Raw genomic sequence first — 288,358 nt, forward strand, 5'->3', positions numbered from 1 at the left:
AGCTTTTGTGTTTAAAGACTAAAATTGTGCCCTGCAGGATGGGCCTGACAGGGTGTGGTGTCAATCCTTGGGCTGGGGAGGCAGGCCAGAGCACTACTGTAGGAGAGCCTGGGCACAAGTGGGGTGGGGGGTTTTATTGGGCTTCTACAGCAGCAAGGGTAGTGGTTCTTGGGTCATACAAGATGCAGTATCCTGAAAAACCTGGCCCTGGGTCTCCTCTGCTGAGCAGTTCTAATTGTCCGATTTCTGTAATGTGTGTTGGCAGGCACGTTGAATCAGCTACTCCGTGTGGTTTTGACAATATAGTCCAGTCCTGCTCTGTGCCTTGTTTGGAGTAACTGCATTCAGAGATGCTGAAAAACACCTGGGACTCCCCTTACATAGAGGATCAAATAACTTGCTTGCTGCTAAGAATCAAATTCTAGCTAGGTTTCAGAGTAGCAGCCATGTTAGTCTGTATTTGCAAAAAGTAAAAGGAGTACTTGTGGCACCTTAGAGACTAACAAATTTATTTGAGCATAAGCTTTCGTGAGCTACAGCTCACTTCAAGTGAGCTGTAGCTCACGAAAGCTTATGCTCAAATAAATTTGTTAGTCTCTAAGGTGCCACAAGTACTCCTTTTACTTTTTGCAAATTCTAGCTAGAGGCAGTTGTTGCTGGTGAGGAGCCGGGTCTATCTGTGGCAGGCAGTTAGGAAGGCAGTGTAATCTAGTGCACAGGGCAACAGAGTGGGAGTCAAGTGGCCTGGGTTCTGTTCCTTGCTCTGCTACTGGTCTGCTGTGTAACCTTCCACTCTCTGTTCCCCCCCCCCCCCGCCATGCCCTTTGGTCTGTCTTGTCTAGTCTAGCTACATTGTAAGCTCGTTGAGCCGGGAATTGTTTGCACAGCTCCTAGCTCAGTAGGATCATGATCTTGGCTGGGGCCTCAATGTGCTACTAATTAATGAAGTGTTGCCAACTCCCATGATTTTATTGAGTCTCCAACTATTCAGTGCTTTCCTGGAACCCCCAGCTCTGGGAGTCATATGATCATGTGACAATTGTCTGAGACCTTACTTTAAAAATCTAAGTTTCTAGCCCTTGTGGTTTCTAGAAAGAAAACAAAAAGAACTAGAGCTGTCAAGCAATTAAAAAAAATAATTGTGTGATTGATTGCTCAATTAAACAATAGAATACCCTTTATTCAAATATTTTTGGATGTTTTCTACATTTTCAAACTGATTTCAGTTACAACACTGAACAAAAGTGAAGAGTGCTTACTTTATATTTTTGATTTCACATATTTGCACTGTGAAAAATGAGAGGTGAATTTAAAAATACCAATACAAGTACTGTAGTGCAATCTCTTTATCATGAAAGTTCAACTTACAAATGTAGAATTATGTACAAAAAACTGCACTCAAAAACACAACGTCACCTGAAAGTGAGAACAGTTGTTTGTATGGCATTGTTGTAGCTGGTGGTGCAAGATATTTGTGCCAGATATGCTAAAGATTCATATGTCCTTTGTTCTTCAACCACCATTCCAGAGGACATGCGTCCATGCTGATGACAGGTTCTGTTTGATATCGATCCAAAGCAGGGCTGATTGACGCATGTTCATTTTCATCATCTGAATCAGATGCCACCTGCAGAAGGCTGATTTTTCTTTTTTGGTGGTTCGGGTTCTGTAGTTTCCGCATCGGAGTGTTGCTCTTTTAAGACTTCTGAAAGAATGCGCCACACCTCATCCCTTTCAGATTTTGGGAGGCACTTCAGATTCTTAAACCTGGGGTCAGGTGCTGTAGCTATCTTTAGAAATCTCGCATTAGTATCTTCTTTGCATTTTGTCAAATCTGCAGTAAACATGTTCTTAAAATGAACAATGTGCTGGCTCATCATCCAAGACTGCTATAACATGAAATGTATGGGTAAAACAGAATAGGAGACATACAATTCTCCCCCAAGGAGTTCAGTCACTAAGTAATTATTTATTAACAAGCATCATCAGCATGGAAGAAGGTCCTCTAGAATGGTGGCCAAAGCATAAAGGGGCATATTAATGTTTAGCATATCTGGCATGTAAATACCTTCCAATGCTGGCTACAAAAGTGCCATGTGAATACCTGTTCACTTTCAGGTGACATTGTAAATAAGAAGAGGGCAGCATTATCTCCTGTAAATGTAAACAAACTTGTTTTTCTGAGTGATTGGCTGAACAAGAAATAGGACTGAGCGGATTTGTAGGCTCTAAATTTTAGTTTTGTTTTTGAGTGCACTTATGTAACAATATAGTCTATATTTGTAAGTTGCACTCTCACAATAAAGAGATTGCACTACGGTTCTTGTATGAGGTGAATTGAAATACTATTTTGTTTATCATTTTTACAGTGCAAATATTTGTAATAAAATAATATAAAGTGAGCACTGTACACTTTTTTGTATTGTGTTGCAATAGAAATCAATATATTTTAAAATTTAGAAAAACATCCAGAATACTTAATAAATTTCAATTGAGATTCTATTGTTAACAATGGGATTTAAAACTGCGATTATTGTGATTAACTCAAAAATCATATGAGTTAGCTGTGATTAATTGCCAGCCCTAGTTAATTTCCATCAACAACACTTTCAGGTTTTTGCTGAATCATCTAATTTTGGGGTTATTTTATAATGAAAAATACTATTGTTGGGGGGGGGGGGAATGTTTCTATGGAAAACTTTTAATTGTCTCTGATCTGAGCTATCCTGTGTCTGTTTGCAATGCTGCTTACAGTGCCTGTATATCCATGGTACTCTGACTTTAGTAGAGTTACTCCTGCTTTACGCTGCATGAACAGGAGCAGAATAGATGCTCTGGGTCTTTATGGAAATAGGCATTGCAATGTCACGACCATCATAACATGGCATTTTACCTTGATCCACCTAATGGGGAAAACGTGGGGTACTTGTGTAAGTGCAGGACGTCTGCAATTAGTTTATAAAAAAGTGGGTGTTCTTCTTATTGCAGTGACTGTCCTATTAATAAAGCAGCACCAGAAAAGCATTTGATAAGCCATTTTGAGGAAGGGAAAAAGTTTTCAAATTTTTTTTGGAGGGGGTGTGTGAGGGGGAAAAAAGCAAAGCAGGTGAATGGGGAAGGTAGGATGAAGAGGAGGAAGGAGACATGCGTTCATAGAAGGAAGCACGTCCACTACAGAAAACTCACGTCCCCTGGTTGTTACTATTAGCTGTACTAAGAGGCACCACTGTGGGATCAGGTGTTATTGTGCTAGCTGGTATACACACACATGGTGCAAAAGAGAAGGTCCCAAAGAGCTTGCTGCTTCAATATGTCAGACTCTGCACCCAGCTGTGCCCAGGCTCATACCCTGAGTCATTGTAAATTGGGCACAACTTGCCCCTCTTTGTTTAATTTGAGTTAGTGAAACTTGTCTCTGATTCCACCTCCTGGGATGCTTCACACTCATACAGGAAATGCTCAATAGTGGGCTAGTTGGGTATGCAGAAGCAGAGCTGGTACCATCAGGCCAATGAAAATTACATCCAACTGTACATAATGAGGCTGTAGGTTCCTTATGCTGCAATCCAAATGACACACAAAGCAACCATTCAAAGACATAATTCCAGCGGGGACTTTGGGTGGCCCCATAAACCACTGGAGCAGAATTCCCTCGGGGTTGCGTGGCTGCCTTTTTTAGTGCTGCACACCTAGCCATTCCACCAGCTCCACTCTAATCCAGTACCTGCACGTGCTCGGTGAGCTATGGCGCTATCAGCACTCAGTGCTGCTCTCAGAGGCACCCAGGAGAGTGTTGGCCCAAGCTTGTGTGTGCTAGTGTAACCCACACGTTTCCCAAGTATGGTGCTCTGTCCCCTCTAGTGGCACCGAGACCACTTAGAGATTAATGAGTCTGCTACAGCCTTAGCTAACAGCCATGTGGCTTTTAATTCATGCAGTAGAGGCTTATGCATTTCGCTCCAGAGATCCCAGGTTTGATCCCGCCTGCTGACAACCGGGATCTGTCTGTGTTACACTGGCACCAGCTGTCTACAGCTGTATGTGTGGAAAATCACCCCTCCACCAATTCAAGCTCTTCTCTGACTACCACGCCATCCAACAATTTCCCTTGAGAGGAGGCTTCTATAGCACTAGTAGGGCCTTCCTTCTACTGGATCTGAGAGGGAGGGGCAGGGCTCCACTACCTGTAGTGAGAGCAAGTCTTATCTGCATTGGTGGGAGTAAAATAGCATTTTATTTATTGAGAGAGAGCTCTTAAATTCCATGGCAGAGGGCTCACGCCTCCTTCTCCCTCCTCCCCCCCCAATCTCTGGGCACCCTTGGTTTACAAGAGCATGGGTCATCCACAATTAGGGTGACCAGACAGCAAATGTGAAAAATCGGGAGAGGTAATAGAAGCCTATATAAGAAAAAGACCCAAAAATCAGGACATCTGGTCACCCTATCTGCAATAAACTTTGAGCAAAGCAGCAGCTGCTTCATTTCTTCCCAACACACCATACATCCGCTGATCTCCAGGTCTGTGACTAGTATGGCTCCAAACCCCTCATGATCCTTCCCCACTAGAAAGATTCCACCCTCTGCCTCCTGCCAGGGTCTGGCCCAAGAGATAAGCTGTACAGTATGTTCAGAAGGTCAACAAATTCAGGCTGTTTGTAGCTCTCAGTGCTGCGATCATTCCCTTCCTGGGGGTCTAGTCCCTTCCGTGAGAGTAGGAGGTTCTTACTAAAAGTATTTCCCATTTACATGCCGATTCCCAGACAAGGTCCTACAACAGCTCATCTATAATGATGGGACTAGTTATCACATGGTGCTAATATGACTTTTATCACAGAAATGTAGAACTGGAAGAAACCTCAGTAGGTCCTCAAATGCAATCCCCGGCACTGAGGCAGGACTAATGGTGGCTGCGACTCGTGGGGAGGTTGAGAACCTATGTATGTGTAACCCACACACCTCCTGGGTGTGGTGTTCTGTCCCATCTAGTGGCACTGAGAGAGAGAGAAAATGAGTCTGCTCTACAGCCTTAGCTAAGAGCAAGGTGGCTTTTAGTTCACGCAATAGAGGCTCATGCACTAAACTCCAGAGTCCCCAGGTTTGATCCTGCCCGCCGACAACTGGGGTCCATCAGTGTTACATATGTGCTTGTCAGGCTAAATTCTGCCCCAAGGTACCCTGGTGTAAATCTGCAATAACTCCCTTTCAAGTGCTTTTGCTACACGTGTTTGATAGCTGGTTAGTGAGACATGACCAGTATGGCTGCACTGCCTCTCTGATCAATCTTGCTCTTGCTATACAGCAAAGGGCCATGCTCTTATTAACAGTGCAGAAGATCAGCAGGTCTATCGCATTGCCCCAGACGCAATGAGCCCTGTGCATCAGCAGCTGAGGGCCTCTGTGGAGGAAATTTGAATAGACCAGGAGATGGATTCTGATTTCACTTACAGCAGTATAAAAACAGGAGCAGTCCCATTAACTAACCTCACTGATGTGAGGGAGGCAGAGTTAGACCCAAGGCCCTTCCTGCTCCAAGCTTTAAATATCCCCAGGCACTTTTCATCAAAGTAGGGGTTTGCCCTGCCATCTATTGTGCTCCCTGATGGTTTTTGGGTCGACTGCTGTCTTTCACCCCAGAAGTGGCTGCATTTTAGAGGTGCTTGCTGTTGATAATTTGTGAAACAGTTCAGGATAAAGGGTACTCTATTAATGTGAGATTTACTGTTGCTATTAAAATTTAGGAATTCTCTGATAGGGATGGGGGCTCGGTTATCTTGGTAAAAGATGATAAGGGGTGAGATTTCAAAATATAGGTCTGCAGCTGAGGAAACATTGAAATCTCTGGAGTGAAGAAGTTCATAGGTGCTGGATCAGCCCTACCAACATAATCACTCCTTAACAGAAGGCAGCTGATGCCATCCCATGGCTTCCACTAGATGGTGCCCAATCCACAATTTAACAGGAAGGTTTTCTCCAATCCCAGCTGGAGCAGTGCAGCCTTCTCTGGTGGAAACAATGCAGTACCTACTCAGATTAAAGCAAGGGGCTGGATACCTAGCATTGTGCAAGGGAGCTCCCAGGATGGGATGGAGCTGGCTCTGATACCACATCTGTGGACACAGAGGGTTGGGAACACCACTGGAATCCCAGAACAGTGCAGACTTTTGACTTGGGAAGCCTTCCCAGAGGACAGCAACTAGCTGGAAGTGCTGAATGCTGGTTTGTGTGTGTGTGTGTGTGTATGGTCAGGGGGGAGGGGGAGGGATGTCCGGCATTTGACTCCAATTAAGGTGAAATCTGGAGAGAACAGGAAGGAGACCAAAAAGTGGATGTGATGAAGGAGTCAAGGTGCCTCCCAGCTGCTCCATCTTCTGTGGGGAGAGATGGATGGACAGAAGTGCTGCCGTTTGCGACAACCTGCCTCCAAAATGTAAATAAGAAAATCCCGCAAGAGAACCTGGTTCAGTCGTGCTCGCTCTGTTAAGATCTATTTCATCCAGAGCAGACAAACGCTCGCCACGGCTGCTCTATTGGAAGAAAAGTAGATTACCTGGAGCAGAAGAGCTAAAACCCTTCTCGGTGAAGTTGGATTGGTTTGGGGTGCTTCCCCCACCTCTCTATACAAATCATCCTAACCATGGGCACTGTGTAACGGCAGCATATGGCTGTCTAAAGTGTCTCATTGCTTCCTTTTTATTTCTTACATAAGTTTGAACAATGATCACAGTCAATTCGGATGGAAAAATAATGATCAGAAGATGTCTTGTCACCTTGAGACCTTTTAGGTAAAGTTCTTTTTATTGCTCTATTTACCATTCTCCCTCCCCACCCCCAGCCTTTGCACCCCATCTTGCTGTTCAGCTTCAGGGAGCTGAAACTGAGTAATTCATCTAAACAAATTTCCTAGCACTCACGGTCTTCCAGGGGAATCGATCCCAGATTAAAATGTCAAGAATCAAAGCAAGTTAGCCTTTAAGTCATCTTGATGGGAGCTGATGTGTGGCTCTTGCATACTGTGCCTTGCCTGCTAATTCATTTGCTATGCTAATATCAGTTGGGTATTAGTTACAGGTTTTTAATACTTTTCTTGGTGATATTTGCACCCACTGGGGAATTGATGCATACAAATTAAAAGCCAGCTTTGGCTGTCAGTAACACTGGTTTGAATCCAATGATAATGCGGTTGCTCCGGATTCACACGGATAACCAAGAGCAGAATCTTGTCCAAAGTCAGACCTTCCAAGCTCCCCTCCCCACCTGAATTTATGCATTTCTACTTACTTATCTCCTCCCCCCACCTCAACAACTACAAAGTTTTTATGATTGCATTACTATTGATTTGCATAAACTACTTGCTGTAAGTGTCCTTCTTTTTTTTTTTTTTGTGGGGGTGTGTGTGTGGACTGTCCATTAACATGCAAACTCTTCTCTACTGCTTGTGTGCTTTCTTTAAAGCTGATTTGAGGAGTCGCGCTTTATGCACTTCCAGCCTCCAAGGGGCATTGTTTGTTTGTGTCTTATGGGCGAGGAATTATAAAAGTTAAGTCTGAATCAAAACAAACCCATCACGGTGCTTTCTGATGGTCCAAGTAACACAAAAGCGTTCAAAGTGGATTTTGCAAACGAGGATACTGGCCTTTTAACTTGGCCAAAGGAAATGGGGTTTTGGGGAATGGAAGGGAGGGTCGGGTTATATTTTTCTCATGTGGGACAGCTTTTGAGAATTATTGCTGCTGAAATTTCATCTGTCTGAAGAATTTATGTGCACACCACCATTGTATCTGAGCACTTCACAATCTTTTACTGAAGTTATCCTCCAAACACCTCTCAGAGATACGGGAGTATGATTATTCCCATTGTTCAGATGGGGAACTGAGACACAAAGGAGGCTAAGTGCCTTGCTCAAGGCCATACAGGGAGTCTGTGACAGAGCTGAGAACTGAACATAGGTTGCCCAACTCCTAGGTTAGTGCCCCAATCACTCGACTGCCCACCTTCTTGGACCAGCCAGGCAAACAGGTGGGGCAGGTAGTTCTGCTAGGTGAATAGACTTAGGTCAACAAGGGGATGGTACCTCCTGGTTGGTTTGGCAGGGATTTTGTCTCCAATCTAATGGCAGGCAGGTTGGGGGGGGGATATCAAATGGGGAGAAGGAGCACACTGGTGAGGCTGTGCTGTAGGGCTGTGTAGCTTTTGGGTAGCAGAGCTTGCCTTGTGGAAGGAGGATAGAAGAGAAGGGAGAGGTGCCTAGCCACAGTTTGGCCACATGTTGAAGAGGGAGTGGGAGCAATTCCCACATCGCTCGTCCTCATTCTGCTGCTGTGGGCCAATCCTGCCCTCAGTGATGTCCAGGGCAAAACTCTGATTGATTGACTTAACAGATATAACACAGAACTTCATGGATGGAGCAGAGATGGATTGGGGCACACCATGAACTAGCTGTGAGAGGGATAAAGGGGGGCAGTTACTCTGTAGTAATTCACCAGCTGTGCCAGTTGTGTCAAACACTATACACAGCCGTCATCTAGAGCTGTCACTTTCTCTGCTGTTGAATGACACTCTGCTTAATAGAACAGCGGCGCCCAAGATGCTGTGCTGGGCTCGGCAGCTGCCTTCAGCGAGGACGGGGCCAGTGCTGCTTTGAGAGGGGCTGTTCGTTCACGTCCATAGATATGTTTGTTAAACCCCAAGATGAAGTTAGTGAAAGGGTCTCCTGCTCCGGGAGCAGGGGAATCTGCTTTCTAGCAGTGTCCTGGGAATAAGGCTTGAAAGCAGGAGTAAGAGTAATGAGTCCTAGCACGCTGGCCAGGTGTGATTGAAAAAAGACCAGAGACTGGAACAGGAGGGGAAATGTATGTGGGGAATCAGGGATGGGGCCAGGTGACTAGTTTGGGGGCTTGGGTCTTGCTAAGAGAATCCGGTACCTTGGCAGTGTTCTCAATACACTAGGGCCTGATTCTGCTCTTGCGCTGGTTTAAATTGGGAGCAACTTTATTGAAATCAATAGGGTTAAGTGGCTGTTAAACCAGTGTGAGACTTGACTAGGGCTTTTCTAAGAGATGTGTTTTCCTTGGGAGTTTATAGCACAGGAAAATAGACATGACTGACTGTGTCTAAAGCACCTCGAGGGGTGTTCTCCCCCCCCCCCCCAATCATTTAGACAAACTGGTGGCAAGGATTCTCCCTGGTTTAACTCATCGGTAATGGTGCTTGGTGGGAATATTTTTGAAGCATTGGAACCGAAAGGCTAATAACACCAGTGTGGTGGGCTTCCCTCACCACCTCAGTCCTGACCTGCAATACCCACTTATTTTCTAGGCCTAAGCCCTGCTCCCCAGTTTTGCTGATGCTCTTTACCCCCTCTAGACTAGTCCTTGAGCACCCCACAGATCAGCTAAAGGTGTCATGACCTGCACGTTTTCTCCTATTCTAGTCCTACTTCTCCCTACCTCCACTAATTTACCAGCGCTCTTCAGTCCTCACCTGTGGCACACCCTGTTTGAACTCTGCCCTTGCAGATCCTGAGCCACCATTTTATGTGGTGACTGTGTGGTGAGACTAGCGTATGCTCTTAGGCCTTGCCTTCACTGCAGCTTTAGCTCGAGGTATGATTCAAGTGCTCCCTTAATCCTACTCCTGTCCACACACAAGTCTCTAGCTCAAGTTAAGTGGTGCTTTAACCTCAAGCTACTGGGGGTGTGGGTTGGCACTTGAGAGCTCTTGATGCTCACACTAGTAATGCAGTGGGGACGTAGATACCGTGCTGCTAATCCAAACATCGGTGTGGATGCTCTCACTTGAGCTAGACTAACTCAAGAGCAGCTGGCTGCTCTTATCCACACTTAAGTTAGTGCTGCAGTGAAGGCAAACCCTTGGAATCTAGACACCCCCCAGCTTTGTGTAGTAATATGCGTGGTTTGCAGTCCATAGTGGTCTCCTAAATCTATGGAGACCACATGTCAGCTGGTGTTTAAGCATCTTATCTCCACTGAAGTCAGTGAGCTGGATCCACAGGGATGCAAATAAGCATAGCATCAGTGAAGTTGCCAGGCACTGACTGGAGATTTGGCCCATTGAAATCAAAGTGGCGCTCAGCTGAATTCATTAATCATCCTCTGGATAAGTACAGTATGGTGAGGGAAAAGTCCCAAATCTGTGAGAGCACCCTGGGAATGGAGGAGAGTTGCTGATTGCTAGCACTCTGTAAACATGGCAGGAGGAGATAAAATAATGGAGAGGAGGATTTATTTACAGAAACTTGTGTGAATGGCTCACTTCTAATGTGTCTGACTTCAAAATCAAAGGCACCTCAGTGAGCGATTCTACCCAGCAGTACCCGAGAGAGCCAAAAGTTCATCACAAGTCAACTATAGTGCCTTACCCCAGCCATCTCTATGCTTCTCTTTGGGGAACTAAAGAGGAGTGCTGTGAAAGCTTGAAAGTAGAAAAGCCATTTCTTTCCTCAAACCTTAGAATGCATTGTTCCCAGGGAGGATTAATGCTGATGCTTAGAATTTTGCTGTCTGGTGACCCAGTCTGAGAGGCCTCTGGTGTCTCAGGAACATGGAAAGCTCATGGGTTCAAAGGATGCTGCAGCCTTCTCCTGCACGCATTTCCAGGATACCCAAATGATATATAGCACATCAGAATACAAATCCTCAGGGCCAGATTTTGCTCTCTTACAACTGTGTGAATCTTTGATAACTCTATTAAAGACTATGCTTTTATTCCAAACTTACAGTAAATGGGGCAGAATTTGGCACTCTCCTCCTGGACATAGTCCTAAAGCAGGAGATTGTGAATACTTCAGTCCCAGGGTAGAATTCTAGGTAGAATTGTCACCAGAATTTTGTAAAATTAAAGCACCCTGAATTAAATTAATATGTGGTGACAGTCCACGTGATTAACAGCCGGCTCAGGATGTAGATGCTATATGGTTTTCAAAGCTCTATGTTCAACAACAGGTACAGTTAACGGACTAGTTTTGGAAACGGGGTCTGATGCAGCTCTCAGGAAAGTACATTGATTTCAATGGAGTTAATTCTGACTTACACCAGTGTGAGGTTCAGTCAGGCCCCTGGTACCTTTTGGCCATTTCCCTAATACTAGGCGCCAGCACAAAGAACAGCAGTCCAAACTTCCATGGAGATGAGAGATTGAACGGAGAGCCTTCCCCTTCCCCTTCCCCTCCCCCTCCCCGCTCCTCCCCATCAGAAAGGGAGAAAATCAGAACAAAATAAGAGTCTGCAAACTAAAGGTGAAACCCTCAACTCTCCTTACTCCTAGGAGAAATCCCACTGAGCTAAATGCTATTTCTCTCCCAAGTAACCTATTTAGGATTTGGCCCTGGTATATCTTTTTAAGTACCTAAAATCTTGAGTCTCCTCCCCTTCCTCTGCAATCCATTTGAAATTGTGAATTTTTTTCCTTCTAATGAGATGCTAGAATGCATGGCCCCTTTGAAATTTTTTCTTCAGCAATTGTGGAGGGTTTTTCCTTTCTTTCTTTCTTTCTTTCTTTCTTTCTTTCTCCCATGATCTAAATTGTTAATTAAATGCGGAGTTTAACTATCGCTCCTTGCCAGATCATAATTATGAAAATTAAAATGCATAAACAAGGCCTTGCATAATGATGAAGACATCAATAGAAAGGATTTGAAAGATGAGCAAGATCAGCTCTGATCATTTAAACACCAATCCGCCAGGTACTGTGTCATTAAATTATGCCTGGCGGGGTGGAGAGGAGGAAAGGGGGTGGCTGCACTGGATGAAAAGGATAGATGATTAGAACCGCCCTCCACCTGCAGCAGGGCATTCCTATTATTTGTTACTATCATGCCTAGAGACCCGTAGAACAGACATGTAGTAAGAGGGACTCCTTACCCTCACAAGCTTACACACTCCATAGATGAGTCTGCTATAAGAGAGGGAATAGGGAAAGTATTATTACCATAGCTTACAAACAGGGAAACGATGCCCAGAGACCCGCCCAGATTCTCAGAGGTATTTAGGCTCCTCACTCCTGTGGATTTTAAGGCAATGTAGGAGCCTAAATGTCTTTGAGGATCTGGGCCTAAGTGACTTGTCAAGGGTCATGCAGGAAGTCAATGGCAGAGTCCAGGACTGAACCCAAATCTCCTGAGGCCCATGGCAGTGTCCTAACCACCAGGCCTCTCTTAGGGGAGCTATTGGTATGGCACCCTTCCATGTCCCTAACACCCTGAGGGCACACTCTCCCCTATCATAAGCAGGCACCATTCCCATTGCTTTCAAAGGAATTTACACCAAGGCTTAGCTTGGTTCCAAGAGGATAGCAAATCAATTTACACGCCCCTGAGTGCTGAATCTGCAGGAGTTATGCTCCTTTTTTGCATAACGTACATGCTTGATCAGATCAGCTCTCAGCCAGGGTATAACTTGTCTCATCGCACACCATGCAGCTAAGTTTGGCCCTGGTAGTCCGGAGTACAGCTCTCCTCAGGCGCAGACAAAGAGGATACGGAAATGGTTCAGATTGCCACAGAGCTCTGCCAATGCACTTCAGTCCTGGTGCTTGCTTTTCCCCCTTCGGAACAAAGGCAGGCAGTCTAGAGGTGGTTGACACAACCCAGGAACTGAAAGAGGGAAGACTGCCCAGGAGATGTGCCAGATTAGTGCATCACATGGGCAGTCTTCACCATCTCGTCCTAACCATCAAGGCCCTTCCCTCTCTTCCTTGACTGCATTGCTTTCCTTGCTCCCACTCTGCCAAGACGCCAGCCTTGGCCACCTGCTGCCGCCTACAAGTGTCTTTGCATTTTCTTCCTCACCTCTTGTGCATGGAGCTCCCTTTCTGAGCTGACCTGATAGGCCACTACCCTCTTTGCATAGAAATCCCTTCTAGAAGTCCGCTTCTACTGCAGGGCTGGGTTGAGAGGCAGGAAATCAGCTGGGTTGAGAGGCAGCTGGGGAAAGTCAGTGGTTATAGAGCTAGAGCACATGTATGTATGGGGGTATTTATCCATACAGGGTGGCCTTGTGATTGGAGCCCTGGGCTGGGACTCAAGATATGGGTTCAAGTTTGAGTTGTGGGACAGTGGGCAAGTCATATAGGCTGTGGTTTTCAAACAGGCCTCTGGGAGCTGGGCACCTAACACCTTTACTTTCCTTTAGGAATCCCGGTCTTAATCTGCCCTCTGCCTCAACTGCCCATCTGCAAAATGGGGATAATAAATACCACTTCCCTACCACATAGGGCTTTGTGAGGATAAAAGTCATTGATAATGGAGAGGTGCTATCATTATGGTGATAAGGGGCATATAAATTCCTAGGTAGAGATTTATAGTCTGAATTCATCTCATCAGTTCCCTCTTCCTTTCATTATGTTAGTCATCAGCTTAGGTTGTAAGCTTGCCTGCATTTGTATAGCACTTAACATGATGGGGCCCTCATCTAGGGAGGCCATTTGTCTGGCTTTATAACAGAGAGTCCTGCTTTTCTGAGGTTTGTCCCTCATCCAAGACTGAGACAGAACAGGGCATGAGTTTGTCCAATAGAAGAGGAACATCACTTTGAAGAGTGCACTGCTCCGTCCCTGCTAGCATGATCTTGCATGTGGGTGGTCCAATATTGTGTTGGTGCGGGGTGGGGTGGCATGCTCTTTGAAATGGCATCCTCTATGTGCCATGCAGGCCAGGTCACACCAGCATTGGGCACATGCCATTACCAGAAGTACCAGAATATCTAGTAATCTGGGAATGCGTGAGCGACCACCCTACCCTTTCCTCCTTCAGCTCTTCAGACACTCGTAGTACTCCTAATGATGAATAGCTGCTCAAATCATATCCATTGACTCGGCCTCCTCTGAGATCAAAAGCCAATTTTTTTTTCTCTTTGGAACCCCAAACATCATGGGATCTCCAAAGCTCTTCCTGTAGGCCTCATTCCTCGATGCTCAGTCAAGATGGTTAAAAGTGACTAGAGGTGCCTCAAAGTTAATGGGAGCGGTGTCTCTAACTGAGCTTTGTGCCTTCAAAAATTCCCTGCTCACTATTTTAGCATCCAATTTGAGACACCATAAAGGGGCCTGATTCTTAAACAGGACTGAACACAGGCCCTCTGAAAATGAGACCCATTTAGGAGGTTGTTGGTTGTGCACCCCAATCACTAGTCACTTCTGAAAATCTCAGCCACCATTGATCATATTCATGATGAGTCTCTCTAGTTTTCATGTATTTACTCCCATCCTTGGGTCTCACTACAGAGGATCAATTTTCTTTTTGTTGAAGCTTTTATTTAAACAAAAGATGGCTTTTTGACTACATGGAAATTGGGATCATAGTCAATGAAAACCAAAAACCCAAAATGTTCAATTTTCAACAACGGAAAGACTAAAAAATAAGCTTTTGTTTTTTTGGGAGTTTTAAATGAAAATTTCCCATTTAAAAGTTTCAATGAAAACATTTGCTTTGCAATCTTTGGTGGAAAATAAAATACATTTCCCAGCCAATTCTAGGTGTCTCGTTCTTCATGTCCCCACCCAATCTTGCTGCTTGAGTAGGGGTGCTGTCTATTGAGGAAAATCTTTAACTCAAAGGAACTTGGAAGACCCTCAGACCTTGCTTTTTCCTTTATAACAATGCAGCTGTCACCCAAATAGATTCTGTGTTTTGACCTCTCATCTCTTGAAGAGTATAAGTCTGGCTGCTGGAACTGGAATAATAAAGGAGAGATTTCACATCTCTGAAAATATAGAGTTGGCTTGAGAAAATGCTTTTTTATTTTTCTGTGCCACATACAACTTTTTAGTCCCACTGAGTATGTTCCATTTATCTAGTGGAGACAAGGACCTAGTTCCTTGCCAGTTAGAATAATGTCCACTTCAGCTCCCAGCCTACTCAGTGGAATGAATCAGGCAAAAGAGGAAACAAGGCAGTTGTGATGCCTGAGGTGTTTTGTTTCAAATTTAGTTCAGCAGCTAGATTGTTGTGAATGGGGATGTCCCCCTGTAAGCCCCATGTCTTGCCTGTCCCCCAGACTGCAAAGCTGAGCACAATAGGTAATTCATGCAACTGATGGCAGCCTAGTTCCAAATAAAAATAGTATTCTACAATCATTGTGCATAGCTGTGAATGGCTAAGGAAAGGTGCAAAGTCTCCTTTTTTGGAGTTTTTCTCAATATGAAAATCTGAGTATCTAAGAATTTATATTCTGGTAGCTGCTGAGATCAGGGCCTATTGTGTTAGGCACTGAACAAATATATCCTAAGCAGAATTATTTGAATAACCATTTTTGCTAACAATTCTCAATAATAATAAAAACATTATTTCAGGTCCAATCAAAAAAGAAATGTTGGGCAAATCAAAAGGTTAAAAACATTGTTTCAGTTGAGCAAAAATTCTTTGTTTAGTTTTTGTACGCTTTTTGTTAATGTTGTTTTTAAAAACAAATAAAGGAAATTTCAGAACAACTTAGTTTTGAATAAGAAAACCATAACATTTCATTTTGATGATAATGAAACAATCTTTCTGAATTTTTAAAAATTTGTCTTAGTTAAAAAAAATGTGAAATTAATACAAGTTCATAAAATGTTCAGGTGTCACCCAATCTGCATTTTTACCAGAAAAAGGTTTTGGGGGGAAACTTTTGTCCAGTTTTGATAAGCAACAATCCTTGCACCAAAAAGCTGACCTCTCACTAGCTAGGACGCTCAAAGGTAGGAGGGGAATCAGAGGCACAGAGAGGCAATACTGCTCTATAGCAGAGCCAAGATTAGAACTTTGGTCTCTTAAGTTAGTGCTCTTGTTACCTGTCAGCTCTGTGTTCTTGGGGAACCAGGGCACAGTATCCAGCCTCTCTGATTCACAAAGGACCCCCTGCCCCCCAGCCTCTGCTTGAACCAAAACCAGTCAGAAGAAAGACTTGTGAAAAGGCAGCAGGGGACACACTTAAACCCTTCTGGACAAGAGTGACAGGATTAAGGCAACTCCCCTAGCCTCATTTGCATCAAAGACGGGATAGGGAGGCATCTCTATTAGCATACAGAATGGAGAATAGAGATTCCAAGGCAAGAACCTCACTGAACTCTGGGACCAGGGCAGCACTGCATGATGGGGGAATCTCTGCTCCAGATGTTAATGAACCTACCCCTGCACACACCCAGCGCAGTAGTTATCAGACCAATTCTACCAATAAATCCTTTATTGGTATCCAAAATACTGAAGCTACCTAATTGCATCGTGAACTCCTGTGAAGGAACACCACCCATAGCCAGGAATGATCAGTTCCTATTGTCTAGCCTGAACAAAACAACTTTGGTACACTCCCTTGAGTCACCAGTTTACCCATTAACAAATCTCCCTTGAACCATTGTTGTTTCCCTACAAAAAACCCCTACCCATGCTCAAGTAAGTGTTCTGATGCCTGGATCCAAAATCTGCATCAGTTCTACTGGGACTTCATCTTCTCCTGACTGATCATGCTGGGGGCTCTGCCAGCACTCCAGACCTTTAGCTACCACCAGCACCTGGGAACCCCGACCGGTTCAAGGTTAACGGAGTGGTGAGAATCCAGCTCGCTTGTGCGCTTTCTCTCTTTTGCTACTCTAGGTATAGGTTTCTGACCCTGACTTGTGTGATCAGTTATAGTTTTCTAAACCTGACTTTTGTAATCAAATTTAAGCTAGATTTAATATTGTAACTGGTTTGTTTGTTTGGGTCTCCTTGTATGATTATTACCTGGCAATAATTAACTTTTATGGTTAAGCTGGTTGCTTCCCTCCCTCTCCTCTTGTGTTTTTGGTTTCCCCATTTGCTCTGCCGCAATGCTCCTCTTACCTAAGCTAAAGATTTCTGCAGTGCCCAAAAATCCTGTAGGGTTTGCTTATCAAGTGCGTTACTACCAGAACAACTTACGTGAAAGTGGGGAGAGGGACGCACTGAACCTGTGTCATATAAGGGTGGCAGCTTGAAGGTGTGGCTCGACCCCAACCTACTCAGGTGTACTCGATTCCAGTGTGGTGCCTGTGGCATATGAGGGTGGCAGTTTGGAAATGCTGTTCGACCCAGCCTGCTGAATCCAAGGACATACAAGGATGACAGCTTGGAAGTACTACTCAACCCAGCGTGCTGAGTCTAGGGACATATAAGGGGTCAGCTTGGGCGTGTTGATTGACCCAGTCTGCTCAGATGTGCTCTGTTAATGTGTGTGTTCATCTGATTCTGGGGCTGGAGGAACCAAGTCCTGGGGAACCTAGGTCCTGCAGGATAGCGCTATTGGGAGGGAACTTGCAGAAGGGAGAAGCATAGCTCTGTATGAGAACACAAGTGACACAAGCAGTACATTGAGAGAATTACAGACCCACCCCAGAAGAGTACCCCTAATAAATGAGCATACTCCAATGTAATGGGCAAATCTGGTAACACCCTATCCTGAGGACCATGCTGCCTCTCACTAATATATCATGTAAGCATTTGTACAGTGCTCATCAACCCTTAGCGGGGTGCTGGATGATTAAGGCATTGGGAATAGAATGTGAAGCCTTTCACCTTTAGTTTATTAGCTCAGATTGTATTGGCTGGACAGATTCCCCTAGGGAGCAGAGAGAAAGGGAATAACAGTGGACAACTATGCAAAATGGGACAAAGGAACAGCTAATGAAATTACAACGCAATACATTTAAGAGTGATCAAACATAACACCTAATCACCCTGTAGAACTCACTGCTACAAGATATCACTGAGACCACGCACTAGGATTCAATAGAGGATGGATAATAATGAGAGTGCCCACAGGGTCATTAGAGGCAAAATATCTACAAGGGGTATCAGCCCTCATGCTTCAAGGCATCAGCCAACCACAAATTGCTCGATCAACAGAGATTTAAATTCCTCACTGCCACTTTAGCTTCTTAGGTCCAAAATTTAGATCCTCAGAACCCCCACTTGGCTACTAGCTAGCCCAGTAGGCACCTAAATTCTGTTGGTGCCTTTGTTTCTGCCAGTAAAGTCCCCTAGGCATCAAAATTTCTGCTGGATGGCATACACAAAGCCACCTAAGTCTTGACAGCAATGAGCTGCTCAGTGCCTAGTGCACCTCTAAGCCTGGCCGGACTAGATGGACCATTGGTCTGATCTGGCTTGGTATTTCCTATATTGCTAAAACAGATCAACACTGGTGACTTGGCCAACTCTCTTTGAATGGCCAAGAGGACCAGGATTAAGAATCAATTGCTGAGGGTTAGAGTTCAGGTACATGGCATGATTGCCCATTCCACCTCTCAAATGTCCCTCCCCCCATTTTTTTCTCATACAGAATTTTCAGTAAGAAAAGTCAGTGCAAGTGAGCTCTTGAGGGGGCTTTGTGTGGCGGTGGTTTTGCTGAGAATCCGACCACAGGACTTGTGGGCCTATCAGTGAAGAGACCCATAACTTACTAATAATTGGTGGGATAACCTGTATTGTGTCTCACCTTATCTTTTCTTTTTCTCCTCCCTCAGGATATTTGTGCTGGGCATTGGATTTTTCACCCTGTGCTTCTTAATGACATCTTTGGGAGGCCAATTTTCAGCCAAAAGGCTGGGAGACTCTCCCTTCACCATCAGAACCGAAGGTAACTGAGATTTTAACTGTTTTGAAAACTATTTTAAAAGAGGGGAACTTGTGCTGGTTTTGGCTCCTTGTGACTAATATGGGAATAAATGCCTCTTCTGGGATAATGAGTACAGGGATGTGGTAGTGCACTAGTCAATGTCTGTCTGTTGCTGCTTCCTGCTGGAGTATGACAGACTTACCCATGTCTAATAGCTCCCTCTACCGGCTCACTGGGTAGAGGCCTGGGTTTCTGGAGCCGCAGATCTTGAATTGGTTGAAATGCCAAGTGTATGGGCTGCTTGACCTTTTCCATTCAGCTCTTTGTCATTACAAGCTCCATAAACAAGGAGGGCGGAGAGGGAGGAAATCAGATGGAGACTGACATTTTTGCAAAGCCTCCTTGAGAACATCACAAAGTGTATGGAGGGGGATGTAAACCATGAAGCTCTAGCAATGTTTGGTGCAAGGCATTGTGATGACACCTGGTGTATAGAGAACCTCGGTGATCTGAATGCAAGGGGCTAGATCGGAGGTGGGTGAACTATGGCCCTCGGGCCACATCCGGCCCACGGGACCGTCCTGCCCGGCCCTTGAGCTCCCGGCCGGGGAGGCTAGTCACCAGCCCCTCCCCAGCAGCCTCATCTTGCTGTGCCACTAGCAGTCTGGGTTGCTAGGCTGCAAGCACGTGTCAGGCAGTGCGGCTGTGAGAGCTACCAGATGTAGTATATTAAATTGCTCCCTGTAGCAATGTGCTACATATGGAGCACCAGGACTGGCAGCCGTAAGTAGTACACCGTAAGTACCACATTCCTATGGGGAGCAATTTAATACACTATACCGGCCCTCCATACAGTTTAGGAACCCTGATGTGGCCCTCAGGCCAAAAAGTTTGCTCACCCCTGGGCTAGATCCTCAGTTCATATATGCTGTTGTAGCTCCATTGACTGTGCCAGCTTACAGCACCGGAGGCTCTGGCTCAGGACTGTGGAAGGCTTTGTGGTTGTAGGCAGGTTTGGTCTTCAGGGAGTGCAAGTGTGGAAAGTGATGTTTTTGCCATTTTATTTTTTTTTTGTCTCAAAAGGAGATACTATGATGGGTAACTAGTGGATCAACTCTGTGTGTGTGTGTGTGTGTGTGTGTGTGTGTGTGTGTGTGTGTTAAATTTTAATACCCATAAAAGTACTCTATAGAGGATGGAGAGGGAATAGGTGAAGTGTGCTGATTCTAATGGAGAAGCTCATTGGGAGAAATATTGCACAAGGGCAGCTCCTAGGATTGAAGGGATGTAACCCATTCCCTTCTTTTCCTCAGCCCTGTGTATTCCTGACACATCCAATCTCTGGTTGCCTCCTGCCCTGATCCACACTCCACACCCCTACCCAGGCCATGTAGGGATCCTGCTCATCTGTTTGTGGGGTGAGTTCTTGTTGCCCCTGCTCACCTCCTATAATGGACTGGAATGTGGGAGGATGGAGAGAGAATTGGGTGCTGGATGGCACAGCTGATGGGGAGTTGAGGATGGTGCATGTCGTTAGTGCTGTGGCGTGTTGCTGGTGCTGCAGAGTTGTTAGTGCTGCTGTTCTTGGAGCTCCAGTGTTAGCTGCACCAGCAAAGCACGCAGTGTGTTGATTCAGCAGACCTTGGTGCTGTTCAGAAAGAAAGACCACAGGCTCGGATCGGTGACGAAGGTGCTCGGCCAGGTTTACTGTCCGCAAAAGCACAGTACTGGAGCCCTGTCCAGTAGCTCACAGGAACACTAACATGTGTATGCCCGTGACAAGGTAAAGGATCAGTCAGCAAACGGAATGCTGTCCCCTCAGCCGATGTATGCCCCTCCCGTGACTTCTCCTTTTATACATGGATACAAATAAATGACATATTATGCTCCATATGTTGTTTGTTATAACCTTGGTATCTTGTACCTGCTAGTTCAAACAAAACCTCCTCATCCATTATCCTGTCATCCCATCCCTATCTTATAAGGGGTTGGTGTGTTCCTGTATAATCTCATGGGAATTGGTTTATGTGGTTACTTGAGCACTCTGGGTGTTCTTGTACCATCCTCTCTGGTTAGATGCACTTACTTGGTTAGCCAATACCTGGTGTTACTCTACTGACAAGGCCTACTTTGCTTCATACTCTTAGTTTATGCCTAGTTCTCCAGCAAGGCCCAATGCATTAACTAGTGGGATGAGCATGTGGCAGGGGTACTATGTAGCCACACTCCAAAAGCTGCCACACTCCAGTAGCCTTGATCCACTAAAATCTATTGGTGACATCAGTGAGGGTTTTGCTACAGTAAAGAGTGTAGCAGTAGCTTCAGACAAGGGGACAGGTGGGCGGATAGTGCTACCCTATATGGTACATGTCGTCCTCCCCGTGAAAGGGCCAATCGGCATTTCCTAAGTAGAAATACCCCGCCCTCATGACCACTGATCAACTAATGGGAGTTTGTTCTGACAGTGTGCATGGAGTTGCCAGGTGTCCGGTTTTCGACCGGAATGCCTGGTCAAAAAGAGACCCTGGCAGCTCCAGTCGGCACTGCCAACCGGGCCGTTAAAAGTCCGGTCGCTGGTGCAGCGGGGGCCCGGGGCTAAGGCAGGCTCCCTACCTGGTGCTGGCTCTGTGCCGCCTCCTGAAGCCGCCGCCAGGTCCCTGGGGCCCGTAGGCATTGGGGTGGCCAGGGAGGCTCCACACACTGCCCCTGCCCCCAGCGCCAACTCTGCAGCTCTCTTTGGTGGGGCAGGGGGTGTTTGGTTTTGTGTGATTAGAAAGTTGGCAACCCTATGTGTGCGTTATATTTGAGTGTTGTCACTCAGTACTACTTGCTGAATGGAGTTTCTGCTGGACCTTTTTGAAGTCCATCACAGAGAATGCTCCAGCTTGCTCATTGAATTTAGCTCTGGATAAAAAAACAGATGCTTGTTTGTTTTTGTTCCAATTTACCTCTGGACTGTTAAGAAGTCACTGAGTCCAGTCCCCTGTGCTGAGTAAACCTCAGGACCAAGTAAATCTAGACCATCCCCGACAGACATTTTTGTCCAATCTGCTCTCAAAAACCTCCAACGATGGGGATTCCACAACCTCCCTTGGAAGCCTATTAAGTGCTTAGCTACCCTTATTGTAAGAGGTTTTCCTAATAGCCAACCTAAATCTCCCTTGCTGCAGATTAAGCCCATTACTACTACTTCATGTCCACTGATGGTAGGACAGCAATTGATCTCCGTCCTCTTTATAACATCCCTTAACATATTTGAAGACTGTTATCTGCTCCCCTTTGTCTCTTCTGAGTGACCCATTACTCATTAACAGCAATAACTACTCCTCGAGTAAGGTGACAATCATTTGAGTACCCACCTGATAGTAATTTTGAGAGAACTGAAATGGAGTTTTTTGGCTTGCCAGCTGCTCACCTGGAAGACTTTTGAACTCATTAGGAGCCTTTCAGGTGTGCTGCTAGGGAGCCATCATTTTGATTTCCCCCGATGGAAAAGTCATTCCTACACCCAATTCCTGACTAGTTGTATTGATTATTGCTGGTCCTTGCATAGTGCAGTTCCTGTCCTTCTAACAACATTGGATTTATCTATTAATTCATCTAAGCCAGGATTCAGTAAAATGCTCAAGCACATGTTGAAGTGCTATGTTGAACCAGGCCCCTAGCATCTGATCCGGAGAAGTGCTGAGTACCACTAATTCCCATTGACTTCAATGGGATTTTTGCCTGAGTGAGGAGTGCAGAGTAAGGTACCTGGTGATCCATGTTTGTTCATTAAAGTTCCTGATTTAATGGGCCCTTCAGAGATGCTCATTATTGATTTATAACTATTGTATTTCAATTGAGCAGCATCCCCAGCTCCAAATATGCTGGGGTCTGTGTTGCTTTATAAATAAAATGACTGTTGTGTGTGTTCAGGTTTGCCCATTACATGTCTGTTCAATAACAAGGGCTTGATCCTACAATCCTTAATCACATAAGTAATCCTTATTCACATATTCATTCGCTTGGGCCCCATCCTACAGACACATATGCATGTACATAACTCTTACTTTGTGGTCAAGGAGTAAATTTATGGATGTGCTTAGGCATTTGCAGTATTAGGACCACTGTAATTATCCATGTGAGTAAGGGGTGCAGGATCAGACCTCATGTTGGGGTGAAATTGTTGGGGTGAAATCCTGGCCCCATTGAAGTATGAGAGAAATCCCATTGACATTACTGAGGTCAGGATTTAACCCCAGGATTTAATTAAAATACAATACTTGCCATGGAAATCTAGGCTGAGATTTTTAAAAGCCTCCTAAGAGATTTGCATACCCAATTCCAGCAGGGTATCCATTTCCCCAAAGCAACTTTGAAAATCACAGCACTAAATTAAATCCTGGAGCATTATAGTAGGGCTTGAGACTGGACGCTTCCCCCTGGTAAAGATTGCTATTCCAGTCATGCACTGTGATCTGAGAGTCTGTGTGGGAGCTGCTGAAGGCAAAGGGGGTGCAAAGGGTGAAATGAAGTAGCTGGAGGAAGTGTCAGAAAATGCTTCAGACACACCTCAAAGCCTCCTCAGCTTCAGAGCCATCTGAACAGCAAATCAAACCTTAAACGAAGAGAGACATGAGGCAGAAGAAGGGAAGCAGAAAAATAGACCGTCGCAGTCCTCCAGTTAATTCTGTTCATCTTCTATAATGTCATCTTCTAGGCGGTTCTCGCCAAGAACCATGAGCTTGTTCCATGTGCCAATAATCAGTCTTCAGAGGGATTCTACTCTTGATGATCTGAAGCAGCAGCGACTTTGTTGCTTTTTTCTAGAAACACCTTCTGAAATGCAAGTTATTTTATCCTAATCCTCAGCTGTGGAATAAACATTGGGAGCATCCTTTTGTTTTGAAATCGTCACTGAGAGAATTGGTTCTGCAAACCAAAATCAGGATTAAAAAAAGAAAACAATCCACATTTTGCATATAGATGACACTTTGGGAACGATCCTAGACATGAGAGTCTTAATTTTTTCCCCTTGTAACTTAAAATGTTTGGGGTTTTTGTCCCTCCCACCCCCCGAGTCTATTTTTGTCTTTTGTTGTTCTACCATTGGGAAAAGCTGTCTCAGGGCAGAGTTTTTGACTTAAAACAAAAAATATCATTTAATGATCTGAGATAATTGCAAGAGCTCAAACTGTTGTTGATCGGGGTAGTCATTAGAATTCCATCTGCCTTCTCTGGCATCAGGACTTTGCCCCTTGCAGGTGCTGTCTCTTGTTTTCAATTGCAATGTATGATTAGCTAGTGGAACTCGCTGCTACAGGATGTTATCGGAGTTAAATAGTAAGTTTTAAAAAGTGATTAGATATGGATCAGAATATCATCTGTGTGACAGGGTCCCTGGGGTGCAACCGGGAACTGGTGTACTGCTGAGCCCTCTGTCCCACCGGCCTGGGCTCCCTCTCACCCTGTGATGCTGTGACAAGCTGCAAACCTCTGGCAGGTACTGCACTTATACAGACATCCAAAGGCAGGGACACATCCAACTGAGTTACATGGGTAAATGCTTCTCCCAGCGACTCATGAACTAACAATAGAGAGGCACCAGCCAATCCCCCTCCCCCACCCCTCAGCTTTGTACCCCTGGAGTATACCATCTTGCGCTGGTCAGAAGCCTGACCAGGGTAAATTTATTACCCAGTCCGCCCCGTCTCAATGTGGAGAGGACATGCACCAGCCTTTGTACCTGAGCTGAGATTTCCCAAGTACATCAGCCTAACTACACTGTTTTAAGTAAAGTATAAAACAGATTTATTAACTACAGAAAGATAGATTTTAAGTGATTATAAGTGGTAGGCATAAAAGATCAGAGAAAGTTACCAAAGAAAATAAAAGAAAAACACACAATCTAAATCTTATTATGTTAGGCAGTATTCAGATCAGCAGTTTTCTCAGCTCACTGGATGTTATAGTTCATAATGTACAGACTTCTTCCCTGAAGCCTTGAGCAGTCTCCTCAGATGAAATCTTCATCTTCTCAGCATTCTTGATGCTGCCAACATAGATGGGAGAGGAGAAAAGCCAAGACCTGCTACAACTCTTCCTTATTTTATACCCTCCATCCATGTGACTGGAAGACACTTGCTCAGATGCATCCTGGTGGGCTTTGCTGAGTCATAGTGATTGAGTAAATCCCTATTGTGTGGACTTGAGCATCTGTCATTGAATTGTAAATCCCTTGATTACAACTCCCCTGCTGATTTAATGGTTGTGGAGCATCCTCCTGGGCAGGGGTCCTTTGTATGTCACTAGCAAACTTACAGCATATTTCAGTAACAGCCATACAGCAAAACCTCATAACATTATACACACTAATGATACATATATTTGGACAGAACAGCAGGTTTCAGCAGATCATGACTTTTCATGTGATACTTTACATGGCATGCTTTGTATGAAATATCACAACCATATATGAACGATGAATATGGGGGTTACAGGGTGCCATTTTGAGGCACGGTGTGTCACAACCTTCAATTGCTCTAGCTAGGTTATAATTAAAAAGGCTTTTGATTCTCATACATCAGAGCATAAACTAATGACCGTCAACCGAGATCTCCCTAGAATTTAATACACACATCCCCCCACATTGCACATGGCTGTATGTCATTGCCTGAAGCAATAAGCATTGGCCAATGCCAGAGACACACTATTGCAATAGATTGATCAGAGGTAAGGCTACGATTTAGTCATGGGTATTTTTAATAAAAGTCATGGACAGGTCACGGACAATAAACAAAAATTCATGCTCTTGACCTGTCCATGACTTGTACTATAAATACCCCCTGACTAATCTTAGCTTGGGGGGGAGCACTGCTCTGGGGGGCCCCTGGGGGAGTCACTGCTGGGGGGCACTGCTGGGAGAGTCACTGCTGGGTGGGCCCCCGGGGGCCACTGGCGGGGTGGAGGGTGCTGCTGGAGGGGACATGGGGGGAGGCAGTGCTCTGGGGCTGTCCTCCCCTCCCCCCACCACCGCTGCTGCTGCTGCTCCTCCTCCTCCAGCCACCTCTGGGACTGCTGCTGGGGGCCGCTGAGCTGTGGCTGCTCCCGCCACCTCCAGAACCGCTGCTCAGGCAGTCCCTGGGGCTGCCCAAGCAGTGGCTGGCTGTGGGGCTGCCTGAGCAGCTGGCTGCAGAGCCAGTGTGACTGTCCCTGGAGCGGCCCTGGGTTCAGCCACGCTGGCCGCTACAGAAGTCACGGAGGTCGCGGAAAGTCATGGAGTCCATGCCTCTGTGACAGACATGGAGCCCTAATCATAGGACTGCTCTAATACGGTAGTTTTAGGGCATAGGCCCTCCTGGATCATCATCAACTCGAAGCCAGTAACCATGTCATATAATCCCATCCATAAATTTTATCAAGATCCATCTTAAAACTAGTTAGGTTGTATGCTCCTGTTCTAATAATATAGATGGAATAAATGGGCCTAAAGAATCAAAGGTGTTAATGTGTCTGTGTCGCTGTCCAACTTTAAACAGTTTTATACAAAGTTTGGACTACAGAAATGTATTAATTGAAATACACAAAAACCGAAGAGTTAAAACACGGCAAAAAATATTAAAACCAAACTTGAGTGAGTATGCAAACAAACTTAATCTAAACCTATCAGTCTCTTTCTTATTAAAGAGGGTGAATATTGGTTAACGTCTCTTCTTCTGTCAAACAGCCTTTCTTGGTGGAGAGGAAAGGATTAGTTCTATTTAAGTTTGAGTTGAGAATGAAACTTCCCTGCTTTTGACAAAACAGACACAGAAGGGAGAGAAGAAAGAGGATAGTAAAGATGGGGGAAATATGTCTTGATGTTCTGAGGATACAGGGCAGCTTGTCAGTCACAGATGGATGCTTGGGGCTGGCAGGTTGGTCACTAGAACTGTGCTCTGGACCCTGTCTTACCTCCCCAGGCAGGGACATCATCTGGTTAGTCAGGTCACTTTCCTTCACTGGTCCTACTCAGCCAAGCAGAGCTGGCTGGGCCATCTCATCTTGTTGTGCTGGTGCTGTGTAGTACAGTTGATTTCAGGACAGGGTGAAAAGCAGAGAGAGAGGGAGAGGACAAGAGGAAGTTAATGGGAAATGGAAGCAGACACACAAGTGAAGGGAAGTAAGACTGGGGTCCTTGTGTGGCAATGCTAATTAAGCATCCCCACTGGAGTATCAAGGTCTGGGTGTCCCAGTAAAAATCCTTCTGCTGCAGCTATGATGGTGGCAGAAGTTCACCCTTTCTCCCCCCAAGCCTTTCTTCAAGGGCCCCAAAAAGGGCAAGGTGGAATGGTCCATCCTCTCATTTTGCCCACAAATTAAGGCTAATTTCAGAAGCACCAATTCTACTCCATTGATTTCCAGTCCTCCTCTCCTCTTGTTTATCAGTCATAATCTTAACATAGTCTTGGAGTGATACCAGTAGAACCTCTGTTTTAAATCTTTGTCTCTCTCAAATTTTTTTATGACAGTAATCATAACCACTTGTGAATCTTCACCCACCTTCCACCAGTTAGGCTTACAATTAAAGTAGGCCTGATCAATTATTACAGAGCCTCCACTCCTGCGGGTAGGCTGCTCCAGAACATCACTCTTCTGATGATTTAAAAACCTTCTAATTTCCAGCCTTCACTTATTCATGGCCAGATCAAACCCATTTGTTCTTGTGCCAAAACTGTCCTTAACTGAAATGCTCTTCTTTCCACTGTTGGCCATCCTGATGTATTTATAGAGAGCAATCGCATCCGCTTTCATGTCTCTTTCTTATAGCCAAATTCAGGACAGCATCTTTATTGAGGAAAGCTCTTTCACACATGCTGAAGTCAATGGGATTTAAGCACATGCTTAAAGTTAATCATTGGCTTAAGTGCTTTCTTGAACTGGGGCCTTGAGCAGCAGCTTTCAAGCTGTGGTTCTTGGAGCACTTCTTGGGCTGCAGGGGGGAAGAGCAGGGTGGTGTCCTGTTGAGAGCCAGCCTGTCCGATAGTGCTGGCTCCTTCTCTTTGTGTCCAGCTGCTAAATTTCCTTAATTAAACTGCCTTCCATTTTCAAAAGTGTTCACTGGTTAGGGGTGACTCAGTATTTTGGTGCCCAGCCTGAGCCACCCAATGCCTGATTTTCTGACATGCTGAGCACCTGCGATTCCAAATCACTTCAGTTTGTGACTGCAAATATGTCCATCAATGGACTGCAGCCAGTGTTATGCATTCCCAGGTATTTGAAAATTAGAGACTGGGTGTCTCAAATTGGGGCTCCAAAAAACCAGAGGCACTCAACCTCAGGAGTTACTTTTGGAACTGTAGGCCACTAAGGGTGAGATTTTTCAAAAGCTCTTGGCATTGGCCAAACGCTAACCTCACTGAGGCCAAATGTAAAACTCTCACTGACTTCAGTGGAAGCAGAATTAGGCCATCTATGAATGCTTTTGAAAATCCCATCCTGAAAATTCATTGAGAGCCAATTTTTCAAAAATGCCCAGAAGCCACAACTGGGGAGGGGATTTCAAAAGAGCTCTGCCAGACTTTTGGCCAGACTTTCAGAACAGCTTAATACCCAGCACTTCCCATGGAGAAGAATGACAGCTGGTGGGTGCAGGACTCTTGAAAATCTGGCTCTACATATTTTCTGTAATCACGTTATAATCACTATAATCACAGTAGAAGCAGTTACTGTAGTTATGTCAGAAGTTGAGATGGTGGATCGGAAAAGAGATGATCTGCATGATGGCAAAAGGAGGGCTGGTATCCAGGAGATATGGTTCCCAGTAGGCAAATGTTTGAGTAACCTGCACTTTCTCTCCAAGGTGCTTGCTCCCCCTGCCTATATAAGAACCTCCCTGAAGACCACAGCATGGTCTTCATTAATGGGAACATGATGACATGCTGGATCTGCCAGATGAGTCTTTAGGTTTGGCACAGTTGTTGCTGTCTGTGGAGCAAACATGCCATTCAGCAGAAATTGGATACACAAAAGGAGTGCATCCCCACGGGACTGTCCCCAGATCTCTTCTCTCTTATTGAGACAGCTGTCTAAATTCACAGCATGGGGCCAGGTCTGGGGATGTCAGTATATGACGGGCTATTCAAACACTGTGTCCCTTTCCAGGCATCAGGAGGGGGAGGGATGCTACCTAAGCTTATAGTAAAATGCTCAGGTACATTGTGTCCTCAGCGGTTATTTAAGATTAGGGGTGTTGGTACTGATGTCTTGGCCAAATTCCAGCACAGGAAATTAGTCTGCATCTCTGAAATTCCCCATGCAGTTAGAATTTGGATACAGTGTCCTTATCACTTGCTGTCTTAATCTATTGTGTAGTTTTGCTGGGCACTGTTTAACAGTTGACATACTGCAGAACTAGTTGCGCTTCTGCGGTAGGTGAAGTGACTTCTACATAATAGATATCGTTTTTACAGCCAGTTAATAAAGTGTTTTAAGATCCATTAGGATGAGAGGCTAGCTATAAATATAAGATCCACATTAAGGATTATTAGCTCTTTTCAACACGCAGCTATTATAATTACTGTACAGCCGTTGATGTGGAGAGGTAATTAACCCTTTCATGCCTACAGCTGGGCTTCCTAACGCGCAAGGCATGAGTGCTGACAGGGCTCTCCTGAGCCACAGGGCATGAAGGGGTTAAATTTCTTTGAAGTTCAGCAAGATGAAAATGTGCTCATTCCACACTGCGATGTGAGAGTCCCCCTCCGAGAGACCTCTTGTCTATAACCTCCATCAGCCATATGCAGCACTGTCTTTGAAATGTATAAAAGAAGCTCCGAAGGGAGTTTGGCTCATTTCAGTGCTGGGTTGTGGCCAAGAGACAGAGTCACAGATTGCTGACACAGAAGGGCATCGGTTGGCTGGTAAAAGACTAATTTTTCTCTGCCTCTGACCTCACTGACTTAGATGGAAAGCTTCTTTATTTTCATTCCTTCCCCCAGTCACGTCCGGGAGCCTGGAACGTCAGCCCTGCTTGTCCAATTTTGAAACCAGAAGGAATCTGTCATCTTGGAGCTCAGAGAGCCCACCGAGGCTGGTCCCCGAGGCTTTCCTTTCAGACCACAAGGCTTCTTCTGACAGCTTGCTTGCCTCTGACTGATGGCTGCACTGGCGCTCCTGGGACGCGGCACTGGGGCTTCTATTTGAGGACTCCTTAGGACATAGGGCTGGATAGCAAAAGCCGTTCAGTGGATCCATTCTCTTTGTGAGCTCAGGACAGGTTGTAATGGCCCTGCAGGCAGAAGCCTTCTACCCACAGAACTGGGCAGCCAGCTTCCCTGTCCCTGCCTCAAGCTGCCCCCTGAAGGGACCAGCACTAGGGATGTGACAGAAGTTCACTCTCCATCACCAAGTAAATCTTTGGTCTCTCTATGGAGACTGCCCCGGAGGAAGCCATGTTCAGTGATGTCCATCTCTGTCCAGTGCCCAGTCAGATACCACCAGCCTGACTTCACACAGGGTGTGGAGCGACCAACCGATGGTAGCAATGTTCAGTCACCGCTGTTTGGGGCTGGCTTCCACCTTGTACCCTAATGGCAAAGTGCTCCTTTCTCTGCTCCTATGTTCCTTTCTCTGATCATGTGAGCTCTCCCATTTCCCTGCCCCCAGCAGATCCTAAGCCCTGTAATTGTTAGCTCCCAGGGGCTGAAATTTACAATAGGGTTGTTGCCGCTGCTGCTGTCAGCCCCTACAGCTGCTCTTTCAGCTCCCATAGAAGCCGATGTCAGTGTGGTGGAAACAGGCTCCATGTAGTCGCGGCTCAAACTCTTGTGAATTTCAATGTCCCATGTCTTTCTCAACAGCACTTAGAGTGCAAGATCCTACCCTTACTGTTTGGGGACCATACTGCTGGGCTGTACCACCCACCCTGTGTGTGTTAAAGCCACCCTATTGGCTGGCACCAGGCGAGATAGCTTAAGGTAGTTGGGGGAGGTAAAGGGGGGCACTGTGAGGTGCTGACTGTGGATCGTTTAAGAGGGAGAAAAGCGTGTGCTCTTGAATGACAGCATAGTGTCAAGATCCTTGGGGTGGGTGGTCGGTGTGTCTGGGGGGTCTGACCACACCCCTTACCTGGCAGGCCCATGTCCCACCAGGCTGTTACATGATGTAGGGCTGGTAGCAGCCAGGAACCTGTCCTAGAGAAGCAGCTCTTGTCACTGCCTCTTTCTAGGGACACCCGAATGATCTCACGGCAAAGCTGACTTTCACACTCAGCAGTTGTGCTGCAGCTCACAGCTTCCCTGTGTTTTTCACCTAGGAACTCTTCATCTGAGGCTTCATGACCTTCCTGTTAACCCTCCCTCTCTTCCCTGCTCTGGGGCTTTTTCAACACAAAGGAGCTTGGCAGTTTTCAGTGCGTGGCAGTGATGGCCGAGGTACAGTGAATTAACCCACTCGGCCTCTCAAACTACTTCCCTGCTGCAGTTATGTGGCATCTTAACTTTTCCTAGGGCCAGTTTTGTGGTAGGTGAGTTAATCAGTAACACCTAATGGCTACCCATCATAGAGAACAATACATCTAAAGTAACCCCTGGCTTTCAAAGGTGTGACTCAGAGTTTGCATTGATGTAAATGAATTCAGGATCTGGACAGTTAGGATAAATGAGAGTCCTTATGAAATACATATGTGCCTTTCCATTGACATGTGCCCTGACCTTCAACTCCTAATTATGTAAGAGGAGCTTGTATCCAATTCATCCATAGACTCCAAGGTTCAGCATCCCCCCAGGGAATTAGAAAATCTTATCTGGAAGGGAAGGAAATGGAATGGAATTAAAAGCTTATTTCCTTCTCTCTCACCAGCATTTCCCCACCTCTCTTGAATAGGTGCAGGAAAAGTAAGCAGAGGTTGACCACAGGCTTTTGGTGCATAGTGGTGCAATGACATTGCTCAAGATGTGAGAGAGGGGAAAGCTCAAGGGCTGATGTCTGACAGAGGGCCAGACACAGTTACAATTCCATTTTGGGAAAACTTTTGAGGCTTTTAAATCAGGTTTCATTCTGCATTGGAACGATAACAAGAAAACCTTTTGAGGGTTTTCATGAAACACAATTGTGTCGAAATGCCTTTTGTGGGGGGGTTGGATCAAAATGTCATGTTCCGTGAGAAACCGTTCCGTGGACATCTTTGGTGCAATGTATATATTTCACAAAACATTTTGGTTTAGAGTCAGGCCTCTTTCCACAAAAAATGTTTCATCTCCACGTTTTCAACCACGCTAGTCTGACATATTGGGACACAGAAGAGCTGTGAAAGGGTTAATGACAGACAATAGGCCTGCATACTTGTGCACTGCAACAGTTCCTTGTATTCTTCAGCAGAAAGTGTGTCCTCTCATCTCTTTGAAGAGTCTAAAACCTCTACCATTTCTCTGCTGTACTAGCCATCTGCCCCGCAGCTACACTCAGCAGCAATGTCATTGTTTTTCTACTGCTTGGATTCTCACCTTAAAACTAAATATCTTCCAACAAATGAACATATATATATATACAGAGAGAGAGAGTGTGTCTATGGCTGTGCAATAAAGTTGTATACTGCTGCATTTGTACTTCTATTTCTCTTGGGATTTTCATACCTCAGGAAGCCATAAATGGAGTAGCAATAACATGAGATCTCTTCGCCATATGATGGGTTGAATCCTGAAAAGGGCTCGGGATTTTGCTAGGCATTTCCACCACTCAGGAATTACAGCACTATGGAATGATGGGCTCTCATGTTATTCTAACTCCATAAAGGGCTCCCTGAAGTCTCAACAACAAGTGACAAACAACCACAAATAGAAATACTGAACCCATGTCCTCTCATTAAAGACACACTAATCTCCATCTCCACACATGCTTCTCTCCCCTATAAGGTCCCCAACCCCCCTCCCCACCACGGTGCATGAGTAGAGATCCTATCACCACGACTTTGCTCTGTGTGGTTTAACACCTGGTTTGTTTTTCTTTAATGAAACTTGCAGAAAGATAAAGCTAAGGAGGCACCAGAGGTCAAAAACTGAGCTGCACTGCTTTGTCAATGTCCCTTTAAATTAAGTGTACAGCTGGGGACCTTCATTGAAAGGGTCGCCGACCTGTCTGAGCTTTCCTATGGTCCAGTCAAGATAGCGTAATAAATAACACACAGTGACTGCCCTTAAATAAAGGGATTGCCATTTGTCATGCACTAGGGCAACATGTGCTATTGCTTGGATGGGCCCAGTTAATGATAAAGATAACTAGATAAAGGACATTTTGCTCGGCTGGGTGAGTTTGTGGCAACCTGTCCTGATACCACACCTGGCTGGTGGGAGAATGGGCCAGCTGTGTTATTTCTTCTTCCTTGCTAGAGCAAATGCATAGCCCTATTACAGCAGCAGCCAGCTAGTGCTGGGAAGGTAGAACAGACAGGACACAGAGCCCCATGTTGTGAAAACCTGCTCCGAGCATCCAGCTCTCTCTGCACTCGTCCTTACACTGTAGCTACCACTGGCATAGCCGCACTGACTATGAATGTGGCTCCTCTTCTCATATTGACTTCTCTAGTGTAGACAGGACCACACTTTTTTGTTTGGGCCATGTGCTATGAAAGGGGCAATAAAATACCAAGGCCCTGAGAGATGAAGGTGAGAGGCACCTTAGGAATACCTAACATCTACCAAGAGTGTGAAATCAGGATGGCATCTTGCTCCCTCAGTTTAAGCCAGACTGTGCTTCTATGTCAACAGCAGCTTCTTAAAGGGCAACTGGAATGGAGTGTACCTCGGAACCAATGATCTGCACCAGAGGATAGTGTTTGCCAGCTGCTATTCCAGACTGATTGAGTTAAAAGACAGGATAGAGGCAACATGGTGCTGCTTTAATGTGGCTTCCCTTAGGAGTGTCTGCGTTGCCCCCTGACGATGGGGGGGACTCCATGCTGTCTGAGGATGTGTCTAACTCCATTATGATACTAAGGACCAAACCAGCCCTTGTAAATAAGAAGCACAAAGCTGTAGACATGAGTCAATAATTGACGAGGGAGGATTTGATGTGCAGGCGCTGCACACAAACAAGCTGCCCGTTAAACAAACATCTGCTGCCTGAAAGGAAACCGTCTGCAGATACTGCAGTGTCTTTTTAATTCGGCTGCGATTATTAGGGTGATTGACGCAAGCAATCTTTAGCGATCCCCAACCTGCCCTTCCTTCGCTTGATTGCTTGATGGGGGCAAAAAATGACTTCTCCTCACCAGCACAACCCCTTTCTTGAGTGCATCTCAGGCAGATACAGGAGGGTATTTGCAAAAAGAAAAGGAGTACTTGTGGCACCTTGGAGACTAATAAATTTATCTGAGCATAAGCTTTCATGAGTTACAGCTCACTTCAGGGTATTTGTAGCTGATTGGCAGCCTGAACTGCTGCTTTAATCAGGCTCTGTGCTAATGCTTGGAACCACCTGTCTCTTTTCACACTCCACTTCCATGAAGGAATGTGGATTTCTTTTGGAAGGACCTTGGGTTGGGGCCAGCAGAAGCCTAAGACGTTGCTTTGTGGGTTAAGTGGGTTCCAGGGTCTCCTTCCTCACAGTCTAACCAGTTTTGGGTCCTCACAAAACATCATGGGGAAGAGAATGAGGAAGGATTTAGGCAGCAAAAATGAGCTCAGTATTAGCACATCTACATGCCAGTTCCCAGTCTCTGAAGACAAACATGATTCCTTACTTTTCAATGAGTTACTTGAGTTGTAAGGCTGCAATTAAAATCCATGGAAATTCAGAGCCACAGGAAAGGAACAATGTTGCAAAACCCTCTATAACCAGGTGTCCAGATCCAATAGTGTTGAGGACAATACATGTAAATAAATGGACAGAGCTGGGCAAATAATTAGCTTGATGTTTTTCTCCTCTTTCTCTGTTCTCAATTTATCCATGACCAGTTTATTATTTCTCCAAAGTAATTTTGTTGTTTGAAATTAGTTGCCTAATAGCTTTGGTGAATAATTCTCAGTCTGTAGTTGGGTCAAAAGCAGCTTGTTGTCAGTATCCAACTTCAAAACCTAAGTTGTTTTAATTCAAATTGTATAGTAGGTCATATACTATGTATATGGATCAGTCTTCCGACAAAAAATACTCATGTCTTGAATTAAGAATTTTTCTCAATTTTTGGGTGTTGATTGTTTAATGGAGAGTTGAAATTCTTAATGGAAAGAAGACCCTTTTCACAAAAAAAAAAATCAAAAATTGTTTTGCCTAACCCCCCCACATTTTAATTTGGAATCTCATGGTGCTTCACAAGAGTTGTAGTTTGGATGCCTCGTGTCCCCATTCTCCTCTATGGGCTGTGCTGGGCTTCCCAGCCAGACTACATCTCCCATGATGCACTGTGGCAACTCGTGAAGAGAAGAGTCATAAAGCACTGGGACTACACTTCCCACGATGCTCTAGGGTGGCTCTGAAGGACTCAGTTTAATGTCAAACTGAGCCAAAACAAAATTTTTGGATTTGGTACCACAAATGGAAACAAAGGGTTTTGAATGATTGATTGAAAATTTCTGAATCAAAAGGTTTTGGTTTTTCAATGAAGAGCTGAAATTTTCTGCAGTGGGGAAAGAATTCTGGCCAGCTCTAGCCATTACAGCTGTGTTAATCCTGAAATCTATTCATGTAACATCTTTAATAGCCCAAATGAATAGAATTTCAGAGGAACGGGGGAGCCATCTGATGCATTAGTGGAGGAACCCATGCTTCATCTCGCTGGGAGCATCTGGGTGCTGATAAGAGACTGACCTATATGTGGTGGATGGAGAGAAGCAAACTAACCACCGAAGATGGACAAGGGCAGTTGTACTATGTCTCTGTTAGTTCTGGGAGCAAAGTACAAAACATTAGCAGACACAGTTCAAGTTGGATGCTGTAGATGCAAGGTCAGGGGGAAGACACAGTTTACTGGTGGAGTACAGTGATGCTCCTGGTTTCCCAAGCTAATGGCAGAGATTTCTCAACCGTGCTGTGACGTTGGAGTTGTGTTCTGATCTGCTATAAACATGCACCACTCCAGGGAGAGGCTTTAAAGAAGATATTTATGCAGCATCACATGTAGGCTTAGGCATAAACACACTTCAGCCCTTTGTCTGGCTTCTTGAGAACTCGGAAAAATGCCTGAATCTAGACAGCCAAAGAGAAGGACAAGGGTGGAGAGGGATTCCTGGTTTTAAAATGCTGAATAACTCTGGGCCCTGCTCCATCTCTGCTTCTGGCAGATGCTAAATCACTCCAGGGGCTCGATCTTAAAGGGATAATGCCACATACAACAGCAATAATGGCTTATTCCATTGTTCCTGTGGATTGCTGGGAGGCTTCTTTAATGATTGTTAAAGTATGATTTTCTTTGAAAAATGTCTGTAAAAATAGCACCATGAGGCTCCATAGTGATTGACTCCCGTTCAAATCTGCTTAGTTCACAATTAAAAAGATGTTTTTCTACTAGCTAGCAGCCCTGCATATTCACCCTGGGATCTGAGAGTCAAGCTGGCTTCTTTCTAGCTCATGCATTTCCAACAAAACAGATTTGGCAATTTGATATGAAGTTAACAGTTTTGATGATATGCATGAGCCAGAAAAAATTCCAGCTCCTTCTCCTGCAGCTGTGTTGAGTCTGCATGGCTAAGAGGAGTTAAAAGCAGTAAAAACATATTTCAGTCCCTGAAGTTTGCAGATGTTACTGATTACATCTAGGATACAGATTGGCAAAGTAGGACAGGCTTATTTTTCCACATTCACTTTTCAGAGCAGAATCACACTTTAAATTTAGCGGGTGGGTGTTTAATTGAAAAATTCAAAACATCTGTGGTTGTTCATGAATGTACCAGTGCTTCTCTTGCACCTGCATTTCCCAATTCTTGGTCTGAGGAGATGGAACAGCCGATCTCTGTGCTCATGTGACTTCAGTTTAATGTGAAAATCAGCACTGCTGGGGACATGTCCCAATGCTCCAGTGATTCGAGGGCTCTTCTGTTATTTAGCTTTTGTATCACAATGCCTTTGCTAGCTCCCAGCATCCCTCTGACACACCGGTGCTTTTGCAAGTCCTGCATCCATCATCTCTTCCCCCCACCCCAGTGTGAAAAATGTGTGCAGTTAGAGTGGGTTTAGGACACAGCTTTTAAAATGGATTTGTAAATGTAAAAGTTTACTGTTAAAATGCTGTTCTGTTTTGGAAAATTAACATGGTAAAAACAGCATCATTCGAGTTTATATTGTCTTTCAGGTTTCAGAGTAGCAGCCGTGTTAGTCTGTATTCGCAAAAAGAAAAGGAGTACTTGTGGCACCTTAGAGACTAACAAATTTATTAGAGCATAAGCTTTCGTGAGCTACAGCTCACTTCATCGGATGCATGGGCTCTCTTTACAAATAACACAATGCCTTCCTCTAACTGCTAGCCCTGCAATCTCAGCTTGGGCTTCCAGAGTCAAACTGGACTTTTTCCATCTCCTGCATCGTCACCTTTATAAAGGGTCTGCAGCCAAGTACAGCTCCATTGTCTTCAGGTTAGGGACTTGTGCAAACATATTGGGCCAGATCCTAAGACGCTGTAAATTTGCATAGCTCAATTGACTTCAGTGGGGCAATTTATACCAACGGAGGGTCTGGCCCATTTCTGATGTAAATGATTGGAGCGTAATGCACAATTCTGTTAAGGCTGCACAAGAGCTAACAGGCAGCTCAGTCTCTCTGCCCTGGCTCTGAAGAGCTAACAGGAGTAAAAAGCAGTAAAAAACTTATCTCTATCACTAAAATAGCATTTAAGACTGAACATGCTCAGAGAGCAGGCTACTAAGTACAGAGGTGCCCTTCTGGGCAGTCACTTTTCAGAGTTTAAAAATCCCACTGCCCTTATTAAAAGAGTAGAAGTGTTAATGCAAGTGTCCTAAACTGCTGTCAGCAAATTGAGATTGGGAAAAAAAAATCTCACTTACAGCTATTTCTAGCATCGTAGCCAAAACTTCAGTTCAGATAATTGCATATTACACACACGCTAGGAAATCTTTTGGGGAAGCTCTATGGCCTGTGTTATACGGGAGGTCAGACTAGATGATCACAGTGGTTCCTTCTGCCCTCAGAATCTATGAATTCAGCCTCCCTGGATTCCCCTTGCAGTTCCAATGGATATGACCTGCATCTTTACTTGCGGGGCTAAGCTGTGGCGGCGTGGTGCAGTAAGCTCTAAAACAGCTGCTGCGTCACACGAGAGGTGGGTTCATTTATGTGGGGAAATGGTTGATCTGTGGGGCCAAAGCAGGAGATCCAAACCCAGGCCCAGTTTGTGGCTTTAACCCACTGAGTTTGTTAAGTCTGTGCATGTGTTTGTTTGAAGAGGGGCCATGCTGCACTGGGAGCCCCTGGATCAAGTCTACCTGACTTGGCGAGAACTGTTCTGGAGAGCAAAAGGAGCAGGTCTTCAATGTAATAGGTTGTTATCATTTCAAAGGGTGCAACATGTTCTTTCCCCAGTCCCATTCAGCTTCCCTGGCTGGTGCAGAGGGACAAGGTGGCTTGCGGCCATCCTCTTACCATCTCCTTTGTGATGGCTGGCAGTGCAAATGTATGAGGCTGGAATACTTCTTACAATGGTGACAGGCCCCTGCAGAGGTGCACAAGGGGAGGGCAAATTTCCGGTGCCCTTTCCCCACTTCTAAACCTACGCAGAACAAGCAGTGCTCTGCCTTTCTGTGTTTACTCCGTCCTTATTCACTGACTTCCATGACAGCAAGGACTTCAGCCCTGGGCCTATGCCTTGGAAAGTGCTTGGAGATGAAAGATGCTATTTAAAGGCCTGGTGCTATTAGTATTATCTGAGGTGGGCTGTGGGAGAGGGCCAGCTCTTAGAGGCATGGTGGACAGTTTCTACAGCTCTGAATCACACCCTTTGCTCTGTCCCTGGTGTATCAGTCACGCACATCCCCCACCTACTGCATAGCTCCTTTGGCATTTCTAGCTGCAACCCTTCCCCCCAGAAACATCTGAATAGGAAAGCACTTTCTGCCAGTGCCAAGGAGGGAAGAGGAATCTTCGTCAGCTGGCCTGGGGCAGTTCATTATTTTCATAAGCAACAATTCCGTGGGAATGATTAAATCAATTAATTGATTTTCTATAGCTAGTAAAAAGCTCAAATGGTATTTCCATCAGCTTGCTATCAGCAACCAAGGCCAGGAGGGCCGTTAATGGACTTTCTGCTTTTATTACCCCTTTTGCTCTGAAATCAAAATTCCTACAGAGACCCGGAGACTGACAGGTGCTCTCAGAAATAAAACTACCACGCTGGGAACCGCAGCTGCCTTTGTCAAAGCAGGAGTCCCAGGGTTGGGTTTGTTTTTTTTTAATGCTAGTCAAAACAAGTGACTGGGCATGTGGAGTGTGGACAGGAATTGGGCAAGCTCCCTTTGAACAGCTCTGCTATTACACATCTGTGCTCCTGCTAGCCCTGGTTCTGTACCCCCTGTGCTTTTGTTACTGTATCTCAGCACTTCTACTGCTCCAGTTCTGAGTCCCCGCTGGAGCACTGCTAATTTGCAACTCTATCTTGACCTGCACTGTAGTTCTCCTGATAACTTGGATATCTCTGGACTGTTAATGCACCTTGACACCAGCTATGAGAATTTCTTCTCTTCCAGTCTTAAATCCCCACCACCACCCCAATGCACCTCAGTACAGACTGACCAAACCTCTTGTGGTCTTGTTCTGAGCCCTCCCCAACCCCGTTCTGCTAGTGCCTCTCCACCCTGACCTATACCATCCCCCAGCTGTTCACCTTGTTCGGCTAGTGCTCCTGACCTTCAGCGTCCCAAGCCAGATTCTGCCTTCAGTCATACTGGTATGAATTCATTGACTTCAGTAGCATTACTCTGGATTTTCACTGGTATTGTGGAGAGCAGAATCCGGCCTCCAGGTTGCTTGATTTGGACAGCTCCATAGGGACTGGCCACGGGAGGAATGGAGACTCGATCTTGTATTGCTTCCCTCAGTGCCCTTGGGATGAGTTCATTTTTATTGCTAGACACTGTGTGGTGCTAGCAAGGAATCCCTGGCACAGGGTAGTCATGTTGGCCTCGTGCTTTCTTGTACAGGGCCCAAGTTCTTACACAATGCTCCTTCCCTCCCCAAAATAAATGCAGACCGTAGCTCTCCAGGGGACTGTCTTGCTGAGACCCCCCCCCCAAGTCAGCACTTTACCTATGAACTTCTCATGAGCACAGTCTGTCAAAAGTGATGGATAATATTCTGGTTTTAAGCTGTGGACAAATGGGAGCAGGCTAAGATCTGAGCAACCTCAGCTCACTTGTGACCTCATTGCGTTATAAACTCCATTTACTAGTAGCACAAGGCCCAGTGCATTTTATCTCCTTACTTCCAGGCTTTTTGCATCCCTATTGATTCTCTGCACAATACTACACAGGGCCAGGTTTTCTAAATGGGTGCTGCTGTGTGCTGATAGTTCTGACTTTAGTAATGCCAAAACAATGGGGTATTAGCAATATCCCTGCCTATAACACAAATACCTACCTGTGTAACACGTACCTGTCAGGTGTCTGCCAGGGATAGGGCCAGTACTCTGGAAACTGAACCGCACCTCAGGGGGAGATTCTGGATAGAAAGGAGGTGGGATAAGAGGCTGCCTGTGTTGTGAGCCAGTTAGACCAATGCACCCCTTTCTCTCCAAGGCCACGGTGCTCTCTCTGATGAAAGGCTACTGTTCCTTGACTCCCAGCCTCATTAGACACCATTATAATTAATTGCCCTTGATATATCAGCTCCTAAGAACAATAATAAAACCCAACCTAGGTCAGTAGTATCTGAAAATCATTATGATCTGATAGCTGTTTGGTGGGATGAATTGCTGGGCTCGGTCCAACTTCTCTTGGATAGATGCCCATGTTGTGAAAAATGCCGTCACAGTTGGCACTCATTGACTCCCACACTGGCTGTCTCTGCAGAGAAGCCAAGGATTGAATGGGCCATGGGGACAGCACTATCCCCTCTTCTGGAGTTAGTCCCTGTGGATCAAGGCCCATGCATATTGGTGGGATGTGGTGGGGTGGGGAAGCTGATGCTGCCCTTGTCTGCGCAGGTATAAGCTATTCAGTGAACACCTGTCGCGGGAGGTTAACCTGGTGCATTGCACCAGCACAATAGTCACTTTAAGAAATGATTATGCACAGATTGTGCTAGTGTAACCCACATACCTCCTGGGTTTAGTGTTCTGTCCCATCTAGTGGCACAGAGACCACTTAGTGAAAGATTTCAGAGTAGCAGCCATGTTAGTCTGTATCCCCAAAAAGAAAAGGAGGACTTGTGGCACCTTAGAGACTAAAAAATTTATTTGAGCATAAGCTTTCGTGAGCTACAGCTCACTTCTCCCTCCTCAGGCCCTATGCTACCAGCACTCCTAGCTATCTTCGAGACACCACTGACTTCCTGAGGAAACTACAATCCTGAAAGCACCATCCTAGTCACTGTGGATGTAGAAGCTCTCTACACCAATATTCCACACAAAGATGGACTACAGACCTTCAGGAACAGTATCCCCGATAATGTCACGGCAAACCTCGTGGCTGAACTTTGTGACTTTGTCCTCACCCATAACTATTTCACATTTGGGGACAATGTATACCTTCAAATCAGCAGCACTGCTATGGGTACCCGCCTGGACCCACAGTATACTAACATTTTTATGACTGACTTAGAACAACGCTTCCTCAGCTCTCGTCCCCTAATGCCCCTACTCTACTTGCACTACATTGATGACATCTTCATCATCTGGACCCTTGGAAAAGAAGCCCTTGAGGAATTCCACCATGATTTCAACAATTTCCATCCCACCATCAACCTTAGCCTGGACCAGTCCACACAAGAGATCCACTTCCTGGACACTACAGTGCTAATAAGCGATGGTTACATAAACACCACCCTATACCAGAAACCTACTGACCGCTATACTTACCTACATGCCTCCAGCTTTCATCCAGATCATACCACACGATCCACTGTCTACAGCCAAGCTCTACAATATAACCACATTTGCTCCAACCCCTCAGACAGAGACAAACACCTACAAGATCTCTATCAAGCATTGTTACAACTACAATACCCACCTGCTGAAGAGAAGAAACAGATTGACAGAGCCAGAAGAGTACCCAGAAGTTACCTACTACAGGACAGGCCCAACAAAGAAAATAACAGAACGCCACTAGCCATCACCTTCAACCCCCAACTAGAACCTCTCCAGCACATCATCAAGGATCTACAACCTATCCTGAAGGACAACCCATCACTCTCACAGATCTTGGGAGACAGGCCAGTCCTTGCTTACAGACAGCCCCCCCAACCTGAAGCAAATACTCACCAGCAACCACACACCACACAACAAAAACAGTAACCCAGGAACCTATCCTTGCAACAAAGCCCGTTGCCAACTGTGTCCACATATCTATTCAGGGGACACCATCATAGGGCCTAATCACATCAGCCACACTATCAGAGGCTCATTCACCTGCACATCTACCAATGTGATATATGCCATCATATGCCAGCAATGCCCCTCTGCCATGTACATTGGCCAAACCAGACAGTCTCTATGTAAAAGAATAAATGGACACAAATCAGACGTCAAGAATTATAACATTCAAAAACCAGTCGGAGAACACTTCAATCTCTCTGGTCACTCGATTACAGACCTAAAAGTCACAATATTGCAACAAAAAAAACCTTCAAAAACAGACTCCAATGAGAGACTGCTGAATTGGAGTTAATTTGCAAACTGGACACCATTAAATTAGGCTTGAATAAAGACTGGGAGTGTATATGTCATTACACAAAGTAAAACTATTTCCCCATGTTTATTTCCCCCCCTACTGTTCGTCAGATGTTCTTGTCAACTGCTGGAAATGGCCCACCTTGATTATCACTACAAAAGGTTTTTTTTTCTCTCCTGCTGGTAATAGCTCACCTTACCTGATCACTCTCGTTACAGTGTGTAGGGTAACACTCATTGTTTCATGTTCTCTGTGTATATAAAATCTCCCTACTAGATTTTCCACTGTATGCATCCAATGAAGTGAGCTGTAGCTCACGGAAGCTTATGCTCAAATAAATGTGTTAGTCATAAGTGCCACAAGTACTCCTTTTCACTTAGTGAGAGCGAGCGAGAGAGAGAAAATGTATCTGCTCTACAGCATTAGCTAACAGCCAGGTGGCTTTTATCTCATGCTGTAGATGACCGAGGTCTGTTCGTGTTACACTAGATTGTGTCTGGATCTGCCACACAAGGTGCATGTAGAATGGCCACCATCTTGGCTGGTGCACCAGGGATTGAGCTGGGGCCCCTCGGAGTTGAAAGCACGACTCTGAAGCTTGAGGCATGCTGTGTAATGGGGGCTGTAACAAGCCATTATCCTCTGTGGATCAGGTACTGAGGGAGATACAGAGCGCCTTAAGGTAGGACTTCTCCAGCTGAGACTAGTAGCGGGGTTTTCAGTTGGTAGGAGGTCATTGATGAGACTGGAACTGGGGCCAGACAGTAGCGCTTTCATCTCTGCCTTGGTGGAAAAAAGTGCCATGGAATTTTATAATGACCCCAAGCAGTGTGGGGCCCAAGGGCTTTCCAACTCAGGCTGGAAAGACTCTGGGGCCAGATTCCCAGCTGGTGTTAATGTGCATAACTCCATTGATGCCAGCAGAGTTGTATCAATTTACATCCACAGAGGATCTGGCCCAGGGATTGCTGTGCTTTTTGCTAAGAGCAGAAATGGCTGGAAAACTCAGCAAAGACGGGCTTGGTTGCATTTCAAGCCCTGATGTACAGGCCTCAGGGGCAGCATTCCTGGAACCACTGCCACTGCCCGAGTGCACCATAGAGGGAACATTTCTGATGTCCATGGTGCTGCATTTAAGCATCTCAGGAGCCTCTGCAACCTGCCTCCTCTCTGTTTAACCACAAGCAAAACTAAGAAGGTTGGAGTGAATTCACTGCGGTCTGATGGAGGAAGTGTCCAAGCTGGCCCAGCGGCTGGTGATTGCCTCTCGTGAGAGTACGAGGGTCAGGGATTGTTGGGGCCACCCTGAGCCATGTGCGTGGCTGGCAGGCAGAATGTCCAAATGGGCAGCAGCAGCGAGCTGGGGAAGACCTTGCAGGAGACAGCTCCCCAGTCTTACAGGGCTGCCGATTGCTTTGTGCCTGTGCCGTGGGGGTCTTTCTGAAAGGGAGGCAGCGAAGCATGCTCTCCATGCAGCGCTGTCTGTGTCCATAGGTACATCCGTTACACAGGTAATGAATGTGAGTGGCTGAGGAGAGGACTAGGGAGTGAAGGGTACCTGCAGGAGATGAAGGTTGGCCTCCTGGGTGGATGAGGGGAGGAGACACGAAGCGAAGAGCGACAGTGGGAAGGGGACACCTAGCTGGGACATGCAGCCTGCCTTCAAGAGGCTGAGTGAATAGCTTGGTTTCTGATATCAGCCTGAATGGATGGATGCTCCATCCCAACTCTGACCAGAGGTGGCTCAGGACAGGTATGTAACTGCAGGAGAGCTCACCCTCCACCCAGGTGACAGCAAGAGCACACACTGCACACGCCAGCCCCAGGACTGAGATTGCTGAGTGAAGAGGCGGCCCCAGAGGTCCCATACTAGGGAAACGGGGGCCTAGAATGCAAGGGATGAAGGGGTGGTGATGGATGAAAACCCTCTGCTCATCCCCCCCAACCCTTTCATGGCTATCATTTCCTTTTGCCTGCTAATGGCTGAGTAGCAGGTTGGAGGGGGAGAACACAGGAGCTGAGACTTGGAGCTGCTCATTGCTACAGCACATTGGGGACATGGGGAGCATCTTCCATCCCTACTAGGCTCCTCCAGAGGTAGTTCTTTGCTGGCTGGAGGAGGGAGGGGAAATTCCAGATCACTGAAGTCAAGGGGTGTTTTGCCCCTGTCTTCACTGTGGCCAGGATTTCACTTTTTGCACATGTGAAGTAGCAGTAACACCATTGGGGAGGAGAAAATAATATATGTTCTCTGCAATACCTCATCCTCTCTAACAAGCAGCCTTCCCCTCCCCCCTTGCTGGCCTCCTGGAGCTGATATGAAAAGGGGAGACAATTGAGCTGATTTTCCCCCGCCAACAAGCCAAGCAACAGCTCCTCTCAGGAATGACAAGGCTGCCTCAGTTACCTGCAGTGATTGGAGCTCATTCAATTTCCAGTCTCTAATTGTGTGTGTGTGTGTGTGTGTGCGTGTGTGTGTGTTGGGGGTGGGGGTCTAGGAGAGAGAAGAAGGGGGGAAAAAGCAAAATAATAAAGGAGAAGAAAAGCCAACCAGCTCTCCCTCCAGAGTGGTAATGAAAACATCCCTCTCTATAAACATAAGAGTCCATTTGTATTGCTCAGCTTTCTGGCTTTTCTTATTTATATGGAAATATGGAGCGAACATGTGTTAGCATGGAGATACATAGCTATAGTCTAATATTAAGTACATTTCAATTTAGCCAGCACCGAAAGAGGTGAAATTATTCTCCAGGAAAACAATGTCAGGAGCTTTTTCTGTAGCTTCCCCAATTACAGCGGCAGATTTGTGAGCCAGGTGGATGCGTCCACTGGAGAAGCAGCGATGGTGGGGAGCCGAAAGGTTTGAATATGGGGATACTTTTCTGCTGTCGACCATCACTTGTGCACGGGTAGGTCTTGTGATGAAAGCACTAGTGATGAGGCTTCAAGGCCAGGCTGTGGCTCAGACTCCCCCAGTGGCAAGGTCAGGCAGGGTATGTCTACACCGTAATCAGAAACTGCGGCATGTGTAGACATACCCGAGTTAGCGCTGATCTAGCTTGCTCGAATCACGATAGCAGCGAAGCTGCAGCCACACGGGTAAGCAGAACCACTCAAGTACCTCCCCAGGGTCCCTGGTGGGTTTCTTCACCCCATGCTGCAGCGGCTTCACTGTTACTGTTATTCGAGTTAGCTGGATTAAAGCTAGCACAGGTTTGTCTACAGGTGCCAGAAACTGCGGCATGTGTAGACATACCCGAGTTAGCGCTGATCTAGCTTGCTCGAATCACGATAGCAGCGAAGCTGCAGCCACACGGGTAAGCAGAACCACTCAAGTACCTCCCCAGGGTCCCTGGTGGGTTTCTTCACCCCATGCTGCAGCGGCTTCACTGTTACTGTTATTCGAGTTAGCTGGATTAAAGCTAGCACAGGTTTGTCTACAGGTGCCAAAGTCACATCTCTGATTGCAATGTAGACATCCCCTTCATCTCTTTCTGCCTTGGATCCCCTCTGTAAATCAGGAGTAATAAACCTTTCTTTGTCCCCAATGTCTATTCACTATGTAAATTGTTTGGGGGCAGGGACTGTCTCTTACAATGTGTCTGTCAGTGTCCGGCCCAATGAGGGCCCGATGCTGACTGGCATGTCTTACTGATACAGTAATACAAATAAAATAATAATACCACTGCCAGCTGGTATTGTCTAGAGAGTGTCCTCTCTTCTCACTGCACTGCCACTTTAACTACTCTCCTGATCATCTTCCTTTCACATTCCCTGCCCCGATGGACTCCAGCTGCTTTCCATGCTGGTATTAATTATCCATTCTTTATTGAATGCCTCTATAAAGGCTTGGTACCTGCCCCCAAAGATTTAACTCTCAGTGGATAATATACTCTTTTAACTCAATGGAATTTTTATCCAGGTGTTCAAATGAAGAGCTGGGGAAAGTGGTGATACTCTTTGAAGTTCTACCTGTAACTCAGGTTCCACCCATCACAGAACAGAAATTGATAATATAATTTTCTCTCTTCTTAGCTGTATGCTTTGATCAGCCCTGAAATAGTTAAGTGTTGACTGATGTGGCATCATTAGTTTTCAGAATAAACACCCTATTGAGATAAACAGGGTCACCTCACACCTCTTTGAGCTATTGTTTCAGGCTGCATGCATACTAAGGCAGATACCACTTCATTAGTAACACTGGGTCACATTTGAACATTAGGAATTTCCTGTTGGAATCAGACCAGCCTCCATCTAATCCAGTATTCTGTCTCTGACAATGGGCTAATAGCAGATGCTTTAATTGGAAGAGGCAAAAAGCCTTGTCTTTGCATTCATTAGAACTAGAGACTTCTTTTAAGAATGAAAGATTATATTCTGGAGCACAACATACAGCTACTGGGGGAAGTACTGGCTCATGGAGCCATTGCAAACTGATCTAGTATGACCCCTGGGTTTTGCCATTGATTTCAGTGGCAGCACAATTTGGCCCATAACAGCCCAAATATCCCAGTACAAATATAAAGGGCAAGGTCTTTAATTGGCTGGGTTCGTCCTTCCAGGTGTGGAGCACTGCTGGCTCCCGAGGGAGCAGAATATAGCACTTGGCTGAATGAAGGCCCATGCTAAAGATGGTGCCAGTTTGTTCTACTCTGGAAATTTGGGGTGGGATTTTCAACAACACTCAGTATGAGTCTAGCTCAGCTCCCGGCAAATCCTATGAGGTTTTTAATCACTGAGCTCAATGTGAGCAGAATCAGGCCAACACTGAGTGTTTTTGAAAGGCCTTCCCTTCGTGTCTGTGGTGAGTTATTGCCAGAAAAATTCCGAGGGGCCAGCCATAGTATTTCCCCAGTGATGTATCTGCACAAGGACAAGACAGCAGGTGCATTGTGCACAGCATACCTGGAGTACAAGGCAGTAATAGCAGCAGAGCCGTCAATAGTCACACAAAAGGGAGCAAGAATGATCCAATGAAGTTATCTGTTTCAATTGGTTGTACTGGAGGGTAGGGCAATGGTGATGGATGGATAGATAGATAGCATGGACAGGCAGAAAGAGAATATTTCACTTACTCAACACTACTTATAGCCAGTTTAAGTCTGCTTAATTTGGCCAATTGCAAGGGAACAGATTCCTTGCCAATGCATTTCAGTGACTCTCAGCAATAGATTAATGGCACATCCATAGCTGATGTGAAAAGTCAATTTAAATAGCAGATCCGCAAGCTTATTCACAGGAGTTTAAGGCGCGAATCAATGTTGCTAGTATGCAGGCCCTGCCGTGCAGTACTTTGTTCAGTTTATGCCATGCCTTCCTGCTTTATTGTGGCTGCTAAACAGATCAGTCTTTTCTCAGCATAGTTATATATAAATACTGATGGCAAATCTCAAAAGGCTTAGGTTATATAAGCCCTCCCTCTGCACCCCTTCTCTTAAGTTTGGATGCTTATATCCAAAGCAGATGCAGTGTTGTCTAGTGGCTAAAATGGGGCATGGAGTTAGGGGATTTCTACTGCTAACTCTGTCACTGACAGTTACTTCCCTTCTCTGGGCCTCAGTTTCCCCCTCTGTTACATGGGTTAATGAGGTTCACTGTACTCTGAGATCTTCAGAGGAAAGGCTGTGTTTGCAGTGTCCCCTCTGTATGACTTTTGTCCCACCCAAAGGCTGTGGCCAAAGATCTCTCTCAGCGAGGCTGGGGCACGGATGAAAGTCAGTTGGTTAAAGCTCAGTCTGCATGAGACAGAAGTGGAGGAAGCAAATAGAGAACATGGTGAGATGATCTATATCAGCCCCCCAATGAGAGTGCCCATTTACCATTGGTCCCTGGAGTTGGCAGTTTGAGTCTCTTTAGCTTCCAGTTGTCTGTGGATAACCTAATTAGGAGTGGTGAGCAGGACTGTTTGTTCCCATCTGGGTCTAGTCTGGAGGTTGTGTCCTCTAGTGCAGACCTTGTTACAGTAACACATGCCTTTGTCCCCTCCAGTTCAGGCTAGTGTGATGCACCTTGAATTGGGCTACACTTGACATCCATTTGGAGACTCAGGCTGGTGCAGCATGTGGCCGGTGGCTATCATCTGGCACCAATGCTCCATTTCTTGCCTGGGCTTTTGGTGGATTTCTGAGTGGAGCTTCAGGGGTTGGTGTTTGACCTACAAAACCCTAAATGGCCCAGAACATGCCTGCTTGAATGACCCACCCTCTCCCCATTCCATCCAGCCTTAGCTGTGATCAGCAAGAGGCAGAATTCAAATAGGAGCCCTCTTGGTTTATGAGAGAAAGAACTGCAGGCAGGGCTCTCAGCACTGGAACTGAATCCCATCCTCCGTCCAGAACAGCCGCAATGGGCTGACTCCTCGAGGGGACACTGCAAAGCTCACCTGTTGGATGGGCGCTGGAGGATGGCTGAGATCCAAGAGGGGAGGTTTTGTTTGTTATGTCCTCACTGCCAGGTGCTTTTATTGTTGCTGGGGGTAGGGAGAGAGAATGGCAACAGCCCTGGGTTTGCTGTGGCTGTTTATGGGCTGTGGCTTTAATGGATTATCTGTCAGGATGGCTAGAGCCTTTGGCTAGGTGACTTTTTTTGGTCTTGCTAATCTGTTCAAATCAAAATCAATGCAGAAAATAAACAAAGAAGTGCCAATGTTAGGGGGAAAGCACAAAGTAATATTGGATAGCAAGAAACTCCAAGCAAAGCAGAGATGGAGAAAAAAGGGGAATGATGGGTAAGGGCTCAGCTACCTCTGTAAGATGGCCAGGTCCCTCTGAAGCCTTGGCGCTCTATGAAGGATGGCCCAGTGGTTAGGGCACCAGTCTACGACTTGGAAGACCTGGGTTCAAGTTTATGCTCCACCCCAGGTTTCCTGTGTGATCTTGAGCAAGTCACTGTCTCTGTGTACCTCAGTTCTCCATCTGTAAAATGAGGTTAATGGCACTGCCCTGCCTCCCAGGCGAGTGGGAAGAATAACTGTATTAAAGATTTTGAGGGGTTCAATACTACAGCAATGGGGCCTGCATAGCTACTGAAGATATGAGCATAACCAGGTAGCAGAGCAGCATTAGGACTATGGAGTGATTGAAGTAGGAGCAGAAAAGTCCCTTTCTATCTGTGGATCAGGAAGGGTCTGCCCCAGCACCGCCTTGCTCTTGGTACCTGTCCCTGCCTGGAGCAATGTCCCAGACAGCTGAAGGCCGGGGTTGGGAGTCAGCAGAGCTCGCAGCAGCTGCGGACAGCGCATCACCTCCGTCTGCTGTGATGGGAATGATCCTGATAGAGGAGAGGATTCAGGTGCCTGTTGTTAGTATCTCCAACACCGCAGAGGCCTGTGCTTCATGGGCCCATCTCTGCAGCTGACAGCAGGCAAGAGACCAGCAATCAAGGGTGAGTGATGGGAGTTCTCATGGTGGAGATTAAAGAGCGAGGCCACTGTTGTCTCTGCATCCAGCCTGCTACAGTCCAGGGTGTTCTCCATTTCCCTTTAAACACAGCACTTGCTGGGGCTGCGACAGCGCGCGTCACTCAGGCAGCATGGATTTCTCTGACTGCCTGTCAAACCGATGTTCAGTCACAGATGTCGCTTTGGGAGGGTTGTCACACCCGGCTCCATGGCTCCCCATGTGGAGATTTCGCCAGTCAGTATCAATGTCAAACTCCCCCGCCCACCTCTGTACCCATCCCCCTCCACCTAGGGGATGGCATCTCCCCACATCTCTATCCGCCCCCCTCCCTTGCAGACTTGTGGGACAGCATCCCCCACATCTCTGTCCTCCCCACACACACTTAGGGGACAACATACCCCATCTCCATCCCCCCCCACAGACTCGGGGGATGACATCCCCCCCCCTACAAACTCAGGGGACTGCCTCCCCCACTTCATCTCTGTTCCCCACACACACACACTTGGTGGACAGCATCCCCCCACATCTCTATATCTCTTCCCCCATGCACCCTGCACACACTTGGGAGATGGTGTCTCCCCACCATCATGATATGGGATAGATGTCCCAGTATCAGTGTGGCGGTGGGTTGAAGTTGGTTCTGGTGCGTAAACCTGGGCACTCTTCTCCTTTCCCAAGACTTGAGGGAGCTGCTGGGAGACAGGAGTTGGAAAGGAACTACACATCTGGCACCAAAGGGGATTGAATGGGAAAGCACTTAGGCATATCAGCCTGCTATGCCAGAGGCCTGAACCCTGGCAGGGTCTCTGAAGAGGCAGGCCAAGCTTTCTGTGTTGAAGAGCCGAGTTACTGGCTCTGAGCTGGCTGTGACTGAGATGGGAGTCATCAGGGAGGGGACCGCCAGCTGGTGGAACTGGAGCAGCGTGCTGACAGAGCATAGCAGTTGGAGAGCCTGGAGAGCATTCTTCCTCCAAGCTGACCTGCCTCGTCCCTCAGCCAGAGTTACTGCAGCGAGCTATGAAATTCATGGGCAGGGCCTGAATGGGACAAAGGGACCGTATCTTAGCTGTGGTGACGGGGCACTGACAAACAGTTCCCAAACCAAGAGCCTGACTCATATATTTCTGGGTAAACCTAGTATGTAAAGAATTGGGGGATTGGGAGCACTGGTTCGAGTGAGACAGAGTTCAGGCACGTGCCATGCGGGCCACCCACACAGCTCTGCTGATGTCCCTCACTCCTGAGCTGCATTTCTCCAGCTCTGGGCTTCCCCTCACGCCCCACAGCTCTGCTGCTGCCCCTCACTTGTGATCTGCTCACCCTGAGTTATTCCAGTGCTATTTGTATTCACTGTTGTGATGACTTTCCCCCTCAGCAGTCTTCCCCTCATTAGTAAATCCTACATTTGGGGGTTAAAAATAGGATGGCAGTGCCCTTTAAGAAAAAAAAACCCAGGCAATATTTTTGGACTGGAATTAATGCAGTTGATATTTTCAGCAAACATAAGTAATGTTGCGACATCTCGAAACAAATTCTCTCCATGTATTGGAGCATTCAGCTGTTACAGGACAGCTAGACTGGAATATGACTTGTGTCTGTAAGAGAGTCAACAACCAATCAGCCATGTTATGCGCACCGGAGAAGTATTGTGTAGCCATGTTTGAAATGTCACGGGATGTTTTAGACCCTTTGAACTGTGCTGGGAAGATAAGGGGTGTAGGTGCCACTCACCGCCCAACTCCCTCTCAGCGGCGGCTCAGCTCTGAGCAGCCAGTGTCGACAAAATGGATTTTCACATAGCTACTAGTCAACAAGACTTCTTCCAACCAGACTCCATGGGCTGCCTCGCCCAAATGGCTGCAGCCCCACCCCATCCGCATTTATCTGGGGAGGGGTCACAGGCCAAAAAGAAAATATGCCCCAGCCTTGTAACCTCACGTGAGGGAGTAACTGAAATCACAGCAGAGCAGGGCCTCTCCCTCTGCCCCTCTCTGGAGTTAGCAACGGCTTAGTAGTGAAGCAACACAGGATTTAGGGCCTGATTTTCAGGGGTGCTAATCCTCCACAGCTCTCATTGGTTCCGCCACTGAGTCAGCAGGGATCCTGCTGACATATGCCGACTCGTGCTCTGACAGCAAAACCGGACTAAAGTCTGGTTTCCCTGGGCTACTTCGGGGATAGGGCTCAGTAGTTCAAGGGTCCTCCGGCTCCTCGGGGTATGCGGCAGACGGTGGTTCCTCCTCCGGGGGCAGCTCAGTCCCTGGTCCAGGGGCCAACAGCAAGGCAGAGGCATCTGACTCCTTCCCTGGCTCTGGCCCAACTGAGCTGGAGGCCTCTTATACTTCCTGCTCTGCCTCTCTGCTTCTGGCACAAGGGTCAGGCCCGGCCTGGCTCCACCCTCCCAAGGAGGCAGAGAGTGGTCTCTCTCTCTCAGGCTCCAAGGGAGGCCACTCCACCTCACTACTGTCCTCTTTAGCAGTCAGGTCTCTGTATTTGACTCAATGGCATCCTGCACGAGGGAGTTCCATAGGTTTTTAAAAAAAAAACCCTCAGTGTCTACAGTTACCACTGTGGAGCCCACTGCTGCATCCATGGTCACTGTGGCACAGCGCAGGGGCAGAACATGTCCTGCAATGCAGTGCAGTGTGAGTGCTTGATTGATGAACTGAGAAAGCTGATGGCAATCTTAAATAGCACACAGGGCTCACTCTGCCACCCTCTTCCACTTCTCGACCAACTGAGAGACTGCGACCTGCTGTTGGAAACATAACAGAAACTGAAGAACCTACCAATGTTATGTGGGAGGCATGAGTGTGATGACACCTGTACCGGTCTGATTGGGGTCAGTCTGAGTGCCTAACAGTAGGCCAGAAAACCTGAGAGTGACTTGATGGCGGCGGGAAAAAGATGGGAGGGGAGTGGCTTAGTCACTGAGACTGAAGAGAAGTGAGCAGACAGCAATTGTTCCTCTGTGACAATTGTGGGAATCCTTTCCTGTCCCGTCCCCCCCCTGCCCTGGCACCCTAAAATTGACCACAGCTTTGGATTCAAATCAAATGCTTGTGGCCCTGCTGTATATCTGGTGCCTTTGGCAGCACGGGGAGATCTGCGAGGAAGAAGGAGCGGGGAATCTATTAGACAAAAGTCCATAATGTAATTAGGAAATGTCAACTTCCCTATTACTATCTCCCTTCGCTCACAGGCTCCTGGTCCATGCATTCTCCCTGGGTCCCTGGCCATGGTGCTGAATGCTGATCAGCCAACGCTTGGCCTAGCCTCAGTGCAGAGTGAGGAGACTGGCCCTGCAATGGGTGGGCAGTGCAGGTGTGGGTGACTCTGAGAATTCAAGGCTGGGATTTTCAAAGATGCCGAAGGGAGTTACACGCCCGGATAATACTGAATTTTTGAATGGAATTTGGACTCTTTTGGGCTCTTTTGAAAGCCCATCTTAAACCCATATGTAATCTTGAAAGAACCACTCTGTATTAACACAGGTTACACAGAACAGAAGAGCGTCTGACCTCTGAACCCCATTCCTCCACTATTCTACAACAGAAGTGATTGCGGTAGAACATGATGCAACTGGGAGTGGAGGGACAGAGAGATACTCTGCTGCTCAGTTAATCAATCACATCTGGCTCTGGCAAACCACCCAGTCTCCTCATCAGTGTGCTGTAGGCATTGCCATCCTGTCTTCTGAGTTTTCTCAGCTACTCTCTGCTTCTCCATGGTCTCAGTCATGCTGACCTTACCTTGCTGTTCTGTTTCTAGGTGTTACATAAACTTCCCCACCTTTTCCAGGGCAGTCCAAGGAAGACAAGGGGCTGGCCACTTCTCTGTTATGTCTCAGAGTAGCAGCCGTGTTAGTCTGTATTCGCAAAAAAGAAAAGGAGTACTTGTGGCACCTTAGAGACTAACAAATTTATTTGAGCATAAGCTTTCGTGAGCTACAGCTCACTTCATCGGATGCATTCGGTGGAAAATACAGTGGGGAGAGTGCCTCTGCTGTAGAAGGGAGTGAATTCTCCCTTGTGCAGAGAGCCAGCGGTGTCCTACCTAACCCCCATTTCAGAGGTTTAATTGGGACATGAGTAGGCTTTAGTGCAGGAGTGAGCAAACTTTTTGGCCAAAGGGCCACATCTGGGTATGGAAATTGTATGGTGGACCATGAATGCTCACGAAATTGGGGGTTGGGGTGCAGGAGGGCAGGATGGCTCCGACTGGGGGTGTGGGCTCTGGGGTGGGGGCTGGGGATGAGGAGTTGGGGGTGCAGGAGGGTGCTCCAGGCTGGGACTGAGGGGTTCAGAGGGCAAGAAGGGGGTCAGGGCTGGGGCAGAGGGTTGAGGCATGGGAGGAGGTCGGGAGCACACTCCAGGTGGTGCTTACCTCAAGCAGTTCCCAGAAACAGCAGCATGTCTCCCTTTGGCTCCTATGTGGAGGTGCGGCCAGGCGGCTCTGCGTGCTGGTCTGTGTTCAGGCGCCGCCCCTGCAGCTCCCATCGGCTGCAGTTCCCGGTGGGAACTCAATGTCTGGAGGGCTGGATGTGGCTCCCGGGCCATAGTTTGCCCACCTCTGATCTAAGGGAAATTAATTTTCCAGTAACATATGGCTTGATCTTCAAATCTTACTGGGCTAGGAGGTGTTCCCAGCCAATGGGAGCTGCAGGAGTGGCGCTTGGGGTGGGGACAGCTTGTGGAGCCCCCTGGCTGTCCCTCCACATAGGAGCCAGAGTGGGGACATGGCACTGCTTCCGGGAGCTGTGCAGAGTGGGGCAAGATCCTGACCCTGCTCCCCGGCTGGAGCACTGGAGCCAGGCAAGCCCCAGACCCTGCTTCCCAGTGGGAGCTTGAGGGCTGGATTAAAATGTCTGGAGGGCCAGATGTTGTCCCCGGGCCGTAGTTTGCCCACCTCTGCCTTAATGAGACATCTGCATAGGGGTGCATGTCATAGAGGCCATTTCAGCACCAGCACATTTCCTCCACAAGATTGTTCTCTTTGATATATTATCCAGTGCTTTGGCCAGTCCAAATTTCAACAACTCTGTTGAGATGCCAACACTTTGCTAGGGAAACTATTGTATGTTTCAATACACATGGCACTTAGGACATGGTTGCTTTTTCCCCAGTTCCATCCAATTACTTAGGTATTCACCCCTTTGAAGCACCGTAAACAACTCCCCTCCCTTCATTGTGGTGACTAGTATGTTGCATGAGATACAGTAAAATGTGATTGATTGCAATCATTATTTCATAGCACTGCTATGAAAAACCCTGTTGATTCAGTGATTGCCTTTGAAGAGTGTCTGCCACTTGGGGGAACTGTCAAAAAACTGTCAGACTTTTGCAAACTCCAATTAATCCATTGTGCAGTTCTATATGTGTTTTCTTTGCCATTGTTGTTGATTAGAACAGAACAGAAGAGTTCTAATTAATTAGAACTAATTAGGAGCTTTTTCCTTTGTATTTAGCGGTGCTGTTTGAATAGTAACAAACCCCCAAACCCTGATCAACTAACATTTGGGTTAAGTTGGGGTTGGATTCCTATTAGATATTATTTGTGAAGATTCAGTAACTACTGATGAATTTTCACCATTCACAGTGATTTTCACCATCGGTGAAAATGTCTGCAAACCCCCATGCTTTCACACATTTCAACACAAATAATTTTTTGCCCAAAAATGTGTAACAGGAAGTGCAGTTTATTTTTGTGATTCCTTGATTGCTATTTGATTGTTTAAAACATTGCATCCTTCTAGATAGAAAACGGAAGAAATACCATGTGACTAAGATGACCCATCACTGCACAAATGATTGATTGTTCACAGTGAATTGTTCACCCACCCCCAATAGGCTGAGGATGGCCATCCAAACTGTATTCAATGAGAGTGAATTTAATTCACCTCACTGCAGAGGATCAGCACAAAGTCTATATAAAAGGTTCATTTTGCACCTATTCTAGTTGTGCATAGACCTTGAGCTGGCTCATCTTCCTAGGATGAATTTCATCCTAACTGCAAAAGGAGCTAATTTCGCAATGAACATTGTTTTATTGACAAGTATGACCTGCTCTAATCATTAGGCCATTCCTCCTGCTTTTTTCAGACTGTGATGCTACAGTTCAGTGTGATAGTGGGAAAGAAAATGCAGGAAAATTGCAGGTTATCTTTCGGGAAAATTTGTACAACACCATTGGCTAAACTGTGAGCTGTGGTATGCACCTATGGCAGGGAACTTGTAAGGTTCTCCCATACTGTGTGCTCTGCCAGCATCATGGGTCACAGAGTGTAGGGGTGAGAAGCCTCTATGTGGGGGCTGGGAATGCAAGGGTCAGGAGGAAGGAAGCAAAGCATTGACTCCCTCTCTTACCAGGCACCAGGAAAGATCTCATGCAGCTTACTTTCCTCCTTGGAACAAAGAGGAAACCAGGCACCAAACTGCGACACAATAGTGTATGAGGCAATTCATTCCCTGCTCTGATTCTGGGGTTGCACAATTCTATGCTGCCCTTTGCACAGGACTTGTGGGTGACTCCACAGTGGATCCGTGTATAAAGAGATGCAAAGCATTTGCCTGAGGGTGTCTCTTTGGGTATGTCTACACTGCAGCAGGGAGGGTGCTTCCCAGTGCTGGTACAGAGACATGCTAGCTCAGCTTGTGCAAGTATGCTAAATATAGCAGCATGGCCATGCCATAATGGACAGCAGCTCTTGCTAGCCACCAGGTACGGTCTTGCCCAACCCCCTGGGTCCATGTAATTGGGCCACTAACCAGAGCCACCAGCTCTGCTGCCATGGCTGCACTGCTATTTTTAGCACACTAGCTTGAGTAGAGCCTGCACATGTCTATCTCCCCGAGTTGGGAAGCAGGCCCCTAGCTGCAGTCCAGACGTATCTTTTATGAGTTACATTCCTAGCTGGTAAACGAGTTCTGCCTGCTCCAGTTGCGTTGCAGAAATGCCTTTTGTGTTACTTGATTTGCTCTTCCCTTGTCAGCCCAGCTGAGCATCAGTTCTGCGGGTGGCCAGAACTGTGCTTCAGGTTTAGAGCAAATTAATCCTGGCTCTTGCATTTTAAGAGAGCGGTTTCAGCATTTTTTCCCTGTTTTTTTTTTTAAGGAGACACACTTTCCAAGCTCCATAATAACCATTGCCAAGAAACATCCAATATTTCTTGGTATCCTTCTTAAACTGCTGGTACAAGCCCCAAAGAATCAGAGAGCCCTCAGCAAGGGGGAGCTTCAAACTTTGCCTGTTAGAGACTCCGAGTAGCGGGATGTGTCCCACCTCGATCCCACGCTTTCTGGCAGGGAAAGTGCTGCATGATAAGACTATCCAAGGAAGGGTTTTTTGTTTTTGTTTTTAATATCCTCCCCCCCACCCCCGCCTTTTTTTTGAAAAGGAGCAAATCTCCCCTCAATTTCTGACAGTGCAGCCTGGGGAGCTTTGCTCTTGAAAGGTGTCTTGAAATCTCTCAAAAATGTCTGTGAAAGTGGAGCATTATAATCACACTAGGTTAATATATCTGCTAAATCAGTACTCCAGATCACAGGAGAATGGGTGGTGGCGAAGACACTAGACAGAGTTTAGAAGGGATAGGTTCAGTCCTCTTCTCTGCCACAAACTTCCTGTGTGACCTTGGGCAAGTCACTTAATTGTTCTGGCCATCAGGTTCTTGTCCGTATATTGGAGATGATAACCTTTGCCATTTAGAGTGGAAGCAGTTTGGGTAATGGGCTGCCTTTTAGTTAGCACAGTGGGGCCAGGGTCTCTAAGTGCTCCTATAATAACAATAAATACAGATTTACTTCTTCCTGCTGGAATTGGTAGCCACGGGTTGGATTCAGGCTAACAGTGGTATAGAAATGGAAAGCACTCTCATTCCTCTCCTGTATAAAGCGCAGCCACCCTACGCATCCAAGCAGAGGTAGAAAGTGTGTAGCAAGGTGTCCTACACCACCCTGTCCACACAGCCTGCTCTGGCCCAGTTCAAAGGGGCTGATCTGGAACTCACTTTATCCCTCTCACTAAGCAGCTGTTGCCCACCTGGAAAATTCTGGCAGACTGCAGAGCCCAATGAAATCAAGTGTGTGAGGGGAGAGAGGAGGCTAAAACTTAGCTGCAAGTTGATTTGATTTTCATAGGCGTTCTCATCAAATATTCTGCCTGCCAGAGGGTATTATTCTCACTGCCCAGGACCTGGGAACTCATTCAGGTTTTGGTTTATACAATTATAATCCATACAAAGAGAAGGCATCTGCAAACAGTGGCTGCCCTTGGCCCTGCAATCTTGCCACCCCCTTGCAGTGGGAGATGTGTGTGTGTCATGCAGGGAAATGCCTGTTGCTCACTTGCCCTCTTTAATCCATTGCTCATGCCAATGCCATTCCCAGAAACACTTTCTAAAGCCAGTGGAGCTTCCTGAACTGATGTTTCAATCCTAGTGGTTAAGCCCCTCGACATCTCTCCTGAAGATGCCGGTCAGCTGGGAGCTGCGCTTGCAGAAATGGCCAGCCACACCCCAACACGGGGACAGTGACTGTGTCCCTGATGGTGGAAGAGATGGGTCGGGGAGCAAGACAGCTGCTTTCCTTACAGATGGTTTATACAGTATGTCAGATGCATGACCCAGTGGCCTAATGGATAAAGCATCAGTCTCTGGAGCTGGGGATTGTAGGGTCAAGTCCCATCTGGGTTGTGCTGATCGCATATTTGGGGGTTGGACTAGATGACCTCCTGAGGTCCCATCCAACCCTGATATTCTATGATTAATCATGCAGGGTGCTGTACAATAGAAAGGGAGACTCACTTGCCCTGAAGAATTTATTGTCTAGACAGCATGGATGATTCATTTGTCACACAGGAGAGTTACATCAGCTGGCACAAGCTTTGGGTGAGTCCTGTGAAGACAGATTCTCTAAAGAGTTCAGCTCTAGCGTGCACCCAACCATGCCAAGCACATTGGGAAACCTGGCCACTTATTTTGGAACCTAAATGTAAGTGCAGCTCATTAAAAAATCCAGTCCCATAATGGCTCCATGACTCAGTTTCCCATCTGCAAAACAGGTCTAATACTGACCCACCTCAGTGCAGTGGGGGGGGGGGAAGAGGAATGAAGAGAAGAAAATCTTTAATGTTCCCAAGGCTTTCAGACTAAGGTGATGGGTTAGAGGTGTAGAAAAACCCATCAATAAATGTAATAAGCAAATAGATGCAGCAGTGGTCAGATCTCCAGACTGGGCAGCTATATGTACTTATCTAATGGCATTTTCTCTCCTGTCCTGTCCTCTTCACTCTGCCTTATCAGGGCTGACTTTTAGTGTAGTTTTCCTTCAAAGTTGCCCACCAGGAAGAGCAAAGGGACCAGCTGGGTTTGTTCTTCCTTTGGGAACAAGGTAGCACTACATCCCTTTCCTTTAACGTACTTAAAAATACCTCTGTCCTCCACCCATCACAGCTTCATCTCCTTTTTTAAGGACCGCCTCTGTGGGTGACAGATTCTCTTTGTGTCTCTTTGTCTCTGCAGGGGGACAGCTCTGCCTAGGCCTTGCAAGCAGCCATTTAGATTTCAAATGAACTGCAATGCTAACTGAGCCTCTCTAATTAAACAAATGCAATCCAGTCATAAAACAGGGTGACAGCCAGCCCTGAGTGGCAGCCGCAGCAGCAGCTGTGAATCATCCGGGCTGTCTCGCTATTGCATTTTCAAGCTGTATTCCCCTCTGAGAAATCCCTCTCAGCTGAGGTTTTACACACACACCCCGGAGACACGTAAAAGCACGGTGGCTGCAATCCATCTTTGTCTCCACTCGCTGCTATTAGGAGTGACCATCCCCGTTTTTATGTCTACATTTACTTCTGTCTCCCACCCTGAGCTAGTCCACTGTGTCCTAAATTCCTGCCCTCAGCCGCATGGTCACGAAACAGAGCTTCTCCCAAATGCTTTATATGGTAAAGGAAATGAACCTTCCTCACTCCAGCCTGTGTCCTCTCCTTTGTGATTTGTGCCCGTGACCTTGGGCCTGTGCAGCGTGTGTGGGACGAAGCAATCAGGGCTAGTTCCTCTCTGATGTGAAGAGCTGGCTGTTGGAAGCCTGACAGGTCACTGTTCTTTAAGGCATCGCAAAGCACCCAGCTGGAATGCCCTTCACCAAAATGCAGTCCAATTATTAAGGCTCACATTTTGCAAAAGTGCCCCTTAATGTTGAGTGCCCAGCTTGAGACATGTAGAGCGCCTGCTTTTTAGAAGGGCCGAGAGTCTGCAGCTGTAACTGAAGTCATTGGGTGTGGTGGGCGCTAAGTAGCTCTGCAAACTGGACCCTGGCAGCCTAGGAAGCTCTTCAAAGCTCTGACCCTGCTCCCAACTCCACCTGGGCAGACTCCAGCCCCCACATGGAGATCGCTGCAAAATCAGGACTCCAGGTGGTATTCAGGCATTTAATTAGTGCTATGCATTTTGTCTCTAGGCAATTCTAGGTAGTTAATAATTCATGGCTTGTGATGAACCCAATACCTCAGCATTGACTAGCCATTGTGAAAATAAGCATGCAATACAACTGCATATAAGTGTATGCATATGCATGACACGTCACATGAATCCATGTGATTCTGAACTTGCAGTTCACAGATTCTAAGGCAAGAAGGGAGCACGGTGATTATCTAGTCTGACCTCCTGCAGAGTACAGACCATAGGATTTCCATGAATTAATTCCTGTTTGAACTAGACCGAAAGCATCTGATCTTTATTTTAAAATTGCCAGTGAGAGAGAATCCTCCACAGCCCTTGGAAATTATTCCGGTGGTTAATTATCCTCACTGCAAAAAATTTGTGCCTTATTTCTTGTCTGGTGATCCATTTTGCTTTAACCAAAATGTGTCTTTTGTGCAATCACATTTTTGCACATGCAAATATTTTGCAGATGCAACTTAGGTTCTGCTGTTTGCAGACGTAGCCATGTGGGTATACTTTCAGAGTTGCAGGAAGCCTGAGACTTGTCACACGCACTGATTTCAACAGAAGAAGTACAGCTGCAGAAGAGGTACCTCACATAATTAATGCATTGAACATTTCGGGTGAGGAGGCTGGGTTGAATCCACATGAGATAGGAATTATTTTTCCGAGTTACTTGTTTGCTTTTTCTGGGTCTGATTTTTTTTTAAATGCTATCATAAAATGGTGTGTAAATGCACAAAATCTCAGTCAAAGGTACATGACATGTCTCAGGGTGAGTGTCAGGGCTCAGTAACAACTTTAAAATGGCTGGTAAGGGTTATCTTGTAAATCCCCTTTAAGGACTTTTTACAGCGTCATGTACTCATTGGGCTGTTTTGGAGCAAACATTTTATCAAGTGGATCTGTCGAGGTTTCATACAGTGCAGATTACTGTCTACAGCCTGCTGACGGTGATGGCTCTTTCACTGTTATTATCTGTTGTATCAATATGACTCTCTAAAGAGTGTTGATGTTCAGAAAAATGACTTATGAACGCCCTCTTCTTAGTCCTGATCATTGACTTCCAAATCCGTCAGCATCATGTGACACGCCATCCCAGGAGGAATGGGGAGAGGGCAAAACTATGTCAGCAAATAGAACATTATATGGGATCATATTATTATGTCCTGCAAAGTTGGTGGCAGGGGAGAAGCGGAGCGTATAAACCAATGAAAGGTCTGGGGGGGGGCAAACCAAGATCTGGGGGAGCAACTGCCCCCTTCCCCATAGCAAATGACGCCCTTGCAACATCCTAGTGTGTATGATCATGTCTGTCTACTAATTAGCCCCAGTAAGCCTACTGCTTACTCACTGCTAGAAAAGTTCTCCTTAACCTCAGGTGGTAGAAGCGGGTGATCTTGTGGCTGATGCATGAGTCAGAAGAAAGCGTGGGGAAGGTCTTTGCAACACTGGAGTCGCTATGGCAAGGTCCCAGCTTCCCTAACATCCATATACATCTACATGCCTATCATTTGACAATAAAATTGAGCACATGGGTGCAGGCTGGGCTTTGTCCCCCCTTGATGAACGGATTTTGTTTGTTGCTTGACCTTACCAGCAATAAAGGCTGCCTTGATTAGTGATGTCCTCTCCCTGCGGTTAAAGAGAGCAAGCTGCTGCAGGACATATCCTGACCCTTGGCCTGCACATTGGTCACCCCTCCTGTAGGCAGCCTGACATCATTGCTCTTCCTGACCTGGACAGGCTCCGCAGGGCTGGTAGCACCAACATGCTATTGCCAGTAATATGAGTGCATGTGAGACGTGACAAGCATAAGGCATGTGCAGTAGACACCAAGGGGTGATTTTTGTAGATGATGGGGCGGGGAGAGAAGTCTGAACAATGCTGAAGCCCAGACACCAACCAAAATCCCAGCTCAAAAGATCCCCCTCCCCCACAGCCTGGAGCTCTGGGTTGTTCAAAATCCAGATCCCAGGTTTGCATCTCAAAGGGACAAGATGTGCATAACTTAAATATCCATCCATGATGCCCAGTGTACTACTTATGTACCCAGCATCCTCGGTTAGCCTCCTGCTGCTCGGTTAATGAAATGTGTGGTACCTTTTAAAGTGTGCACAGGTGTGGAATAGAGGAGATAAACTGAACAAGATTAGTCTCAGAGTAGCAGCAATGAAGTGAGCTGTAGCTCACGAAAGCTTATGCTCAAATAAATTTGTTAGTCTCTAAGGTGCCACAAGTCCTCCTTTTCTTTGAACAAGATTAGTTAGGGTTTGAGTGGGTTTTTTTAACCAGCCTAGAGTGAACTGAAGTTATAAGGGATAAAAGGAAATGCCTAAGAAATCAGTGGAACTCGCTCATTGCTGCAGGATACTAGGGAGGAAATAACATGGTGATATATTTTTTAAAAAGCTAGACATTTATATATATTTTATATGCATAAGAATAGACTCTGCAATTACAAGGGCTGCCAATCTCATCAGCTGAACTCCAGCTGGGGTTAGGAAGAAATTCTCCCTTATACAATAACATAGCATTGCTCACTGAGGTGATGTTCAGAAGGGGCTGGTTTTGGAGGGAAGGGTTATGACTTCCCTTAGAGCTTCCAAGACACATTTCTGTTGGGCTGGATGGACAACTGGGGCAAAATTTTCAAAAACACCTATGTGACTTAGAACCCTAAGTTCCACACCTTGAATACTTGTGCAGATGTGGTCACCCCACCTCAAAAAAGATATATTGGACTTGGAAAAGGTTCAGAAAAGGGCAACAAAAATGGTTAGGGTATGGAATGGCTGCTGTATGAGGAGAGATTAATAAGACTGGAGCTTTTCAGCTTGGAAAAGCAACAACTAAGGGGGGATATGATAGAGGTCTATAAAATCATGTGGTGTGGAGAAAGTAAATAAGGAAGGGTTATTTACTCCTTGTCATAACACAAGAACTAGGGGCCACCAAATGAAATTAATAGTCAGCAGGTTTAAAACAAACAAAAGGAAGTATTTTTTCACACAACGCACAGTCAACCTGTGGAACTCCTTGCCAGAGAATGTTGTGAAGGCCAAGACTATAACAGGGTTCAAAAAATAACTAGATAAATTCATGGAGGAGAGGTCTATCAATGGCTATTAGCCAGGATGGGCAGGGATGGTGTCCCTAGTCTCTGTTTGCCAGAAGCTGGGAATAGACCACAGGGGATGGATCACTTGATGATTATCTGTTCTGTTCATTCCCTCTGGGGCACCTGGCATTGACCACTGTTGGAAGACAGGATACTGGGGTAGATGGACCTTTGGTCTGACCCAGTATGGGTGTTCTAATGTTCCTGTTCAAAAGTGACTTAGGAGCCTAAGTCCATTGGATTTGATTTGGACATCGGCTCCTAAGGGCCAGATGTTTAAAGGTACCTAGGTGCTTAAAGATGCAGATAGGAACCTAGCAGGATGCTCAAAAATGCCTAGGCAAGGTAGGCCCTTAACTCCCATTGGATCCACTGGGAGACTTCCCTTGGAAGGTAGGTACTTAACCTGCTTAGGCATTTTTGAAAATCCTACTAGGTGCCTGCATGCCTCTTCGGGTGCCTAAATCCCTTTGTGAATCTGGCCATAAGTCACTTTTGAAAATGTCATTTAGGTCCCTAAGTCACTTAGGTCCATGGGAAAATTTTACCCTTGGGCTGTTTTTGTTTGACAAAATATACTTCAAACCATTCCAGAGTAGGAGCAATAGATATCAATGATAAACTTTCCCACAGAACTTGCCTCCATGAGACACCAGCTGACTGTCCCAGGTGCGCCTGATTTTATGAGGCGCTGACACTTCCTGGAACTCTCTGATGTCAATACTGTATTAAGCCAAGCACAAGGAGCAATCTCTAGGTGTTTGCCAAGGGCTGTATGGTAGAATGCTCCATCTAAGGTGACCCATCTGGACCTGTCTGCCTGTGTTCTGAGTGGGGTTTTGCCAAGTCAAAATTCCAAATGGCTACATGGAAGAGGCAGATGCATTTCTGTATAGAGACTGGTGCACCTGAGCAAAGCAGAACCTGAGTTCCAGCCCCCTCCATCCCTGCCCTCCACACGTCTGCTTGATTATTCTAAGAAGCAGCATCTCTTGGTGCACATGAGCAAAGACAGCCCATTAGGTCAAGCTGTGTCCTGGCTTTGCAAGATGAATACACGTCATCTAAACTGAGACCACCAAACTCATTGTACTTGTGACCAAATTACATTTGAATCCAGGTTTATATCTATAAAACCCCATAGCTTTTCAGTGCACACTAGTCAAATAGCAGTGGGATGGTACAGATCTGGAGACCTGATATCTGACTGCTGAGGTGCGTTTCTAGTGTTGTAACCCAGGGCTGCAATAGCCAGGGATGCTGTGAACCAGGATTCAGGTACACTGACAGGGCTGTGGGTGGAGAGCCTAGGTATGGAAGAGAAGAGGGTAGGGGGATGCAGCCATGACTGGCAGAGCTGTGGGTCCCAGACTAGGAATAGCCGGGGTTGCTGTGGGCCAGAACTGAGATGCATGGGCAGGGATGTTTAGGGAAGCTTTTATGTTGTCATCTCACCCGCTCCCTGGCCCAGGCAAGTGCTGACAATCCATCACTTTCACTGTCGCTGACCTGCTTCTTCCCGTCTTGACAAAGCAAATGACTATGTCCCCCTGAGTGCCAAGCCCTGCTCTAGCCTCTCTTTTGCTCTTTGTGTGACTGCAGTGATGGGCGCGCTGGAGTCCAGAGGGGTGCTGCGGAAGATGAGCGACATGCTGGAGATGATGGTGAAGAGGATGGACGTACTAGCCAGGCTGGAGAATAGCACTGACTCCCGGAAAGGGGAGGAGGCACGTTTTCCTCCGGACAGGTCAGTGGCAGCGGGACTGGTGCCGGCTGGGATCAAGGTACCCCTTCCTCCAAACCCACCCGGCTCCGTTTACAGGAGAGGATTCCACACTGAAAGGTCTGATCCCTGCAAGATACTGGGTGCCCTCCAATGCCATTGCTGTCCGTGAGAGCTGGGTGTGCTCAGTACTTTGCAGGATCCAGACAATGAGAGCTTAGGGGATGCTGCTGCTACTAGCCGTGCTGTTGTTCTTTTGTGGAGGCTCAGCACATCCCCAGTAAAAGCGTGTTCCCTGCCTGAGTCTCTCGAACTGGAATCATTTTTCAGGTGTAGAGCTACTGCTTCCAGGATGTAACCAAGTGAATGAGACATTACCACTACCTGGTGCTGGATGAATGTAGCCTCCTGATTCAATGGGTTCACTATACTAAAGCACTGACCTCCATATCAGCACCCTCTCCCCTGGCTCTGCAGCCCTAATCCCAGCCTGGTGTGGAGGGGCGTTCCCGGAGGGTTCTGGGCTGCAAAGCAAGCCCACCTCACACTCTCCCCTCAGGGCTACTCCTGTCTCATGAGGCTGCATTCAACTCCCCACACCAGGCATTGTGACCTGGTGTATGGGCTTGCAGCACCACCCAAGTTTGGCCCAGCCATCTCTCTGTCACGATGGAGGAGCAGCCAGGCCAAATCTGAGTGGCGTGGTGCACTCATGTGCCAGCTTGCAATGCCTGGAGCGGGAAGCCAGGCCCAGCCCTGTGGGACAGGAACTGCCACAGCGGGATGAGTGCAGGGTGGGCTCGATTTCAAACCCCTTCTCCTAGGGCCTCCCCTCCACACTGGGCCAGGAGAAGTGTATGTGTGCCTGTTTTTTCACCCTTGATTTCATGCTTTCTGTGCGTGCCATTGAATCACGTGAAAGCCATCCCTGCATGGTGTCAGGAACAGCAGGCAGGGCTGCTGTGAGCAGCAATGACAGAGCCAATGTGGTCTGGGATTCTGTGAAACTGTTAGAACTCTGTCCTTGTCTCTGTCTGTCTGTCTGTCAGTCAGTCAGTTTGGGATTCCATTAAACTGTTGTGAATACATTTCCCCTTCCCCCTCCCCCCCCCCCCCGCTGCCTTTATTTAAACTAGAGCTAAACCCAAAACAGACTCCCTGTCTATGATACTTATATGGCCCTTGTCACTGTAGTAGTGGAGTGCATTTAATGCCTTCATCCTCACAACACTCCTATTAAGTAGGGCAATAGGAAGGATGGCCCAGAGTTAGGGGGCTAGTTTAGGACTTGAGAGACCTGGATTCAATTCTGTGCTCTGCCACAGACTTCCTGTGTGACCGTGGCGACATCACTAAGCCTCCCTGTGCCTCAGTTCCCCACCTGTACCATGGGGATAATAGCAAGGCTGTGTCTTACAGGAGTGCTGTGAGGATAAGTCCATTAAAGGTGGAGATGAGGACCATATAAATTAGGTACTGTTAGCCCCTGTTACAACCGAGATGCAAAGAGGCTACGTGACTTGGCCAAGGTCAGCTAGGAAACCTGTGGCAAAGTAAGGAATTGAACCCAGTTCTCCCAAGTCCTAAACTAGCACCCTGTCCACAGGGCCATTATTCCCTCTCCTAGAAGGGAACACCTCCGGATCCCAGCTTTGTGGATCAGGCTCCCCCCATCTAATTTAAACTAACATTTTAAAAGAAAGAACGAAACATTCTTAAATAGGTTACCCTTGATATTAAACTTTCATTTAAGAAAGATTAATAGATATTACAAGCAACCTCCAGACGTGAGTAGCATGTGTTACAGAACATTATAAGCATGTTGACAGAAGACATTATAAATAGATATGTCAGGATTATAAACCACCTGTCAATCGTTTGGACTGTGTAACAACGTCTAATTGTTGAATAGTCATTTCTTAAAACATCTATTCATTATTTACTAACCTCTTTTAAAAGTGGGAGCTCTCCAGGGCAGAGACTGCCTCTTACGATGTGTTTGTACAGTGCCTCGCACATTTGAATCCCTGCCTGTAATACAGCTCCCCATAGGCCACCTTAGGGAGCTAAGCCTCTGATTATCACCAGCTACATGGAGTTTAAAACCATGGTGCCCACTCACCCTCCCTCACTATTATCTTATTTTTCCTACCTACAAAGTGGAAACACTGAGCTCTCTCTCCTCACTCTTTCCTGGCCTTTCCCCTCCCAGGGAGATACACACACAGAGCTCACAACACAATGGTTAAAAGTTTATTAAGATTAGGAAGAGTAAGGAGGCCCATAAGATCCTGGTGCTTGGCTCCATTTCAGTTCCCCAATCCAGCCCTGCTCTTAAATAAAACTGAGGCCTTGTTCCCACTGAATGTGGCTGCTGACTTCTTTGAAGTTAAGCTTTGATTAAATTAGCAGCAACTAATTGAGTAGCAGAGTATTATAAAGATTGCAGGTTTGCTCAGTTTTTTTCCCCCTTCTTCCTTCTCTGCTTTGCCTGGATGCTATTGCCTCTGGGTTAAAAGTCTCTCTGGCTTTTCCTCTCTCTCCCCTCCTGCCGCCTTCTGGCTTTCAAGGAAGAGAGGCAGGAAGTAACCCTTTGAGAAATGACAGCAATCAGCCATGACCAATGGCGCCCATCAAATCCCAATGACAGACTGATACCTTTCAACTGTTCTTTTTATTACAATCCCACTAGCTTAAATGTTACTAAAAGGAGATCTTTCTGGATCTGCGGATATAGATAGATAGATGAGCATGTATGAGGATATTGATGGAGAAAGAGAGAAAATATACACACGTTTACAACATGTCTATATAACACATTTATTTCTGCCACTCTGGAATCAACCACTGTACTATTAAATAAAACCTGGCACTATGGAATCAATTGCATTTTTTTTTTTGCACCTTTGACTAGTTCACCAAAACTGCCTTCTAACCTCTCCCCTCTAGGAATACACCTATAATTCAAATGAGAAAATTAGTAATAGTGGCAGCAGTATTACAGTAATTTCCAAGAGGTCTCAACCAAGATAGAAACACAGTTGTATTGGCACTGTACAAACCCATAGTTACAGACAGTCCCTGCCCTGAAGAAATTACAATCTAAATAGGCATTAGAGATACTGTATTATTATTGCTGTTTTACAGAGAGTTGAAGGACTCAGGGCCACACAGGAGTCTGTTGTAGAGTCAGATATTGAACCCAGATCACGTGAGTCCCTACCTAGAGTCTTGTCCACAAGACCATCCTTCAGTAGTTTCAGACTCTATCTCCCCACCCAAAGAAGGATAAAAAAAATGTAGAGACTGACATTTATTCTAGTCTGAGGTCTGCGGATGGTACCATTCACCCTTGGAACAGAAATGGGGTTTAAATTAAATATACGCACACTGCCAGGACTAGCAACACTTGCTACATCCCATTGCAGAGCTGGCATTCCCTGCTCCCCAGTGATACAGATTCTGCATCCATTTTCACACTGACAACTCGAGAGATGCCATCAGACCTTCAAATCGTGACATGATGATTTACTCAAAAGAATTTCACATCATTTTGAAAGGCTTTCAACATTTATTAATACTAATTTTTTCTGTCACTCGAAGGTCTGCAGAAATGGTGACTAAAGCAACCTGAACATACACATTTAAGAAAGAGCAGTCATAAAAATGTTAAACGTCTAAAGAGATGTCCGAGGCTACATCTACATTACACCCCATTTGTGGTGGTGTGCGGGGTATGTGTAGCTACATGCCGCAGTGAAAAGCAGGCTGCGTCCGCTGCTCCACGGGTCAGTGAAAGGCTCTGGCAGGGAGGAGGCCGTGGGGAAAGGCTTCAGCAGCTCCCTCTCCCAGAGCCTTTCACTGCAGCAAGAACAAGCCCTGGCAGGGGGAAGGCAGTGGGCAAAGGCTCAGCTGGAGCCTTTGCCCACTGCTGTTCCTGCCAGAGCCTTTCCCCACTGCTGGAATCTTTCTCTGTGCAGGGGGAAGGTTCCAGAAGCAGGGAGGCAGTGGGACACGACTCTGCTAAAAGTAACAGCATAGCGGGAAGGTACGGTTTGGACAAGCAGAGAGCTGTGGAGGGTATGTACTCGGTACATACCCGCACCCTTCAAGCATATCTGTACTCTACTCGCCTGAGCCATTCCTCACTGTCTACACTGCTACTTAACTCCGTGGTAGGGGGGCTACCCGAGTACATACCAATACACCGCCGAAAGAAGCGTGCAGTGTAGACATAGCCGTAAGTAACTTTTCTCTAAATTGTGTAGCAAATAAAATACATGGCGATGTGCTGTGGCCTGGGAGGGATGACCTCCAACAGTCTGTTATGACTTTGCTACCTGCGAACAATGCAGATATCCCAAATTGTGTGTCGGTTAAACCTTCAGAGCAGTCTCATAATCATGCAATTTCTTATGACACAGCTAGATACACACCTATCCCTGTATTTATATTTACATGTCTATATGCAGATTTGTGAGGAAAGATGGTCTGGTGGTTAGGGCCCTAGGATGGGAAGACTTGAGTTCAAGTCCCTGCTCTGCTACAGAGTTCCTATGTGACCTTGGGTAAGTTGCTTAGCCTTTCTCTGCCTCAGTTTCCCATCTGTAAAATGGGAGGTGGCTGGCAGTCTAAGTACCTAAGACAAGAAACCAATAGAAGGCAGCCCTACCCAACCTTGATGTTGGAAACAGGAGATGAAGATAATACACACATCTGTGTTATAGAGGGCATAGAAGTACTATGTTAAGGTTGCTTAATATTTCCTGTTATAAAAACTTTTATGACCATTATTTTGGAGGAAAAAAGTAGTCAATGATCATGTAATTAAAGACTGTATCATAATGCATGCACACAAGGGAGATCTAATGAAAGTTGCATGGACAACCTTAAGTCTGGCATTTCCTGACTTTTTAGCTCTTGGCTTAAGCAACCTAAGTAATGTTGTTTTAATGTTTTAAAAAAATGTAGTTTATATCTATATATAATGGAAAGTGTTGTGTAACCACCTGTACTACCTGTCATTTATACACGTGTCAACAGTAATCCACTCGAAGGGTAGACATGAGTATTCATGACAGCACATGTGGTAGGCTCGCTCACCTTTGATGATTTTCTTGGCTAATAGCTGGTGAATAGAACCAGTAACTTCAGATGACTTTCATGTCTCCATCTCAGCGGCTTCACAACCAGGAGAAAAAATTAATAGCATTTTGGCAAACTGTTAGCCCTGATGATGTAGGATAGTAATATTACATTTCAACTCAGGGATATTTCTTGTATTTAGAGCCCCTTGGGAAAGAGCATGCAAAACGTTAAGAGGATCACTTCAAATGGCTTTTGAACAATCACAGTCCCCTTAGAAAGACTGGTGGCCTTTTGTTGACCTATGATGGTCATATTTAAGACACATAATGCATAGGTATCAGATTTCAAGATTTTAAGTTTAAAAGGGCAATTGAGTGATTGAAATCTGATGACCTTTTGGTGACCTCTGTTGGAAAGTTCCTAATGGATGGATGCTCATATATACAACGATAACATTTCAAGATGGCCACTGATGCTTTGTGTTGGTGTCAGAGAAAGATTGGAATGCCCGCACAGTTCACACTTGAGAATCAGGTTTCTGTCTTGCATTTTGATAAGGTCTAAATGGAACGTTTTGATTTTTTTGTTTTGAAATTTATTTTTCATTATATAAAAAGTGTAAAAATGTTTAAAAATTCTAAATAGAAATGAAACACTTTGATTTTATTGAAGTGGAATGTCTTGATTGACCTTAAATGAGACATTTTCAAAAATGTCATTGTGTGTGAAATTTTGGATTTTTTAAAACTTTCATTCTGATTTGAATGTCAGAGTTTCCTGCAGAATGGAAATTCTGAGTTTCGACCAGCTCTTTAAGTATGTTTAGAATATATGCTTCCCTAAGGTCACCCACCCAGCCAGTCATACTCTTTACCGGTCTGATGTTTTTTACCCATCATCATTTTCCTTTGCACCTCTTGACAGGGCTACTCTCTAATGTCCATGAGCAATGCATCCTCAGGCTATGCGCACAGGGCATGTCTAGTTGTGTTCCCTTGGGTGTGTATTTGTTGTTGTATTATAAACCTTTGCCTTTATGTTTTCCCGAGGGCATTTCACTGCCTCAGAGAACCATTTATGAGACTGGAATAATGGAAGATCTGACCTTCTCCTACTGTTTGGGTTCCTGGATGGTGGAAAATCAGAGCCTGTATTGTAACGGCACAATGAATGTGTCCATGGGGGTTTCAAATGGGCCAGGAAAACAAATCCAAATACAAATAGATACAAGGAGCCGAAGCATTACAGCAAATCTGAATGCAAACACAGAAATATAATCTAGAAATACAAGTATGGAACCATCACAATTAAAACATTTAACTGAAGCACAAATACTTAATCCCACGGGCACCCCTAACACACTATGAGGCCTTGTGATAACATATCACACTCCACTATCACACACAATAGCCTGCATGGGGAAGCAGGCCAGCTAGAATGACTCAGTGCAATCACATCCCAGTATACTTGGGGCCCACATAGTTCCACCATTTCTATTATTGTCTGTTCTTTGAATCCAGATTGTTGACTTCAGGCTGAGCACGTGGGAAAAACTGTCCTTATGGAAATGAATCCTGCATCACTGTCAGCTTACTGCCTTAGGGGTTTTTTTAAAGCTCTCTCTTTGTTTTGACAGGTTTCAGAGTAGCAGCCGTGTTAGTCTGTATTCGCAAAAAGAAAAGGAGTACTTGTGGCACCTTAGAGACTAACAAATTTATTTGAGCATAAGCTTTCATGAGCTACAGCATCCAATGAAGTGAGCTGTAGCTCACGAAAGCTTATGCTCAAATAAATTTGTTAGTCTCTAATGTGCCACAAGTACTCCTTTTCTCTTTGTTTTGAGTCTCTGTGTTTCTCCTGGGAAGAGTCTCTGAGAGGTCCATCCCTAGTAAGTCCTGCTGGTCTGAAGCAGCTGCACAGTCTGCCAGCAGCACAGGGTTAAATACAATAAAAATTACAAAACATTGTGCAGTTCTCAGCTCTGCAGCTCCTTCAGGTCCCCTGACTTGGTTGCCCTGAGCGGACCTGATGATCCAGAGAAACGGGAAAGTCCTTCTCCTCCCACCCTCCACATTCTAGTCAAATGTATTTCCTACTGGTTAGGGAAGGGAATCAGGAGCCAGGACTCCTGGGTTCTATTAATGGGTCTGCTTCAGCTTTAAAAAATCCTCCGTATTTCTGAGACCACCTGTAGTCTTTTTACTGAAGTCGTGTATTTCTGAATAGTTCCCTCACTCTCAGAGGTCTTGTGGAGTTTGATATTTGTGCAGAAATCTGAGAAGGTTCAAGAGAAGCAAAAAGTATTATTCTCGTTACAAGGCACAGTGGTTTTGGGCAGTTGTCTGCTATACATTTTTCTCACTGATGAGTATCTTGTGACCTGTCAGTGGAGCCCTGTGCGGGACTAATATAGATCCTGCTGTGGGACTGGGATCCCGCAGGACCCACTGCCAAAATAGGAGGAGCAGCTGTGAGCAAGATTAAAAATAGTCCCATGCAGACTCCTCTCTCTGGCTTTCTCTCAGTTGTCTCCTTTCTCTGCTGAATCAGTCAGTGTTATCGCGGTGGGCAAGGGAGACCAGCTTGCCTGAGTCCTTTTTCAGTCTGAGATTCCCAGCTCTGCTCTCTTCAGAGATGGCCAGTTCCTCCTGACTACACTTCTCCATTCCGTTCAGGCCTCTGCCAACTTTCTCCAAGCATCGGTGGCCACATTAGTACTTGTCTTTTAAATGCTTGAGGATGGCTGTGAAAGGGGAATATGGACCTGCTATACATGCCAGGATTTTTAATTCCCTTCCTTTATCCTTCCCAACACATCATCCACGGAAAGAGTAGGCGGTTCATCTGGGATTAGCTGGGATTAGTTTAGCCAGTGAGCGAGGAAGTTCTCTGCAGCCCTATCACTTCTATAGGCATGTTCTGATGGGCAAGTTTTCTTTGTTCAAACACAGCCCATCTCAGGACCCTGCAAACTTCCTGGTGCACTTAATCTATCTTTCAGTACTTACAAAGTAACAAAGCACCTCACAAGCTTTAATTTATTTACCCTCACAATACTCCTGTGATGCAGGGGCGTGCTAGTAGTCCCATTTTACAGATAGTTTCCCTGTGCCTCAGTTTCCCTAAATGACTTGTACAGGAAGTCTGTGGCAGAGCTGGGACTTGAACCCTGTCTCCCAATCCATGGCTAGTGCTGTAACCACTAGGCAATCTTTCCTCTCTAGCCTGCTGCTTGTCCCTGTGAGTGCCACTGACTGATCTTTCAGGTATCAGTTAAAGATTATACAATTAAATTGTATTAAATTCAAAGGTCTTTTTTTTTTTTAGCATTTCTGGTTAACGATACTGACACATCAATTTCTCAGCCAGTGCTATAAAACTGGGAACAGCAATACACAATTCCACTGTATCAACATTGCTTTTTACAATGCTCTCAGCTACTTGAAACCGGATCCCAATTCAGATAACAAAGCCTCAGATTTATAGAGCACCTTCATGGAGAAGAATGAGAATGTGACCTCCAGATGCTTTATGGATTATCTGTATAACCAATCACTTCACAGACACCCCCCACTGAAATGCAGCTACCTCTAAAGTGGCTACATGCCAGCAGTCCTCATCTAGTAATACTGCACAACCAGGGTTTCTTGGGTGGGAAGACTTGCTTTTCCAGAAGAAACTGCAAGGGGAATTTAAGTGAACAGAATGTAATTAATTACCTGCACCAGAATTCTACTAGGACATCAAGGCGAACAGCTCTACTCTGTTGAAAAGTACCATAGGATCTTTTATGGGAAAAGTTTTTAATGGCTATCACAGCTACAGGGCTAGCTGCATCTCTGTCCCCTTTCTGGTCTCTCTGAGTGCACCACCTCAGGAGTTTGGCTTCTATCCTGTACCTTGTGAAACTCTGTGTCCATCTAAGTCTCCTTCCATCTTTTATGGCTGTCTTTATTTTCCTTTGCCAAAAAAAAAAAAGTGTGTGTCTGTGTGTGTCGGAGAAAGAGAGATAAAAGGTAAGCAATGCATTTCATAATGAAACAACAACTCCAAGTCAGCGTGCTGGCCAACTGCAGAAAAATCAATACCCTTGTTAATTGAATGCAACCCTTGTAAATCACCAGAGGGAAGCAAAATTAAATCTACTTATGGAAGCATCCTGGAGAGTTTATTTACTGGGCGAGGGAAATATTAGCTTGTATTGGAAATTATATTCAGCCTTGTGAGCCACACAGAGGATGGGGACTCATTGGAAGTGACAGAGATGAGGTCAAGAAGGCTGATTGCCTGGTATTGCTGTACCATCACCTCTGGATGTGGCACATATGGGGACATCACTGTTTGGTACCACTCCTGCCCAATGGATGGCCCATGCAAGATACTATTTGCTAATGACGATTCATCTTGAGGCTTAATTACTGACAGAGTTCAGTTAATTTCCTCATGCTTTAAGCATTCGTTTCTGTAATAGTTACATGACTCCAAATTCCCCTTGTAATTAAAGTCCTACAAAATGATACTGAGTGGGTGTCCAGTTGCCTGCCAGCTTGGCTCTATTAATTTCTAAATTGTTGCCATTGATAGTCTGGCTTAGAGACAATGCTGCCAGATGCTACATCTCCCCTGATATATGGCTAAGCCTTGATCATCATTTCCAGCTACCTCAGGGTCTTGTTTCTGCACCAGGGGTGAAGCAGTGTGAAAAAGCATTTTAAAGCAGGACTCAAGAATGGGTTCTATTCAGGGCTCTGGCCCTAAATTGGAGTGTGACCTTGGGCATATCCCTCTATATCTTGGCTACACCCAAGTTTACCTCCCTATGGTGTTATGTGGATTCTTTGATGGTTGCAAAGTGCTTTGTTATCCTCAGATGATGGGGCTGGTGAGTCAGAGCTGCTATATTCTACTCCTGGTTCTGACAATAACTTGATATGTGACTGGGATGGGCCAATCCCTGCCTCAGTTTTCCCATCTGTAATTCACATGGGGTCATTTGATGGTTTCATGTGGTTCATTTAATGGCTGTAATGTGCATAGTGATTCCCAAATGAAAAAGGGCTGTGTAAAGTACCACGTTAAGTGAAGCTTGTCTTATGTGACTGTTGGAGGGTCTGACAAACATTGCTTGAAAATAAAGGTGGAGAAGAATTGTACTCAACGTCTTCCAATGGAGGTGCAGCAGAACGGTGCTCAGTTGGTGGCGAAAATCCTTTAGCTGCTGTCTTAAGACATGAGGTTGGCTAATAAGTGTGGGCTGTGGCCCATGTTTCATGGTGGTGTTATTTTGGTAACCTTCTCTTTGGTTTTAACGCACACAGTCTGGGGCCTGCATTAGCGTAACAGCAAAAATAAATACATGTATCAATAAATAAATCGCTTGATGTCCAAAGCCAGACACTAGAAAATGCAACAGTGAGTGTTCTCCCCCCATCTCTTTCCTGCCTTGTTCCCCCAGGTCTATAAGGCTTATTCTGTCAAGAGGAAGAAAGAAAACACTAATGTGGCTCAGGTTACATGGGAGCCAGTCATTTCCCTTCAGCTCCCACTGTCATTTCCATTTTATATCACTTCTTCTCCAGCAGAAACACTGCCCGGAGTTAGCTAGACAGTGCTTGAGACAACCTAGTAAGGAGAAATACTGTATCAGAATTCTAGCATCTGGAATTCCACTTACTCTCCCAGGGGTGGGGATGGAAAAAAGGAGACAAAGCTGAGGACATCCCTGGCCTCTGGGCTGGGAGATTTCCCCTAGGTATGGTTGGTAAATCACTCTCTCATTCAAGGAGGGAAAGGAAAGGTGATTCCCCATGTTTCAGCCTCTTTGTTCCCTCTGACTACTGGGTACTAAGGGTTGAATCACACTGGGGCCCTGGGGGAGGCACAATTAGTTATTTCATTCCCATTTTACCTAGAGAGACTGAAGGGCTGTGACTGGCACAGGTATTTATATGATCACTAATAATTTGTGTTACAGTAGCACTGACAGGCCCCCAACCCAAATCAGAACCTCCCTGTGCTGGGCATTGCCCATACTCATCATAAGAGACGGTCCTACCCTGAGGAGCTCAGAGTCTAAATAGACAAGACAGGCAAAGGCTGGAAGGAGAAACAGGCACCGAGAGGGGAAAGGAGCAATCCAAGGTCACGTAGCAAGTTAATAGCAGAGTCAGGAACAGAATTCAGGTCTCTCAAGTCCCAATCTAATGCCCTAGACATTAGACCAGGCTGCTTTGCGCTAAGGTACCTGTCATTCTGGTATCTGGGCTTTACTTGCTCTCATCTTGTTGAATTAGTATCATTTGTCCACCCATGCCTGGGCTCCCCTTATTCCCATCATTGCTGCAGTACCCAGCCTTCCCCGTCATCCCCTCCAATTCAGTTTGCTCAGGCTAATTCCTTAATAGTCCTCCCTTGCTGGTTATTTTTTTGTTTGCTTTCAACCCTATGTGTCAGTGCACCGGGAGCCCATTTATCACAAGGCTGCATGAATTAGGTCTCTCTACACATTAGCATTTCATGGCAAAGCATCGGCTCTGGCCCTTTGGAGCCAGGGCTTGTCACATTTTCCCAGATAATTTACAAATGAACACCTCCAAGCTGCCTTCCAGTGAAGAACTGTTGTTTGCAAACTAAGCTGGGCAAGGAATTCTCCTCCTCTGGCTCTGGCCCGGAGCAGAAACCCTATTGGGCTCAGGAGGTTTGAACTGCAGGCAGTGGGTCAGGAGAACACCAGGGAAATGTGGGGAGAAGTCAGATAAGGGGAATAGAAAGCCTTGGGGTGATGGGATACCGGTGTCCTGAGTATCTTCTCTCACTATAACTCCTTTGAGTGCAGTAGTTTCACTTCTGATTTACACCAGTGTCAGAGGAGACTCAGGCACCAACGAACCTTCAGTCAGCTCTAAGATACCTCTGATTTCAGACCACTTTAGAGTGACAGCCCCACCTGGATGTCTGAGCATCATCACCCAGCTAACAAACTGGAGACCAGTGCTGGACTCCTATTTGTGAAATGTCCAGCATGGAGTGGAGGCAGAAGAAAGCCACAGAAATGTCTCAAAGCTGCCGGCGGAGGCAGAGATAATGCCTTGTAGTGCAGTTAGCAAATAATCATGCAAGCCACACTAAAATGTACTGTGTGGAAGACAGAGAGCAGGGCATCCCCAGGCTGGGGAGCTATTGATCATAGCAACCCAGGAGATAGTTTAGGGAGGGGATAATTCTCAGCCTTCCTCCCGTATGTATAAACCAGTGCTGTTTCCAACTGGAATCCCTTCCCTCTGCCCCGAATCCCCCCCTCCCCCGGTGTGTCACATGGGTCAGATCTGGTCTCATGGGTTCCAGCCTCTGGATTCCACATGTATATAAAATATGTAACTGGCAAAGTAAGCCAAAGGCCGAATGAAGTAGAAGCAAATGAATGGAGGCTGGAGAGATTCTCCTAGCCAAGGGTCACTGCACAAACTGAACAGTGCACTGGGCTTAATCATGGGATCCTGCAGACTGCTCTCTTTCCATAGGGAAGACTTGCTCCCAGGTCTGCTCCAAAGCCAGGAGCTCTCAGGACCCCACTCTTACAGTCTCAGGGGACAGAGTAATTTGCTCTGACTGATTCTCCACCTCCTGACTGGGGCCCCTGGCGTAAGATCAGGCATTTGTGCTGTGGCCATTAACTTTCCTGCTTCCCGCCAAAGAGCAAGTTCCTTACAGCTCAGTCACAGCAATTTATACAAAGAGCAGCCCAGTTTCTTCTTTGAAGACCAGTATCAAAGAACACGCATTTAGCGCTGATGGTGATTAGCCACATACAAAGCACAGAATCTACAGACATATATATAGTGTAACGTATGCAGTGTAGGTAGGAAATATTGAGATGTTAACTCCTGCAGTATTGAAGCTAAGCAAATAGAGGATTGGGCCAAAAGAAATCTGATGAGGTTTAACAAGGACAAGTGCAGGACGGAAGAATCCCATGCACCACTACAGACTAGGGACCGAGCGGCTAGGCAGCAGTTCTGCAGGACCTAGGGGTCACAGTGGATGAGAAGCTGGATATGAGTCAACAGTGTGCCCTTGTTGCCAAGAAGGCTAACAGCATTTTGGGCTGTATAAGTAGGAGCATTGTCAGCAGATCGAGGGACGTGATCATTCCCCTCTATTCGACATTGGTAAGGCCTCATCTGGAGTACTGTGTCCAGTTTTGGGCCTCACACTACAAGAAGGATGTGGAAAAAGTGGAAAGAGTCCAGCAGAGGGCAACAAAAATGATTAGGGGGCTGGAACACATGATTTTTGAGGAGAGGCTGAGGGAACTGGGATTATTTAGTCTGCAGAAGAGAAGAATGAGGGGGGATTCGATAGCTCCTTTCAACTACCTGAAAGGGGGTTCCAAAGAGGATGGATTTAGACTGTTCTCAGTGGTAGCAGATGACAGAACAAGGAGTAATGGTCTCAAGTTGCAGTGGGGGAGGTTTAGGTGAGATATTAGGAAAAACTTTTTCACTAGGAGGGTGGTGAAGCACCGGAATGGGTTACCTAGGGAGCTGGTGGAATCTCCTTCTTTAGAGGTTTTTAAGGTCAGGCTTAACAAAGCCCTGGCTGGGATGATTTAATTGGGGATTGGTCCTGCTTTGAGCAGGGGGTTGGATTAGATGACCTCCTGAGGTCTCTTCCAACCCTGATATTCTATGATTCTATGAACTCGTAGCAATTCATTTTGGCCTTCATTTGATCCTGCAACTGATTCTATATAGAGCCCCGAGGCTGCATGGAGCCCCTCTGGGGGTCAAAGGATTGACACACGTATCCAAGGCCCCAATCTCGTAGAGACTAATACGCATGCTTAACTTCATGTACTGTGAGTACCCCACGCGAGTGACTGATCTTGACACACATACATGTGTGTGTAATTGCTCATGGGAGTAAATCCCACTGAAGTAAGTGGAGCACTGCCTCAGACTCGGGGGGTCTGTCCCCACAGTCCACTGCAGGATCAGGGCATTAGTCTATGAATTTAGCCTCAGCCTGGTCATGAATTATCTTACGATTTTCTTAAATTGATTTGAAAATAGTTGAGTGTGGATTGTAAGTAAATTCCTTTTGCTGTGTGGAGTGTTCTTTGCAGCTGTTTGATATTAGTGATGGTCCAAAAATGAGTCAAAATTTTTATGGGCATTTCCCTTTTTTCCCCCATCAAAATTTCAAAATGTTTTGACCAGCTGGATGAAAAACTCTAAGTTTTAACTGTGCTGGGCCTCAGTCCTGCAAACGCACTCACATGAGTAACGTTACTCAGAGGAGTCATCTCATTAAAGTAAACAGGACTATGTCTGTGAGTAAAGTGACTCATGGAAGTATATACAGTAGCAGCCCCTTGATTAGTACTGATTGGATATACACATCACATGACATTGTTTTTTTCCCCTGTTTGGCTGAGCATAACTCTTAGTTTCAAATGAGTTCAAAAATGACTCAGTGCCTGTCATCTAATATTTGCTTAAAACGAGCTGTTTCAATGAACGTTTCTGTCATGGAGCACATTTGCTACACTGTTTGCAGAAAGTGAGTACGGAAGGAGCGAAAACACAGCCAGACCTAATTTAGTTCTTTATTCAAGCAGATGTTCATGGAGACAAGATTGAGCTGTTCACCTCAATAGGATAGGATGAAGCTTATTGCAGAATACAGAGCTACTGAAACATGTATTTGAAACATACTTTGCTGTATAATATTTTTGTGTGAAATTGATTTGATGAAGCCTGTGGGAGTAATTGTACTGACTTCCTCGGTAAAAGGCTTTGAGATCTAAAGATGAAAGGCATAATGTAAGAGTTGGGTATTATTATTATTATTATTTATTATTATTTCTATGGAACATAATAATGCTTATAACTTATATAGCCTTTTTCATCTATGGTTCTTAAAGTACTTGGCAAAGATGAGTGAGCATCATTATCCTTGTTTTATGGTGGGAAGGAAACCGAGTCAAGGAGAGGCACGGTGACTTGGGAACACTCACAATGCAAAAAAGGGGCAAAGTGGAGAATGAAATGCAGGTCTCCTGACTCCCAGTCTGGTGCCCCATGTACAGGTTCACACTACTTGTGCTATGAGGTGGTAGTGTAGTGTACTAGCTAGAGCAGAGGACTAGGGGTCAAGACTTCTTGGTTCTAGTCCCAGCTCTGCTACTTTGAGTTGCCATATGACTTTGTACCTGTAACATAACTGCTCTGTGCCTCGGTTTCCCCATCTTTGAAAAAGAAGATAATAACACACACCTTTATGAACAGAGATTTGAGATCCTTTGGTGAATGGTGCTACACAACTGTTAATGTAATCAGATACCTTCTATAGACAAAGTCCTATCTTGCAAATACCAACATTACTTCTATGTGTGTTGATCTCACTATAATCATTGCTTACGATAGTTAATAGCTAAACATACAAGATGAGGGACCAAGTATATTTATGGTTTGTATTATCAAGACAACACACAAATAGAAACAGATTCATCTTTTCATAATGCTCATTTTATAAGAAGCAATAAATATACAGTACTTTGTAAACGGATAAACGAGCTATAACTAAACTGGTGCTGCAAAGTCAGAGACATGAGACAAAGCAAGGGAACCAAATTAATGCCTTCAAAAAGTAAAGGAACAATCAACCTCAAGCTACATTATCCCAAAAATGATCTGCCAGTGGGGAAAGATATATCTTCATAGGAGTTTTTGAAACAAGATAAATACTGTATATGGTGTTTTATAAACTACATTGTGATCTGAATCTTAATCAAACACAAGGAAATATAAATCTAAACATGATAAAGGTAAAATCAATGTGGATAGTTAGAAGTAAAAGTACTATATTTGTAGTAGTAAACATTTTTAAGGTCCCAGGGAAAAATTCATTCTCGAAAACCTACAGTAATTTACTCTAGTTTCACTCACTGGCAGATCTCCAGCACAGTTTGGTAGGATTTATATCTTCACTACAGAAGCATTTTTTTTAAAGAGCTCATTCCTACTCCCTGCCAATTGATGTTCTGGGAAGCAGGTTACCCCTTTAGCTGTGCTTGTGTAGGAAATATTGATAATCTAGCTATGCCATTATAATTAGAGGTAAGTAATTCTTTTTCGGCCAATAGCAAATTCTCTGAAAAATGCAGTTTCATTTTTTAAAAAGTCAGAATAGGTCATTTTAACATTTTCTAAATGAACTGTTTTGATATTTTGTTAAGAAATAAACCATTTTATTTTGAAACGTTGAATTGACCTAAACAATTTTTTTTCAGTTTTTTGTTTTGGCAAGAAAAACCGAACAAATTCAGTTTGAAACAAAACAAAACACATTTTTTTCTTGGTTTCTTTTTTTTTTGTTTCATCATTGAACCAGAAAATCAATTATTTGCTCAGTTCTAATAATAATAGTAGAGTTATGGAACTGTAGCACCCAGAGCGCTCAGCTGAGATCAAGGCTCCATTGTTCTAGGCCCTCAACATACAAAGATTAGAGTAGAGTCCTGATTGTCACTTGCACTGGTGGTCTACCTGCATAAATGGCTTCTCTTAGTATAAATGAGAATTAAAGACAACCCTCCCTGCTCCAAAGAGCTTCTAGTCTAAGGCCCCAATCCTGGAAAATCTGGGCCAATTAATACCAGTCATGAAATTATACAGCCTTTTAAAAATTCTAGCCACAGTTTTTGATGTAGGTTCTGATCCTTAATAAGAAGCATTCAGCCTGACCCCTGAACCTGTATGGAGTCTAACAGATGTCAATGACCTCCTGCAGTAGTCAGTTCCATAGATTAATGACATTACATAATAGGTGAAAGCGCTTAAAACGGAGTTTAAGTGAGATCTAAGTAGTGTGTAAGCTTGGTGCTGACCCTCTGCACTGGGTGAATTTCACTCTTGGTAAATAGTTCTTAAACTCCTTCACTTCTTTGGTAGTGAATAATAGTGTTTAAATATTCCCTATCTTACTCTGCTATCACTAACCAGGGTAGACCATTTACATTTTTCTTCTCATTGTCTTCTGTCACTATCAGTAAAGCATAATGTTCCAGCAAGCTACGGCAGAACCCTTTTATCTCTATGAGGTTCCCACTTTAAATATTTTATTTTCTAGCCCTCTTGCCCAAGTTGTAAATCATTTTAATGATGGGTTTAGTAATTTATGTTTAACCTTTCTTGCCATCTGTTTAATAGCTTAAATCAAAAGTGCATGCTGGATGCAAATTCAGGAATTAGGATGAAATATCTTGATGTAATAAATGTTTTTGTATCGACTTGTGTCTGAACCAGTGTGGCAAAATAGCAAATATAACTGGTACAAGATTTTGGTTTATTTGGTTTAAAGTAACATTTTCAACCGTTGTTCATTGCTTTAATATATGACAAAACTCCAAGAATCATGATGGGCATTCTTCAACTCCAAAATAGCTAAAGTGAGGAGAATATTTCTTTGCCTTCTTGATCCTAGTCACTTCAGTTTACATTTCCTCATAAATTTCCTTAGCATCTTTCATGGAAAGCTTTGCAGTACAACTAAAGAGAAATGTTTAAAGAGAAATGCAAGCATTGTTTGAGGGCGATAATCAAACATACATTTTACATCCAAGATCTCTGACTTCAGTTCTTTTTGTTAAAGGAACAGCTGCGGGTTAGTAGGGTTAGTCAAACTATTGGGCATGAATACTGGCCCAGCTCCTCAGCTGGTATAAACCACAGCACCACTAACTCCTGTGGGGTTATGGGATTTATACCTGCTGGGAATCTGACTCATTATTATAGTACTTTCCTGGTTAGCGATTCATTTGGGAGCTGATCCTGATTTCATTTGAAGTATTTGTTGACCCCATATCTCAGGTCTGGCTGAGCTGTGCTCATCACAAGAGATGAGATGGAGAACAAAGGTGACTTTAATCCTTTGGGTATGTCCACAGTGCACACTAAGCCCTGGTCTTATAGACTTGGTGTTTCCAAGTCCATGTTTGAGCATCCACGCTGAATTATAAACCTGGGTTTACAATTGCCAGACCTAGGTATCATAGTCATGCTAATGTGTCTATACTGCACCATGCAGACTTTCTGTCTGAGGTCTGTGACTTGAGCTGCATTCACACTGAAAAATGAAAGGGCTTGGATCCAAGTCCCAGCTAGATTCAGGCTATGACCCATCCTCCTAGCAGGGTCCTAGGACCCAGGTCCTGAGTACTTGCTGATCAGAGTCAGACTGATTTGTGTGGACTAGGGTTGCCAGATGACCAGGAACATCTGATTAAAAAGGGACCCTGGCGGCTTCAATCAGCACCGCTGACCAGGCTGTTAAAAGTCTGGGTGGTGGGACTGACAGGCTCCCTACCTGGCTCCATGTGGTTCCCAAGAAGGGTGACATATCCCTGGCTCCTAGGCCTAGGGGTGGCCAGGGGGGTTCCTCATGCTGCCCCTGCCGGGAGTGCCAGCATCGCAGTTCCCATTGGCCAGGAACCGCAGCTAATGAGATCTGCAGAGGTAGTGCCTGCGGATGAAGGCAGCATGCAGAGCTGCCTAGCTGCGCCTCTGTCTAGGAGCCAAGGGATATGTTGCCCTTCCCGGGAGCTGCCTGAGGTAAGCAGCGCCCAGAGCCTGAACCCTGCACCCACTCAAGCACCCCAAACCCCTGACCCAGCCCCGAGCCCCCTCCTGCACCTCAAACCCCTCATTCCATGCCCCACCTCAGAGCCCACACCCACAGCCAGAGCCCACACCCCCACTCCCTGCCCCAATTGGGCCACCTGGAGCCTGCACCCCAAGCCCCCTCCTGTGCCCCAACCCCCTGCCCCAGCCCTGAGCCCCCTCCTGCACCCAAACTCCCTCCCATAGCCTACACCCCACACTCCCTCTCACACTCTGAACCCCTCATCCCCAGCCTGGAGCCCCCTCTTGCACCTCAAACCCCTCATCCCAGGTTCCACACCAGAGCCCTGACCCCCCCTGCACCCAACCCCTTGTCCCAGACTGGAGCCCCCTCCCACACCCTGAAACCCTCATTTGTGGCTGCACCCTAGAGCTCTCACCTCCAGCCCAGAACCCATATCCCCTCCCACACTCTAACCCCCTCCCTCAGCCCAGAGCCCCCTCCCATACTCTAAACCCCTCAGACCCAGCCCAGAGCCCCCTCCCGCACCTCAAATCTCTCATCCCCAGCTCCACCCCAGAGCCCGGATCCCTCACCCCCTCCCACACTCCAACCCCTGCCCCACCCCAGAACCCCCTTCTATACCCTGAACCCCTCATTTCTGGCCCCACCCTGGAGCCTGAATCCCCAGCCAGAGCCCTCACCCCCTCCCACCCTGAGTGAAAATGAGCGAGTGAGTGAGGGTGGGGGAGAGAGAATGACAGAGGGGGGATGGAGTGAGCAGGCCTCAGAGAAGGGGCAGGGCAGGGGTGGGGCCTCTTGCCTGAGACTGTGAAGGGTTTACATGAGAGGAGTTCTCATGTGGATTGATCCACGAGGTTCATATGGGCCTTAGCACACCTGAGAATTGGGCCCATGATTTGTAAGTAACTGCTGAATTCTTGGAGTGATCTACTGTTTGTTTGCAAGCTGTTACTTTCAGCTCTTCACCACCAGTGGTGTGTAGTTGGTTGCCTAGATCACATGGCAAAAATGATGAAAGGTCTAGAAAACATGACCTCCCGAGGAAAGCTTGGGAAAAAATGAGTTTGTTTAATATGGAGAAGAGAAGACTGAGGGTGGACATGGTAACTGTCATCAAGTATGTAAAAGATTGTTCTAAAGAGGAACGTGATACATTGTTCACCTTAACCAGTGAGGATAGGGCAAGAAACAATGGGCTTAAATGGCAACAAGGGATATTTAGCTTAGACATTAGGAAAACTTTCCTAACGGTCAAGGTAGATAAGCACTGAACAAATTGCCTAGGGAGGCTGTGGAATCTCTGTCTTTGGAGATTTTTAAGAGCAGGTCAAACAAACACCTGTCAGGGATGGTCTGGATAATACTTAATCCTGCCGCAGTGCAGAGGACTGGACTAGATGACCTATCAAGGTTCCTTCCAGGCTACATTTCTGTGATTCCATGGCATGATTCCTGTTCCATGGCTGGATAATAGTTGCAATTTAAGTGTGGACTATTCAGAAGCCCTCCGAGCTTGTCTAACTAAACCCTTGTCAAGGTCAAGGGGAATTTTACGTCAATGGACCCTCGGTGATGCACACCAGCTGAGGCTCTGGCTCCGTGTTCTTTTGGCAGGCAGACACGTTGCCAAAACCACAGGAAGAATCTCTTGATTTTAGCATTTTAAACAGCTGGCAGGTATAATTTAGACCCTTGGGTTATCCCTTCACAGGTTTGTGACCACATTGGGGAGTGACAGCCTCTGGATTTTAAATAGGGTTTTTTTTTTTTTTTTTTTACATGTCAGGATATGTGGTTTTCCCTATGGAAGTGTGACAGCCCAATATCGATGGTCATAAACCATCCTGGAAGGAAAAATGTGAGTCATTTGCTGCTAGAGAACAGCCTTTAAATCAACAACTGAAGTAGTGTGGGTTCATAAAACTAGTGGGGTTTTTTAGCCTTGATGAAGAGGCACTTTAAATCCTAGCCTTCTGGTTCACTGATCTGCTAGAGAACAAATGTAAAAATTTAGTGAGAAGGACCCAAAATCAGGGCATATTTTCGTTCTGTGATAATTCAAGGTTGCCCTTTTGGTTTTACTCACAAGTTATGACATTTTCTTTTTTTTTTAACGATCTGCATAGCAGGAGAAAAATCTTATCACCTTAACATTGTGGAAGGAGAAATGATTTACTGTGGCATTCAAGCTCATCAAGATATTATCGTCTGCTGTGGAAACAGAGAGCAGAATGTTTGAAATGGAAAGATTGGCCCATTTCAAATATGTCACAAGAGCGACACTTCACAGATGATCAGATTCTGTCCTTCTCGGGCATGTTGCACAAGGTTAATGCACTGCTCTGTTGTTTCCATCCATTTAAGGTGCCTTTACATTGCCAAAGCAATGCATTGGGGCCTTAGTGTAAATGAGAATAAGGCCCATTGATTTCAATGGCAGCATTGGTGGATCATGCATGGTACAGGTTGCCGGTCCTGATTCAGCAAACCTCTTAAACACATGGTTAAGTTCCATTCAGATCAATGGAATTTAAACGTGGGTTTAAACTGGAGGACATGCTTATGTGCTTTTCTGAAGGAGGCCTATTGCAAGTTGGGGTGTCAGAATCCGACCAGGAGGAGCAAGAAATGAGCCTTCCCACTGATCACTGGGGTTGTTATAGATTATCCCTCCATTCCCTGGGGCCCGGACACCCAGGTCTGCTGCTCCTCATCAGTTGCTTGAAGGATGAATGCTCCCTGGGGGACTTGCTGTAATTCCTCATTAAGGGGCGGGCACTTTGGCAGGACTGACCTTTTCCCGCACCTCTCCTCAAAATAGCTTAATCCCAAATTGCTAGCACCTGCCCAATGATTACATGGCTAATTCCACTCGCTGAATGATAATCAGAACTTCTTCTTCTTCTCATAGATTGCTAGGTCACTACACCTGGGGCCAGTAATTATTTGTTCAAAGATTAAACATATTCTGGCAACCACTTAACTCCACAGCAAAAATGTCATGTCCCTGTTCTTTAGTGACACAAGCACTTCCCAGGGAATGACTTGTGATGGCACCCAGGTGGGAATGTATCTTCATTCAGGTTGCCAGCTGAGCTATTGGGGGAGGGATGAGTCTTGTGGTGGCTAAGGTTTTTGTAAAGCTGGTTTTAACACTCACAAAGCCAATTTGATCCAAGCAGTTGCCCTGTGTATGGTCTATATACTGTAGCCATTTCTTCTCTCTTGCCCTTCTCCGCTCCTTCACCTCTTTCTCACACTCTCTCTCTCTCTCTCTCTGGTTGTGCTCTCCTTCATTTTCCCCCTTTTTCCTCTCCATTTTGGCCTGTCTACATCCTTTTTTACAGCGTTCCCTAAGCAGACCACAAGCCCAGTGACCTTCAGGAAGGAATTTTGGACACAGGCTGTTTGAGAAAGTTTGAAATTAGGCAAAACAAGTTTCCCCAGCAGACATGAGTATTTGCATTTTGTGTGTGAGCACATGCACGGGCAGGCGGGAAATAATGATGGGCCAAATGCCGCAGTCCTCCCTTAGTCAAAGCTCTTATGGAAGCGAATGGAATTTGTGAGTCAGCAAGTAATGGAAGGTTTAGTCCATCATTATATCCATCATCAGTGCTGTTCCCCTCGGTGACCTATTTTGCCACCTAAGAACGACTGCTATTTGGGCAGAAAGCCCTCCTGGCTCTTTCTAGCAAGCTTGGACACCTTACAGGAAGGAATTGTGTTCTCAGGGTTTATTTATTTACTTTGCAGGTTCCAGACAGCGGCAGGTTTGATGGAGAGGATCCAAGCTATTGCTCAGAATGTCTCTGACATTGCAGTGAAAGTAGATCAGATTCTTCGGAACAGCCTCATGAATGGGAAAGGTAAGAGTGCCCTGATGTTTCTGCACATACACTGATTCTATATGCTGGGCAGGTTCACACCCTCAGGAATTCTTAAGTGCTGTACAGATGTTGTAGGGAAAAAGTAGAAACAAGACAACCACAATAGGTTTGGATACGGATCCAGGAATTTGGATGCTGAGCTGAAGTTACCCAAATCACTTGTGCTTGCAAAATTAGGTTGAATATCTGAAGAAAATGGGCTGTTTGACAAGATTCCTGCTACTACTTATGTCTGGCTCAGTGTGAATTTAGAGCTAGTGAAATGCGGGGATTTCCAGAATAGGAGCAGCACTGGCCAGAGCAGTGCTGAATGCACCTATTGCATCATCAATGTGCCTCAACCCTCACCTGGCGAGACCGGAGTTAGGTCTGGAAGAGGCATTCAGTCTGCATAGTTCAGTCAAGATGTGGGCTATGGTTTTCCAATGGGAATTGAAAATCAGAGTGACTTTGGGTCTCTCATTTTTTGGAGGTCCTGCTTGAAATAACTTTTAAAGAGGCCAGATTTTCAGAAAGCAGATGCTTTAACGTCTCAAAAACTGAGGCACTTCTGAAAATCTTGGCCTTATCTTCTATGCTAGAGGGCAGTAATTGGTGTAGTGGATACCAGCCCGGGGGGACTGGACCAAGACCCCCAACTCATTTCTTATTTTCTAAACAGCAGCTAGATAGCTCTGTCAGGAGTATTTCTAAGATGCCTATCACAGTTACATGGTGTCAACTGAGCATTGGTTGCTTTCAAATACTAGTGAGCTGGTCCAGAATTAAACTACTGTCTCTCCTAATACTGATCCTCTCAGCTATCATCTCCTGACCCCAAGGTGAACCCTCTGTCTTGTGGGATTTGGGCATAGCTCTGTCTGGATCTGGGCCTGGCCAAAAGCCGGAAATGCAGAGGCACAAAAAAATGAAAAACATGGAGGAAACACATCAGAATATTTCAAATCTCCCAAATTATTTACTTTGGTTCAATTCACATTTTGGACCAAAGATCAGTGGTGGGAGGGGTTTTATTTGATCTGAGATGGTTAGCTCGCATCTATCAAAAAATCAGCAAAAAACCCATCATTTACTGGGTGCTACAGATGTGGGTGTGATATCACTCCTCTGACAGCCAGTTGGACTCATTGGGTGGCCTTAGACAAGTTATTTAGTTAAGTCTCTGTTTCAGTTTTTCTACCTGTACAATGGGAATAATAGACTAGGATAGAGCCTAAGCGACTTTGGAGATTAATGAGTAAAGCACTATGTGCTAAAGCTGATGTAAACCGCTGGTGAGCGTGTTATAGGTTCCCCTCTACGCCTGTTTTTCAGAGGAAACGAGTCTGTTACAGTCCCCGTTAGCAAGCCTTGACATGTTAGCCCAAGATGTAGCAGTTTATGCTTTCAGCTTCGGAGGTTCCTGATTCAATCTCCGGGGTGTTGACCAAGATGGTGGCTTGTCACACTGGTGTTCGGAATTGCAAAGCCGTTTTCTAAGTAAGCACTAACACATGGCATGGTGCATGTTCATAAGGCCATTTACATGCATTCTGGGTGTGCTAAGGTACTCGGCTGCAATTTATACCACAGCACACTCCTTGAGTGTGTACATTGGCTGGCAAATGCACATCCTGGCGTGCATTATTGTGCTTCCAATGCCGTTTATTGACATTTTTAATCAGGCAGCTATAATGCATTTATTTAATATTAATCTACCTAAGACAATAATTCCCAGAAGACACAATACAAAAGCCTTGTCTTGTATCTGAGGGTGAGCACTTACATTCCTGTTTTTAAGCCTTGCCCATTCATTCCTTTTTTCCCCTTCTTCCTTTCTTTAGCTCTCTCCCTCCTTCCTGCCATAGTGCAAATTCCAGTTGGTACCCCTAGATTTCCCCAGTTGGTCTTGGTTTCTTCTGGAGAACTGATATCATCAGGAAGCAGTAGCCAAAGAGACCTGGCCTGTACTTCTGTTCCAAACCCTAGTTGGCCAAGTGGAGCCAGCTGAGGATTTCAGCTAGAACATCCAGTGGGTCTTTCATCTGCAGCTGGTGTGAGCAGCATTCTGAATGAATGGAAGCAGCTGAAGCCCAGCTGGCTGAGCTGTTTGGTGGTAGTAGGGCTTGCAAGAGAGGCTGCACAGCCCTGCTCCCCCACACTGCTCAGCTCCAAGGGGTGGAGCTCAAAAGAGCTTCCCTGAGCAGGAAGGAGCAGAGAGAGAGGATGAGGCAAGAGCTTTCCCTAGAAGGGTGATGATCTGCCTGGGTTTTGCAGTGACCTTCTCAATAAATACCTTTTAACAAAGCAAGCCAGGATCACTGCATGTCACACTGTCACCCCTTTGTCTTCCCTTGAAGCTGGAGCCGTTGCCTTGCTGAATAGAAGCCATATCTTTAGAAATTGCAAATGTGCTTGATTAAAAAAACCCCAAGATTAATGTGCTGGGCACAAGAGAATATCAGTGCTGGCTTTCTTGGCCTGCAGTCAGCCCGTCCCCGGAATATGAAATATTTATCATCCTGCTAATATATCTGCCTCCAGCCATGGAAGCTCAATACTCTGAACAGCCCCGGCTGGCCCCCTGACACCAGGAGAGGTGTAGATGAGGCAGTAAAATATTGTCCGTTCATGTCCTAATATCAATGTTTAATGCCCATCTGTATTATGGAGCCAGGATTCCTAATGAACAGGGGTAGTAGAGACCTTATTTAACATTAACAGCGTGAGTAATTGCCTGGGTGTTGGCAGCATGTTAAGCAAAACAATCGGAGCACGTTTTATATATATATCTTATTGCACACCCGCCTTGTTTCTTCTCTTTACTCTTCAGCTTATAAATAATTGATGGCAGTCCAAATTTGATCCAGGTCAGTAGTGACTGAAACTTGTTACCATCTGATAGCTGCTCAGTGAAAAATGAGTTGGCCATCTTTGACGACTTCTTAATTAACAGGCGCTCACAACACCAAAATCATCTATCTAGCAGTATATCTACAGTCAGAGCTAGAGGGATGTGACTCCCAGCTCATTTACATATATGTGCACCAGCTCTCATCGAGTTAGCACACTAAAAATAGTAGTGCAGCTGTGGTGCCACGGGCTGCAGCAACAATGGCTCAAGTTAGTCACCCCAACTACAAACAAACATGAACTCTGCAGGTACCAATTTGGGGCGTAGGCCATGCTGCTGCTGCCTGAGCTACTGCTAGCTCAGATGAGAGCTAGTGTGAGCATGTGTGTGCGAGCTGGGCATCACAGCCCTAGCTCATAGTGTAGATATACCCAAAAAGTTAGATGGTCCTTTTAGAAGGGGTTCAGGTCCAACTCTGCCCTCTTTCTGGATTAGGCCCTGGTTTGAGGAATTCTGGGAGTTGTAGTTCCCAGGGCTGATGAGACTTGTAGGTTTTACAGGTTTACTGCAAGGAATTCTGAGAAGAGAAACTGTGTATAAGAGGCCCTGGTCTCTCACAACAATGACAGTCTACTGAATCACCCAAGAGAGGGAGACTTGAGCATGCAGGAAACAGAACTTCAGAGGAGCAAAACCTAGTCTGTGAAACTCAGTTCCACAAGGGGTAGGAATGACCATGGATCTAATCACACTCAGAATTAAATACCAAACTCAGTTTCCGTCTAACCTTCACATTATAAGTACCCCCAATTCCCCCCTTAAACATTTTATTCCTACCTACCAGGGAAGAAAAAACTGAGATTACTGTTGTGTATTTTTAATACTTGGAAAGTCCTCAGTGACCTGCAGTGAGGAGTGTCAGTATAAAGACCTTGATAGATAGATTGTTGTATCCAAAACCAGAAGGGGCCAAATTTTGCTTCAGATAATGCTGAAATATGAGAACAGCTTGTCTCATGAGACTTCTATAATTCAAGATGTCAGAAATTCCTCAAGATCAGTTCTTGCAGGAATTCTACCATTTGGGGCTTAAATCTTGCAAGAATAGCTTGGAAAATTTTGGCAGCATAAGCTACAAACCCAGAAGTCAGCCCCGACTGTGCCATGAACCCAAACCCTGAGCCCAAAGCCTAAAGAGAGTGCACATTGATTCTTTGGACCCACCTATAGTTAAAATATATCCTGGACTAATAACACCATTAGTTAGTTGGGTGGCCTCTCTCTAGGCAGGTTGCTAGAGTGTATGTGTCCCACTGGAGGTCTGGTGATTTACACCCACTCTGCGTTGTTTGTCAGTGCCTGCTTCAGAACTCCTGCTCTGTGTATGTGTAAGCTATTCTGAGAGCACAAATTGACCTGGATGTGTTGGCAGCACTAGCCCCAGGGGCGAGCTCTATATTTGACAGTTCAGTGGGACTGTTTGTTGCAGTTTTACAGTTTGTGCCTGGAAGGCTGTCGAGTAGGGCCTTAGATACAGAAGCCTATTTACAGATTATTAAAAGAATGTACAGGGAGTGATCAGAGGTTGGATCTGGAACTGGAGTCGCTCTCCCTCTAGAAAATGCCCTGGAATTTGGGCTGAAAGAACAGCAGAAATACAAGCCAACAGAAGCATCAACCCAAACAAATGAAAAAAGCCAATATAAGGGAAATGTGATCTAGCATTTAGAGCAGGAACTGAAAATCAGGACTCCTGGCTCCTACTACACTTCCTGTGTGACCTGGAGCAAGTCGCTTTACCACTCTGTGCCTCAGTTTCTCTCTCTGGAAAATAGGTATTATAATGCACCTCCACCAACAGGTGGTGCTGTATCTTTATCTCAATGTTAAGTTTTTGTCTTCTATTTTTTTATGTTGTTGTATCTGATCTGGGGGTTTTAGCAGGACGTTCAGTTATGTCTCTGTGCTGGAGCTGGTACTTGCAGTGTTCCAATGAATGCCAGTAATTCTATAAATGGGTATAACTGCATGTGAATATTTCCCTACTCCACAAGTTTCACTCAGGCTCATTTAAGCTGGCAGGGTGTTTTAGAGGAGGCTTGTTCCTTTGTCACATGCACCACTAACAGCTGCTCAATTGCATCAAGTTGGAAGGATTGATTTTTGGTGAAAACTGAATGACAAACCTTGACCACAGATCAGTGTCCTGCCCCCAAGTTCTAGAGTTTCCACGATTCTAAAAGCTTTCTACTTCTCCCTGTATCTGAATTCTCTTTCCACAGTGATAGAAGGCAGACGGGACCAGTGTGAGGTGCCCAGAGACCCCAGATACCCTGACTGCCCTGGAAAAGTGGAGGTGAGTCATCTCACAGCAGACACACCGAAGCTGATTTTGAGGTGGTTTCCTATGGTCACAAGAAAGCTAAGGACTGCGAGAGGTGCCATTTCCATCCTAACAACCCTCTTACTCAACGCCAGCCAGGAAGGGATAGAGATCTTCTTTCCCATTAGGTGCAGACTGGGTTAATCTCCATTTTTATGAATAAAATTGTGAACCCTCTTCCTGGGATCAGCTCACCAGCTACCAATGGGCATGGTACCTCTTTCCCCTTCTAAGTAGAAATTTTAATAATGCTATGGACAACAGTGTCTTCTACTGTACTTCAGGGCCTGGTGAGTTAATTTTTTGCCCCCACTTTCCTCCTCTAAAAGTAGGTCTTAATGGTTGGGGCAAAAATTAAAACCTGGATGGAAGCCATTGCCAATGGTAACAAAGCAACAGACATGCCAAACCCACAAAAAAAAATGCAGAAATTGGGCTTGTTTTTGGCTTAATTGGCTTGTGAGTTTCTTGTTGGCTAGTTTTTGGCTTTTGCTTGTTGTAGCTTGTTGCTTCTTTTTTTTGATCAGCTCCTGGCAAGCAGGGGCAAGGGGGGGCAAGCGAGGCAAGGGGGGGAGAGAGTCAGGGGTACACAGCAGGCCCACCACAGTCCCAAACTGCACGCTGGGAGAATCTAGTCACATAGAGTGTTGGTGTTCTTAGGGATTGGCTTGTTTTGGCTTTGTTTTGAAATGGGATTAGCTTGATTTTTAGCTTATTGTGAAAGTCGGGGTGCTTATTTGCTGTGTGAAAGTTGGCAACTGTGCAAAGCAATTGCCAGGGTAAAACTGGAGAAACAGCAATCCAAAGGGTGGATGATTTAGGAAATGGCTGCTGATCCCTTTAAAACCAAGTAGAATTCACTCTCTCATTGTGTAAACTTATATCTGGCTCAGTTACCTTTCACCCAGGAGAGAACATAATGCTCCCATTCACTAGAGGATCAGGCAGCAGAGCACATGGTCCGTATGTTGTGGGGGGAGAGCACAGAACAAAGCAACTCATTGAGAGTGGACAAAGAGATGGACATCCTTTGTCTACAGCCCACTGGGTTTCCATGATTAATAAGGCCCTGCCTTTATTTCTTGGTGAATTATTTAAGCATGAAGCCATGTAGGGGAAAGAACCATCATATGTATTTTTTTAAAAATTTGGAGCATTATCGAGTGTCTGGGAAATAATTTAGGCATCACAAAGGACATTCTATCTCATTAAGGTAATGTGACACTGGTCTCAACTCTTAACACAACTTGCTCTCTGCACATGAGCATAGCTTTGGCATTTGGCCGGGGCAAGATGCTGCTTTGGCAGACAGTAACTTTACACAAACTAATTAAAAGCTTGTCCAGCCTCCTACTTCAGGCTTCACTTAAAATTATGCCTTGCTGAGTCCACGTGAAAAAATATTAAAGAGCTTATTAATAGGACAGCACAGTTACATTATCCATTCTCCCAGTGCTAACCATCGTTTTCTTCCATCTTCTTCCATGCCTTGGTTAAATTTTGAGTGTAATTGAATCACCAAAAGCAGTAATGCGATCTCCTGTCTGGATGATTGGTGAGTTTTAAATATTGGGCATGGAGACCTGTCTCCTGAGTGGATTCGTTTTTGTAGCTAAATTTAGAAAGAGGCTGGCACAAGCAAATTCTAGAAGATGAGAGATATGCGCTGAGGTCCTGCGTGTATTCTCTTGCATGCAAAATCACTCTCTGGGAAGTCTAGAAGATCTCTGTCTTCTCGGCTCCCCATTCTCCCAGAGTTTATGAAACCTGGAGATCAGTTCACTGGTCAGGAAGAAGGAGGCACCATGGTATATCATTATTTTGAATTTCCCCACCCCTTGTTCCAGGCATTGGTGGTTGCATCACTGGAGACCTCACATATTCCTGACTAAGCTGAGTGTAACCTCAAATCAAGAAGGCATTGTCAGTTCAAATTCTCTATGTTCGACCTTTCGTTTCCCAGTGTGATGGCTGAAGAGGTCCTGACCAAACACTGTGTAAAGACCACGGACCAGATCCTCAGCTGGCGTAACTCAGCATAGATTCATTGATTTTAAGTAGGTGGCTTTGTCCATGGATCTACACTGATTTGCACCAGCTAAGGCTCTGGGCTATGATGTCAGTAATGCCACTGGAAAGACAATGTTTTATACTTATGCATAACAGTAATGTTAAATGCCTTCAATGGTATGCATCACTGATGATGAGTTAATAAGAGCTGGATGGGAATTTTTTGACAAAACTTTTTTTTTGTCAAAACTGAAACTTTCATGGAAGCGTATTGTTTTCATTGCAACTTTTGTTGGGAAGGTTTCTCAGATTCAGGATGAAATTTCTGGTTAAAAGTAGAGACAGACAGACCAGGGACTTAAATTTGGGCTTCCCACCTCCCAGCTGAGTGCCCTAAACACTGGGGTATTGGCTATTCAGATCTAGGTCTCTTGTGGGTTTTTATGAAATGTTTTGAAAGGTCTCATTTTTCATTCCGATGTGGAATGATAACAAATGTCAAAACCTTGACATTTTTCACAAAACAGAATTCTTGTTTTCCAGCCAGTCCTAGTACTAGAAGGGTGGGCCTATACATTACCCCTGCGGGTAGGACAAAGTATTACACTCTTATAGTTAAATAAATTTACATTTTAAGGAATGATTTATTCAGTCCTTAACAAGCCACATGTTCCTGGAAACTTACACTGTAGGGATTAACCAGGCTGCCAGCTGCATAAGTTATGGCCCAGGAAATATGGCCAAGGATAGTGTGACAAACTCCTACTTATATGGGAAAGTGCCGTGGGATCTTGTTGCTGTGTAGATAGAAGAAAGCAGATGGAACAGAAATAGAACCTGAGGCCTCTATGCCAACACTCCTTTCCCGCTTATATTTTTATGGCAAAGTTGATTACAAAGCAGTTGTGTTTGTGTGAACCTAGTTTTACTGTGGAAGCTAATAATCCTAGGTCAAATGTGTATCCTTCTGTGGTGCCCATGTTTGGAAGTGAGCCATTAGTGCTGTTTGATGTGAGAAGTATAAGTCTTTGTGGGTCTCCTTTCATTTTATTCCCCCTACCCCCAAGGTTCAATGTAGAAAGGTCTGGAAGGTTGCATGTGATAGGGTTCACAGTGGCCGCTTAGTGTTATCTCCGTGGAGTAAGAGCATCCTTAGATTTCTGCACAAAATACTTGAAGCACAGTTCTCCAGTAGTGGGATTTGCAGAGCTCTCCCCTCTAATCTGTGTTTTTGCCCTGCTAATCTTTGTCTTCCAGTGGATGAGGGCCAGGTGGACGTCCGACCCCTGCTATGCATTTTTCGGCGTGGATGGCACAGAATGCTCATTCCTCATCTACCTCAGTGAAGTTGAGTGGTTTTGTCCTCCGCTGCCTTGGAGAAATCAGACGGCAGCCATGCCTTCCTCAAAGCTACCGCCAAGAGTGCAGGTAAGGGCAGTGAGGGTCTGTGGGCCAACCCAGCGCCCTCCTTTAGGTGTATTCTTCTGTAGGCTGCTGGATTCAACGTCTCCAGGCAAGAGATAGAGAAAGGTCACGAGCTACAAATGGTGCCAGAAGAAAATCTGTACTGGGGGGGGGTCTATCAGCGCAAAGAGCCTTATATTACGCATGGTGTCTACATCCATTCCAGGCTGGAGATCGATTAGCATTTGTTTGGGTGAGACTATGGCACTGTAAACCCCACGCACATGCATTTCTCTCTAACCTTAACACTAAATATTCTTCCAGCATTATAGTTGGGCCGTAGCACCACTACAGTAAAAGCGGAGACTAGTTTTCTAGCATAGCCCTCTTACATTGAACTGTGTTTTCTTGAGTGCACTTGATCAATGGGGCCAGTGATCAACTGTTGCCCACTTAGAGATGTTTCCATGCATGGATGTAAGTTTCTGCAGCCTGCAGTGTCAGGGAAAGATTTTATATATCCTTGGGGGAGTCAGCAGATAGTCAGGAGACCCCAGTCAGTTAGTGGGGTGGGGGACACTGAGGTTTTGCTCTGGCGTAATCTCTATGGGAGATTTTAAATGCTTCATCTGCCAACTCTTTCACCCGAAGATATTGGAGCTCTCAGCCGTCACCATGGCTCTGCCTGTAATTTCAGCAATGGAGTGTCCATTTACTTCCAGGGTCCCATGGACACTTCTGAAGGAGATTATGGCCCAGCAAGAAGAAGTCCCACTTAGCCATAGGCTGGGCGGCCTAGGCTTCCACCTAAAGCAGGACTGTCCTGAAGTCGAGATTTTTCTCTTGCTCTCCTGCTGGTCTCCTCTAATATCACCTCGCTCCTTGCAGGGCCCAAGACCTATGCCCGCTCCACAAGTCTGTCCTTCTCCCTGACTCTCTCCTGACACAGCCAAAGTGGGGAGCTGATGCCAATCAAGGGTGCAGTTCCTTCTGTGTAACACATAAGGGCTGACCTTCCCTTACTGCTCAGATCACCTTGCCCATGTGTTTCGGACAGATCAGCGAGAGGATGACTGCACTTGCTCCAGGAAAGGAGCCAGCCAGGCCATTTTCAGGTGGGGTTGTACTCAGCATGGCTCAGCTCTGCCTTCACCACTGCTATCCGTGCTGCTGTGGCTACACTGCTATTTCTCTTAGCGCCAGCATGATGAGAGGTTGGATGAATACACAAGCAGGGGACTCACACCCCTGCTCATTGTGTAGACATATCCTAAAAAGCAGGCTCTTTTTTTTTACCTAGGCAGCTTTTCGGAGCAACCTCTCTTACCTCCTTGAGCTGATCGGGAGTGGCAAGGAATCCTTGATCTTTATGAAGAAGAGAGTCCGGCACTTGGCCTCACAGTGGCTTCTGGCGACCCGTAGCCTGGCGCAGAAACTGAAGGGCAGACAGAGGGATCAAAAACAGGTGAAAGATGAATTTAGGGAGAATTAGTCTTGGGCTGATGAGTCCTTTGCATTTGCATCCAGAACCAGTTGCACTAACTGTACAGCAGTAAACTGGAGGCTGTGCGGGATGAGCTGGGAAAGAGTACTTTAATGTACGGAAATCCCCTTCATATCTAGCCTGTGTCCATCGGGGAAATGAATTTGGTCGGCCTTAGCGGATCTTGTGCAAGTCTCCTAACTACCTTCAGAATACCTCAGCCCCCAGCTTCTGCTGAGCTGAAAGTCAGATTGAGTGGCTGGTATGGACTCAGTAGCCACATACTGCTTGTGCCTTCGGAGATTGCTGGGGAGACGGCTATAGGTGTCATTCATGGGCTAGTGCAGACCAGGTCAGCATTCCAGCCACCTGCACTAGGCTGAGCATAGAGACAGACAATTCCAAGTCTTCTCGTTCCTTGTGTAAGTCAGTCACCGATCCTAAAGTCCATGGGCCAAATGCTGAAGCACATTCTCATTCATCACCCAGGCAAAACTCCCACTGCAATCAATGGTCCTGACCCCGACCGGTGCTGAGCACCCACAATGCCCATTGAAGTCCATGCAGGCGGCAGAAGCTGGCCACCTCTGAAGAGCAGGCTTCTTGTTTTGATGCCCAAACATGGATTTAGTTGTGCACCCACATTTGGAAGAATCAGCATGAGAGTTTTGCCTGGGTGAAGACTGAGTAAAACCCAAGTGAGGACCTTAGAGTTTGGCTCCCTGTGTAGTTTCTGTTGCACACCATCCTCATGTCTGAGTGCTTCCTAGACAGCCACATTCCATGCTGCCTGGGTCACAAGAGCATCAGCCTCTCTCCTTCTCTCTCTAGATCTTGATTCACATCGGCTTCCTGACGGAGGAGTCAGGGGATGTTTTCAGCCCCAGGGTGCTGAAGGGGGGACCTCTGGGTGAGATGGTCCAATGGGCAGATATCTTAGCTGCCCTCTTCCTTCTGGGACACAGTCTGAAAGTCACGGTTTCTTTGAAAGAGCTGCAAAGGTAAGTGCCATGTTGATACCCAAAGAAATGATCCCAGCCAGTAGAGTGGGAACCTTTCTGGGAGCAGGCTGGCGTTGTCTGAGGGGCTGTTATTTGTGTGTAAGAATCCGTGCTGCCTTGGCACTTTGCACAGGAAGGCTGTACCTCCAGGCATCCAAGGGTTACTTCGAACCATTAGGCTGTGGCTGTTGGGATTGCTGTATGAGAGCCCATAGAAATGTCTGTAGCAGCCAGACGCTTCACTTTGTTTTCGGTGTAGTCTGGAGGATGAGGAGTCAGGGCCCCGGGGTTCTATTCTCAGTTATCACAGACATATTGTATTATCTTGGTCCATTTGCTTCCAGCTCTTTGTGCCTCTGTTTCCCCATATGTAAAATGGCTATAGTACTCTCTACCTCCCTCACATGGGCATCGTGAGGCTTAGTGAAGACTTGTGAGATTGTCGGATGAAAGACTCTGTAAAGCATGACACTACGTGTGCTGACTTAGGCCTTGCTTAGGAGTTCGCCCTGATTTCAGCTCTGTAAACCCTTAGTACAGACAAGCAAAGCCATGGTTTGCACTAGTGCAGTTCATCCTGGCTTCCAGCAGGGGTGAGCAGCTGCATTGCAAACCCCGGCTTATAGTAGTTTATACTAGGGCTTTCCACTGATATAATTGCACCGAGGCTGGTCTAGGGTTGCCAACTGTGGTTGGACATATTCCTGGAGGTTTCGTCACATGACAGAGTTTTTAATTAAAGATTAATTGTTAATTTCTAGAGAGTCCAGGACAATCCTGGAGAGCTGACAACCCTACACTGGGCACCAGTGGTTGATATCCCCAATGCAGACAAGGCTGGAGACATTCAGAGGCAGATCCTCAATTGATGTAAACTGTAATAGCTCCAGTGGAATAAACCAAAGGGGCACTTTCCTGTACACTCCTGGGTCAGACTCTTGGTGAGCTTTACCTCCCATTGCTCCATGACAGTTTATACCAGCTGAGGATCTGCCCCCTGTATTATCCTAGCACTAATCATCGGTCCCAGTGGTTCTTGGTGAGCAGCTCCCTGCCATGCCAGCATCTCCCCTTCTCTCACTTTCCCCTGCCCTTCACCTGCACTGGGCAGAGGAGCCAGCCTCTGTCCAAGGGTCACTCTTGTGAGTCTGGTTATCTACAAGGCCCAGGCTTGCGCCAGGTTCATCCCCAGGAGCTAGCCACTCCTCCTTCAAGCACCAACCCTGCATCATGTCCTTCAGACAGCGGGAGAGGACAGCGGTGGTTAGTGCACAGAGGTGTGTAGAGCAGAGAGACTATGGTCCAAGTCTAAATCAGGAGTAAACCATACTCATGTAAATCAGGAGTAACTCCACTGAAGCTGGTTGAGTTACATCGGTGTAAAATTAGTGTAAAGGAGAGACGAATGAGGCCTTTTATGGTTTCTGAATTAACCTTGCGCTAGGGAAAGATTCTGGCCAGACCCCTTAGGAGGCCCTGGGAGGTGAAGCTTACTGGGGGTCTGGCCCAGGAGAACATAGGAAAGTCCCCCTTTGGTTGTTTCAGACTCAGATTTCATTCGCATTTAGAATCTTTCTGAAAAAAGACCCCCAGAATAGCCGATATTAGAGTGGCTGCAGGATGCAGGGGTGCTGCAGGCCAGCTTGCTCCTCCCACTATGCCATGGCCAGTACAGTTCCAGTTTGCATCTCCAGTGACTTTACTGGCTCCATGCTCATTAAGCCCATTCCTTCCTTCCTTCCTTCCTTCCCCTTCTTCCTGCTGAAGGAGGAGAGCACGGCAGCTGGTGTGAGCTGTCAAAAATAGAACAAGAAGCTCAAGGGCAAAGCAAGGTGAACAGCTGCAAAAGAATGTTTGAAAAGAATTTTTAAGTACATGAGAAGCAGGAAGCCTGCCAAACAGTCAGTGGGGCCACTGGACGATCGAGGTGCTAAAGAAGTACGCAAGGAAGAGAAGGCTGTTGCAGAGAAGCTAAATGAATTCTTTGCATCAGTCTTCATTGCAGAAGTTATGGGGGAGATCCCCGCATCTGAGCTATTCTTTTTAGGTGACAAATCTGAGGAACTGTCCGAGATTGAGATGTCAGTAGAGGAGGTTTTGTAACAAATTGATTAATTAAACAGTAATAAGTCACCAGGAGCAGATGGTTTTCATGAAACTGAAGAACTACTAACCGTGGTATGTAACCCATTGCTTAAATCTGTACCAGATGACTGGTGAATAGCTAATGTAATGCTAATTTTTAAAAAACGCTCCAGAGCAGATCCTGGCAATTACAGGCCAGTAGGCCTAACTTCAGTACCAGGCTTATTCGTTGAAACTATAGTAAAGAACAGGATTATCAGACACATAGATGAACATGATAAATTGGGGAAGTGTTAACAGGCTTTTGTAAAGGGAAATCATGCCTCTCCAATCTATTAAAATTCTTTGAGTGTGGGTCAACAAACGTGGACAGAGGTGATCTAGTGGATATAGTTTACTTGGACTTTCAGAAAATCTTTGACAAGATCCCTCACCAAAGGCTCGTAAGCAAAGTAGACGGTCCTCGGATAAGAGGACCTCTCATGGACCAGCAACTGATTAAACGATAAGAAACAAAGGGTAGGAATAAATGGTCAGTTTTCACAGTGGAAAGAAGTAAATAGGGGGTCCCCCAAGGATCTGTACTGGGACCAGTGCTGTTCAACATAGTCATAAATGATCTGGGAAAAGGGGTAAACAGTGAGGTGGCAAAGTTTGCGGACAATAAAAAATTACTCAAGCTAATTAAGTCTAAAGCTGATTGCAAAGTGTTACAAAGGACCTCACAAAACGGGGTAACTTGGCAAGAAAAATGGCAGATGAAATTCAATGTTGATAAAAGCAGAGTAATGTACATTGGAAAATGTAATTCCAACTACATATACAAAATGAAGGATCTAAATTAACTGTTGCAGTCATTGGGGATAGTTCCCTGAAAACATCCGCTCAATGTGCAGCGGCAGTCAAAGAAGCTAACAGAATGTTAGGAGCCATTAGGAAAGGGATAAATAATAAGACAGAAAATATCATAATGCCACTATATAAAGCCATGGTAGGCCCATATCTTATGCATGCAATTCTGGTTGCCTCAACTCTAAAAAAGGTGAATTAGAATTGGAAAAGGTACAGAAAAGGGAAATAAAATGATTAGGGGTATGAAACAGCTTCCATATGAGGAGAGATGTAAAAGGACTGTTCAGCTTAGAAAAGAGATGACTAAAGGGGGATATGTTAGAGGTCTATAAAATCATGACTGGTGTGGAGAAAGTGAATAGAGAAGTGTTATTTACCCATTCACATAATACAAGAACCAGGGGTCACCCAATGCAATTAATAGGCACAGGTTTAACACAAACATAAGGAAGTACTTCTTCACACAATGCACAGTCAACCTGTGGAACTCATTGCCAGGGGATGTTGTGTAGGTCAAAAGTATAACTGGGTTCAAAAAAGAATTAGACAAGTTCAGGGAGGATAGGTCCATCAATGGCTATTAGCCAAGATGATCAGGTATGAAACTATATGTTCTGTATGTCCCTAAATCTCTGCCTGCCAGACACTGGGACTAGATGACAGGGGATGAATCACTTGATAATTAATCTGTTCTGTTCATTCCCTCTGAAGCATCTGGTACTGGCCGCTGTCAGAAGACAGGATACTGGTCTAGATGGAGCATTGGTCTGACCCAGTATGGCCGTTCTTATGAATCAACCCCTCATTGGTCAGCCTCTCAGCTGCGACTTCAAGTTGAATCCTGTTCCCATGGAAGCCCCTGTGTTATTTGCCATGGCCATTGATGGGTACAGGATTGTGTCCTTTCTGCAGAGTGACACAATGGGTCAGAGCGGGAACTCTGGGGGTGTGGAGAAGACTCCTGTAGCTGTGTGGGTGGGATTTTCAAAAGCCTTATTACACTCTCCCATTGGAGACCACTGTAAGGCTCCCGCTGTCTTGGATGGGAGCAGAGTTAGACCAGTACAGAGCAGTTTTGAAATCTCACCTCTGGAAGTTTTCCACCATTACTGCACTATTCAGATTTCATAACCCAGATGTTGGGTGAGTCAGTTCCATGTCTGGGCAATAACATCAGCCTTTCGCCCCCAGCTTCCATGTAGAAAGGCCCCAAAGAGTTTTCATTCACTTCTGTAGCCCCATTTGGTATTAGAATTGCCAGCAGCCTAAGAGGCCTCCCCTTCTGGACTCGTCATGAGTCGGCAAGAGGCATGTTTGACATGGAGAGGGGTGTGGAATACCAGCATGGTGAAGAGATGGCAAACCGAAGACAGAGTAGGCTGCAAATTTCACAAGCCCACCACACAACACTGCCAGGTCAGAGTTACTGCTTCAAAGCACTGGACGATCTTTTTGGATAGGCCTTGGATTGGGGTGATGGGAACGAAGACCTGTGACAGCACCAGGAATGTTTTCTGAGCATGCCAGGCCTCCTTCTCTTTTAAGGGGCCTTTAAAAGCAAATGCCATTTATGCCAGTGTGGCATAAAGAGGCCATAGTGTATACAAGAATCGGGTCCACCAGATTTCACTCAGTGGGTCTTCTGGATTGTCAGAGGCACCAAGTGACTGAAGTGTCTTCTAAAATCAGGCCAGTGGACATTAGAGATGGAAAAGGGCCAGAAAATCACCGAGCTCTAATCACCACTGATGCAGCTGCGTCATCAGCTGGCCCTTTGGAGAACCGCTCCATAGAACATCTCAGTGTTCCCCCCCACAAAGTGGCCTGGCCTCATAGGGTGAATGACAGTGAATATATGATGAAGCAAGGGGTGATGCAAAGAAAAGAGGCAAAAACAAGCAACCCCCAAAGTCACGCCATTGACCAATTAGTGTGTGGGCAGCGCTAAGCCAGCATCCAGTGCAGAACAATCCATGGTGAAAAGTTCATTGGGGCGGGGGGGATGGGGGAAGGGGTGGAAATAATGTAGCATTCCGAATTAATGAACAGAATTAGCTTCCAACTAATTATCTTAAAAAAATAATAATCCTGCAGAGCCCAGCAGCTTTTCAAAGAAGCATGCACAGATCACAAAATCTTCAGGTTATCAGGCACACTCTGTGCTGTGCTAAATCATCCTCCTAAAGAATATCTGTGAACTCAAGAATGATTGAAGTTAATGCCAATTTTTTTTTGTAATGAAGAGTTTGCTCTTATGGGAAATTACAAGAAACAGTGAGCTGAGTCCTGGTGGGGTTTACAAGAAGTTTGTTTTCATCAGCAGGAGACTCAGACAGAGCAATGGGCACCGTAATCCATCGTTTTTTGCCATTCTACAGAGCCCAGTGGCTTAGACATCCATTAGCACTGACAAAGTCCCCTGTTCTAAACTGACTCTAATACCTTCCCCGAGACCCCTCTGTGAAGAACAGCTACCAGTCAGCCAGGATGTGGTTCCCCATCTCAGCTGGGTTTGGGAGGACAGAGCTCCTGGATTCTGGCTGCAGAAGTGTGTGCCCTTGTTCTCTGCGGTAGAATACAGTTTGTAAATGGGACTGCTGTCTCTGAATGGATTTTATTGTGGGGTGGCCAAGTCAAAAAGGAACTTCATCTTGACCTGCATGCCTTATCTTCCTCCTGAGGCTGATTTGTTGCCCAAGCTTGTCACCTTTCAGTCTCCCATTTCCAGTATTGGAAGCCAGCACAGCTTCTCTCCTCTGGCCTGGACATTCAGGGCATATATTCCAAGGCAAGTGTAAATGCCACTGGATGGCTTCTCTAGTAGAGGGTGCTCTAAGAATGGCACCACAGGCAGGATCGCTGTCAGTTCAAGTCTGTCGCTTCACAGGGATGTGCACATGCAGGGGACTGCACACGCGGGCGCCAGCAGCGTTCCAGACATTGGCCCCTGAAGAGTGCTGTTTGCCCAGGACATTGTGCGCAAGCCCGGAGGACATTTCAGACAATTCCTTACTCATGTCCGATGGGCCGAAAGGACGGAGATAATTGCTGTCCTTGGGAATGGATTATTCATGTAAAATCTAGAGAGGTCTAGAGAGGTAGTTTCATGCTGTTAGTTAGAAGCCAAAGTGCAAGCTGAGTCTTCTCAGGAAGCAGTGTATTAATTAGCATTACAATGAATGATTTCTGCTTGTGTCAGTTAATTAAACTGCTGGTTCTTTGACTAGTGCCCACACTGCGCTAAGTGCATTGCAGACAGGTATGAAGGTGGGATCATGACAAGGCCTCTACCCAGAAATGCTTCAAGCTGAGGGCTGCGTTGTGCACAGTGTGTCTTGTGCATAGGGTGTGCATGTGCAATCACTAGGAGCCTTTCCTCCCTGCATACTCTTCACAATACCCAAGGGCTGTCAATGCACAGGGGCTGCTCCAGGCATGTGCACTGTGGGTGCAGATTGCCTCAACCGAGCTGAGGAGGAGCAGGGAGAAAGCCAGGGAAGGGATCGGTGGAAGGGCAGGACAGGGCCCAAGCAGCAAGCAAAGCAGATGGTTTTCTCAGCAGCATTTCGAAAGTGGAGCGGGAGGGATGTCTGGGAGACAGAGAGGAGAAGGCTGCAGTTGTCGAGGCGAGGGGTGATTGGAGCTTGGCCAGGGGCATTGGCACTGGGGGGTGGGAGGGATGGACATTGGAGACGTTACAGAGAAAAAACCTTTGAGATTTGGCAACAGCATCAGAGCGAGGGAAGGAGAGATCAGAGTCAGGAGCTGCCCCAGGGCCATGGGTGGGATATAACACTTACTCAGCAGAGAGACAGCAGGCAGATCCCCATGTCGGGGAAAGGAGCATGGGCAGTAGAGCTCCCTGCAGCGCAGCAGGGCTACAAAGAGACTGATGTTTAGTGCTTGCTGCCCTTCACCTGACCGGGGTCAGGGATCTCCAAGCTCCATACCTCTGTGTGGCAGGGGACAGTGGCCACTGGAACGCTCCCCCGCACCACAAAAACTTTGACAGGCAAAGAGAGGAGGACTAAGGTGTGTTGCAGACCCCTTCCCTCTTGCAGGGCACAGCATCAGCCCACAGCGTGCTGGCTCAGCTAGGGTAACTCCTGTGAGTGTCACTGGTGGGAGAACAACGTACCCTCTCCTAGTCTGGAGCAATGGCCGAGAGAATCCTGTGTCTGTCTGCATGTTATAATTTATCTCCTGCCCATGCAGAGCAGTTAGCTCTCCTCGTCATCATCCCCGCCAGGAGGAGGAACCTCTCCCCTTTGGCAGTTGTTTTCTCTGCCAGGACTTAATTTTCTGGCACCACTGAGTCCACTCGAGATGACGCTGGACTCCGCTGTTGCAAGCAGCTTCTCTGAGCAGCGGCTCTGAAAAGAATAATTTTTCCTGCCCCTCTCTTAGTTTGCTGTAGGGCTGGCATTGTGTAGCAGGGAGTTTGAGAAATCTTCCCTCTTGTCAAATGTAAAAGCCAAGAGCAAACCACTGGATTGAGTGGAGCCAGCGAGCCATTTCTGTGTTTTCTAGCTCTTTCTAGAAACTTCCCTGCTGTCACTTCTGTTCTGGGCTGTGCAGAGGATCTGAGGAATGCTTAGAAAAGCCTTTGCTGATACAGGCAATGGGAAACTGAATAGAATACGTAGGGTTAATAATACATGATACTAATAAATAATTATGAATAATTAATTCGTATGTTGGGGCTCTGTTGGGCCTTTAGGCACAGCTATGGGTTATGGGGCTGTACAGACTGTACTGTCTCAGGAGTAGCCCCAGGGCCACGCTGGGACTGAGAGCCACCCCTCTGAGGCACAAATTCCCTCCCTTGCTCCAAGGGTTAGTATTTTGCTCCTGGCCTGTGTCAGCAATGACAATGCTCCCTGTACCAGCTGAGCTGTTCTGATTGGTTCTCGGGGTGTGTGTGCAAAGCTAAGTTACCACCCGCTCCATGCCCACCTGCTCTGGCTGCAAAGAAAGCACAACACTATTTGCTCCTGCCTGCCCAGACTGAATGCTGGGGCAGGGGTGTAAGGGGATTCTCGCTCCCCCTTGCGTTCCTGTAGGGGTGTTCAGGTCAAGTCACAATCCAGCCCTTAGTACCTTCCATTTCTTTAGCATCCCAAAGTATCACCAACACTGCAATCAACAAACTGAAATACACATTAGACGCAGTATGGTCTTCAGCCAGGCACTGAAATGAGCTGAGTGGCTGGCGATTCGGGAGCTGGGACACAGAACAGCTAGGGCAGGAGCCAGAATCTGAGGCAGAGTTTGGAAAGTGCTTTGGGATTGTTGGCAATGCAAGTTGCTATAGAAATGCAAAGTATTAGGATTATTCTCTTTGTTAGTTGCCATCTTCAGCATTCCTCCCTTCCTTCGATGGCTCTAGATCATAATTCCTCCAGCCTGTTCTCCACAGGAACAGGAATTGTGCCCACAAACGAGCCCCTTTTCTTCTCTTTCTGCATCATTCAAGCACTGATCCTGCTGTCTGTTGCTGTGTGGTTACTGGTAAATATTTGCCAAGTGGTTTATGCAAATATATGTCAGCCTGTGGTTATCCAGGGGCCATTCATGATTATTATTGATGTTGCAGTTGTTCCCAATCCAGAGAGGGGTCCCATTGTGCTAGGAGCTGTATAGGCAAATACTAAAAGGCAGTCTCTGACCCAAAAAGCTTGTGCAATCTATGGCCCTGGCCCTGCAATCAGATCCATGTCGGAGGATCATAGCACCCATGTGGAATCCCACTGAAGTCAGTGAACAGATACCAGAGTCTACATACATGGATCAGATCACAGAATCAGGACTTTAACGGGGTGTGATTGATCAACTTAGTGATGGGGTATTGCGGCTTCTTCCTGACTGGGTAACACTCTGAACAGGAGAATAATGGATGGTGACTAGCGAATGGTGACTAACCTGGAAAAATGCCCTGCCCCATGAATTTTGGGACAAATATTAATTTGTGCTAAAAACTATATAACTCCTGTGATTCTCAGACATTTTCACAACTCAACTGGTGTTCTTCGAAATACCTGTGAACCCGCCAGCTCCAGGAGCCCGTCAGTGAGAGACTTTCTGTTGACCTCCGTGGAAATGGGATCGGGTCCTAGATGATGCAATCAGCCATCTCATAAGAGAGATGGCATAATCTAATGGAAAGGGCACTCAGCTAGGTGCCAAGAGATGTGGTGCTATTCCTGGCTTTGCTATTGGCCTGCTATGTGACCACAGGCAAGTCACTTCATCTATCTGTGCCTCTGTCTCCCTTCACACCCTTTGTTTGCTTTCCTAGATTAAAAGGCCAGAAAGGACCATTGTGATCTAGTCTGACTTCCTGTTACAACACAGGCACTAAGACTTTCCTGAATTAATTCCTGCTGAAGCTAGAGCGTATCTTTTAGATATGCCTTGTTTCTTTAAGCCGATAAGCAACTTGGGATAGGGACTGTTTCTTACTGTGTGTTTGTACAGCACCTAGCACTGTGGGGCCCTGATCTTGGCTGAGGACTATAGGTGCTACTGAAATACGAATAAAAAATACTGGGCTCATCTTTTTCACATATAGCTCCTCCAGATCCTTGAGTCATGCTGCTCCCTCTTCACAGAGGCTATTTTTCCTCCTGTACTGGAATTATATGCAGGTGTTTCTCTTTTCCCCTCCTTTGCATTTCTCATTGAATTTCCTAGCTTACGTCTTATGCATCCTGACAGGCAGGAGGTGAAACATGCATAATTATCTGGTGGCTTATAGGGGGTTGTTAGACGTATTATAACATCAGTTGCAGTTTGCAGCTCCCAGTAACGAAAGCGAAAGCATCAAATCAAATCAATTGTCACAATTGGGGGGAGGGATAGCTCAGTGGTTTGAGCATTAGCTCGCTAAACCCAGGGTTGTGAGTTCAATCCCTGAGGGGGCCATTTGGGGCAAAAATTGGGGATTGGTCCTGCTTTGAGCAGGGGGTTGGACTAGATGATCTCCTGAGGTCCCTTCCAACCCTGATATTCTATGATTCTATGATTCTAAGTCTCCTTCCCCGTAACTTGCATATTGTGTATGTAGAGCAGTCAGAAGGGGACCCGGGCGCTTCTGGTAACGTCTTCAGATGGAGCCGAGACAGAAACAAACTGGGCCATGCAGAAGAGCGTAAGAGCGAAGAGTGGGCCTGATTCTCCTTGTCACTGAAGCTCCTTTACATTGCTCTGGAGACTTCATGGAGATAAGAATCAGGCCTATTGTGTGTGTGACTGCTTGATGGGGGTGGGGAGAAGAGTGATTCATTCTGAAAAACCCAGTTTCCTTGTTAATGAGGCGGGCTGTGAGTGCATGTTGGTAAATCGCAAGTAATGTTTTTAAAGCCTAGCTCTCATGCTGTGCACCTTCCAGCCAATCTCTGAAATAATTGCTGGATGTGCGTAGCATGCCGTTCTCCTCCTCCTCCAGACTCACTCGCTACATTCCATGCAGCACCCATGAATCCTTGATATCCTGTGCTAGCAGGAAAGGATTCACACCGGCACTGACTTCATTTGCTTTCCTTTCCGGCATGGCTGGTGAGTTTTATGGGTCTCATCCTCAAGGGAAGAGTGGTACAATGGGAAAGCCAAGTGCTACAGGGAATGGGGACCATAGAATTAAGATGGCTATTTCCACAATGAAAAAAAAAAAGCGGATGGTTGGAATTGCAGCTTTTAACCTAAAAAAGTTTGGAGTTGTCTGGAGCATAGAATATCAGAGTTGGAAGGGACCTCAAGAGGTTATAGAGTCCAACCCCCTATTTTTGCTCTAGATTCCTAAATGGCCCCCTTAAGGATTGAACTCAAAACCCTGGGTTTAGCAGGCCAATGCTCAAACCACTGAGCTATCCCTCTCCTCATGTAGGTGAGATTTCCAAAAGCGCCTAAATGACTCAAGAAGAGTGGCTGGCCCTTTAAGGGAAGGAGGGCCCAGCCTCACCTGTGACTGCTCAATACCCCCCAATGGAGACTGATCAGGTGATTATAAAATCCTGCAAGTAGCCTGGATGGGGAGAGAGCTTCCAGGACAGGGAAACTCTGGCAGGAAGGGGATCAAAGGGGAAGAGGATAGGGAGGAAGAGGCGATATAGATATAGAAAGAAGGTTGGCTCCAAGGGAAAGCCCTCAAGCAGGGTGACTCTCAGCCAAGTGCAGAGTAGAATGGGACCCTGTAGGGAGTATGCTGGCCCTTGCAGAAGACCCCGGGTCAGGCGGAAGGATTGCATTTCAGTGCTTTGCGCTACAGAGCAGATCAATATTTAAGTGGTTAACTGCAGTGAAGTCAAAATGTTTCGAGCATGTGAGCAGTGTCTATGACTCAGTTCCAGGGAAGTGTCCCAGTGAGTCAGAGGGTGCAGTATATCCCAATGCTGCCACTAGCTGGGGTAGCCAGAACATGTGCGTATTCTTCTTTGAAAGGATCTCCATTGTCTGTCTGACTTCCAGATGTTTCGGTTACTTGCCCTGGAAGTGCATAGGGCTACAGAGCTTGCTCCCAGCATGATTGGAGTTTGGGGGTATAATAGAAGGGGGAGTTGTATGCTAACCATAAAAGAGTAGCACAAAGGTATGGGAGAAATCCACCTGTGTGACTCACTGTGCAGGGCTGCATTTCACCCTAAGGCTCAGCTCTTCAGCAGGTGTAAATCAGCATAGCTCCATTGACTCCTAAATTACACCCGTGAGAGTCCAGCCCTAAATTCATTCGCAGAACTATCCACTTGCCAGAGCTGAATTGCAATAGCTGTATTATTCAGAGATAATCTTATCACACAATGGCACATTGTGATAACCTGTGTGGCTCCTTCAGAGATATCGCTGCTCCCTTTCTTGACCAGATACAACTGTTTTCATTGTGTAGGCCACATGTCAACAAAGCCACAGTGACATATTTCCAAAATGAAGAGGGTATACATCAAAATGAAAGTCCTGCAGACTAGGATAGTTGCAAAAGCTGTTTCCTATAATTCGAGAGGCCTCTCTGTTTCTGTGACTAGGTAGCTAGGTAGATTTATTGACAGCTCCCACCCAAGGAATGCAGATAAACAGTCTTGCCATTGTAAATAATAAAAAGGAGTTATTCCTTCCACCTTTGCAGTTTCATTCCATAAGAGAAGGAGGTGCCTGAATTAGCAGGAATCATTGAGCTGTTAAATTGCACTTCTTCATGAAATATGTTTATTTTGTACCGAATGATAGCCCACTAACTGTGATCTTGGCAGTTGCAAAAGCCTCTGCCTATAAAAGTGATATGAGTCTTATTATATAATTATTGTGTCGTTTATATAGTAATTGCATGGGGGGCACATCTTCTACACAAAGAGCAGTCTTGATGTTCATCAAACACCATTCAGCATCTAAGCACAGGTTCTCTTCTCTCCCACACAGCAGCCTTTGCTAAATGGGCATATACCAGTGGAAATGGAAGCATGCCAATGAGGTGACTATTTCTGGGATCAAAGACTTAGAGAAATCAGGTGTGTTAGAGGCACCTGGCGTGGGAGCCCCTTGTTAAAAATTCTGCTGCCAAAATGAAAGGAGGGTTGGGGTTTCCTTAATGCTTGTGGTGTTTACCCCACTCCCAGAATGCTGCTAAATTATCCATGTCTGCCAGACACAGCTTATCCCTGCAGCTCAGAAAAACATGGCCAAAGAGCAATTTATTGGGCTTTGCAATGCTCCAGTTTGCACCAAGTATCAGTCTTCTCATAACACTCTCCTGGGGAAGTGATTCTCCTACAGAAGCTGCAGCCCCCTTTTCAAAGGACACAAGATGAACTGGAGACTGGGCTATCCACGTACTTGGTAGGCCTCTCATTACTCAGGTGAGTAATCCCAGCTCAAGCCTTACTTTGGCTCGATATTTTCTAGAACAAAGTCTAACTGCTTCCAGCAGGAGGCACCGGATATCAGTTTGTTTGTCCAGGGACCATTCTTCCATCATTGGCTCTAGCTTTGAGAGAACAGTTTTTTTGTTAAACCAGGGAAACGAATGAATCAATTACTCCCTCACTCTGTCTCTTTGCTAGTGTGTGGGGGACAGGATTTGTCACAGGCTAAGAAGGAGTTAAAACACTGGTGGTGCATCACTGATGGGAATATATTGTGCAACTGGAGATGCTTTTGTTATGTGGATTGCTTTAAAAATAAGCAAGGTAACAGGCATTAAAAAAAACCCCTCAAGTTCGTAATGAGCTTTTTAGCAGCAATCATAGAGCAGGGATCAAAAGACCACACAGTGAGGACATTTATGCTGGCAAACTTCAGTTAAAATGGATTGTGACTAGTTTTGCAGAAAACACCAGATGTGCCATTTAAGTTAACCCGGCATGTCTTTTATCCATTAGTTAGAGTCAATGTGATGTGCTGCACTCACTGTTCTCTAGTGCAGTGGTTCTGAAACTTTTCAGACTACTGTACCCATTTCAGGAGTCTGATTTGTCTTGCATGTCCCCAAGTCTCACCTCACTTAAAAATATTTGCTTACAAAATCAGACATAAAAATACAAACGTGTCACAGCCCACTATTACTGAAAAATTGCTTACTTTCTCAGTTTTACTATATAATTATAAAATAAATCAAAGGGAATATAAATATTGTACTTGCATTTCAGTGTATAGTCTGTAGAGCAGTATAAACAAGTCGTATGACATTTTAGTTTGTACTTGACTTTGCTAATGCTGTTGTAAAACTAGGCAAATATCTAGATGAGTTGATGGACTCCCTGGAAGACCTCTGCATACCCCCAAGGGGATATGTACCCGAGATTGAGAACCACTGCTCTAGTGATCACCCCATGGCCTACACAATGAGGATAGCTGGGAGGATGTTTCTGAATTTCGTACCTTCCTAAAGGTCTTGAACCAAAGAGAATTGGGGTGGTGGGGTGGGGAAATGCAGATGAAGTTTTTCAGACACAGGCAAACATTAAAAAACAGGAAATGAATCTTTGGTGTGGATTCCCCTCTCACTCGCAGCAATTTTCCATCTGTGTACCTCCGTTGACGTCAGTGGAATCACTTCTGATTTACACTGGTGTGAGTAGAGATTCCAGCAGCTAGATGGTAATATTATACCCCATGATGCCCTCTGGTAAGACGCCAATTTCAGTCTCTCTGGACCTGTTGAAATCTGTTGCATTCCTTATCAAGCCAATGGGATAGAAACCCCCTTGCTCACATCTGCAGTTCAGTGACCATGCTTCCCCAGGAACTGCCCCTTCATGTTGGCAAAGGCCAAGATGAAACTGACATGCTTCTCCTGAACTCTGAGGAGAGAAATATGTGCTCCTTCAGCTCTGGCAGGAGAGGATGGGGGCAAAGCCGTATAACAGGTTCAGGGGCTTTGCTTGGAAATAAACTCAAAATCTGTAGCTCATTTTATGTTGGAGATTGAGGCTGAGATTTTAAAAGTCATGCAGGGGATTTGCATGCCCAATTCCTATTCATATTTGTGGGACCTGAACATCCAGATTCCTTAGGTGGCTTTAAAAATCTCAGCCTACAGACTACAAACAATGGGCCAGTGTCTCAGCTGATGCAAATCAGTGCAGCTCCAGTGATTTTCTTAGAGCTGTGGACACCAGCTGAGGATGCGGCCCCAGCTATTTTCCACCAAAGGCAAATTTGTAGATCACAGGGGGTGACATTCACACTACAAGGCCTGTGTCCCTCTTAAGTCCCACTTAAGTTGTAATGGGACTTCAATGAGGCATAAGCCTCATACTAGCCCCTTTTACAGGGGCGAGTTTCACCCAGTCTGACTAACTGGAGTGTATCCTGGAGAGCTCTGTAGGGGCCAGAGCAGGGATGCAGAGACATCACTGCAGCCCCAGGACATCAGTATGGCTCTTTGCCATCATGGCCACTGGATGCATTTAGTCCTGGATCCCCCAACCCTGCCCCTCCCAATCCTCCTCCCAAATGCTCCTGCATGCTGGAGCAGAGGCCTTCCTGTGTGTGGTCTCTCTGCACACCCTCATGCGCACACCAGTGCCGCTTTAATCAGGGTTTCAGCAGAGGGAAGGGAACTGGCTTTATCCATGCCTAAGGGGGAAGCTTTTTGTTGGACTTGATGGCACACAGAGCCCTTTCTCCACCTCCCCTCCTGCACGCCCACTTGCTGCTGAGAACAGAGGCCAGCAGTAGCCATGAAATTAAATGTGATCTAGAATATTGGTCTGGCTTGCAGAAGGGTCCACCAGGATCAATTTGATTCTGAGTGTGGGGAGCAATAACTTGGAAGCAAAGCGTGCGTTAATTTGAAAATAGATCAATGAGATGTGAAGATAACCTGTGGTAATCTGAATTCTGAGGGCCTCTGGCAAAGGACTGAATCCCTTGGCTGATTATATTACCTATAAGGGGAAAATAGCAGGACAAGAACCTGCTGTAGATTTATTCTGGAGTATGCACAGCTGTTAGAGGCAGATGTCTAAGAGCAGCTAGAAAGGAATAGATCTATAGGTGAATATAATTCTTTTAACTGGCTTAATTAAAGGGGAAACAACCTCAGTGTTTGTCTGCATTATCCTTTATTTAATCAACAAAACCAGAGCTGAACTTGGCCGTCGCTAATTTGCTAATCTCTGAAGTTGGGGCAATACAAATGTGCTTGCCAGAGAAATCATAACCACATCATCCTCAGAGCTTGGTAGCTGCCAAGGGGGTTTACAAAGAGCTCAATCAAAAGCAGATTCTGTCAGGCAATTGTTTATTTGTGAGATTCAGTTTCTCAGATGTGGTTCTGAATGTGGGGCTCAACAGGTTTTTTCAAAACCAATCTCTCGGCTAAACTGTCTGAGGAAAAAAGTATTTGTGTTCATCAGTTTTATTTGCATAATTTCAAGCACCGTCAATAGTACACGGCATGAGGAAAAATTATGGAGATTTTACTCCAACCATGAGTGAAATTGGGTTTAGTAGAAAATTAGTTGACTTAACTGGCAAATGATGGAAGCTTGAATAGAGAATGTTTAAATAAGGAGGGATAAAAAAAAATAACTTGAAGGTGCAGACCGAAGTTGCCTGATTGGAATGTTAAACTCACTGGTTATAACCCATTTAGCAAGGATGGAGAGGGTAGAGAATGGGTAGGGGTGGATAAAACACTGGACTGTGATTCAGGAGACCTGCAGCCTATTTCTGGTTCTGCCATTAGCCTTCTGGGTGATCTTGGGTCAGTCATTTTCTCTCTCTGTGCCTCAGTTTTCCCCTCTGTAAAACAGAGATAATGTTACTGGCCTTCTTTGTAAAGCCCTTTGGGATCTACTCATGAAAAATGCAAAGTCAGAGAGAGGGATTATTTATTATTATATACCCCATGACCTTTTTAGAGTCATTGATAAGTCAGAACTACAGGCTCTTTAATGCACATGGATCAATGTGTTAACTAGCAAAGCCCAAAGGGAGGGTACTGGTAAGGGTCTACTACAGACTGCCGAATCAAACTTGAAAACAGGATGTTACTCCTTATGCACCTGTTTATAATGTGTGTGCGTGTATGGGGGATTATTAAATTACAGATGATAATTTTCTAACACAAAAGGTATTGCTCCCAACACAGGATAACACCGTTTGGGATCTCATGATGATGGATAAAGATGAATTAATCACTGGGCTGGAAGTTGGTGGTTGCCTAGGGACCAGTGATCATTGGCTTTATTGCATTCAATATGACCTGCTGATGTTAACTTTTAATAAATCTTGGAATAATGAGTAAATTCCATAGAGTGCTAGTGGGGTGCCAATATTCAAAAGGAGTAAGCGGTATGACCTGAGTAACTAGAGGCCAGTTAGTCTGTCATCAATCCCAGGCATGCTAATGGAAAAACTGATACAGGATTCAATTAAGAAAGGAAAGGAATATATTTAATGCAAGTAAACATAGTTTTATAGAAAACGGGTCTTGTCAAACCTTTTATTCTTTGATGAGAGTACAAATTGATGAGATTACAAGTTTGGATGGTAAAGGTAGACTTTTATATTCTCTAATATTAAATTCTTACACTTTTATAAGTGTTTGATTTAGCACTGCACAACATTCTGATTAGAAAATTAGCACTATACAGTATCAATAAAGCACCCATTAAATGGGCTAAGAACTGGTCAATGGACAAACCTCAAAAGGTAGCCACCATCACGAGGGAATCATCATTGAAGGGGCATGTCTCTAGCGGGGTTCCGTGGGGCCCAACCCTATTCAACAGTTTCACTAATCAGCTGGAAGTAAATGTAAAATTAGTGCTCATAAAACTTGTGGATAAACACACACATTGGCGAAGTCTTAAATAATGATGAGGAGTGGGAGTCATCCAGAGCAAGCTGCAGCACTTAGTAAGCTGGGCCCATTCAAACAAAATGTGTTTTAAATACAGCCAAATGCAAGTTTATACATTTAGGAACAAGAAATGCTGGCCATGCCTATGGACTGGGGGACTGTATCCTGGAAAGCAGTGACTCTGGCAGGATTTAGGAACTACAGTGGAGAAGTAAATCATCCTGAGCTCCCAGTGTGATGCTGGTGCAAAAAGGGCGAAGGTGATTCTTGGATGTATAAACAGGGGAGTAATGAGTAGGAGCAGGGAAGTGAGTTTACCTGTGTGTATGGCATTGGTGAGACCAACACTGGAATATTGTGCGGGGTCCACATTTTAAAAAGGAGGTTGAAAAATTGGAGAGGGTGCAGAAAAGAGCCACAAAACTGATCACAAGCTGGAGGGAATTTAAGAATCTCAATCTGTTTAGTTTATCAGAAAGAAGTTTGAGAGGCAGTTTAATTACAGTGTAAGTACCTCCATGGGAAGAAGATCCTGGGTACTAGAAGGCTCTTTACTCTAGCTGAGAAAGGCAGAACAACGGAGGCAGAAGCCAGACAAAATCAGGTTAGAAATAAGGCACCAATGTTTACCAAGGAGTGTGATTAACCATTGGAATAAACGACCAAGGGAAGTGATGTTCAGATCAAGACTGGAAGAGCCGCTTTAGCCAAACACAAATTATGCTTTAGTCCAAGCCAAGTTATTGGGCTCAATGCCAGGGTAATTGGGTGGAATTTAATGTCCTGTGAAATACAGGAGGTCAGAGGAGATGATCTAATGGTCCCTTCTGGCTTTAAAGTCCATGGATTTATGAACTGAGCTATCTCCTAAACTTTGGGGATATCTGCTCCAGTGAGAGACAAATGGGCACAGACGTCTAATGAAAGCTTTTATCTTAAGCAGAATCACTGGACCAGACCCTCAGCTGAAGTAAATCAGCATAGCTCCATTGAAGTCAGTGGAGCTATGCTCATTTACACTAGCTGAGGATCTGGCCCACTGTGTGTCATGCAAAGACATGCTTATCAAGGAGGCAGCTAATGATTCAGCAGCGTTTGGAGCCATGGTGTCTGGACATCGTCTTGAGGACAGTATTTAAGAACAGAGCCTTGTGCAGAGGATGTTGTACTTGTCAAGCAGTCATGGAGGCTGGTTAGTGCCTGATCTTCCTTCACCTCATCTCACATGTATTGTGATGAGAGCTTCATTGTGGTGTCATGTCCAAAGGGAAATCAGCTGCACTGAGGAAAATATCCCACCTTTTTACCAGATTGATGTGCTTAAAAATTCACTCCTGAGCAGAGGGCCACTGTGAGGACTAGAGCTGGGCAGTTATTTTTAGACAAACAGTTAATTAAAATCCATTGGGGGGGCACCAAAACAATTCATGAGCTCAGGCTGAATTTAGCAAATAGTTTCAGCTGCACTAACCCCCCCCCATGAAACCAACAGTTTGCAAATGTCAAAACAGCGTGTGGAGAAACGTCAAAATGATCCGTTTCAAATGGACGCTTCTAATGGAAGTGGCATTTTGAATGGGTTTGAATGTTTAACCCAAACAAAGTCTTCAGGGCGGGGGGGGGGTTCTTTTCATCAACAAAAAAATGAACAAATTCAGTTTAAGTTAGATTTTTTGATCAACTCTAATGAGGACTAAACAGCAGTTAAATCCCACTCAAGCCCTGGAAGCCAGGCTAGATGATCTAATAGTCTCTTCTGGTTGTAAAAACCTATGAATCTATTTTGAGGGCTTAAGTGGTGCATAGCTTTTGTTTTGGCTCTCTGCACAAGGGTGCGTTTCACCATGGATGAGAGAAAAGGGCCTGATTTTGACTTCACACACACCAATGTCAATCAGAAATATCTCCACCAAAGTTAGTGCATAAGATAAAGGTCAAAGCAGAACCAAGCCCCAAAAGAGGAAGGTGCTGCCTTTTAGAAGAACAACCATTGGACAACATGACAGCTAAAAATTGGTATAGAGCTAGAGTTGCAACCCTTACCCATGTGGGGGACCAAGTGGTGACTTCAGTGCGACAGTGTCTGCCAGTATGTGCTCACCTGTTTGACTAAGTGTAGCACAATATGCCCCGTAACGTGTATTTTTCTTTTCAAATATTGATTTAGAAATGTGAATCTTTTTCTATTACCAGAGAGCTGCATGATTTTGTGTTATTTACACTTAATTATCAATTGTGGTTTATGTAATCCTCAGTGATGCAGCGCCCATATATTGTAGGTCATGGAGCTGTCTGTTGAAGCCAGTGCTGAATTATAGTCACAATTCTGGAAACAGGGAGATTAAATGTTACCTTGCTGCTCTTTGATACCGATAACCTTTATGTCTTTCCTCCACGATAGCTCTGATATTTCCATTTGTCACAGGCCAATTGGTTTTTAATGTAGAATGATAGAGACGTAGAGCAGTTGCAATATAATAATTCTTTGCACTTATATAGCAGTAATGCTCATTCTAATAATCATACTTAGCGTTTACTGTGCTTTTCATCTGAGGATCTTCCTTTAAATTCAGCTCAGCTCTAGAGAACACTTATCATCCAAGGATCTCAAAGAACTTTATGGACTTTAATTACTCCTCACCACACCCTTCAGAGCGATAGTTCATATTATACCCTTTTTTAAGGTAGGGGTAATGGAGACACAAAAGGTTAAAAGACTGAAGAAGCCAGTGACAGAGCTGAGAATGGAAGCCAGGAGTCCTAACTTTCAGTCTCCTGTGGTAAGGCCAGATTGTACTACCCAGGTGTTAAACAGTGTTTTATTCCGTAAGTAGTTCCCTTATCTCCAGTGGGATGTTGGCTGGGGCAAGTTTCTAGTATTGCAGTGGAGGGAAGGGCCCCATTGTACCAGGCACATGGGAGACAGTCCCTGCGGCAAATTGCATACAGTTTAATTAGACAAGACAGAGAGAGGTGAAGTGACTTGCCCCAAATCATCCATCAGGTCAGTGGCAGAGCTAAGATAGAACCCAGGTCTCCTTAAGCCCTAGTCCAGGGGGCTACCCTCCGAACAACATAAGTGAGAGCAGTCTGTTACCCAGCAGACAGTGCCTCCTTTTCAGTGTTATCGGAATGTAACTAATCTGAATAATCATTTCAGTTCCCATCACACAGGTTAGATAAGTGGAGAGATCAAGTGTGTATACATATCTGAAACATCTGACATCCCTTATAGATTAGCCCCAAACTTTTCATTTATCTTAGTGCCTTTGAATGGAGTAGCAGGATTTGCGGGTTGGCTCTCCCTCACCAGTTTAATTTTGAGCCTATGGACCAATAGGTGCCGACTTCTTCTGGCATCGGTGGGTGCTCGACCTGCCCTGCCCCCGGCCCCACCCCGACTCTACCTCTGCCCCATCACTCCCGCCCCCATTCCAACTCCTTCCCAAAGTCCCTGCCCTGAGTCTGCACCTCCCTTCCCCTATTGGACTCCTTCCCCAATCCCTGCCCCGCCACCGCCTCTTCCCCCACCTCCTCCCTGAGTGCGCCACGTTCCCGCTCCTCCCCACTGCCTCCTAGCACTTGCTACAGCTGTTTGGTGCCGGCAAACGCTGGGAGGGAGGGAGGAGCGGAGACATGGTGTGCTCAGGGGAGGAGGCAGAGGAGGAGGTGAGGCCGGGCGGGGCAGGGAGCTTGGCTGCCGATAGGTGCAGAGCACCCACTGATTTTTCCCCATGGGTGCTCCAGCCCTGGAGCACCCACGGAATCGGTGTCTATGCTATAGACTGTGATGCTAGATTGGCAGGCATGTACTGGAGTGTTGAGAAAGCTCTTGCAGGCCAATATAATGCTCCAAATTTGGTGTCTGAGCCTCTTCTTCTTGCTTTATTTATGTATCTTTTTGGGATGGCTCTCAGAGACGAGAGTCTTTCTATTCCTGTCATCTCCCCGATCAGCCACTTAGCAGAAAATTGCCCATAGAAGTGAACCTAAATTACAAGTGATAAAACTAGAGCCTATTCTATCCGCAGATGACCCTTTCTGTTCTACAGCGAGCTAACACTTATATCCTTTGTGACAAGAGCAATGAAGCCGTTGCAAGCATTTATGTGCAGCTAAGTCACCTTAAATTGAAAAACCTTATTTTTGCTGGCTTTGGAGTGGTCCTTCATTAATTCATTCTACATTTCAGGTCTACACTTAAAAGTTAGCTTGACATAGCTGCAGTGTTCAGGGGTGTGACAAATTCACACCCGTGAAGAGCATAATTATGCCAACCTAACCTCTGGTATAGACGTGGCTAGGTCAATGGAAGAATGTTTCCGTTGACCCAGATACCACCATCTGGGGATTAGCTATAGCAATTGAAAAAACCCTTCCTTCACTGTTTACACTATGGCACTACACTAGCATGGATATGGTAGACATGGCCTAAGTATTGCACAGTCAGAGCCAGTGCTCCAGGATGATACCTGACCAACTTACTTCTTTGATTGGTTTATATAAGCAAGCCAGATCATGTTTGGGATTCTTGCACCAAAGATCCTTCTCCCTACAGGGGCCAGGCACAAACCCTGGGGTAGCAGAAGCACCAATGCCCCCAGCATAAAAGCCATACCAAAAGAAGAGGAGAGGAGGGAGAAGAGATGGCTGATACTCCAGCCCCCCTCCATGTTGGCCTACAAAGGTCACCCTCCTATGGCTGTTCAGAACTGGTCAGAAAATTTTTGTCTTGAGTTCTCCAGCAGAATATGCTGGTTTGACAAAACTGAATATTTTTCAAAAATCTTTATTGATTTAGATGAAATTTTGTTTAGAAAAAAAATGGTTGAGTTTTTTAAGAGTGAAATGTCCTAATTTGTCATTTTTGGAACAAAAAGTTTTGATTTTTCAGTTTGAAACAACTTTTCCTTTATGTTATTCTATAGTTTTAAAAAATTAAAAAGGTACAAAATTTAAACAAAATGTTTTGATTGACCCAAAACAAACAAACAAACAAAAATGGGAATTTCATTTCAAGAAAAGATTCAAAATGTTGGCTTTTTGTCCCAATTTGGGATGAATTTTTCATCCCCCCCGTCCAATCTCTCAATTTTGCACCAGATGGACCAGCTCTAGTTACTGAATGGCAGGGTGATATTGCACCAACGTAAGGCCTTCTTAAGCCCCCAAACTAGAGTTAAAGTGGGACTGAAATTGGGCATCGGCCCCTGGACAGGGGGCAGTTTCACCCCCTGGAATGATTTCAGGAACACAGATCAGACTTCTCTTTGCTTTCCCTTTCCCTGCCCGAGGAATGAGATTTGTCAGATGTATAAGCAGGCACTAACTTATTCCCCCGCCCACACCCCCCAGTGCTTACCAGACTCCCTGCCCTGCTTCTCTGGACATCTGAAACAGTGTCATTGTTGCACAGTAAATGCAAATCCAAGGCTTCTGCTTCCCAGAAGACATCCTAAGAGGCACCTCTGCCCATGCAACAACTTGAGGAGATGGACTAGTAGGAATCATGGGGGAGAGGCCACGTGACAACATATTATTAAAGCGGAGTTCAAGACTTCCAGGAAGGAGCCAGTTGATGGTGCCTTTAAATCCAGGGGAAATGGGGCTATGGCTGGTGAAAGGGCTTATATTGTATGGCTGATCAATCCTTCCTGGTTCTCTTCAGTAATTTAGGTGTGCCTCCGGGACGGGGCAATTGTCCCTTGACTGTCCCTTTGCCCTTTGACCTCATTTACACTGATTACCATGGTCTCCAGCAAATGAAGCAACACATGGGGCTCTCCTTTAAGAAATACAGGTAAGAAAAAAATCACTCTCTTCCTCTTTGCTTCTACTTTTAAATAGCAAGTGACACCAGCGCTAATGAAAATGAGGGGCAAATAGCTCTGGCTAGAGGGAGGCATGCTGTGGTCTGGGATTTTACAAACTTCATCATACAGTTTTGCCAATGCACCTCACCCTGCACTGCTCCAGCCCTTCCCGTCCCATGCTGCTCCAGTCCAACTCTGCCAGTGCACCTCAGTCCTGATTTGCAGCACCCCAGGCTATTCCAGTCCTAATCTCTTCCAGTCCTTCAACCTAATGAGGCTGTCCTATGCCTAAATTGGTGGTAGTTTTACACAGGACATAGATACAGACTAGGATGAGACACCTTTTAAGATAAATCTGACCCCATCCGGGATTTGAACCCAAATTCCCAGAGGGGGAATGTTTGCAGCACTGAGCAATTGTCTCACTTAGCTCCCTTCTCTCTCTCCCTCCCTCTTTGCTCTGTCTGTTCTTTATGGCAGCAAGACCAGCCGAAACTCCCCTGACCTTGCAGCCTTTCCCTTCCCCTACCAATGAGCCCCCCATAAATCTCCAGCACATAAGGAGGAGGAGTTCAGCCTTTTGTTTCCAGCCTTGTTTATGTGCATGGCTCTGACAGCTGGTAAATTGCCCAGAGACCTTCCCAGCAGCTGTCAGAACATGCCTGGGAAGGAGGGAGCTCAACCTCACCTGCTACTGTCTTGAGATCAGAGCTCATTTTAAGGATCTGCAATGGGGAAGCAAACACCCTTGAGGAGGAGTATGTGTGTGTGTGTAAATAGTATATTTGCATGCTGCATGTGGAATCTGCCACCATCACAACAGGACCGAGAGATCTCTTTGTATTTAGAACAACCTCCCCACCCCCAGCCTGTTTCCTCCCTTCCTCTTTGCCATTGAGAGAGACAAATGTCACCATCCCCGTGGTACATCAGCAGCCTGCAAAGTATGTGATTTAATTTAACACTGATAGTTCTGCTATTTATTACATTTTCACCCATCTCTTCCACTATCCTACACAATTTTATTAGAGGGGAAGATGACAGGCAGTGTTATTGTTTTCATTATAAATGCATTTGCTTTCTGCGCGCCACTTGCTTTTTCTCCTCTCTCTTTCCACAGTCTCTTTTCTTCCTCCCTCTTGCCATGGTAATGCCTAACTCCGCATTCCCGGGATATTCGGAAAAGCATTAAAATGTCTCCTGGAGATAGATAACACTTTCCCAAACATTGGGTGGGTGAAAAGCCTGCGCAACAGGGAGCAGTGAATCTCTTCCTTTCCAGAGGTGACATTTAGGATACTTCCCCCCGCCCCCTTCTGCTGAATATTGGACCAGTGCTTTGCTTCCAGTTTCCCCTTTTGACCTAAGGCTGATGCCCAATGCCAGTTCTCTGTGGCCTATCAGTAACGTTATGCATTGCTAATGGCAAGACCTGGGTTCGAAACCCAGATTTGCTGAGACAAAGGAACTGCCAGGCCAGGACAGACTGAGCATCGATCTAATCTGCTATCCTTTGCAGACAAAAGGTAACGCCAGAGGTTCCTAAGCACGTTTAGAGCTATAGTTACTGAGTTATACACCTAGGAAATACAAGAGCGGACCAGACCCATAGTCATCTAGTCTGGTATTCAGTCTCTGACAATGGCCAACACCAGAGACTGCAGGTGGTGTAAAACCCTCTGGGTAGACAGTTGTTCAATACCATTCCTATAGTGACATTTCTTCCTGCCTCAGGCTATTAATGGTTAGTTTATGTCCTGAAGCATGTTTCTACCCATTATGCATTTTTGTCCCAAGTGCAAATATTCTTATTATTCATATAAATACTGAATCTTCTTTAAAAATGTTCTTAATCTCTTTGCCGCATTACTATCTGGTGGCAATGAGTTCCACAGGCTATCTCTGGAGTAAATTTGAAGAACAAACAGCTGCTTTAGTGAAGAAGCCTAATCCAGCTCCTTGAGTAAGAGGGATAATGCCCACTTGCTGTTTTTCACAGCACTCTGTCCACATGGCAATATACTCAGACAGCAAAGTCACTCATTCAAGATGGAAACATTACATCATCAGGCCAAATTCTCATTGGCCTATCAGTGATCCTGCCATCCAGATACTTCCAAGTAGTCACTGGCTACTGTGACTTCCCAAAAGGTGACTGAGCAGTAGAGAGAATAAGCTGCACGCTCTGAAGGGGTGCAGTTCCAGGGGTGCTTCGGCTGCCTGCCAGGTGAGGTGCAATGCTTCCTGGTGCTTGCACTGAGACAGTGCAGGTCAGCACTGTCCCTAGCTCAGGGGTATTGCTAAATGCCACAACAGAGCATAGGGGGGTATTGCCAATCAAAGTCTATTGGCAGAAGTGTACCAGGACTGGAGTAGCAGAGGTTGCTGATCATCATTGGCTTGTATTGGTGAAGCTGCTTAGGCAAAACTTATTCGGTGACCATCTGCATCATGCCCAGCTGTAGCCATTGTAATTAATCCACTGGCACTTGCACTAACAGTCCCTACATCTGTCTCAGCTGTCAGCATTGGCGGTGTTGTCATCTTTTCCCAAGCCTCCAGCTTTTAGACAGTAAGGCAGTACATATTCTTTCCACTTCAACAAAGCCTTTGGCCCTTGGTATTCAAACACACAGCACTACTCCAGGGCAGCACTGGCTTGGCCTCTCAATCATCCCATGGGGCATGCATTTGAGCACATAATGCTACTTATTGCAAGGATGCTCAAACCAGTAATTGGGCACTGATGTGAGGGACTGTCCCTGCACAGGCTGGATTCTAGGACTCCCAGATCTCTCTCAAAGCAGTCATTCCACTAAATGAGCATCTGCTGAAGCCCTCAGCAGCACAAACACTCCCCTTGGCCTGCTGATGCTAGAGGGCGAACCTATAGCTTGTGGCTTGATGCTCTTTATTTGCAGAATGGGAGCAGAATATAACTATTGCCCTTTGCTCTCTTGCCTGGGCAGGTGTCGCGTTCGTGTCATTGATACCTTTGGGACAGAGCCAGCCTACAACCTTGAGGAGTATGCCACTCTGCATGGCTACCGGACAAACTGGGGGTACTGGAACCTGAATCCCAAGCAGTTCATGACTATGTTTCGTAAGTGATCCCTTGTTTGGTAATTTTTTCTAATGGGGTTTTATTTTATTGGTTTTGTAATTGCAGACTGGGTGATAGAGCTGAGCAAATAATTGATTCGGTGGTTCAGAGGTCAAACCGGGGAAAATGTGCTTCTTTTCATAGATTCATAGATACTAAGGTCAGAAGGGACCATTCTGATCATCTAGTCCGACCTTCTGCACAGCACAGGCCACAGAATCTCACCCACCCACTCCTATGAAAAACCTTACCCATGTCAGAGCTATTGAAGTCCTTAAATCATGGTTCAAAGACTTCAAGGAGCAGAGAAGCCTCCCTCAAGTCAACCATGCCCCATGCTACAGAGGAAGGCGAAAAACCTCCAGGGCCTCTCCAATCTGCCCTGGAGGAAAATTCCTTCCCGACCCCAAATATAGCAATCAGCTAACCCTGAGCATATGGCAAGATTCACCAGCCAGATACCCAGGAAAGAATTTTCTATAGTAACTCAGATCCCATCCATCTAATATCCATCTCAGGGGATTTGGCCTATTTACCCTGAATATTTAAGGATCAATTACTTACCAAAATCCCATTATCCCATCATACCATCTCCTCCATAAACTTATCGAGTAGAATCTTAAAACCAGATAGATCTTTTGCCCCCACTGCTTCCCTTGGAAGGTTATTCCAAAACTTCACTCCTCTGATGGTTAAAAACCTTTGTTTGATTTCAAGTCTAAACTTCCTGGTGGCCAGTTTATACCCATTTGTTCTTGTGTCCACATTGGTGCTGAGCTGAAATAATTCCACTCCCTCTCCTGTATTTATCCCTCTGATATATTTATAGAGAGCAATCATATCTCCCCTCAACGTTCTTTTAGTTAGGCTAAACAAGCCAAGCTCCTTAAGTCTCCTTTCATAAGACAAGTTTTCCATTCCTCGGATCATCCTAGTAGCCCTTCTCTGTACCTGCTCCAGTTTGAATTCATCCTTTTTAAAAATGGGAGACCAGAACTGCACACAGTATTCTAGGTGAGGTCTCACCAGTGCAAATCGAAGCTGATTGTTTTTCACCACAATGAAAACCAAAGAAAAAAACATGTGGCCAGTCAGATTAAATGCTTTGAATTTTGATTCCAAACATTTTCAAAATGAAACATTTTGATGTTTTCAAAATTTTTGTTTTCAGGGGGTTTTTGGGCCAAAAGTATTTGACAACTGCAACCTGAATTTGCATAGCGTTCCGTTGCCACCAAAACTGTATTCTTTGGTAATTTTACTATTTGCCTGTTTTTTTTATTTTTATTTTTTTGTCCTGGCTCTATTTCTTGATCCCTAGGTTATCATTGCAGGCCAAGGCCAGTGCGTGAAAGGTACAAATAAGTTCTCGGATGTATTTGAATTACTCTGCCCGTCCACTGCCGCCCCAAAGCTACCGCAGTGGAAGGAAAACAGACTTTGATTTGCTCAGAGCCCACAAACTCAGATTTGCTGCTGTTCCTTCTACCTGTTGCCACAAGCTGGAGGCAGACATGTGTCCAGTTCACTTGAAAAGAGTGCATTTTCACACACAATGGGCACCATATACCTGCTGGGATGGGCCTTCTATTTCCATTTGTAAGCAGCTATTCAGGAGCAGTCAATACTGGGATTTGCATCTCAGTCCCCTGGCCTATGGCTTCCCCCCACCCCCTGTGCCAGTGGGGGCTGGGAAATGTTGTGCAAGCAGGGGAGATGAGCATCTCACATGGCCCACCAGTGTGCCCTCTGGCCATCTGAGCTGTGGATTGATAAGATCTTAAGGGAGTCCCATCTAGTCCTTCTCATCTAAAGCTATGGAGGCTGCAATATCAAGTGCCCTTGAGGCTGGTAGGATTAAAGTAGGGGGAGCTGTTTGAGAGACCTCTGAGCCCTACAAGAGATATACAGAACTCCTAATGTGGGATGTAGCCAGAAAATAACACTCCCTTCCCACTATACCAAGCCTGGGACACAAAAGAGATGCTAGGCTTATTACCATGTTGCTCCATAGCCCAAAGCTGTTTTCCCAAGCGTGCTGGATGGGATGCATGCTGCTTCCATCTGACCCTAACCTTGACAATGTGCTCCAAGGAAATTCCTGCTTAATGGGCTCTGTTACTTTAATGAGCTTTAATACTTTACTGTCCCACTCCCACTGTTTTGCTAATTATGTTCTCAATCTGCCCCAGCAATTCCCCTCCCCTCGTAGGTTTTTGGGAGTGAACGACTTTGCTCGGCCATGGCCATTTTTCAGTCCCAGGGATTCTGCAGGGAGCTTTCTGAGCAAACCAATCATTCGTCCTGCAGCAGCGGGGGATTTTATGGCTAGAAAACAAAAGCAAGGGGAGAGAATGCTGGAAAGAAGGAATTTGCTATTATGGCAAACAGAGAAGCATGCTGAAGCATCTGCTGTACCTGGGCCATGTTTGGGTGACCCATGCTAATGTGAAAGGGGAGTTGTAGCAGCCCAGCAGCAGGGACATGGACTCCTTTCTCTGCCCAGTAATTTGTACCTAGCTCTTTTCCAGTGCTTTTCATCTATAGATCTTAAAGTGTTTGACAAACGAGGTCAGTTGCATTATCCCCCATTTAATAGATGGGGAAACTGAGGCACAAGAAAGGAGTTGCCCAAGGTCACCCAGCAGCAAAATTGGGAATAGAACTAACATCTCCTGAATCCCAGTCCAGTCCTCAGTCCACTAGGCTGCACACCTGGAGGCTTCTACTGAGATCAGGGCCCTGTTGTGTTAGGCACTGTACACACACATAGTGTGGACAATTCTTACCCTGAAGGCCTCACACTTTTATTAAACAAAGGGAGGATTATTATCCCCGTTTTACAGAGAGGGAACTGAGGTACCGAGATATGAAGTATCAGAGGGGTAGCCATGTTAGTCTGGATCTGTAAAAGTGGCAAAGAGTCCTGTGGCACCTTATAGACTAACAGACGTATTGGAGCATAAGCTTTTGTGGGTGAATACCCACTTCGTCGGATGAATGTAGTGGAAATTTCCAGAGGCAGGTATAAATATGCAAGCAAGAATCAGGCTAGGGATAACTAGGTTAGTTCAATCAGGGAGGATGAGGCCCTCTTCTAGAAGTTGAGGTGTGAACACCAAGGGAGGAGAAACTACTTTTGCAGTTGGCGAGCCATTCACAGTCTTTGTTTAATCCTGAGCTGATGGTGTCATATTTGCAAATGAACTGAAGCTCAGCAGTTTCTCTTTGAAGTCTGGTCCTGAAGTTTTTTGCTGCATGATGGCTACCTTTAAATCTGCTATTGTGTGTCCAGCGAAGCAACTCACCCCAGGAACCAGCGGCAGAGCCAGGAGTGGAACCCAAATCTCTAGATCCCTAGGCTAGGGCTTTAACCCCAAGAACATCCTGCCCTCATATTAGGTGGGCTTCAGACCTCACTCTTGAAGGGAGGTGCAAAAAGGCTCCATGCTTAGCCCCATACTGAACCCACCATGCCAGCAAGGCCCATCAAGCCACAGGTGGGATTTACCAGGGTTATGCCAGGGGAAAGGAAGATTTGAAATCAGCTGCCCAGTTGTGCCCCTTGCATGCAGGAGAGCTCAGCCTTGATCCAAGTAGGTGAAGAGAGTGGAAAAAAAAGCCTTTGGAGACAAGGAGCAAAGAGAGTTGGGTGGGGAGGTGAAACGCAAGGGGTATTTTTTTCAAACACAGAATTTATTTTCAGAGGGAGAGTCACCTCTCTGGAGAAGGCCAGGTGGGATTTTAGAGAAGGGCCTGAGGCTGGTGCTTCAGATTTATCCTATAATCTGCCAAGTGGAAGGGAGCCTTACTTGTTGGCAGTAAGCCTGGTGGCCGATCACACACTTTGTGACGCAAATATTTTTTCCCCCTGGCTGGATATAATCTATCTGGCAGCCTAAGAAGCAACTTATATTTTAAAGAGACCTGCAGGCGGTTCACAGCTCATATACTTTAATAGCTCCTATTTGGTTTTTTCCCCCTTTCTTCTTTTTTTTTAATGCAAGGAACCTTTCTGACTCTCTTTCCTTGATTCAGAATGCATGAGTGCCACAGAATAATCCAAGCCTCATGGCCTGCACCTTCGACTGGTTCCAAACACCTCCAAATACTTCCTTGCACTAATTAGCCCTGACCCACATTCCCCTGTGGAGCACAGCTGAAGGCAGCTCCTCCACCCCCGCTCCCTGTTTCTCCACAGAGAGGGAAGCACTGAGGGCTTAGTGCACAGTTAAGGTGCTCAGCTGAGAAGTGGGGATTGGGGACACAGATGCAGCTGGACAGTTACTAGATAGGAAGGTGAAGGAGGCAAAGGGGAATCCTGGATCCAGGCTAGGATTTACCTGTGACAGTCATGGAGAAACAGTATGAATTTCAGCCCAGTGATCCCCAGTGCCCCCAGGACACCAGAGCTCAACTCAATAGTTAAACTCCCAACTACGTGGGTAGGGCCCGGAAATGTTTTCATCTCATCGGTGGACTCTGGTAACCGTCCCATTCTTCAGTATAAATTACCTCAAAGGGGAAAGGCTTTGGGAGGACAGATAGCGGCCTATGGAAGACCCCCCTCAGTGCACTGGCAAGAGCCAAACCCGTGTATCTTTTCCCCTTGGTTTCTATAGCTCACACTCCTGACAACTCCTTCATGGGCTTTGTGTCCGAGGAGCTCAACGAGACCGAGCGGCAGTTCATTAAGTCCAACAAAGCAAGCAACATGGCCGTGGTGTACGGGAAGGAAGCCAGCATCTGGAAGGTGGGTGTCTGTACTGGCACAATCAGTCCACAGTAACAAACAAATAGCCAAAGGATAATCCCTGGAGTCAATGGAAGATTTGCCACTGGCTTCAAAAGGATCAGAATCTGGGCTAATGTGCATAGACTCCTAGAAATCAGTGCTTAGAAAAGACCTAATTGGCCATTTAATTAATCCCTCCCACTGGCTCGTGTAGGATTATTTCCTGGATTATATTCCCTAGTGATTTGTCCAGTCCACTTTCAAGTGTCCCAGCAATGGAGCTTCCACCACTTCCCTTGGGAGAGCACCCTATTGCCTGAAACTTCCTGTGTGGGCAGCTTATCCCCTGGCCACCTACACTGCGGGGTTTCTTGCACCTTCTTTTGAGGCAGCTGACACTTTTGAGGCACTGATGGACCCACTGGTCTGATCCAGTATAACACTATGGAAGTGAGTGAGCCAAATCGAAACTGAATGGGTATCCCAGGCATCTTATGAAGCAACTCAGCTTCCAACCACAGGACCAGTTAAGGTCTGGACACTCGCTGTTTAGGAGCTGAACTGACAGCAGCTAGTGGTGACATATCTTTCTTGTTAGTATTTGTATTGTAGTCACGCACAGAGGGCCCAAGCAAGGCACAGAGTCAGAGCCAGTCCCTGCCCCAAAGAGCTTGCAATCTAAATGGACAAGACAGACGGAGGAGAAAAGAGAGAGGGGAAGTTACTTGTGCAAAATCACATAACAGGTCGGGCTCAGGCAGGAACAGAATTAAGGTTTCTTAAGCACTAGTCCAGGACACTAGCCACTCAACCATACTGCCTCTTGTCATCAGCTGGAAGCAACTTTTAGTCACCACAGACATGGGTCAGATTTGAGCCTGTGGCCTGTAGGTGCAAAACTCTTTTCCACTACTCCGTCCCTGAGACAGACAACTGACTTCCTGTTCCAACACCACTTCATTACTAGGGAGACAAATAGCGCCGCTATAACCCCACTCATTAGGCACACCTTCTTAAAAGAAAACAGCGCTACCCTCTCTTGTGTGGCCAGCAGTGGCACTGGTTGTTGGGGGTGGCCCGAGCTCCACCTTCTTTTATCTGGAGCATGCTCAATGCTTTTGCTTCCATTATCCATAAGCAGGAGCTAATTATCACCCTCTCTTGATTTTTTTCTTCCATGCACCTCCCTGGGATGTTCCAGTTGCAGGTACTGTATTGCGCTAATCTATTCCTTTATTTAACGGTGCATTTCAGACTAAATATAAATTATCAATAGAAAATGTATGGCTGCGATTGAGCTTTCATCGTCTGTAGGTTAAATGCGCATTGCTAGCAGTGGGTGTTTATGGCCTGTTACTATGTTGGGTTCTCTTCTTCCCCATGCCTACCCTTTCTATTACCAGTCCCACTGAATCTGTTCTCGCAGCCTGTTCTGGATGCTGCAGTCTGCATTCCATAGAGCAGCATATCTCTGCAACAAACCCTCCTTTCAAAACACACAACTGCAGCCCAGGTATAGAAATCCCTGCAACAATGACATGTATTTATAAGTTACCCAGCACACGCTTTCTGTCACACAGTCTTGCAGTAAGGAGACCTTTTGCTGATGGCTAGGCTTCCACCCCACCCACGCTCTCTTTTGCCCCTTTGTAAATGACAGTTCTTTGACTTAATTTTTTTTTGGCACAGAAATATTCATGGCTACTAACGCCCTCCCTCGCAATGAGAGATTCCAACACTTGCCTCGTTCTGTGGGCTACATTGATTTCTCATTGTCTCGCTCCTCCTTGCTTCTTATGGATTTTTAAATAAATGTTATTAAAACTCTTTCGCTGTCGGGAACCAGCTGCTGTAAAAGGTCCATGGAATAGCACCTGCTTCCCAGGAGATAGGGGCCTGGATCTAAACTCTGGATTCCAGAACACCCAGTCTGTGAAGAGGATCAGGACCAGTTGCTTTGTCGACTACCCCTAGTTACCAGTCAGGATTGGGCAGCTGTTTTATCTCATGGTAGAAACTCCTGCCTCCTGATTCTTCACTGTCCTGCACCTTGTGTAGTTCCTGACACCTATGCAAAATGGGTGTAAAGAGCTCCTGTTGTGGTTTGGTAAGCTTTTACACCCACCGCTCTTAGTGACAACATATTGTGCGTCAATGGAGAATCAGACCAGTAGGGCTTGTGTGGTGGGTTTAAGTCAATGGTACCGATTCTCATTTACACTAAGGCTCTGGCAGCGTAAAGGAGATTAATATGGGTGTGTAGGTAAAGTGTGCTCATTTTATGTGGCCAGAGCATGAAGAGAGGCCTTAATGTGAATGAAAATCAGGCCCAGTGGGTTTACTCCTATTAGCAAGTGCTCAGGTAATCCAGGGGTTATGTGTGACAAGTCCCCCTCTGTGCTGATCCACAGAAGATAGGAGTTGTTACAAGCTGCTATCTCTGGCGCTTTAGCAGCAGTTCAAGAGGCCCCTTGTTCAATTCCCAGTGTGTTGGCCAAGATGACAGCTGCCTGTCATACTCACCAGCCTGGGTAAGTGTTGTACAATCTAGCGCTGGGTAGATAGGGTAGAGTTTGTGTGGTCCAAGGAGCTGGAGATGTGAGGGACTCAAGATACCTGGATTTGACATTAAACATTCTGTGTGACTTTGGACAAGCCAGGTCTGTGCCTCGTTCCCCTATCTATAACACACGGTTAATGATGCCCTCCCTTGTAAAGTGCCCCTGAGGCCTAGAGATGAACAATGCAATATAAGAGCAACATATTACTCTTGAGTTGTAGCATTTATGTCCTGCAGACAAGCCAAGTACTGCTGATAAGCCCAGGATCAAATACAATCTCTCAGATAGAATCTTTTTGAAGTTCAGAAACATTTGATTAACTTCCCGCCCTTCCTCATTGTTGTTCCTCTGAACTTCCAGCTTCCATCTAGCACCAGGAGCAGAAGGACTAATAAGGAAAACAGCCCACATACCTCCAATTTCCTGCTCAGTTTTGTCAGCCAAAGCAGTTCAGATAATTTGAATTAAGCTGCAGATAAGCATCTGCATGCTTACTTTATCCAAACCTGAATTCAAAACATTTTGACAGGTTTCAGAGTAGCAGCCGTGTTAGTCTGTGTTCGCAAAAAGAAAAGGAGTACTTGTGGCACCTTAGAGAATAACACATTTATTTGAGCATAAGCTTTCGTGAGTTACAGCTCACTTCATCGGATGCATTCAGTGGAAAATACAGTGGGGAGATTTATATACACACACAGAGAACATGAAACAATGGGTTTTATCATACACACTGTAAGGAGAGTGATCACTTAAGATGAGCTATTACTAGCAGGAAGGCAAGGGGGAAGGAGGAAAACCTTTTATGGTGATAATCAAGGTGGGCCATTTCCAGCAGTTAACAAGAACATCTGAGGAACAGTGGGGGGGGGGGGGGGGGGGGCAGAAATAACATGGAGAAATAGGTTTCAGAGTAGCAGCCGTGTTAGTCTGTATTCGCAAAAAGAAAAGGAGTACTTGTGGCACCTTAGAGACTAACAAATTTATTAGAGCATAAGCTTTCGTGAGCTACAGCTCACTTCATCGGATGCATTTGGTGGAAAAAACAGAGGAGAGATTTATATACACACACACAGAGAACATGAAACAATGGGTTTATCATACACACTGTAAGGAGAGTGATCACTTAAGATAAGCCATCACCAACAGCAGGGGGGGGAAGGAGGAAAACCTTTCATGGTGACAAGCAGGTAGGCTAATTCCAGCAGTTAACAAGAATATCAGAGGAACAGTGGGGGGTGGGGTGGGAGGGAGAAATACCATGGGGAAATAGTTTTACTTTGTGTAATGACTCATCCATTCCCAGTCTCTATTCAAGCCTAAGTTAATTGTATCCAGTTTGCAAATTAATTCCAATTCAGCAGTCTCTCGTTGGAGTCTGTTTTTGAAGCTTTTTTGTTGAAGTATAGCCACTCTTAGGTCTGTGATCGAGTGACCAGAGAGATTGAAGTGTTCTCCAACTGGTTTTTGAATGTTATAATTCTTGACGTCTGATTTGTGTCCATTCATTCTTTACGTAGAGACTGTCCAGTTTGGCCAATGTACATGGCAGAGGGGCATTGCTGGCACATGATGGCATATATCACATTGGTAGATGCACAGGTGAACGAGCCTCTGATGGTGTGGCTGATGTGATTAGGCCCTATGATGGTATCCCCTGAATAGATATGTGGACAGAGTTGGCAACGGGCTTTGTTGCAAGGATAGGTTCCTGGGTTAGTGGTTCTGTTGTGTGGTGTGTGGTTGCTGGTGAGTATTTGCTTCAGATTGGGGGGCTGTCTGTAAGCAAGGACTGGTCTGTCTCCCAAGATCTGAGAGAGCGATGGCTCGTCCTTCAGGATAGGTTGTAGATCCTTGATGATGCGTTGGAGGGGTTTTAGTTGGGGGCTGAAGGTGATGGCTAGTGGCGTTCTGTTGTTTTCTTTGTTGGGCCTGTCCTGTAGTAGGTGACTTCTGGGTACTCTTCTGGCTCTGTCAATCTGTTTCTTCACTTCAGCAGGTGGGTACTATAGTTGTAGGAATGCATGATAGAGATCTTGTAGGTGTTTGTCTCTGTCTGAGGGGTTGGAGCAAATGCGGTTATATCGTAGCGCTTGGCTGTAGACAATGGATCGAGTGGTATGATCTGGATGAAAGCTAGAGGCATGTAGGTAGGAATAGCGGTCAGTAGGTTTCCGATATAGGGTGGTGTTTATGTGACCATCGCTTATTAGCACCGTAGTGTCCAGGAAGTGGATCTCTTGTGTGGACTGGTCCAGGCTGAGGTTGATGGTGGGATGGAAATTGTTGAAATCATGGTGGAATTCCTCAAGAGCTTCTTTTCCATGGGTCCAGATGATGAAGATGTCATCAATGTAGCGCAAGTAGAGTAGGGGCATTAGGGAACGAGAGCTGAGGAAGCGTTGTTCTAAGTCAGCCATAAAAATGTTGGCATACTGTGGGGCCATGCGGGTACCCATCGCAGTGCCGCTGATTTGAAGGTATACATTGTCACCAAATGTGAAATAGTTATGGGTCAGGACAAAGTCACAAAGTTCTGCCACCAGGTTAGCCGTGACAGTATCGGGGATAGTGTTCCTGACGGCTTGTAGTCCATCTTTGTGTGGAATGTTGGTGTAGAGGGCTTCTACATCCATAGTGGCTAGGATGGTGTTTTTACTTTGTGTAATGACCCATCCACTCCCAGTCTGTATTCAAGCCTAAGTTCATTGTATCCAGTTTGCAAATTCCAATTCAGCAGTCTCTCATTGGAGCCTGTTTTTGAAGTTTTTTTTTTTTTTTGAAGGATAGCCACTCTCAGGTCTGTAATTGAGTGACTGGAGAGACTGAAGTGTTCTCTAACTGGTTTTTGAATGTTATAATTCTTGACGTCTGATTTGTGTCCATTTATTCTTTTACGTAGAGACTGTCCAGTTTGACCAATGTACATGGCAGAGGGGCATTGCTGGCACATGATGGCATATATCACATTGGTAGATGTGCAGGTGAACGAGCCTCTGATAGTGTGGCTGATGTGATTAGGCCCTATGATGGTGTCCCCTGAATAGACAAGTAAAATCACGTCAAGAATTATAACATTCAAAAACCAATTGGAGAATACTTCAGTCTCTCCGGTCACTCGATTACAGACCTGAGAGTGGCTATCCTTCAGCAAAAAAACTTCAAAAACAGACTCCAACGAGAGAGTATTTTGTAGAAGCTTTAAAACATACACTAAGAGATTTTTTTAATAACCAAAAATCTTCAGAACAATCTTGTGCTAGCCAGACATGGAGTGGGCTCTCTCCTGTCAAGTAGGACCAAATCCTGTTTACTTTAGTCATAGGAGTATTGCAGACAGTGAGACAGCTAATGGCCCCAGTTCAGCTGTCCCTCCCTTCTCAACAGAGCACTTACACTCATGCCTAATGCTAAGAATATGCTCAAGTGGTTTGCTGAATAGCGAGGGGCTTAGCTACATGCTTGAATGCTTTGCCGAAGTGGGCTCACATAAGGCAAGCAGGAATTGGCTCATAGTTGCTAACTACTAGTTGTCCCTGGATTCTCCAGGGCATCCTGGCTTCTCTCTGTTCAAGTATAAGCTCTGTAGGGCAGGGATGGATGTTGGGCTAGATCCTCAGCTGGTGTCAATGTGTATCTGGCCCATTATTTTATGTATTATAGAAAGCTGAGTGCCTTGTTGGTGCTCTGTAAACAATAACACAATGGAAGAGGCTTTCTGGTGTAATGGTATAGTGCATTAGTCCTTTACTTCAGGCCATGTGCATTCCAGTTCTGATTAGGTCAAAACAAGTTTGATGATCTCAGCAGAGCACCTTGTGTGATTAGCACTCTGCTCCTAGAGACCCCAGCCTGGACAGTGTGTGGTGTTAGAGTCAAGGAACTATTGTAGGGAGAACATGCCCAACAGCTGCCTACACTACAGCTGGCTTTTGCAAATGCTATCAGACTCTCCCTTTCATGAATACTACAGCTACTAATCCTTAGATAACCTTTTCTATTAATCTCAAGGTGCTTTATAAAGGAGGGTGAATATTATCCCCCTTTTACACATGGGAAAACTGAGTCACTCTGAGAGGAACTGACTTGCCCAAAGTCATCAGAGCTGGGATTAGAAACTTGCTCCTCATTCAGTCAGCCTGTCAGCTGAATCGTGCTGTCCCATTTGGCTGCATACAAAAAGACAGTGTCCTTTATAAAACATAGCACTCACAAATACAGCTCCTTCCTTATTAGGCTTCTGTTGTTTATCACACCCTCAGCTCGAGCTATTCCGATGTTAGTAAATATGCTGTTTTGTGTTGCTCATTGTTCACATTGCAAGGATCGTTCACATTGCATGAGGATTCTAAATACCTGAAGTACAATTGATCTGTGCTTTGTGAGAATGATAAACTTGCCAGCAGAGAGCAGGCAGTGTATTGAGCTGGGAATGCAGTTTAGCCCTTACAGCGTGGGAAGAGTTCTGCAATTGGTGGACAGAGAGCCAACACTTTCCCATCTGTCTGCAACACTGAGACCTGCTCCCAAGGAGAGAAGCAGAAGTCCGTAGAATGTGGAGGGTTCCCTTTGGGCCACACTGGCTTACCTGGGGAATAACATGCCCTGACTTCATATCAGAGTTTTGCCTCAGTATCTTTGGAATTGGAACTAAAGGACAATAGCTGCTGAGCTACATGCATCCTTCATGCCACACACAGGGCTAGTGGGGCCAGAATAGAGGATGAAGAATGGGGAAATCTACTGAATGAAAGATGGGGGAAGTATCTAGGATGGAGAGTTGGAGAACGGGTTTACAATGGCGCCAATGGTGCCAGGGAGCCGGGCCCATGCTCAGAAGGGGCCCTGGCCTGTTCCGCTTGCACTGCGCCCCGAGACCCTGCCAGCTCACTCCCCCCCGCCCATCACTTGCTCCTCTCAGCCAACCCTCTGGCTGGCTGAGGGCTCCTCTCTGCCCTGTGGCCCCACCTGCCGGCTCCTCTCTGCCCCTTGGCTAGACCCCAGTGCACCTCTGGCTCCGGGTAGTCTCTGCTTCCCACGGCTGTGGGGCCCCACCTGTCTCCCCGGAGCTGAATTTCCTGATACTGTTGCAGAAGCCTGGCCAGTCTCAGCCAATTGTGGGGATTGTGGGGGGGGCTTGGCTGGGCCCCTCTAGGCAAGTGGGTCCAGAGGGAATCTAGCTGGGGCAGTCCCTGGCCTGACTGATTGCGCCACTCCCAAGGGGCTGGAGCGATTCCCCACCCCGGGACCAGCCCTGTCTATGCTGATGGCTCAGCTCAGCAGATATAGTCGCCTCCCAGCAGGGCCGGTGAGTGTGGTCAGGAGGCACGGCATGGGGGACTGGGTTGAGGGGGGGCAGAGGGGGTGCTGGGCTGTGAGGGGGCAGGGAAGATCTCTGTGTGTTGGGGCACTAGGGAGTGGGGGTTCTGTGTAGGGTGCTGGGCTGTGGGCAGGGGGGTGCTGGGCAGGGATTGTGTTGTGCAGGGTGCTGTGCATTTGTGGGGGGAGTCTGCGGGGGCACTGGGCATAGTGGGTCTGGGGGGGCTCTGGCCATAGGGAGTTGCGGGGGTGTTCCAGAGCTGCCAACGTTCTGAATTCCCCAGGGGTGCTTGACCCCAGTTCTGCCCAAGGCCATGCCCCTACTCCACCCTTTCCCCCAAAGCCCCACCTCTTCCCGCCCCCACTCCACCTCCGTCCCACCTCCTCCTGCCTCATTCCACACCCTCCCCCAAGTGTCCCCACCCTCGCTCCACCTCTTCCTGCCCCTGCTCCTCCCCCTGCCGCCCTCTGCTGAACAGCTGATCAGCGGTGCACAAGAGGCGCTGGGGGTGAAGGGGGAGGAGCTGATAGGTGGGGCCGCCGGTGGGTGCTCAGCACACATTATTTTTTTTCTGTGGTTACTCCAGACCTGGAGAACCCACGGAGTCGGCACCTATTAGGTGTTGGGTGTGGGGGCTGTGTGGCATGGCATGGGCCCGCCCCCGAGGGCAAGGGGCATGCTAGCAGCACAGGGCTGGTTGAGGCACTGTGCAGCTGGAAACTGCCAGTTTGTAAATAGTGCCCTCGCACTGGGCTGGGTGGAGTGGGTAGGCCCCTGCCCTGCCCCATTGCTCCTGGTCGGCCCCTCACTCTGGAGACTGACCTCCCTGTTGCCATGCTCCATTGCCTCCATGGGTGCCCACAAATAAGTTTGGCACTAGGTCCACAAAAGGTTAATCCGGCCCTGGAGAGAAGTCCATAGCCAGAGAGAGAAAGAGATATGCACAGAGAAAGGGAAGCTGCCTCAGGGACCAGTAGGGACAGAAGGAGGAGAGACTGAATCCCACACATCATCTGTCATTCCCTGAGTTACCAGAGGGTTGGCGCTTTGGAGGGGAGGCTGCTGTCAGCTCTCAGACAGGGGTGGAAGTTAGTGGGGTGGTGAGCTGGGCTCTGTTACTTAACAGCACCACTTGCTGGCCATTCTGCAGCAGCATCGTGGAGGAGAATGGGGGTGGTGGGAAACCTGCATCAAGGACAGCAGGGAGGGCACAATAAAGGAAGAAAGGGTTTGGCCTCCCTCCAGCTGCAGGTTCAGTCTGGAGTCCAAACCCCACCAATGAGGGTCCCAACCAGTGTGCCAGATGGCAACAATGGGGGACTGGGAGGGAGAGAGATAGGGCAAAGTGTGGTGTAAAGCAGAGACACGAGTCAGATGGATAGAAAGGGAGATGGGCTTGGGCCCAAGCCCCTAGCCAACCCCTCTTGGGAGATCTGGCATCCAAACTCAGAGGTCCAGGCTCCTCTCTCAGAAAAAGTCCAGGTCTGTGGGATTAGACTGTGACTGGGGAAAGAACACATTCCCGTGCCCCACATAGCTGCCTTTTCAGCTGAATACAACTGACAGCCATGAGGCTGCTTCTGACAGTGTGGGTGAATAAATGGCCTCTTTTCCATTAAATCCCCGAGCCCCCAGGTCAGGTGGGTTAATCAGCAGAGCGTGTCTGGAGTTCTGTGGATTGGAACAGCCGCATTGTGCGGCCTGCTTTCCATATTCGTCAGCCCTTCACAGCCGCCTTCGCCTCTGCCCTCCAATCAGGTAGATTGTGGCTTATTGTCTTCTTTTAATGCAGCTGAGAAGTTGTTTTTCCTCCCAGGGCTTGTAAAGAGCCTGGAGAGGGAAATAAGTAGAGGAGAGAGAGATGACGGCACTGCCGAGTGTAGTGCTGATCACAGCTAAATTCAAAGGGAAAGCTGTTTCTCTTTTGTTGTTGCTAGCAAGGAAGATAATCTCAGTGAAATCCATGCTTGGAATTCTTGAATGGTGCCATATTGATCTGCAGGGCTATTAGTTTGATAAAGCGATAATGAAGTCCTTAACAGCTATATGCAATCCTTAAAGGGTAACATCAAATGAGCTCTAGGATTAATCAGTCTCAGACCATCCCCCCAGTCTTCTAAAAAAAAAAAACATGCTGAAGTTTTGCATTTGTGCCATGAATGTATGTAGATGGAAAACTGACGCCATTCTGCATCTGGAGTGGCTGGTTGCTTGGGTCATAGGGCACAATAGTAACAGAAAGTGCCTGTCTGCTTTGTCTTGCTGAAACAACTTCGGCGAAGGAGAAAAAACTAGTTGAGCTTTCTGATCAATGAAGTATTTCACATGGATAACACCTTTATTTCTACATGACTATCCATCCAATCTATTTATTTCTGTTTGCCATTCTACAGGGGACAAGGAGAGGGTCCTGGGAAGAAAGATGAATAGTTTGTATACAGACACGACTATACTTTTTTTTTTTTAAATAAATACAGTTAACCTGTTTCAGAGTAGCAGCCGTGTTAGTCTGTATTCGCAAAACGGTAAGCAGAATATATATTATAGCCCATGTACTGTTTTTTTTCACTCCCTACATCTGATGAAGTGGTTTTAGCCCACAAAAGCTTATGCCCAAATAAATTTGTTAGTCTCTAAGGTGCCACAAGGACTCCTCGTTGTTTTTGCTGATTCAGAATAACACGGCTACCATTCTGAAAACTGAATAATAATGTGTTCCTGTACATAAAGACTCCCTCGCTGCTAGAGAGGAGGTCATTTAGTGTATGTCTACACTGCAGTGTAAATCCAGGGTAAGTGGAACTCGAGTCAGCAGACCCTGGGTTAGACATTAGAGAGCCCAGGGCTTGAGCGTCGATACTGAGGGTCATCCCTAGGTTAAAAATCTTCTAACCTGGGCCCAAGCTCAGGGCTCCAGCATCCATACTGCAGTACGCAGACGCAAGTCCAACCAGCCATATTCCAGACTTCCTAACGCCCTCCCAAAATGTTGCCGCTCTAGCCCTTTGTTCATGGGTCAGTGTAGGAAAACTTGACTGTCCACCAAACTTGATTGTCCAGAGGACAAAGAAAGTCAGCCCATGGGATTGTGGGATATTTTTGGCAGACTCCCAGAGCACAAATGCAGCAGGGTTGTGTCTGCACTGCAAAGCAATAGGGCTGGAACCCTGGGTTCCGGCTTGACTCAGGCTTGGACCCTCCAGCCCTGTGGATCCTGGGACCTTGGGTCAGCGTGATTTGTGTGAACATGAAAAGAGAGTTAGGCTTGAGACTGAGTTTGAACCCTGGGCTTAAACACTGAAGTGGAGACGTACCCTTAAAGGCGCTAGGATGGTGAGATCAGACTAAGGAAATGCCCCTTCATTTTGGCATTTGAGAATCAAATACATCTCTTTTGGTGCTCACATGCAGCTGATTTCCTTCACTTTCCTCCCCCAGGGCAAAGAAAAGTTCCTGGCCATCCTTAACAAGTACATGGAGATCCACGGCACAGTTTATTATGAAACCCAGCGTCCTCCTGAGGTCCCAGCCTTTGTCAAGAACCATGGTCTTCTGCCACAGCATGAGTTCCAGCAGCTTCTGAGAAAAGCCAAGGTACTCAAAATAGGGGTGTGGCCCTTTCATGTGGATTTCTGACAAAGTCCAACGTTACTCCTCCATAAAATAACCAGCTGCTGGTCAGGCGGATCAGAGTTGCCTTGAGAAATGTAATCTGAGGGGGAATTCATTAGCTGAAGCTCTTTTTGCTGGAGGAGGCTTGAGGCTAGTGCCACTGAAGCCCTTGCTTGCAGGCCACATCAACTGCAGTAATTATCCAGGAGTCAAGATGAGCAAATCGCAACAGCGAATATGTCTGATTAATTTCCCCTTTTTACAAATTGTCAATGGTCAGTTCACAACATTCTCAAGTGTATTTGTTATTCAAAATCATTCACTAATTTCTTCAGCAAATAACTCTTAGTCTGCAGGTTATTTGAACTGTGAATATTACAATTGAATACACAACTTTTACTGTGACATCTAACTCATGTGATTTACATAGCTAGAACTCAGGTAAATGACTTGAGAAACCAGCTTACACAGCCCCAATTTCGAATGGTAAGATTGATTGTTGGATTGGTAGTTTGCCTTCTGTTGATTAATTACATCCAATCAGAAGAGAGAAACAATACCACATGACTATCCAAAGATGGTGCAAATGTTGGATTTTAAATTTTACAATTGAATATACTATTTGGAACTGTCTCTTGGGAAATATTCATACTTTGGGGTTCAAATTTGTTTTTTGCAAGCAGTTGCTCTACTAGAGTTTAAGAGATTGAGCATTTGTGGAAAGTAAATGTGAATTACATCACACCCATTGTCACACCAAAGTTTGCTCTTGGGTTCCACTGAATGTTCATAGAACACCTTGGTCACTATTTGCTCAGCTCTGTCCAGGAGCCTGGGGTCTATGGATTGATTGACTAACAGCATAACTAGGTCCTGAAATGCTCCTTACTGATATCGGAACCTGAGCCCAGCGCCATAGCACTTGCTAGAGTCAGGCAAAGTGCATACTTCCCAGACCACCCCCTGCACTGCCAACCCACTGGCATGCAACCCCCCTATTACATTCCAGCCCTTAGCTTTTCCTGGGTAAGGACTGCCAACTGTGCCTGAATTATGTGATGTGCAAATGCCCACTGGCATACTAAATAACCAAACTCATTTTGTCCTGTTACCAGGACAGAAAACCAGGTCTGTAGACAGGAGAAGCTAGGGCATGTAGCTGCTGTTCCACCTAGGTCTGGTACTGTTTTAGGCATGATTCTGATTTGATATCTAGCAAGCCAACAGCTTTCAGAGTGGAAACAGTAGGACGAATACATGCATGATGTAAGGAGGTGCAACTTCCATTGATATTAATGACAAGGTCTCTGTTATAAACGAAGGGGTAAAGATGTACTGTGTACAGTTTAGCTTTGATAAAGACATCATTTTGGGGAGAACTTTATAACACATTTAAGCTATTGTGAATTGAACTACAAAGAACTTCACTTAGAGTTCAGTTAGATCAGCCTGTGTTTTTGCCGAGCTGAGCACCAGAGAGAGTTCAGATTACTGAACTTGAGAGGCAGAGCTGCTAATGAATTAGATTGCAACGGGTCTGGGCGATGGTGTTCTTCACTCAAACTCACCAGCGTTTGTGATTTTGCTTCCTGCAGCTTTTCATCGGATTTGGATTCCCCTATGAAGGTCCCGCCCCTTTGGAAGCAATAGCCAATGGGTGTGTTTTCCTGCAGTCTCGTTTCAACCCACCGCACAGCTCCCTCAATCACGAATTCTTCAGGGGGAAGCCTACGTCAAGAGAGGCAAGTGATTCTGCAATGTCGTGTGACGAGAATATTGCAGGTTGGCCTGAGCCATGGCATTTGCTCTGGATTCAAACCAAAGGGGTGGACCAGCTAAAAAAATCAGCCTCTGGATGCTCTTCCCCACAGTTCAAAGCTGTGGGTGGGATCAGAACCTTGCCCTCCCAATCTGATTTCTCCCCTCTCGAGACCTGGAGAAGATGGATAAAATGAGACCTGGGTTTGAATTTCAGATCTTGCAAAACAAAACCTGACCAATGAGGCTTTTGCAAAAATGCCACACCATGTCCTAATTGGTTACCCCAGAGACAGACTCCAGCCTGACCCTCCCTTTCCCAAATCTGGAGTTGTAGGCTCCCAAATAAGTTGGGATCTGAACTTAAATTGCTCCTGGTTGTGGTTTTGTAAAACAGGTCTGATTTTTGTGTGTGTGTGCAAATTCCCCTCCTGGGCCTGTCGCTGGCTATGAATTTAATCTGAGTGCAGCAGGAGCTCTTTAAAAGTTAAAGGGTTGAGAAAATTGAGTCTTGTATTATTAATAAAGTGGATAATGCCGTGTAAATTCCCACATCCCCGCTGAGAAAGCCCCTCCGCTGGCCACATCAAGGACCTCTTTCTCAGCTTCTGTTTCCGTCTGAGGCCGTTCCTTACCAAGTGAGTTAGAATCCACCCTAAGGTGTCCTCTATCCTGCCCCACCCTTGATAGCCTCCCTTCCACTGACTCTCAGACTAGATTGCATCTTCTGTAGCCATGCTTCTCCAGGCAGCTGGGTGCTTCCGTTGCCTTGGCAGCCAGCCCGTTTGTCATCATTACAGTGTGGTGGCTGCACGTTCGCTTGCCATTCGTCTTGGCAATAGGCAGAGGCAGAGCAGAGCTGCTGTAATTAGCTCCTGTAGAATTAATTCTCCTTCTGTGTCCTCTTTGTGTTTTGCTGATGTTAGCATAATGCAGGTTGTGTTGCGAGGGCCCCGGTTCGCACTCAGCGACTTGGCAAAGCTGTGAACAGAGCAACCACTACAGAGAGTGTGCATGATGTGTGCGTGTGTTTGTGTGTGAGATGGAAGGTGTTGGAATCATTCTTTCAGTGCAGCCAGCCCTGCTGCTGCTCCTTCTTTTAATTTGTGTCATTAAAATAGCTGAGCCTGCCATCCTTAGCTGCTCTCACTAGGGAGAAGTGTGCTGATGACAGCAAAGAAGCAGAAGAGAGGGATAATTAATTGCCATCATCTCTTTATTTATACGTATCTGAGCCTTCTAGGCAGGGCTGAGATCATGGGAAAGTTGAAGGTCTTTAGAATAGATGGGATATTGGGTTTGGTTTTGTGTTTTAGCCCAGCTGATTGGTCGATATGTTAGGAGAATGGGGATTACCCTGGATTGGGGCCGTTGGTTTGCTCGATGGATGGTCCTGCCCTTTGGTGCAGCTGATGCTGTCTTCTTCTCAATAATTGCCAGGTTTACTTTAGCTCTGCATCTTTGGGGAATGCTGTGACCCAGAGGTTTGCTTTGCATCGCAACCTGCAGTTGGCAAGGGGCAGAGTCTGTAGCTTGCTGTGAAGAAGCCTCCACTGCAGCTTCTTTGCGTTAGTAGCTGGGCTCCAACTCACAGCACAGCTGTGTAAGCCGCGCCATGAGTGGATTAGAAAACCAACCTCCCTCCAGAAAGCAGCTGAAACATGGAAACCCGAAATGTCCAGGATGCAAAAAACCCCCAAAATGGTGAACTCCGCCCCCCCGGGAAGAAGTCCAGCCCAAGGACTAGACACTCCTTAAGCCTATGAGCTCCATGGGACTTCACTGACGCCTCTGCAGAAGGGAAAATTTCACCTAAAGTCATTTGGCAAAACAATAAAAATCAATGTGTGTGCAAGTTCCCCCGCCTCTAATGGATTCTATGTCTCCTCTCCCCTGGCAAAGGGCTGGGGGAGCATGATTATGTCTGGCAAAGCATAATGCTCATTATATAAAATGCTCTTTTTTACATCTTCCTTGCTTTCAAAGTCACTTTGAAACATTGCCAGTTTTCATCCTCCTTTCTGTTCAGAAAATGTCTCTTCTCTACACCAGGATTCTTTCCTCTGACCTGTGCACCCCTTAAAAGTATAGCTTCAACTTCCACCCTTTGCCCTGCTTCCTAAGACGTGACCTGTGCTTGTTGGCTGCAGCAATGTCAATGAGGCTGAATCAACAGATGCCCAAGGCTTAAATAAAGGAGAAATGCATGGAGGGGAAAGAAGATTGCTCTATAGGATGGAAAAGTGACTGCCGATGGGAAGCAATCCCCAGGGGAAGAGTCATCACTGCAAACCAGAGTGCTCAGCTTTAGTTTTGCAAATTCGAGGGTGGTTCGGATTCTAGTTCCAGTTTAGCCCAACACCAAACTTTGTATTTGATCACAGATTTGACATTTGTCTCATCTTTGTAATGAGCATTGTGCTTCTACAAAACCTTGTAGTCAGGTCTTAGTTTTGCAAACCTCACTGATGGGGGAGGTTCCGATCTGGGAAGGAGTTCATCTGAATCTCTGAGGTTGAGATTTGCCCAGACGCCGAGGGGCAAATTTAATTTTATTGGGACTTACGCATTCAAAACCATTAGGTTGTTTTAAAATATCAGCCTAAAGGCTGAGAGCAGGTGGGTTTGGATTAAAGGTTCCACTTTGGATCCATCTCTGCATGCAGTGGTTTTAGTAGCTCTCATCACTGTTCCTGCTGCCATCAGCTCACCTTTCACATTGCCTAGCTGCAGGGAGGTCACTGCATGTGGCCACAGTGCCTTCTGCAGGGAATGCCACACAGTTCCTTTTGTTTCCTTTTTCAGGTGTCCTCCCAACACCCCTATGTGGAGGACTTCATAGGGAAACCTCATGTGTGGACGGTGGACTACAATAACTCAGAGGAGTTTGAAGCTGCTATCAAAACTATCATGAGGACCAAGGTAATTCCTGGCAGAATTCATTGAAACACTGAGATAAACTCATCTGTTGCTGAGACGGAGAGAACGGAGGGCTGGATTTGCAGGAGTCAAGAACAAGCAGTTGTTAGCAGCCCACATGTCCCTCTCTGACTGTCCCAGCATTAGTGGCTAGTCACCTCTCTGAAATTGTTTGCACATGCAAGCCAGAAATCCCAGTGTCTCAGGACAGGAGGCTACTTCTCTTGGCTTTCAATGGGATTTGTGCTCCTGAGTTGCTTAGGCTTTTTTGAAAACTCCACTCAATGGTGTTACCCTAGTTTAACTGAGATCAGAATCAGGCCCAGCAGATATGGATATCTTGGACTCTGTAGTAACTTACCTGGAGCAAACCTCCACACCTCTTGAGTTTCACCCACCAAAGCTTAGCCCTATCTATGGGGCCAGATTTTCCAAGAGCTCAATTCACAGTAGACCTCTAAATAAGTTGATGGAACAACTTCAGCTGCTGGGCTCTAAGCACTTGAAAATCTGTCACGTAGGTTCCTGCATGGAAGCTGAGCACTCTGAAAATCTCTCCAGTAATGTCCCCTGTTCAACTCTCCGTCAGCTTCCCACTCCCCATCAGTTAGGAAGTTAAACCCACTCATTTAACCAGGATGCAGTTTTCCCATCATGCATCCTCCTTCCCAGTGCTGGGATATTCCACAGCAAGCATCTGGGACTGCCAACCCGGTGTCTTGTAAGCAGGTAGTATTTTTTGTCAGCCTTGTATCTCCACATGCAAGTGCTACAAAAGCTACAGGTCACTTCACCTACCGTTCCTCTGCTGTATTTCATTTAATTATTATTATTTACATTAAACAATTCAATATGAAAAGCCTCAAATCCCCCCTATTAAATATGAAGAGCTGAAGAAATGCAGCAAAAAAAAAACAAGCCTTTTGAAAAATGCAGCAACTGCTGTGTGAGCCGACTTCTCAAAGACTTTTAAAAAGTATCCGTCATGAATATTTACCTCCCCAGCGGCAGGAGCCTTTCAAATTGTCCAAATTATTAAAGTCAATTTTCCTGGAGGGGAGAAAAGTGCTGATCTCTGGTTTGCTCACAATTTGTTTTGGGTAGGATGAGGCGTCCCTGTTGTTACAAAGACCATACGCCACGAAATAGCATCTTAATAAAAAATGGCCCTGCGTCTGACTCAGATTAACAGGAATCAGAGAATTTAATAGCTTCTACAAGGGTTTTTGGGGTTTTTTGAGTGAATTTGTAGTGTTCATGTCAGATTGAGAGCAGCCGAGATCCAAGTCCTCCATCCAGAGAGCAAGCTGTGCTGCAGTGTAGAGCTCCCCTGCTAATATTCCTCAACCCAAATCTGTTCAGTTTCTTTGGCTCATTCTGTCCTTGCTTCCTCTGTGAAGCTGCCATCAATGAGGCTGATCTACACCAGCAGGGGGAGTATTGTGAGCCCCCTTCCTCCTGTCACAGCCATCACATGGAAACACTCTTTAATTGTTACTCAGCATGAGCAGCAATTGATCTGGGGGCTCGTTCTGTAGTGCATAGCCGTCTCCATAGCCACATCCATTCCCCCAGGGGAAATCGCTCACTAGAATGTGAATTACCAGATTAAAAAATATCCCTGAATCGCAAACTGTTTAAATTCCTAATTCATTAACACTCTTTGGGTAAAAACAACGAGGAGTCCTTGTGACATCTTAGAGACTAACAAATTTATTTGGGCATAAGCTTTCGTGGGCTAAAACACTTCATCAGATGCATGGAGTGCAAAATGCAGTAGAAAGGTATAAATACACAGCACATGAAAAGATGGGAGTTGCCTTACCAAGTTGGGGGGGATCAGGGCTAATGAGCCAAATCAGTTAAGATGGAAGTGGGCTATTCTCAACAGTTGACAAGAAGGAGTGAATACCAAGGGAGGAAAAATCACTTTTGTAGTGCTAATGAGGCCAGTGCAATCAAGGTGGCCCATTTCAAACAGTTGACAAGAAGGTGGGAGTATCAGCAGGGGGCAGTTAGTTTTTGGAGTGACCCATCCGCTCCCAGTCTTTATTCAGACCTAATTTGATGGTGTCCAGTGGCAAATTAATTCCAGTTTTGTGGTTTCTTGTTGGAGATCCATCAAATTAAGCCTTGCTGCTCTTTCCCTGGATCTCCTACTCTGCTGCCCGCAGGCTTTCTTCTTCCCCCTTCTAGTTAAGTCCATCCTGCAGGGCCAGGGTCCCATGGCTCCTCCTTCTCCTGGGGTTGCTGCTTTTCTTCTCTCTAAGCCTGGGGTGTGACTACCATCTTCCACACTGCAGCCCTTTCTGCTGCAAACTTCCTGGCTCGATATCTTGGGCAGCATCTCCCCCAGCTGGGCTTGATCAGCCATTAGTCATTTTTAATCAAGCAGACTCTCCACCTGTACCGTTAATTGGCCTGATCTGCCCCACCTTAGCCCCTGCAGGGCTGGTGTGGGGTGAACAGCCCACCACACTAGCCAAACCCCGATCCCCGTACCGACTAGCCAATACTGATCAATACTCCGGGCCAGATCCTTAGCTGGTGTCAAGTAGCATAGCTCCACGGAAGTCAATGAAGCTACACTATAAACTTGCACCAACTAAGGATCTGGCCCTCAGTTTCCTATTGTAGAATTAAATTTCTAAATCATTCCGCTGGTGCCTGCCTGGTGATCCTCTGGCAATGGAGTCTTAAGCCCCAGCAGCCTGCAGACACAAGCAGAGGATTCTTCAGCTGCTGAGGTCAACGTAGAAGTAACCCACCAGGAAGGAAACTGTTTCTGTCTGCCTTACGGTGGGTTGGGGCAGCCTTTGCCGGGAGCAACCTGAATGAATTCAGGAGCAGCTGGTGATGGGTTCCTTTACTGGGCTCCATTGGCTGTACACACAGTATGGTATGACCCTCGGCTGATTGGTCAAGGCATGGGGCCGAATGGGAAGGATCCATAGGAAGCAGCTGGACTAAGCTGTGGCCTTTTCTGACCACTGGCAGCACATTTCACCTGGCCTCCCACTCTTGTGAAGATCTCACCAGTGGTCAGCAAAGACAGTGGGAATGCTTGCCTAGCCTCCCCTCCCTCCCGAGCAGTAAGTAGAGCCCTGTGTCTCTCCCACCATGCAGGAGAGACAATGGGAATACTGGCCTGTGCCTTTCCAAGCCAGAAATTGGGCTCTAAAGAAGAGAGCATAGATGAATCAAGAAGGGCCTTTGTGATTTTGCTGCTGCTTGGTGGCGTGGTGTTTTTACAGTATGAGGAAAGACTGAACAAGGGATTACAAGAATGAGGTGGGTATGGAAAGAAAGAGAGAAGATCATGTGCCATCTAAAGTAGCCAGTAGGAAATGCCACTGGGACTTTCCTCTAAGTATTGGGGAAGGTCCTGTGTCTGGCTTCTCTAGGGAATAGAAACAAATCTTTTGTTGTGGCTCTAGATGATAGAACATCTAACAGACTGATGTTCCAGTGCCCATGGGAACTTGATAAACCATCTGCTTTCCAAACAGCAGCACCAGGTGCTGCCATGTATTCAATGCTCTTGAAGGATAGCACTCCCAAGTGGCATTTTTTTTGAAAGGCAGCAGAGCACCAGAGCTGACAATCTGTGACACTATTAGGGCTCGTACCCGGGCTGTCCCCATATGACAGCAGCTTGTTAGGCGTGGGATCTTTGGTGTTGGTTACGGGTTACGGTGTTGGTTACGATCGCGAGCTGTAGTTTGTTTTGATCTCGTCTCATCTCTCCTCCTCCAAAATATTGCAAAGAATGTATCAAACCACCATATACAATTATTTGTCATTAGGTACATCTCAATTAAAATTAAATTTTCAATAATTATGTCCCTGCCACTGGGCTTTCTGTCAGCTGTCGACAAAACTGAAGTGAGCCGCGTTGACCAACCCTGTTCCATCTGCACTGGTGAAATGTTCCCAAAGAGAGAGCTGCCGAGCTGGTGTTTAAAGGGCACTTGTCACATCCTCTGCATGTTACATGATGAATTAATGGAGGCCACGTCTTTCCATCAGCTGTGTAAAAGCAGCAAAAAACTAGGGGTGTAAAAAAAAAGAAAGTTATCAGATCTCCACGCAGCAATGCCAGCAGCTTCATCGCTCTCCAGAAATAAAATGGGACAGTGTCTATTCTCTCCTTTTTGGGCCTACTCAATCAGCTGCCAGAGGGGGTGAGTGCATTAGCCTTTCACATTTTGAAACATGGGTTCTCTGGTGCCCAGTACTGCATGCAGTTATTAACTCCAGTGCCCGGTAAGTGTAAAATGCTGCCACCCTGATTGGGCACCTATTTTGCACTCAGTTTGTACTGGAGTCAATGACGACACAAGCTGCAGGACAACACAGAATCAGGCCCATGGATGCCAATCCCCACTGAAGTCACAACTGGCATTGAGTTTATTAGTCTTTCATCCGCTGCCTGCTCTGGCCCAGTTTCTGCTTGAGAGAAGCTCAGGACCAGGATAGGTCCATGGCTATGGCTCACAATTCACATGGAGTGGCAGAGCTGTGTGGGACCCAAGACTTGGCTAGCAGACGGTGCTGCAGGGCAAGGATTCAGGTACTGGCAGAGAGATATATGGCCTCAGCTTGAAATAGCAGTTGGTGCTGCAGGTCAGGACTTGGGTCCCTTGGCAGAACTGTTTGAAGAAAGCGTAAACTAGTACTTTTCGTAAGTATAAACGGACTCCCAGCTCTGCAAGGGGGAACAAAGAAGAAAGACAAAAGCCTTGTGCTGCTCACACAATACTATCTCTTCAAACAGATGAATAAATTACTTGTCTTAGCTTCAAAGCCTGGCTCACTTCTCCTCTCATTTAGACCGCTGTAAATCTGAAGTAACTTCAGTGAAGTCAGCAGAGTGACTCTGGATTGATTTTGGTGTAAACAAGAATGGGATTTGGTCCTGTAGCAGGTGACTGCGGGAGAAGTTTTGGGTGCACAAAGGTTCCTCATAAAAGGCTTCTACTGGGCTCATTGGAATCCCGACACACATGCACACGCACTCATTTAAGATAAAGATTCTGGGCAACATTTTCAGAAGTACCTAAGAGACTTAGGAGTCTAAGTCCCATTTTCAAATGTGGGTTAGGCACTTAGGAGCCTAAGTCTCACTGGAAGCCAATGGGATTTAGGCTCCTGAATTCCTAAGGATACTTCTACACCGCAAAAATATCCCTGTAGCAGCAAGTCTCACAGCCCAGGTCAACTGACATATGCTTGTGGGGCTTGCATTATGGGGTTACAAATATCAGTGTAGATCAGAGGTAGTCAATTATTTTTTGTTAAGGTCTAAACTTCTTGGTCAAGGTACAGTCAAGATCCAGACTCCAGGGAAAATAATAATAAAAAAAATAATTATAATAATAAGTAAATATAAAGATTTCAGGGTCTGTTCAAAAGCGTCTGCTGATCCAGATTTGCCCACACTCCACCTATTGACTGATGTAGTTGTTCCTGCTCAGGCTGGAGCTTGGGCTCTGAGACCAACCCCCATTGCTGGAGTGAGGCACATTGGCAAGGCACTATGGGTAAGCTTGTCCTGACATGACTTGACAAGAATCTGTTCTGTTGAGAGAGACTTTTGGGGCTATCTGGGTGCTATCAATCTTTCACCAGCATTGAGGGTCTGATCCACAGCTCATTGCAAGACTGTCATTGCCCTCGGTGGGTGTTGAATTGAATGGAATTTGCTTTAAAAGAGTAAAAACTACAGTTCAGCTGTCACAATTTTATTTAAAATGTGTAATGACTCTGGAGGAGACTGGTTAGGTTTTTTCCACTGGGACGTGTCTTCTTGGGCTAATCCCTTACCAGGTTAGAGCTCTTTTTAAAAGATGTATATAACCTCTCTTGGAACAGGGAGAGAATGTAAAGTAACTCGCAGCAACTCCCCCCCCCCCTTTTTAAGGGCTGGTTTATTAGAGATGCTGTCAAGACAATTAGGCCTAAAAATTGACCTAGCATAAAAGCCTTATTATGGGCTTTTGCTGCAAGATTTCCCCTGGTATTTTGTCTTTAAAATAATGTTTTATGCAGCAGGAAGAGAAAACAAAATCCCGTGAGAGGGAAGAGGGAGAGAAGAAAGAGAGAGCGGGTGGCTTAGGGTAGCTGTGTCACAACTCCAAGAGTTTCACTAGAAAGTGTCTAGATGAACTCAAGAAGCCACAGAATGCCCCCATGCCCTATCTCTGGTGTCTCACTGAAGGATTGGCTTAGACCCTGGAATCAGGTTCTCCTGAGATAACAGATGCACCCTGTTGCCAGGACACATATATGGAAGCGTCGTGGGACTTAGCATAAAAGATTCTGGTGTGCACTCAAAGATGGTCTGTTTCTAGGGCCATGAACATGGTGGGATCCTATGGAAAAGGTGAAAACCCCTGACTTAGAGGATCCTGTCTGTCTGAGGGGTTCACAAACATTTGAAGTGTGTACCACATTTTAGTACAGAGTTTTTCTTGTTGGCTCTTCCCTTCCACTCATGATTGCTCAGGCTACCTCCCTTCCCATTCATAGTGGAATAACATCCGTGGAGCAATTACAGCAATTGTTGACATGGAGTGGCAATATTAGGAAAGCGTGGAATGTATTTTTTAGCTGCAAGTCTCTCCATTAGCCAGCTTGTATTCACACACCATTTTTTATCAGGACACACGTGCCAGTTTATTTTCACTGCAAAATCCAAGCAGTTTCTTCCTGACTTGTTTTGGATGTCTCAGCCATCTCAGTCTCTTGGCTTGAGATAGAAATATAGCCATCTCCACTACTGCAACATCATCACTCTGGTGTCACCCTTGCTCTACAGGAGTGTAACATTATTGAAGGCCACCAGATGGCACTATTTCTGATAGTGCTATTAGATCTGTTTAGCTGAATGTACTGGAGCTAAGTCTTGAAGAAATGTTATATGTGATGGAGTTATTTTTAGATACCAAGCATATCACCAGTAAAGTTTGTTCTCATGGTCTGGGTCTCACTATGACCAATCACACTTAAGTATAGCTGCTGCCGACAAGTTCTCGCATGCAAGTTAATAAGGCAATCCATGATGCCAAAATATTACAGGAAGAACATATGCAGCATCATTCTAAAAGGACACCTACTGTGTTGGTCATTTGGTAGCCAAGCCCTAGGATGAAGCCCTGGTGACAGCTGGACTTTCTGTGCATGTGGCTATGCATGTACCCCCCCTCCCCCCGCAAATAAATTATTTGAGATTCAGATGGCAACCTCATTCCAAAGTCATGAAGTTGTTTACATTTGCTGGAAAATGGACCTTTGTTCTCTGGACAGGTGTTTGAATTTTAGCTTGAGCCTTGGCTCGATTTGTGACAAAGCCTCATCTCAGGCAAGTTGTGTGCGTTTCAGGTTTCAGAAGGAAAGTCCCGTCCCCTTCTCCCAGGCTCAGCACTGCAGCATTCAGAAGCATCTGTAACAAGTCATGGATGCACTTTTTGTGTAACATGCTTAGCAATTTCTTGTTTTCCCCAGTGCTTATTGTTACCAAGGATTCCTGACCTATTTATAATAAAAACTCAAATAGCGGTGGCGTCAAACCCCATAAACTCAGGCAAGCAAATCAGTGGGCAGTCACAGGTAGCCAAAAAGAGAGCGAAAAGCAAGGAGACAAATTACGGCCCACCAGGAAATGTGATGCTGGAAAAATTGTCCTGGTGATGAATTACAGCTGTTACATGGAGTTTAGAGGCGAGAGAAGGAAAGAGGTTTTCATTTGAGGTCATTTTCTTGGGCTTCAGCTTTTACATTGTCAAAAATAGTTCCCACATAAGCAATATAATAGAACCAGTATTCTGGTGTAGTGAAGGGAGAAGGCTTCATTATATTAAAGTCAAACATACAGGAATATAATGTAAAATTATATATTTCAGGCTATGCTTGGGAGAGTGGCATATTAAGCATTGCAGTGAAAATAGCTGGTTAAAATCTCCCCAGTCTGCTGTTACACACTGTTAGGCAATTGTGTTATTTTCTATTTATTTGTCTGATGATGTTTGGATTTTTATTATTATTATTTTGAGTGAGAGATTTAATATTCCCTTTGGCGCTGCGATTCCTCTCGGAGACTCAGCCCCCTGCAGAGAAATCCCATCTCTGCATTTATTCCTCAGGTACCTACCTGGGATTCTAAATGCTCCATCTGACAACGGTGGGCTCCATTCACCATTGTTCTGCTGCCCCTTTGCACCTTCAGCGCGAAGGGATTGCACATCCCCCACCCCAGGGATCCTGGGGCTGGTTCCATTGGCTCTGCACTCACTGGCGAGCACCCCCAGCAAAGGGGGCATTCCGAGGTGCATTGGGGAGGCCCATGCCAGGAATGTGGGAATCGTGGCTGGGGAAATTCTAAACCTCAGCTGTTTCCCAGCTGCTGCAAAGCCCACAGTGGCCATATAAGTCAGAGCTGCCCAGCCTGTGCCAGGTGCTGAACTGGCTGCCAGCAGCCCCAGGATCAGGAGGGCAGTGTCCTGGCACTGGGCTCCGCATTTGCACAGGGATGAGTTGGGCTCCTGTCTTCTGTTCCCATGAGCCTGGGCCCACCACTGCATCCTGTGCAGCGATGGGTGAGTGATGGAGGTGTTGTGCTGTTACAGAGTGGGGTGAAACCAGGGCAGTGTGACTGTATGTTGTTGGTGCTGGGGGGTACAGCAAGGGGACATGCACATCTGGCAATTGGTGACTCCTCATTCAGCATGGAGCGCCACCTCTCCCTCCTCTCAGGTCATGCGCTACAGGTAGGGTTGGCTCTGTCGCATCTGTGGCGAGGTTTCCAAGAGTGCCCCATCCATGTGGCTCCGTATGACCCTTTCACACACTCACACCTCACTCTACTGCAGTGAAAATCTTTAAAGGTGGATTTATTATGATGGACTCACCACCTTGGCCATCTAAGCATGGGCTAGATTCATAGACTCATTTCATGGGTTACTTCCATCCATACTGCACCTACCTTTCCCTGCCTTATGATCCATTCACTCCCTTCTCTTGTAATGGGGAAATGGAGAGACTCTTGCCCCCAGACAGCAGGGCAGGTAATGTGTCCAGTCGATGGGATTTGGTTCTAGGATCTCCTCGGTGTTGTCGGTCTGGCTTGCGTGGGAGTTCTCGCCGCGTGCTATCCCAGCTCTACACATGTGGCTGGCTCAGCGGATCTCGATAGAACTGCCCAGAAAAACCACATACTCAGTTCAGTGGCGAAGGTGCTCGGCCGGGTTTATTGTTGACTAAGCACCGTATTAACACCCCTGCTCAGTGGCTATAGATACACTAACACACGTGTGCCCATCACAATGGACCAGTTCAGTCAGCAGCAGGTCTTTCCGCTGCCCCTTAGGCCAGACAAAGAGTTAAGGCGAGGTGACCCAAGATTTATAGATTGAGACAAACAACCTGGGCTAAACAACCGACATGCCAGCTTCCGTGTTTCGTGATATGTTTTCTACCTCCCCTCGTTCCTTTCTCCTGTTGTTTCAGACAAAATATTCCTGTTCACCACTTCTGTCTGGGTACTTTACTCTTGATGTTTCTGACACAATATCTCTGTTCATCACTTCTGTCAAACCATCTTATCTTGTGCTAGGTTGGGGTGTACTTGTGCCAGCCTGCTGGAATGTGTTTACATATTTGGTGTGTTTTAGCAGTGCCAGCAGGACCTGTGCCAAGACGCTGAACTTACATCCCTGACTTTGGTTCACAGTTCAGGCCTCAAGTCTTGCACCAGGCCTAATGCTCTAGGCTCTCTCTGCTACACTCAGGTCTCTGTCTTCTCTCTTCGTCCCCACCCTCCCACTCATCCTTCTTTATAGCTGAGCAGATTTGCATCTCATCCCAAGTAGAGCTAAGAAATCTTATTCCCTCTTTAGCCTCTTGTGCCACCTGTCACAGTAACTCTTGCTGGTGATTTTTGATGCCTCTTCTGTTAACACTTCATCATCTGTTCCCTGCCTGGTAGTGAGAAATGAGGCCTGGACTGGGGTAGAGATGTTCTGTGAGGGCAGTGTTTCCCTGCTCACCTCAATGCCTCCTCTCCTACCGCTGTTCTGATTGTTCACCTTCACCGCTGCTCACGTCCGTCTCCCCCCCCCCGCCACCTCCTTCTCCCATTGCCACCACATCTTCTCTGCTCACCCTTAACTCTGTGATCAAAACACTCGTCCCCTCTGCACCAGCTCTGGTGTCCTGTCTGTTATCAATATTTCTGCAGGCTTGTTTGCACTCGCTTTCTTGTCTTTTTTCCCTTCTGCTTCTAATTCTGATTGTGCGGCTGGGACCACAACAGAGTGCCAATTTCTTGAAGATAATTGTTTAATTAAAATCTGACAGGCCTGGCCTCCTGCTGACAGCCACGCTGTTGGTGATGCTGGTCACAACGGGAACATTGGCTGCCACGAGAGTGACAACTCCGGGAACGTTGGCTGCCACGAGACTGACAGCTCCCTGTGAAGGAGGAGAAGACTCTGGGTACAGCCCTCGTTGGGTCAGATTCTGCCTCAAGTTACACCCTTGTCATCCCATAGCCTTCGACCAGGCTTGCCGAAGTGTGAGCAAGGGCAGGGTTAGCCAACAGGTTCACAATCACGTTAATCGTGACCTCCTGTCCACTTGGGCTGAGTCAGCTTTGGTGTGTCGTTTAACTTCCCTTCCCTGCTGTCTTCCTGGGAAAGCCTCAATATCCACCCACCCCCAACCCCATTTGCCAGGAAAGCCAGGTAGGAGTAGAGACTTAGGGCTAGATTTTGCCCTAGTGGGACATGGAGGGACCATGCAGCATCTGAGATCCCCAGGAGGAAATCAACAAGAATTCCTGCGGCAAGCATACTGTATCAGGGCCAGCTAGCCTGAACATTGTGCCGTAGTTCAGAGGACCCTTTTAAGGACCCAGGCCCTTTTAAGCCTTTGCCTCTCGGTGGGGATTGACACCAAAGGTACCATTTAGTTCCCTTGGTGATTTTTGTGTGTGTGATGTGGACACTTGTCACTGGGATCTGGAATGAAAAACTATCCAACTCATTTAAATCGGCCACCAAACAACTAGCCAGAATTAGCCTGGACAGATTCCAACTATCAACCTACAGTACAAGGAAAAGGTTCTGTATCCCATTAATAATCCCTTACCCTTCTCAATACCTTACTAAGGATACACGAAAAAGGAGTGGGATAATGTGTTACCCACCTTCTCCCTGCCCCTAACCTACCACAGACTTGTTTCATCCACCTATTACAAACTCTCTTTTAGGTTATGAGCTTTTGTAGGCAGGGACTGTCTATACAGTGCCTCACACAATAAGGCCCTGATTTTGTTGGGGGCATCTCTGGTGCTGCTGTAATACAAATAATGAATAGGAATAAACTGAACTTCCTTGGCAATGCCAGGATTAAAAGGGGGGGAAATCTGCCTCCCCTTAAATCTGTGTCAGGCAAAATGGAGGACAATTCACAGTATTCTGCTGGTAAAGAGTGAGACAGGCAATTGCAATTTGCTCTGTGAAAGGAACTACTATTTAAAGAACTCTCAGAAGAGCCCATCAGATCCTTTTATCCAAGTTCCCAAGTCAGGGCGTGCTCAATAATTCATAGGCAGGATCAACGCCTGTCATTATGTCGAAACTGATTACTGCGCACACCTGTAATTAGATATAATGGGTGTAATTTCCAGTCTCGCTGAGATATTTATGGCAGGAAGTTGCTTAGAGATATCTTCTCTCCAGGCTGAGCCTTCTGAGTTTTGGTTTGATAAGTACTTCAAAAGGAGACAAATAATTCTGAGATTTACTGTTGGTGAAATGAAGGAACAGCATTTTCAGAAAAAAATAATGTAGGCGTCTCTTAGTTTGAGACCTATTTATTGAAGGTGTGTCCCACTCTGGAGAGGTGCATCTGGGCCAGGGGAGGAGTACTGCACAAGTACCCTGCTGCATCTCCCCTGCCATCCCATTTTTACCCACTTAGGCAATACCCCTCTGGAAGACTGAGTCAGTGTGATGCTTTGGGGGTTCACCCAGACCAATAAGGGGTTGTATCACTGCCTGCCCTGTAATCTTGGGTGCTTCTGTGATGTGCATTTTGGCTCAGAGCCCTGATACACCAACAGCCCGCTTTGCTGCTCCTTTAAAGAGACTGAGGATTTTACCTTTCAGTTTGAAACTCTACACCGAGATGATTGTGTGATAAAAACAAGACAGAACAGATATTGAAGTGATACCAAGTAGAAGGAATTGGGATAGAAATGGTTACAAACAAACAAACAAAGGTAAAATTATGCTTCTAATACTAAACCTACCTTAACAAACTAGAATCTTTTGTTCAAAGTAGTTTTATCACCCCAGTTGTTTTTCCAGCATGGCTGGCCAGTTCTTAGCCAGGATCTAACACAGAGCTTGAAGCAGTAGGGTTTTTTTTTCTCTTCAGCTGAAGGAGACCAAAATGACTTTTTCTCCCTACTTATATCATCAAAGTTAATCTTTGTTTTCAACATCAAGAAGCCCTCCTGGGGGCTCAGCTTGCTGTGTCCAACAGGGAAATGATGCCATGTTAATTTTTGCAGTCTCTCCCTCCCAGTCCAATTAGTTATCTCCCCCACTCCCTTGTTTGATGGCTTTGTTTACCTTTTATGTACATGTACCTTTATTGTGTTTGTTTATTAGTTCAACCTACATTGGAGGCACATTCAAGCAGGGGGGACCACATTCCTTTGTCTAGGGCGGGGGGGGGTATTAAGTCCTTCCTGCCAACCACATTTTAAGTCCATATTTCCAGTACATATTTAGAATTTTTCATATATCACCCCTACATACGCACCACACCATAATATTAATGGCCAATGCATTACCAGTTCGCATAGGATACTTTACATGACACTGTTTTGATACAGATTATGACAACAGTGAGTTGGGGTGATACTCTAAGCTGGTCAGGCCAGCTGAGACACACTGCTACTTACGAGGCAGCTTCTAGCCCTCTGGAAGTAGGATGCTATTAGGGTCATAGTCAGGAATGGCCTATGAGCGCCAGTGTCCAGGGCTGAAAGTTCCTTCCAGGAAGTACATCCTTCCAGGAATAAGTTTGCAGCACTGTAAGAGTTGCAGTGTTGCTCACAGTGGAGACTTTGTTGCCTGTCCTACAAGGGAGTCAGCAAGCAGCATTGTCCATGTGTGGAGAATGAATCTATCTATCCTCATCACTGTAGTATCTGAGCAACCATTAAAGAAAGGTGATGAGAGAGAGAACTGTGATAAGAGTACCTGTGCACAAAGCAAGAAATACATTAACAGAAAGTGGTGGACAATTATCAATTTCAGGCAGTGGCTGTGATTTTCCAGTGGGTAGTTGTAAATTTCAGGATGTGAGGGTAACTGTTCAAGGAAACAGGGATGGCTTTACATCATTCCTCTGCCAATACTCTACTGATTAAAAGTGAAAGTAGAAAGAATCCTCCATACGAACAGCAGTGTTTCATAATCCATGCTAAATATATGCCATTCATTTAAATGATAGTGCCAATCCAGAGAGAAGAAGCTGAATGCTGTGTATAAATAGCAGACAGAACACGGGGGCGGTGTGTCAGATATCACACTGACTCAGAGCTGCTGAAAATACATTTGCTTTATCCCAGCATCCACACTTTGCCAAAAGCGTCTTCCTGTTTCACAGCCCTGGGTATTAGACTGACTGCAAAGACCCAGAATCTAGGTGGCTGAAAGTTTTCTGCTTATTAGGATTAGGTATGTGGAGTGAGAGGGAATTGACTCATGGAATCTCTTTGTTACACAGCTTTTGAATTACCTGGGCCATCCCTAACTTTTTAATTCCCATCTCCATTAGTCTTACAATCTATCTATCTATATATCTATCTATCTATATATCTATCCCTAATCATAGAATCATAAACTGGAAGGGATCTCGAGAGGTTATCTAGTCCAGTCCCCTGCACTCATGGCAGGACTAAGTATTATCTAGACCTTCCCTGACAGGTGTTTGTCTAACCTGCTCTTAAAAGCCTCCAGTGATGGAGATTCCACAACCTCCCTAGCTAATTTGTTCAAGTGCTTAACTACCCTGAACGTTAGAAAGTTTCTCCTAATGTCTGACCTAAACCACCCTTGCTACAGTTTAAGCCCATTGCTCCTTGTCCTCTCCTCAGAGGTTAAGGAGAATAATTTTTTCTCCCTCCTCCTTGTAACAACCTTTTATGTACTTGAGAACTATTATCATGCCCCCTCTCAGTCTTCTCTTATCCAGACTAAACAAACCCAGTTTTTTCAATCTTCCCTCAAAGGTCATGTTTTTTAGACCTTTAATCATTTTTGTTGCTCTTTTCTGGACTTTCTCCAACTTATCCACATATTTCCTGAAATGTGGTGTCCAGAACTGGACACAATACTCCAGTTGAGGCCTAATCAGCGTGGAATAGAGCAGCAGAATTACTTCTCGAGTCTTGCTTACAGCACTCCTGCTAATACATCCCAGAATGATGTTTGCTTTTTTTGCAATAGTGTTACACTGTTACAATGTGCCTGTCACTGTAGTTTCTAGGCACCATTGCTATTGTGCTGGATGGTGTATGAACAAGACTAAAGCAAAGTTTGCTTCCATTCCATCAGAATCACCAAACAAGGGCACTGGCTTATTCAGAGAATCAGTAATGGGAGAGGAGAGTCTTTTTATTTAAAAAAAAATCTCTGGATCACCCTTTCAAACCTGGCCCCAGATCTGTAATAACTGACCTGTTCAGTGGTCTGGGTGAAAAGAATGTTTGGTGGGTCTCAGCCCAATTCTTATTAGGCACCTGTCTTTGTCACAAAATGTCCACCCCAAAACTGCACTTAAATTGGTCATCTCCCACAGAGAGACAAAGGGCTAAACTGACCATGAAGACCGAACGTCCTTCTTGCTCTTAGAGGAGCTTCCTCTAAGTCAGGGTTGAGGCACCTTGGCAGAGGAGGATATGGGGGAAGCTGACGCTGCCTCCAACTTGACATATATAGACAGAGGCCTGCCCTTTCCTGGGCTGTGGCACCTTTCACCAGCTCTAACCACCATTAAACATTGTAAAGAAAAAATATACTCTGCTACCGCATATACCACTGAATAGCAGCAGAGAGGAAAATGATCTTTCCAGGCCCAGATGAAAGCATCACAAACCAGAGAAAGTAAACAATTGCAGAGGTAGTTTTAAAACACAGGTGGCTTATGGTCTGGGGGGCGGGGGCTTAGGAAGGCGGATCTTGGCCAGAGTGTGGGTGGAGCTCGTTAGGAAATGGTTTCTGACCGTTTTTAAGGAAAATGAAAATGTTTCATTAAAAAATGTTTCAAAAGAAATATTTCCATCAACACGAAGCATGGAGCTTCTCAGCACCACTATGACCTCATTTGAGAGCCAGTGGAAGTCACCTCAGGGACTCCATTCTTCCCATCCCTTCCTCTCCACAAGAGATGGCCATTTCTCTCATCCATTAGTCTGCTCCCAATTAAAATATAAAGCTGTGCTTTATTGCAGTCATTCCTAGGCCCAGTGCCTCTGGGACACCCCTGGGATTGGTGCCACATGACATCATGCTGCGCGTCTCTGACTTCTCCATTGACGTGTTCTGTCATGTGTCATCTGCCGCTTATGATAACTATTAGATGCCGTCCCTTTGGATTTTAGGCAGAGACAGGCCAAGCTGACGTGGGGGCTAGAGGGGTTTAGGGCAATGCTAATCAGGGCCAGAAAACAAATAGGAAGAAGTCAAACTGCAAGCCACAGCAGATGAAGAACGGAGGGATAATGAGAAAAATGACTCAGTGGGACAGAGTGGGATTCAATGCAATATGGGAAGATCAACAAAACAGGTTCAAGTGTCTGTGCTGTTGACTGCATTAATCATGGTGAGGCAGGCAAGGTGCCAGCTGCAGGGCTATCGTTGTTCAGTAATTTCATTGCGCCTGGTCTCATTCCAGAGTTGCACGGCAAACCCTTTATTCCTGTGCACCCTAATGTCTAGAGCCTCCTGCTCTCTCCCACCCGCTATTTCTTTGGTCCTGCTCACTTTTATTGCTAATCATAGCTTCCATTTAAATGCTAATCGGTCTCAGCAGAGGCCCTGTTTTACATATAGCGTGTCTTTTGTGGTGCAATAAAGCTTAAGCTCCAAATGTTAAATATCCATTGAGACTCCATTAGGCATTTTTCTCCACTGGGGCTTGGTGAAGGGGGTGGGGAGGTGGAGCAGAGGGGAAAAGATGTATTGCTTGCAAAACTGGAAACAAGACACAAAGATTATTCACCCTTTGGGATGTTTCACTGGTGCTCCTTTGTGTCTCCCTCTGCGTCCCACCTACCTCCTTATTCCCTTCCTCATCAGCGCTAGTGGGCACACTGGACCCTATAACGAAGCAGGTCTGCAGAGGCCTGGAGAGCAGTGCCAATCAGAGTTCCTGCTGCTAGACTCTGCTCCTGCCCCCAACACCAGCACATCGTCCAAACCTGGACCCATCAAGCTTAGCTCTGCTGCCATCAATGGATTATTACCTTCAGGAGTTCTGTCCCGCTCAGACGTGGTCACTAACTCAGCAGGAAACCCCGTCCCAAAACAGTGCTAGCCTGGCTGCGTTTGCATTGGGAGGTGGCAGGTGATGGGCTCGGAGTCTCTAGGTTAGATTCAATACTTTATTGGCAGAAGGCCTTGTTTCCTTTTGAAATTTCCTGCTGTGGGTTTCTTTGCAGGGCAGTGCTCAGATGCTGCCAGTCTGGAGAGTTGAATACAAAACATTATTTGATAAAGGGTTGGGCCCACTCCCTAGCTGGCAGATCATATCCCCTCGGGCCGTGGTGCTGTGCCTAGCACACTAGCTTGTCGCTAGAGCTGTCTTGAACCCCAGGTGGAGATCCTGCTCTGTGGCCTATGCAGAAGAGCAGAGGTTTTTCAACCTGTGATCTGCGGACTCCTTGGCGTCCGCAAACTATGTCTAAGGAGTCTGTGAATAGTGGTCATTACCATAGAGCAGTGGTTTTGAACCTGTGGTCCGTGGACCCCTGGGGGTCCAAAGACTATCTGAGATTCCCAAAGGGGTCTGCACCTCCATTCAAAATTTTTGAAGGGTCTGTAAATGAAAAAAAGGTTGAAAACCACTGCAGTAGAGAATAGTCTCCCTGTATCCCCAACTCCTCTATGCATCGATGATGGAGAGGGCGGGGTCCTGCCCAGAATCTTTGCCACTAGCAATAAAGAGACTGGGCTAAAAATCCTGAAAGGCCTCAAGGACCCTGAACTGACATTGACGAGGGGGCCTGTTCCATGAGGCCCTGAGCTGACGGACCCTTAAAAAAAGGACAGGGATGTGCCTGAGGGTGTCTCAGGCTGCAACGGGGGTGGATGGCATTTGAATGCATCTGAAATTGTGTGAATGTTTCCATGGATTTCCCCCTACTCCCCAACACTTTGGCTAGGCCACTACAGGGGGTTGTTTTGTTGAGGTGCAGCCCCTATTCAGTGCTAGGGAAATGAGATTTAATTGTTTTTTTGTGAATTTATTGCTGGTGAGAGAGGCAGCATTGGAGCTGGAAGTCCTATGTGGCATGGACATCAGCCATGCAAGTTTCTCCACTCTGATCCATGCCAACATGCCTCACGCGGGACCCGCAGGCAGCCCACCCGTACTGCTGTATGGCTTTAGACTCCAGGCCCAGGGAATCCTTAGTCTCCCTGCTCAGACTGCCCGCAAAGGTGTTGGATTAGTGCTGAGAGCTGTGGTGGTTTTTGTCACATAGACACAGTGCACTAGGAACTGGGTTGAGACCTGCCAAACTCATTTCATGTACAACAGAGATAACTGGCAACATTTCTATGACCCAAACAGGTCCTAGTTCTTGAGCACCTGCCACCCACTTTAAAAAAAACTTGGCCAACAGTGTTTGGATGGGGTGGTGCAACATAACAGAATATGTCAGTTATTGCAAGTCTGGATTAATGTGGAGGTACCTGCCCAGGGAATGCACTTCCCTTTCTAAGCTCACATGTCATTCCCCTGCCCCAAATTTCCTCCCCTTCCCAGCTATCTTCCTGGGAGCAGCGTTGCTGTGCTATGTAATGCTCTGAAGATTTTGGTCTTTCCAGTCACCCTGCTCTTACAATCCTGGGAATATCCCAATCTCCCCAGTACCTCTTCTTTACAATGTTAGCACTCTCCCATATAGGCCAGGCCCTATGCTCTGTAATGCTGGCACCTTGGTCTCTCTCCTGGAACCAGGGCCGGCTCTAGGTTTTTTGCCACCTCAAGCTCCGAGAGTGCAACTGCCCAAGCAAACAAACGAAAAAGGATGGCCGGAATGCCGCCCTGGGAATTGTGCCGCCCCAAGCACGTCACGTGCTTGCTTTGCTGGTGCCTAGAACGGTCCTGGCTGGAGCTATCGCCTAGTGGCTATCTCCTGCCCAGAGTGGGCACCCAGCTCTTGGTGGCTCTTTAAAGATTTCGTCTTCTAGCCAGACTTTTGTGTGCTCTGCAGGTCGTTTGAGAAGCCCGCTGGTACATTTACACCTGAGCAGTGTTTGAGATGAACCAATGTCCCAGGACGTTTTCCATCCCGTGTTTACCCCAAACTATTGAAAACCCGGTTTTCAGTAAGAAAATGCAGGTTTTGATAAACACACACACAATTTTTTTTTGCAAGAAATGGCGCATCTTGATAATGTCAACAGTCTTTGTTTCTTTATCTAGGCCATTTCTGTGACACAAATTTTGAGCAGCTCCAAATATTATAACTGTTGTTGTTGTGGTAGCACCTGGAGCCCCTTCCAGGGAGCAGGGCTCCATCTTCCGAAGTGCTGTATGACAAAAAGTCAGCCTGACCCAAAAATGCTTACTGCCTACGTTACCATAAGAGACAACAGGTGGGTACACCAGACAGACAGTAGGGGCTTTTGCTGAGTGTGGGCAGCACTCCACATACGTGTAATTTCCAGGCTTTGTTTTGATTCTTAATTGCCACATTCTGAGTTCTGATCTCCTAGAATGAGGGGAAAGGAAGGAATGAGGGAGTCTCACAAAGAGCCATTTGTTTTGCTGAGTCCGTCTGTTGTTGGGGCTCCTATCTTTCAAGTTCCTACTCCATCCACATGCCTCCTGGTAGCAGATGGCTGCATGTGTCTGTTGGCATTTCTGACAGGTCCAACATGATGATCGCCAGCATCCCTGAAAGTGCCCAAGAAAACTTTGGCGGGGTAGCAGAGCTGGAGACAAGGCCATGTGTCTCTCCAGACAGCAGATTGCTTCAATGGTGCACCACTCCCCAGGAAAAGATGCTTGGGTGAAAGGGGCTAGAGATGTGCAGAAATTTTCCAGTGGGATGTTTTCCTGCTAGAAACTGCTGATTCGTCTCAATCTAAACTTTCTGCGGAAGCACGTTGATTTCAACTAAATTTCACCACGACTTATTGGAACGGAACATTCTGGGTTTTTATAAGGACTTTCCAAAATTTTATTTTATTTTGTATTAGATAATAATAATTAATAATATAAAACAGTCAGAATTGAAATATTTTGTTTTGATTGACCTAAAACAAAAAATTGTTGAAAATGTTTTGTTTCTCAGGAAATTCTGAAATTCTTTTTGCATTCTGATTCAGAACTAAAACAAATATCGAAATTGTGGAACTTCCCAGGAAACAGAAGTCCTGGGTCCCACACAGCTCTAGCGCAAAGTGTGAGGAATGATTAAGACTGGATTAATTAGTACTGGAGCATAGTAACCCTAGCTACACTGCTGCTGTCCCTTGCTGGGAGCCAAACGCTCTGCTTCTGCAGTCAGCCCAGTAGAGTCTTCAGAGCAGGCAGCAATGCAGCATGCCATGTCTTTGGAGCACTGCTCGGTGTGTTTGTGTGCCCATTTTACACCTGACATTAGCTGCTCCCACCAATGAAGGTGGGCCTGGAAATGGGTTGCAGGAGGTCTTGCTGTGAAAGAAAACATGAAAAGGCATTAGGAAAACTGGTGTGCGAGTATGAGCTCCCAGTAACTTTCCTCCTCCCACAGGCATTGTGAGCTGGATTTGTAAGTGGTGGACAGCTGAGAGCCCTAAGCCAAGGGGAAGGGAGTGGTCTTTCCCTGCTTGAGACTATGTCCTATTGCTTCCTTTCCACAGGTGGACCCTTACGTACCCTATGAATACACCTGCGAGGGGATGCTGGAGCGGATTCACGCCTACATTCAGCACCAGGTCTGTGATCGCTCTCCCACCCCACAGGGCTTCCCACTTCATTTCTTGGGGGAAGCAGCAAGCCAGGCATCATAGCTAGCAGGCTGTATTTAAAGATGTACAACAAACTGCAGGTTCACCGAAGGGGACATGGAGGGTCACAACACTTTTCAGCCAGCCAGGGGCCTGAGGTTTGGAGTGACCTGACTGGGGAGGGAGGGAGTTGTGAGGGACTGGAGTGACCCAGCGGTGGGGCGGTTGTGGTGGGTTGCAGTGAGTCTCCTCAGCCCCTGATTCCAGGGAAGGGCTAGTAGTTTCATTCTAAGCAAGACAAATAGAGCTCAGTGAAACCTGAATCCCAGAGCAAAACACAGGGTGAGAGAGGAAACTCCTGTGAACCCACTCCCCTTTCCTACAGACCTGGGGGAACCCTCTGAGATCCCCTCACTGCCAAGGTTCACAGCCTGTGAGCTCTTGGCAGGGCTGTATGGGAGGTGTTGTGTTGTCGCCATGCAGGTCAAGGCCCAAGGCCTATCTGAGAAGAGCAGTCGCTGCTAAACCACTTTATTCAGAGCATTCCAGGATATCTGTCCCGTCTTAATCCTAAGGTCTGAAAGCACCAGTGATCTCCCCTGGGTGGCTCTGCAGCCAGTGATTATTGTGTGTGCGCTCAGGAAGGTTGCCAACTTTCTGATTGCTGAAAACTGAACACCTTTGCCTCGCGCCCTGCCCTGCCCCTTCCATGAGGCCCCGCCCTTGCCCCACACCTTATCTGAGGTCCCGCCCCTGCTCACTCCATCCCCGCTCCCTCCATCACTCACTCTCCCTCACCCTCGCTCACTTTCACCAGGCTGGGGCAGAGGGTTGGGGTGCAGGAATGGTTGAGAGTTCTGGCTGAGGATGTGGGCTCTAGGATGGGGCCAGAAATGAGAGGTTTGTGTAGGAGGGGGCTCCAGGCTGGGGCAGGGGATTGAAGTGCAGGAGGCAGTTCTGGGTGTGGGCTCCAGGAGGGAGTTTGGATGCAGGAGGGGGCTCAGGGCTGGGGGAGTGGGAGGGGGTTCAGGGTACAGGCTCGGGCAGCACTCACCTCAGGCAGCTCCTGGAAGCAGCAACATGTCCCTCTGGTTCCTAGGTGGAGGTGCAGCCAGGCAGCTCTGCAGGCTGTCTCCATCCACAGGCGCTGTCCCTGCGGCTCCCATCGGCTGTGGTTCCCAGCCAATGGGAACGGTTGAGCCGGCGCTTGGGGCGGGGGCAGTGTGCGGAGCCCCCAGGCTGCCCCGGAGTTGGAGGAACCTGTCGGTGCTTCCAAGAGCCGTGCAAACCCAGGGCCGGCAGGGAGCCTGCCTTAGCCCCACTGCACCGCCAAGCGGACTTTTAGCAACCTGGTCAGCAGTGCTGACCAGAGCCGCCAGGATCCCTTTTCGATTGGGCGTTCCAGTCAAAAACCAGATGGCTGGCAACCCTAGCTGTCAGACATACATCCTCGCCAGTGGCTCAGGACACAGCCAGTTAGCCAGTGGCAGGGCCTACAGCCCTGGGGGTATTAGTGTCTGAATCTGAGAGGGGGTTTAAGACTCATGAAAGTCAAGGGCCAATGCCTCTGGCTGGAGCCTGGCATGGTACTGGCAGGAGCCATGGATGCTTCTCCCTAATTCTCTGGTGGCACCCGCCAATTGCAGCTTTGGGACTTTCTTGAACAGGGGCTGGGTAGCAAGGTGGTGCTTGTAGTTGTGATTCAGGTACCATAGCAGCCCTGCCCACTGCTTGTCTGGGCTGTGCCTGGGTGGAGATGAGTGAGGAGTCGCGCCGTATCTGCAGGGATATGTTCCTTTGCAGTTATCAGTACATCCTGGTGACAAGGAGAGAGATGTCTATATGGAGCCTTGCCACAAAAAACAGGGGAAATAGGGGGCCACTCATCTCTGGGACCCTAGTTTAGCTCCAGATCCTAAGCAGGTCTGTGGGCATCTATCAGAGCAAATCCCTTGGGGCTGGGCTCCCCATGAACGTTCTGCCACATGGGCTCTTTGGGCCCCCTGTAAACTGGCTCCTGGCGAGGGGATGCACTGGAATCTGGGAGAGCCGGAACAGAAACAGCCTCTCATCTGAGATCCTTTGCTCACAAAGCTGGGCAGTGTGGGAAGAGCCCTTTGATCTGTCTGCTGCAGTGAAGGTCCACCAGGTCAGGGCAGGAGTCAGTAACAGAGTCTGAGTCATATATATTCAGCAGCCCTAACTGCTGCCTGGGGAGGCCCTCGGGAGTTACCTTCTAGCTGGTGGAAGGGACCTGAGCTCAAGGCAGCAGAGCGAGCCCCAGCTGCAACCTAGAAAGTGTTTCCCTTCAGACCGGCCTGATGTTTAACTGTTTCCATTCTGTGGGGCACCCTGTGACCTGTCCTTTTCTGTCCCGCTAGGATTTCTGTGCTGGAGCTTCTCCTCCTCTGCCAGCGAAGCCCAATGGCCATGCTATGGCAAGCTCACCAAGCCCGTTCACCCTGTTGTCGAATGCCACTCACCTTGTGTGGTCATACAACGGCAGCAGCGCCCCCCATGTCTGGCCTCCCATGAGCTCCATGCAGGTGTGGGTGTCTGAGGCTGGGCGAGCCTGCACCGAGACCTGTCAGGAGCACGAGCTGGTCTGCGAGCCGACATACTTCAAGTTTCTCAACAAGAAGGACGTGTTTCTCCAGTGAGTATGGCTCTCACACCTTCACCTTGCCCCCCTGCATGGTGGGGTGATAGTAATCCATTGTCCTGCTATAGCACCCCTATGTAAGGGCCCTCAAAGCACTCCTCTATCATAGGGAAACATTATTATCCCTGTATTACAGATGGGTAAACTGAGGCACAGAGCGGTTAAGGGTCTGATTGGCAGAGCTGCACAGGCCAGGGCCAGCTAATGTCAGTGACAGCCATGGGTGCTAAGCATCTCTGAAAATTAGGACCTAAGGCCAGAACGGTGAGAAAAGATCAGCTTCCTCACCCAGGCTTAGCTCCAATTTAAGCGTAATGCTGACCCCTTGGATGGGTTGTTGGCAGCACGAATCAGACCTGGGACCTCGGGATCTTTATACATGAGCCTGTATTGTCTGAGCTAAAAGATGCCCCTTTCTTAGCTGAGACCATCACAGGCTCATCAAGTGCTAGTTGGCCTGGCCAGCACTAGAAGGGGACAGGGTGCCACACTGGGCAGACATGGCTCACGTTAAGTTCTGAGAGTGCTCAGCATATGGTGGGCGTGTTGAGTGCTGAGCTTCTTGGAGAGTCTGGCCCTAGACATCACAATGGGAGCAGCTGGGCACTGAGCTCCTTGGAGAATCTGACCCCACGTAGCTTACCCCAGACTGCACATCAAGCCAGTAGCATAGCCAAAACCAGAACCCCAGTATCCTGTCTCGCAAGTCCTTATTCTAACTGCTAGGCAACGCTCCTTCATTGACCTTTTGAAAGGCAAGGTTGTTCTGTTCTCCCAGTGCTACTTTCTGCAATCTTGCAAACACAGCTCCCCTTGCTGTACCTCCCTGTGGTCTATTGCAGTGCCCTTTGTACACAACCCCACATGCACAGTCTGCTTTGTTTATGTCACTTGTATGCATTGTGCCCAAATGGGCTTCTGCTTCAAAACAAAAGTTGGATTTTTCAGGCACCTTTCCCTCTCCCCACGCCTTTTATATCTTTCTCTATAACACTCCATTTTGAACACACAGGCAGTGAAGTTTTTAATAGGGCATAAATCTGCCTCCCGATTCCATGCTGCACTGTGGACAATTAAAATGCAAGCATTGCCATTTCTGTCACGCCGGTCAGGCAGGCAATTTGAGTCCTAGTGACATTCTTATATGGTAAATTAGAGCACGAGTGCAGATTCCACTCACTCCACTCCTTCTTTCCCCTTCAGAATGAAATCACCTGTTCAGAGTCAGTAGTTCAGCTCGGAGTTTATTAGGTAGAGCCATTGGGCATGCAGAGACCCAGGGGCATTCTGCTGCTGGCCAGAGGAGACCCCAGCATTCTAGCGCCTACAGATTGGAGGAAGCAAGACAATCTCACGTTCCATCCAGTCCATTCCTCCCTCTAGTGCTACTCCAAGAAGTTTCAGAGTAGCAGCCGTGTTAGTCTGTATTCGCAAAAAGAAAAGGAGGACTTGTGGCACCTTCGAGACTAACAAATTTATTTGAGCATAAGCTTTCATGAGCTACAGTTTAGCTCACGAAAACTTATGCTCAAATAAATTTGTTAGTCTCTAAGGTGCCACAAGTCCTCCTTTTCTTTTTTCCAAGGAGTTTGCAGGTGCTGGCTGCAGTCAACCCAGCTCTCAGGGTTTGGCTGTCGTCTCTTTGTGTTTCTTGCCCCTGGGTCCCATCTGGAACTTCCCCTCCTGGTTAGCTCGCGGTTTTCTAGGGGAATTGAGCTCACTCCCAGGGTACTTTTTGAGTCCAGTTATCTCCAGTCCCTGGTGCTGCTCCGTCAGCGTCCTGTAGCTAGACCAGAGAAGAACAGACGTCCAGAGCACCGCACAGGGCTGCAATGTCTGTCTGCCCTAAACAAGGCAGGGAGGAAAGCAAGCCCAAGTCACTGGTCAGGTGCGGCTAATGGGCTCCCTAGCTGTCTCTATCAGCCTCTCCTCTTGGGAAACTCACCCACTCCTCTATGGCCAGCTTCACTTGTAGGTAGGGCATGCTCTGCAGGTGCAGCTATTTGGCACTGTCTGAGTGCAGAGATGCTTGTTAGCTTGTTGTCTGTGGGGTGGGGGCGTAACCCATCACACTGGCCTATCCCTGTCCTGTGGCCAATCTCCTCTCACAGTAACCCACACATGGATCTGATACATGCACCTCACATGTGTCACACAAGTGCCTAGAATCTCTCAGATGCATGGGAGCAGCTCCCATTGGAATCAATAGCTGCCGCACATGGCCGTCTGAAAGTGCAGTGTGGCCCAGAGAGCTTATTATGTGTCCTTGTGCCAGTCACTTGGATTCCATGGGTGGTTTGCTTGGGCCATGCGGATTGCACACATAGGTTGGGATGATCTCACAGGTTTCACATCTGGGCTGCATGGGTCACACAGATCTCAGGTTACTCACATGTAGTTTCCAAGCACTTACTATGCAAATCATACATCACTTAAGCTTAGTGTTATTGTGGGGGAGGGACAGGTCTGCAGTGACATTCGAAGCAGGGAGGTTCTGTAAACAGTAGTGTTAAAATCTCCCCCAGAGATGTAGCAGCCCTCCCTAAAGTCATATTCTGATCCAACGTGAAACCCTCTGAAGAACAGGTGCAGAGATTGACACAGCAAAATTCAATTTGGGGTATTTGTTTCCCAGGCTTCGCATTGCCTGTGACACCACGGAGTCTGAGATGAGCCATCTCTACCCAGCACTGGCTGAAAATGTGCAGGAGTGCTACCTTCAGAAGGAACCGCTGCTGTACAGCTGTGCAGGCTACAGCACCAAGTACCGGCGCCTCTGCCCATGTCGTGATTACCGGAAAGGACAAGTGGCTCTGTGCAGGGACTGCTTATGATTCCACCCCCTGCTCCCAGAGCCTGGAGAGCGTGTATTGTGACCTGCTACACGCAACAAGTAGCTTTTTCTCAAAGCTTCTGCAATACCCAAGAAGGACAGGACAGCTCCCTCTTCTTGGAAACTCATGTTGAGACTTTGGATGTCAGACTCTGTTGGTTGTTTTGTCTGCCAGTCAAACGTCCGTGAATGACCATCTGCTCATGTTGGATTTTTTTTTTCTTGAGACACGTCTCCTTCCACACCAAAGCCCACTTGGACTTCAGAGGAGCCCAGAGCTGCTTCAGTAGGACAAGGCACCAGGAGCCTTTGGGTTTGCGTTTCATCCTCTTTTAACGTCCTTGTTTATTTATTTATATTTTTTATCAAATTAAAGCAGCAAAACAACCACCGGCCCTTCCTGAGGAGTTATTTGGAACAACCTCCTTAGAAATACTTACGCGGGGGTGACAGATCTTGGAAGGCTCCAATACCAGACGCATCTAGAAAGATGCCTTCGATTCTATCAGTCTGATCAGCCGTCCAGCCTTTGGAAGGGGAGGGGGAGGCGTTCTACACATGCTGACGGGAGCATGTCTCTTGTTCCGTTCCCGCCACTAGCACTCGTAAGAGCTTGGGAACCCTGCCCTGCAGAAGTGCAGGGGATTCTGGGCGTGACATCGCAGCATCCCAGTGCGGTAGCTCAGGAGGGTGTTGATGTTTGTGGCATTCACCTGCGAGAACAGAGCATGCAGGGATCGACCCGTTCACAGCTGGGGCCAAAGAGGGACATTCTAAGGAAGGGAGCTGACCCTGCCCCACCAAATGGTTCCCCATCTCTTCTTGCAGCTATACTAGTTTCCCAGATGAAGGCCTTGGCTATAGCAGCCAGTCCTCACCATCCCCAGAATGGGATGCTCTGCCCCTTTAAGGGGCTGGGGGCCTGAGGCCAGCCAGCCCTGTTCCATTATCAGACCCAGCTGGGAAGGGGTCAGGTGTGTTCCAAAAAGGTCTGAAAGAGCTGCTGGAAGAGGAGCTCTAGGAGAGAGGTTGGTGCCTGGTCCTGGAGCAAAGGGGGTAGGAATAGGGGCAAAGACCCCTGCAGCCAGGATTGCTTAAGGGAAGATATTTGTTTTGTGTTACTTTGTGAGTTTTTTGTTTGAATTAAGATCCTGCCCCGAGACAGCCCGTGGGAGAGGTGTTAGTCCTCTGGGAGCTAGGGAGACAGGCCAACAGCCCTACAATCTCCCATTCAGTCGGAGACATTCCGCACCACCAGGGAGTGTGGGCTGCCCCTGTGAGACCAGGATGTGGAACAGCCAGACCCCTGGCAGGTTCGAGCGGGCACAGCTGGTGGGCGGGGGTTAACTGGGCAGCAGGAGCATCACAGCTGAGAGATCCCCACAAAAAGGATGGCCCCTGCCCAAGGAACTTGCTGGTCTCTCACTGCTGGGGGAGGGGGCACACAATGCTCACCCCCTCCACTGGGAGCCACCCCCGGAGTGAGCCTGGCAATTATCCCTACTGCCTATGAGCAGAATCCATTGTGTGGAGGCTGGGGGGCCCTCCCGGCGCCGGCGCGGGGCTGGGGAGGCGTGTGGAGGCTGGGGGGCCCTCCCGGCGCCGGCGCGGGGCTGGGGAGGCGTGTGGGGGGGGGCCCTCCTGGCGCCGGCGCGGGGCTGGGGAGGCGTGTGGGGGGGGGCCCTCCCGGCGCCGGAGCGGGGCTGGGGAGGAGGGCTGCCCTGGAGTTAGTGGGGGAGTTCACCCCATTTGTGAAGAGGTGCTGGGACACCCGCCTTCCAGCTTGTGACGCTGATCAGCTGTCGTTCCCCGCGGCCTCTCTCTTGCTTTCCCAGGGTGACAACTTGGGATCTCTGTGTCTTCCGTACCCTGATTGGGGTCTGTGCAGTGAGATGCACTTCAGAGAGGGGGAGTTTCAGTTCTCACAGCAGCGGATGGGGGCACCTCGCCTGGCTCTCAGGAGATGAAGCTACATGTTCTCTCTGCCGGCCTGCCAGCACCTGCCCAGGCTGTGTGATCCTGCTCTGCTGTGCGAAAGGACGGCAAGACTGCCTGCTGCACCCAGTGGGGGATGAAGGGGCTGTGCTGTAGCTGGAATCCCAGGAGAAATGCTGGCTGAGTCCGCCAGCCCTCCTCTTCGGGGGTCCCAGGGTGTGCACCCCCAGTGTGAGGGCCACTCCCTTTGCAGAGTCCTCCCCTCCCACTGCTCAGCCAGTTCCAGGGGCTGGTCCAAAGGGAGGGGATGTCTCCATCCTCAGCTGGCCCACCCATCAGAGTGCCAGCACCTCTGGAGATGCTAACAGGGAGCCCATGGGTCCTACACCCTGCCCCTCTCACCTCACCTCCAGAGTGAGCACCCTAACACTGGGCTGAAGGGACAAATGAGGCTGTCCCCTGCATTGCTGCCACTGTGTGTGGCATGAAGTGGGCTCTTGGCATGCTAGCTGGATTGAGCCCCGCTCTCTCCACCTGGTTGGAGGATGGTGCTGGGGTTTAGGCATGAGACAGGTGCCTGGAGGCCTGCCTGGGGCAGCAGTGCGCATGCTTGGTGGCAGAAACTTAGGCACCTTGGGGCTTGTACTGAAAAAATTTAGGTGCCGGGTGAGTTGAGGTGCCTTCAGGGCTAGGAGGCAGCTGAGTGGGGGTCTTTTGGATCACAGTGATACCTAAAACTGGGATTTAGGTGTGTAAAGCCCAGATTTAGGCAGCTCAATGACTTTGTGCGTGTAGGTCTCTGTCTCTCTCCGTGCCTCCTAGCCCCCTCTGTAAAATAGGATCATAAGGCTTCCCTCTTGTCTGTCAAGCGGGTGCTCAAATACTGTGGTGATGGAGGCCATAGAAAGACCAGGCTGTATCCTAGTGGAGGATGTACTGCTACCTTTGGGCTGCCCTTGCTGTAAATGGGAAGTGATTTGCAGTGTTCTCACTGTCCATGTGCAGCCAACGGCCCCACCTGGCTGGAAGGAGGAAGATCAGCAGACACCAAATCAATGAAGGAAAGATGACCCACCAAGCAACAGGTGGGATTCTGACATCTTGTCAATTATTGCGGGCGAAAAGAATCAATATATATGTTAAAAGGTCACAGGCTCCCACCAGCACTTCTTTAACCCCATCGAATCAGACCATGAAAAGAAAATGGAGAGTGGCATTGCAGTGGGAAACAAGGGGAAAGCCAAGGGCTGAGCCAGCTGCAGCCCTGAGTACTTACTCGTATTCTCAATGGGAAGGGAAACATCAGTAGGATGAACCAAGGGGAGGAATTACTGCTGGACTCAGGATGCTGAGTTGTGCAAAGAAACAAAAATCTGGGGGACCTTGAATCCTTCCCCGGTCGCTGAGCCACAAGGCCCTTAAGGCCCATGTGTGCGAATTCCAGTGCAATGCCTGTTCCGTCTGCAAAAACCTTCACCTTTGCCCCTTGTGTGCACAAATTACTTGTCTGCATGTGCAATTGTAAGCCATGCTAGTGCAGTGGGAGACTTTGTCCCTGTCTGATGGCAGGTCTGTATAAGAGGATAAATGCCTATTACTGCTGCCGCCTTAAGACATGACTCCTTTGGCTCAAGTGGGCGTGGTTCATGCTCTTTAACACTGACAGGCTCTGGTTCAAATCCAAGTGGAGTAGGAGTCATACAATCGTCTGAATTCTGAGGGAATGGGGAGGGTGCCTTTGGGTTTTTCTGTTGCATGGGGCCCCATGCATTGCCATTGGGTGCAGCCACAATTTGCTAAATGAGATAGCTGCTGGATACAACACATCCTCGCTAGGACAATTAACCTGTGCTTCTAGCCCCTCTATTTGACCTTTGATCCTTCCCAGCAGCACCATGTTTTAGTGCACTGCCGACTTTTCTGAGAGCCTTCAGTCTCTGCTGTGCCAGCCTCTGGCAGCATGACCATCCCAATGGCTACTGCCAGCCCTTCTGATCTCCCTAGGTAGAAATGGTATCTGATACCATTGATGGGCATTTAACTCTTTCTGAATACAATGTAGAGAGGGCTTCTGATTTGGGGCTTTATTCATTTAAATTTGGGGAGGGTATTTTAGTGATTTTTGAATTCTATGTCCATGTCCAAAAATCAGGCCTTTTTGAAGCTTTCTCTGATATGGAAGAGATTTTTGGGGGGTATTTCCCAAAACTTGTCTCTAAATAGGATCCACTTTAATTTGTATGACATGTATAACAATGGCTTACACATGGTTTAAGCTTAGCATGCTCGTTATTGAACCCCTGGTCTGGTGTTTAGTGCATTTGTTCCCTCGTGCACGTTAACAGAGTACTGTGTCAAACAGCACTACATTAAAGTGCACTAGGGAACATTTAGTGTGCATGAGCAGGGTCTACATGGACCAATTTAGTCACACACACCCAGAGTCCACTTTATTGCTTCCTGTAGACAACCTCTTTGATGCAAGCCAGAGAGCAGGAGCATCCCCTGTAGAAACAAACATCACTGGGAAAAGGATGACATCAGCACGAACAGAGTAACCATTTCTGGGTTTTTCTGGCATTTATTGGATAAACCAATTTCATTTTTTTTTTGTTATCTGTGGTGTTGTACTGGTGTTTATCGGTTAAAACCTAAAATCAGAAGCCCTAAATCCACTACACGCAATACGCAGACCAAGCAGCATCACCAGCTCCCTGCTCAGAGAGCTATTTTGAAATGGTGCCACGTGGGGGTAGTGTAGAGATTCACACACATTGTGTATCCTCCTTCTCCCTTGGTAATAAGTGTACAGTTCTCTGCTTTGTCCTTGTCTCTCTTTGTCTCTTGTTTTATATGAAAATAAATATGACCAGCTTATGAAAGGGAAGGCTCATTCTTTGTCTCTTTCTGGATGGATTGGGAACTGTTCTCAGCCTTTAGAGTAGCAGCCGTGTTAGTCTGTATTTGCAAAAAGAAAAGGAGTACTTGTGGCACCTTAGAGACTAACAAATTTATTTGAGCATAAGCTTTTGTGAGCTATAGCTTACTTCAGCCTGGGATCCTACAGAGGGTGGGCGCATTTCTCAGCTATTGTGATAACAAGAAGGAAGGTGATGCCCCCATGTGGCTGGTTGGAGGGACCAATGAGCAGTGTTCTGCAGCAGATCAGGCTTCTGTGCCAAAGAAAACCAGAAATGTGGGGAGCAAAGGCCTCTGGCTGAGGCACGTAAACCTGCCCCTCACCATGCATGCCACTCAATGCTGTCATATTAGGAGATGCTGCTGTAACAAAGCGCCAGCTCCCCGCTGGCCCACCAGCGGATATCTGGCCCCACACGAGGAGTAATTGGGAAAGCTTCTGCGGTGACAGTCACTCTGCACGTATTGGGGGAGGGAGGGATGCAATCGAGCCAACTCAAGAGTTAACAATATTTATTTCTGGTAATAACTGATACATCAGCGAGATGAGGAAAAGGATGTGGTGGATCATTTCTTTTGCTGCTTGCATTTGGTTTTTCATTGTCAGCCTCTCTCATCTCTCCAGGTTGGGTCTCCGAGAGCCCCCATATCAACATCCTTTTGAGTTCTCCATCTAATTATTCCAGGAGATGATGGGCCTAATTCCCATTTACACAGGGGGCCACTCTGCATCACTCTAGCAGTTTGAGGGGCCTTACAGTGGGAGTAGGTGTATTATTATTTGGATAGCACCTCGGAGCCCCACTCAGGACCTAGTGTTTTAGGTGCTGTAAAACACAGATCTATAAGATAGCTCTGCCCCATGAGTTTGCAATCAAAGTAAGTGTAATTTACTCCATTTTAAGTCCCCTTTACACTGCCTGTGGTGTAAAGTAGCCTTAGCATAAATGAGAATTGAGCCCTATGAATTAAAACCAATAATGCACTCTATCAGTGAAATGATAAAACAAAACAAAAATATTTCATCCTTACCTGGAAAGATGGGACCCAAATATTTCATACCATGCATGTTACATTAGCACAAGTCTTCGCATAAAGCAGTGAAAATGTAGTATGAAAAATCATTTTAAGGTACTTGTCATAATTTGTAAAGTATCCATATTAGTCACCATTGTCTAGAGAAACTGCTTGAGTGCTTCACATTTCAATTCTTTTTTCCCATTCCTTTACCAAAATGTGGTGTCTCAGATTGCATATTTGAAGACTGGTTTATTAATGCAGGGTGGCTCATGAGCACGAGGATCCATGTGCTGGTTTGTGATTGTAGAGTTGTACATTTGAGCAGGGATGCAAATACTGGTTTGTTATTGTAGGGTTGCTCACTCAGGCCTGGCCGTGAAAGCTAGTTTGTTATTGGAGGGTTGGCGCTAACATTGTTTTTTCTTTTACTGGAGTTGTATAACCTCTTTTGAATTAAAATAGCTATAAAGTTATATGAAGTGTGGAAACAGGGCTGAAAAATAAAACAGATTGGTCACATGCTGGATCTGTTCTCCCTTTTACTGCCTTACTATCCAATGAGACAGTTGCTGTGTCCAGTTCAAACATTCCAACTGAAGCACTGAAAAGATGTTCTGTCGGCTCAGATCTGGGTAGAGCAGGAAGCCACCTTAACAGAAGTCTTGAATGGGTCTAAAACTATTAGTATTTACATAATAGTAGCACTTAGGGGCCCCAACCAAGATCGGATCCCATTGGGCGAAGCGCTGTACAAACACAGAGTGAGAGGCAGTCCCTACTCTGAAGAGTTTTAAGCCAATAGAGAAGATAAATAAAGGGTGAGTGGGGAAACTAAGGAACAGCACGTGACTTGCTCATAGGTGCATTGCAGGCCAGGGGCAGAGCAAGGAATAGAACCAAGATCTCTTTGTTCCTAAGCCACTAGCCACATTACTTCCCTAAAGGCACTCATTAGCTGTTAGAGGGAAGCTGTGGGCAGGAGTCTTGGCCCAGTGCCTACACAGCACTCCTTGAAGCTGGCTTGGTTCTGCCCCTTTGTTCTACCTTCCAACAGCCTTGGAGCAAACTCACCCTCTAAATCCAGCCTGCCACTTTTAAATCCTGCTGCACGGAGGGCTCATCTTGCCAGGGCCAATAACTCTGAGCAGGTGTAATACCGACAGACCCCAGTCATCGGCGGGCGGGATTGAACTGGGGACCTCTGGAGGTTAGTGCATGAACTAAAAGCCAACTGGCTGTGAGCTAAGTCTCTCTTCCTCAGCCTCCACTACTAGATGGGACAGAACACACCCAGGAGGCGTGTGGGTTACATAGGCTCCATGTGTTAGTCATTCCTAAGGGCTCATTTCCCCCTGCCCTTATTCAATGGATTCTTAACCCAGCGGGGGGGGGGGGGTTGCGTGTATATATGTGGCAGCTCCAGTCATCACTAAAGGTTGCAGCAGCACGGAGCAGCCCCATTTTTGCTCCTGCTTCCAGAGAGCAGCTGCACAGCTGGCCTACCCTTCAGGCTGAAAGTGCAAATCTAGAAGAGCCTCAGTCAGGAGTCGGCTTCCCCTGGCATCCAAGCAGCAGGGTAGGCAGGGGGTAGAGGAGGGGCATTACAGCACTCCTGGGCTAATGCGTGTGTGAAAACACTCGACAATGAGTGAAAGGGCCCCCCCAGGGTGGGGGATGCTGTTTTAGTGACTTTGACGATCTAGGGAATTGGTGTCTGTGTTTTTGGGAGTCTGACTGATGTTCTGAAATTGTAAACTCATGGAAGGGCCACTGGCAAGGGCTGTGTCACATATCTACCAGATGAGGGTCAATGGAGAGTCATTAACTAGAATGACTGTGCTCTGACCAAACAATGGTTAGGCCAAGCAGGTTGCTTGAAACGAGCAACCCATTTGATCAAGTTTCTCTGCAAGGAGGGGGAAGTGAAGAGTAGAACAAAGCAGCAGAACAAAGAAACCAAGGGGTGTTGGTGGGACTTATAAACTCAAGGGACTCCACGAGAGCCCCCAGGAAGCTTGGGCAGCAGAGAGGAGCACGCTTTTGTAAGGGGGGGGGGGGGGGAAGTCCTTTGTAATTGAGGGACCAGCCCAGGAAGAAGGAAGTCAGCTGACCTGGAGAAGAGGGAAGAGACTCCAGGATCCTAAAGAGAAGCCCCAAGCTGCCGGGGAAGCCCCAAGAACACCGCAAAGTATTGAGGAACCTGAGCCAGGGAGATGAGCACAGGTGTGTTTAGATCTATGTATTTCTTATGCAACCAACGTAAATAGTAGTGGTGTGTTAGGATTCTGCACACAGCCTGTGTCTGTCCATCGCGCTATGCTGTGCCCAGCTGTAAACCTGAGTGCACAGGTGGCTGGAGATGTGGGGCATTTAAAAGCTACAGGGAAGTGTGAGGGGTCAGCACTAGGCCCAGGGGCTGGGAAGTTGGACTGCAGCAGATGTCCCCAAACTGTGGAGCGCACCCCTGTAAGGGAGGCATGGAGGAATGTTTGGGGGGATGTGGGGGAGCCAGGCCAGTCCCCCGGTGGGAGCCCCCCCTCAGCCACAGCTATGGCCCTGCTCCCAGCCCCAGCCTTGTCCCAGACCATGGCCTAGCCTTGACTTCCGGCCCCACGCCCAGCCCCAGCCATGGCTCCATTTCCAGCCCTAGACCCATCCCTAGCTGCGGTCCCACTTACCTCTGTCTGCCCCCTCTCAGAGCTATGGCCCAACTCCTGGCCCTCACTCCCGGCCCTACCTCCTGGGCTGGGCGCCATGATTGAAAAGTTTGAGGACCACTGGACTGCAGGGTCTCAGCTCTCAGAAGCAGGTGCCAGAGTATTTGCAGGCCCAGAGTGTGCCTAGAGACCCAGCCAGGGGCAGTGCCTGGACTCCGTTCAACACAGGAGGCTGGGATCCAGCGAGATGAGCCCCATACACAGCAGCCTGGGGGGTGTCCCTCCAGGTGGGAAGCTCTGCCTGGGCCATGTGTTTGATAGTAGGGTCAGAGAAAGCAAAATGATTGCAATGAAATGGATGGGGAGATGGCTCTTAAAAGATTATCTGGCTATAACAGTGGATGGCTCTGTGGGGGTGGGACTTTTTACCTCGGGGTCACTGGTTTGAATCCTGCATGGGGTGGGAGTGACCCCAGACAGCTGTGAGCTGATGTTTGTTTGGTGGCCTATGTGAAATGAGATGCTAGGTCTTAGCCAGGTCCTGTGGGTAGAAGCTTGCATCATACAGCCGCCTTTCCAATCAGGCTCCATGCTGGCAATCTCAGCAGAGACTGAGGATAGAGGGGACCTGGGGCAGTGTTGCAGGAGCTGGCATTGGCTTGCACCGTGGACGAATAAAGGACTTCAGCCTGTGTTAAAGGTGCTATGCTGCCACTCCTGGGGACTGATGTAGAAACAGTGTCTGTTGCAGGCTCAGAGGAGCCTCATCCCATTCCAGAACCGTCAGAGGGTAGGATGTCACTGGGGCTGGCACATCAGCCGGCAACCAGGGCGAGATGAAGGCAGAGAAACCCACCCACTGGGGAGCCAGCCAAAGCCTCTTTGGGAGAACAGGAGCTAAGCCAGGTGTGCATGTCAGCAGGTGAAGCTGGGAACTCTGACACATCCCAGAGAGGTTTGCTTGTATCCAGTGGTGAGCTGGAGCCGGTTCGCTGGAACCGGTTGTTAAAATTAGAAGCCCTTTTAGAACTGGTTGTCCCGTGAGGGACCAGTTCTAAAAGGGGCTTCTAACTTTAACAACTGGCCAAAAGTGGTGCCTTAGGTGCCAACTCCGTGGGTGCTCCGGGGCTGGAGCACCCATGGGGAAAATTTGGTGGGTGCAGAGCCCCTACCGGCAGCTCCCCACTTGGCCCCAGCTCACCTCCGCTCTGCCTCCTCCCCTGAACACACCACCCCGCTCTGCTTCTCTGCGCCCCCCCCGTCTGAACGCACTACCCCGCTCTGCTTCCCCGCCCCCCCCCCCCCCCACCCAGGCTTCCTGTGAATCAGCCGTTCATGCGGGAAGCCGGGGAGGACTGAGAAGCAGGCGGTGGCTTCCCGCTCAGGCCCAGGGAGGCAGAGGTGGAGCAGAGGGGAGCTGGGACGGGGGGGGAGGGCATGAGGAGGGCCGCCTGCGCCGCAGCAGGTAACCCGGGGGGGCACAGGGGAACTAGTCCCCACCCCAGCTCACCTCCGCCTCCCTGGACCTGAGTGCAAAGCCGCCGCTTGCTTCTCAGCCCTCCCAGGCTTCCCGTGCGAACAGTTGATTTGTGGGAAGCTGGGGGGCTGGAGAAGCAGAGCAGGGCCTCGTGTTCAGGGGAGGAGGCGGAGCAGAGGTGAGCTGGGGCCGGGTGCGGAGCTGCTGGTAGGGGCTCTGCACCCACCAAATTTTCCCCGTGGGTGCTCCAGCCCCAGAGCACTCACAGAGTCGGTGCCTAAGGGGCCACTTTTGATGTGATCAGTGGGGGGGAGTGGCCACTCCCCCTGCTCCCCCCCCAGCTATGCTGCCCTGCCCCTAGGAGCCAGAGGGACCTGCTGGATGCTTCCTGGGAGTTGCCCTAGGTAAGAAACGCCAGGACTCCCCACCTTGCCTCCCAGCAGGTTCCTCTGGTTCTTAGGGGCAGGGTGGGCACCCACTACAGTGGCCCACGAGACCCTCCTGCCCGGTTCTGGGGCAGTCAGAGGAAGGGGTTGGATGGGGCAGGAGTCCCGGGGGGCAGGGGTGGGCCACAGCCCCCTCATGGGTGAGGAGGGAACTGGTTGTTAAGATTTTGGCAGCTCATCACTGCTTGTATCCCAGCAGAGACAAGGCAGAAAACCCTTGATATTCCCGCAATTCCTAAGGTGAAAAGCAAAGTAGAAAAACCCTGTCCACCCTTCTTAATCAGTCCCAACATAGCATAAAGGGGAAAAAGCATCTCCATAGTTAGTTAGATGGAAGCAGCTTGCCCATGCTTCTATCCCGGGACATGCAGGCAGATGAGGAGGGGATCCAGCTTACCTGCAGCAGGATATTGGGGCACGGCATTCAAAGACCAGCCCCATGCTTAGCTCTTCCAGCTCTTTAATCTTCCAAAGAATGGGCACGCACTGATGCAGAGAGAATCCAGGGGTTGCGGGAGTCAGGTCAGGGTTTGCCACGGGGGAATGAGCGAGCCTAGCTGGGAACGGAAACGGCTATCATGAATACTGGGCGCTGCCACGGCTGGACAAAGGATACCTGGCGAGTGAGAGTGGGGCTGATCAGGCCCTTCACTCTGAAAGAAGCCCACATATCGATTCACCCTCCTCTGGAACATGGGAGCTGCTCCTGCCATGGACCCAGTTTCCAGGAGTTCCTAAATCAAGGTGCTCAGACCCAACAGTGAGCTACAGCTATAGGCTAGAAGGATCCTGTCTCTACTGCAGAAGCGTCCACTCAGCAGCAACCCCATTCCCAGAGCCCTGCCCCCCCCAGTCTGCAGTAAGAAATTTGGGAGGGATGGATTTTTTTTTGGAGGTTGCTCTCTTAAGGTGGTTCTAAAGCCCTGGCCAGAAAGCGGGAGGTGATGTCCCTGCGATACCACAGCCTCAGGCAACACCCAAAGCTACTCATTTGGGGCTATTTTACGCTGAACCCATCACTGGATGCTGCCAGGAGGAGTGTCCTGTTGGGACATGCCTGGTCTGGGATTTCCTCACCACAAGTGAAACCAAGTCCCCACTCACACCCGTCAAATAAGGGGCTTGGTCTCCTGGTGTGTTGGGATAAATCCAGTAGCTAATGGTATTTGCTCCGCTATATATCACAGGGAAAGTCCGGAGTGGAGATTATGAGCTTCCCAGAAGCAGACTTCATCTGAAAGGCAGCTCGCAGGTCAGCGTCCCAGTGGCAGTCAGCCATCCCCCTACGTTGTTGGGCTACTCCATGTATATCTCACTAGTGGACACACCCGGGCATCAGCCATGCAGCTTGTTCTGAACACCCTTGGTGAGGAGGTGAAGTCAAGATTTCCATTTGGCAGTGGACTATCCTGTGGCTTGTGGGATGGGGTGATGGAGCTGGTAGTCTCTGGGCTTTTGAATGGGCAGCCCCCGGCACTGTCCCAGTGAGGCTTTAATGGAATCTTTTCTCCCCCTCCCACCCACTTAAACAGCATGACCGTGGGGTGATTTCTCTCCCCTTCCTGCTGGCATAAGCCTCCAAAGCCCAATCTCTTAGGCATGTGGAGGAGGATGCAGGATAAATTGCAAGAGATTTCTAATATTAGCATGAGGTTTGTTGGGGTGGGGGCAAAGGGATACTGCTGAATATATCACATCTGTGTTTTATAAGGGCAGAAAATAGAGCTATACTGTTGTAACAAGCATCCGAGTCACCTTTACCCACCTCTTTGACACAGAGATAGGCCTCTAGGTTGTCTTATTTTTCTTTCTTTGCAGCTGTCAAACTACAGCTCATAAGCGGTGGATGGATTCAGAGGCAGCCTGCATACTAAGGAGAAGGCAGCAAGGCATTGTTTAGGAGAGTGAAAAGAGGCACATTACAGTTATGAATCCATGGCTACTTTGGACTTCTTGGTTCATCACAAGGCTGCACACCAGGGCTACTCAGAACTTTCATAGCAACAGAATTCAAATCTTCCTGCTCCAAAAGGATGAGCCCCCAGTGCTTGAGCTAAGGGAGAATCTCCATTAGAGGTTAGCAGTATAGGGCCTGACACATTGTTTAGCAGTTCTGAACCATCCAGTAGAGGGCAGTGGCATGCAACCACACACCCCATCTTAACGCATTTATTACACCAAGCCATTCTCCCTGTAGTAAGGGTATGGAAGGGTTGAATATGGCAAAGAATGGGGGGAAGGTAGTCAGCCATCCCTGTATCACCGTTCTTCTGCCTCAGGTAGTCCTCTCCACAGGGCTGAGGATGATCCATGGCTGGAGCTAGCAGCTATGCATCAGCCTTGGATGGAAATGGCAGTTCAGGCTGAGGTCAATGGAAATTGGGGGCGTTTAGTCATCTTCAGGATTGGGTCCCAATTTAGCATGTCCCAAGTTGGGTGAGACATAGGTTCCCTGTTGTGCAGGGAGTTCTTAGTTTTGTTTCAGTCAGGCCTGCTATCAGCATGGTCCCTGCTTTTATGCCATCGGCATGCTTCAGCGACTCAGATACAACATCTTATCAAGACACACATCCCTTTGATCACAGCGCTGCTGAGAGGTTAATCTTCCCATTCCCAGACGCACTTTCTTGGTCTTCATTCAAGTGAATGAAAGGAGAGGGTGGCTTTTTTTTTTTTTTTTTAAATGGTGCATCTCTAATTCCTCCTGATGGCTATGCTGCTGCTCCTCCAGGCCTGGAACACAGATACCAGACCCATGGGAAAGAGGGCAAAACAACATGGGCTCCTGACAGTCTGTAGTGGTAATAGTGACTACTTCCCTTTGCATTTCATGGCGTGTGTGGGGTCTCTAGCAAAGGAAAACTGGGAGAAAGCTTCATAAATAAGCAGCACCAGGAAACTGGAGAAAGATGGTCCAGCTGTTAGGTGCTAGGCTGAGCTGGGGAGACCTGATTCTATGCTCTGCCACAAACTTCCTTGGCCAAGTCATTTAGGGCCAGATACTCACAGCTGTTTAGTTACCTTACTCCTATTGATTTCAATAGGAGTTAGGCACCTAAATAACTCTGCAGGTCTGGGCTGTAGCCTTTCTGTGTCTCAGGTCTCCATGTACTTTTCTATCTCACAGAAGTATCATGAGGGTAAATACTTTAGAGTGTGAGGTGCTCAGATGGTATGGGAATGGGGCCATACAAGTACTGTGGCAGAGCTCCAACCTCATCCCCATGGGTCCCATGCTTCCAGGCATTTATGCTAGCTTCAGAGGCTCACTGCAACGCTCCACATAGCCCTTCTCTCTCTAGGGCCAGGGATACAGTCTACTAAGCCCTTTTCATCATAAGCCAGCAATCGAGGTTGGTGAGAGAACTTCTACAGTCTCCATTGTTCCTATGGCCTCATGCCAAAACAGTTTTGCCTCCTGTCCTGACAGGAGGCAGCTTTCCCCTCCCAGGAGGGGTTCCTGAAGTGATGGGTTGGGGAGAACCCAGGCCCACCCTCTACTCTGGGTTCTGACCCAGGGACCCTAATGGTAGCAACTGTTGGCAGCCAGCCTTTTACTGCCAGAGTTGCTACATTTCTCTGGACCACTTCCCCACAGCTCTCCAACTTATCCCTTACCTTAGGGCTCCCTTACTAATGACTTGAGGATGTCTTCATTAATCAGCTCTTCTACCACACTTCTGCTCCCCTCTGCCAGGCTGGAGTGAGCCCTTTTATGTGATCAGAGGGGCCTTAATTAGAGTCAGGTGGTCACATTAGCTTAATGGCCTCACCTGACTCTTTGTAGCTTAATTGGAGTCAGGTGTTCTCATTAGCCTGGAGCAGCCCCTGCTCCAATCACTCAGGGAACAGCAACCTGTTCACCCAATGGCCAGTAGACCTACCTTTGGCTCCTCTACTGAACCCAACTGGCCTGGAGAAAGGAGGGAGATTCCTGCTGTTGGCCCTTACTGTTGCTACTGCTACCACCACCGCTCCAGCTACTTCCCTGGCTGGGCTGGGCCAGACGCCCCCCGCCCCCTTTCTCAGCTACCTGGTTGCTGACTAGCTGTTGGACTCCCCCCCCCTTTGGGTGCTGCTGCTCCATCTACAGCCCCTTTGGAGGGGGGGCTGCTGGCCCGTTCCCCGGAGGGGGGAGTGAGGGACCCCTACCCCAGCCGTCGCTACTGCTGCTGTGGACATCACCACCCGTGCGGGGTCCTTTCTGCCGGCCTGGCCACCAGGCTGCTGCTGCCTGGGAGCTGCTGGAGCCCAAAGGAGGTGGGGACGAGGCCGTCTGCTGCTGGGGGAGTGCACGGGGACTCTGCAGACCGCTGGGGAGGGGGCCTAAGGCTGAGTAACTTTTGAATTGTGCTCTTGTGGTGGGGGTCTTGACTGTGTTTGTGGCGACACCAGGGGTGTGGCGTGGAGCTGCCCCCCAGTCCATCTGAGTGTCCCCCCCACCACCCCCATCATCGTCGTCGTCGCTGCCCCCTCCACCACCCCCAGTGGACGCTTCCCATCTGCCTCCGGCTCCTGCCTCTGGGACTCCGCAGCTCGCTGGGCCGGCCGCGCCCTTTCCCACCTTTTTGGCCTGAAGCAGCAGCCAGCCCGCATTGCCTCTTTGAAAGCGCACGTGCCCCCCGCCACCCTGGACTGGACCCCTTCAGCAAGCCCCCAGCTTTGTCCCTTGTTACCTGCCCCATTTTGCCCCTTGCAGCCTTTTTGCCCTCCCCTTTATCCCAGCACCTCGCTGGCTTCAGTTTTGTTTACCCAGCTCCGGCCTCTGGAGCTAGCTCCTCGGTTCCCTGTCCTGCCTCCGGCCTGGTTCTCCCCCCGCCCTATGGGGTACCCCCTCCCGGATTGGCCCCTTACTCAGTGCGCCCATGCCCCCGCCCATGCGCTTTTGCCCTTCCCCTGTTCGAGTTTGCCCCATCTCACTGCATCCCCCCTAACGTTGTTGTGACCTCCCTCCCCTAGTGCAGCTAGAGGAGCCGGATTCCTATCCTGAGTTGGTGACTGTCCCTTACGAGCCCTTGATACCCCCCTGTCCAACCCCCCCCCTTTTGGCACCCTCCTCCCCTGCCTGCAGCCTAGCGGGAGGAGTGGTCGACCTGCATCTCCTTTCCCCTCCTCTCTCTGGTGTTTTCCCCTCCCTCCCTGCTTCTTATGGCGAGGGACACAACGGGTGGGGCCCCTCCAGCAGCCCCAGATGCCCCTTCCCCGCCTGCCCCTCCATCACCCCCCCAAGCCTTTACCTTACCTGCCACTGCCAAACCACCTGCCTCCGCCGGGGCGCCAGCAGCGGCGGGCACCGGGGTGACCTCCGCTGCTGCCATGCCTCTCGCCCCCTTGGATTCCGGGGGAGCCCCCCCAGCCGGCAGGAAGGGCCAGGGGATGAAGAAGGGGAAGGGCTCCGCCAAAAAGACCAGGCCCTCCATGGCAGGGACTGCTCCCGCTGCCGCGGCCCCACCACCGGCTGCAGCGTCCTTACCCCCTGCTCCCTCCACCAGCTCCGCGGGTGTCCCTCCCTCGGCCCCCAGGGCGTACGCCCAGGTGGCGGCGGCGCCCCTGCCTGCCGCTACGTCATCTCTCCCGCCCACCGCCTCCGCTACCATCTATAGCGGCCGGGGCCCCTTTCCCACCATGTCCAGGAAGCGCGGCGTCCGTTGCCTCCTGGTGCCCGCCTCTCCCCACGTGGAGACCTATGTGCGGGCGTTGGCGAGGGTGGTGAGGCCCACGGCCATTATGGTGGCCTCCAAAATGTACGGGAAGGTCGTTGTCTTTTTAGCATCGGAGGCCGCCGCCCAGGAGGCGGTGGAGAAGGGCCTGGCAGTGGGGACCATGTTCGTCCCCCTGGAGCCACTGCACGACTTGGGCGTCTGCCTCGTCCTAACCTCAGTCCCTCCCTTCCTTCCCAATGTCGCCCTATTACCTGCCCTCTCGACCCTGGGGAAGCCCATTTCCGTTCTGAACCCCCTCTCACTGGGCTGCAAGGACCCTGCCCTCCATCACGTCCTCTCCTTCCGCCGGCAAGTGCAGCTTCAACTGCTGCCGGCGGCGCATGACGGAGAGGTGCTTGAGGGGTCCTTTTTGGTCCCTTACCAGGGGGCCCATTACCGGGTGCCCTATTCCACAGGGGAGGCCCGGTGCTACCTCTGCTGGGCGATGGAGCACGTCCAGAGGGACTGCCTCTTGGCCTGGCAAGGAGGGGTATCCGGGACCCCCGAGCCCCGGCGGGACGCAAGCCCCATTATCGCCAGTGCCCCTGGTTGCCCGGCACTCGGAGCCGCCCCTCCTCCCACTCAGTCCACCACTGCTCCCGCTCGGGCCCAAGGGGCGCTCCCCCAGCATGCCCAGATGAGCGGGAGAGCCCCGCCTCTGCTGCCTGCAGTACCGGCGGGGCATCTAGAGAAGGGTGCGGCAGGGATATCACAGAGCATAGGAGAGGGCCCGCCCCAGGGAGATTTTTCCCTCCCTCATGCGCTCCACCGCTGCCCTCCACAGTCCCTGAGCCATCGCCTCTGCCTCCCGACCCCAATCCGACCCCGTTAGCACGCCCCTGATGATTGCCATGGAGGGCTGGGCCCTAGTCCAGGGGAAGCGGGGCAAGTGGAAGGCTCGAGCTCTGCTCCCTTCCACCGATGCCAGGCTGCCCGCCCACTTCCTGGATTCCCAATATGGCTGCTCTGCTGAACCCAACTGGCCCGGAGGAAGGAGGGAGATTGCTGCTGCTGCTGGGCCTTGGGCTCTTGCTGCTGCTACCACCACTCCAGCTACTTCCCTGGTCTGGCCGCCAGCCCCGAGGCTCCACCCCTCTGCGGAGCGTGCCGGGAGAAGCGGGAGGAGCTCCGGGCCCTCGAGCACCACCGGGCCCGGGATGCCTTTGTTCGATTCCCGTATCCGTCTCCTTCGGGAGATGGATCGCGGCTCCCGCTTCTTCTATGCCCTGGAGAAAAAGAGGGGGGCTAAGAAGCATGTCACCTGCCTCCTCGCGGAGGATGGCACCCCCCCTCACGGATCCAGTGGAGATGTGCGGGAGGGTGAGGAGCCTTTCTACGCACGCCTTTTCTCCCCAGATCTGACCGATCCTAACGCTTGCAGAGTGCTCTGGGATGGACTCCCGACGGTCAGCGCGGGCGACCAAGACCGGCTAGAGCTGCCTCTCGCTCTGGCCGAGTTCTCGGAAGCCCTCCGTCGCATGCCCACCAATAAATCTCCGGGCATGGACGGGCTGACCGTGGAGTTCTACCGCGTGTTCTGGGACATCCTCGGCCCAGACCTAGTCACCGTCTGGGCCGAGTCTTTGCAGAGCAGGGTCCTCCCTCTTTCATGCAGGCGAGCCGTGCTCACCTTATTGCCGAAGAAGGGGGACCTCTGCGATTTACGGAATTGGTGTCCCGTCTCGCTCCTCATCATGGACTACAAGGTCGTAGCGAAAGCCATCTCGCTGCGGCTAGGGTCCATGCTGGCGGATGTGATCCACCCAGACCAGACTTACACCGACCCGGGCCGCACCATCTTCAACAACGTATATCTGGTCCAGGACCTTTTGGAATTTGGGTGTAGGGACGGTCTGTTGTTCGCCCTCCTGTCCCTGGATCAGGAGAAGGCATTCAACCGGGTGGATAACTGGTATCTCCTGAGCATTCTGCAAGCATTTGGCTTCGGACCCCAGTTTGTGGGTTTTCTCCAGGTGCTGTACGCCTCCGCAGAGTGTCTGGTCAGGCTCAACTGGACCCTGACCGAACCGGTCAGCTTCGGGCAAGGAGTACGGCAGGGGTGCCCCCTCTCAGGCCAGCTGTACGCTCTGGCGATCGAGCCCTTCCTTTGTCTCCTCCGCAGGAGGTTGGCGCTGTGGGAGCCGGGAGACTTGGCGTGGGTGGAGGCTTGCGGGCCGTTTACTCGGCAGCTTCCTGCCCGGGTCAACTGGGTCAAGAGTTCTGGCTTGGTGGTATGGGACTGGCCACAGGCGAGCTCCCTCCCACCTGTGCTTCAGGCCATCCGGTGGAGCGCGGGTCCGCTGCTCTATCTCAGCATTTACCTTTCTGCCACGCATCTGTCTCCGCCGGAGAACTGGCACGGTTTAGAGGGCAGGGTGGTAGAGTGGCTCCAGAGATGGACAGGACTACTCACCCGGTGTCTCTCCCTTCGAGGGAGGGCACTGGTGCTGAATCAACTAGTCCTGTCCATGCTCTGATACCGGCTCAACACCTGGTCCTGGCCCCGGATTTCCTGCCAACCTCCAGATTTGATTCTGGAGTTCTTCTCGGTCAAGACTGCTTGGGTCTCTGCAGGGGTACTCCATCTACCCTGAGGAGGGAGGGCTGGGCCTGAAGTGTCTTCGCACTCAGGTCCGTGTCTTCCGTCTCCAGCTCTGCAGAGGCTCCTTTAGGGTGCAGGGTAGTCCCAGCGTGGAGCGTATTGGTGCCAGCCTTCCTGCGCTGCCTCCAGTGGGCTCCGATACACCGACAGCTCTTTTTCTCCATCTAAGAGGTCTTCCGCGAGACCTTTCCGAGCTGCCGGTCTTTCTACCAAGACCTCCTCCGGACCTGAAACTGTTCACAGTGACCAGGTCCATGGCAGCCTCCGTGGGGGAAGATCTCCTCGCGGTACACAACCCCAGCTTCATGTTCAGGTGGCGGAGTCCCCCGCGGTGCGCTGGAGGTTGGTCCTGGCAGAAGTCACCAGAGGGAGATCTCCTGGACTACGACCGGGGAGACTGGCTGGATCCCTTGACGCTCGCTCAGTGCATGGGCTCTCCAGACCTCGTACTCCCCTGCGTGTACTTTAGGAGATGAGGGCCGCTTTGCTGCCCTCTGCTCGGGTTTTCCCTCGACCGGGTCCAGGGAGGGCATGCCCCGCCCACCCTCCACACCAGGCCCTCGGGACCTTTCATCGGGCCCCTGCCCCGTGACCCGACCGGCCCCCCCCGCCCCTTCACCGTGAGCCAGCTACACAACTGGCAGCCGGTCCGTTTTCAGACCGCGCCAAGGAAACATCTATATACGCTCGTGCTCACACCCTGCACATCCTCACCTGCGTCCCGCCCTGACACAAAGTGGCGGGACTCCTGTCACCCCTAGAGGGTGAGGAGCCCCGGTGGGCCAGCTTCTATTCCACCTTGGTCCTGAGACCCACCAGGGATATCAGTTGGCAGCTCCTTCATGGGGCCGTGAGCACGGGCATGTACTTGGCGCGGTTCACCCCAATCCCGGACACCTGCCCCTTTTGCGGCCTGAGGGAAACCCTGGCGCACGTCTACCTGGAGTGTGCCAGGCTGCAGCCCCTATTCCGGCTCCTCACAAATATTTGTTAAGATCTTGGTTGCATTTTCCCCACACCTTCTATCTATGCACTCCCTGTCTGTGGCCCCAGCAAGTCACGGGACCTTCTGGTCAACCTCCTCCTACCCCTGGATAAAGTGGCCATCTATAAAACCAGGGGGAGGAGGTTGGCCGATGGAGTCTCCTGTGACTGTGGGGCCTATTTCTGATCCTCCGTCCATTCACGCCTCCGGGCAGAGTTCCTCTTGGTGGCGTCCGCTGACTACCTTGACGCCTTCGAGGAGCGGTAGGTGCTGTCCGGTTCCCTTCATTTGACCCTTTAACCGCACCCCTGTCCCTGTTTGTTCATTGGTTGTCCCTTGTAATTATTTGGCTTTCCAGGTCCTGTGGACTCCCCTCTTAGGCTGGGGGGGCGGGAATCCTTTAGCAGTGGGCAGGCTTTGCCCGCCCACTTCCCGGATCCCAATAGTACTACTCTGCTGAACCCAACTGGCCTGGGTCTATCACAGTACTTAAGACAGACGGACAGCAAGGTCAGAAGGAAGAATGAGATGCCTGCTTGGGGATGTGGGCAGATTACCACACAGATTGCCCAAGTCTCCTGGGGGGTCACAGAATGACTCAATCATTATTAGAGCATAAGCTTTATGCATCCGATGAAGTGAGCTGTAGCTCACGAAAGCTTATGCTCTAATAAATTTGTTAGTCTCTAAGGTGCCACAAGTACTCCTTTTCTTTTTGCGAATACAGACTAACACGGCTGCTACTCTGAAACCTGTTTATCACCTCAGTCACCGAGAACAACAGTAATAGGAATCACAATTATCCTCCATTAGAGCAATTTCCTCAAAGCTAAAACATCAGAGCAGCTGCTTCTACTCACCTTAGTTGGCTACTACCATAAATACTGGTCTGTCTGGGACCCAGGTGACCAATCTGCTCCTTAAATCAAGGTCCTGAGACACCATAGGGAGGGACATAAAATCTGAGCATTATCAATCACATCTGCATGACATGAGTATTCACAAAGTCCTGTCCAAACATGCACAGGGCTCAGCAGAACACCTGGGATGGATGCTTAGCGGGAAAGCCTCTCCTGTGCTTGTTCATAATTCCTCATCAGCCCACATGAAGGGATGGGTTCAAATCCCACTGCTAACACCATGTAATAAGATGTAGCAGACCAGAGTGCTAGTAAGAGATTAAACTTGTATAGACTGTAAACTGTTCAGGACAATGGGACTGCCTGCTACTGTGTGTTTGTACAGTGCCTAGCACAATCATTGTTGGTGCTACTATAAAATAAATAATAATAATGACAGTCAACTGACCTGGGTTGGGTTATTGTGGCTACTTCTTCTGGGGTCAGTATCCATTGGCTCCAGTAATTCATATTACAGCTTTATGTTTTCAGTTGCCATTTTATTACCAGGGCAACTGCTGCATTGCTGCTGAGCCATCACTCAAGGCCATAACGAATCCTGAAAAGGGAGCCCCAGGTTAATTATCACTACAATGGTGGAACCTAGCAGAAGAAGGAGTTAGATGGCTGTGCTGCCTAGTAGGTTCCTAGGTTGGTGTGACTCAGACTGTACAGAAATGCAAGCTGGAACCAGGCTGGTATCAAGCAAACAGAGCCTTCTCAGCATGTAATGCTGGTCTCTGCGTGTGCTCTGTGCAGATCTATTTCCTACAACTCTGCCAACCTGCTGCATTGTTTGCTGCTAATACCACAGGCATGTGACACATCGCAACACAGGGGCAATTGCTTTTGGAATGTCACAGAGGATCTGGGTTAGGATAAGAGAAGTCACATTGACCATTCAGGATCCACTACGTCCAAATTAGTGTTTCAGCAACAGATTTATTTCAGACAAGGGGGAGAATCAGTCTCTTCTGGGGAGAACTAGTCACCGTAATTGTTTTCCTTTATTTAGGAAACATCTTTAACAACTGTTCATAAAGCTGATTTAATCTAGCTAATTTCCTAGCCATTCTAAGAGCTGTAGTTTTTATCTATATATGTCCCACTTCAGGAATGCATTCTTAGTCAAGAAAAGTGCGGAAGCACAGGCTTAACTTTGAACATGTTTCTGTGTCCTACTGACATCAGTGGTATTTAAGCATGTGCTTATGTGTGTTTCTGAATTGAGGCCCTGGATATCAGGCTTAATTTCACACCATATATTTTTTTAAAATCTCATTCTTTAAAACTGCTAAGAATGTGCGACTCATATTTGCGGGATCACATCTTGTAACTCTATTAATGTAAGTCCTGTCTATTTCAGTATCAATGGATTATTATAAAATAGTCTGGCCTTTAATATTTTAAAGCCTAGTTCATAGTGTTTCCAGGCCTGTCTGAGTCCAAGGATTATGCTATGATGTCCAAACTATTGGCCCAAAGTAATGCTCTTGTAAATTTTTCTGTTGACTTCTGTGACTGGTCCTTCAATACATAAAACCAGACAACACTAGCTTATTAGGACTTTGCCTCATCTCTAACTGCTGACCATGTTTCCATGAAGAATAGGATCTACAAGGGTTGCATGAGTTAATTTCACATTTTATTAAGAATTACCATAGAAAATTTAAAGGGAAACTGCAGTATTGCAGATTCTAATGACCCCATCTAATTACAAAGAGTAAATCCCCACAAAAAAAGATAAAGTGTCATAAGTTAAGATTAAAATAGAATCATTAAAAATTAAATGAGAAGCTGTCAGCTACGCCATCTGATCCCTGGTAAATCTGCCAGTTTCTTTAAAAGTAAAAGAATGCCTCTAAGGACTTCTTTTAAGAGTATCTATTTTTCCATGGGTTCAAGTGGGGTTTGCTTTTCCTGTGTCCTAGTCTGCAATATCTGTTTGAACACATGCCTCGGAAGTATCAGTATAGGAGCAGCATCCTCCAAGAGGATATTCATCCTATTTACTGTCATGGAGATTGTGAAACAGGGACAGATATTTCTAAAAAATATTGTTCTGGAAATCCATTATCTATAACTAGAGATATTGTTGTTTAGGGAATATTTATTCAACCATCTGTGTTGTTATATCTAATTGCTGCTTTTTTTCCTCCACTTATTACAATTTGTATTATTATAGCACATAAAAGCCCCAATAATGAGATCAGGGCCTCATTATGCTAGGTGCTGGACAAACAAATAGCATAGTGCCAGTTCCTGAGTCAGAGAGTGACAATCAAAATAGACACAAGCTAGGAGAGGAAATGGCCACATAGCAGATCACTGCGGGTATGTCTACACTGCAATAAAACACTGGCAGTTGGCTTGGGTCAGGCTCATGGGGTTTGGGCTGCAAAAACTGCAGTGTAGATGTTTGGGCTGTGAGACCCCATGAAGGGGGAAGGATCCTAGGGCCTGGGCTCCAGTCCAAGCATCCACACTGCAATTTTATAGCCTCACAGCCCAAGCTCCTGGCTCAGCTGACCCAGGCCAGCCATGTGTGTTTTATTGTAGTGTAGACACAGCACAGTAGAGTTTGGAATAGAACCCTGGTTTCTTACAACCTACACCAGTAGGTCATCCACCAAGCCACACTGCCTCGCTAATGCTGCTGCCCTCTTTCTTAGAGCATGTCTACGCTGCAACCATTGGTGTGGTTCCCAGCTTGTGCAGATGTGCCCACACCAGCTGTAAAGGAGCTTGCGTGTTAAAAATAGCAGTGAGGACAAGACTGCCTGGGCTGTCCAAGCTCGCCTGAGCCCCCGTATACTCGCTTGGGCCGCTGAAACCTTTGCTGCTGCCTCCTTGCTTCTAATTTTAGTGAGGTAGCTAGAGGACAGCTAGCAGGGGGCTGTCGACAGGAGCTCTCCATTGCATCCACTGGTAGCAGGGTAGCTGAACCCTTAGGGGCTAGCAACAGTACTCCGGGGTTGTGACGGCACTATGATGTTTTCAGTAGCCAGGGACCAAATTCTCTGGGCCTTGATCCATTGAAGTCAGTGTAAGTAAGCTCAGCTACCAGCCCCAGAACTTGTCCCCAGAAGTTAACTTCCATCACTGCTGCCTATGCCAAGATATCGCAGAACTCCAGAGCTGGTCAACATTTTTCTGAGGGAAAACTTCAGCTGACCAGCTTCCCACCTGCTGGGTGGATTCGGAGCCTGGTTTGAGAAACAAAATATTGTGGATCTTCGGCAAAAATAGACTTCCTCCTCCCCCCATCTTCCGTCCTGATTCACAATGATTTTTTTCTTTTTCAAAAAACTTGAAATTTTTCCACAGGACTGAAATTCCATTTCCCGGCCTGCTCTGGGTAAAACCCAGCTCTGTGCAGGGCGCCAACTTATGTCTATGTACCACTTAATGGAAGTACAGTCCCCATCCCCGCCACCCATGGAGGCCTGGGGCCCCACACAGCCGGATGGCCCTGTTGATAGCCCAACAGCCTGAGCCCCACAATCTCGTCAGCTAACCTGGGCCAGCCATGGATGTTTTATTGCAGTGTAGACATATCCTCAGAGACATCTCCTAGTGTAACGAGCTTGGTTGTCCTTGGTGTGGGGCCGATTAAATAGGGCAGTTCTTTTTCTCTTTTGCTATCTAAGGTTTCATTATCAGGTTATTTAACAGTCTCTCCCCACAACCCCCACTCCTTTCTTATCCGGCACCTGGTTAAAATGACAAATTGCACCCAGGATGTAGATGCTCCACAGTCTGGCAAGAGAGGCCCATGTATCTCCCCTAACAGGTTTATGAGGGAACCAACGAGCCTCTGAAGATGAGCCCCCTTGTTTATTTCCCCCACTCATGGCTTTGGCTGCCACATACTCTGTGAAAGCAAGATGTCCCTGCCTGACCAGGATGCCTAATGGCCCTTTGATCCACAGGGGAAAGGGGCCCTGGACTCATGCATTTCAAGGGCCTGATTTAATTGAGCCCTGTCTTCTTGGTAATGCAGTTTTCCCCTTTAGAAAGGTTTCCTGAAATAAACCGATGTTAATCCCCTGTCTCTCGGCCCCCACCACCTACTCTCTTTCACGGAGCCAGAGTCATAAAGAAAGTTAACAAATTGAAAATCTGTCTTCAGACTTATGGAGTGAAAAGAGAGAAATCTCTCACCTTTTTTAAGTAGAAAGAAAGCGGGGGAGGGAAAGCTGAGTGTTCCCTTTGTTATCAGATCAAATAATAATCCCCAATGACTCTCATTGTTGCTTGTTAATGGAAAGCCATTAAAATCTCTGGATCAATATTTCCTCAGGAGAGATAGGACCCATTCAATATAATTCCCCCAGCTTGAAAAGAAATACCATCAAAACAGAGCAGCTCTGAAATGCTGAAATGGAGTGTCTGCTGTCGTCGCTGGCACAGCGGCTGAGTGAAAGATTCAGTGCAGAGTTGTGAGGGTCTAGCATGACAGATGCAGGCAACTAACACCCTCTGGCTTTTAGCAAGGCAGGAGGCTAGAGGCGGACCTGATCCAAATACCTGTGAACCCGGGGCATGTTCAGATCAGGATTCATGTTGGCTAACTGAGACACATCTCTTGGGCCAGAATACACTGATAGCCTGACTGTGCAGACTTTCTGAACAAGAGGAGTCGCTAGACAGGAGAGCAGGAGATTAAGGGGATAAAATTCTCCACTGGTGTAAACTGCTGCAGCTCAATGGAGCTGCATCAGTTTACATCAGTGGAGAATTTGGCCCTGAGTGTCTGGACTTCTGGGTTCCCTGCCTGACTCTGCCACTGACTTAGCTTTTCAGGCCTCAGTTTATCTAGCTGCATCTCAGGGGTGTTGAAGAGAAACTGATGACTATTTAGGTAAAGTGCTTTGAGATCCTTGACTAGAAAGTGTTCTGGAGTGCAAAATGTTATCCGTAAATGTGCATATATCTTAGTACTTGCTCTTTGACTGTGGCAAAGCCAAGAGACAGGGGGCCTGATTCACCACTGTTACTCCAGTTTTGCACCATGAACCAGAAGAAGTCACGCAGGCATAAAATTGGAATAAGGCAGTTGGAAATCAGGTCCCCAAAAAATGGTTCCCTGTGACCACAAACTATCTGTGTATTTGTGCTAGTCAAGGGCTTAGGAAACTTTTCATGACATTTGAAAAAGCTTTTGGAGGGGGTTGCACATATTTTCTTGCCTGTATTTTTAAACCCATTTCCCTGCCCCCCTTCCAAGGCTGATTCAATTGTTATAATATCAGGGTCACTGGCAGAGTCTGGAATAGAACGGGTGTTTATTTTTAATAAGAATCCATGATGAGATGCAGGAACCTTTTTATACCTACACACTAGAATAGAGGAAATAACACCGGGCCCTTATTTAGGGGTATGTTTACATGCCAAGCTGGGGGTATGATTCCTAGCTCAAGGAGACATATGCGCGCTAGCTCTCTTTGAGGTAGCCTGGCGATACTCAGACCTCAGTGGTGCAGGAGCCAAATTAGTGATCAACATGACCCAAAAGAGTCACAGCAGTGTGAATTCATTGTTTCATTTAATATAGTACTATTCATATTTAAACAGTGTGAGAGGGGGATTATTTAGTTTTTATATATCTCACAGCAAAATGACTAACCGAGTATTATTATTATTTATCAACTCCAATAGGTTAATAACTTAGTAAAAGCATCCTGATTGGTTAATAACTTAGACTGGTTAATAATTAAATCACAGTGTTTTAATACCACATGCTGCAAAGAGCCGGGGGAGACCCATTATAGAGCCACTTGTGGCTCGCAAGCCTCAGTCCGAGTATTGCTGAGCTAGCACATTGAAAATAGAAAGTAGCCATTGCACCACTAGTAGCAGGAAGAGCTAGCCACCCCATGTGTGTGCCCATCACAGACACTAGGTATGTACTCAGAACAGCTAGCCACTTGCCCTGCCGGAGCTCCATTGTACTTTTAGCAGGTTAGCTCTCATTGAGCTAGTGTGAGTATGTCACCTCAAGCTGGGAACCCGGCGCACTCAAAGTGTAGATGTACCCTTGGTTCCTTGGAGGATGTCAAAACATTTGACAAATGCTAACTAAGTCTCACAACTGCCCTGCAGGGTTGCCAGCCATCCAGGATTGTCTTGGAGTCTCCAGGAATTAAAGATTAATCTTTAATTAAATATTATGTCATGAGATGAAAACTCCAGGAATATGTCCAACCAAAATTGGCAACGCTACCTGGGAGATAGGTAAGGGATTGAAATCATTTCAACCAGCACTGAAATGCAGCTATCTCTGGGATGGAAGTCAACAGCTGCTTAACAGTGCATTATAACACATTACTCTCTGTACATGACTCCTACTGAGTTACCCCAGTTTTATGTCAGCATAATTCTGTTGACATCTATGGAGCTGTACCAGCATAAAACTGGAGTAACGCAGTGGTGAACTGAGCCTACAAAAACAGAACAAAAAGATGGCCTCTGCCCCAAAGATATGAGAAAGTAAACAAGTACCATTCCAGTCATGTAGTTTACCATGGCATTCCCTATGTGTGGAAGGCATATTGCAGGGAAGGTTTTATACTATACATTTATTTAAGGGGAGGGTGAGGGAGCTGTCATGTATGACTCCTTCCTAACAGAGTTTAGCTGGTGGAAAGTAATGTAACCTTCACACTGACTTTGTCTTGCTGATGATTCCCATGCACCATACTGGCTTTCTTAATTTGCTTCTCTTGACAGTGAAGCAAAAATATGCTCAGCAACTGATCTAAAAAGTTCCCCACCTCCTCTACACTGATGTGGTGACACAGAATGCACAGAGGCACGGCTGTTACTGCTCCAGCATTTGGTACAGTAGAATGTCAATGGTCTGGTTTGTACAGGCACTCAGATCTCACAAGGACAAGCAAGAGGGGCAGGGATGCCTAGAAAGGACAGGCAGTGGCAGGGAGGTGAATTGGGAACTGACCAGTCTCGGTGTTATTCAGAGCTGTGAAAATCCTGAAAAAAAATCATCTGGTAAGAGGCCAACTATTGTTTAGGCTTTTTGTTGTTATTAGTTAGTGTGTCTGGTAACTAAAGCTCTGTTTATCCACACAACAGGTGCAGTGCCAGGTTCCCCACTACGATCTAAGGTACTTATTGGGCACCCATTAGCCAAGCAATCATTAATGGATTTATCCTCACAACAGCCCTGTGAGGTAGGGCAGTGCTATTATCCCCATTTTACAAATGGGGGAACTGAGGCCTAGAGAGACTCAGTGACTTACTGACGGTCACAGGGGAAGTCTGTATTGGAGCAGGGGATTGAACCCAGGGCTCCTAAGTGCCACACTAGTACCCTAACCACTGGACCATTCTTCATTCCACCCTTATTGTAGAGGGATACATGGATTCTTTATTCTCCCTGTCTATCCATCCCTTAGTGTCTGTGCTGAGACTGCCAACTAGTGCTAACTGTGAGACTGGCTTTTGTGATGGGGATCACTCCTGTCAGCTACGGAGGTTAGAGAAATGCATCCACTTGTTTGACACAGGCAACTAGAGCAGTAGCAGATGGGGATAACTCTTGGATCCTATAGATCTAAGCCAGATTCAGACTGGTGCTTTAGAGTTGGAAGGCTCTGTATCTCAATTCCTCTCCCGTGAGGCATCCTCTCCCCTCTTAGGTCTGGTATTTTAAGTTCCCCATGTTTATACACCGAGGAATGATCTCAGCCGAGAGTATTAAACTGAGGGGATTCAAACGAGACTCTGAGCAACCATCAGGTTTTTATATCCAAGCCTTCCACTGGAGTGAACTGTTCTCTGCAGCGATGTCACAGCTAGTGTGAAGGAGAGCCCCATGGAGAGGGGGAGAGAGCTGTCCATGGTACCGTTAAAGCAATGTGTTGGTCAGGTGAATGGTGTGAATTCTAGACCAGGGGAATTCCAAGGAATTTCTCTTTGCCGATTGCCCAGTGCTCAGTAACATGGCTCCTCCTTATCTGGTCTCCCGTCCAGGGCTAGTCATACAGCTTTCAGGGCTCCCAGATGCTGGATCAGACCACGAGCAGACTTCCACGCCAGTCCCATAGCTAGTGATTCTAATACCTGAGCAAATAGTGGACAAGAACTGGAAGGACATGGGGTAATTATATGCCATCTTATAGGAGCCAGGAAAGGGAAAATGGGGAGCACTGTAGCAATGTTGCTATAAGCTAACAGACACTAGAGAGAACACAGTGATAGGTAAAAACAGCAAAGAAGAAAGGGGAAAAACACCTTGCAGGGTTTACTTGGAAATCAGACTGTGCAGAGAGGGGAGAGGAAGCTAGTGAGCAAGAGGGAATATAAATGATCTTCTTACCTAAAACTCTGCTGATAAATCACCAGCTGCCTTATGGAGAGCTCTGTCTCTCGCCATAATCAGTCGCAGGATGGCTTTTGTCTAAAAGCCAATCGATGCTGAGCACATCTGTCTGATTTTGTTTGTACACAGTGAGATGGTAAAGGAAAGCGACACCCACCTGGACACCAGTCTCTCCTGCTGCTGCCTCCAACAGCCAGGCCTGAGTGTAAACACCAGCCAGCTGCTCAGCCTTGCGGGGAGCGGGAGCAGCAAGGGGCTGGGGGTCTCAATTAGTGTCCTGCTGTCTTCATCCTACTCTGCTGCTGTTGTCATTTCCATCCCACCCCTAAAGGAAAACACTCGGGCGCTGACAGGCCATGGCCAGCTACAGACTTGTGCGGTGGCTTGATGCAATAAGAGTCATTGCTGCGCAGAAAAGCTCTGCTGGTTGCAGGGCTGATTGCTGAGTAGATTGGACACCCACAGGGTATTTTTCACCAGTTTATATATTCCTTCCCCCTCCTCCTCTCATTGCTGTCTGTAATATAATCTTCGGTAGCTTCAAATGGAAATCCGTTTCCTTACCCACTCCCCCCCCCGCCACTTGCCAGTTTCTTATTGTAGGGCCGTTCTTGAGATCTGGACTGTACACACTGACTTGTTGCCTGGCTGCTTGTGAGCCCTGGAGCCCTGCAAACCGGGTTGCTGTTGTAAAGTTGCATGTGAGTCCTGGGCTGAACACCTTAGAATCATAGAAGATCAGGGCTGGAAGAGACCTCAGGAGGTCATCTAATCCAACCCCCTGCTCCAAGCAGGACCAACTCCAACTAAATCATCCCAGCCAGGGCTTTGTCAAGCTGGGCTTTCAAAACCTCTAAGGATGGATAGTCCCCATCTCCCTAGGTAACCCATTCCAGTGCTTCACCACCCTCCTAGTGAAATAGTGCTTCCTAATATCCAACCCAGATCTCCCGCTCTGCAACTTGAGACCATTGCTCCTTGTTCTGTCATCTGCCACTGAGAACAGCCTAGCTCCATCCTCTTTGAAACCCCTTTTCAGGTAGTTGAAGGCTGCTATCTAATCCCCCCTCACTCGTCTCTTCTGCAGACTAAACAAGCCCAGTTCCTTCAGCCTCTCCTCATAAGTCATGTGCCCCAGCTCCCTGATCATTTTTGTTGCCCTCTGCTGGACTATCTCCAATTTGTCCACATCTTTCTGTAGTGGGGGGCCCAAAATTGGATGCAATACTCCAGATGTGGCCTCACCAGTGCCGAATAGAGGAGAATAATCACTTCCCTCGATCTGCTAGCAATGCTCCTACTAATGCAGCCCAATATGCCGTTAGCCTTCTTGGCAACAAGGGCACACTGTTGACTCATATCCAGCTTCTCATCCACTGTAATCCTCAAGGCCTTTTCTGCAGTCCTGCTGCTTAGTCAGTTGGTCCCCAGCCTGTAGCGGTGCATGGGATTCTTCCTTCCTAAGTGCAGGACTCTGCACTTGTTTTTGTTGAACCTCATCAGATTTTATTGACCCAATCCTCTAATTTGTCTAGGTCACTCTGGACCCTATCCCTACCCTCCAACGTATCTACCTATCCCCCAATCTTAGTGTCATCTGCGAACTTGCTGGGGTGCAGTCCATCATCCAGATCATTAATAAAGATGTTCAACAAAACTGGCCCCAGGACCAACCCCTGGGGTACTCCACTTGATACTGGATGCCAACTAGACATCGAGACGTTGATCATTACCTGTTGAGCCTGACAATCTAGCCAGCTTTCTATCCACCTTATAGTCCAATCATCCAATCCATACTTTCTTAACTTGCTGGCAAGAATACTGTGGAAGACCATATCAAAAGCTTTGCTAAAGTCAAGATATATCATGTCCACTACTTCTCCATAAGCACAGAGCCAGTTATTTCATCACGGAAGGGAATCAGGTTGATCAGGCATGACTTACCCTTGGTGAATCCATGTTGACTGTTTCTGATCACTTTCTTCTCCTCCAAGTGCTTCAAAATGGATTCCTTGAGGACCTGCTCCATGATTTTTCCAGGGACTGAGGTGAGGCTGACTGGTCTGTAGTTCCCCAGGTTCTCCTTCTTCCCTTTTTTAAAGATGGGCACTATACTTGCCTTGCTGTGTTGTGGTAGTGCTGCTCATGACCATTAGGCTGTAGTTGTTATGGCAAGGATGCTGGGAATGCAGACAATGGTAGAATTGCTCCTGAATACAGGAGCATGCTGATGTGTTAGTGTAGGGCTGTTCATGTGTACACGGCTATGTACGGGTAATCTCATTGTTTTCAGGTTGTCCATGAATATGGGGTTTCTGGAATTATTACTGGGTTTTTTTTTTAAAAAAGCATTGGACTATTTATTTGTTTTAATTTTTCCTTATGAAAATCAGCAATTTATCTATGGTGACCTTCAATAGTTTGTAAAGACAGAAAAGTCTAATATGCCTAGTGATAAAAGGGAGTTTTAGAAAGAGTGGGGCCTGATTCTCATTTACACTTAGAGCCTTAACCCCTCTGACAGGTGTAAAGGACCTGGAAGTCTGGGTAAATTACCTTGCATTGATACTCACTGTAAGGTCCCTTTACACAGACAGAGCAGTGTTAAGGTGCTTGAGGGTAGGTGAGAAGCAGGCCCCTTGATTTCTCTCACAGGGCGTCAAAGAGGTTCATTAATAATTATAGAACAACGGGGTGAAATTTTTTAAGGATCAAACACAAGTGTGTGGAAAATTGATGCAGATATAACATGGCTCCATGAAAGCAACATATTGATTTATGTTTGCAGAGTTGTTGTAGCCATGTTGGTCTAGGATATTAGAGAGACAAGGTGCGTGAGGGAATATCTTTTATTGGCCCAACTTCTGTTGGTGAGAGAGACAAGCTTTCAAGATACACAGAGTTCTTCTTGAGGACTGGGAAAGCTACTCAGAGAGTCACAGTGAAATAGAAGGTGGAACATTGTTTAGCATAAGTGGTTAATTTATATTCTTAGAGACCATTCGAGCTGAAGTGTCCTGTTAATGTCTCTGTAGTCATAGGACAAAAAAAGGGGGGTTAGTGGATTACAGATTGTTGGAATTAGCCATAAATTCAGTGTCTTTATTAAGACCATGATTTTTAGTGACTAGCAAAGTTATGAATTTAAGCTCCCAGGCTTGTCTTTTGAAGGTGTTGAGCAAATTTCCTTTAAGGACAAGGACTGAGAAGTCCAATATGGAGCGATCGATTTGTGAAAAGCTCTTTTGTCATTTACAGGTGCATCCCATTGCACAAACTGACAGTGCAGACACCAGACATTTTGGTCATTTCCTTTCCCAGACGCTAACTTCTGTAATTTCAGATCTTTGGTCTTAGCAATGCATTGAGACATCATGCTGAAAGGTAGGAAACGCATGAAGTGTCTTCATTTTTTTATAGCTCTGAACCGAATTGGGGGGTGGCATTCCTACAGTGATGGAAAAACCCCTTCCGCCACCATATTCCACCTTTACACTACAGGGCTACAGCAGCATAGCTACAATGCCATAGCTATGCCACTGTAGTGCCCATAGGGTAGACATGGCCTAAGAACAGGACCAAGTTGTTTAAGTCAGTGGAGAGGCAAACCATGCTTTGCTACGCCAGCAGCCTCTACGGTTAGAACCTACCTGCCAAACCTATGTACCATCATTTAGTGTCTTAGGCCTGTCAGTCAGTGGGCAGGCTGGGGGAAGTAATTTCATAAACAGTCTCTGCAAGGCAAATATATTCACCTTAATTAACTCATTGAATTAATCCCAATTAGAAACTGTAATTGTGATCATAGTGCTTAATCATTATTCTACCCCCCCACAGCATCTAATGGATTAACTTCATTAGCTTGACTTTAAAATCATAGGCTGTTTAATTGTTATTTTTAAGCATCGGAGGACAGAAGGAGATTGGGGATCCTATTACAATCCAGCTACACTAACCCCAGTTAGATCAAAGTAGAGCATGTCATGCTTGTACTGTGAGTAGGACTTTGATTTAATGGTGCTGTATATTCCACCAGAAAGGGACTTCCTCTCTCATTGAATCAAAACCTCATTCTTTGCCTCTTCCTGCATCTTGAGCTGGGCAGGCGCTGCAGGTCAGCAGCAGTGCAGTGAAGATGGCCATGGCTGGCTGGGGAGTAGTCTATCTCATACCTTCCTTTGGGACTGCATCAGGGATGCTTTGATTCCGGGGGTCAAAGTCATCTTAACTGTATGGAAGTCTGGTTTATGCAGCTTATGCACAAAGGGTTTGGGTGAGGTGCTGAAACACTCAGTGTGCCCTGTTAAATTACGCTGTACTAGCACTTGCACCTGTCAGCAATGCTTCAGTGGGAACTCACTCACTGTCGCATATATGATACTCCTACTACTTTGTGTTTATAGAGGTGGAAAGATATTTATTTCCAAAGCCTAAATGGGAGTGTGGTGCTCTGCTGCCGTTGATTTTCACTGGGACTTAGGTGCCTATCTGCCCTTTGTGCCTTTTGAAAATCTCCCTTTCTAGTGTCTTTTCTCTCAAAGCACTTTACAGCAGAGGGAAGATATTATTATTCCCATTTTACAGAAGGGAAATGAAGGTGCAGAAATGGTAAGGTCAGGATGAGCAAAGTCAGTCAGTGCTAGAATTGGAATAAAACCCAAGTCTCCTGACTCCTCTTCTCTTGGACTAACACCTACACATTGGTATCTCCTAGATCTTCATATATACCCTCTGTGTCAGGCTATAAAATGACTATAAGATGTCTGCCTGGGATTAGGAAGGACTACCCTACCATTGGGTGGGTAGTCATCCATTTATGGGTTTCTTGCACCTTGCTCTGATGTCTCTGGTACTGGCCACTGTCAGAGACAGGATAGTGGACTTGACAGATCAAGAATGGCATTGCTATGTTCCCAGTTTCCTTTCGTTTCTAAGGTCTTGAATGTTCCTAGCCTGACTAGTGATGGGCAAATCTCAAGAGCTATATATGGTGGTTTTCACTATGTACCTCTTGTGATTATGTTTAGTTGTACTACATCTTTAAATCTGTAAGGATACTGCTAGTTGCAGAGACTGGTAGCCATTTTGTGTTCATTTCTGTGCAGATTGTTAGAGAGGAGACACACACTATGCTTTCTCATGGAGAATTTTCTTTTGTTCTTTCTCTTGTTGTTCTCTTAATCTAAAACCAAACTCATTCTGACTGAAAACATCTGTTTGCTTTTGTCTATCTGGCAGGGTGGATATGACCAGGTTAATGTATCACTTTTCTCCCCTGTGGTGGTGGTTTAATTTAAGTTTGGATAAGGAAAAGTTCATTCTCCTTTCCCAACAGTTCTATGGTGATTGCACTCTGAATGCTTTACTTAGAGCCACTTGTGTTAGACATGGGCCTGAACCAAAACCCCAGAGCCAAACACCTCTGAACTTTGAAGGCATTTAAAAATGAACCTAGACCCAAGTTTTGCAATTGGCCCCTCTCCAAAGCCTCAGCACAGAAGAGCCCTGAATTTTGCAACATTAGAATCCAGTTGAATTTTACTGCTTGAATCCGTCTGGGTAAAAAGGACACCAAACTTGTTTGCTGTGTGGTTAGAATATTTTGCTTTCTCTCTCTAACCCAAAAAGCTTATGCCCAAATAAATTTGTTAGTCTCTAAGGTGCCACAAGGACTCCTCATTATTTTTGCTGATACAGACTAACACAGTTATCACTCTGAAACCTGCCTCTTTTCCTTCTAATTGCTGACTAGCAAACCACTCTTATTCCTTCCACTCTGTTCCTTTTTCTTCTGCACAGAAGGTTGGCATTTCCAGTTTACAGAAGCTTGGAATTGCTGTCAGCTCTTGGGGTAATATAGCATATCTGAGCAGTTTGTCGGTGGGAGCATTGCAGCTTGATTTTTGGCACTGCATTGCTGAACTGTGCTGGAGCTCTGGGTACATACCCTGCAGCCATAATCTGTTTGCCTTGCTTTCCCCTGCCATGGTGCTTAATTCACAAAATCCAACAGTTCTGTCCTATGCAGAAAGGTCTTCAATTTTAGATGTTTAATAGCTGGTAAGGTTGCAATAATGAAAAGTAACCAAAAGGCAATGGATTAAATGGGGTAGAGGCAGGGGCATAGCTGGGAGTAATTGGATGAAATTCACAAAAGACACATCTTAGGAAACCCTCCTGAATGTATTAGGCTGTGGAATAGACTCCTAAAGGAAATGTACGGTGCCCCATTGCTTGGCACATTTATAATTAGACTGGACAAAATCTTAGTAAATGTAAAAAAGGGAACAATCCTGCACTGGTCCCCAGGATGGAACCTAATAGGTCTTTTCCTTATTTAATTTGTATGAGTTTATGGTCTAAACTGAACAAAAGTTAGAGATTTCAGAGTAGCAGCCGTGTTAGTCTGTATTTGCAAAAAGAAAAGGAGTACTTGTGGCACCTTAGAGACTAACAAATTTATTAGAGCATAAGCTTTCGTGAGCTACAGCTCACTTCATCGGATGCATTTGGTGGAAAAAACAGAGGAGAGATTTATATACACACACCAGAGAACATGAAACAATGGGTTTATCATACACACTGTAAGGAGAGTGATCACTTAAGATAAGCCATCACCAACAGCAGGGGGGGAAGGAGGAAAACCTTTCATGGTGACAAGCAGGTAGGCTAATTCCAGCAGTTAACAAGAATATCAGAGGAACAGTGGGGGGTGGGGTGGGAGGGAGAAAAGTTAGAGAGAATGTAACATATACTGCAGATCTTGTTGATTAACCTAGGTTATTATGTGCTGCAAAGAGCAAGACAATGCCATCATTCTGCAGAGCTCTCTGACTGTCTGTGTCTCTATCTGCACATCTCTGTCAATAAATCTCTTTCTGTAACTGTATACTGGTATTTATCATTTTCTTATTTCTAGGACCCTGTATTGTTGAATGGGTAAGCTGATTTTCTTCCCCCTCTGAGGCTTGTATATATCACCTCACCTCTAATATTGCTTTATTCCAGGAGGGGTTTGATTCTTTTCGTAGACAATATTTTGATGGGTTTCTGATAAGTTCCATTTAATAGGAAGCACAAAAAGTAAATTAAAATAAAAACTTGAGGATCTTAGTGATATGAGTCCCATATCAGTGACTAGCTTAAAATCCTCAGCAGGACTGTAAAATAAATCTGCATCTGCCACGTGTCATTTTTACAAAGCTTGTTTCTTTCCCCTACCAGAGGGACACTTAAAACCCCTGTTTATTTCAGCATGAGAAACAGCCAAATACCTGCTAGGGATCTGCCTCCATAGTAATGACAGACTGTAACAACAGAGAATCAACAGAGATGGGGAGGGGGGTAAGGGATTTGGACTGAGTCCCTTCAGATACAAATAGCCAGTGTTTTAGTGTTGTACAAGGAAATTCTCGATATCAGAGAAACTGGCAAGGCATTCTAGAAACTGCCATGAAAACCAGCAAGGTATTTCGGATGCCATGGGGGAATTCTCACGGCCATAGAAACCAGACAGGTATTCTAGAACAATTTGGGGGGGGGGGGGTTTTCTCCACCAGGAAAATCAGCAAGGCATTCTAGAATGCTGTGAGAAAATTCCCGCTGCCATGGAAACTGGTAAATCAGTTGCAGGATATTTGCATGGTGCAGGAAAACTTTGAGACAGCAAAGCATCCTAGAGCAGTGCAGGAGGATTCTCTTTGATCACAAATTGGCAGAACATTCCAGAACGATGGGGAGAATTCTCACTGCCAGAGTAACAAGTAAATCATTCTAGACCATTGGGGGCAAATTCACTCCATGGGGAAAACGGATAGAGTAATATAGAGCTGTATGACAGGTTTCAAAGTAGCAGCCGTGTTAGTCTGTATTCGCAAAAAGAAAAGGAGTACTTGTGGCACCTTAGAGACTAACAAATTTATTTGAGCATAAGCTTTCGTGAGCTACAGCTCACTTCATCGGATGCATCCGATGAAGTGAGCTGTAGCTCACGAAAGCTTATGCTCAAATAAATTTGTTAGTTTCAAAGGTGCCACAAGTACTCCTTTTCTTTTTATAGAGCTGTATGGGACCCTTCTCTTCAACCGGTTAATGAGCAAAAAACATTCTAGAGCTGTGCAGAAACAGAGTCACTTCTGAAGAAACTGATGGCATCAACTTTCATTTTTCTGGGTTCTCAGAAGCAAAATGATCAATAATCAGGGTTATGAATTGCACAGAAATCTCACCAGTAGTTACAGGGAGATGAGACTTGAACTCTTCCTCCATAATGCAGGAAAAGGTGGAGTGATGCAGACAACTGAAGAGAAGAACAAAGAGCTGGACACTCTGTTCAGTATGATAACAAGGTAGTTGAAGAAGGAAGATGTAGTCTGAGTAGCAGGCTAGGAAGATGATTGTAGCAGCAGTGATCTGTCTTATTACCTGTGCACAGACTTGGTCTGAATAGAATTGGATGGTGCCTCCTCCTTTCCCTGAACCCAAAAGAGAATCCTTTTTGTTTAAAGCTTCCAAAAATAGCCCCAAGATTCATCCAGAAAGAATTTCCATAGACAGCATCAGAATATGGGGGAGATCGCACCATTGACTAGGAGACTTTCCACAGGAGTTTAACTGTGTGACTCCACAAATGGTTCACTCCTACCTTTGGACTGCATTGGATAAGTGCCGTTAGTGTTCTGATAATGCCAGTTGCCTCGACCATCTCCCCACTACCCTGTCTCTCACACACCGCCACCTTGCAACATGGGCAGGTTTTAAACAGAACCCGACTCTGGCAATGCCAGGGACAGCCAAGAGAGATGCCATGACAACAGCATGTGGGAGAGGATGGAACTTGACTTCTCCTGATGAAATCAGACCTCTGCTGCCCCTTTGCTTTGGAGGTAACATCACCTTCTCTACACATCCTGGCACAATCAACACAGGAAAATCAGCTCCCTGCTCTCCATGCCACCCCGTCTTCCCTTGGTGTTTTCCATAGGAAAGCATTTGTCAGTGTCTCATAATAAGCAGTGGTGGCATCCTCAGTGAGCAAATAATTATTACCCCAACCTGCCATCTCATCCTCTTGCCTGCAGGCACAAAAGCACACTCCAAAGTCTCCATCCATTTACACTTCCTAGCACTAACACCCTTTCATGGACACAACCTGCCTGGAGCCGAACACATTCAGATGGCCCAGGCTTTGGTCGTGGAGCCCTGTAATGCCCCTTGGCTGCATTATAATTGAGATAGGGCCTATGCAAGTGTGAGAGTATAATGCCCAGCTTTGCAGGATGCTCCACGTATCAGGGAAGTAACATGTCTTAGCCTATGCCCTCTCCAAAGCCCAAGAGAAGTTGCCTCATGATTTGTGGTGGGGATAAAGCAGCTAGTCAGCACCAGAATGTCGGTGGTGAAGCTTTGGTTGATGCTAGTGGGCAGACAGGCAAGAACAGGAAGAGACAGCAAAAAACAAAAACTAAGGGATAGGAAGGAAGGATGGGTCAGTGATCAGGGTGTCCGCCTTAGCATTCGGAGATTTGAGGTCATTTCCTCCTCTGCCACAGCCTTCCTGTGTGACCTTGGACAAGTCACTCAGGGTCAGATTTTTAAAGGTATTTAGACACCTAACTTCCACTGATCTCAGTAGGAATTAGGTGCTCAAATACCTTTAAAACTCTGGCCTTTAGTCTCTTTACCTCAATTCCTCATGTACCATGTAATAATAGTACTTCCCTTCCCTCACTGGATAAATACATTAAAGATTGTGAAGTGCTCAAATACTATTGTAAAGTGGGCCATAAAAATATCTCAGATAGATAAATATGAGGGTTTCAAATGCTCTAGTCTTCAACTGAGAAACCACGCATGTTCCTGACTCGAGAAGTAACCCATCAGACAGCAGGGCCAGCACTATTACATGTGGCTACTGATTTTAGATACTTCAGTCCAAAACTCGATACATGCAAAATCAGTGGCCACTTCTGAAGTTTTGGCCCTGGTCTTGGAGAAGAGACCAAAGCTCATTGACTTCAGCCTAAGCATAGCTGCAGAGAGCCCACTGTGTGACATATGCCAGGGGACTATAAATAAGAAGCCTCTAAGAGAAGTCATACAGGAAGTTTAGGAACCACACCGTAGTTAAGTCAGTAGCTTCTCACTCTCTGGTTGCCCTATGAGAGACTCAAGGCCAGCATCTAAATTGAAGGTCAGGCTAGTTTCATGGCATGGATCACTAGACTGGGAGAGGGGCATGCTCCCAATTAATGGAAGGTCCTTTGAAAACCACTCCCAGCTGTGGTATTGAGTGACAAGGTGAAAGACCTCCACCCACCCCATCCTAGCTTCTTCCTTCCAGCTCCCCGACTCTCTTGTGGCTCCCAGCAATGAACTTGGCTTGGCCTTTGGCTCCCAGCAATGAACTCTACTCACTCGTAGTCTTGGATTGAATGCAGCGCTTGTGCTAACCGTAAGATGTCCTTTAATTTTTAATGCTTCAATAAAATTGTAATTACAAACACTGCAATTCCAGTTTTAAGTAGAAAGTATTAATTTCCTGGGGTTTAATTATTCAATAGAAATTAATGAAAACAGCCTGGTAACTGGACTCTTCCCAGCTGGACTGGGTGTGTGCGTGTATGTGTGAGGAGGGGAAATAGAAGGAGGTCACCCAGAAAGCAAAGCTCTGATCAGCTGGACTTGAGGAAGGGGCTCTCTGAAAGTATTGAAGACAGCAATCATTTGCCTGGTATATTGACCATCTTGGCAATTGGAGGTCTCTGCTCTCATGACAAGCAAGACACATTGCTCTGGTTAGAGACGAGGACAGTCAGGACTCCTGAGTTCTGTTCCTGGCTCGGCCATGGAGTCTCGTTCAAGTCACTTTCAGCTTGATCCAGAGAGGACACGCCCTGGAACGACAGGTTAGGGCCACACTAGCAAAGATTTTAGGAGGGAGAACAGGAGGCTCAGACCACGTGTGTGCTATGCCTTGACTCATGTCAGTGCTTTCACCAACCGCTCCGGAGCATCCCAGAGTTTGATTAGCAAAACACGCCGCAGGTTCTTGGCTGAGCTGCATGTTGAGTCTTGTACAGCACCTGCCTGCCCAGGGCCAGGCTCTACTAGAGCTGTTAGTGCCTATGATAAGAGAGCGAGGCAGTAGCAGTGGGTGCCTCTGGTGAAGAGTGAAGTGGGTTAGTATTTATGGTGGGGGTGGGAATGGCATAACTGGGGTGGGTGGCAGAGCAGTGTGGAGGAAGCTTACATCATGACTGGGTCAAGCCATTGTGGACAATCCCTCCCCTTTCCTTCTATTCACCTGCGGTAGTCAGTAGGCTGTGTTCACCTGGCAGCACAGCCTCTCCTTTCACACCAGCTGTTCAGCAATCACCTGGTGAGTGCAGCAGAGGAAGTGCTGAGCACAGGACCTTGCCTTGGCTTCTCTCCTGAGGCAAGTTCTGAACAGCGGATTTTCCAGTCAGACATGTTGACATCTTCAGCTCCAGAGGGAAATTCTGTGTGACTTGGGCGCTTAACAGCTTTGAAGGACTAGAAGGGTAGAATGCCTCTGTATATTTGGTAGGCTATTACTTTTAAGAGGGAAAAAAACCCCAAGAACAAAAGAATGCAACATAAATTAGCAAAGAGGCAGCATTGTCTAGTGGCTAGGGCGCAATGAGTCTGGAGATCTGGGTTTTATTCTTAGCTTTGCCACTGACCTGCTGCATAACCAGGGGCAAGAACACTTTGCCTCTCTGTGCCTCTGTTTACCTTGCCACCTTTTTTCTGACTTTTCTATTCAGACAGTAAATGTCAGAGCAGGGACTGTCTCTGATTATGTGTACATACAGCACCTAGTGCAACGAGGCCCCACTCTTAGCTGGGGTCTCCAGGTGCTATTGGAATACAAATAATAATAAATATAGGTTTTTGAACAAAGGCTTTGAAAAGCCAGTGGTAGTAAATGGGGCCACTGTTCCAAAAATATGAGCTATAGTAATAATCCTTAGTAAGTTTATAATGCTTAAGTTTTCACCCATAAACTGCAAAACCTTTTACAAAGTTAATGAAGCATTATTTTACACATGGGGAAACTGAGGCATGGAGCAGTCAAGCAACTTATTTTCTGTTGCACAGCAAGATGAGTACAGTGCCAACAATAGAGCCCCTGACTCCCGGTGTGGTGCTCTATTCACCGCACCACACTGCCTGGTTCGAGACAGTGTGACTTTATATGCTGCAGGGATAGCAGTCCGTGTTCAGGCCTTAGCATAATGTCAGGATCAGGTTACATATGTCAGATGAGTGTAAATTACAACACTGTCTCTGTCCCATGCTCTGTAGCTTAATACCAGCCACTCAATCAAATTTTAGTGCAAGGCAAGCACAGTTTTTAAAAACCCCAGAAACTCTGGCTGCTGGGCAATGACTGAGCCTAAGGTGAATTTGAAGAGATGCCTGAAATACAGGTTTTTATAAATGGAACATTGGCAAGCCCAGAACTGCAATGCACCAGCCCTGCTGGGCACCATGCATATTAGAGAGAGAGGGAAGGGAGTGAGATTTTCCTTAGTGCAATCTTCCTAAGAGCTGATCCCACTGGGGTTAGAACTTTTTAAAGGGAGCAGCAGTCGGGGGGTTGTAGAGTGGTCAGCGAAGGTTGTAATTTGCACCTCAGGTTAAGGAGTGTGCTATGAGAAAATAGGCTGGATCCTTAGCTGGTTTAAATTACCATTGTTCCATCTACCTCAGTGTATTTATTATCTGCTATTATTATTCATTGGTTGAACTAACAGCTGCTCTCCCTCTGGCAATGCAAACTGGTGCAAACTGGCTCTCCAAGTCTCCCACATCCCAAGGCTCCACAGCTCAGTTGTCTTCCTTTGCTGCTCCTAGCCTCCTCATCTCCTGGCTCTTCTCCTGTCTGGCCACACAGGTCACTGTCTCTGTGGTACCTTGTCACAGTTGTGGTGTACTGATGACTCTATTGGAAGCTATCAATTTAAGGGTGGGTGGTGGGAAGTTCCTGGCCATGCTTGTAGCTGTGGGTGCTGTAGGAATGTTTCTGATCAGGGTTAGTCTGGAAGGATCCAGCTTAAAGTAAGGTGAAGTGAGTTGTCTCTCCCTGCCTTAGGGAGCAGCCTGCTTTGTCTCTCTCTCTGTTTTGGGGTTCTTGTGTGTTATTCTGAATTCTAAGGAATAAAGCTACATTGCAACCTTCCTAAAAGAGCATTTTATATTATTATCTAACTAATCTGTGAGTTTGCTGTGAACATAAGTGTGTGCTGGTCCTTTAAGGGAGTTGGGCTCATCCCGCACCTATGCATAGTTATCTGTTTTCCAGGTGATGGGTTTGGGCTTGGGCTGGTGGTTGTGTCAGGTGACCAGGATGGGGTGGGCTTTATATAAGAGTGAGCCTGCTGCATTAAAAAGAGATAGCTAAGGGTCTTGTAGGAGGTGTAGGCTCCGGGAGGGACCTTCCGGAAGGCTCTCTGATAGGGGAACTAGGTAGTGCTCTCTGCATGCTGTGGACCTGGGGAAGAAGGAGAGAGAAAAGCCTTGAGGTAGACTGAGGAAGGACATGGTGCAGGGAAGGGAAGCAAGGGCTCTGAGGAGAGACTTTTTTGCTTACTGCAGGGTCCCTGGATGGGAACTTGGAGTAGAAGCCTGGTTTCCCCTTCAGACCCACTGAGGAAGGGTGTGTGAAAACCCTCCTGACATAAGGGGTGGAAGGACTCTTGAGCTTGGAGCTGAGCTGAAGGCCCATTGTGAAGCTGTGGGAAGATCTTAGTTTTGTTGGACTCCTGATTCATTGAGAAAGGATGGATGGGTTCTTGTGATTCAGCTGGAGGACTAAGCCACCTCTGTGATCTAACAGTGCTAGGGGAAGATAGTGAGTTGACCAGAGTGGGGAAACTGAGGCAGATACATGACTAGACGGTAAGATTTTCTTGTTGCAGTATTTCTGTACACTTCCCTTCCAATCAGTTTTCCCTACTAGAGGTGCTGCCTGACCATCCCCTCCACCCCAGGCCCTATTAATATGAGGGGCAGAGTTAAAGTAGCTTGCCTGCCCTACTTTGAGCTTCCAAATGTTGGCATTTCTTATAGAGTTCCCCTAAATCTGAATTTTCATTCTGTGCCTTCCCAGATTGTCATATATTTGTCTTTAATTGTTACTGTAAATCTGAATTTCCTGGGTTTCTAAGGCTTGTTTTTAATTACTTTGCCATTGTTTGTAAGATTTTTAACCTTGTCTTACTAAAATCACAACCTGATCTCTAGTTTAACAGCACTTTTGTCTGGGAATTGTTACTGTTTATCTGTTGAGTATAGGCAATATGCTCAAGGCCTTAGAGGCCAGTTCCTCAGTTGTCTAGCTCCATTGGGTTTGCTGACTTCCACCGACTGAGGGTTTGGCTCCTGGTCTTCCCCCAGATAGCTTCCCATTTAAAAGATGAAGATCAACAAAAGCGAAAACGGCAGAAAGCAATTCCGGAAGATGGTGAGAATTCTCCCGTTTGTTTATATGCACTGAAATCCCTGTGGCAATACATTGACCTAAGTTAGCCTTTGCGGCCTGCAGAAGGAATGTTTTCCAAAGAGAGTTTAATGGAGTGGATTGGGGATCAGGGGCAGTGGAATGAAGAAACTAGCAAAGGTGTAGAGGAAAGCAGGGAAGAAGCTGCGGACATGAGAAGAAGGAAGCAAATGGAGCAGTGAGGTTGTCACGGCAAAGGGGGAAAGGTGGATGTGAGACCCAATACAAGCAGAGATGTGCGCAGCCTTGGAGAATCTTAAACTGCATTCAGCAGGCAGAGAGGAGCCAGTGAGGGGTTAGAGACTGATAATTTATGTATCTCATGGGTTCTCACCCCATTCAGAATCCTGCCTTTGCCTAAGTGTGTCGTTACTCTTTATGAGCAATCGAATGTCCTGGCACCAGCAAACTAAAAAGCTCTCAATTAAAACAAGTATACCTTAGAGCAGTGGTTCTCAAAGTCGGTCCGCTGCTTGTTCAGGGAAAGCCCCTGGCGGGCCGGACCGGTTTGTTTACCTGCCGCGTCAGCAGGTTCTGCCAATTGCGGCTTCCACTGGCCACGGTTTGCTGCTCCAGGCCAATGGGGGCTGTGGGAAGGGCAGCCACGTCTGAATAGGGACCTATAGGTCTGGGGGTGTTTGTTTGTTTTTTAAATACAAGAATAACAATACATCCCAGTACCCTTCTAGAAAACACTCTTCATATCCAGAAATTACAAATTAAATGGTCTCAATGCTAATAAATGACATAGCTACTATTTAATGAGGGTGAGCAGGAGGGAAGGGGTTACTATCTTAAGACACAGGTTATGTGAATTTTGAATGTGAAGCTTTCTCAAATAGTAACAGAGTATGGCCAGAAAATGCATTAAACCTTTGATGGCTAATGAAAAAGTTCTAACCAAAGACGGACTGTTTTTTCTGGCTAGGCTGAGTAATCCAGAATAAAAAATGGGGGGGGGGAAGAATCCTTGTATGTGTAAATAATGCCTTTGGAATTCCACTTCTGTATAACTCTCTGCAGTAGTGCACTGGCTGTTAAACAGAGTTCTAGTTATAACAGAAGAGCTAGTATGGCAATGAGTGTTTTGCTGGATAGGGGTTTAAGACACTTGGGCATGTGCTTATCTTTTAAGTCCCAGTGAAGTCAATAAAACTTTAAATATATGCTTAAATGCTCTGATGAACTGAAACCTTACTCTTCAATGAAATCTTAAAATATTTAGGTCTCCGGAGAAAATGAAGAATTGAACTCATTTTTAGATTAGTCCCAATACAAATAAAGGATGGAACGTGGAAGAAAGGGATGAAATCAAAGAGCTCGATCCTGCAAGGTGTTCCATACAAGGAGCCCTGTTGACTCTCACAACCTGTTCCATATAGGATGGGGCCAAAATATGGACAATTTACACCCACGACTTATATCTTTTAATTAAATACACATCAGTCTTGTCAAACCAAGAACTTTGAATTGAGGAAATCAACTGTGCTCTAGGATATCTCTGGAAGAGGAACACTATTACATATGACAGGCAAATGTCCCATCAAGGCAAGTGTTTTGGAAGCTGAAGGATGGAGTGATAGGACAAGAGGGAGCTAATGACTGCTCTTCATAGAGCCTGAAATTCTTTCTCTTCCACCCTTTTGTTCAATAAACCATAAAATGTGTCATCTCCCTCAGGATCCTTGAAGGAAGAATACCGCAGAGGAGACCACTATCCTAGCTGTGTGGTTCATCTGGGTACATCCAGGAGGCTGTGAGGTTTACATACAGGAACTGCTGGAGTACTCCATCGAGAGGTGTGTGTTGCCTCTTTATTTGGTTTCAAAACATGGGGTCGGAGTTAAACATGAGCCAGTTAATCTTATGTGGAAAGGACAATGTCAAAGTCCCTAGACTTCATGGAGTCTCTGGTTTTCCTATCTTCTGGGATTACAGAAGGCCCTGCTTGGGGTAGGGATTTTCCCTTTTACAGAGGGGAAAAGGTGTGGTTGTTGCTATGAATGTTCTGGTTATGGTGGAAAAGCTTTATCAAGTTGGAAGGTTCTGCAGCACTTGCTAAAGACAGTCAGACTCTGGATTTGTCTAAACTCCTGGAATCTTATTCCACAGCCACATTACCTCCGAGAATGCTTTGTCCCCCCCCCTCACTCACTTTATTCTGAGTGTTGCAACCTGCTTTGCCTCTAAGGAATGCCATTGTCCCCTTAGTTCGTGGATGGAAATGCAATCTCTAACGTAGCTGGGATCTGATCCATTCACCGCTGTGATTTAGGATTGAGACTCAAAACTGGAAGAGAAACTGGACTGGGAGCAAGTGCAGAGACTGGCATGCAGGCTGCCTTACTAGGAACAGGTCTAAGGCATGGATGGGGGGGGAGCAGCCACGTTCTGTAACCGTGGGAGCTCTTGCATTGGTTTGACTTGTATTTATCTTGTCAAGTGGCCATGAATTAGGAGGAAGAGAGCACACTACTTCCTTATACAGTGTAACTTAAAGGGTGTTGTGAGAACTCTCAGACCCACAACAGCCAGCGTGAAGACTTTGTAAAAGCTAACACAAGACAGTGCATGACCGCAGATGCAATAAGAGAGACAAGGTGGGTGAAGTAATATCTCTTACTGGACCAACTTCTAAACTTCTGTATCTCACCAAGAGAAGTTGGTCCAATAGAAGATGTTACCTCACCCATCTTGTCTCTAATATCCTTGAACCAATACATCTAGAACAACCCTGAAAACAACAACTGCAGATGCATCTAACTCTTCAGGAGATTAAATAGTTGCACTGTGACTGTTATCTTAAAAGGACTGATAAGCATGTGCTGCACTGTTATATTGGAGAAAAGGGGGAGGCTTCCAGATAAGGATATTGATCATGTGGGAACTGGGAGGCTGCTGTAATATCCAGAGATTCAACAGGCACTGGACAGATGGGATCTGCGCATGGTCAGAGGGACACAAGTCACTTTCATGAGCACTGCATTAATTTCCCAGTGTGTTTTTTAAAAGACGTTCTTATCCTGCTTTGTTTATAGTGCCAGGTATTAAGCTTAGTGTAAGCGGGAGAATAGTCCTGCTATTGTGGGGAACTTCCTGGCTTCTGCACTACTCCGGTGAAGTGGGCTAGCGAAAGGATCTGAGTCCTCGCTCCCACTTCCTTTATCCAGTGGCCTCCCTGCCCTTGAGGACTCCCCTTCCACTCTCCTGTCCGGCACAGTCCTCGAAACCCCAACAAGGCTGGGCCCAGGATTCCTGGGGGGCTTGACTCCCCAACCCTGCTGTGTTCACCTAGGACAGGGGCTAGGGTGTCCCCACTCTGGGGTACTCTCTCTGCACTGGGCACTTCTCTGACCCACTGACCATTACATACAAGTTAAAGCAAATGCAAGTTATTTAATCAACAATTAATTTTAAAAAGAATAAGGGAAAATGGGAAAGGTTAAAGGAAACACATCAACCTGCTCTGTGGCAGGGAACATCAGTGTCTCTGGAATGTCAGGGCAGTTCACAGTCTGTTCTTTGTAAGTCTCAGGCCCTGGCTGTGCTGCAGGGATGCTGTGGGTTGGACACTTGCTCTGGTGGTGGCCACACGCTCTCAGGCTCTAAGTGGTAGGACCCTTCTTCCCAGTGTCTCCCCCCCTGTCAGGGTTACCAATCCCCCTCCGAGTCTGGCCTGCAGAGCCTCCTGGCTGACGTGTCTCCCTGAGCTGGGCCCACTGCTCAGGGTCCCCCCTCGCTCTGCCCAACTGCTCACAACACCCAGCTCTGGACTGCTCCAGCCCCAGCTCCAGCTCCACTCTGTCTCTGTACTGCTGCTGCTCTGCCTCCAGCTCCCTGGGCGGCTGCTTCTCTGGCTCTGGTTGCTGCAGCTCTGCTCCCAAGACAGGTCTGCTCTGCAGGCTGCTTCTGTGACTCTGCTCCCAGCACTGACCTGCTTTGTGGGCTGCTTTTCTGGCCCCTCTGGCTCTGGTTGCTGCGGCTCTCCTACCAGGGCAAGTCTGCTCTCTCTGGGCTGTGCTTCTTGCTTTGGGGCTGCAGCTCTGCTCCCAGGACAGGGTCTGCTCTCTCTGGATCTGGCACAGCTCTGCTCCCCAGCTCAGTTTGGGCCCCTGCTTTCTCCTTAGCTCAGCCCCACTCTGTCTGACCCAGGCAATTCCAGCTCACACGGAAGATGGGACCTCCCTGGCCTCCTGACTCCCTGATTAGCCTGCCCCCCTGTCATTCAGGCTGACCTGGAGCATTGGCCTCTCCCCATTGCTCCTAAGGACTGGCAGTCTCAGGGTCCTGATTCCCCATCGACCCTTCCCCCTTTAGTACTGGGAGCTAGCAACTAGAACACCACCACTGAATGTTAGTAAGGGGGTAACAGTCCCCTTACATTAGTACCATTCAGGTTGCCCCAGTTCCCCAGCCCAGGTTATCCAGCCCCAGCTACCTCTTTCCAGCAGGTAAGAAATACATCTGATCCATCCCGAGCCCAGGTTTCAGAGTATCGGCCGTGCTCTTCAGCTTCTTCAACGACTGGGATCTTACTGCTGGCGAGAGAAAACTTCTTCACCTGCTCTGTCAGGGGGTACCTGGCTCTGTCTAGCCGGGCAGCTAGCGTCTCGTTCTCCTCCTTTGCATTCTCTATCTGTAGAAGATCTGAGATCTGGACCAGGGAGTTCTCAGCCATCTGCAGAGTGTCCTGCACCCCCGTACTGCTTCTGCAGCTCCTTACTCTTTCGCTGGATCTCCTCAAGGTTGTTCTGATTTAGGCTGTTCAAGTCCTCTGCCTGCCTGGTTTTATTCACAGCCTCATTGAGAGCATCTCGGAGATCCATCCTGGTTCAGGTCTCAGATCTTCTACAGATAATAGAGAATGCAAAGGAGGAGAAGGAGACGCTAGCTGCCCGGCTAGACAGAGCCAGGTACCCCCTGAGCTATATTGAGCCAGTAAGTCTTTGATGCTCTTCACCAGGTCTTGGTTGGATTCCCACTTGCTGTACAGCTCGCTCTTCACGCGATGGAGCAATTTATGAGCCTTCTCATATTCATATTCCACCACCCGTTTCTGGCTGAGGAAATCCCATTCCTTCATCATCTTCTTCTCCTTTCCACCTCAGCCATCTTTTGACAGAACTCCTCAGAGGAGGCCATGCTGAATGCATCCGATGAAGTGACCTGTAGCTCGCAAAAGCGTATGCTCAAATTTGTTTGTTTCTAAGGTGCCACAAGTACTCCTTTTCTTTTTGTGAATACAGAGACCAGACTCTCTGCAGATGAAATGAAAGAGCTGCAGCTGAGCATAGGCAGCAGGAGTAAAGCTCCAAGTACCAGATAATGACTAGCTGTCTGATTAGATGTTATACAAAGAGGGCCCAATTGGCTATTGAAACACAATTGCAGCCATCTACATTTGCAAATCTCTCCCAGTGGAGTGGGTAAGAGGAGGATGATAGGGCAAAGCACTGCCAAAATGATTCAGATTTGATTACACTTAAAAGGTGCCCAAGGAGGGTGAATTCCAGTGTTGTGGGTGCGATGAAGGGGGCAGCAGAATTAATGTCTCTATTAATTTTCTCTAGAGACCATATAAACAGACGGTATGTGGGAAAGAGCCACAGAAAAGGGCCAAGAGAATAAAGGTGGAGAGTCTCTGGGGTTTGAGCTGTGTGGAGTGACTAGGAAATAAGTTTGTATTCAGCAGAGTAAAGGATGTTGGGAGGTTGCAATGTCCAGTGCAAAGTTAATTACTGTTGTGTTTATCTAGCTAATTGAGTATTAGGGCTCTGATTGAAAGGGGAGCTAGGAAGAGTGAAGCTGTGGGCAGCTACATCAGTGCTTCTCAAGCTATCTGATGTGGGGGACCGGCAGGTTTTTTTTCCCCAATGTGTGTGCAGACCGGCAGCCAATGGCTTGCGGACCGGCACCGGTCCACAGACCACCCTTTGAGTAGCACTGATTAGAGCTCCCCTGGCTTCAAGAGGTGCCTCTCCTGCAAGGAGTTAACGGACAGACACTTCCATGGTGCCTGGAGAGCCCCATATCCCTCAGAAGTGCTCCCTCTACCACCAGCTAAAGCTGAAGTCTTGCAAGAACCAGGAGCTGAAATTAAAACTCCTCCTTATGGAGAAGGCACTTCAGCCTCCAGGAGACTCTGGTACCAGTGCTGATCCTGGATCATTCCCAGAGCCTTCAACTTCAAAGGGAGTAGAGTAGCGGAAAAGACTAGCAGATTCCCCCCCATAAAGGCTCGAGGAAAAAGAGCTCCAAGCCCCTACAAGTGCTCACCTCACTGTGGCCAACTTACTGAAGAGGGTCTGTTCCATTATTTTACTCTAAGAACAAATCAGCTAGCGCTTCAGCGCAGGGGACTCTGAATCTGAGGGAGGGTCTAATCTGCTCTGACTCTTTCAACAGCTGTTTAATGAAAACTTCCATGTTTAGGCAATGCCTCTTCCCTCCCTTAAAACCTCTTACCAAGCCCATAATGGTGGCCAGATTTGCCTTTCAAATTGCTGCGACTTCCATAGCAGGCTTCATCTTGTAAAGTGTCATTGGGACAACTTGGGCCAGATGCTCAAGCGGTGTAAACTGACTCGTTCCATTGAATGATGCTATGCCGACTTGAACCAGCTGGGGATCTGGCTCAGTTAATGTGAAAGGGGCTATCCAAAATAAGAAGCTATTCTCTTCTATTAAGTGAGGTAGTCTCTCGCTTCCATCAGGCTTATGTATTAGATTAGCTGCCAATGCCCTATTGATCTATTGGGAAGAATCCTCTCAGGTAACCTCAGACTGCCACATGAATGCTGTCAGCTTTAACCACCTCCAGGAGTGGGGTCAGGTAGCTTTGTCAGCTGGACGCTAATGGAAAAGGCCATGAGGCAATTGCCGTGAGTATTAAGGAGCCATGGGCACCTTGTGTGTGGAAGCTTTCCCTGAAGGTTCCTAAATGCCTGAGGCAGGAGGAAGGCTAATCTCGTGGATGGAGCACTGGACTGGGACTCAAGAAACCTGGGTTGAAGTCCTGATTTGGCCATAGGCTTCTTGGGTGACGTTGGACCAGTCACTTAATCTGTCCTGAGCCTCCGTTTCCTATTTACCTAAAATGGGACTAGTCCCTACTCCATAGGGGTGTTGCAAATGTAAACCCTAATGGGTGTGCTCAAATGGTGTGGTGAGGACCATGTAAATACTTGGGTGGAAGCTTTGGAGAGGGTTGGGGTTGAAGGAAGGTGGAGGGGTGGAACAGTTAGTGAGGCATGGTAGGAATCTGTTTGGACTGGCATTCAGTCGCGGTGGCCTGGCCAAGGACCTCCTGCACTCGGAGACCTGGATAGCTAAGGAATGAGGGGAAGGTGTCAGGTGGCACTTTGCACCTACAATCTCACAAATGGTCTCCAAACTTTCTGACTCTCTATGCTGAAGTCATGGCCTGTGTCCATGATACTACTCTGCTGTCGTGGACTCGCTGCGCACCATGGACCACTGATTGGCTAATGCACAGCAATGAGGCCAGCTTCGCTTGGTGCTACCCCTTGCTGCCCACCTACAAGGAAGCAACGGTGCTGCTCGCCTTGGAGAGATGGGGACACTTTAGCCTGAAACCAGCAGAGAGGAAGTGGGGGATCATGAGTGCTCACAGAGGTGTCTGAAAGGAGTCACTAGCAGAGGGGATGACAAAGGCCTTGTGAGAGGGCAGGCAGGCAGGTTCCAGGAGTTGGGGGTGTTTGCCTCAGAGGTGGGATCAAACTTCTCTTTGGAGGCCCAGAGGACACTTACAGAGGGGTGTGAGGCCCATTCAGAGGCTCTGAAAAGGATTGCAAGAGACATGACCCTGCTTGCAATCTAATGTATGTTTAACATTTGCTTTTAAGCAGTATCCCTGAGCCATGGGGATGTGTCTCCAGTATATGAGGTGGGGATGTGAATTCACCATGAGGTAGGGAAGCCTTCCTCAGTCACTCTCCAGATTCAAGGCTGCATTAAGCACCTCCAGGACAGCAGACAGCTCGGTCCAGCCTGAGTGCTATTTGCTCTGGGCCTTGGGGTGAGGTGTTTTCCACTCTTTTGCTAGGTCTGGCATCATGCCCAGAAGAGAGCATTTGCCACATCCCCAGCCCTTCCTCCCATTCTCCATCAGGAAGCAGTGGCGCTGGCCACATGTCATTACTTCCTAGTTCCTGTTCCCTTTCCTCTGTCCTTCCCAGCTCACCCCACGGTTATAAACCATTTCTGCTTGTTTAAATAGTGACACGAGGGGCTGAGGGCTCTTGATTCTTAAATAAGTTGCAGCAGGTGATGGCTGGTTCTACCTTAAGTATCTCAACAATTATTCCCATTCATGCTCTGTCTTCCATTCAGCTGTTGCTATGGCGACCCCTTTCTAACACAGCAACTCTTCCCTTGGCTCTCTTTGAGAGGGAGCTTTTGAAAAGCACAGCTGGGTCAGATTCTTTCTCTGTGCCTGTAAGGTCTTGTGCTCAAAGGTGCAATGAAAAGACCTATGTCTGTGTCAGTCCACATGGCTCTCTGCACTTCTCAGCTCTTTCTCTTCCAGCCTTTACTCTATTACAGAGATTCTGACAAAATGGCAGTGGCGCTCAAAAAAACGACAAAAAAAACACTCTTGTTTTCAATCGCGCCAGGACTATCCTTCTGCATTCCCTCCAGTGCATCCAAAACAAATGATAAATCTGAAAAGAGAATGGAGAGCTACTATAGATGTGTTAGCACGGTGGAGAGCGGCTGGAAATATGGCGACTGACAGATGAAGACCCAAGGCCTGGCTGTGCCATTAATGCAGTTTCATACAGATGTACCTGCATTTCCATGGAATTATTCCTGCTTAGAAAAGTTATGTAAGCCATCCATCTCAAAACACAATGGTGTAATCACCAAAGCAATTCAGTTACTGTATGAGTAAGAGTAAAAAACCAGGGTGATATCATGGTAGGGGGTCTTACTACAGACCACCTAACCAGAAAGAAGAGGTGCATGAGTCTTTTTTTTCAACTAACAACTCATCCAAAGCACAGGACTTGGTGGTGATGGGGGACTTCAACTACACAAACATCTGTAGGGAAAATAACACAGGAAGGCACAGGTTATCCAACAAATCTTGGAATGTGTTGGAGACAGTGTTTTATTTCAGAAGGTGGAGACCGCTAATAGGGGAGAGGCTGTTCTAGATTTGATTTTTGACAAACAGGAAGGAACTGGTTGAGAATTTGAAAGTGGAAGGCCACTTGGGTGCAAGTGATCACAAAAGGAGAGAGTTCATGAATTCTAAGGAATGGTAGGAGAGAAAACAGCACAGTAAAGCTAATGGATTTCAAGAAGGCAGACTTTAGCAAACTCAGGGAATTTGGTAGGTAAGATCCCATGGGAAGCAAGTCTAAGAGGAAAAACAGTTTGAGAGAGCTGGAAGTTTTTCAAAGAGATGTTAAGGGCACAAAAGCAAACTATCCCACTATGTAAAAAAGATAGTAAGTATGGCAAGAGACTACCCTGGCTTACCCAGGAGATCTTCAATGATCTGGAACTAAAAAAGTCAAACAAAAGGTGGAAACTAGATCAAATAACAAAAGATTAATATAAACAAACACAAGCCTGTAGGACAAAATTAGAAAGGCCCAGGTACAAAATGAGATTAAAAGAGAGAGACATAAAGGGTAACAAGCAAACTTTCTACAGATACATTGGAGATTTTTTTTTTTAAAAAAAGCCAGTTAGACAAACACTTGTCAGAGATGGTCTAAATAATGCTTAGTCCTACCATGAGTTCAGTCTCCTGCACTAGATGACCTCTCGAGATCCCTTCCAGTTCTTTACCTCTATTTTATGATTCTGTGTCATGCTGCAGAATCAAGAATAGCTAAAAAGTTGAATTCTCAAGTGGCAGTACTTGACACAGATACTACAAGTGGGCAGGGCCAGTCAGTGAAGCTAGTGCACTGCTGGCACTTGAGGCCTGCTCAATTTTCCTCTTTACTTTCCTCTCTCTCTACCTCTCTTTAATTTCTTTGACTCCCTGAGATGGCATTGGAACTCTGGCATAGCCTGGTCCTAGCTGAATTTTCCCAGCTTGCAGTGTCAATGTTGAAAGTTTTCCAAGCATCCTTTGACCTAGTAGCCTGGGTGAATCCTCAAGTTCTCAATACAGGAGATCCTTTGGAATACATCTATCATCCATCTGATACAGATGACCAAGCCAATGGAGAAGTCTGAGTATAGTGCTGAGATTATTTTGCTTTCTCAAGTACTTGTGTCAGGAACTCTAATTTCCCACTCAATATTTAGAATATGTCAAAGATGGCAGGTGTGAAAGGTGTTTTGGCCTGCTATGTGGTCTAAGTCTTGCCACCATACTGCAGTGGTCTCAAAACGCATGTCTAGTGGACCCATAGCGTGGTATTAGTTGGTCTGTTGGCCGTACGTGGTAACTGCCTTTCCGATGCAAGAATTAAGCTCATCATCTAGAGCAGGAGTGGGCAAATTACGGCCCGCGAGCCATTTTAAACAGGCCCACGAGCTCCTGCTGGGGGGCAGGGTCGAGGCCCACACCACGCAGCTCAGCCCCGCTCCAGCTGGGGTGCTGGGTTGGGGGCTGCACCACGTGGCTCGGCCCCACTCCGGCAGCTGCGGCATGGCCCCACTCCGGCTCCTACATGCTCCAATGGGAGCTGCAGGGGCAGTTCCTGCAGATGGGGCAGCATGCAGAGCCACCTGGCTGTGCCTCCGCCTATGAGCCAGAGAAGGGACATGCCACTGCTTCTGGGAGCCGCTTGAGATAAGCGCCACTTGGAGCCTGCACCCCTGAGCCTCTCTCCAAACCCCTCAATCCAGCCTGGAGCACCCTCCTGCACCCCAAACCTCTCATCCCCAGCCCCACCCCCAGAGCCCGCACCACCAGCCGGAACCTGCACCCCTTCCCGCACCCCTGGCACAGCCCTGATCCCCCCCCACCCTCTGAACCCCTCAGTCCCAGATCAGAGCACCCTCCTGCACCCCAAACCTCTCATCCCCATCCCCACCCCAGAGCCAATGCCCCCAGCCGGAGCCTTCACCCCTTCCTGCATCCCAACCCCAATTTTGTGAGCAATAATAGCCTGCCATACAATTTCTATTCCCCGATGTGGCCCTTGGGCCAGAAAGTTTGCCCACCCCGATCTAGAAAGCCATAAAGGGCGATTCCACAATGTGCGTAAAAATGATATGAAGTTGTTTAATATCAATGTTGAAAGCTGGGAGGAGCGCACAGAATCCTGTTCTATCTAGAGGGAACATCTGGCACTGGGTGCAGCTCAACATGAAGCAACTTTAATACAGAGGATGGAAGCAAAGCAAGGAAGAGGAAAGCAGCATGCCATAATCTTGGATTCCAACTTGGATAATACATGGATCTGTGAAACTAGTAACAAGCTGTGATGCTCTCGAATTGGACTCTCGTCAGCCATAAGCAGATTCATCAGGTACCTTAAGCATACACCATGATCCAGCAGGTCAATGGTTGCCATGCATTCAGCAAACAAATGGATATAACCACCATAAGTAACATGGGTGTGGGAGTTTGCACAGCTGTACAGGACTTCAGCACTTTTAATCAGGGGAAGTTTACTAAGTATTTGGATAAAGGCACACCATTTGTAAAGATCTGTCTTAATGGCCATTTTGTCTCCTCAGCTGGAGTGAGCTTTTCTAGTTGTGTATGTCTGAGGTGACGCTGCCTCTGATTACTGGAGACCATCACACACAAAGCATCTGTCTGTCATTAGCCTCTTCCATTCAGGGGAATTTTGGTCCTCAAAAGCCCAGAGCTATTCAGATTCTCCTGGAGTCTGCTCATTGACTGGCCTGACATTCTTAAACACTTCTCCGGAGCCTGCTCTCTTGGACAGAGCTATTCATTTAACAAGCAACACATCCAATTAGTCTCAGCAGGCTAGTGCAGTATGTTGACACTTGTTTAATTAACAATTAACAGAGCTGGACTTGTCACAGCAGCACTGCTGAGTGCTCCCTCACTGCTGAGCAAAGAATTAAGAAACTCAGACAAGTTCCAAGGAAGGAGGAAGCCCAGGTGGTCACCACGGCAGCTGGGTAGTGCGGAGGGGGCAGGGATCTCACATTAAATACATCAGTCATAGGATTCTACAGGATCAGAGCAATAGCATGCAATGGCCTGGGCGAGGTAGGAGAGCCAAGTGGTATTTGCCACATGAGAAATATAACAATCTGCCTATGCATTACCCACAAGCACCAGATTGCTATTGAGCCCTGGGGAAAAGGTGTTTAATGGGCATCATGGGTTAGTCAGAGGCCGATGAAGCTTCATGTTAGATTTCTATCCTTATAGGTTGGTACTACTACAGGAAAATTTTAATCACAAGAATGTTGGGGAAAGCATCCAAAAATAGGGTATGCACCCCAAAGAAGTGGCTCATTTAGAAAGCCAAACTAATGTTGAGCAGATATGTTTTGCCACTTCACTTCTAGGTTCTGTTCCCAGCTTTTCAACTGACACCTGGGACTCCTCTCTATAAGGATTTCTTCCTTTGTTTTTCAGCAAGAGAGCAGGTAGGGGTACATCACCCCACTACCACACACTGGGGAGTGCTACGATGCATGAGCCAAAACTCTAGTATCTGTCTGCAGTGGGGAAGGTCAAGCCCCTCTGCCACCCCACACTTTTTGGGGCTTCCTGCTCTTAAGTAAGTCATAGATAGGAGGGTAGATTGGAAAGTATGATTTTTATATTGTGCCTTCCCATACACAGGATCCCAAAGCACTAACTTTTGCTAGATGATTTTGTCTCTAGGTAGGAGGGGATAGGTATAGATATTGCAATCACTGGTGCACCCACCTCTGGTGTGAAACACAACAGAATTGTTTAGGATAGGAAGGGGTGATGGCTAATATACCCACAGTTTTTAGACAAATCAATATAGTACCAGAATTGCAGTCTAGCTACAACACTTTGATTAACAGCCTTACACTTGTGAGAATGAATTTGGGATTTTTAGGAATCACTTGTTGTCAGGACCCAATGGTTCATCGGGAAAACCCCCCACATCTTGCCCTCCAACCCTATACTGAGACATTGTAACAAATACTGACTAAGCAACATCACCAGGGCTATCCTATCAACTACTGACAGCCAGGTCTGATTCTGCTTAACTTTGAGAGGTGTCTAGGTCTTGGTGTGTCATTCCCACTAGTGTAGTAGTTACCTTGATGGGACGTTTTAAATTAGTGTAGTTGGTAACACCTGGCCTGATAATTTCCATCTGATTTCTACACGGGTGAGAGCTTTACTACTCTCTCAGGATCTTTCTTTCTTTCTTTACCAAGGCCAGATCTACACAAAAGTTAAGTTGACCCAGCTACATTGCTCAGGGGTGTGGAAAAATCCACACCCCTGAGCAACACAGTTAAGCCAACTTAATCCCTGGTGTAGACAGTGCTAGGTCAGTAGAAGAGAGCCCCCCCATCACAGTAGCAAGTATCTACACTAGTTCTGGTCTCCCGTGTTTTAAAAGATGAATTCAAACTGGAACAGGTACAGAGAAGGGCTACTAGGATGATCCGAAGAATGGAAAACCTGTCTTATGAAAGGAGACTCAAAGAGCTTGGCTTGTTTAGCCTAACCAAAAGCAGGCTGAGGGGAGATAAGATTGCTCTCTCTAAATATCAGAGGGATAAATACCATGGAGGGAGAAGAATTATTTAAGCTCAGTACCAATGTGGACACAAGAACAAATCGATATAAATTGGCCATCAGGAAGTTTTAGACTTGAAATTAGACAAAAGTTTCTAATCATCAGAGGAGTGAAGTTTTGGAACAGCCTTCCAAGGGAAGCAGGGGGCAAAAGACATATCTGGCTTCAAGACTAAGCTTGATAAGTTTATGGAAGGGATGATATGATGGAATAGCCTAATTTTGACAATTAATTGATTTTCAACTATTGGCGGTAGATATGCCCAATGGCCTGTGATGGGATGTTAGGTGGGGTGGGATCTGAGTTACTACAGAGAATTCTTTCCTGAGTGGCTGGCTGGCTGAGTCTTGCCCACATGCTCAGGGTTTAGCTGATCACCATATTTGGGGTTGGGAAGGAATTTTCCTCCAGGGCAGATTGGCAGAGGTCTTGGGGGTTTTTTCACCTTCCTCTGCAATGTGGTGCACGGGTCACTTGCTGGAGGATTCTCTGCATCTTGAAGTCTTTAAACCATGATTTGAGGACTTCAGTAGCTCAGACGTAGGTTAGAGGTTTGTTACAGGAGTCGGTGGGTGAGATTCTGTGTCCTGCGTTGTGCAGGAGGTCAGACTAGACAATCATAATGGTCTCTTCTGACCTTAAAGTCTATGATTCTAAAGCACTACAGTGGCACAGCCCTAAAGTTATGCAGTGGGCTTCTTCTGATCTGGTCATTTGGTATACCAAACAGCCTTGAGCTGTACTCTCCCGTGCTGCACAGGCTTTGTCAGCCTCCTTTGGGGCTATTGGCACCTAGTGTAGCAGATAGCTGCCTGAAGGCTGCTCTAATTTGCCTTGGGGATTGGGCTGGCCTCGGGACCTGAGGAACCTCCATTCAGCTGCACCAGGTTCTTCCTGGCAGCAGCCTTCGACCTGGATCTCAGTCACTAATTAGCAGAGCTGGTTGAAACTTTGACTCTATAAAAAGGGGCAGAGATTTCATGGGACATTGTGGGTTCTCAGTTCTGTGAATTATCCCATGTGTCAACTGGCCAAATTCACATGACTTTGCTTTGTTACATTCCTTATTACATGCTAGTGGCAATGACCAATGGCTCATCTGGCTCCTTGTGAAGTAATGCACCAAAAACATTAGTGCTGACTTGCATTATTCTTGCAAACTGGGTCTCTTATGTATTAGTTTGCCATCCTCTGCATGTTCCCACTGGAGTGTACCATAGAACTTGGCTTGCCTCACGTAGCAGTATGGCAGATTTCCCTTATCTCTTCACACCACTTGCTTCAACAAAATGTGTGAACACTGCAATCACCTCCTCCAGTCCTCCTCTAGGTCCCCTTCCAGACTGAGATTCAGGGTGTGTGTGTGGGGGGGGTCATCTGCTCCATTTTTCGCCCAAGATTCACACCCTGTACTCAGGGGCCATGTGTATGAGGGCTGGTAAGAGCCTCAGGGCTCATGTACATAGTGCATGGATCCACACTGCAGGAATGTAAATTCTAATGCACACTACCATGTTTTGAACTGGCTCATATGAACCCTGCTGGTGCACACTAAAGTTCCCTAGTGTGCATTAATGCAGGCCTGTTTCAAACTGTACTCTATTAATGTGCACTAGGGAACTTTTAGTGCATGCCCACAGGGTCCACACAGCCAGTTAGTGTACAACACACTAGCGTGCATGAGAATTTCCACTCCTCAGGTACAGAATAATGCATCGTGTAGACAAGCTCCAAGCTTCCTGGCAGCATTCCTGCAATATGGGCCAGAGTTATAAAGGAAATGTCAAATGTCACATCCACCCAGTCCAATAGCTACCGTTATGGAACATTAGAGCTGTATGAATAACTTCTCACTTTGCTGGCAATTCTGAAAATTAAAAAAAAAAGACCACAAACAATGTTTCCTTCAATCTGGAGCTTTTTTTTAAAAAAAAAAATGAAGTTTCAAAATGAAAAGTAGTTTCAATTCACATTTTTTTGTTTGTTTGTTTGTGTCTAATGATTCAACAAGATTGACATGAATTCCCAAAATGTTTTGGTCAGCCTGACTGCATTTTTTACTGAAGAAAAGTTTGTTTGTTTGTTTGTTTTTTGGGCGGGGGGGAGGGTTTTTTTTTTAAATCTCATCAAGTTCTACTGAGCATGCTCCACATCCTTCCGGTGGAAGAAGCTGATAAGGTATATTTCCCCCCCCAAGAGACCTCGTTACGGTTGCTACAGGAGGATTGGTAAGCAACAGGGCACCAAGAATATATAGCAATAGGCCACCCTCTCCCCATGCTAAAGATCAATAACTGGTTAGAGCTCATCCAATGTATTGAACATGTTTATAAAAAGGTCGGGAAGACAAGAAAAATTACAATCATTGAAAAATTTCCCTGAAAAGAATAAAACAAAGTGCAAAAAAAAAGGCAGAAAATTAGATGGAAATTTCATTCCATTGTAATAAAATCTAGGTTATTACAGGATAAGAAGTCCTTTGGTAAATATGTACAGAATAGGAGACTACCAGTAACCTCCCAGCATCAGCTATGAAGAATGAAATGGCGGTCACTTAAAAAAGAATGATCTCCAATAAAAGTTGTGACAAAGCTCTGTCCTTGCCTCTGTAGGTCCCATGTTTCCTGGCAGATTTCGCTAGCCTCAGAGGCTCACTGTGACCCTCCACGTAACCCTTCTTTCTCTAGAGACAAGGGTCACAGTCTACTGAGCCATTTTCATCATAAGCCAGCGAAGGAGGTGAGAAGTTATCCTTCCTTGAATAGTCTCTGTTGTCTCCCAGTTTCAGTGATTAACCAGGGGGCAAAGGTGGGGGGGGAGCCTTGGCCCACCCTCTACTCTGGGCTCCAGCCCAGGGACCCTAATAGTATCAGCTACGGTAGCTGACCTTTTAGAAACATGACATGTACAATTCCCTGGGCTACTTCCCCCACAGTAGCCCTCACTTCCTCAAGCTCCACTTCATCCTTACCTCAGGGCCTCCTTCCTTGTGCCTGATATGGTGTGTACTACTCAGCCTCTCCAACCGTGCAACTTCTTCCCACAGCTCCTGACGTGCACACCCACCTGACTGACTGGGAGACTTTTAACTAGTTTCAGCCAGTCCCTGATTGGCTTCAGGTGTCCCAATCAACCTAGCCTTTTCCCTGCCTTCTGGAAAGTTCTTAATTGGCCCCAGGTGTCTTAATTGACCTGGAGCAGCTGCCATTTCACTTATCCTGGTACCAGGGATTTGTTTAGCCTGGAGTGAATTTCTCTCTCTCCCACGACTCTTCCATAGCCTTCTAGCTTGGAGGGAGCTGGTCAGCACAGGTGCTGTCTGCCCGTCTCGGTGGGTCATGGGGCTGTAGCAAGGGCCCCGTCGGGGAGTAACCAGCCCCCCATGCACTGCGAGAGGAGTTGCAGGAGTCTAGAAGACGTCCGTGGCTCCTGCAACAAAGTACAGCTTGCCCTCCAGCAATGGGGGGACTTTAATCAAATCCTCCGGGCCACAAGGGCCCTTATGGGGGAGGGTGAAAGGACCGGGAGGCAGGGCACCGCGGCCTACAAGCTGGTCCGCCTCTTCCGTGACTCCTTACTCACCTACGGGGTGGGTCACGGACTGCTGCGCGGTCCGTCGGGAACCGCGAGCGTCCCTGCCGGTGAGGATCCCCCCAGCCCTCCTCATGGCACCCTTTACCATCGCAACATTGAACACCTGCGGCTGTAGGATGGGTCTTCGCAGGTCCCAGGTGCTCTCCTTCCTTCGGGAGGGGAGGTACTCTGTGGTTTTCCTGCAGGAGACCCATACGGATAGACAGCTGGCGGCTGGATTGGGAGGACAGGATCTACTTTAGCCACCTCACAGTTCGTACGGCTGGAGTGGTGACCCTGTTCTCCCCCGACCTACGGCCCGAGGTGCTGGGGTTCGCCAAGGCTGTGCTGGGCCGCCTGCTGCACCTCCGGGTCCACATGGAGGGGCTCGTAGTCAACCTCGTCAACATCTATGTCCCAGCAGCGAGCCTGGAGCGGCTGCAATTCTATCAGCAGGCGTCCGCCTTCCTCGGCACCTTGGATCCTCATGAGTGCTGGTCCTGGGAGGGGACTTTAGCATCACTCTCAAGGAGCGGGACCGCTCGGGGACCGAGCAGAGCCCGGCCGCCGTCGCCGTCCTCCAGGAGATAGTCGAACACCACTCCCTGGTGGACGTCTGGCGCGACCACCACCCGGATGACACTTCCATGTTCACCTTTGTCCGGGTGGAGGCCCATCGGTCGCGCCACTCCTGGTTGGACCGCATTTATTTATCATGCTTTCATCTTTCACGAGCCCACTCCTCCAGCATCCTGCCGGCCCCTTTTTCTGACCATCATATAGCCACCGTGACAGCCTCCCTCTGCGCGGAGAGGCCAGGGCCGGCCTATTGGCATTTTAATAACAGCTTGCTGGAGGATGCGGGCTTCATGGCGTCCTTCCGGGAGTTCTGGCTGGCCCGGCGAGGGCAGTGGCATGCTTTTCTCTCAGTGTGGCGGTCGTGGGACCTAAGGAAGGTGCGCGCCCAGCTCTTCTGCCGTGACTACACCCGGGGCGCCAGCCGACGGAGGGATGCGGCGATAGAGCAGTTGGAACGGGAGGTCTTTAGAGCTGGAAAGGCATCTAGCCGCCAGCCCCGAGATCCGCCCCTCTGCGGAGCGTGCCGGGAAAAGCGGGAGGAGCTCCAGACCCTCGAGGACTATCGGGCCCGGGGTGCCTTTGTTCGATCCCGCATCCATCTCCTTCGGGAGATGGATCGCGGCTCCCGCTTCTTCTATGGCCCCTGGAGAAAAAGAGGGGGGCCAAGAAACATGTCTTCTGCCTTCTGGCAAAAGATGGCACCCCCCTCACGGATCCAGTGGAGATGTGTGGGAGGGTGAGAGCCTTCTACGCAAGCCTTTTCTCCCTGGATCCGACCGATCCTAATGTTTGCAGAGCGCTCTGGGAGGAGCTCCCGATGGTCAGTGCGGGCGATCGAGACCGGCTTGAGCTGCCTCTCACTCTGGCTGAGTTCTCGGAAGCCCTCCGTCACATACCCACCAATAAATCTACGGGCATGGACGGGCTGACCGTGGAGTTCTACCACGTGTTCTGGGACCGTCCTTGGCCCATACCTAGTCACCGTCTGGGCTGAGTCTTTGCAGAGCGGGTCCTCCCTCTTTCGTGCAGGTGAGCTGTGCTCGCCTTATTGCCGAAGAAGGGGGACCTCCGCGATTTATGAAATTGGTGTCCCGTCTCGCTCCTCAGCACGTACTACAAAGTTGTGGCAAAAGCAATCTTGCTGCTGCTAGGGTCCATGCTGGCGGACGTGGTCCATCCAGACCAGATCTACACCGTCCCGGGCTGCAGCATCTTCGACAACCTATATCTGGTCTGGGACCTATTGGAACTTGGGTGTAGGGATGGTCTGTTGTTCGCCCTCCTGTCCTTAGATCAGGAGAAGGCGTTCGACAGGGTGGATCACAGGTATCTCCTGAGCACTCTGCAAGCGTTTGGCTTCGGACCCCAGTTTGTGGGTTTTCTCCGGGTGCTGTACGCCTCTGCAGAGTGTTTGGTCAGGCTCAACTGGACCCTGACCGAACCGGTCAGCTTCGGGCGAGGAGTATAGCAAGGGTGTCCCCTCTCGGGCCAGCTGTATGCTCTGGCCCTTCCTCTGTCTCCTCCGAAGGAGGTTGACAGGGTTGGTGCTGCAGGAGCCGGAGCTGCGGCTGGTCCTGTCGGCGTACGCTGATGACATGCTCCTCGTGGTCCAGGACCCGGGTGACTTGGCGCAAGTGGAGGCTTGCCAGGCCATCTATTCGGCAGCCTACTCCACGTGGGTCTATTGGGTCAAGAGCTCTGGCTTGGTGGTAGGGGACTGGCAGCAGGTGAGCTCCCTCCCACCCACGCTTCAGGCCATCCGGTGGAGCACTGGTCCGCTGCTCTATCTGGGCGTTTACCTTTCTGCCACGCATCCCACTCCGCCAGAGAACTGGCAGAATTTAGAGGGTGGGATGACAGAGCGGCTCCGGAAATGGACAGGACTACTCCGGTGCCTCTCCCTTCGAGGGAGAGCGCTGGTGCTTAATCAACTAGTCCTGTCCATGCTCTGGTTCCGGCTCAACACCCTGGTCCCAGCCCCGGGTTTCCTGGCCAACCTCCGGACATCGATTCTGGAGTTCTTTTAGTCAGGACTGCACTGGGTTCCTGCAGGGGTTCTCCATCTACCCCTGGAGGAGGGAGGGCTGGGCCTGAAATGTCTGCTTACCCGGGTCCATGTCTTCCGCCTCCAGACCCTGCAGAGTCTCCTTTATGGTGCGGGTAGTCCGGCATGGAGCATACTGGCGCACGCCTTCCTGCACCGCTCCCGAGGGCTTTGATATGACCGGCAGCTCCTTTTTCTCCATCCGAGAGGTCTTCCGCGAGACCTCTCCGGGCTGCCGGTCTTCTACCAAGACCTCCTCCGCACCTGGAAACTCTTTTCAACGACTAGGTCCGTGGCGGCCACTGAGGGGCAGATCTCCTCACGGAGCCCCTGCTACACAACCCCCAGCTCCGTCTGCAGGTGGCGGAGTCCCACTCGGTGCGCCAGAGGTTGATCCTGGCAGAAGTCACAAGAATCGGAGACCTCCTGGACTATGACCGGGGAGACTGGCTGGATCCCCTGATGCTCGCTCAGCATGGGGCTCTCCAGACCTTGTATTCCCCGGCACATACTTCAGGAGGTGAAGGCCGCTTTGCTGCCTGCTGCTCGGGTTTATCTCGACCGGGTTCTGCACGAGGGCACACCCTGCCCACCCCCTACCCCAGGCCCACCCAACCTTTTAATTGGACTCCTGCCCCGTGGACCCAACCGACCCCCTCACCCGTTCACTGCAATTCGGCTGCACGAGATGCAGCCGGTCTGCTTTCAAACCGCGCCAAGAAAACATGTATACACGCTCGTGCTCCATACCCTTCACGCCCTCACCCTCGCATCCCGTCCCAATACAAAATGGCGGGACTTCCTGCCACCTTTGGAGGGTGAGGAGCCCCGGTGGGCCAGCCTATATTCCACCTTAGTCCCGAGGCCCGCCGGGGATGTCAGTTGGCGGCTTCTTCACGGAACCATGAGCACGGGCGAGTACTTAGCGCGGTTCACCTCAGTCCCAGGCACCTGCCCCTTTTGCAGCGTGAGGGAAACCCTTGCACACATATACCTGGAGTGTGCCAAGCTGCAGCCCCTATTCCGGCTCCTCACCAATATTTTATTATGCTTTTGGTTGCACTTTTCCTCTCATCTTCTTATTTATACACTCCCTATTGGGCCCCACAAAGTCACGGGATCTCCTGGTCAACCTCCTCCTGGCCCTAGCTAAAGTGGCCATCTAGAAAACCAGAGTGAGGAGGTTGGCCGATGGAGTCTCCTGTGACTGTGGGGCCTATTTCCAATCCTCGGTCTGTTCACGTATCCGGGCAGAGTTCCTCTAGGCGGCGTCCTCTGACTTCCTTGATGCCTTTGAGGAGCAGTGGGCTCTGTCCGGGGTTCTCTGTTCGGTGTCCCCATCCGGTTCCCTTCCTTTGACCATTTGACCACACTCCTGTCCCTGTTATTTCATTAGTTGTCCACCAGAATTTTTTGGTATGTAGGTCCTGTGGATCCCCTTTTAGGCTGGGCGGGGATCCTTTAGCGGTGGAGGGACTTCGCCCACCCATTTGCCGGATCCCAATAAGACTACTCTTCCATAGCCATCTGGCCTTGCCCCGTCACAAAGTAGAATATATGAAACAAGAAGCAGATTCACTGAGTTTGCTGAAAGAAAATATGACCAAAGTCTTCTGATTTACAAGAGATGCATGTACAAGGTTAATAATATTCCTTGCAAATGATCTGCATGGGATGGATGTGTGTCCAAAACCAAACTTCGGGAGATGTCTGAATCTGGGACTCTAGTTATATGCATCATAGCTCAAGTTTATAGTGTGGACTTGTCCCATTCCAATTGAGGAGCCTAACCAAAGGTGGAGGAGTCTAACCAAGCTAGGTCTTTTAGACCAGGCCATAGACACTTTTAGATCCACAGATCCCAGGTTCAATCCCTGCCACTGATGACCCACCCATGGGTACCATGTCTCATATGATGTAATCTGAGCCATAGAGGTTGGGACTTTCTAGAGTGCTTAAGGGAGTTAGGTACCCAGCTCTCCCAGTGAAAAGCAAGTGCTCCCTTTGGGGCTTTAGAAAATGTCACCCCTAGTGATGACCTACACACAGACCCAAAGTGCATTACGTTTCCCAGCTGTTTGGAACCAGGGCTTTGATCCTTCATACCAGTGGTCCTTAACCTTTACTGCAGCCCGCACCCCTTTGGTTCTCAAAATATGTTCTCGCATCCCTTATCAAAAATCACTGAAGTAGGTCAGTTCTTTAAACCTAGATATATCATAATTATATCGTAATTATAGAATACTACAGAATGTCTGTGCTTAATTTGTGTTTTCAATGATTTACCTTCTAAAAAAATCTGGCACATCTCGCACCCCCAGAGAGATCATCTCGCGCCCCCGGTTAAGAACCACTGCTTTATACCAATAAGGCAAGGGAGCCAGACTTCGCATTTGGATCTGGATGCAGAACCCAGCTTCCAAACTTGCAGGTGTTCAGAGAGTGAGGCTTTCTTCTGGGCTCACCTTGAAAAGAGCCTATGATTTTTGTGGATGAAGTGCAGGGACAGAGACAGTAGGAGAAGTGTGCCCCATTCTGAGGGCTATCACAGAGTCCAGGCAACCATGTGACTTCAGAGGTTCCTAGGTCTGTGCTGTTACTTACCCAGAGAAGAGCACTGAGTATAAAAGCAGTTTTCTGCCTTTAACTGGCACGGTGCTGGTTTCCAAGTGCACAACGTTCTGAGCTCTGTTTTTCCTCCCTCCCCACCCCCCTAACACCAGCATCCCCCTCCCTGCAAAGCTCTAAGTGCAGAGACTCTGTACCATCCCCCCTGGAATCTGGAGTTTCTGGGGAAAGCAGAGTTTCATTTGCAGATGATAAATGAATGTGATGTGGCACCTCCTTAGAATTTTATATGAGACGAGCAAACAAAAGCCAGTCAGCCAGCAAACACAAACAGGATTTTTAATCAGGTCAGTGAAAAATTAGGGTAACAAAATCTTCAATTCAAATCCAGTTTCTTCTGTCAACAATAGAATCCAAACTGCTCAACTCATAAGGGAATCGTAAGGAACTCTTTGGAACCATCAGGGAATGGAGGAGAATGAGAATCACTTTTGTTAATATACCACTGTTCAAAATCCCCCAAAGAGCTTTGTAAATAGTCTAGAGTTTCTAAGCGCTGTACTGTATACAGATTGCTTCATCTGCAACTGAATGAAGCCTCCTCTGGGGCAGAACATGGCAGCTGTTTAACAGCACACAGCAACAATACTCTGATTGGGTACAGTGCTTCCTGACCTAAACAAAGCTCCAGGGGAAATTTTAAGGTGATTAGAAACAAACAACAAAGAGAGAGATTATTTTTTAAAAAAATTAAGAGACCCACGTAGCCCATCTCCCTATCAGTGCATGATTCTTCCTTTTCACACATGTACTAGTGATTTGTCCACTCAAGTTAGTGTCCTAAGGTTTGGTCTATACAACCCCTTATGGGTAAGTAGGCTAGAGGCAACACTTACGGTGTAGTCTTATCACCTCTCTCTCTAAATTGTCTTTCAGCTAGACTGTCCCCATTGATCTCTTTTAGGCCCGGATCCCGTCAGGTGCTGCGCATCCTCAACTCACACTTAAGTGAATGGAGCAAGTTCACTGCTCTGCAGACAGTGACTGAGGAGGAAGGAGTTGCACCATTCCAGGGTGGAGCTGGTTTGTTCCTGGTGCAGGATCAGGCAGTGCTGAGGGCTGCCCTCACTTGTACTCCAGGCTACTATAAGCACATGCATTACCATAGTTTGTTTCAGGTTCTCAGGGAGTGAGTGCGGCCCCCAACTGGAGAGCTGGAGCAGAGCCGAGCTGCGTGGTCCGGCCCCTGCTCCAGCGCCCCAGCCGGAGCAGAGCTGAGCTGTGTGGTCCGGCCTCCGACCCAGTGCCCCGGCTGGAGTGCCAGAGTGAAGCCAAGCCCCTGACCCAGCACCCCAGCTGGAGCGAGGCTGAGCTGCTGGTCCAGCCTCTGACCCAGCACCCCAGCTGGAGTGAGGCTGAGCTGCTGGTCCAGCCCCTGACCCAGCACTCCGGCTGGAGCAGGGCTGAGCCTCTTGGTCCGGCCCCTGGCCGGAGCAGGGCCGAGCCACGTGGTGTGGCCTCCGACCCTGCTCCCCAGTGGGAGCTCGTGGGCCGTCTTAAAACAGCTCGCGGGCCGAATCCGCTCCATGGGCCATAGTTTGCCCACCCCTGTTCTAGATCCATCACGAATCTCACTGTACAAAATATTCTTAGGGATACGGTCTCCTCCCATTCTTCTGACGTGACCGAGCCATTACAACCTCCTCTTCTTAATCATGGTTTCTAAATGTGTCAGTCCTGCCCGTTCTAGCACTCTGTGTTAGCTGAATATAGGGTTTCTAAATCACAAAGGACTTTGTTGTCCCAGAGCAGTGCACGTCTCCTCTGACAGTCTGCACTGAACTGGACATGCTGCCTCTCCCTGCTGACATCAGGAAACAAAGGCACAACTGTTACATAGCTGAAAACATCATGCTGCCCTAGCAGTATCCCTAAAAAATGGCACCTTGGGGGCTGAAAGGGCAAGTCACTCTGGTTAGTTGAGCTAGTCAGTAATTTTTCAACTTTTTTTTTTTTAAATGTAGGCTTATCCAAACACACCTGATGAAAACTTAGTCAGGAAGGTACATCAGGTCCGGGATGGAATTTCTAGCTGAAACGTGAGACTGACCCACCCCAGAATAGCCAGTAGCAAGGGGATCACCTGGGATGTTAAAACCCAGGTTCAAGTCCCAGCACCTCAGCGGCTTGAATCTGGGTCCCTACAGCCTCGGTGCATGCCCTACTGCCTGCTATTCAGACTGTGCTCTCCCAGGCTTTTGTGAAACTTTGGAAGGTTTTTCCTTCTGGTGCGCAATGAAAAAGCAATATTGAATCTTTTTTTTTTTTTTGCTGACAATAGAAATGTTGCTGAAGACTTTGAATCTAAAAATCCAAAACTCAGAAAACTTTGAGCAGCTCTAAATACTTGCGGAGATACCAGGGGCTTGTCCTTGCAATAACCTATTTCAGGTGGACATAACCCTCTTTTCCCCCAACCCAATACCACAAATCTGTTTCTTCTCTATCTGTCTTATTCCCTGCCAGTTAACAGAATCCTGCCCCTTTCCTAATAAGAGTGCAAACTATATGGGCCTGGGCCTGCAAACCTTACTCACATGAGCAATTATTACTCCTATGAGCAGTCACATTGCAGTCAATAGGGCCACTCATGACAAGGGATTGCTCTTGAGAGCAAGGCTCTATGTGATTGGAGCCCATTTTAATGAGCACTTACATGGGAGGCAGCAATTAATCATTCCAATATCAATATGCAGTTGATATAGTGTACATGGATTTTCAGAAAACCAAAGGCTCTTAAGGAAACTAAGCAGCCATGCCATAACTGGGAAGCTCATTTCATGGATTAGTAATTGGCTGAAAGATAGGAAATGAAGGAGAGGAGGAAATGGTCAGTTTTCACAAGGGAGAGAGGTAAATTCCTGGGTCCTCCAAAGATCTGTACTGGGACCCGTGCAGTTCAACATATTCATTAATGATCTGGAAAAGGGGGTGAAAAGTGAAGTGGCAAAGTGAAGTATGCAGGTACTATAAAATTATTCAAGATAGTTAAGTCTGAAACTGACTGCAAGGAGTTACAGAGGGATCTCACACAATTTGGTGACTGGGCAACAAAAAGATGAAACAAGATGATGAAATTAATCATTAAGTGCAAAGTAATGCACATTGGAAAAATAATTCCAACTATACATATATAATGATGGATTCTAAATTAGCTCTTACTGACCAAAAATGTAAGTGTAGCCAAGCCCTAAGACAGAGCAGCCTGAGGCTGCACCAGGGGCTGGGGCTAGTGCCACCACCTGTGCAAGGTGTCTGTTCCCCCAACAGAACAAGAGGCGTGGCTAACGTGGGTGGTGACTCAGAATGGGAAGGACAGGGAAGGGGGGGCAGGATGGCTTCTTAGATTCATAGATTCATAGATACTAAGGTCAGAAGGGACCATTCTGATCATCTAGTCCGACCTCCTGCACAGCGCAGGCCACAGAATCTCACCCACCCACTCCTATGAAAAACCTCACCCATGTCTGAGCTATTGAAGTCCTTAAATCATGGTTCAAAGACTTCAAGGAGCAGAGAAGCCTCCCTCAAGTCAACCATGCCCCATGCTACAGAGGAAGGCGAAAAACCTCCAGGGCCTCTCCAATCTGCCTGGAGGAAAATTCCTTCCCGACCCCAAATATGGCAATCAGCTAAACCCTGAGCATATGGGCAAGATTCACCAGCCAGATACTCAGGAAAGAATTTTCTATAGTAACTCAGATCCCATCCATCTAATATCCCATCTCAGGGGATTTGGCCTATTTACCCTGAATATTTAAAGATCAATTACTTACCAAAATCCCATTATCCCATCATACCATCTCCTCCATAAACTTATTGAGTAGAATCTTAAAGCCAGATAGATCTTTTGCCCCCACTGCTTCCCTTGGGAGGCTATTCCAAAACTTCACTCCTCTGATGGTTAAAAACCTTCGTCTGATTTCAAGTCTAAACTTCCTGGTGGCCAGTTTATACCCATTTGTTCTTGTGTCCACACAAGAGGTGCTGAGGTTAAATAATTCCTCTCCCTCCCTGTATTTATCCCTCTGATATATTTATAGAGAGCAATCATATCTCCCCTCAACCTTCTTTTAGTTAGGCTAAACAAGCCAAGCTCTTTAAGTCTCCTTTCATAAGACAAGTTTTCCATTCCTCGGATCATCCTAGTAGCCCTTCTCTGTACCTGCTCCAGTTTGAATTCATCCTTTTTAAACATGGGAGACCAGAACTGCACACAGTATTCTAGGTGAGGTCTCACCAGTGCCTTGTATAACGGTACTAAAACCTCCTTATCCCTACTGGAAATGCCTCTCCTGATGCATCCCAAAACCGCATTAGCTTTTTTCACAGCCATATCACATTGGCAGCTCATAGTCATCCTATGATCAACCAATACTCCAAGGTCCTTCTCCTCTTCCGTTACTTCTAATTGATGCGTCCCCAACTTATAGCTAAAATTCTTGTTATTATTCTTTTAGGAGGGGGCTTTAGGGAGAGGGGGCTAATGGAAACCAAAAGTACAGGCCATGGGGTGTTGTTTTACGGTGATTAGATAAAGCTGAGTGTACAGGTACTGGAGTTGCAGTAAGTAACTTGCTTGGGGCTTAGCTGTGCCCTGTCCCTGACTCCATGTTGTGCAATAGTTTAGGGGAAAAGGAATCTCTGCAACAACTTACACAGGCCTAACAAAGTCAGTCCTCAAGCTGGGCTGAGCAGGAGGGCCATGCAAGGCTAACAGAACTGGCTACACCACGTCCCTGCCTGCCTTCATCCCTTACTGCCCCTCCACTAGGGTCACTTCCCCTCCTCTCTATTTCTATCCCCCTTCTCTCCTCTCCCATTCCGCTTGAAATGGGGTCAGGGTTGGTCCCGTGGCTGCCACCCCAAATGAACACTCTCAGTGTTTCGTGGTGAATCTGGGGGTCGTTCTCCCAATGCAGATGACTTACTAGCCCTGTGATTTGAAGCCCTTTGCTATACATTAGGAGGTTAAGTGGCATGAACTACACATGCAGCTACAGGAGCATGGTATGCCCCCTGGTGACTTAAAACAACAGGAGTCTGATACATCCTGATCATGGAGAAATTAACTCTCTCTCTCTCTCATGGAGGCAAGATTTCTCAGCCAAACACATGCTGCCTGGCCTGGCCTGGCCTAACCAAATATAAATCTCTCATGTGTATGGAGGTTAGGACAGCTGTCTGCAGAGAGCTCTGGAATATCCTGTCCTTTCTGTGTCTGTCACACACACAACTTAATGCTACCCCTCACCCCAAGTTTATGGGATTGTGGAGAGGTATCCACCCCACACAGGACTGGAAGGGGTTAATAGGGCCAGACAAGCCAATTAACTCCACAGGCTGCACTTGGAGGAGGTGCCAAGGAGCAGGGAACTAATTGGAAGCCGGGTCAGCTGGATCGGAACAGGTGGGGCCTGTATAAAGCCAGGTAGCTGGCCCTAGAAGGGTGCTGTAGGTTGTGGGCATTCTTTGAGAGGAGGGAGTTGGGAGGTTGGTGAACCCAGAGAAGAAAGAAGCTAGGAGAAAACTTAGGGGAAAGCAGCAAGGTAGGACAGTGCAGGCCTTGGCTGCTGACTGCAGGACTCCTAAGCCTGAAGGAACTTTGAATAGAGGGTGGGTCTGGGTTTCCCTGCCACCAGTGGGGACATCAGCCAGGCAGCGGACTGCTTGGGACAGTTTGTCCTGGAAAGACTTTGTTACACTACTGCTGGAAGGGGGGAATGCATATGGTGACCTGGCCGGAGGTTGAGTCGTGAGGGTTGAGTCATGAAGAAGGCTACAGTTCCTGGAGTGAGAGAAGTCTGCAGGGCAAGAGGATGACAGGAGAGACACCACCAGGGGAGGGTGCAATGCCTGGTTGGAGTTAATCCTCAGGACAGCCAGCAGAAAGTACCACCAGGAGTAGTGAATGCACCCTGTGACAGGGATCCTTTGTTGCTTTAAACAGTTAAACAAACATTGAGACTCTGCAGGCTGTAGCCTGTGTGTTGCCTGGGGAGTTGTCAGCCCCAGAATTTCCTGTCAGGTGTAAAAGGGTGGGCTGGTGACTAGGGCAGGGGACTAGAAGACAGATCTCCTAGGCACCAACCATATACATGCTCTGCTGCCAACTTGCTGCGTGACCTTGAGTGAACCCCTGGAAAATGAGTGATACGGTGCCTTCCCTTGGAAAGCCTGTTGAGCTCCTCTGATAAAAAGGGCCATAGGAATAATAAGTACTAGGATATTAGTTTTCTGTTTTACTTTAAAAATAATAAGAGGGCCCCAGAGCAATTGTTCATCCACAAGCAACATTTCTGCTGACCCACTAGCGCAGGGTTAATGCTACAAATCAATGTTTGCAAACTTTCTTATGGCTTCCTAATGGTGGCTACTGCTTTACTTTCCATTCCTGGATGTTTGGGGAATGGCTGGTCTGTGTACAAATATTGTGTGTGTAGGGTGGGGAGATAAAGGCCCTTGCTGCCAGTACTGGGTTTACAGTGGTGCCATGGAGCTGGGCCCATGCTCAGAAGGGGCACTGGCCTGCTCTGCTTGCACTGTGCCCTGAGACGCCGCCAGCCTGCTAGCTCTCTTCTCTTCCCCGCCCATCACTTGCTCCTCTTGGCCTGCGTGCTGGTTGACCTGGGACTCCTCTCTGTCCCCTGGCTGGACCGCAGAGCACCTCTGGCTCTGGACAGTCTCTGCTTCCCACCACCTGTGCGGCCCTCCCTGGAGCTGAGCCACCTGGGACTGGTGCAGAAGCCTGGCCAGTCTCAACCAGTTGGGGGGGCTTGGCTGGGCTCCTCTAGACAAGTGGGTCCTGAGGAAGCCTGGCCCTGGCCTGGCTGATGGTGCCACTCCTGAGGGGCTGGAGCGATTTCCCCTCCCTGGGACCAGCCACGGCTGTGCTGGTTGACTCAGCCCGGCAGAAACAGTTGCCTCCCAGCAGGGCCATGAGTGCGGCCAGGAGGCAGCGAGTAGGTCTTCGGGGGAGAGGGGTACTGGGCTGTGAGGGGGCAGGGAAGGTGTGTGTACAGGGGGGGGCATTAGTAGGGTTACCATCTTTGAACATTCGAAAAAGAGGACACTCCACGGGGTGGGGTATTTGCTTGTGCCCTCTGACCCTGCCCCAACGCTACCCCTTCCCTGCTCCCTTTCCAACCCCTTCCCCAAAGTCTTTGCCCCCATTGGACCCCTTCCCCAAATCCCGGCCCCGCCTCCTCCCCTAAGCATGCTGCGTTCCCCCTCCTCCCCCCTCCCTCCCAGCCCTGTGAAACAGCTGTTTCATGGTGCAAGCGCTGGGAGCTGGGGGGGAAAAGCGGGCACTCTCTCAAGTGATCAACATTCACTTTCTTTCTCGAGTGATCAACTCTTCTCTGGGGAAAAATAATAATGGCAAAATCCCAGACGTTTTTAAATATTTAAAAATGTCTCTTGGATGGCGATTTACAAACCAAAAAGCCAGACATGTCTGGGGAAAATATGGAGATATGGTAACCCTAGGCATTCGGGAGTGGGGTTTTTGTGTAGAGTGCAGGGTGGTGTGGGTAGGGGGGTGCTGGACAGGGGTGGTGTTGTACAGGGTGCTGTGTATTTGTGGGAGGATCTGGGGGGCAGTGCATAGTGAGTTGAGGGGGGGGCTCTGGCCATAGGGAGTTGGGGTGGGAAGGGGGTGTTGAGGAGGGGGGCAGTGTGGTGCGGCATGGGCCCACCCCTGAGGGGAAGGGACATGCTGGCAACACAGGGCCGGGTGGGACACTGTGCATCCGGCAACTGCTGGTTTGTAAATAGTGCCCTTGCACTGGGCTGGGCGGAGCGGGGCTACCCCTGCCATGCCATGCTCCATTGCCCCGGCCGGCCTCTCGCTCGGGATACTGATCTCTCCATGCCATGCTCCACTGCCCCCATGGGGGCCCACAAATATGTTTGACGCTGAGCCCGCAAAAGGTTAATCCATTCCTGCTTACTGTTCATTGGTCTCTTGCTTAAGGGGGGAGCAGAAAAGAATACTGTGACTTACGTGAACTATCACCTGTCACAAAACAGCAACTAGGAGAAGTGAAATTAGCATTGACCCCAGAGGCTAAAATGTGTTTGCATCTGTTGTTTGAATAATTAGGAATAGTGAACCCAAGGACAAAAGTCCAAGTCTGATGGCAGATGACTTGCCAACAAAAGAAAAGGGATGTCTGAATAACCCAACCAGCTTTACTAAGAATCTCCTTCTCTTATTGGACTGATTCAGTTTTTAGACTGGGCTTTATCAGAGGTGTCTATAGGAGTTACAGGCTCAGCTCCCTTGGAGTTTCTGTGAGAATGGGGCACCTAACTCTCAGGCCCCTTTGCAAATCCCAGCTGAAAAGCCATGCAACTTTTCATCTGCACAACATCCACTACCTTCCACCAATTATATTGACTCTGCTGCTTTCTCTGCCTGTTAGTTTGTCAGCAGGAGAGCAGACTGGTGGGCCCGAGCTGCCAACACTCGGATTTGGATTTCAGCCACTTTCGCATTCAGGAATGTTTGGACGCAGGATTATGGTTCCAGTCCCAGCCTAAAACTAGAGGCTATTTGTAAAATTCAGAACCAAACCGCAACTCTATTTTTTCACTTCCCTTCTGGCTCTATGCCCTGGAATTGCAATTGAAAACTAAGTAGCACTGAGGATCTGTTTCCATTGCATCGCCAATCCATCTGGAAACAGTACCTGGTAATCTCATGTGAGGGGCTAAGAATGTGGGCTTCTGTGGGCTTTGGTGTTTCTCCCCCATCATTAGGCAGGAGGTGGGCTTGGTTATCATGTGCTGAATAGTGCAGCTGTGGGATTGATTGTATTTCAGAAAGAAAGTAACCGTACAACTGCATCTCTGGGCCATTTTGCGTCCAAAAGAACAACCCACGGAGCTGACACCTCAAAACATTTAGCTGCATGTCCCCTTAAGCACAGTGAAATCTTATCTGAATGACACCCTGAATATTTCACAAATCTATACGTAATTCATTGCTGCCTTTAGCGATGATGCATGCAGAAGAGGGAAGATACTGGGGAGGGAAGATACTTTTATATGAATTACAGTAGCATTGCAGAGCCCCAGTTATGTCCCTGGACCACTTTGTGCTTGGTGCTGTACAAAGAGAACAAAAAGGACTATTCCTATCCCAAAGATCTTATAATCTAGGCCTGTTTACACTGTTAGTGTAGGATAAAGGTATTAGTGAAAATCCGACTATCTGCTAGCTAGAGCAGGGGGCTGTGAGCCAGAATCCTTGGGTTCTAATCTAGGCCCTGCTCTGCCATTGACTCAGGTTGTGTGAGGCTGCTGCCTCAGTTTCTCCCTCTGTAGAATGGCTATAACAGCACCCCTCTGAGGTTGGTGTGTTACTCTAATTCATGTCAATAAGGTGCTGGATAAGTGCAAAGAACTGTCAATTGTGACCAGAGCAGACAACGACCCCCCTCCTATCCAGTCTGCCCTGAAGCTCTGCAGTTAAAGGTCTGGTAGTCAGTGACCACACTGCATGTGAGGAGGCAGAGGGTGTCCAGGGTGCATGGGGCTATTGCCACGTCTTCGCACTTACGAAGATGCAGAAAAGGCGCTGGGCTAGGACCAATAAAAGCATCCAATGCCACAATCCATCACTGTATTTCTAAAATGTGCCTTCATAGAGTTTTCCCATTTACAGAAGACATATCAATGCTTTCTCATTACCGACCATACTGTGGCATGGAGCAGAGCAATAACTGTAATGACAGCTATATTTCACCACTGTTATTTCCTTGTTTACAGATTCTTCCATGCTCATTTCAGAAAATAGAAGGGGAAAAGAACATTCTGCAGCAGTGATTATCCCCCAGGGGAGGGTGGTAAATATACCAGCCCTAGGTTATGCCTTTTCCTGCAAAGTGAATGTGTGATTGTAGCTTGGGTTGGCATATATTCGCCTTAGTCTAGCGAGCGTGGGTAATGGGAGTGAAGTCATGGCCGCTTGAGTTTATACATGGCCTGCTGCCTGAGTACTGACCTTCAATTAAGCTCAGGCTGCTGTGTCTTTGCTGCTATTATTACCAGCACTAGCTGGACTATAGCTAGCGTGGGCATGCTTACCCATGTTACAATCACACCTTCACTTGCAGTGAAGACATATCCCTGGAGGCTGGTTGGGGTTGGCATCGGTTACCCGTCTGGGGGCAATAAAGCGGTTGGGATTGGTATTCAGTTGGTAGAGCTGTGAAGATTGAAGCCAATTGCACTCTGAGCTTGTTGCCCACTGGAAACTCTGCCTAGATTACTATAAAGGTTCTCTGAGGTTTTCAGGCCTTTCAAGCAAACTCAGCTCAGTTCTGTATAAACTGTTAGCTAGGAAACCATGGTGCCTTTTGATTTCTGTGCACTCAAGCTTACACTTCTAAGCACAGTCCCTGGCTGCAGTTCAGCAGCCATTTTTGTCTAGCCTCAGTACAGACAGTTGCAGAGGAGACATGCACTGTGCACACACCCGCTCTCTCTCTCCTCCCTCCCTTCCCCCCTCCGGGAGACTTTACTTTAGTCCTAGCAAATCTCCCAGACTGTGAAAGACATCTGACATGCAGTGGAGCTATGTTATGGGTTTGTGAAGGGCCAGTTTCTCAGGACATGAATGAAACTTGAAGCTTCTGCTGTGTTTTATTTGCAAGCTTGAGGTCTTATTTGATGCTCAAAGTCAAAACAAAGCAGAGTGGGCCTGATTCTGTTCTCACACCAGTTTTACACCAGTGTAACTCCTGACTTCATGGAGTTACTCCCAATTAATGTGGGTATGAGAGGAGACTCAATCCCAGAGGTTGCAAAAGCACTGAAATTAATATAGAGGAAAAGTTCCCATGAAAATGCAAATGGAAACAAAGTTCCAGTACACAGTCCTAGAAACTGCACTTCATAGCTAAGCACAGTAATTAGTTTGATTAGGCCACCTATTAGATCAAATTCCTAATGAAAACAATGACAAGACTCCCATTGACTTCAGTCAAAGTTGAATTTGGCCCATATACAGACTCCGGGGGAGGGGAGGAAGAGATGAAGCTCAGCTCCAGATGAGGATATTTGTAGCAGGCCAAGTTATGGGCTTTCCAGGGTAGGGGTTTTGTTCTTGCTTTTGTTTAAATACATATTACCTGATTAACATGACCACTTCAGTGGTCTGCCTAACAATGATTGTGCCCTAGAAGGAGGAAATACTAGAGATGTCTACTGTAGGTGGAGTCCATGATACAGTAGCAGATGTCTTCATTAAAGCTAGATGGGAACAAACAGCCCACAGCATCAGGTTCAACTAAACAAAGGGAACAGGCTTTTTCTAAGGGAAAGACTGAGCCCTAACTTAAGTCTCACTAAATGGAGGCAAAAGGGCTTCTTATGGCTAGAGTTCAAATTAAGTCAGCCCAATGGAAAGCTGGCTACTGCACCAGTCCCTCTAGAACTGGTTTACAACCTCTGGTCTATGATCCGTTTCCAAAGGGGTCCACACTTCCATTTGAAATTTAAGGCTCTGGAAATGAAAAAAAGGCTGACAACCACTGCTTTAGACTCTCAGAAAGTAATAACTCTATAGCTCAGCTCTGTCCCCCAAGCTGAATGTTTCCAGAAAACCCTACACATGCTCACAATAATGTGTCTGCAAGGGAGCTCTGCATCTGACCAACCCATTACTTTGACCTTATAAGGTTTCTCTCTTGCACTCTGATTTGAGTTACCATTGAGTTCCTGCTGACCCCTTTCTCACAGCCTCTCTTGGTTTCTCTCTCATGTAGGGTTTGTGGTGTGACTTTTGCTTGAGGCTTTATCACAGCTGGTAAGATGTCTGGACTGTCTCTTGTGTGGTTCCCCTAATAAATGCCTTGTCCTATAGCCTCCCCAAACCTCTTTCTCAGCAGGTGGATTCTCATCTCTTCCAGGGCCATTTCTTTTACCTGCACTGACTTTCACAGGCTCTTTTCCCTACTCAGGGCTGTGAAACATCCCCAGTGAATCTTCTAAACTGGAACTGTGTAGCATTGCCCTTAGGATTGTGCAGGAACTTAGCCAATCATCTGCAGGAATAAAAGGGAATCCAACCCTTATTCCTCCCTGCTGGGGAGAAAGGAAATGCAGAGAGTGTCCATGAATGGAAAAATAAAGTAATGCTGATTATTTCAAAAGCTAGCAGCTGAACCTCACAACCTTTCCCGATGAGAGATGTTTCTGCTATTGTTTTAAAGGATGAACAGGTTGACCTAGGTAATTACAGGCCTGTCAGTCTGACATCGATCCTGGGCAAACTGATGGAACAGCTGATACAGAACTGATTAGTAAAGAACTACGGAAAATAACATATTAATGTCAACGAACATGGGTTTATAGATAACGGTGTTGATGTAATACTTAGATTTCTGTAAGACATTGGGCTTGGTACTGCACAATATTTTGATTAAGAAACTGGAATAGTATAAAATCAACATGGCCCACACTAATGGATTAACAACTGCAACTATATCAGTTAGACAATGTAACTGTAAAGGGGGAATCATACTCACATAAGTGTGTTTCTAGTGGGGTCCTGCAGGGATCAGTTCCAATCCTGGCCTTGTGCTACTTCACACCTTAGCAATGGTCTGGCAGAAACATAAAATCATTACTGATGAAGTTTGTAGATGAGACAAGCTTGGGAGAGTGGTAAATAATGAAGAGGGCAGGTCATTAATACAGAGCAATCTGGATCTCTTGTTAAACTGGTTGCAAGCAAACAATATGCATTTAACATAGTTAAATGTATACCTCTAGTAACAAAGAATGGAGGCCGTACTTACAGATGGGGAGGACTCTATCCTGGGAAATAGACTGAAATGACTTGGGGGTCAGGGTGGATAATCAGCTGAACATGAGATCCCAGAGTGGCCAAAAGGGCTAATGGGATCCTTGATGTATGGATAGAGGAATATTGCATAGGAATAGAGAGGTTATATTAGCTCTATTTAGCACTGGGGCAACTGCTACTGAACTATTGTGTTCAATTGTGGTGTTTACAGTTCAAGGAGGATGTTGATTCATAGATACTAAGATCAGAAGGGACCATTCTGATCATCTAGTCTGACCTCCTGCACAATGCAGGCCACAGAATCTCACCCACCCACTCCTGACGAAAAACCTCACCTATGTCTGAGCTATTGAAGTCCTCAAATCGGTGGTTTAAAGACTTCAAGGAGCAGAGAATCCTTCATCAAATGACCCATCCTACAGAGGAAGGCAAAAAACCTCCAGGGCCTCTTCCAATCTGCCCTGGAGGAAAATTCCTTCCGAGCCCAAATATGGCGATCAGCTAAACCCTGAGCATATGGGCAAGATTCACCAGCCAGATACATTAGAGAAGACTCAGAAAAGAGCCACAAGAATGATTAAAGGGATTGGAAATGTGCCACAGCGTGATGACTCGGGGAACTCAATCTGTTTAGTTTAACAAAGAGAAGGTTATGGGGTGATTTGATCAGACTAGAAGTACCTACATGGGGAATAGACATTTAATAGAGGGCTCTTCAAGCTAGCAAACAACATTATAAAAAAATCAAATGTCTGGAAGTTGAAACTAGACAAATTCAAGCTAGAAATAAGATGCACATTTTTAACAGTGAGGGTAATAAACAACTTACCAAGGGTTTTGGTGGATTCTCCATTACTGGCCACTTCTAAATCAAGATAGATCTATTCTAAAAGAAGTATGCTCTAATTCAAACAGGAATAAGGAAAGCCCTATGTAATGCAGGAGCTTGGATAGATTGATTACAATGGTCCCTTCTGGCCTTGGAATCTCTCATTATGAAAGAGAGGAAGGGACTGATTCTGCTGCAAGATCCCAGCAGAACACTCGGGGAGGGGGATGGGACTGCTGCCAGACTTTAGGTAGGATTGGTGGAATGGCTTGAGTGACACAAGGCAACTCAACTGATGGTTACAATATAGGATAGAGCCTGGCAAGGGGGCTGGGATCTTGCAGGTCCATAGGACCTGCTGTCATAATAGCAGAGCAGTAAAATGTATTTGTTGCAGGAGGGATTGGGTGGAACATAGACGCAGTAATTTGCAGGGAAGCAGCACTAAATCTCTCATCAGTTTGTCATAAATAGAATTTCAGCAAGGTAAAGCAGACTTTTTTTAAAAAATAAAGGTAGTTATACTTAAATTTAAGCAAGGGTTAGATAGAGATTTGTTGCCTATTGTAAACAACAGTGAATGTATTTTTACATGGTTTAAGCAAGATTTGTTTTTATTCTTACTGGTAAAAATTGTCTGAATTCCATTTATTATATAATTAACTGACTTTTTTTAAAGTAGCATGGGGAATGTCTGTCTCTCTTGCAGGCATTTGTGGGACCTAAGGTTTTTTGTGGATGGGGAGCACGATATTAGTGCAAGAAAACAGTGCAGGAGCAGATGGGAGTGGTATTGCAGGACGGGAGTGGGGTTAAAAAAAAAAAGTCCTGCACAGGGCTCTAATACAGAGCAAATGGCACAGGACGTGACGGAGTTTGACTGCTTCACTATGGCCTGGAAATAAGACCTGCTGGTTTCCACATTGAGCTCTTCCATACCCCTGTACTCCTCACACACTATGCAGAATCCCAGGACAGCCCCCTTGTATAAATTCCTCAGAAAACCACCTAGCCAGCCTGCGCCACACGTTCTCCCCTCCTTGGGACACCTGGATCCCTAAGCACAGTTCCCTATTTCTAAGACACCTGCTATTTGCATCTCTTCGTGAGCCTTCCATCTTGATTTACCTGCCCCAATATACAATCCATGAAGAATCCCCTCTGCCATGCATGCTCTCCTCACTTAAAGTGCCCAGCTTTCATGCATACTCGTACCCTGTGTGCATGGTTTCCTGTTCCTTGTGACACTATCAACCCCTCTAATGCAAACTCCAGTGTCCCAATGCACGATCTGTGCGCTGCACCAACCACCCTATGAAAACTACCCACACCCAGAAAGGCACCACTCCACCATGAGACCCCTTCTCCCACAAATGGAGATCACGATGCATTCTCTTATCCACCAACCTGCTCAGTAAAGAATCTGAGCTGCCTTCCATCAAGCCACGCTCCCCACACCCCCATCTGGCACAACCTAGCAACTAAGGAATAACTACCCCTGCTGTCTGTTACACTTTGTTGTAGCCACTTGCAAACATGCAAGGACCCTGTAATCATTGAAAATGCAGCCACTTCTCAGTGATGTACAGGCAGGGGTGAAAGTAAGTTAGAGGACTTACCAGTACACCGGAGTCCTGAGCAGGGGGCGTGGCCTCAACCAGAAGAGGCAGGGCCTTAAATCCCCGGGCCCTTTAAATCTAGCAGTGGCAGTTGGGAGCCCCCAGGGCTCTGCAGTGATTTAAAGGGCCCGGGGCTCCAGCTGCGGAAGTGGTGGCTGGGAACCCGGGGCCCTTTAAATCACCCCGGAGCTACCAGCTGCAGAGGTGGCTGGGAGCCCCGGGGCTTGGGGGCGATTTAAAGGGCCCAGGGCTCCAGCTGCCACTACCGCAGTGGAGCCCTGGGCCCTTTAAATCACTGCGAAGCCCTGGGGGCTCCCGACTGCCACTGCTACCCCAGGGCTCTGGGCTCTGGCAGAGCTTTAAAGGGCCTGGGGCTCCACTGTGGTAGCGGCTGCTGGAGCCCCGAGCCCTTTAAATCCCTGCCTGAGCCCTGGGGTAGTGGTGGCCGGGCTCCGTCGGGGATTTAAAGGGCCCCTGGGCTCCAGCCACTACTACTGCCCCGGCCCTTTAAATGCCCTCTGGAGCCCCACCGCCGCTACCCCAGGGCTTCGGCAGCAGGGCTCAGGCGGGGATTTAAAGGGTTTGGGGCTCCAGCAGCCACTACTGCCCCAGCCTTTTAAATCCCCTCCGGAGCCCCGCCACTGCTACCCTAGGGCTTCAGTAGCAGGGCTCCGGCGGGGATTTAAAGGGCCAGGGTGGTAGCAGGGGCTGGAGCTCTGGGGCCCTTTAAATCTCCGCCACTGCTATCCCAGGGCTTTAAATTGCCGTCTGGGAAATCCGGTCCCGGTATGGCGCACCGGCTCTTACCGGTACGCAGTACCGGGGCGTATCGGCTTACTTTCACCTCTGTGTACAGGCTCACAAGCTATTTCCTTCGCTGGCATTTCTTACAATGCATGAAATGGACAGAAGAAGCCAATTTGTTTTTGTGAACCAAGGTGACCTAGAAAGGCTGAGGAAAATATTATTCTGAGCCGATAGGATGACAAAGTCCTAAAGAGCCCGTACAGCGAGAGATACTGAATATATAGGCTTCCAGATCTACATACACACGCTGTATAGAGACAACACATGGGTGTACAATGCATGTAGCAGCACTCACGGATGCATATACAGACAGAAACAGATGCTCTCACACACAAAGAGAAACAGAAGCACTGGTCTGCATCTCCCACAAATACATCCATGATTCCTTTCAGGCTTCCCCTTCCACATGGAATACCATACACAAACTGATCCCAAACATTTTCCTCCTTCAAATCCCTCTTCTGGACCAGGTCTGCTATGATAGCGGCATACCACCCAACGACGGTTAGATTGGGTGTCAGTTGAAGGCAGCTGGTTTTATAAACAATGTAAAAAGAATCCATTCAGTGATTTGCACTATCCAGTTGTGCACGCACTTACTGCAGAATCTTTCCCCTCTCTCCCCACTTCTCTCCAGCAGCTTCTTAAACCTACCTGGTGCATATCAAAATTTGAGATGCAAGCTCTTTGGCACCTAGAAAATCACAGGAACAACCCAGTGACCCACACAACCTGAGTTATGGACCTAAGGTCCCTATACAATGCATGGGGAGAGGTAAGTGCCTTAGTGACCTAGAGTGCCTTAGTGACCAATCCACAAAAGCCAGCATGCTAGGCAGATAGCACCTAATCTAGCCAATGGGAAACACCAAGGAGAGGGTGTGTGCACTAAACCCTACCTCTCTGATGTAGTTTGCCTAAATCCAGGCTGCAGGGAGGCACCTATCTCTACTAGCAATCCACAAATGGGAACCAGTTGCCTGGAGTCAGGTGGCTTAAGCGCTTAAATTGTTTTTTGTGAGCATGAGTTAAACAGCTGCCTCAGTCCACACAAAATGTCTGGAGGAGACGGTAGTGCCACCACTCATCTTAAAATTTTCAGCCCACTGAGTAGAGCCTCACCTGGGATGTGCAAGACCCAGGTTCAATTTCTACCTTAGCCTGATAGGGAGAAGGGTCCTCATCCCAGTACTTTCTGCCCACCATTTGTGTCTTGCTGGGTCTTCCTTGGCTCTGTCCTCCAGCCAGGTCACATAATGGGCCTTTGGACACCTACGGGGTGGCAGTAGTGCTCATACTGAGAGGCAGAAACTTGGGTGCTGAGGGAACTTTTAGCCAGGAACTTTAGGCACCAAGTGAGTTTAGATGCCTACACACATCAGTGGGTGTTTTGTGGATTCCATTGGAGCCTAAAACTGGGGCTTAGATGCCTAAACTACTATTGTGGATCTGGGCCCAAATAACAAATATGGAGGAACAAATAAAGTAGAACCTTAGAGTTACAAACTGACCAGCCAACCGCACGCCTCATTTGGAACTGGAAGTATGCAATCAGGCAGCAGTAGAGACACTCCCATCGCACCCCCCCTGTACAGTACTGTTAAATGTAAACTACTGAAAAAAAAAGGGAAAACAGCATTTTTCTTCTGCATAGTAAAGTTTCAAAACTGTGTATTAAGTCAATGTTCCGCTGTAAACTTTTGAGAACCATAATGTTTTGTTCAGAGTTACGAACAACCTCACAAACACCTTGGGAATGAACCCTGAGATTCTACTGTGTGCAGACTACTATAAAAGTGTGGATGGACAAATTATTGTGGTAGTGCCTAGGATCCCCAATTATGACCAACAAATTTAGAGCATTAGCTTTCGTGAGCTCACGAAAGCTTATGCTCTAATAAATTTGTTAGTCTCTAAGGTGCCACAAGTACTCCTTTTCTTTTTGCGAATACAGACTAACACGGCTGCTACTCTGGAACCCAATTATGACCATCACCCTATTGTGCTAGGCACTGCACAAAAGCAGGACAACAGTGGTCTCTGCCCCAAAGAGCTTACAATCTAATACTATATGCACAGACCCAGCTTTTCAAGTGCCTGACATGCTCAGTCAGGACTAAACTTTCAAGATTTCAACACCCAGCAGCTCCCACTGTGACATTTGTGGTCAGAATTTTGTGCCTGCTCAGTGCCCCACATGCAGCCCAGTTCTTCTGAAAAGCAGGCCCACGTTTGCAGTACAAGGACGACCTTCAGTTACAATTCCCCACAAATTTCATAGTAGCAGCCGTGTTAGTCTATATTTGCAAAAAGAAAAGGAGTACTTGTGGCACCTTAGAGACTAACAAATTTATTAGAGCATAAGCTTTCGTGAGCTACAGCATCAGAAATGCATCCGATGAAGTGAGCTGTAGCTCACGAAAGCTTATGTTCAAATAAATTTGTTAGTCTCTAAGGTGCCACAAGTACTCCTTTTCTTTTTTGCGAATTCCCCACAAAGTTTCTGTGTTTCAAATGCAATTGTCCTCAGTTGCCTGCATGGTTCTTGGTTGACGTTTAGCACCTGAGTGGGTGGGTGGGGGGAAGGTAAGGAGTGTCAGAATGAGCTCTACCCTGACATCTGGTGGTGAGCTGTGGGAAAGGACTTCAGGGGCTGATCTCATTTGCATGGGCATACTCACCCTGCCTAATACGATGGCCTGCCTGCCCAAATGGTCACTTTGGCTGCTGTGGGATCCCCAGTCTCTTTTTTATTGGGGTAGGAGTAATAAAGCATTGTTATTCTGGTTATATGAATCAAAGACAGTAGAACTGTAGTTGGCATTTTTGATTGAGCCCTCAACTAAGCAGCACTCACTAGGCAAGGGACATGGGTTCCAAAACCCAGTGAATTAAGAAGCTAGGGACAGGTATGTGTACCTGGTAGTGTGGGCCCTTTTTGAGGGCCTGAAACACTATTTTGACCCCTCCTCTCTCCACTGTGTAATAACAGAGCTAATTTTGGCTTTTAGGAGTCTTGTTACACGCTGCAGAGCTGAAATCGCTGATACCTAGGTCTAAGCATTAGTTCTACTTTGGGCTAGTGGTGCACTAGCACTGAGGCTCCCCTACTACCAGCTGAAGTTACTAAGAGCTGAGATCACAAAGAGCTGTGTTAAGGGGGGGGGCTGAAGACAAGTTGGTGAGCAGACAGCAGGAAGGCTAGCTCGGAGAGCGGAACGGATAGCCAGGTGGCTGGCAGAGGGGAGCGGATAACAGGACGGCTGGCGGTGAAGACTGCAGCAGAACCCCATGGAGAGGTGTGGTAATTGGCCATTGACCCAAAGCAGGGGAGCATGTAAGATGCTCCCTCCCCCATACCTCCCTCCACTTCCACTCAGGCTGGGAGGTAAACTCTGCAAATGAACTTCTGAACTCTGGGGGGCTGCACTGACCAAGGACAGAAACTGTGTGTGTGTGGGGAGGTGACTTTTGGGTTGCTGGACGAAGACCCTGAGGGGAAAAGGACACTGCCAGACTTGGGGGTGGGTCTTGTGCTCATGGTTGGTGTTATGAATCCTGTGTGTGGTGTTTCCTCAACATAATGCTGCATTGTTTCCCTCCTTTATTAAAAGGCTTTTGCTACACTTGGACTCTGTATTTGCAAGAGGGAAAGTATTGCCTCTTAGAGGCACCCAGTGGGGTGGTATGTAATTGTCCCAGGTCACTGGGTGGGGGCTCGAGCCGGTTTGCATTGTGTTGTTGAAATGGAACCCTTAGATACTGAACCCGACCCTTGTTGCTGCCAACTCCGATGGGCAGAAGGATTGCATATATATGAAAGTGGATCAGGGTTTCATATATAGTATTATATATGTGTTACACACACAAATAAAGTCAAAGCCAACTGTAGCGTGGTTATTGATTCATTCTGTTACTGCCAGTCCAATCCTGGTCATAGGGAGTGCCTGTGTGGTGACAGGCTGTGTTTAGTTTGAGAGGTAGAGAGAACCACAGGTTCTGTCTATGTCAGCAGCATCAGTGGAGCCTTTTCCTTTCAATACCTCTGAGGAGAATGCTGCTCTGACAGATGTTCAGCATGTGGTTGGCTCTTGCTGGATCAGAATTACTGAAATCGGAAGGATCCCTCTATTCCAGTATGCTCCATTGTTCTGCATCTTTCTCTTTCTTTTGGACTCTTCACGTCCTCACAAACATAAAGGGAAGTCATGAGAATCCTACGAGCCAGCCCACCCGCTCAGGATTTCTCCCCTAGCCGGTTGAAGTGCTGGTCTTTTTTTGTTGCCATAGGAACAGACAAAGGCCTCTAAAACATCGTAGTGGGGTGCATGTCGAGGTCACACACTAGAGCAGGTGACCATTTTATAGTGATAATAAATTCAGGGAATTCGGAATTTGGCTGAAGTGCGCACACAAAAATAGGTTCTTGGGAAGGCAGAATGGAGATAAATGAGCAAAAATCATTTTACAAAAGTGACCAAACCCAGTGGTGCGTTTAGATGAAATCTTTCTCCAGAGTTCAGGGAAGTGGTACATAGGTTGTAGGATGATGATCTGTCTGTGAAGAATAAGGCTAGGCAGGCAGACCTAATGTCTAAAAGTGCCTCCAGAGGCTGTTAGTTATCAAGCCCTTCATTAACTCCTGTGCCAATGATTTCCAGGTGACTTAAATGGCGTTATAGTCCATTAATTTGCATGGCAGGAATTGGAGAGGGAGTCAGGCAAAGATGATCCTCAGAAAGGTTACATCTCTCTCTTTAATATGCATTAGCAATGTGCCAAATAAACTACCTTCTGTAATGAGGTGGGGAATTAAGACAGTGGGCCAGATTCTCAGATGATGTAAATCAGCATGCCTTTACTGAAAACAATGGCACTATAGTGGCCCAGTGCTGCTCCAGATGAGCTGGGAGAATACTGTAAATTTCCATGACTATTGGCTTGACAATCTAGACCCATTTTGTTTCTGCCAGGACCATCTCCTGTTTGTGCTTGCTTCACACACCAGCAGTTGTGCATTTGAATTCTACTGACACTATGCCAGTAGAAAGCACATTTCAAAGGTGGATGCCTGAGTATTTGTGCCAGAAGGGATTGCATGCTCAGCCAATCCAAGCACGGAAATAATGCCATGTGATTTGATTAACTAATCACAACTAATTGACACAGCTTTAATGTCCTATATTATGGCAGGTTGTTTTATGGCCCCTTGAACTGGACAGGGAGCCATATCCACACTAATGGACCATGAGCAATGAGTCAGATCACCAGAGACCTGCAAATGGAAGATGCTCCTGCCTATTGAGTCATTTCTCTATTATCTTAACAGCCTGGTGAACAAACTGAGGGCATTTATTGGAATGCAGTGCGGGATGAAAGAGGAAGAAAGCCCTTGTGGCAGGGATATTTGCAGAGAGGAGGATTTGATGAGGCCATTGTAAGGGCTGGGTATGCCCAATGGGAATTGTTGCCTGGAAAATACTTTAAAACTCTGCCGTTTCCAAAGGCAGAGCAGTCTTAATGCATCTTGAAGGATGAAGTGTTTCCTGGCTAGGTTGGCACAGATTTCATCCTCCAATGCTATTACTATTGGAGGTCGAAAATCCCTGCCCCCCCATTTGAAATCAGCTCCTGAAAAAGCTCTCAGGGACAAAGCAGCATTGCTGACACTCTCTTATATTTTTAAGAGGTGGTTTTTAATGATGCAGACAGATCAAAGGCTCTGCAGAAACTCTGCTTTTCAGTAGGCTAGACCCCAACCTTGCAAGGGTTCGGGTCAGAGTTCTACTGAAGTCACTGGGATTCTGTATGAGCTGATCTTTTGCGGGATTGGGACCTAATTTGTTTCCAAACCCAGAGATCATTCAGATCCTTTCCTGCAGACTTCCAATACGTGGGGAGGGAAACCAAACCCACCGCAAAAACTCATTTATTAAGAAATGAGACGATGCTCTATTGAAATTGGCAGGAGTTTGTCACCGACTTCACTGAGGAAGGATTGAGCTTTAACAACAGACCATGCTTGCAGGAAGTAGCAGGTATGGCCTGGTTTTGATAGTAAGGGCAGGGACTGTATCTCTGTGACACTGTGTTGGTGCAGTACCATGCACATCTATGGCATTGTAAATGAATCAATGGGCAAATCCCATTGACCAGATGATGATAGTAAACCAGGCAGGAGGGTGGATCAATGTAATCCGAATGTTTGATCCAGCACTGCTCCCCTATTGGCTGCAGAGAGTTTTACAGCAACTGCTGAAATTAGAGGTTAGCATGTCTATCTCTTCTCCCGCACTCTCCCCCTTCTGTCTTTTTCCTAATGTGCAGAGGTTTGAGATGTAATTTACATCTCGATGTCCTACTGGCTTCAACAGCAGGAGTCCTGTTCTGATTTAATCACCTCATTATGTCAAACAGGTTGGATTATTTTTAGGAGTGCTAATAGGTGCAATTTACACATCTCCACAGTGTAAGGTCTCTACTTAGCCCTGGTGTGTGTTATCAGAGAGGCAAAGAGACTCCTCTCCGTTGCTTTCTAGTGAAGGCCATGCTCACTGGGGACTAGCAACATCTACTGCTAGGTAAACTCTCGTATTGCCACGCTTTTCTTTCAAATACTCCCAGTCTGACTTAACAGGGCTGTGGTAGTCACTGTGAAAGCTGGGACATAGTCAGAATTCATTAGAGGTGGCACAGAAAATGACTGCGTTCTCCCCGTCCTTGCCCAGTGGCCATTTGAAGGAGGCATGGAAGTCCATTTCAAATTATTCTCCCTCAGAGGGGCTCCACCTAACAGCCATTTCAGCAGGCTGGATCTGTTCCCCACCTGTTGTGAAATGATCCTATTCACTGTCATGGTTCAACAGAGAGAAACAGTGGGCCTGATTCTTTGCTAGCTCACAATGCTGTGAATCAGGCGCCACGCAAATGAGTTACCTGCTATAAGAGGTGACATAACTGAGAGCAGAATCAGGCCCAAAGTGACCCGGTCTTGACCCCTGAGCTGCCCTCAGCCTCTGCATGGCCAATTAATCAGATGAAATTAGCACACTGACCTAAATTCAGCCCTGGGTGCAACTCAACTGCATCAATGGAGTTAACCTTTTGCCGGGGGTGGGGGGGCACATGTCCCAGGTGTATGTCTACACTGCAATTAAACATCCCCTTAGCCTGAGCCCTGCAAGCCCAAGTCACCTGGCACACAGGAGCTTGCAGGTGTCAAACTGCAGTGTAGACATACCCATAGTGGCCTGTCATCTGAGGTGTGTAACTCCCAGTGTATGCTGAGCACTAGTTAAGTTACAGAGTTTCACCTGCAACATCCTTTTCAACTGAGAAAAGGATCTCTGCTCCATTGTAAACCCAGGGTAGAGAATGAGGCCCTGCTGCCTTACTCAGAAGGAATCAAATCCTAGATTAGTTTGGATGAAGGTAAATTACTATGGTGTTTCTAGAGCTAATGGCCAGATTAGACAAGAGATAACAAAGGGTGGGATGTGACAGAGATCTATAAAACCATGAATGGTGTGAAGGTGCATAATATGGAAGTGTTATTTACCCCTTCCCATAACACAAGAACCAGGAGTCATCCAATGAAATTAATAGGCAGCAGGTTTAAAACCAACAAAAGGAAACACTTTGTCACACCATGCACGGTGAACCTGTGGAACTCTTTGCCAGGGGATGTTGTGAAGGCCAAAAGTATAACTGGGTTCAAAAAAGAAATTGGATAAGTTCATGGAGGATAGGTTCATCAGTGGCTATTAGCCAAGATGATCAGGGACACTCATGCTCTGGTTGCCCCTAAACCTGTGACTGCTAGAAGCTTGGACTAGATAAATTGTTCTGTTCATGCCACCTGAATCATCTAGCACGAGCCACTCTTGGAAGACAGGATACCAGGCTGGATGGACCATTGGTCTGACTCTGTATGGCTGTTCTGACTGGAAGCTGCTGGGGCTGAGCTTCTTTGAAAATCTGGTCACTTCATTTAGGTGCCTAAGTGGGAGCTGAGCTCTTGTGAAAATCCAGCTTAAAAGCCCAGTCCTTTCTGCACAAGGCCAACATCGTGTAGTAATGCCCTAGTGTAGTAATGCCTAAACTGAGCAAGGAGTCTGGCTAGGCATGACGGGCTCAAATGTGAGCATGTCTGACAGGCCCAAATTTCAGCTTGAAACTATTCATGGTAGGCCTAGCCATTTGGCATGGTGTTCCAGTGACCGGCTCATCCCAGGGCTACATGGATACTTCTCCCTCTGAAAGGGGCAGATTGGTGAGGATACGGTTTTCTTCCCTCACATTTCAGTGCCCCCAAATAATGCCCTGAAGGTATCACTGGGTGATATCATGTACCCCACCTCCTCTTTACTGGCCCATTCTCAGGAGTCAGGCATTTGGAGTTGTATAACAAGGGGTCAGTTAGAGGGGGACACAAGCAAATCCTCTAATGGAGTTCAACAATTCGAGCCTAAGGCTGAGAAGCCTGATACCAAAGAGCAGTAAGGGGAGTGGGGGTGGGGGAGTTGCTGAGAAGCTGGGTATGGAATCTCAGCTGGCTCTCATGTTACACAGACTTTTATCAAAGAAAATATTGACGTATCTTTTGGAAAGGTTTTCTGACATCCCTGGAGTTCCTGAGCTAGAATAAAACACATTCCAAAGGAGGTCGGGAGGAAATTTCAACTCTAGTTTTGCTGCTGGCGGAAGGTGCCTGACCCACAGCCCTAGAGGTGGCATTTCTGCACCCATAGAACAGACAGAGCAGTGCCAGCGCAAGCTTCCCCTGTGCTGATTGCCATCAGTGTGTCTCTGCTCTGTTCCGGAGGGGCCACCTACCCTATAGGTCTCCAAGCACCTCACAAGGAGAGTGGTATCATTATCCCAATTTTACCAATGGGGACATAGGGCATGGGACTGGACTGGCACATCTAATAGGCCACACTGCCCCCCTTTACTGCTGAGGTATGTTACCACTATAGCCAATGGTTTTAGTTTATTGTTTCATTTAAGCTTGAAACTCTAGTGACCAGAGCCGAACCCATGGTGGTATAATACCACATTACAAAATTCACTTTAAATTAAATAAAAGGTTACGCCCACACACCCTGCAGTCCTTGAGCTCTCAGATGAGACAGTCAACCACTAATGTCGATTCAGCAGTGCTTTTTAGTGCTGTGAACTCCTATTAGTTAGGAAATGGGCTGCAACCACCTTATTGGCACACAAATCAGGAAGTGGCCAACAGAGCACAGCAAATTTGGGGGCCAAATACTGAGGTCTTTCTCAAGGAAACTTCCATTAACATGCCATAAATATTCAAAGTAGAATTCTGTGCTGATTTCAGTGAGGACCACCAAGGATCTGTCCCTTAGATTGGATCCAAAGGAGAGATGGGTCTGAGCCACGACATACAGATCTGGGTTTCAAATTCCCCCACACCTTCCAAAATTTAAGGCTGCTCAGATTTTGGTTTCAACTCTCTTCTAGTTCCATCCAGCAACCTAGGGGTGAATTACACCTCTTAGCCCATAACCAATCCTCTTGAGCCATCTAGCCTCAGTTTGTTCCCAAACTCTTTGGTCTTGAAGAACTTATGCAGCAATAAAAACTCCTGAATGTGAGCATGTGTGTGCGCACATATACAGAGCCAGGACAATGAGATGAAATCCATTGGCTGAGATGCCTTTCTTCCCGGCATCCTCTGTGGACTCAGTTGTGGGGCACTGTGTGACTATAAATAGAAGGAGAATGTGCTGGGTAGTAAATCCTGAGCTAATCTTCAGTCCCTTGGGGCAGCGCATTCCTGATTGCACATAGCAAACAGGCTGATGGAGTAAATAAGTTCAGCTTCTTGAATTTCAGATTTAAGGTCAGGAAAGGATTGAAGGCAGCTTCTTGGTGCTAGGAAGGAAGAAGGCAGAAGATAGGGGTAGGGGAGAAGAGAAGGTCCTAGGTTCTTTAGTCTCCTTTACAATTTGTCTCTGGGGACAGAATGGCACATGCTGATCCATACTCTGGGATTGTTTCACTGTGGCAGCTCTGAAGGTTGTAGGGGGAAGATTCCAAAGCATGCTCAGATCTGGGAGCTTGAAATTGGCCCTGGTATGAGTGTCAAACCACTAGTCCAGTTACTTTAAGATCTGTAGTAACTAGTACACCCCACTTACTAATACTTGGCAGTAATTTGCTGCCTTTCCTCCAATGCTTTACAAGCATTAATTATGTACCACTCACAGCACCCCCCAGAGGATGGTGTGGAGTATTATACTTGTTTTACAGATGGGGAAACTGAGGGCTTGTGTGACTGTTGGAGTAGTTGGACTTGTTATGAGGAGGCTTATGCAGGGGTTGTGTGTGTCATAGGGGGAGGAATCTTCTCTCCAAGCTAAGGAGCAGCTGTGGAGCTGCTCCCCAGCAGAGGCTGCAATAGTCCCTGCCACACTTTCTCCTACACCCTGAAGGGGGCAGTGTGCTGTGGATTCATGCAGTGGCAGATTCACTGGCCCCACTGCTGCACCATCGTCCAAACCATACTGTGCAGGGACAGAAGGGGATTGGTGGAGGTGTAGATATGCACACAGCCATACCCCACATGGACTGTTTGAATGCTGCCCCTCTATCCTGCTGCATCTGGGGCCTGATTCACAGTTGCCCTGTGGCCTCGTTGCATGGGCTGTGACTGGTGCTAACAGGTGTACAGAAGCTGCACAGGTTCCCCAGAGAACAGGAGCCCCTCTGCAGGAGCCACATAGTTGGGTCTGTGCCCCCTGCAAGAGCCCATGGTACAAGGTGTATTCCAGGGCGGGCTGGGGTGTGGCCATGACAGTCCTGCACCTGGCTGGCCTCCGCAGGTCCACAGGGGCTGTGGTAGCTGGGTACATACTGGGGCAGCTTAACCAGTGCCAGTGTCCAAACTGGCCCCTAACAGCCTTAGAATGTCTGGTACAATCCCATTCATCTCTGTCCCTGCAACAGCGAAGGGACAACCGGGGCCTGTGGTTGGAATATTGGCCCAGGCACTGAGAAGCTTCATTTGGGCATTTCATGTTGTTCAATGGCCTTTTTCTGTTGAGTTCTACTGTGCTGATTTCCCAGACCTGCTGCACATGTTTAGGGATCCAGGGCTGGTTCTGGGGGCTTTGCTGACCTTGTTAAACTTAGGAGATCCACTCTCAGGAAGCAGACACTGCATGTCTGCTCTCTCTTATGTTTTGGTGATGGCAGCAGATGCCCCTTCTGCCTGCAGTACAGAATCACACCGAATGGCATCATGGTTCCATGTTTGCTTACCACATTGGATTGGGGATTTTACAAAGTGAATTAGCTGTCATGCTGGGCGCACTGGTCAGAGCAAAGGGCTGGGGGCCTGAGCAAATCTGATTACTACTGTCCAAGTTGACCCATGGAGTTGGGTAAAGCACTTGCCAGGTTTGTAGCTCATCCAAGCTAGCTACTAGAGAAGTTGGGGCACAAAATAAGCACCTTGGTAGGAACTAAATGCAGGAACTGTGCTAAGTGAACTGCCTTTGGGAAATGCATGATCGATAAAAGGTCTGATTCTTCTCACATTGGTCTGACTCAGGAGTGAATCCACTGAATTACATAGGCATAAATGAGAGGAGTGAGGTCCGTGCCTCTCCTGCACCCCCATGTAGTGTGTAGCTGCTAACCTCATTACTATTTGTATTACCATAGTGCCTCCCTTATCCCTCCACTCCTGACAAGACCTAGATGTTCCCATGTACTGCTCCTGAAAAGGGTTAGGTCATCAGCTGATGTAGGTTACAGCAGGGAATTCAGGAGAACTGAGGTCAAATTGTTTGCACTAGCAGCGCTTAAGCCTTCGCTTTTTGCTAGTTGCTCTTGACTAAGACTAGTGGGGGTAGCAGCTTCACTTAAGCTAAATGGATGTTAACTACTGTGAAGAGGGACTGAAGTGTTCTGCACTCTAACTGCGGGGGATGAGCAAGACTGCATTTTCCCCTAATGCAGTTCAGCGTATCGCCCCTGGGGACACTTCATGTCTTAAGACTTCTAGGACCCAGGACTGAGGCAAGAAGTGGAAATGGAGGGCTCTTGAGATTTCTCCATATATAGGTGTTCGCTGGCCCGTCCCTCAGGAATAGATTCTACATGTATTTATCCTCCCATAGCTTCCATCAAAAAATTAAACCATTGTTGTGTCTCAAAATGCTAAGCTGGCTGGTGCTTCTGTTTTAATAGGATAGATACTGTTTAAGTTTTTCTTTGCACTTCTATGGCTCCTCTTCAAAAATCCTAGAGCACTTGGTAAACCTTAATCTACAGCCTCCCAAAACCCCTACATTGGCAGTGTACTGTTTTGCAGGTGGGGAAACTGAGTCAAGGAGTGATTAAATGATGTGCCTAGAAAGTCTGTGGCAGATCCAGGAATAGAATATAGCTACAGAATGTCATTTGTTGAATCCAAACAGAAAGTGCAAAGCAAAGGATCAAATCCACTCAGGCTGTATTATTGCATCTTGGATTAGCAAGCAACAGTCACTGGGTAATAGCTTGCTGCGGGACCTGTGTATCATTGATCACCTTCTTAAGAAGCTTTTTTTAAAATATTTGCTACAGTTCAGAATGGAAACAACAATGTGGAATATCCTGGCGAAGCCTTGTCTGGAGGCATAAGATTAAGCAAAGAGGCAATCCAGTATTGTTTTTATGGGTGGACTTTTATCATTCACAGCATTATGGTAGCAAAGGGCTTCAGGGTGCTAATACTGTATGTCCGCACAGTCCCTGCCTCAAAGATCCTACAGTGTAATTACACAAGACAGACAAAGGGTGGGAGAGAGAAAAGATATTTAGCCCCATTTTCGGTCACCTATAGTGGATTTTGCCATATGTGTGGGAAGGGAAAGATAACTGAATGAATGTGCATGTATAGCTGTCTAAAATTTTTGTAGCAATGTCATGGGATCTCCGGGAAAGCAGAGACCACATCCTTCACAGCCCATAAAAAGGAGGGGGCTCTTCAGCCAGAACTCTTGTTGCTTTGATAACCAAAACCCATGTAAGGCCTGAATCTTGTAATGGGATCTACAGAGGTGGACTGTTACACTGGTGAGCTTCAGCAAGGTAAATAGAAATAATACCTATCTCTTATGTAGCACTTTTTGTCAGTAGATTCCAGTGTTTTACAGATGATGCCGCCTCCTTCTGATGCTGGGGAGTATCTGGTGGTTGCAGTTACAAACTAAACAGGAAGGCAGGACTTGATAGAGAGGGAGGCTAAAACCCCTTAAGCCAGGAACTATAGCCTGGGACTTGATGACTCACAGGACCAGGAGTGGGATTGTGACCAGGTATGTAGACTGAGGTCAATGGTTGGCAGGGAAGGGGGTTAACCTACTCTCCCTCTGGCTAGAGTCTGAGTATACGACATCAGTAGAGCTACACTGATTTACACCAGCTCAGGATTTGAACCATTCACCTCCAATGGACCTATGCCAAGTTATACCAGCTGAGGGCCTGGACAAGAGACTCTACGTTCTTGTTGGAAAATCCTAACCATTGCCTCTTAGCCACTGCCCTAGAGACAGGACTACCAACTTCTCGAGGTTGGTGTACCAGTTTGTCATACCAAGATCTCTGTTGGATTGGCCAGTGCCTGGTGCCCTCTCATTTAGTTTTATGTGCTTGGCCCTGCAGTGGAATTTGGCTTGAACCCACCTGTTCCCAGGTCTCAATAGGTGCAACCCCCCATCTCAAAGTGGAGCTTGGGCTGCTCCACATCTGGGGGGTTTAAAACAGCCCTGTGCTCCCTTGCATGCTAGAGCTCACTAGTGGAAGGCTCTAGCTCAGAGGAGAAGCTCAGAATGCCAAGTCATGAAAGCACAAGGTACCGATTTGCATATGTGGGGACCACTGCACTGGACAGATGCTAACATGGGCAAAAGACTACATCTCCAAGAGGCCAGTGCATTGAATAATTCCATTGGAAACAAATGGCTGCAGAGTTGTAGCTTGTGTTACTGCTTCTGCTTCTGCTTCTCTCGGGAACGTGACTACTGATTTAGAATTTCCACTCTAGCTCAAGAGCTGGGGCAAGCACGGTTTTTCCTCCTAATCTAAAGCAATCTATTTTATAGGCTGTCTAGCTAGGAGGGCTCCTTATAAATGTTTTCCTATAAAATATCTACATCCTATAGATGTCTAAAAGAGCCAGCTTCAGCGGACCTTCCGGCTTGGCAAGCTGTTCGTTGCTGAAACAGAGGTGATAATCCTTCTCTTTGTGGCACCTTATGTTTTATGGCTTTCGCATACTATAGGTGAGGCTAAAAAGCTAATGACTCCCTAAAGGGTACTGTGAAACCCATCCATGCTGCAACTAGGAGCTCTGTGAGCTGAGTCATGCATCATTCCCAGAACGTCAGAGTCAAATGTCACAGTGCTGCTATCTTAATACCCACTGCTTTCTCTAAATCCCCGAGTTATTTTCTTGATGCATATACAGTTTTTGGAATAACTGTAAAAGAGAAATTCCTCAAAGCTTACAGCATTTCATGAGCAAAGTTATGCTCAGCACAGATGCAAGACTAATCAACACTTTGAAGGACTTGACACTTATAAGACATGAATCACTTGGAGAGGGAAGTAGTGATGATGATGATATAGCAAGTTAATTAGCTATGGACCAGTCTAGAAGTCACATTCTTATGGCTGAAATCTTTGAGTAGGTGAGATTGGGGGAAATTAATAGACCAAAACTTTTTTGGAGGAAAGCACTGATTTTGGCACCACTGAAATGTTTTATGAATCTCATGTTGGTTTTGCCAAATTTTTGTTTAAAAAACCAAAAATGAAATTTGTGTTGACATTTTCTAAATTATACATTTCAGGTTTTTGGTTTGACACAACTTTTTGTTCTGAAATTTATTTTATTTTTAAAATGCAAAAGCATTAAATGTTTGCAATTGAAAAGAAATGTTCTGATTTGGGTCAAATGAAACATTTTTTGTTTGACCCAAAGCAAATTTTTTTAAAACTTTTTGATTAGTAGAGATTTTTTTTTGTTTTTTTAATTGTTTTCAGTCCAACCCAACACAATTTTTTTTTTTTTTACTTTTTTGAAATTGCCACTGAACCAAAAAAATCCCATAGTCAATAAGACCCATGTTTGAAATTTGGCTTTCCAGGAAATTCACTTTGTTTTTTCTTAGTCTATACTGATCCATTCCATTCACATCACAACTAAGTGAATCTTTGTAGCCAAATCAGGTTAGCATTAGCATTCCCCATCCCCCAAATGAAGTCCCACTCACTTTCAGTTCCCAATGTATCTGAAAATGTGAAGCAAGTCAGAAGGGGAAACTTTAAGGAGAGTTCTTTGATCTTTCACAGAAAAGTGTGTATATAATCTGTCTATCTAGTGATCACGTGTACTGAACTTTATTAAATGCACAGTACATGGACTGCCAAAAAAGATTGTGGGAGGGGATGTAATCCAAAAAAACTAACACTGGGAATCTAAGAATTGATCCACAAAGTGAAAACTGGAGATGCCAGTGCATGAAAATGTATATCAACTTGTTTTACTTTGAGTTTGGGCAACAAACCAATTGTGGGTTGTCAGTAGGAGCCCATAATTTTAGAATGTAAGTCCTGAGATCAAACACAGATCTTTGTAGGCTTCTATCGTCAAAGTGGACCAGTCACTAGAGAGATGAACACATGTAGCTAGTATGTTACATCTGGACAGGAACAGTGGACCAATCTTTAAAGTAAGGGCCAAGAGCTGCAGGCTAGGGAATGTGCTTATTGTGGGCCCAGTTTTCTAAAGGTGGACTCCCAGTTCTTTGGAAGCTGAAATTGGCGTGCAAGTTCCCCAGTACTCATTTTTGGGTAACCAAGTGCCTATTTGACCTCCAAATGCAGAACTGGACACTTTTTTATTTTGATGCCTGTTAGCCTGAGATTTGATCAGTAGAACCTATGCCTGCCTCATTTTATCTTCTTTCTTTCTTCCCCTTCTGTAGCCTTGTCTGCCCAATGAGTAACAATCCTGAAAACTGACCAAACTTACTCTGGATCTGACTAATAACACCCATTGCTGGGAAATGGCTGTTCAGAGTTTGCTCCATGTAGCACAACCAAAAATTATACTGAACTATTGCCTAATTAGGTTCATACATATGGCTTCTGTCCTTTAGTATCTGACTCTCTAGAATGTAGTGTGAAACCTTTTTTGAAAAATTCCTGCTTAAAAACAAAGGTGTTAAAAGCATATGTGTCAATTGCAGCACTGGTGAGAGGGAAATGCATTTAGAAAATTGACCTTATAGAGTACATATGTTCCAATGTATTGTACTAGTACATGTACTTTTAGTGTACATGTACTTGACCCTTTTGCATTGATCATAAACCAGTAGAGCCTTCTTAAAGGCACGGACCACGGGGGAAATCTGTTAAAGGAAGATAGTATGGTCTAAATTTTCAGAAGTGGCTAGTGATGTTAGATGCCCAGCTTAAGCTGCTTAAAAACTGAGGCACCCAAAATCACTAGTCATTTCTGGAAGTTTGGATTGTATAGTTTTAGGGAGAAGCTGTGGATCTTATACCTTTGACACCTCCTATTAGAGGGATAACAGCATCTGTGATTACAGCTTTTGCTGATTGAGTAGGCCTGGGGCCAGAGAATGAGGTAACTGAGATCTGAATCTGGCCAATGTGTAAAGCCAGAGTAACTCCATTAATGGATTTTCACAGGTGTAACAGATCAGCAACACTCGATCCTGAGTGTGTTGCTTCCACCAGGCCAATAGAATGAGGAGACATGGCACACTTAGACCCAGATCCTGCCCGGTGTAGTAGAGCATCCTCAACTACCACAGACTTAGCAGCATCTGGGGCTCTTCATTATTTTCACTAAGGATGGCTCAGGCCACAGATGTCATTCTGAATCTCACAGAGCTGTGCATGGTCAGATGTGATGGTTTGGTTTGAGGCATGACAGAAAGAGGGACTAGCCGTGCTGTTCTGATCCAGTGTTCTCCCAACATCCCATTCTGATAGGTATGTTGAGCATTACTATCCCTATTTTACAGATAGGGAAATTGAGGTGCAATGAAATGAGTGACATGCCCAAGGTCCCATAGTGAGTCCATAGCAGACACTAAATTAAAATCCAGGAGTCCCCTGCTCTAATCACTAGACCATGCTGCTTCACAAGAAAACATCCTCTTACCTTGAGGTCAGATGGGATGATCACAGCGGCTGTCCCTTCTGGCCTTAGAATCTATGAATCTCTGGTGGACAATCCATTGCTGATAGAATGCTAGTTCATTTTGAAGTGTTCCACTCTTAACATCAGGGAAAATCACATTTGTTTCTCGAGTGTGGGCAGAGGAACAAAGAAGGAAGGCCAATTTATGGTAGAGATGGTTTTCCAAGTGTAACAATTGGAGGATAACACTAATAAACTGAAGAACAAAATCTCCATCTGGGTGACTACCAGGCAGGGACAATCGCAGCCAGGAATTCTAGGCTAGACACAGAAATCCAGCTCAGATTTTCTTTCCCTCCTTCTAAGTGGCTATATTTTCCTTCTATTTGCCAGTACCATATGACTGTAATTGGCCAAATGTGCTGGGTGACTTTACTATGAACAATGCTATGACAAAAAAATTGTGTTGTATTGTAACCAACAGCTTGAGACAGCTCTGTGCTGGGGTCAAAGACACAGAGACTATATAAACTTCTCAGAGTCGCTAAAGAAATCCTAGACCAGATCTCTTTTTTTCTCTATGGAAATGGATTCTGTGTATTGTCATCTGGAGTGAACATCCCAAGCAAGACACTGCACTCCAGTAAAAAAATCATATCAATAACAATATAGATTTACGTAGCTCCTTCCATGTTGACAGATCCCAAGCACTTTCAACAAACTGATACAGGAAATCTATAGAATATATGTGGTGCATCCATTGCTAAAATGCATCCATTTCTGGAGTGGAGTACAACACCGGTGCATAGAAGTACTACACAGTAGTTCAGTGCAGGGAGTAAAAGAAGAGCATCATATCCAGTTCAATCTCCAAGGGGTAATCACAGTAGGAAGGCAGAATGTAATCACTTCACTTGGAAGCTGGCCAGAATGAATACCCAGAAGTCACAGGGGCTCTGTAATGACTGCAGCTCATCAGACCTCCAGTATCAGGTGTCCTGGAAAAGATGGTACCTCATTGTTGTCACCTGGCAAGCTAGCATTGTGGAGGATCATTGGTTCAACATGTACCACAGATACCACAGTGAAAGGCGCAGTATAAGAACCTAAATAGAATTGGTGAGATTCAGCAGGAAGAGCACCACTTACTGAATCACCATTTGCTGCAGCACCAAGGTGTTCCTTCAAGATCTTCCATCCAAACACTGCCCCTGCTTGGCTCATTTCTAAGTAGATCATCATCATTTGCCTCCTGGACTTGTCCAATAATGCCAATATGAGCTAGAGCTAAGATTCTTTTATTCTATATCTGCCTTCCCCCCCCCACATGTAATGGACCAGATCCACAACTGCTATAAATCAGAATAGCTCCAGTGACTTCAGTGTCTGGCTTTCTCTTTCACACCACAGCTACTGTAAACAATAAGCAGTGTGTGACACCATTGCTCAGCAGGTGCCACAAGGAGTTTTGCATCACTGCATGGATTTTGTTCCATTCACTCTGCTTGAAAAGAAATGACTGAGTATAACCATTGCAACAAACCCCTTCAAACCCACACTTGTGTGCTTTCAGTTATCTTGTGCTCTAGAGCAGTGCTTCTCAAGCTATCTGATGTGGGGGACCGGCAATTTGTTTTTTCAAGGTGCACGCAGACTGGCAGGCAATGGCTCGCGGACCGGCACCGGTCCGCGGACCACCACTTTGAGTAGCATTGCTCTAGAGCCCTTTAACTTGTATATATTATTAGAGCTATTTATGAGCTGTAGTCCCTGGCCAAAAAAAAAAAAAAGAAAAGCTTTTCCACTGTAATTGCTGTTTACCCACTGAGAAATGACAAGGCAATCAAATTTTAAAAAAATCTTTCAAAGATTTTTAAGCAGAGCATGCAGGGTTAGTTAGCACACTGCTGAGATGCACTTGAATAGTACCTGTCTGAGGCATGAGACCCTAAAATCTGGACTCCCCAATGTAACATTAATTGAGATTCTTTTACATCTTGAATGTTACATTGGTCTCCTGAATCCATCTCAGCCAGCAATTCAGAAGACTAAAATATCCACTGTAGGTTTTCATTTTTAAGCCATTCAGAGGAACTATATTGTTGCTATTAGAAGGATTTAAATTAATCTCTTCCTTTCTGGAGAGAGGAAGAGGCCATTAATTCTGTACTGGTGAGGGGTGCCAGATTTATAGCCCAGGGCCCTGATTCACCATAAGATATGAGTAACTCTCCTTGATTTGAATGAGATTCATTTGTACATACCCTGCCATGGCAGAAGGGCTGCTAGAACTGGAGTCCCCTACCTAGTAGTACTAAAGGGAGCAGTTTAATTTTACCCTTAAAATCTGAGCTGGTGAGGGAACCTCTTGGCATAGGAGGGGAGTTCATTCTCCATGCCCAGTCAGTGCCTCTATGCCTCTGCTGAAAGTGCCAGCACAGATGGTGAGTGATGCCAGTTGTGGTAGTGGTTGTGTGATGGTGTCACAGGGTGCGCACAGGTTCCCACCCTCTCATCCCTGTGCTCAGGCTGGTCAAAGAAAGGGTCCCAAAACCTCTTCCAAGTATTTCACCTGTGTCTCTTTATTTACAGTGCTTAGTGCAGCCTCCATTCCCCCAACACCAATCCCCACACTGGCCCTTCAGGCTTCCTTTAGTCAGTAGAGACAGAGTGCAGTCCCCTTGTCTTCTCCCCTGGCTAGCCTTCACTGAGCCTTTCCCTGGGTTTATATCTCCTCCCAGGCACCAGCCCAGCTGGCTCCACTTGGCTCAGCTGATTCTGCTAAGCTCCTTGCTAAGTGCTCTGCTGGGAAGCAGGGGAGGAGCCACCCCTTTAGCAGGGCATCCAAGGGGTTTATACCCCTGCCCTGCCACAGGTGGGAACATCCTTCTAGTGGGGAGCTACCACAGTGAGATTACTTCCTGTGATCCCTTTTAGGATGGCACACAAAGATTCCAAGGCAAGTGGCTGGGAGTAGCTGCTGACCAACCAGACTCTCACCTTGCTGTTGAGGCCTCAGTTCAGGAAAGCTCTTACGCTGAAGCTTTAGCTCCACTGCTGTCAGCAGGTCCTTCACAACTGGGGCCTGACACAGAAATGCCATACATTCTGCCCTTTTACCTCTTGCATTCTTCCCTGTGTGTGGGATACAGGAATAAACTAATGGGGATGTATTTGTGTTTTGAGACCTCTGTTGCTAAACACACAGCTCCCCTGAAAAGAGGACTACAAATATTTCTTCTGAGCCTGTCAAGTATAAAAGGCATTTGTAGTTTTTCTAAATGTTAAGTGCAGTGCAGTGGAAAATGAGAAGAAGGAATATTTTTTAAAGAGGGATTTTGCAGTAGTGCAGTTTTTGTTGTTCAAGAGCTTTTGCCCTGATAAATCAGGGGCTTCATGGAGTGAGGCTCACTGCTCGGCCATTCATTCATGGGAAACATGAGTCATTTCCCAGCACTCCTTTCCAAGGTTTGCAGTCAGGGATGGGGGAGGCCATGGTAAGGGGAGTTATAGGAACTAAGATGACACCATGGCTGAGCTATTGATCAAAGGAACAGAACTTTGACTGAAAACAAAGCTTTTTCCTGTGGTTTTCCTTTTCTGTTTTAAACCAGGGCTGTAGGACTGACAGCCCTCAGTTTTAGAAAAAACACGAACTGGAAGCTCTTTCTGAATGTTCTTCCAAAGGTTGGCTGGCAGAGGGGGCAGTAAGGAATGCTCAGCTCTGGGGGAGGGCTACAGCAGAATCTGATTCCTCTTGTCATGGTGGGATGTAAAGGGCTTCCTGTCCTGATGTGTCAGGATTGCCAGAGAAGTGTGAGGACAAAGCATCCCAAAACTCGCAGCTCAAAATGGAGGCCACTCACCATTTCCACATGCTCTATGGAATATTTCCTGCATATTTCCAGTTTGTATAACAGTGTCTACTTTCCTCACTTTCCCCTCAGAACATCTGGCATCGGAAAGGCCGCACAATGAGTGTAACCTCACAGTTACATAGTGCTTTACACAGGGCAGACCCATGCTGCACTGACACTGAGCGACTTTTCTTTAAAGTGAAAGGCTAATGGAAACACATATGGCTTAAGGTGCAGCATGAAAACTTACATAGCTTCTAGGTGGCAAAATGGCCTGGAGTAAAATGGTGGTAAAGTTGCTGAGAAATTGTGGAGGAAAAGGGGTTTTTTTTCCACTTCTGCCTAGCTCTATTTCAAGGGCCTCTAGCACAGTAGGTAGGGGTGCCTTTAGGTAGGTACCTCTGCCTTGGCTCCAGCTTCTTCCAGCTGAGCCTACTGTAGGCCCTTACATACTTACTTTGGTTTCTGTTTAGCAAGTGCATTGAGGTTCTTTAGGCCAGCGGTTCTCAACCTGGGGCTTGGGGCCCTCTGGGGGCTGCAAGCAGGTTTAATAAGTTTTTCAGTTGTGCTTCCCCAAAGGGGCAGTGGCTGCCATGCACTTAGCCCAGTGATTGAGATAATGTGGGGGATGATCAGAGCATGGTTTGAATCCTAGGCGTGCATGCAAAAAAAGAAAACTTGATAAGAACCTGTTAATTTTGTAAAATGCTGATGAGAGGCTGAATCTTGGGAGCCCCTTGCTCACATGACCCCAGGTTTGTACCACTAGCATTACCCAGCCCCCTTATGACCCACTGAAAATTTGAAGACAAAGTAAACATGGATTATGGAGCACTTAGAAAAATCAACATTTAAACAGAAAGCATTGCTCAACTTTAATTACAGCTAGCACTCTGCTTTTCACATGGTGTTCTGAGGAAAATCCTAGAATCTTAGGACTGGAAGGGACCTTAACGGGTCATCTAGTCCAGGCTCCTGCACTCATGCTGGACCAAGCATTATCTAGACCATCCCTGACAGGTGTTTGTCTAACCTTAAATTCTTAAACCTTAAAACGATGGAGATTCCACAATCTCACTGGGCAATTTATTCCAGTGCTTAACCACCCTGACAGGAAGTTTTTTCCTGATGTCTGACCTAAACTGCCCTTGCTGCAATGTAAGCCCATTGCTTCTTGTCCTATCCTCAGAAGTTAAGGAGAATAATTTTTCTCCCTCCTCCTTGTAACAACCTTTTATGTACTTGAAAACTGTTATCACATCCCTGCTGTCTTCTCTTTTAGAGACTAAACAAACCCAATTTTTTTCAATCTTCCCTTAGAGGTCATGTTTTCTAGACCTTTAATCATTTTGTTGCTCTTCTTTGGACTTTATCCAATTTGTCCACATTTTTCCTGAAATGTGGCACCCAGAACTGGACACAATACTCCCGTTGAGGCCTAATCAGTGTGGAGTAAAGCAGAAGAATTACTTCTCGTATCTTGCTTAGAGCACTCCTGCTAATATATCCCAGAATGCTGTTTGCTTCTTTTGCAACAGTGTTAATTCATATTTAGCTTATGATCAACTATGACCCCCAGATCTCTTTCTGCAGTAATTCTCCCTAGGCACTCATTTCCCATTCTGTACATATGCAACTGATTGTTCCTTCCGAAGTGGAGTACTTTGCATTTGTCTTTATTGAATTTCAACCTATTTACTTCAGACCATATCTCCAGTTTGTCCAGATCGTTTTGAATTTAATCCTATCCTCCAAAGAACTTGCAACCCCTCCCAGCTTTGTATCATCCACAAACTTTTTATAAGTGTACTGTCTATGCCATTATCAAAATCATTGATGAAGATATTGAACAGAACTGGACCCAGAACTGATCCCTAAAGGACGCCGCTCGATACGCCCTTGCATCTTGACCGTGAACCACTGATACCTACTCTCTGGGAATGGTTTTCTACCCACCTTATAGTAGCTCCAACTAGGTTGTATTTCCCTAGTCTTGTTTATGAGAAGGTCATGTGAGATAGTATCAAAACCCTCACGAAAGTCAAGATACCACGTCTACCTCTTCTTCCTCCCTCCATCCACAAGGCTTCTACTCTGTCAAAGAAAGTTACTAGGTTGATTTGACATGATTTCTTAATGACAAATTCACGCTGGTTGTTACTTATCACCTTATTATCTTCTAGATGTTTGGAAATTGATTGCATGATTATTTGCTCCTTTAGGTTTCCATTTACTGAAGTTAAGGTGACTGGTCTGTAATTTCCTGGATTGTCCTTATTTCCCTTGTGGCACTTTAGAGACTAACAAATTTATTAGAGCATAAGCTTTCGTGAGCTACAGCTCACTTCATCGGATGCATTTGGTGGAAAAAACAGAGGAGAGATTTATATACACACACACAGAGAACATGAAACAATGGGTTTATCATACACACTGTAAGGAGAGTGATCACTTAAGATAAGCCATCACCCACAGCAGGGGGGGAAAGGAGGAAAACCTTCCATGGTGACAAGCAGGTAGGCTAATTCCAGCAGTTAACAAGAATATCAGAGGAACAGTGGGGGGTGGGGTGGGGGGGAGAAATACCATGGGGAAATAGTTTTACTTTGTGTAATGACTCATCCATTCCCAGTCTCTATTCAAGCCTAAGTTAATTGTATCCAGTTTGCAAATTAATTCCAATTCAGCAGTCTCTCGTTGGAGTCTGTTTTTGAAGCTTTTTTGTTGAAGTATAGCCACTCTTAGGTCTGTGATCGAGTGACCAGAGAGATTGAAGTGTTCTCCAACTGGTTTTTGAATGTTATAATTCTTGACGTCTGATTTGTGTCCATTCATTCTTTTACGTAGAGACTGTCCAGTTTGGCCAATGTACATGGCAGAGGGGCATTGCTGGCACATGATGGCATATATCACATTGGTAGATGCGCAGGTGAACGAGCCTCTGATAGTGTGGCTGATGTGATTAGGCCCTATGATGGTATCCCCTGAATAGATATGTGGACAGAGTTGGCAACGGGCTTTGTTGCAAGGATAGGTTCCTGGGTTAGTGGTTCTGTTGTGTGGTGTGTGGTTGCTGGTGAGTATTTGCTTCAGATTGGGGGGCTGTCTGTAAGCAAGGACTGGTCTATCTCCCAAGATCTGAGAGAGCGATGGCTCGTCTTTCAGGATAGGTTGTAGATCCTTGATGATGCGTTGGAGAGGTTTTAGTTGGGGGCTGAAGGTGATGGCTAGTGGCGTTCTGTTGTTTTCTTTGTTGGGCCTGTCCTGTAGTAGGTGACTTCTGGGTACTCTTCTGGCTCTCAGGAACAGTATCCCCGATACTGTCACGGCTAACCTGGTGGCAGAACTTTGTGACTTTGTCCTGACCCATAACTATTTCACATTTGGTGACAATGTATACCTTCAAATCAGCGGCACTGCGATGGGTACCCGCATGGCCCCACAGTATGCCAACATTTTTATGGCTGACTTAGAACAACGCTTCCTCAGCTCTCGTCCCCTAATGCCCCTACTCTACTTGCGCTACATTGATGACATCTTCATCATCTGGACCCATGGAAAAGAAGCTCTTGAGGAATTCCACCATGATTTCAACAATTTCCATCTCACCATCAACCTCAGCCTGGACCAGTCCACACAAGAGATCCACTTCCTGGACACTACGGTGCTAATAAGCGATGGTCACATAAACACCACCCTATATCGGAAACCTACTGACCGCTATTCCTACCTACATGCCTCTAGCTTTCATCCAGATCATACCACTCGATCCATTGTCTACAGCCAAGCGCTACGATATAACCGCATTTGCTCCAACCCCTCAGACAGAGACAAACACCTACAAGATCTCTATCATGCATTCCTACAACTACAATACCCACCTGCTGAAGTGAAGAAACAGATTGACAGAGCCAGAAGAGTACCCAGAAGTCACCTACTACAGGACAGGCCCAACAAAGAAAACAACAGAACGCCACTAGCCATCACCTTCAGCCCCCAACTAAAACCTCTCCAACGCATCATCAAGGATCTACAACCTATCCTGAAAGACGAGCCATCGCTCTCTCAGATCTTGGGAGATAGACCAGTCCTTGCTTACAGACAGCCCCCCAATCTGAAGCAAATACTCACCAGCAACCACACACCACACAACAGAACCACTAACCCAGGAACCTATCCTTGCAACAAAGCCCGTTGCCAACTCTGTCCACATATCTATTCAGGGGATACCATCATAGGGCCTAATCACATCAGCCACACTATCAGAGGCTCGTTCACCTGCGCATCTACCAATGTGATATATGCCATCATGTGCCAGCAATGCCCCTCTGCCATGTACATTGGCCAAACTGGACAGTCTCTACGTAAAAGAATGAATGGACACAAATCAGACGTCAAGAATTATAACATTCAAAAACCAGTTGGAGAACACTTCAATCTCTCTGGTCACTCGATCACAGACCTAAGAGTGGCTATACTTCAACAAAAAAGCTTCAAAAACAGACTCCAACGAGAGACTGCTGAATTGGAATTAATTTGCAAACTGGATACAATTAACTTAGGCTTGAATAGAGACTGGGAATGGATGAGTCATTACACAAAGTAAAACTATTCCCCATGGTATTTCTCCCCCCCACCCCACCCCCCACTGTTCCTCTGATATTCTTGTTAACTGCTGGAATTAGCCTACCTGCTTGTCACCATGGAAGGTTTTCCTCCTTTCCCCCCCCTGCTGTGGGTGATGGCTTATCTTAAGTGATCACTCTCCTTACAGTGTGTATGATAAACCCATTGTTTCATGTTCTCTGTGTGTGTGTATATAAATCTCTCCTCTGTTTTTTCCACCAAATGCATCCGATGAAGTGAGCTGTAGCTCACGAAAGCTTATGCTCTAATAAATTTGTTAGTCTCTAAGGTGCCACAAGTACTCCTTTTCTTTTTGCGAATACAGACTAACACGGTTGCTACTCTGAAACCTTATTTCCCTTTTAATAGATTGGCACTATATTTGCCCTTTTCCAGTCCTCTGGAATCTCTCCCATCTTCCATGACTTTTCAAAGATAATCGTTAATGATTCAGATATCTCCTCAGTCAGCTCCTTGAGTATTCTAGGATGTATTTCATTAGGCCCTGGTGATTTGAAGACCTCTAACTTGTCTAAGTAATTTTTACTTGTTCTTTCTCTATTTTAGCCTCTGATTCTATCTCATTTTCACTGGAAGCACCTATCTGTACTAATAACACTACATATATTTCTATAGTCTTTCATCAAAGGATCTCAGAACACATTGCAAAGGTGGAAGGACTTTTATCCCCATTTAAAAACAGGGAAAGTGAGTCACGACTCAGTCACTTGCCCAAAATCACTCAAAGTGGCAGAGGTTCTCCAACTCCTGCCTGCCAGCTCTCCCCACTTGACAATCCTGCCTCTTGAGATGGGGGCGGGGACTCCTTCACAGGTTCCCCAAGAGAGAATAGTTCAGGTTTTGTAGTTCTATGTCCAAAACATTAAAAGGGTAAAAGCTGCACCTTTTTAACATACACAGGGCTATCCCGTAGGCTTCTGTAAGGATGTTCATGTAGATCTATTCTCTGGTGTGCAAAGATTTGCAAGGGATCTAGCTTATTACAAGGATGGATAGCCGCAGAAGAGAAACCATTGGACTAGCATGTTGGTTTAATGCATGTGTAAGTACAGAGTCCCCACAGGTCTCCTATTATTTCTGACATGCTGTTGTTCCACTCTGCAGTGCAGAGGAAGACAGGTAGAGATTAGTGTCTCATTGAACCGTCACTTGCCTCCCTGAGAGGCCATAAATCCAAGGGGGCATGGAGGGGGAGCTACTAGCTCTCTGAGGTCTGGCGCCAGGAAGTGCATTTGTCTTCATGACGGGGGCAGCAGGAGATGCTGCTGCTCTGGGTGGTAGCGGGGTTTGGTGAGGAGCCAGCATCTGCAGCCTTGTCTTCAGTGTTTGCTCTCCTGGGTGCCGTGGGCTGGTCTGGATGGGATGGAAGCATTCAGACTTCACTCTCCTCGCTCCTCCAGAGCGCTCTAAGTTGTGACTGTCTTGTCCAGTATCTGAGCATATGCAATAGCCATGGGAACTGGTGTGCTAGAATGACAGGAGGATTGCAGTGATGTTTCCCCCACTGGGGGGCCCAGCCCTGCTTCCCTCTGCCAATGGCCAAACTCAGGTTGACTTGACTAGAAGCAGGACCAGGCTCTGTGCTTGCAGCATCCTGGGTGGAAAAAGCTATCAGATTTCTGCACACGTTAGTGGAATCGGCAAGGACATTTGGCTAGCTAAGCTTTGGGATGGAGGGTTGGCTTGCTTGTTCTGTACTGAAGAGCTCTCAGACAGGAGCATCACTGCATTCTAGTGTGAAGCAGGAAATGGAGACTGAGTCAGTGGAAGGAAGTAACTTTAATATTTCCCCAGCCTATGGGGACTGCCTCAACCCCACCCCCACAATCACTCTCTCTTCCCGCCCCCTCCCCCCAGTTTCTCCTTCTAATCATCTCTCTTCATCTGTTGTCTCTCTCTCTTCTTTCATCTTTCCCAATGTATGTCTCTCCATTCTCTGTTACTCTGTCTGGCCTTTTCTCTCTCCCTCTCTAAGCACTTTCCATATTTTTCCTCTGCTTCCTTTCCACTCTCTGTTCACCAACAGCAGGGAAAGTGAGGCTGCCATGCTTCTTTTGCAGTGCGTGTCCTATTCAGAAGCAGAGCTAGATGTTCAGCACCTGGTTCCAACTCCAGTGAAATGAAAGTGTGGATGCAGAGCTGTTAATTAGGGATTGCTCTCTACTCAGAAGCTAATAAGCAGGGAGAGGAGTACTCAGAGGGCAACCAGAAAAATGAAAGAGAAAAGAAGTGAAAGAGAGTTCCATGAAACTGAGGCTGTTAATCCATTATTTTAAAACTAAAGTGCACACTGATCTCTAGTCAACCAGACAAGACTTAAAAGAGGCTGTCTCTAACAGTGAAGCAGACAGTCCTGGAATTACGACAGAGTAATTGTTTGATACTTAAAGTTCAGGTCTAGAAGATCTCAAAGTAATAACTCATTGGAAGATATTGAGCTCTCATCACAAAGAAGAAATATAGTCTCTAAACAGGCAGCTAATGGCATGCCATTTATCTGATGGCAAATCACCTAAGTTCATTTCTCTCCATGGCACAGCTAAGAAAAAGAAATACAAAGTTAGCTAAACTGAAAGACGGAAGGAAAGGAAGAAGGACATATTCCTTACAGTGTTGCTCCAGGGCCTTTCAACGCAGAACTCTGTTTTTCCTAGGCAGCTAGAATTCTCTTTAGGCCAAGTATCCAGGTGCTAAATAAATACCTTCATCCTCTTTACATGGGCAAAATTCCATTGATTTCAATGGAAGTTCTTCCCTGTTTTAGGGTCAGGGCAGACTTCAGAGTTTAGTTCCTAGGATTTAAGAAGAAGATTAGAGAATGTTTCACATAGGGCCTTTTTCAAGGTATCCCCAAGAGTTTTACATAATGGAGTCAGACCCTGGTAGTGCAAATGTGGCAGCCACTATACTTTCATCATTACTCCTCACTCAGCTATAGGTGTTAGAAGTTACCTCACTGAGATGCAGTTGTCACCTGGTGGAGAAATATTTTTTTTCCCTATGAAAATATATCAATGGAAACAAAAATGTTTTCATCCAAAAAGTTTCTTTGAAATGTTTCAGATTTTTGTTGAAAAACCAAAAAGTTCCATATTTTTGCTTTTTCAATGAAAAACTGAAAAATATTGACAAAAAATGAGTATTTTCCACTAAAAATGTCCATTTCAACAGGGAAAAAATATTTTTGACTGAAAAATATTGACCAGCTCTGCCCAGGTCACCGGGTTCCCCTCTACTCTTTAAAGAAGTGCTATTGATAGTGATGAAGATTTGTATTGGAATAGCTGCAGGTAAGGCACAGAAATGCCCTATCTCTAATAACTCACCAGATAGACACACCTGTACCAGTACACTCTCCTAATGCTGCATGTCATGGACAGTGCATATGAGTCCATGTCATGGTGTGGAGTCAACTGGTGTTCTTCCCGAGTAAGGGACTGACTAGAAACTGACTCTAAGGGGTTCAGCACTGGGCACTACCTGTGATTACAACAGCATTACTGTCAATGTGCAATGGTTGCTAGGCTGCCCTCCACCATGGCAACAAAACACAGTGATGCAAAAAGGATAAACTAGTGTGAAACAGATTTGACCAACATGTCAGCACTAGAGTCGAGTAACGTGTTTCAAATTTCGACAAATGCCAGATTTTGAATTTCAGTTGGCCAGAAAGGGTGGGAAAAGTGAAAATGATTCATGTAATTTCCACCACCACCATCCCACCCTTCCCAATTTTTTCCCCCCAGTCTGGTTCTCCCATTCTAAAGAGTGACAATGGACAACATTTAACTGCTTCATAGCTAAAAGAAAAGGAGTACTTGTGGCACCTTAGAGACTAACAAATTTATTAGAGCATAAGCTTTCGTGAGCTACTATTGATGCATCCAATGAAGTGAGCTGTAGCTCACGAAAGCTTATGCTCTAATAAATTTGTTAGTCTCTAAGGTGCCACAAGTACTCCTTTTCTTTTTGCGAATACACACTAACACGGCTGCTACTCTGAAATGCTTCATAGCTGACTCCTTGACTGTTTCTGCTCTGTATTTCTTTAGAGGGGACGGCTTAGTGAATGATTAAAAAGTCTATTTCTAAGGAATGGGCTAAATTTTGTAATGTGACTAGTGATTTTGGGTGCTCCATTTTGGGATGTCACTTCAAGGCACCTTAAAGGGACCTAATTTTTAGGAAGTGCTGAGCACTTGCCCTCTGAAAATAATTTGAGGTCTCAAATTGGGCATCCAAAAAAATGCAGCATTCAAAATAACTAGTTACTTTTAAAAATGTAGGTCCTGAACCTAGTAACTGTGCTGCCTGCTCATTCCTCTAGACGGAATGTTTAGAAATGTAATTAAACTAAATTTGTTACTGCATCATTGAAGAGTTGGTGCCAGCTGCTATGGCAACCAAGGAAAGTGCTCTCTCTGCTAAACCGTATAGGAATAATGACAAATTTCTTTGCCACTATAGTATATTGCAATAAGATGACCATTGATTTTTCTACTTCTCACCCCTCAATCCTTGAAATGAGGTATAAATAATTTGTTTCTTACTGCTTTTGCTTTGCTTTGCTTTGTTTTCATTGTGATTCTGGCAGAAACTTGGAGAAATGGCTGAAGCGAAAGGAAAACCACCAGATTTCAAAAGTGATTAGTGATGTTTGTTAGGTGTCTAACTTGAGATACCTTAAAGGGGCCTGACTTTCAAAGAGTGGGTGCCAACCACTTCTGGAAAATCAGGGGCCTTGAGGTGACACCCCCAAAATGGAAGCATGCAAAGCCATTAGTTGTATTAGAACATCAAAGACAGAATTCCCTAGTTGCTTTTTACTACATCATCTTATATTGAAATGCTTTGAAACTAGCCCCTCTGGATTGTGTTAACTCTTATGAATTATGCATCCCACACACAGAGTTCTCTTGTGGGTTTTGAGATTGGTGTCTCTCTCTCTCTCACACACACACAAAATTAAACTTTAATTCTAGTTCCTATTTCTTTGCAAGCAGAGTAAGTGTGAAGTGAGCTGTAGCTCACGAAAGCTTATGCTCAAATAAATTTGTTAGTCTCTAAGGTGCCACAAGTACTCCTTTTCTTCCATCAATTAGCAGTCCTTCATTTTGGAGTTAACTAAGGGTATGTCTACACTACGAAATTAGGTCGAATTTATAGAAGTCGGTTTTTTAGAAATTGTTTTTATATAGTCGATTGTGTGTGTCCCCACACAAAATGCTCTAAGTGCATTAACTCGGAGTGCTTCCACAGTACCGAGACTAGTGTCAACTTCCGGAGTGTTGCACTGTGGGTAGCTATCCCACAGTTCCCGCAGTCTCTGCTGCCCATTGGAATTCTGCGTTGAGATCCCAGTGCCTGATGGGGCAAAAAACATTGCCGCGGGTGGTTCTGGGTACATGTCATCAGGCCCTCCCTCCCTCTGTGAAAACAATGATAGACAATCATTTCACGCCTTTTTTCCTGAGTTACCTGTGCAGATGCCATACCACGGCAAGCATGGAGCCCACTCAGCTCCCTGTCACCATATGTCTCCTGGGTGCTGGCAGATGTGGTACTGCATTGCTACACAGCAGCAGCAACCCATTGCCTTGTGGCAGCAACAGTGCAATAGGCCTGAAAACCATCCTGATCATGTCCGAGGTGTTCCTGGCTGCCTCAGTAAGGTCGGTCAGGAGCACCTGGGCAGATATGGGCACAGGGACTAAATTAGGAGTGACTCGACCAGGTCATTCTCTTTAGTCCCGCAGGCAGTCCTATTGCACCATCTTCTGCTAGGCAGCCAGGAGATGTGGATGGCTTGCAGTCCTACTGCACCGTCTGCTGCCAGCCAAAGATGTAAAGATATATGGAGTGGATCAAAACAAGAAATAGACCAGATTTGTTTGTATTCATTTGCTCTCCCCTGCCCCCCATGAAATCAACAGCTGACAATTGTTTTGGTGAGATCTGTCAGGGGCACCGTGAAAACTTTAATGGAGATTCAGTCCTGCCTGAAATACCAGAGGGAGGGATAGCTTAGTGGGTTGAGCATTGGCCTGCTAAACCCAGGGTTTTGAGTTCAATCCTTGAGAGGTCCATTCTATGTGACAGTTGTGTTTGTTTCTCCTTGATGTAAAGCCATCCCTTTGTTGATTTAATTCCCTGTAAACCAACCCTGTAAGCCATGTCATCAGTCGCCCCTCCCTCCGTCAAAGCAACAGCAGACAATCGTTCCGCGCCTTTTTCTGTGCAGACGCCATACCACGCAAGCATGGAGCCCGCTCAGATCACTTTGGCAATTAGGAGCACATTAAACACCACACACATTATCCAGTGGTATATGCAGCAGCAGAACCTGGCAAAGTGAAACCAGGCGAGTAGGCGACGTCAGCGCGGTGACGAGAGTGATGAGGACATGGACACAGACTTCTCTCAAAGCACGGGCCCTGCCAATGTGGGCATCATCGTGCTAATGGGGCAAATTCATGTGGTGGAACGCCGATTCCGGGCTCGGGAAACAAGCACAGACTGGTGGGACCGCATAGTGTTGCAGGTCTGGGACGATTCCCAGTGGCTGCGAAACTTTCGAATGCGTAAGGGCACTTTCATGGAACTTTGACTTGCTTTCCCCTGCCCTGAAGCACATGAATACCAAGATGAGAGCAGTCGGGAATCAATTTGGAGTGGGGCATATCTACTGTGGGGGCTGCTGTGATACAAGTAGCCAACTCAATCGAAGATCTGCTGATATCAAGGGTAGGGACCCTGGGAAATGTGCAGGTCATAGCGGATGGCTTTGCTGCAATGGGATTCCCTAACTGTGGTGGGGCCATAGACGGAACCCATATCCCTATCTTGGCACCGGAGCGCCAAGCCGTCGAGTACATAAACCGAAAGGGGTACTTTTCAAGAGTGCTGCAAGCACTGGTGGATCACAAGGGACGTTTCACCAGCATTAACGTGGGATGGCCAGGAAAGGTACATGACGCTCGCATCTTTGGGAACTCTGGTCTGTTTCAAAAGCTGCAGGAAGGGACTTTATTCACAGGTTGAGACAAATCGCCTGCTGCTAGTTACGTGCCTTTTCCTGTCTATCTGGCCAGTGCATCTGAGTTTAGAATGCTGTTCAGAGGGTCATAATGGAGCACTCTGGGATAGCTTCTGGAGGCCAATACCATCTAATTGTGTTCAAAGTACCCCAAATTCGACCCGGCAAGGCCAATTTCAGCACTAATTCCCTTGTCAAGGGTGGAGTAAGGAAATCAATTTAAGAGCCCTTTAAGTCGAAAAAAAGGGCTTCGTCATGTGGACGGGTACAGGGTTAAATCAATTTAACGCTGCTAAATTCGACCTCAACTACTGGTGTAGACCAGGGCTAAAAGGGAATACAAAAACCAAACAAAGAGCGTTTCTTAATGCTTCGTTTCTGGGAATACAGAGTGATAAAATGGATTTATGAGAGCTTGACAGAGGCTGCTGTGGATTTCTCATTCTATTTTCTGACTGCTAAAGGGAAATTACTAAAACCTTGAATATCCTTGTTTTCCTTGTCCCTCTGCTTCACAGGGCACTGTTTCCTTGAAATGAATTTCCTAGATAGTACAGTGAATTCTTACTTTGTGATCAGTTTATTAAGTATAAATCACATCTGGGATAGAACTTGAGGACTCATTTTGTACTTGCCACAAGTTGGAAAGTGTTTGAAATTCTAACATGCTGTAGGGCCAAATTGTCTTAGTAAGTAATTAGAAACTATGGGAATTGAGATCAGAACTGAGGTGCAGAGAAGTGAAATGGATAAGTCAGCAGCAGAACTGGGTTAGGAGCTCCTGGCTTCCCATATTGTGCCCATATCCCAGTTCTCCCTCCTTCAGCCCTCTCCCTTTCCTCCCCCTAACCCACACATTATGCTCTGCACAGCTCCTTTTCTTTACTGCTTCCTTCGTTTTTCTCATTCTTCACTTTCTCTCTCTCTTTTTTTTTATGCTACCCTCGATGTTTGAAAACACTTCACTTTTCCTGGGCCCTCCTCCAAAGTTCATCCCTGCCTGGTTCTTATATAAATGCAGACATACAGTAGTTCTGTCCAGTATCATTGTGGCTACACAAAGGGGGCCATTTTTCAGAGTGTGCTGCTCCACCTCCGCCAGGATGACCTCGCAGGGCAAAGCATTCTGCAAATGGCATCCTCTGTGCGGTGGGGCAAGGTCATCTCAGCAGGGCAGGGTCATGCTGGTCCAGAAGTTCTGTATCCTGTGGCATTAGGGGCCAACCTAAAATCCCTCCTTAAAACTCCCTTTTTTTGCTTGTCCCCCACCCTGGCCCTGATCACCCCCCTGAGGTTGGCTGCTCCCGCTGTAGTGCTACGTCCTTAACTGTTTGGAGACTGGTCCTGAAGGGTAGCAGGAATCAAGGCCTGCAGCTGAGTCCATTTGCAGGCAACCTAACGAGCACCTGTAGTAGGCTACCTGATTGGTTATCCAGGTTGGAAGTGTCAGCCGACTAGCTCTTACGCCCAGCAGCAGCAGCAGTTCAGAAGTTGCTTAAATCATTCATAGAATCATAGAATAACAGGGTTGGAAGGGACCTCAGGAGGTCATCTAGTCCAACCCCCTTGCTCAAAGCAGGACCAATCCCCAACTAAATCATCCCAGCCAGGGCTTTGTCAAGCCTGACCTTAAAAACTTCTAAGTAAGGAGATTCAGGTAGTTGAAAGCAGCTATCAAATCCCCCTTCATTCTTTTCTTCTGCAGACTAAACAATCCCAGTTCCCTCAGCCTCTCCTCATAAGTCATGTGTTCCAGTCCCCTAATAATTTTTGTTGCCCTCCGCTGGACTTTTTCCAATTTTTCCACATCTTTCTTGTAGTGTGGGCCCAAAACTGGACACAGTACTCCAGATGAGGCCTCACCAATGTCAAATAGAGGGGAATGATCACATCCCTCGATCTGCTGGCAATGCCCATACTTATACATCCCAAAATGCCATT

The 288,358-nt window shown here is 46.9% G+C and overlaps 1 protein-coding gene across 1 annotated transcript; it reads left to right on the plus strand.

The window, feature by feature from the left end:
• The first annotated feature begins 6,020 nt into the window (after positions 1 to 6,020).
• Positions 6,021 to 177,943, plus strand: MGAT5B (alpha-1,6-mannosylglycoprotein 6-beta-N-acetylglucosaminyltransferase B). The gene is made up of 19 exons (XM_038372302.2): positions 6,021 to 6,782; positions 18,472 to 18,584; positions 64,917 to 65,061; positions 87,529 to 87,641; positions 92,778 to 92,851; positions 96,146 to 96,316; positions 97,593 to 97,757; positions 98,607 to 98,776; positions 121,681 to 121,812; positions 124,795 to 124,928; positions 129,551 to 129,681; positions 130,865 to 130,870; positions 140,980 to 141,135; positions 142,749 to 142,895; positions 145,717 to 145,833; positions 165,984 to 166,058; positions 168,452 to 168,726; positions 171,368 to 172,593; positions 173,401 to 177,943. The coding sequence occupies exons 1-18, from the start codon at positions 6,715 to 6,717 to the stop codon at positions 171,564 to 171,566; spliced, it is 2,391 nt and encodes a 796-aa protein (XP_038228230.1). The 5' UTR covers positions 6,021 to 6,714; the 3' UTR covers positions 171,567 to 172,593; positions 173,401 to 177,943.
• Positions 177,944 to 288,358: the final 110,415 nt, after the last annotated feature.

The sequence above is a fragment of the Dermochelys coriacea genome, chromosome 14, assembly GCF_009764565.3.
Source record: "Dermochelys coriacea isolate rDerCor1 chromosome 14, rDerCor1.pri.v4, whole genome shotgun sequence".
NCBI lineage: Eukaryota > Metazoa > Chordata > Testudines > Dermochelyidae > Dermochelys > Dermochelys coriacea.

Coding starts and splice junctions, on each gene's coding strand:
- MGAT5B (XM_038372302.2), top strand. CDS start 6,715: ATGATCACAGTCAATTCGGATGGAAAAATAATGATCAGAAGATGTCTT. Junction 18,585..64,916: donor CTTCACCATCAGAACCGAAG/GTAACTGAGATT, acceptor GTGTGACTGCAG/TGATGGGCGCGCTGGAGTCC. Junction 121,813..124,794: donor CTCTCCTTTAAGAAATACAG/GTAAGAAAAAAA, acceptor TTGCCTGGGCAG/GTGTCGCGTTCGTGTCATTG.